Raw genomic sequence first — 288,358 nt, 5'->3', positions numbered from 1 at the left:
CCTGAGCTCCAGAGATCCAGTAGATCTGAAGAGGGTGATCCTGTTTTCATACTCTGGTACAGTTGTGTTAAAAACATTCGTTGAGGTTATTATAGGCTTATTCTCATAGTTCCATGACACAGCAAAAAATGGTGTTTCTGTTGGATTCAGGTTTGTTCTGAACATCACCGACCCTCCTACTGATGCTGTCAGAGGACCATCAGGTAAAACACCGACTCCTTCAGATAAACCTGGACAATTCAATAAGAAACACGCCATTAAAATCTGCTTAGAAGGGCAAAAGTATTTGTGAATTTAAAATGAACACAACACCTGTTCATAAACAACTATTTCAGCACTAATATTTAAAACCGAGCTGGTGAGACTTTGTAGTCTGCTTTTTAATCATTAAAACACTTAATCAACAGCAGGAGATTCGTCTAACTCAATCTAACCTGCTGTTCTTGTAATGAGAAGATGAATATTTCAGGTTTTTACCTGTAAAAGATGCAGCCACAGTTAAAAGCAGTAACAGCATGGCTACATATCAATGCTTCTCCTAGTGTCACAAGGAAACAGACCTGGTAACTTATGAAGAACGTCTCTTTGCACTTGGCGCTGTTAATGATCTCCATGGTGGGAGACACCCTGTCTCTGCAGCAGAGCTAAATGTCTCCATCTGGTGTTTACAAGCAGAGCGAAAAGAGTTGAAATCACTGGGACTTCAAATTATTCTGTTGTTTCAGCCTAATCTATAAAAATGGTAAAAAATATTAAAGTTGTACCAAATACGTTTCTTATTACAATTTTAAATAAAGCGCCTCTCAAGATAAAAAAATACAAGGTGCTTCACAAGAACAACAAAATAAAAAAAAAACGATCCAAAAAGACCTCAGGCACCTGCTGAGGGTGTCGGAACCGTGTAACCAATGGTATTTGTCTATGTCAGTGGCCTGTATTTGTATAGCAGGTTCTCAGGGTTCTACAACCCTTCAAGGTGCTTCACTATTCTTCACTAATGCTTCACTGTTTTAATTACTTTCTAAATTTTTTAAAAATATTTTTACATTTTTCGTTTTTGTGAAGCACCTCGTGATTTTTATCTTGAGAGGCGCTATAGAAAAGATCTTTTCTTCTTCTTCTTCTTCTTCTTCTTCTTCTTCTTCTTCTTCTTCTTCTTCTTCTTCTTCTTCTTCTTCTTCTTCTTCTTCTTCTTCTTCTTCTTCTTCTTCTTCACAACACCTTCCACCCATTCACACACACATTTACGCGCTGTGATGATGAGCTACAGTGTAGCCACAGCACCCTTGGGGCGCACTGACAGTGCTGAACCACCTGTGAAGGGTTCAGGGAGGTTCAGCTCATGCGTGAAAAGCGAGTTGCTGTAGTTTAAGCGTGAGGAAGGCGTGGACAAAATCAAATCACGTTTATTTGTATGGCACATTTAAAGGCAACAGTGTTTCCCAAAGTGCTGAAGATAGACATATGAAAACATAAACAAATAAAAACAGTCAAGTAAAAACACAATAAAACATAAAAACAATACATAAAAAAATCCTGCATAAGAAATTATAAAAAACAGGACTAACAAGTCATCGAGGAATAGTAAAAGCTGTTGAGATGAGCAACGTATTCCACAGAGTCGGTGCTGCCACAGAGAAAGACCTAAAACCTCTTTTCTGTAGCCGTGTCTAGGTACACTCAACCTACGCTGGTCAGCCGAACACAAGTCACGAGATGTAACACATGGCACGAGGAGTTCAGATCAACAGCTAGGAGCAAGTCCATTCAAACATTTGTAAGCAAAAACCTGAATCTTAAACTGCCCACAGAACTTAGCTGGGATCCAATGCAGAGGTGCAAGAACCGGAGTGATGTGATCAAACCTACGCGTGCCAGTCAGGAGACGAGCTGCAGCCTAGCAATACATCCATGACAAAACTATTGCAGTACCGTATTTTCTGGACTATAAGCCGCTACTTTTCCCCACGCTTTGAACCATGCGGCTTATAATGAGGTGCGGCTTTAGTCAACCAGAAAGGATGGATGCTGGAAAGTCTAAAGAAGGAATGGTTAAAGGAGCGCTACGGAAAGCGCCCAGGAGGATTTCTTTCACAGTAAAACGGCGCTGCTTGTTTTCCCAGGCTTCACCCCGGGATGATGACAGCAACACGGACAGCGACACTGACATCGCCACAGAAAAGGTATGTGGTGAAGCTCTTCTGAGGCTGTTCTACTCCAACACTGAAGAAGAGGACTTCAGTGGTTTCAGTGCGCAGGAGGACGATGAATAAACTAATCAACAACTTTTCTGTTTTGTTTGATACTGATCAGTTCAGTTACGTTCAGTTAAACCACATTTTCAATTCAGTAGATATCTGCGGCTTTTAGCCCGATGCGGCTTATATTGAGGTGCGCTCTGACGGTAGTCTAAACGAGATGTTATAAATGCATGGATGAGCTTCTCAAAGTCATTCCTAGTCAAAAAGGATTTTACCTTTTAAAGCTTCCTTAGGTGAAAAAAACTGAACATCAAAGTTAAGCTGAGAATCAACCTTGACACCCAAATTAGAAACATCATTTGCCTCACATGAAAAGCCACAACGACTGAGTTACTGCAGGAGCACCACTCGGTGCAAACATAATCCATTCAGTTCTAGGATTGCTAATCTGGCAACAATAACAAAAATAACTCAAGTTCAGAGCGGGACAGAATGTTAGCTTAGACTGTGATGTTGCTTAAAATGGATTTCTAACCTCTTTATGTGTGAAAAATGTAGCAAATTTGTAATTTTGACAAATGACATTCTCTCTCTTTTTTGAGTTATTTCAAGAATTACTCCTAATAAGTTTCAAACCAGATCCCTGCTGCTGCTGCTTGTCAGACTAGAATTTTTAGCCAGTTATTGATGCTAAAATTACATTTTTAAATTCAATTTTATTCAAGTTTATTTATGTAGCGCCAAATCACGACAAGAGTCATCTCAAGGCACTTCACATAATAAACATTCCTATTCAGGTCAGTTCATTAAGCCAATCATAAAAAATGTTTCCTACATAAGGAACTCAGCAAATTGCATCAAGTCACTTTACAGCAATCCTCATACTAAGCAAGCATGTAGCGACAGTGGAGAGGAAAACTCCCTTTTAACAGGAAGAAACCTCCAGAGGATCCTGGCTCAGTACAAGCAGCCATCCACCACGACTCACTGAAATTACATTTTTGTCGTTGTCTGAAGAAAAACTAACTTATAACAAAGGAGGGGGTAAATCTAAATATGATTCTCCTAATTATGCTTAAGATATTTAGTAAATAGAGAAATGTTTGTGTGTGAAGGGGTTAATGAGGATGTGCTTGCTGCTGTGTAAACAGTGAGCAACAGAACACGCTTGTTAATGATCAACACACACTGGCTGACGAACCTTTTAGTGATCAGGAAGGCAGAGTTACAGCTTCACACTACTGTCAGTTTCCAAGGCTGTCTGAAAAGCAGTTCTAACCCTGTGGATATGAGAAGAAATGGAAAAGTTATTGTTGTTTTTCATCGTTCTCAGAAACCTTTCAGGTAGGATCGGAACATTTCACTACTAAAAAAACATTTCCCACTATTCCTATGAATAGATTTGCTGCTGAAACATGTTTACATACGAAGTCACACACCATAGGGCAGGAATAAAAACTTGCCACAGCCATTATAGTTTAGTGCATGTTATGCAAATGTGGCAAAGTGTGTTTCTCTGTTTGAAATTACACTTTGTTCATGACAACAAAACACCAACGTTTTGTTAAATTTGCAGCACAAAAATTTAAATCTTGATCATATAAACATCTTCATGTTCTCAAATATTTGTATCAGGAGAAAGCAGGAGTCATGCTTGTCGTCAACAAAAAAGTGGTGGTGACTTCTGACAGCATAAGGCTGATGTCAGCATCGGGTTTATCAAAGAACATATTTAAAGAGACTTTACGGACTTTTGAATTTTTATGCTCGCGATTGCCCCCTCAGGCCAAAAGCGTAACGACAGCTTCAATGGTAGGCTCGTGCACGAGGCACGCATGCTGTACGTGCACACTCCTTAACGAAAATAACAGCTGAGACAGTCCCGTGTGTGTGTGTGTGTGTGTGTGTGTGTGTGTGTGTGTGTGTGTGTGTGTGTGTGTGTATGTGTGTGTGTATGTGTGTGTGTGTGTGTGTGTGTGTGTGTGTGTGTGTGTGTGTGTGTGTGTGTGTGTGTGTGGCCCAGAGGATAGAGGACAGGAGAACGTGCAGCTAATTAATTAAATAATTTGGTTCTGTACCTTTCTCTTCAGCACAGCCGACAAAGGTTTATGATGGGTCAGTCCTCCTGCATGCTCAGATCATTCCCTTCCCTTGCTTGAAAAATTGTTCCAAAATGAAAGTTGAACCCACATCTTTTTTATCTGTGAATTCAATGCCGTTCGGCGAGTCTCAAATAAAAATTTGGGCATCTTACTGTAAAAAAATATACCATTAATGTAAAAAACATAAACTCTACATAAATTACGTTCACATCAAGAATCAAACCCAGATCTTCAGCATGAGAGTCCAACGTTTAACTAGATGAGCTTAAGCGCCAGTAACGCCTTTTGTATCTGGGACTTTTATGTCCTACATGACAGCTGAAACAACGTTCAAAGAACAGTTCGGAGCGAAAATGGCTATTTTGTTGCTAATTTGCAGGAAACATCTAGAAGAAAGTAGCTAAGGGTCCTCAGAAATGTAGCTAGGTTTGTCACTAGGCGTTAGGAACAGCGACAAAGTGGCACTGCCGCTCTCTCTGCTGCTAAAGCTACGGATAGCAAATGCTACGGGCTATGCCTGAGCGTGAACGCGCATGAAGCAGCCTGCTCGACCCGAGCAGCTCTCTTTTTCTGTGATTTTACAGAAAAACAGGCAATCACAGTAAAAATGCCAGGGCTCATTCTACAGGACCAGGGCATTGCAGGAGAACGTATGAAGAAGACATTTATTATTTCTATACATGTTTTGGCTGTCAAACTTCCATAATGTCCCTTTAAAATTTTTTTTAAATGCTTTTATTTTGGTATGTTTCATAGATTATATGTATGCAAAACTGTGACATTCATGCTTATTTTCACATCCAATAAAGAAATGTTCATTCTCTGATGCTAAACCCTCTCTGTACAGGTTTATCTGAAGGAGCTGGTGTGTTACCAAAAGATCTTGTGGATGGATGTTTGGATGGAGCGGTGACCTTCGCAACAAACTGGAATCAAGCAGAAACACCTTTTCAGTCAGTAGCCTGGAGTCTGGGAATTAAACCTATAATAACCTCCCTGCCTGGCAGAAACCTAACTGCACCAGGGTATGAAGGCAGGATCACCCTCTTCATGTCTACTGGATCTCTGGAGCTCAGGAATCTGACACTCAATGACTCGGGAGAGTACAGAGTTAGTATTTTACCAGCACATGGAGACGAATCACCAGGAATCACCAAACTGAACCTCTACGGTGAGCAAAAAGTAAAGCTTAAAAGTAATGTTGTAGTTTGTAGTATTTGCCTTGAGGTTTTAGCGTGTATTTGCACCAAAACACAAACATACATAAATAAATGTGTGTGTGTGTGTGTGTGTGTGTGTGTGTGTGTGTGTGTGTGTGTGTGTGTGTGTTTGTGTGTGTGTCTGTGTGTGTGTGTGTGTGTGTGTGTGTGTGTGTGTGTGTGTGTGTGTGTGTGTGTGTGTGTGTGTGTGTGTGTGTGTTTGTGCGTGTGTGTGTGTGTGTAGAGAGAGAGAGAGAGAGATGATAAAACAATCTCAAATGTAAGTAATTTCTAATTAATGTGTGAGACAACACAGATCAATCAGTCACATTCCTGAAGAATATAATAGGGTAACACTTTATAATTGTTAATTAATTATTTGTTAGTAGTTACTTACATGTTTGTTCATGTGTAATTAAAGCTAAATAAGATGTAGTTATTATAAAGTGTTACCATAAAGCGTTACCTATAATAGTTGGATTATCGGGTCAAAAAAGAATAAATACAGAATAAATCAGGAAAACTTGGGTAATGCTTCCTTCTACAGTCCCCTAATTACTAAGTACTTAGATGGTAATTACATAGTAATTTAAAATGTATTATTGTTTCTGAGTTCTGAAACAGTTTTTACCATGTAACTCAGGTTGTTGTTGTCGTCGTCGTTGTCTTCCTCCGCTTATCCGGGTCCGGGTCGCGGGGGCAGCATCCCAACTAGGGAGCTCCAGGCCGTCCTCTCCCCGGCCTTGTCCACCAGCTCCTCCGGCAGGACCCCAAGGCGTTCCCGGACCAGATTGGAGATGTAACCTCTCCAACGTGTCCTGGGTCGACCCAGGGGCCTTCTGCCGGCAGGACATGCCCGAAACACCTCCCCAGGGAGGCGTCCAGGAGGCATCCTGACCAGATGCCCAAACCACCTCAACTGGCTCTTTTCGATCCGGAGGAGCAGCGGTTCTACTCCGAGTCCCTCCCGAATGGCCGAGCTCCTCACCCTATCTCTAAGGCTGATCCCGGCCACCCTACGGAGGAAACTCATTTCGGCCGCTTGTATCCGCGATCTCGTTCTTTCGGTCATTACCCAAAGCTCATGACCACAGGTGAGGATTGGGACGTAGATCGACCGGTAAATCGAGAGCCTGGCTTTCTGGCTCAGCTCCCTCTTCCCCATGACAGATCGGCTCAGCGTCCGCATCACTGCAGACGCCGAACCAATCCGCCTGTTGATCTCCCGATCCCTCCTACCCTCACTCGTGAACAAGACCCCGAGATACTTAAACTCCTCCACTTGAGGTAGGACCTCTCTCCCGACCCGGAGGTGGCAAGCCACCCTTTTCCGGTCGAGAACCATGGTCTCAGATTTGGAGGTGCTGATCCTCATCCCAGCCGCTTCACATTCGGCCGCGAACCTACCCAGCAAGAGCTGAAGGTCAGAGCTGGATGAAGCTAGGAGGACCACATCATCCGCAAAAAGCAGAGACGAGATTCTCCTGCCACCAAACTCGACACACTCCACACCACGGCTGCGTCTAGAAATTCTGTCCATAAAAATGATGAACAGAACCGGTGACAAAGGGCAGCCCTGGCGGAGTCCAACCCTCACTGGGAACAGGTCCGACTTACTACCGGCTATGCGGACCAAACTCACGCTCCTCTGGTAAAGGTTGTTATTACCATGTAACTCAGGTTCAATTCTAGTTTTTGTTTTTATTAATCATTTCCAGTAAATACTGCTTTACACAATAATTACACTTTATTACAATTATACACTTCAATTACACAATAATACACTTTATTACAATTATACACTTTAATTACACAATAATGCACTTTATTACAATTATACACTTTAATTACACAATATTACACTTTAACTTACCATGTAATTACCATGTAAGTGCTTAGTAATTAGGGGACTGTAAAAGGAAGCGTTACCAAAACTTGAACAACCGTACATGCAAATATCATTTGGTAGAATTTTACACCTCGTCCTTTTCCCACAGTTTCACACTTTGGCATTTTGGCGTGTGTAACGTGTTCTTTGTGCAGCACTCCTGCAAACTGAGTCTCACTAGAAACCCAGTCAGTGTTACTGAGAGAGAACAATAAACACGCAGGAAAGAAACTGGATGGCTTCATTCTGAACGTTTCGTTTCTCCATCCCATAATCTCAGTTTCCTCTTTGCTTGTTTCAGATTAGACACACCAATTGCTGATAATTCACGCAACTCAACTTCAGGGGATCTGTGGGATGCTGAAGTTTGTGTTGCGTTGCTGCAGTTGATCAAGGCGGATGATCTTTCTGACAGCTGAGTGACGGATGAACGGCCGTGGAAGTTAAATATCAGCCTTTATCTTTTCCATCCACAGAGACCGTTTCCATTACGGAGTTAAACTCCACAAGCACAGACTTGGTTGAGTTTAACGATTCCATCAGCCTGTCCTGCTCCTTCACTGGATCGCCTTCCTCTTTCCACTGGATGAACGGCAGCTCTGTGGTTACGGACAGCGACAGAGTTCAGATCAGCCGCTCCAATGGAACGTCCACGATGAATATAACCGACGTGACCCGATACGACCAGGGGTCATATGAATGCCTCCCTCTGTGTCCAAGCACCAGTAATCTGCCACAAGTGAACATCACAGTCAGCTGTAAGTTTTTAACAAACATCCAAACAATCATGGTTTTTTTTTTCATATTTTTATTTTTCATATTTCCCTTCTCCATCACTTAGATGGTCCAGAGAATATAAGACTTGATCTGGATCAGCCAGCAGACTCCTACCTGGAAGGGTCACATGTCAATCTAACCTGCAAGGTAGATTCCAGACCTTCTGCTGAGTTTAAATGGTTCCTGAAAGGAAAACCGCTCTCAGGTTCTGGACCAAAACTCCAACTGATGAACATTCGGATGAACCAGACTGGAGACTACAGCTGTCAGGCCTTCAACAGCAAAACCCTCAGATATGTAACATCACAGCCTTTAACTGTCTCTGTCCGTCGTAAGTCATAAATTCCTTTATTACACTGAATTATTTATATTCAACAGACTTGAATTGTTGCATAATGACTGAACATATAGCGTACCTCGAAGAGTTACCGTAATGTCTCACATATGTGTGCACGAACTAAAACATCTTCACTACTATGGCCACCAGATGACACATTTTCTTCCAGGGTTTTGGTTGTGATACAAGATCTTTGAAAAAGCTGTTAAAATATATATTTTGTCATTTTCTTTCCAGAAATCACCCCTTCATCAGGATTATCTGGAGGTGCCATCGCTGGGATAGTGATTGCATGTGTAATTGTTGTTGCTGCAGTTGGTGCAGGAGTGTTCTACTGGTATAAAAAGCATTAAAAACTTTAAAATGTAATCATAAAATAACTTATTATTCAGTTTCAAATTTTTCATTGTACCGGTAAACAGTTTTCACAATTAAAACATAAAAAAACGTATAAAACTCGAGCTTGTTTAAGCAGCTGATTTACTTTTTCAAAGAATGAAATAAAAATAAAACAAAATGAGCTATTAGAAAGAAGTGAATCAATATAATTCATCAGCGTTTTGGAATTTTGCTTTGTTTTGTTTTTACGAGGAAAATAATACATTTGCAATGTAAAAAAATACTAAAGTGAGTCGTGGCAGACGGCTGCTTATACTGAGCCAGGATCCTCTGGAGGTTTCTCCCTGTTAAAGTGGAGTTTTCCTCTCCACTGTCGCTAAATGCTTGCTTAGTATGAGGATTGCTGTAAAGACTCTGGCACTAGTTAGTGACTCGATGTAACCTGCTGGGTTCCTTATATAGGAAACTTTTTAGTCATTGGATCAATTAAGTGACCTGTATTGGAATGTTTACTTTGTAAAGTGCCTTGAGACGACTCTTGTCGTGATTTGGCGCTATAGAAATAAACAGAATTGAACAGAATATTGATGACATCATTCCATGGCTGTTTTAAGCTTTATTTTATTGTTGTTAAATCATTTAAGTCAAGTGAACAAACTTGTTCTAAAAACCAGAAAAACATTTCTTTTTCTGCTGTTTCTAATCAACAAAAATCCAAATAATAAAAGTTCTATTTGTCTTTTCTTCAGTCAGAAAGTTTTTAACTCACTGGTTTCTGTTGTTAAAGTCTGTAAAAGTTCAGTAGAATTAAAAAGCTCCCTGTACACATGACCTTCCTGTATTTTATCAAACTTCATGCTTTTGTTTCGTGTATATTCATCCTCATGACCTTTGCTGTGCTGGAATGATGTGATACGTGCTGTGTATTCAGTTGGTGCTTCTATTTCCTTGTTCCTGAATCAACTTTAACCCTCTGGAGGCAGGCGTTGCAGATCTGCAACAGTTAAAACCTACCTGGTTACTCCACATACATATTTCATGAGCATTGTTTTACTGAGAAGTACCCCTGAAGGACTTAGTTGTTCGTCCTTTAATCAAAACTTATTTTGAGCCTGAGAGGGTTAACAACTAGAGAGAAGAAGAAGAAGAAGAAGAAGAAGAAGAAGAAGAAGAAGAAGAAGAAGAAGAAGAAGAAGAAGAAGAAGAAGAAGAAGAAGAAGAAGAAGAACCCCCCTGTCCTGTTAGTGTCCTGTTCTCTTTTGGACCAGACAGTATATTAAAAAGACAGTTTAAGACTATATTAAAAATATATTGCCATCATAAGGCTTTATTTTTTCAGTTTAAAGGTTTACAGTTTTACTTGAATTGTCCACTTGATGGCGCAATACAGCAAATGAATCATCATGGTGCCTCGAATCAAGAGTCAACTAGTTGGATGGATTCAGCTCACCATGAGGCTTCATCTCGCCATCGCTACCCTTGGAGATGGCTTATGGTAGAGAAATAAACATTCATTTCACGGGCAACAGCTCTGGTAGACATTCCTGTTGTCAGCATGCCAATTGCACGCTCCCTCAAAGGTTGCAACATCTGAGGCATTGTGCTGTTTTATCAAACCACACTTTTCAGGGTGTCCTTTTATTGTGGGCAATCTAAGGCACACTTGCCTGGTATTCATGCTTTCTAATCAGCCCCTTGATATGTCACACCTGTGAGGTGGGATGGATTATCTTGGTAAAGGAAAAGTGCTCACTAACACATGTAGACAGATTTCAGAACAATGTTTGAGAGTCGTGGCTGTTTTGTGAATGTAGAAAAAGTTTCAGATGTTTGAGTTCAGCTCATGAAAAATGGGAGCAAAAACAAAAGTGTTGCGTTTATATTTATGTTCAGTGTAGTTCCTCGTTCCTGGATCAAGTTCAGCAATTACATAGAAAAAGAATAAATGAAGAAGAGTGAAGACGACAGAAGAAGAAAAAGAATGATTAGATAGATCATGGTAAAATGGAAGAAAAAATAGAAGAAATTAAGATTATAAATTGAAAATTAAATAAATTAACCAGAAAAAGTCAGAATTGATGACAGCAGCATGAAAAGAAGCAAGCAAGGATGAACAGGAGGTCTCACCAAAACCTGAACAGATGAATCTTTAGCTGCTTTTAAAGGAGACCACTGAGTCCAGTGATCCCAGGATCAGAGGGAGAAAGTTCCAGAGTGTGGGGGCCACAGAGGTCTTCGTAGAGTTAACTAGCTGGGTTAGCTCAGGTGTGTGATATGACAGTCTTCACCAAATTCAGACTTACTTCTACTACGAACACAAGACTCCACTCAGCTGGAACTTCATTCGTATAACACTTTACACAAACATACCACCAAAGTGCTTCAGATACAAGTAAAAATGACACATTAAATCTAACAAAGATCAATAAAACAAAATACTGTCAGAGACTTCTTCTGACTAGTTCGTTTATTGCTGCTTTTCCTGATCTGATGAGCATCACATAGGAAGTTCTCTGTGGCTCTTCTCAGACTTCTGCCCTGATGCCATGATGTAGTTTAGATGCTTTAATTATTTTTTGTTTTAAATCTGATAATATTTTATTGCAAACAACTGACAGCAAAGTCCAAAGGTTGCAGTCAAATGAAGAGAGGAGCCGTGACTATGACCTGCCAGCATCAGACACATCTCAGCAACCAGACATATTTGTATTCATTTATGAGAATAACTCAAATATTAAATATATGAACGCGACCCACGGGAGTGCAGTGGCCGAAAAGGTCAAGAGGTCATCTACAAAATGTGTTGAGCTGAATTGTGAGTCCTTAGGTTACAGCCTACTGAGATGTGCTTCTAGTCATAGTTGGTGTGCTGTTTCACCATCAGCTCCAAGGACTTTCCTGTGTTGGTCAACGCTGAGATGTACTCCCAGTAAGCTCTGGTGCTCGTGAACTGATGTGGACCGGAATGTTCCTGTGTTCCGGCCAAGGCTTCCAGCAAGGGAACACAGATGCTTTCCTGTTTGGGCCAACACTGTTGTACGTGACGCACAGCGCATGCTCGTGGAAGGAGGACTATAAGAAAGCACTCCGCGCTTGGTCGTTGGTCTTCTGGTCTAAGAGGCTGTCCTGTATGAGCTGTGAGCAGGCTAATTAAAGACCCACGCTGTCAGATGGTGATCCTGTCTCCGACTCCGTCTTTAAGGAGCGCAGAAAACCCACAGGAGCAATCTGAATGAATTATTTGCTAAAGGACTCAGATGCCTGTTTTCAAAAAGGTTTATTTTTCTAGTATAGGGCTTCAAGGCAAAGCTAGATTGAATCAATTTTTCACATCCCTACAGAAAACTCCATTAGTTTACCTGTAACCATATTATTCAGCATTTAAACACTTTTAATTTTAAATAATGAGCACATTAGGTGCTGGAAAGGTCTAAACATGAAATAGATGGGGAGGTCTCAGGTTTCACCTTTCCAGCACCAATAATGCAGCTCTGAACCTAAATCCCAAACAGTTTCAGTCTAGGTCACACCCTCCTGCATCTAATCAAAACAACAACTCCCATAGAGGCTAACGATTTTTCTGAGGGTAGGGAGGAGGGGTATTCATAGGTAGTTTCTGCTCGTTACACAACAATAGACAGCCACAGTTTATAAGCTTGACCCTCATATTCCGGTTAGAATTGCTCCTTGGATGAGAAGTGAAACGTCTTCCAGAAACCAAAGTCCAGTTGCCTACATTTGAACCCCTTTGGAAACAGCTGATCGTTGCTTTCGTTGTTTGGACTGAGAAGTAGGAAACAAGCAAAGTCCTGAACCAGTCAGAGAACAAAAGCCTCCAATGTGATACTTATTCATTTAAGATGTGCATTTCTGTTCTATTATAACTTCTGTTTAATTCTAGTTTCTATTTTGCTTCCCTTGAAATACATTTATATTGGAGTTGGCCTAGCCTTGAGATATGGTTTTAAAGAGCAAGTCACCCCCTACCAGATTCTTACTCAACTCCCACTTCCTGTTTGGAAAAATGCTACAAATGCTGTTGCCTAGCAGACCGAGAGGGTGGAGCCGCTAACAAATACACACACTCACGACATTGTGACATCATAATGGACCATCTAACATCATAGTGTACCTCTTAGCCAATAGCGACGGCAGATTTAAATTCAAATGCAGTGCTGAGTTTTTACCTGATGACGGAGCAACACTGACAGTTTTAGGCAGAATATTTAAATTTTAACTAAGATGCACTAAAGTGCCGAATTATTGACTACACGTGTCTGCAGCACGATCAGACACTGATTTATATAGTTAATCAGCAAAAAAAATGTTGATTAGGAGTGACTTGCTCTATAAAAAAGTCCAACATTAACTGATTTTTTTGTTTAAACCTCTAACCTCTGTGTGAAATGTTGCAACACCTGATTAAACTAGAGCAGCTCAGGCTGCAAAAGCTGCTGAACGTCTCCCTCTAGAGGCCAAACTATGGTCCAGCAGACTAAATACAAAAACAGATTTTTTAAGTGATGCTTTGGATGACTTTAAAGCAAAAGAAAAAACTGGATAATGGATCATTTTTTGTGTTTGCCTAAATTAACGAAAAGTTATTTGTGTTTCTAACCTGTTTGACTGTATTTTAACATTTTATTGATATTTCTGACTCTTCAGACTGCAGAAAACTGAGCCAAAACAGACTCAAAACTAGAAAATTAGTGCAATAATGATGCGTTTTGAAAGTATAAGCAATTTTGGTAATGCATGTTGAATTTTTATATTAAATATTATATCATTAAGACTAAAATGAGGTTAATATTATATTAAATGAACTCTTTGTTGAGGATCCTGATTGGTCGTGTTTGTTAATTATCTACAAGAACAGGATAACACGTCTCCCAGCATTCGCTTATCCTACTTCCTTACAGTACCTGATATAAAATCATCACTCATAAAATCCTTCTGTGAAGGAGTGAACTACCGGAAAGTTTTCTGTTATTTTCTGAAGAACTTGAGAGAAAATGGAAACATCCATGATTTTCTTCACCATCATCATTGGAGCCATTTCTGGTTAGTTTTGATCAGCTATTTTAAACCACTTGTTACAACTTTATGGTCACAAATGGTGTAAAGTGTAACAGAAAATACTCCAGACAGACTAAAATAGCCACTTTAAAACTATTAATGAAAACTATTGAACCAAACTTCAACATTTTAAACCTCTGCAGCTGAACTCACTGAAGCTGGTTTAGTGGTGTGCTTTTATGTTGTGTTTTGGTCTTTTTTAAAAGGTGAGACCGACTGAAGATTGTTTTGAAAAAAACACCAAAGTCATGCATGTATTAATTCAAAACATAATGTTTTTCTGGGTTTAAACTCTTCTACCAGGTTTATCTGATGGAGCTGGTGTGTTACCAGAAGATCTTGTGAACGGATGTTCAGGTGGAGCAGTGACGTTCAAAACTAATAATCAGACACAAGGACCATTTCTGTCAGTGGGCTGGAGTTTAGGTGCTGACACACCTATAGTCATGCATCTGCCTTCTATGAACATAACTGCACCAGGGTATGAAGGCAGGACCACCCTCTTCTTGTCTACTGGATCTCTGGAGCTCAGGAATCTGAAACTCAGTGACTCAGGAGAGTACAGAGTTAGTATTTTACCAGCTGATGGTGACGAACGGAGAGGAAGCACCGCACTAAACGTCTATGGTGAGCAAGGACATACAAGCAAATCATCTAGACTGTTTATTTGTACACACACAAAACAAGAATGGAAAGGTAGACTTTTCTCTTGACCTCCCTTCTTATAACTGAAAGGTACTTTTTTCCTCATAATTATAAGATATAAGTAGTTATATGAGTACAAACGGGGATCAATCAGTCACATTTCTAAAGTAGACAAGTCTCTGGGCAGGTTTCAGGGAGCTGGTGCTCCAGCAGTGAGAGGCAGGCGGACATCTTGGACAGGTCACCAGTCCATCGCAGCACCACACAGAGACAAACGTACATTCACACACTCTCTTCCACGTAGGGGCAATTTAGAGTCTCCAGTTAATCTGACATGCATGTTTTTGGTGTGTGGGAGGAAAACCGAGTTCCCAGAGAAAACCCACATATGCATGGGGAGAACATGCACGGGGAGAACATGCATGGGGAGAACATGCATGGGGAGAACATGCATGGGGAGAACATGCACGGGGAGAACATGCTAACTCCATGCAGAAAAGCCACAGATGGGATATAGTAATGATAAATGACACAGACTGGTTTAGCGCCTTTCAGAATCTGAGGACTCCAAAGTGCTTTACACTACAGTGTGTCATTCATACAGTCACACACACATTCAGTCCCTGATGGTGATGAGCTACATTGTTGCCACAGCAACCCTGGGGCACGCTTACAAAGGCGAGACAGCCGAGCACAGGCGCCACCGATCACCACCAGCTGGGAGGGAGGATTGAGTGTCTTGCTCAGGGACACTACAGCAGCATCCTCTGGTGGGAGCTTGGCTCAATCCTGTAGCCTTCAGATTACTGGACAACACACTCCTCGCTTTTGCTGCCACAAATCCAAATCTGCAACCTACTCACTTTGAGGCAATAGTGCTACCAACTGCAATACCATGCGGTCCGCCTCTCAATATGAAGTCAGCTATGCAACACATTCTCACACCCAAGGCGTCAAAATATGACGCGTGTGACCAAGCCTCAATATATGACGATTTGGGACACCCCAGCGCGTCAGGAGACGACGATCAGGGACACGTGTCTTCTTCTTCTTCTTCTTCTTCTTCTTCTTCTTCTTCTTCTTCTTCTTCTTCTTCTTCTTCTTGTTTAATGGCGAGTGGCATCTAACGTCAATGTGCAATATATATATATATATATATATATATATATATATATATATATATATATATATATTTTTTTTTGGTTTCTCTGCTCCAACACACTTGATTCAGTGGTTGAGTCATCTGTGCAGCAGCCAATCAGGCTCTGCAGAAGCCTGCTAATCACCTGCTGATTTAAATCAGGTGTGCTGAAGCAGGATTAAAACTAAAACCTGCTGGATACCGGCCTATGATCTGTTGGAATAATTTGAAGATCAAAACCAACAGGATTTTTTTTTTGTAAAATACAGAAAAAACGTTTTCTGTCATAAGGTTGGATTATTCACTCTGCTCAACAAAATTTGATTAACTGACAGAATTGATCGGAAAAGTATCATAAATGAACAAATCAACACATATAAAACACCAGAAAACATTCTGAAATATTAGAAAACAGCCTCACCTCATGTTTGAACTGGCCACATAACATCTGTAATGCCTCGGGTGCCTAGACCAATCAGAATGCTCCGATGACAGCATTGCAGGAGGCAGCTGGAGATCAGCAACCGTCTCTAACGTGTCTATGGAGAAAACAGTCAACGATTAGCAGTTAAAAGTTTTCAAGATTTTATGAGACGAGACGTCTGCATGGTTAGAGAAGAAGCTGCCCAACGCATTTTCACTAACTCGTTGCAGTTTGATTCTCATTACATAAACTCAGTCAGTTCAGCAGAAAAACAATCATTGGGAAAGACACTTTATGACTCCATTCTAAACATTTTTAAATCTAAAGTCTCGATCACATAATCTTTGTTTTGCTGTTGCAGATTCAACACTGATCACTGCTGATTCACACGGGTGCATTTATAGGGAAAAGAAAAATAGTCACTAAATTAGGCTCAAGACTCTTAAATATGGGATTTTGACATGTTTGTTGCATTTGTTGCAGTGCAAAGCCATATTTTCCACAACTGGTTGCAAACACGATACAGGTTTGTTCAAGGCTGACGAGCAGCTGAGGGACAGGTGAACATCAGTGGAAGAATTGTTTTCATGTGTAGCGTTAGGGAGTTTATAATGGTCTGCCCTTAACAGCTGCCCCTTCACACAGTAACATCGCCAAGGTCGGACGCTTGGTTCAGTATGTTTACATTCCAGGAGAAGAGACAGAAGAACAGAAGAAGAACGCTTTTCATTGATTAATCAAAGTACTTTATTTGTGATAAGCTAATCAAAGCATTTGTTGATCATTAATAATCAGGTGAATGATCTGTGAAATAAAGATGTCATGAGTTATGTGTTTAAATGAATAAACAGGGCTGCACCAGACAGACTGATATGCATTACCATGGAAACGCATGACACATTGTTTTCAACCAATCAGAACTTTCGTCTGTCGTAGAGAGAATCTGGGATGTTTACTTAATGAGTCCAATCCGGTTTACTAAGATTCATAAACAACTGGGAGATATAAAAAGAAGGCAACGCCATTTTAAGTTCAGTTCCACGTTAAGTTCCACGTTGACATCAGCTCTGTTCGATCCGAGCTCCAAGGAGTTACATCATACTCTCAACATTGTTTTCAACCAGCTCTCAATCCATCACCGCAAAGAGGAATACAGGCTGGCCAGCTGTATTTCCTGTTTTAAGCTGAGAACTGTCAAGCTGGAGATTTCCGTCGTTTGTACCAACGAGACAACTGTCCTTCAAAATAAGAGTGAACTTGCTGACGCCTGCCAACTACTACCGGAGTTATCCTCAGACGGGCGTTGTGTGCTGTGACCGCTGTTTCAACCAGCTCCAGTACAACCGAGGTCTTAGGACCTGGCAATTCCTGATCTACACGGGAGACTCCATCTACAGTACGTGGCAAAATGGCGGATCATGTCATCAGCTTCTGAAGCCTCGTGGTAGCCTAGTCATAACAAACCAGATTCGCTACGTCAGCCTAGAGATTCTGAACAACACACACACACACACACCAACACGAAACATCTAAATCCATATGCATTCATCATTGAGATAGTCCTGGTAGATTGTAAGAATTTATAATTATAGAAATTAAAGATTCTTAAACGATCCCAACTCTCTCTCTCTCTTGTCTCTCAGTCAATACAAAGTGTTTAAGTAAACTCCCTGATGATAAAAACAACCACTTCTGATTGATTACTTAGATTGTATAAATATACAAATCAGATAATTAAATTATCTAATTACAGTGTATAAATATACAACTTCAAATCACAACACATGCACAACTTAATTCATGGCATTTGTGTTTCTCATCTACAGGGAGCGTTTCTGTGACATTATCTCCAGATGCCAACTTGGTTGAGTTCAATGATTCTGTCAGTCTGTCCTGCTCCTCCTCTGGATCTTCTCCGTCCTTCCTCTGGATGAACGGCAGCTTTGAGGTTTCAGCCAGCGACAGATTTCAGATCAGCAGCTCTAATCGGAGCTCTACTCTCACTATTGTCAGCGTGACCCGATATGACCAGGGGTTATATAGATGCCTCCCGCTGTGTCCAAGCGCCAGTAGAATACCACAAGTTAACATCTCAGTCAGCTGTAAGTATTTTTGGTAACACTTTAGTTTGGGGAATATTACGTCCCCGCCTCTTTAGGAGTGATAAGATAGGGGAGTAATAAAATTGGAGAGTGGGTGAAATGTAGCGCCAATGCCAATCCTCTCAAGTGAAAAAAAAAGAAGTGACACATATGGCTCCTACAGTGGGTGAAAAATAACAAAGTGCTGTGTCGCTAAACAAGGGATTTTATTAAAGTTTAGTTTATTTCAAACAAAGAAATCATACATATTTTTTTAAAATACCACAAACAGAAAAAATACATATCATCATCCCTTCTTCTCTGTTTGAAAAGGAGTAGGCTGACGTGGGAACTTCTATGTCCCTACCCCTTTATACAAGTAAGTTTTACTTGTTTACTAAATCTAACACAAAACCTACATTAAAACAAACAAAATGGTACAAGTCACAAAAAAAAAAAAACACCAAACCATATGGAAAAAAATAAGAAAAAAGAAAAAAACACATCTTTTTACATCTTAGGTGTGTTCTTGCTGTGTCTTTGTAAATCCATGCTTTCGTTCTTTTTTAAACACAGAAACAGTTTTGTTTACCTGTTTGTAGCTACAGTTTCGCCGACGGCTGCCGGCTTCTTCAGGCTGACGCTGATGGTGGCGCGTCACTTCCTTCTCCGTTTATCTGCGGGCAGCAGAGGACGTTGTCGCCCTCTACTGCCCGCTCTCCCCTCTCCGACGATGCAGTCCCATGCGTGGTCCAGCGTGTAAACTCCGTCGTCCCTGTTCATGGTCCCACATCCACGTCTCCTTATCTCGATTGCTTCCTTGATCCATCTTTTGTATTTTTGTTGTTCGGTGGTTATGATCCGTGTGCTGTCCCAGTCCATTATATGGTTTTCTCTTAAGCAATGTTCTGTTACGGCTGACTTTTTTATTGTACTTTCTGCTTCTTCTTTTGCTGCTCTTGTGTGTTTACGATTTGCCACCGAACAACAAAAATACAAAAGATGGATCAAGGAAGCAATCGAGATAAGGAGACGTGGATGTGGGACCATGAACAGGGACGACGGAGTTTACACGCTGGACCACGCATGGGACTGCATCGTCGGAGAGGGGAGAGCGGGCAGCAGAGGGCGACAACGTCCTCTGCTGCCCGCAGATAAACGGAGAAGGAAGTGACGCGCCACCATCAGCGTCAGCCTGAAGAAGTCGGCAGCTGTCGGCGAAACTGTAGCTACAAACAGGTAAACAAAACTGTTTCTGTGTTTAAAAAAGAACGAAAGCATGGACATCTTTTTACAATTGATACAATTTACTTTTAATTAGAATAAAGGACACCCACATAAATCATCGATTTTCCACTATATACTTGTTCAGAATATGTTTTTTATAATTCATTTTAAACACATTTATATTTGTACTTACTTTGATTTCTTCTTCTAAATTGTTCCATAATTTAACCCCTATTATTGTGATACACATCTGTTTTAATGTTGTTCTAAACTTATGGATCTTTAAGTTTAGTGTCCCTCTCAGGTTATATCCTCCTTCTCTCTCTGTGAACAGTTTCTGTATTTTATCAGGCATTAATTTATTTCTTACTTCATACATTATTTGTGCTGTTTTGTATTTAACCAAGTCCTGGAACTTCATTGTCCACAAGTTATTATTACAAAAGGGTATTTACAACAATAATAATAATATCTATATACAAAACTAAGGGAGCTATCTACAAAAAAGGGAGAACGGAAAACGCCGACCCAGAAGGGATTGGGGATTAACCGACAGAAACATACTAATAAGAAGAGCAGTCCTGATAAGCAGGAAAGTTCAAGGGGGATCCAAATACAATGTCCAAAACCGGTCCGAAGTCAAATTACCAAAAGGTCTGATCCTAATCCTAAATCCAAAACACGTCGAATACCAAAGTTACACGAGAGAGATTCTAAGTTTAACCGCCAACACACCAAGAGAAGAGAATAGTACCAACTCCTCCGAGTCAATACTATCCAGGACCTCCTCCCTGACTGAATGCTGAGGAGAGCCTTTATCTGTAGCCCGGATGATTACTGAGTGGAACCGGCTGGGTGAGTAACCCAGGTGAGGAGGGAGCTGCTGAGGGCATCTGGTGGCTTAAGAGGGGAGCGTCTGTAACAGGGAACACAAATTAACCATTAATTAGCTGCCAGTTAATAAGCATATTAGTAGACTACTAAGTCTGAATTAGTCATTATTAAGCTATTATTAGGTGCTTAACCCTTTGATGCATAATGGTCACTACAGTGGACAGATACTCAAAATTGTTATTTATTTGTTTTTGCTATTAAGCACAGCTGTTGAAGACTTTATTGCATGTGAGCCCCTCCATTTGGACTTCAGTAATTCAAGCCAGCATATTTCATGTTCAGAATGCACGCTGTCCACTGAGGTGGACATGTAATAAATTATTTGTAAATTAACAAAATGTTACAAAAAATATTCGTTGAAATTTGTTTCATTCACACCTAAAGATGAATGAAAAAAATTGTTTAAAAAAATCATGGTTGAAGATTTCATAATTCATGCATCAAAGGGTTGATACCAATGATGTAATTCTAACACTAACAGGCCATAAATTAAGAGATGTATCAAAATGAGCCATTCATAATGGTTTGTTGCTGATTAACGCCCACTAATTAGCTCAAATCAATATGTGGCTTTTACAGAAATAATTCAAGGGGAATAATTAATCTGCATTAACAGCCAAAAATATTATGTTCTGGTAATGTGTACATAAACACCAAACTCCACATGTTAATAGAGCCTAAACAACAATCAATTAATCACTTAAAGGCAAGAATATGTTCCCCGTTCTAAAGCCAGAGCTAATTAGTATGCACGTTAATCAACAACAAATCATTTACTTTTCAGTTAACAAACCATTATGAATGGCTTATTATGATAAAACTCTTAATTTATGGCCTGTTAATGTTAGAATTATAGCATTAGTAATAAGCAGTAAATAAATGGTTAATAATGACTAGTTCAGACTTAGTAGTCCACTAATTTGCATATTAATTGGCAGCTAATTAATGGTTAATTTGTGTTCCCTAAACTAAAGTGTTACCAATTTTTTTTCTTATATTCTTTTTATCCCACCTGGGATATTTTTTTTTTACTGCATTTGACTCATCCTGGCGTCTGTGGGCCACTCAGGGGGCAACTTCTGGGTTCAGCATCTTGCCCCAGGACGCTTCGGCCTGTGGCCTGCCGGGGATCGATTTAGCCGTCGCATCATAGGAAAACCGCTCACCCCCTTCAGCCATGGCCGCCACAATTACCTGACATTTTTAATTGCATATCGGCTACAGACTACACATATGTACTATTACAATAGTACCAATGACTCAGAGTGACAGGAATGACACAATCACGTAGTCAACCCTGTTAGATCTACCAACGTTTCCATGTATACTTTTCTCTGAGTCACTAACATAAAGTACTTGCTTACACGATATGTACAAAGTAGTTAAAAGGATACTGTGCAAATTTTTCATATTTTAAAATCATTTTATTGAGCCAGAATGTGCTAAAGTTACCCTTTACAGGGTTAATGAAATGTCTCTCAGACCCTCACTACCTCTTGTATCCTGTATACCGCATTTGCAACTTCAGAGTGCCAAGCCGCCCCCTGTGGACTCAGAAAAACTGTGCTTACATACCTGGCGCTGCAGTCTACTTCCAGCATGTTCCCCACATATTTTAGTTGGTGAACACAGCTTATTTGTTTAATTTAGTGATGAACCACTCCTGGTCGGGATTGAAGGGCTTAAGGGTGGAAATGCGGGCATTGGGATTGGGCCTTAGACCTGCTCCCATGTGTTTTAGAAACAACTTTTAGAATTGAAAAGACTTCATTGACACCACAGAGAGAATAATTTGAATAAAAATAATAACAAAGGTACACAAAGGCTGTAACAGCCCCTGGGCTCTGGAAGGCTCTGCCTTTGAGCATTAGGTCGGCCTCTTATCAGTCTGGTTTAAATCTCTTTTTATGATTTAACTTTTAACTCAGCACAAGAGTCTTGTTAGTGTTTTATCAGTGTTAGTTCTTAAGCTTTAGTTTTCATGTATTTTTATGCTGTGTATTGTTTTTAATGTTCTTAATCTCTGTGAAGCGCTTTGGTCGGTTTTATGCCGTTGTAAGGTGCTACACAAATAAAGTTGCCTTGCCAGTAAGCTAGTATTGTAACCTTTGACCACTAAAACACACAAATAGTTCTAGAACTACGCAGCATCCTGTAAGGGACACAGATATATGTGTAAATCAGGTACTGAACACATACAGAGTACGTACGAAGCTGCCGGCGTTTTTCAACATCTGGGCATCATTTCATTCATTTTCAACAGCATTTCAATGGATATTTCCAAAGATTAATGGTTAAAACTACACACTGTCTCTTTAGCAGGGAGATAAGTTTCACTTCTGCTTTGACCACAGATGATTACTAACGGCCACTAGGGGGTGCTAAAAGCAAATAAAACTGCTTAGTATCCCTTTAACTTATTTCATTATGGTAACTTGTTATATCTGTTTGCAAACAACAATCTTCATACACATCTTGATGAGTTTTGTTTTATTCCAACACAGTTTGGACAAATTTAAAACTTTATTCAGTGCAACACCTATCTACAAAGTCATATTCCTTTATAATTTATGGATGTGCGTATATTTTTACGTATACTAACCTGTCTTCCTTTCCACTTCACCCACACAGATGGGCCAGAAAATACAAAAGTGGAATATTTTCCATTCAAAGACTCTTTTGTAAAAGGTTCAAACATCAGCCTGAACTGCTCAGCAGACTCCAGACCGGTTGCTGCGTTTCAATGGTTCCTGAATAATGATAAGCTGTTGGCTTCTGGACCAGAATTCAGACTGAAGAATGCTCAGACCAGTCAGACGGGAAACTACAGCTGTCTGACTTTTAACAACAGGACCCGGAGATATCAAACCTCAGAATCTGCAGTTATCGTCATACAAGGTCAATGTTAGAAAGAAGAAATGGTCTTTGTTCTGTGAGCACTAAGTAAATCTGTCTTGTTTTCTATCCACAGAACTTGTTTCCAACGTAACAATAACTTCCCAGAACTCAGATCTAGTTGAGTTCAACAGTTCTGTGCGTCTGTCCTGCTCCTCCTCTGGATCCTCTCTCTCCTTCCTCTGGATGAACAGCAGCTCTGAGGTTACAGCCAGTGACAGAGTTCAGATCAGCAGCTCTGACGGAGGATCCACTCTGACTCTAGTCACCGTGACTCGATATGACCAGGGATCATACAGCTGTCACGTGTCTAATTTAGTCAGTTCTGTCACCAGTGAAGCAGTACTCATCTCAGTCAGCTGTGAGTCACTCACATAAATCACTTGCTTACATTATTTATTTGGCAGATGCTTTTATCTTAAAGAGCAAGTCACCCCCTACCAGATTCTTACTCAACTCCCACTTCCTGTTTAAAAAATGCAACAAAAGCTGTTGCCTAGCAGACCGAGAGGGCGGAGCAGCTAAGAAACACACACACACACACACACACACACACACACACACACACACACACACACACACACACACACACACACACACACAAACAGACACACACACAGAGGCTCACAACGACATTGTGACATCATATGGTACCAGCTAACGTTCTAGGGTACCTCTTAGCCAATGGCGATGGCAGATTTAAATTCAAATGCAGTGCAGAGTTTTTGCCTGACGACGGCACAACACTGACAGTTTTAGGCAGAAAATAAAAATTTGAACTAAAATGCACTAAAGTGCTAAACTATTGACTAAATGTGTCTGCAGCACCATTAGACACACATTTATATAGTTTATCAGAAAAAACAAGTTCATTTGGGAGTGACTTGCTCTTTAAGTAACTTTCAAGTCAGAATGTAAAAGAGCCGTCTCCACGAAGACTAAACTAAAGCTGTTTGATAATAAAAGCTTGTCTAAAGCAGATTTTACTTGTTTTGCCACAGATTCTCCAGAAGTTTCTTGAGAAATGTTAATAGGTCTGTGATTGTTTAGGAGTGAAGTGTCTAGGTTGGACTTTAGCAGCACGGGATTAACAACAGTATTCTTCAAGTAATGTGGACATTGGCCTGTAGCTGGTGAGGTAGTTATTATAGTGAATGCATGGGCTAATGGTCATAAAAGCATCCTGCAAAGGGGTTGCTGGAAAAATATCTAAAATGCAGAGTAAGTGCGAGCATAAGAGAGAGTGCAGTAGGGTAGGAGACCTGGGACGTACTATTTGAGAACCAAATATATTTTACTCTGGTATTTTAATGTAATATGGTGGAAATATTAGAGTAAAGTACGCTAACAACAGTTGATTCTTCCATGTGGGTCCAAATGATATTTTAATTTGCTGCTTTCTTTCCCTCAGATGGTCCAGCTAATGTAGAGCTGAAGGCGTCTCCATCAAAAACACACTATGTGAAAGGATCAGACCTCAACCTGATCTGCTCATCTGAATCTAGACCGTCTGCCCAGGTCGTGTGGTTTTTCAGTGGAGACCCGCTGCCTGATTCTGGACCAGAGCTCAGGCTGATGAACGTTCAGACAAATCAGAGTGGAAACTACATCTGTCAGACCTTCAACAGCAAAACCCTGAGATATCAAACCTCTCAGCCTTTAGCTCTTTCTGTGATTGGTGAGTTTACGTTTCAGGAGAAGCGAGAGCTACTGCAGCATATGATCTAGTGCTTATTTCTGTTTTTCTGGTTGGTTTTTGATCCTGAAGAACCTGGAGGTCTGTCAGGTGGAGCCATTGCTGGAATAGTGATCTCATGTTTAATAGTGACGGCTGCAGGAGCTGTTGGGGGATATTTTCTTCAGAAGAGAATGTAAGTGTGTTTTAAGTTTTAGTAAAAAACAATTTCTTCATGCATTTAATCTTTTTTATGCTCCTGTTTGTTTGTTGGTCATGTTATAACAGTTTTCCCTCCAATATTTAGAAAGAAGGGCGGAGCTAAACCAACGTCAGCTAGAACAGGTAGGTGTGATTATTCATCATCGTGTGACAGATTGAACAGCACTGACCCTTATATCCCATTTTGGCTACCTGATGGCAAATTTAGTAATGAGGTTGTCTTGCAGCAAGAAGGTTGCAGGTTCAATTCCCAGCTGCAGCCTTCCTGCATAAAGTTAAATGTCCTCCACACCCATCTGTGGGTTTTCCTCTGGTGCTCCAGTTTTACTCCCACTGTCCAAAACATGCATGCTAGGTGCTCGTTAGTCTCGACGTGTGGCCCCGTGATGAACTGGTGACCCATCCAGGCTGTCCTTCTGCAGATGAGCACCAGCTCCCATCACCCTAGTGAGGATGAGCAAAGATGAAAGAATTATTCAGTAAAAATTAACCTCAGTCTAATAATTAATCTGGTATTACAATTTGTTTTATTGTAATGGGGTCAACATAAAGCCCTCAGATAACCTTTAGGTCCTCACATACAAAAGAAATGCTTATCCTTTAATAAAATGTATCTGGGACATGTCCTACAGGACATATTTTACTTAATAATTCTTTCAGTTACTTCATATAAAAATATTACATTATAAAGTATGTTGTGTCATTTTGAAAAGGGTGTGATGACATTCTGAGGTTTATTATTTCTTCATTAATGTGAAAAATCTGGCATAACTGTTCATATAACTTGTTTAATCAAGAAATTCATACTTTAGAGTGAATTCTGATGCACTTTGAACAGATTATGAAGATTCTACATGCAATTATTTCTTTAATAACATGTCTGATTTGACATCCCATGTTCCCATGGTCTCACCACTTGTGGGAGGGGCCAAAGGGGTCGGGTGCAGTGTGTGACGAGTGGTAGTCGGGGGCGGGGACCTTGGCGGTCTGATCCTCGGCTACAGAAGCTGGCTCTTGGCACATGGAATGCCACCTCTCTGGAGGGGAAGGAGCCTGAGTTGGTGTGTGAGGTTAAGAGGTTCCGACTAGATATAGTCAGACTCACCTCAACGCATGGCTCTGGCTCTGGAACCAGTTTCGTTGAGAGGGGTTGGACTTTCTACCACTCTGGAGTTGCTCCCACTGAGAGGTGCCGAGCAGGGGTGGGCATACTAGTTGCCCCCCCATCTTGGTGCCTGTACATTGGGGGGGGGGGGGGGGGGGGGGGGGGAGCAGTGCGCTACCAACACTATCTATAGTGGGGACAGTGTGCTGCTGACCTCTACTCAGGACGTTGTGGATCGGTGGACAGAATACTTCGAAGAGCTCCTCAATCCCGCCAACACGTCTTCCAGTGAGGAAGCAGAGTCTGGGGACTTTGGGTTGGCCTCTCAAATCTCTGGTGCTGAGGTCACTGAGGTGGTTAAAAAGCTCCTCTGTGGAAAGGCTCCAGAGGTGGATGAGATCCACCCGGAGATCCTTAAGGATCTGGATTTTGTGGGGCTGTGTTGGCTGACGCGGCTCTGCAATATCACATGGACATCGGGGGCAGTCCCACTGGACTGGCAGACCGGGGTGGTGGTCCCCTTATTTAAAAAGGGGGACCGCAGGGTGTGTTCCAACTACAGGGGACCACACTCCTGAGCCTTCCTGGTAAGGTCTATTCAGGGGTTCTGGAGAGGAGGGTCCGTCGGATTGTTGAACCTCAGATTCAGGAGGAGCAATGTGTTTTTCGTCCTGGCCGTGGAACACTGGACCAGCTCTATACCCTTAGGGGGATCCTGGAGGGTTCATGTGTTTTGTGGATTTGGAGAAGGCATTTGACCGGGACCCTGTGGGGGTACTCCGGGAGTATGGGTTACCAGGCCCTCTGATACAGGCTGTTAGGTCCCTGTATGACCGGTGTCAGAGCTTGGTCCGCATTGCCGGCAGTAAGTTGGGCTCGTTCCCAGTGAGAGTTGGACTCCGCCAAGGCTGACCTTTGTCACCGATTCTGTTCATAACCTTTATGGACAGAATTTCTAGGCACAGCCAAGGTGTGGAGGGCATCCGTTTTGGTGGCCTGAGGATCAGGTCTCTGCTTTTTGCAGATGATGTGGTCCTGTTTGCTTTATCAGAACGTGATCTTCAGCTTTCGCTGGAGCAGTTCGCAGCCGAGTGTGAAGCAGCTGGGATGAGAATCAGCTCCTCTAAATCTGAGACCATGGTCTTGATTCGGAAAAGGGTAGAATGCCTTCTCCGGGTCAGGGATGAGGTCCTGCCCCAAGTGGAGGAGTTTAAGTATCTCGGAGTCTTGTTCACGAATGAGGGAAAACTGGAGCGTTGTACCGGTCTGTCGTGGTGAAGAGAGAGCCAAGTCAGAAGGCAAAGCGCTCAATTTACCGGTCGATCTACGTTCCTACCCTCACCTATGGTCATGAGCTTTGGGTAGTGACCGAAAGAACGAGATTGTGGATACAAGCGGCCGAAATGAGTTTTCTCTGAAGAGTGGCTGGGCTCTCCCTTAGAGATAGGGTGAGAAGCTTGGTTATTCGGGAGGGGCTCGGAGTAGACCCGCTGCTCCTCCACATCAAGAGGAGCAAGTTGAGGTGGCTCGGGCATCTGGTCAGGATGCCTCCTGGACGCCTCCCTGGTGAGGTTTTCCGGGCACGTCCAACTGGGAGGAGACCTAAAGGTAGACCCAGGACACGCTGGAGGGACTATGTCTCTCACCTGGCCAGGGAACGCCCTGGGATTCCCCCTGAGGAGCTGGCCCAAGTGGCTGGGGAGAGGGACGTCTGGGCCTCTCGCCTTAGGCTACTGCCCCCGCGACCCGACTCCGGATAAGCGGATGACAATGGATGGATGTCTGATTTGATCTTTCTGAACAAAAACAGATTTGGTCATCAGCCGTGTGACCTCCTCCTCTCCTGGTGTCACAGCTGCTGGGAGACCTAAAGGTAAATGAACAGATACAGCTAAATAAAACTAAATAAAATGATTAAAGGTTCTGTTATTTACGTTACATTTTACAATCACATTACCTTGGATATTTTGTTGTTAAATTCGATGTTGGTAAATGTTCTGTCAATAAATATTTTATACACTAATAGTTGCAATAAAATCATTTTAATCTTTCACTTTTTAAAATGTTGCCTTGTTTTTCAGTTGAACACATTTATGAGGACATCTCAGATATTTATGACAACACAATATAAAATCAACTATTCCCTTTTTTTAAAGGTGAGTTCTCAGCCATTAAGCTACTTTTTATTTTAAAGCATCAGTTTTATTAAACCAATTTAAATTTAAACAAACTGTTAAATGTAATGTAAGGATGACGGAAATAAACAAGTGATTGATTGTTGTTTTGTTTCTTTTTTATCCTTTAGATGGTCTGAAAAGAAGGGAATACGAGAAATCCTTATCCAGAGAACAAAAGCCTCCAAAGTTTTGGTTGTTTACATTAATTATTAAATATGTCTTGTTTCGTTTTATTATGACTTCTGATGTTTAGTTATTTGTCTCGTTTAAACACAGTTATCAGGATACAATATTGTTCAAACATTAAAGGTGCACAATGCAGGACTAAAGTAAGAGGGACACCCAGTGGTCAAATGTGGGTACCGCAGTCCCTTTTTAAACACGATGACTTTGTCACTCTCACTCTGTTTCATGGCTTTTGCCATCGACAGATAATCACCAGAATATTCTAGATGACAATCAAGATGAGTCATTCACAGTAAGAAGAAAAATACACTGCCCTGCTAAAAAATCGTCTCCACCTGGATTTAACTAAGCAAAGAAAGCGTCATGAAGGGCCTCCAATTTGTGACAAAGGTCACATTTTCCCAGCTGGGTCAAGCTAGGTCAGACTGTTACTTTTAGTTCCACAGATTAACCCAGGTGCCCTGATGTCTGAAGAATATCATCCTTTATCTGCTGCTGTTCCGTCCCAGAAGAAGGACACTTCAAGTTCAAAATAATAATTTTAATAAACTCTTTGACTTTATTAAGGTTTATTATAATCATCATAAATAATCACTTGGTTCAGTATAAATGTATTTTTAATTACTGAAATGAATTATTATGCTTTGGGTATAATTAGGATAATGGATAGACAATCGGTTATGGTGTTCAGTAACCAGAAGGTCAACTTCCACCTTATCCATCTAACACAGAGTTTATTCAGATTAAAGGTTAACTGCCATCATGTGTCTTGACTCATGACCAAAGCTTTCTTGCTCTGAGAGTGGGCGTGCTCTGAGGAGTTTGTTAAAACTAACTTTCCAGACGAAAAACACCAGTTTGTGAACCAACCACCATCACTGAGGATACGGGAACGGCCGTCCCTAACCTCCACCTGCTGTTCGGTCACGCCGACAAGAATAGCTACGAATAAATGCACCTGTAACCAGCTGACGCAAAAACTCCTTCAGAGTTATTGACTTTGAGACGCAAATAGTTCCACCAGTCGAGTGACTCAAGGAGACATCTCAGGACCGATTTGGTCGCACCAGAGGTCCATCTACCAACCTCGTGCCTGGAGGAAACCATCTCCACCTGACACTTCGAATCCAAAAGGGGTCTTCTATACTGGGTGAGGTAGACATTCTGACAGATTGTGTTTGATGTGTTTCTCTCTAAGTAAATGACTCAGTTAGCTGCAAAACCATCATTTCCAACCCAGAACGCGCTTCTCTCTCTGAAAGGAACCTTCTGAGAACATCCACGCACCCAAAACTCTCATTTAATTTTAGCTTTCCATCCCGACACAGGTAAAGCTTTTAAACAAGTTTTACAGTTTTTTCGATTGCTAAAACTCAAAAAGCAAAAATGAGGCACAATTTTCACAACCTCTACTTCTGTTCCCAATCGCTTTACTCAATTTATCACCACTTAAGATTTCCTTATCATATTAGAACTCTGATTTTCCTCCTTTATACTCTGATGTCAAGTTCACATGACCTTGCTGTCAGAACACAGCACACAATTTTCAGGTTTACACACATTTTCCACATAAATTCTCAAAGCTTCAATCAACAACACACAAATATTCAAATCTCTAAACTTTCGGGTCTGGCGAGCATTTTGCAATCAGGGACTGCAGCATAAAAGTAAGTTTCCACAAGGCTGCCCAGGTGTGTGAGTGGTTTCAGGACCACCCACGGGTCTCCATTTTATACCTTCCACCTTATTCCCCCTTCCTCAATCCCACTGAGGAGTTTTTCTCAGCCTGGAGGTGGAAGGTGTACGAAGGGAATCCCCAGAGCCCGGTCCCACTGCTTCAAGCCATGGAGGAGGCATGTAGAGATGTGGCCTTTGAGGCCTGTCAGGGCTTCATGAGGCACTCGAGGCGGTACTTCCAGCGTTGTTTGGACCAGGAGGACATCGCCTGTGATGTTGATGAGGCCCTCTGGCCAGACAGAGACCAGAGGCATGATGCCCCATGATTATGCTTGAATGGGAGAGGGGGTGGAGGTGGTTACTGTAACTGTAAAAATAAAATGTTTTGTCTCAAAATTTGTGGGGTGGGGTGGCCGGGGGGGGGGGGGGGGGGGGGTACTGTAAAAATAAAATGTTTTGTCTCAACATTTGTGTGATGTCTAATGTTTGTCTCAGAGAAAAGTGGGCTCTGTCATACATTCAGTGTGTAATTCATTGTGTTCCATTTAGACAATTGTGTTTTCAGTTTTGCTCTTCAGTGTTCTTTCCATGCTTGGTAGTGTTCACCCAAAGGCTACTTGTGTTCAAGCAATGAATGGTATGTGTGCATAGGCGTCATTTTAACCGGGGACGCCGGGGACATGTCCCCGGCAAAATTTGTGATTGGCAGCTGTGTCCCCCCCACTTTCAAAAAAGCCTGCTGATGAGGATTTTTGTTTTACCAGCTCAGATCTTAGCCTACTTTATTGTCCCCAGCAATTTTTAAACCCCACTCAAGTGTATGGTTATTGTCCCCAGCAATTCTGAAAACAAACTGACGCCCTTGTATGTGTGTGTCATGTGAAAATGTGGCTGTGTTTACCAAATGAAAACATGTGTTCCATTTTGGTAACATGTTACGATATGTGGTGGCAGGGTTTTGTTGCAAAGGGAAGCCACGGTTTAGCAATTTGTGTGTTATGTTTGGGGTTTTGTGTGTGCAGTTCTGAAAAATGTGTTTTAGCAATCGAAAAAAACTGTAATATCAAAGCTGGTAAATTGTCATCCATGAATTGCCAATTTTAATTGTCATTTAAATTGTCGTTTCAAATTGTCAAGTTTAAAATTGTTAGTAATAAATTCTTCATTTTTAAACTTGCCTCATTCTTTGAAATGAAACACAGAAAGGTATGAATATTTCTGGTTATTAAAAAAAAGCAAAGATTCCTAACGTCTGATTAAAAAATAAACTTTTGCTATTACATTTAATTATCTTAAATTAAACATTCATCTTTGGATTAAATATAGACCAAACAGGTTGGTGTGTGAACTTAAATAGATCGTATAAGTATCTTGGATATTTATACATGATAAAAGCTTCATATATTAATCTGCTTGGTCATTCTCAGAATCTACAACTGATAGCAAACAGTGTGATTCTAGTATGTAGTAATACCCTACAGGTACATCCTCTTGTTGGGCAATTACTGCTCATTTCTTAAACAGCATGGTGGAAAGACACATCTGGTGGTCGTGGAAAAGATGTTAGTCTGTGTGAGGAGGGTCAGATCATTGGCATCGAACAGAGAAAACATCTAAGGACATTCCATGCTGTAGTTCTTTTTTTTAAACACAGAACAGTTTTGTTACCTGTTTTCCCGCTACGTTTCGTTTGTGGCTGCAAACTTCCTCAGGCTGAGCCTGATGTTCACTCGTCCGGAGCGGGTCAGAACACGTCAACAACTTCAAGTGTTAGCGTATTTTGTGCCCAAAGGCTTTTCTATATTCGGAATGCTTCTTCCTTTGATGAAATATCTACTTTACAATCATTGCAAGTTCCCTATTGTCATGCTTTCTTGTAAAATATAACCGAACGCGTTTTTATGTCCCTCAGCTCGACTAGAAGTATGTTGTTAATGAGGAAATAAAGAAAGGTAACTGTGAAAGGAAACAAACAAGTTAAATCTCTTAAAGGGGAGTTTATTAAGGGAAACGCAGCTCTCCAGGGTGAAATGAGGAAAAGGAATAAATAGGAAACAAAATGGTCATCCAAAATTTGGGTATAATTAACAAATAACTAAAACGATCTCTAGTAAACACAAAGCGCCGGCCCTTAAGGCTGGGGAAAAGCTAAATAACAAACACAACAAGCTCCACCAAAAGGGTGAGCAGAGTCTCTCCTAATGAGGGCAATTCAAGTATTCTAAACAAAACTACGATGTGTCTAATAGTCAATCTAATACCTCTCAGGTTTCAAAGCTGTGACTCGCGGAGCGGGTTGAGCAGGCCGCTTTCTGAGGCCATCTAGTGGCCGTAACAGTCGGCGTCTGTTACACGCGTGTGTGCTGCTTAGATGCCATGTTTCCTGCTTCCGTAAGCTACGCAACGTGCACGGTGACATCATTCGCACCGACCGGATTTGACGAAGGGAATCGTTTGCAAAAGTGGCAAACAATTCCTAGGAATTGACCCAATGGGAACCGGTTCTCAACAAGAACCGGTTTTCTATTCCCAACCCTAGTCCTGCCCTCTGCTGTCAGTGGAAGCCCTGCACTTGTGGGGCCACTACTATAACAAAATAAAATAGGTAAAAAAAATATAAAATAGTCTTCAAATGTCCATGATCATTTAGATATTATACATTTATGTACAAACTATTTTCTTTTATTAAACTCTATGCTAATGACTTCTAATATCCATACTCTCATCACAATCTGCCACTTGAATATTATTCACCTCTTGGGCTGTTGTCCTGCTGAAATGACGTGATAATGTCTGATATTTGCTATCCCAAAAGTATATGACACAGTTTTCATGTTTATAGTCTATAATCTTTGTTCCTGTAATATGTGTTCCAATAATCTGTGTTCCTATAATCTTTCCTACAATTACATAGCCTGACAAGCCAGACTAAATAAATGTATTATTTAGTCTGGCCACGCTCCATTGACGGCTCTCGGTTGTGGGGCGGGTTCTACCGTTGTCTTTGAAATGATCTCCGCATTCCACTGGACAATGAATGTGACATCCTCTTGTTTCACTCTGTTGCATCATCCCACCCACCAGGCGTATAGAGTGCCCTGATTGGCCCGCAAAGCGGATAAAGCTCTGTGATTTGTTCACTAAGCAGATAGAGCACTATGATTGGCCCACCATTATGAACCAATCACAGCTCTTTATGTGTTTGAAACCCCTCTAGAGAGCTGTGATTGGCTAGCCAGAGTCCTGGTAGGAGCTGCAGAGGTTCCAATGGTGCATGCCTAGACCAAACTTTGCAAAGCAAGAATTTGGTCTAGTTCACTAGGCTAACAATTACACAGACAATAAATAATAAAAACTGACGTGACCCCCTGTTTTCTGCACATGAAATCTACTTCTACTACAAGCACAACTTAATCCTTTTATTTCACATTTTCTGATCTGATTAAATGTAGGACATTCTCCATGGAGCTCCTCAGACGCGTGTTATGAATTCTGGGCTCCTGCTTCCTGAAAGGCCAAGCTCTGCTCCCTTCTCGATTCAGGACCTTGGACAGGTCCCCAGTCAGGCTGGCTTTCCAACTCTGCCTGCCTTCCGCACCCCGGCTGCAAGCCATCAGCTGATGAGAGTTTATGGCTTTAAAGGACAGCAGCTGTCAGTTCTCAGGGACAGAACCACAGCGTCACACCCTATTTTTCCAGCCAGGTGTCCCAGAGCAAAGGGAACCCCAAGGTGCTGTTTAACACCATCAGCAGCATCGTGTCTCCTGTCTCTCCTACAGCCTCCATCCACTCTGTTACAGACTGTGAGAACTTTCTGTCTTTCTTTGTGGACAAAGTCAATAAGGTTAGATCTAGCATCTCTCCTTCAGCCTTATCGCTGCCTCTCCCGACTCCAACCAGGCCCATCATCCTAGATAGCTTTGCTCCTGTTTCTTTGCCTGAGTTAACCAAACTAGTTGACTCTATGAAGACCTCTGCATGCCCCCTCCACATCTTACCCTAATCTTTGTTTAAAAGTGCTTTTCAGTCCATCGGTCCCAGCGTGCTCTCTATAATTAATGCTTCTCTGGTCTCTGGTCAGGTCCCTGCTTACTTTAAGAACGCTGTAATCCACCCGCTTCTTAAAAAACCGAGTCTCGAACCCCTCTCTCCATAGCAGCTTCAGACCCATCTCTAAACATCCGTTTAACTCCAAGATCTTGGAAAAGGTTGTGGCTAAACATCTCTCAGCTGCTCTTGATGAACATAACATCTATGATAGCTTCCAGTCAGGTTTTTGTAGAGCTCATTCTACTGAAACAGCTCTTCTTAGGGTCTCTAATGACCTTCCGACTCACAGTGATGCAGGGGACTGTTCTGTTCTGGTCCTGCTGGACCTGACTGCAGCCTTTGACACTGTTGATCATCACCTGCTACTGGAGGGGCTCAGAGACTGGGTAGGCCTATCAGGATCTGCTCTGGAGTGGTTCTCCTCTTATCTTTCTGAGCGCTCCTTTTCTGTGGCCGTCTCCAAGTTTAGGTCCTCCACCACCTCTCTTACCCATGGTGTCCCACAAGGTTCTGTGCTGGGGCCTCTGCTCTTCCTCCTCTTTCTGCTTCCTCTTCAGCACATCCTGAGCTCCTTCCAAGGAATCTCCTACCATCTTTATGCAGATGACATCCAACTTAACATCTCCTTTAAGCCCCATGAGATGTCTAAGCTGCAGCTGTTACACACCTGCTTAGACTCTATCAAAACCTGGATGGTGGGAGCTTTCTACAGCTGACTGAAGATAAGACTGAGATCCTCATCTGTGCCCCAGACAAGCTGGTTCCCAAAGTCAGAGACTCTCTTGGTCAGCTTGCTTTTCACACCAAACCTTCTGTCAGGAATCTTGGTGTGACCTTTGACCCAGCTCTCACCCTGGATTCTCATGTCAGTTCTCTTGTTCGCTCTTCCTTCTTCCATCTCAGGAACGTTGCTAAGCTGAGTCCCATTCTGTCCCGCTCTGAACTTGAGACAGTTCTCCACACCTTCATCTCCTCACGCTTAGACTACTGTAACTCTCTTTTCACGTGTCTGAGCAGAACCTCCCTGAACCGTCTACAGGTGGTTCAGAATGCCTGTGCTCGGCTTCTGACCAAGTCCTCCAAACACACCCACATCACCCCGCTTCTCCTCCAGCTTCACTGGCTGCCAGTCAACTTCAGGGTTCATTTCAAGATCCTGGTTCTGGTCTATAGGCCCTTACATGGACAAGCACCATCTTACATTGGTGATCTTCTTAGTCCCTACACCCCCAGCAGGTCCCTGAGGTCCAGTGATCAAAGCCTACTGGTTGTGCAGCACCAGGCTAAAGACCAAAGGTGACAGATCATTTGCTGCTGTGGCCCCCAGACTCTGGACCTCTCTCCCCCTGAGCCTGAGATCAGTGGACTCAGTGGTCTCCTTCAAAAAGCAGCTGAAGACTCACTTGTTCAGGCTGGCTTTTGTATGACCTTCTTCACCTCTCTCTCTTTATTCTGCTCTCCCCACCTATTCCACCTTCCTCAGGACCCACTGATTTCCCGCTTTCCTATTCACTCTCTTTTATATTTTTAATCATTTTTCTATAATCATTTTTATATTTTTACATTTTTTGTTTTTGTGAAGCACCTCGTGATTTTTATCTTGAGAGATGCTATAGAAACCTCTTCTTCTTCTTCTTTTCATGTTTGGGGGAAGGCACCTAACCCAAGACATGCAGGACACGACTCAGACCAAAGATGGGAGAAAAAATAGTTTGTTTATTTACAAAAAAAGAGAACTGAAGGTGCACTGAGTGTCAGTAGTTTGTTCACAGACACAGGAGCTCTGCGTCTGGAGGAGGGAGAACACTGGTGAGTATTTGCAGGTATGTCCTGAGGTCCATTTATGTCCCAAGGTAGGTTCGAGGGACTTAGTCAGGTAAGAGTAGCTGGCTGGAGGAGGGAGCAGGTCGAGAGCCGGGAGAAGCGCAGGAGAGGGAGCAAAGGTGGAGGTGAGCAGAGCGTCCTGGTGGATGGGAGACACTGAGCCGAAATGTCCAGTGAGTCGTTATGGAGAACGGTGACTGGGTCCTGGAGGATCTGAGTTTCCAAACCCAGGAGTCCTGAGGTGAGTATCCAAATGGCTCAGCGTCCAGAGGGAAACACTGAAATCCTGGAGGTAAGTAAAATCCAAAGGTCTAAATCCTAGAGCAAAACACTTCTAGTAAAGATTAATTTCTAGAGATCCTAGAGAACATGCGTGGCTGGGTACTACCAAGCTGTGGCAATCTTCCGGCATCGAATTGTGTCCTCCATCCACCTTACGTAGGAAGCACCTCGCTGATTGCAGATCAGGGACAGCTGGTGGCGCTCCCTCTCCTGGCAAGAGACTCAGAGATGTTAAGTGAATGAGGAGTACTCACCCTGGCTCATGACGTCTTCTTCTTCTTCTTCTTCTTCTTCTTCTTCTTCTTCTTCTTCTTCTTCTTCTTCTTCTTCTTCTGTCCTGCTCTCCTCTCTCCTTGGATCTTTGGAGCAAACGGTTTCGTAGTAGGATTAAGAACTTTGATAAATTCGGTTGGATAAGTAGTTCTTTTTGGTTGAATCCTTTTGTTTAATGGCCGTTTTCGTTTAGTGATCCTTTGGTCTGCTCTTAAAGCTTGAATTTCTGTTCCATTTTCCACTTTAGAGCTCGGTTTTACTTTTGATGATTAGAATAAAGTTTGGCCGTCGACATCTGCTGTTTTCTAGTTATTTAGCTCCGGCCTTTTTCATTTGTTAAAGTATCGTTGTTATTTCTTCCCTGAGGTCTTTTGCCTCAGGTGTTTTGATTTCTGCCCCATCGCCTTTGTTTGTTTTCATAAAGTAAAATTGTTTAGTCATTATTCCTGTCAAGGACTGAGTATTTGTGTTTTACTCTTTGTTAATAAAATGCATTTTATTTATACTCACCCCCCTTTTTTCATGCCAGTTATTATGTTACCCCTCCTGTCACAACTGTCTACCACCTAGGGTTTGTAACACATGTGTCCTGATTAGAGCCCTGCACGGGCCTAAAATCTGAGCCCGTGTCTGTCCCGGCCCGAGGGGGTGGAGCCCCAGCCCGACCCGGTCCCAAAAGGTTTTCAGGATTCTCTGGTCCGACCCGAGCCCGACTTTTTTTTAGCCTTTCATAATGTTTTAGCGTGATAGAATGCTCAGCATTCTAATTATCTGCGAGAAGCGTTCTGCAGTAAAAAAAAAAAAAAGAAAAGAAAGAAAAACAGCATCAATGCAGCTTCTTTTTCTAACAGCGTATTTTTCGAGCGGCAGATGAAATTTACGAACACTATATTAATTGGATGCGTTTGTAAATTTAATCTGCTCTGAAAATGCGCTCTTGTGCAATTAGGAAAAAAAAGAAGCACTCTGATTTTCTAACTGCAGAGCGAATTTTCAGAGCGGCAGATTAAATAAACGCCCCCAATTAATATAGCGTTTGTAAATTTAACCTGCCGCTCTGAAAATGCGCTCTCCAGTTAGAAAAAAAAACAGCAATGAATGCTGTATTTTTAAACTGCAGAGCGAATTTATTCACAGAAAAACAGAATTCTGCCGTTTTCTTGAGAATAAACGAATGTTTCTGACATCAAAGTGGACATAAAATGGCATGTTAGAATAGGGGCACATGTTTCAATCAGCAGTTTGAGAATTTGTTTTATAAGCGCATTTTTAAACCACACAGACCTTAACTGAGCTAACGGGTGCCGGTGGGTGAGAAGCAGGCAGGTGCTGCTGCATTCAGGTGTTTCAGTTTTTTTTAAATGAATTCGATTAAAAATAAAGGCGCCCGGCCCGGTGTCGGTACAGGATCTGCTCGGGTGCAAGATCGGCTCGGGGTCCTTCGACTGCCGATGACGTCAAAGTACGGCAAACCCACTTGGACAAAATACACCAGACATCTTTATACTGTTGGAAAGAATTTAGCAGTTTCGTTATTAAAATAATGTTTCTTAAGGTGTAAGTTTGTGTTTATAATGGTATTTGTAAAATAAAACACTACATTGTATCCATAATGTTGAACTCCTCTTTGAGCACATCCCTTGAAGGATCATAGGTATTAGCAACACCTGTGAAATTGTATTTGCAGGAAACAAGTGTGTCCCGTTTATTGAAGTGTTTTGTGTTTAGAGTTTTTGACGTCTTGTCCATGCGTAGTTCAGTTACGCTCATAGCTGCTAGCCAAAACTCTGGAGTTAAAAGTTTTCTGGCTTTACTAAAATACCTGTCTGTACTTATTTGATTGATGGTAGTTTTACTTTCTATTAGACTCCAAATGTAATCATTTGGCACATTTCTAATTCATAATTTGTAAGAATGTAATCTGTGATATTAGCATTAGCATTCCTATGGTTTTTTCCATGTATATTAGCATTGTGCTAACCACTCGCTGCCAAATTGCAGCCTTTGCGATTAGAAAATCTCCTTTTGTCACATCGCAATTTAATTGCACATGCAGTTAATCGTTCAGCCCTAATGTACATGCAGCTCTATGCTAAAAGTGTATTTTCAAAGAGGTAATGATGGATTTCTTTGTAAAAGTTGTCCATCTTTCCAACAGAAAAATTTGCCTGGACCAACGTAACGTGATAACAACGTAACGTGATTACGTAACTTATGTAATGTTCATGTTCAGCCAATCAACTACTTTGACGTCGTCAGCAGTCGAAGGACCCCGAGCCGATCCTGTACCGACACCAGCCCATGTCCGAGGTAATTACACAGCCATTGGCCCGATGCCCTAGGCCCTCGGGCCGGGCCGACCCGAGGGCCTAGGGCTTCAGTGCAGGGCTCTAGTCCTGATGTCCTGATGCAGTGTTGATGATTTTATCAGCAGGTTGTTTATGATCTGATGACAGATGAGCCCAACGGTCACAAATACAAGAAGAATGGAGCCAGAATTATAATCTTTGAACAGATTTCACATCAGACACAATTCAGCATCTAATAGATTATTTTACATTTATTGGGTGAAAATAATTATGAATAATGAAACGTGGTAAAAACAAAAACATCATGATTCAGAAAAAATAATGAAACTCTTGTTTTGTAAACCTTTATGTAGTATCAAAACATTATTTATGTTACTTTCAGTAACGAAAGCAAAGGAAATCAAACAAATTGACAAACTTCCTGATCTTCGGAGCTCTTATCGGTTTAAACTGCATTCAAACATTTTTCTTTCAAACAAATTAGCATCTATAAAATAAAAAAACACAACCAGTTGAAAAGAGAACCACATTACTAGAAAATGATGCTGGTTAATAGCAAAGTGCTGGTTGAGCTTTAATCTGTGGGCCAGTTGGCAGCTTGGTCCTGTGGGAATTAAACCAGAAACATTTGTTAATGATTCATTAGACAGAGAAGGAACTTATCAACTGTTCAGCTCTTATTTCCTCATTTCCTTATTTCCTTCTCTAAATCGTGTAACCAAACAGTGGACAAGGAGCAATGTTTCCATTTCCATCTTTATTCTGGATGAAAAGATGAAAGCAGTCATGTTTTACATCGTGGTTCTGGGAGCCTTCTCAGGTGAGTTTTTAAACCTCTAGAGCTTAACTGTGTTGATGTGTAAAAATAAACTGTAACGTGTGTTAAAGTGGTAAAAAGCACCAATGATAAGTGTGTCATGTGTACCTCACAGCTGCATTTATTTAGCAAACATTTACGTTTATGTTCGTTTAACAGACGCTTTTATCCAAAATGACTAATATTATCTGACATGTATGTTTTTCATTTACTCCATAACTGTTTCTTACTGAACAGCGTCATTTAGAATGGAAACGACTCGTCTGTTAGACGAAGTCACATGGTCGTTTTTGATCATGACACGAGTTGTTGCATTCAAACCGACCTTCAAGCCAAAAAAAGTTATTAAACTTTCATTTTCCTCTTATTGCCTCATTCACAAATGTCCACCTATAGGGTACAAGTGAGAAATGTAAGTAGATCAGTGCAGGATTCACTATCTGCATAATTGAAATAGTAGTGTAGCGTCCAGAAATGGTCAGTTGGTGTGTACTTGGGGGAGGTAGAGCTGGACCTGGTGCAAGAGTTCAAGTACCTTGGAATGACCCTGGATCCGACACTATCCTTTAAAAATCATATAAAACATACAGTGAACACAATTAAATTCAATATAAATAACTTTAAACAAATTAGATCTTCAATGACTACAATTTCAGCTACATTTTTTTGCACTCCATGATTTGCTCTCATGTAGACCACTGCATCACAACCTGGTCATTCGCTGGGGACACTCTTTTAAAACCAATAGAAATGTTATTCAATAAGTCTATAAAAATCTTGGATCAAAAGCCTTTGTCATTTCACCGTTGTAATATTCTGGCAAAGTACACCATGCTTAATTTAAAAAATGTCATTAAGTTCAAAAATAGTTGTTTCATCAGCAGAGCACTTAATGGAATAGCTCCGCCTCCACTTTCCGCATACATAAAATGAAGAGCAGACAAAGGCTATGGTACTAGAGCCTCCACTAGAGGAGACCTTCGGATCCCCTACAGGAAAACGACGTTCGGACGAATGGTACTGTCCGTTAGAGGGAGTCAATTTTGAAACAACATCCCAGCGAATATCAGAGAGTATCCCACTTATAGCACCTTTAAAAAGCACCTCAAACTACATCTTAAAAGTTCCCAGACATGTTTGCATCTTTAGTTATTTTTATTTTTTTGTTTGTCTATTTTACTGGAATGTTTCTATCTGACCGTTTTTAAATTGTATAGTGTTACTTGTTTTACTTAGTTATCTTGTTGACGGACTACAGATGCAAATTAGCAACTATGCTATAATCTGGCCCATTTATGATCGATACGATGTATTTGATTGTTTATTAATGTGCATTGTCCTGAATAAAGAATTGAATTGAAAGTTTTCACCAATATATTTGACCAACATCATCTGAGAGAACAGATCCACTATCTGGGTGGATTTTCTCTCCTGTCTCCTAAAGTCCAGGCCTCTGCAGTGCTTGGCACACAAGATAACTTACTGTCAACCAACTGTTCTTTTCAAGGCCTCGGCTTTCCCCCTTATCGCTTCCACGGGATTCCACACTCTGAATGAAAAGTGAATTTTTACAACTCATAAGTTAAATAATCATTAAAGGGACTATATGGAAGTTTGACAGCCAAAACATGTATAGAAATAATAAATGTCTTCTTCATACATTCTCCTGCAATGCCCTGGTCCTGTAGAATGAGCCCTGGCATTTTTACTGTGATTGCCTGTTTTTCTGTAAAATCACAGAAAAAGAGAGATGCTCGGGTCGAGCAGGCTGCTTCATGCACATTCACGCTCAGGCATAGCCCGTAGCATTTGCTATCAGTAGCTTTAGCAGCAGAGAGAGAGGCAGTGCCACTTTGTCGCTGTTCCTAACGCCTAGTGACAAAGCTAGCTACATTTCTGAGGACCCTTAGCTACTTTCTGTAGAACTTTCTTCTAGATATTTCCTGCAAATTAGCAACAAAATAGCCATTTTTCGCTCTGAACCGTTCTTTGGATTGACGTTGTTTCAGCTGTCATCAAGGATGTAAATGTTGCAGATACAAATAACATCACTGGCGCTTTGGCTCACTTAGTAAGATGTCTGACTCTCATGTAGGAGACCTGGTGTCGAGTCTGGGTGTGAATAAAGTTTGTAATTTGGAGTTTCTTTTTTACATTAATGATATATTTTTTTACAGTAAGACGCCCAAATTTTTATTTGAGACTCGCCGAACGGCATTGAATTCACAGATAAAAAGGATGAGGGTTCAACTTTCATTTTGGAACAATTTTTCAAGCAAGGGAAGGGAATGATCTGAGCATGCAGGAGGACTGACCCATCATAAACCTTTGTCGGCTGTGCTGAAGAGACAGGTACAAAACCAAATTATTTAATTAATTAGCTGCGTGCTCTCCTGTCCTCTGTCCTCCGGGCCACACACACACACACACACACACACACACACACACACACACACACACACACACACACACACACACACACACACACACACACACACACACACACACGGGACTGTCTCAGCTGTTATTTTAGTTAAGGAGTGTGCACGTACAGCATGCGCGCCTCGTGCACGAGCCTACTATTGAAGCTGCCATTACGCTTTTGGCCTGAGGGGGCAATCACGAGCATAAAAATTCAGAAGTCCGAAAAGTCCCTTTAAATAATCATATGGTTGAATGAACCAGATGTTATTTGAGTAATAATATTAATGTTTGGATTGTCTGTGCCTAATTTAGTGAAGTGGAATGAATATTATTATTACGCTGACAGATTTATATGTTATGATCAGTAATGTTTGATTTAACAAGTGAATCATTATCTACACTCATACACAATGTTCATGAGATATAAATTACGGTGAAGCTCACATCTCACGTAAGTTTAAAGATTATTTATCCACAGCGTTAGAACATTTCGTATCTGATGAAGGTGTGGCTTCTGAGGGATGTTTGGTAAACCTACATGTCAAATGCTGAATCGCCAGAGTCATAAAATGGTGGGTCATTAAAACTAGAGTGACTGCCGAGTTACTCAGTTGAGTTAGTTTTTGAGCAGAACTTCGGAGTCGCCAATCTGGAGGAAAGTCTTTGAACCAGCAAAGCCTGCCTGCAGCTGACACAGCTTCGACTCCTTAAGAGTCCATTCTTAAACGCAACAAACTCCATGCCTGCTGTGACCTGAGCCCTTTTCAGACTGACATTCTGAAACATTTGCGGACAATTCAATCCGGTTTTTAATCGGAACTGTGTTTTCAGACACATCACTTTTGTACCGGAACTTGTCCTTTCGGCTGCGTTCACACAGCAGGGAAAAGTTCCAGATGTCTGACGGCGGCGGGGGGTGGGGGGGGGGGGGAGAATCGGACTCATGTTAAGAAGAAGAAGAAGAAGAAAATATCATTTCTATAGCGCCTCTCAAGATAAAAATCACGAGGTGCTTAAGCATAATTCTGCGCACACGAAGACGCATAAGAGACCTGGATGATGAAGCTCAATGGTTAAAGGAATCAAGGAAGCGGTGTGAAGCGCTCCGTCGCTCGTCTAGGCGGTACCGTAGGAGGCGAGCTGCCGTGGTTCGCCGCATGCTACAGCAGCGGGCTATCTAGGTGCGCACAGCGTCCCCCGGTCCCCTCCCCCTTGTCCGGAACTTTACCTCACCAGTCTGAAGCAGCCAACCTGTCCGTAACAAGTCCGGACCTGTTACTAGGGGCTTCGTCCGGATAAATTCCGGAACACGTTATCCGGATGTTTGTATTCAGACAGAAAGGTCTTACGGACAGATTCCGGAACATTTCCGTTTTTCATGGCCTGTCTGAAGGGGGCTCTGGAGACAACTCGAGACCGGTCTAGTGGTGCTGCGGTTATTCTGCGAACTTCGGTGCCGTGGGGTCCACCAGACTTCCTGACATTCTACAACGGGGGTCTCCCTAAGGGCATGTAGACACAACAAGATTGTGTCTGATGCCGTTCTATAAATCATCAACTCTCTAGTTTATAGCAGACCAAATTCTTTTACACCCAGAACTCAGTTTCTTCCAGATACAAAGGTTCTGATAAACATCTACTTACACCATTATCACACATCACATTCCATCACTATTCATAGCTTGTTATGTATTATAATTAGTCTAGAAAATAGTTCAATTTTAATTATATACTTGACTCTGTCTGAATTAATACGAAGTGTGTTTATGGTCCCTGAATAAGCAACGAATCCTAAATTCTTCTGGATAAACATTCAATGATCAATTAGGTTAATATTCTATATTTATATAGAATCATCACATCTTATTGGTCATAATTAAGCCCCCAATCTCACTACACTACAGTGGGGACAGCAGTAGCAAAGGAGGTTGCAGGTTAAATCCCGGCCCCCATCAGAAAATGCTGCTGATGTGTCCCTGAGCAAGACACTTAACCTGCCTTGCCTGCTGGTGGTGGTTGGAGGGAGCAGTGATGCCTTGCCTCTGTCATTTTGCCCCAGGGCAGCTGTGGCTACATCGTAGCTCATCATCACAGTGTGTGAATGGGTGGATGACTGATTGTGTTGTGAAGTGCCTTGGGGGGCTGTAGAACCATTAGAAGGTGCACAAGTTCAGGCCGTTTATCATTTATAAATGTCCTCACAAACTAAATAAAATATGTTTTCCCAGGTTTATCTGAAGGAGTCGGTGTTTTACCTGATGGTCCTCTGACAGCATCAGTAGGAGGGTCGGTGATGTTCAGAACAAACCTGAATCCAACAGAAACACCATTTATTGCTTTGTCATGGAACCATGGTGTTAAGTCTATAATAACCTCAACGAATAATTTAAACGCAACTGCACCAGAGTATGAAAACAGGATCACCCTCTTCAGATCTACTGGATCTCTGGAGCTCAGGAATCTGGGACTCGATGACAATGGAGAGTACAGCATTAACATTCAACCAGCTGATGATTTCCTTAAGTTTGGAATAACCAGACTGGTTGTATACGGTAAGCTGTTTGTTTTAACACTCTTTATTATAACAATGACAAACAGTTATGTTCATATATTAGCGACTAGCTGAGTATTAGAAACCCAAACCCACTTAGCTGCTGTTCTCGTCTTCTTCATCATCAGTAAATGATATCTGGTATTTATACGATACTTTTATTCTGATTGTTCCAACAGCTGGTTTTAGCTGTAATTGTTAAAAGAAATGAAAACAAGACAATACTGAAGAAACAAATGTGAGATTGTCATTGTTTATCTAGGTTATTAGTAATGATTGTTGTTTATTCCATTGTTAAATCACAAATCTGCCATTTCAGTCATATGTACAGTTTGTCTGTCTGGTGGAGAATACGGACTGCATGACTTAATTGTTTTAAAGTCGACAGTCAAGTAATGAAAATCGAGTCGACTTGGACTAGTCATTGATGACGTCCTACACCTGAAGCGGGTTGGTTCGCTGGAGTTTTTGACAATTAAAATTGCGTCCACATTTACTAAGATGAACATCTCTTTTAACAACGGTAGTTTCTGCATCTTTACTGCTCCGCTTCAGCCCTCTCCCCCCTCCCCCTACGCAGCGGCACAAACTCACTGATGCGCCTGCAGCCTCTCAGAGTTCCTGCTGCTCTAAACATTAAAATAATTGTTTCATTTTCTGTTCCTCACTTCTAATTACCTTCAATGGTCTATAGTCTGTCTGTTGCAACCAGCAGGTACAAAAACTAACGTTTTTATTTGACTATTTCTGTCCTGTCTCTGCTTATTATCTTCCTGCATCTCCTCTCAATCCTAAAGAAAAACTGCTACCTGGCTTCATATATTTTCACCTTATGAGTTACCTTTGAACTGCAGTTCTAAAAGATCTACCGACCGCTAAAACAGCGGAGTGCACGCCGGCCGCACCGGTAAGGTGCGTCACCGGAGGACAAAACAGGTGATGCGCTCCGCTCCGCAGCAGCGAAACGCATCAGGCACAAATAGCCGACATGAACGATCGCGTGTTAAATTTGTTTTTGAGGTGGCAACACCTAATTTAATAATGTCACTGTGGCCGTGCTCAGAACGCAGATGTCTGGAGCGCGTCAACAATCAGAGCTTTGCATGCGCAAGCTGGTTGAGGCTAGGATGGGGGTGAGGGGAAGGTTAAATCGCAAGAGGGTGAAGGTCACAATTCGGTCAAATGTCCCCTTCACGGCGGGCGTCAGATACCGACGCTCTGGCACAGAGCCTCTGGCACAGAGCCTCGCCTGTCAACTCTCCGGCCCGACCCCCACAATAATTGTCACTGTTTATCGTCCCCCCAAGTTCAGCCCTGAGTTTTTAAATGAACTCTCTGCTCTTTTATCCCATCTGTCCGCCCTTTCCCCAAATGTAATTTTACTTGGTGATTTTAATATTCATATGGACAATATGGCCCTCCCCCTCAGCAAAGACTTCTCCTCATCTTTGGATAGCCTCAGTTTTCATCAATATGCCAATTTTCCCACTCACATTAAAGGTCACACCCTGGATTTAATCTGCTGCTCCGGCCTGACCCCCTCCAACTGTACAGCTGACCCGCTCCCTTTCACGGACCACTTCCTCATCTCCTTTTCTGTTCCCCTCCGTCTCTCCATCATCAAGTCACCACGTATCATTTCTTTTCGTAATATTAAGGACATTGATCTAGCCTCCCTGTCCTCCAGTTTTGCCACCTTGACCCCTAATTTGTCCTCTACTCCCGATGATCTTGTCATTCAGTACAATAACGGTCTGGTTTCTATCCTTAATTCATTTGCTCCCATCAAATCCCGCTCTGTATATTTTACTCGGTCTGCTCCATGGTTCACCCCTGCCCTTCGCTCCTTGAAAGCTACCAACCGGAGGCTTGAAAGACTCTACAAGAAAACCGGTCTCACCATCCATAAAGACTTATATTCTGCTCAGATTTCTCTCTACAAGGACTCCATCTCCCATGCCAAATCTCAGTATTACTCCGGTCTCATCTCGTCCAACTCCAGCAACACTAAAACATTATTTTCCATCATGAACAGCATTTTTCAGCCTCCCGACTCCTTACCCATCCATCTTTACTCTTCAGAAACCTGTAACTCTCTCCTTCAGTTTTTTAATGAGAAGGTCAATAGAATCCATCTCTCTTTACCTCATTCCTCCCCTCCCTCTCCTGATTTATTTGAACCCACCATTCCGTTCTCCTCCTTTGAACTTCCCCATCCCTCAGAAATATTAGATTACATCACCAAATCCAAACCTTCCACCTGTCAACTGGACCCTATTCCAACTGTTTTAGTTAAATCCTGCCTTTCTTCTCTGCTCCCTTTTATAACAGCCATTATTCATTCCTCACTATCCTCTGGTACGGTCCCATCCCTATTCAAATCCGCTTCAGTCAGCCCTATTCTAAAAAAACCTGGTTTAGATCCCAATGATTTCAATAACCTCCGTCCCATTTCCCATCTTCCCTTCATTTCCAAAGTCCTTGAGAAAACTGTTGCATCTCAGCTCCATTCACATCTCACCCGCAATAACCTTTATGAACAGTTTCAGTCTGGCTTCCGTCCCCACCACAGCACAGAAACAGCACTTATTAAGATCACTAACGACCTACTCATTGCTGCTGATTCTGGTTTAATCTCTATTCTTATTCTCCTCGATCTGAGTGCGGCCTTTGACACCATTTCTCATCCCATCCTCCTTAATAGACTCTATTCCTTAGGCATCACTCACACCCCCCTCCGCTGGTTTCAATCTTACATTACTGGCCGCACTCAGTTCATCCAGTTAAAATCCTTTACCTCAGAACCCTCCCCAGTCAAGTCAGGTGTGCCCCAGGGCTCTGTCCTGGGGCCCCTCCTCTTCATAGTATATCTCCTCCCTATCGGCAAAATCTTCCGCAAATTCAATATCCAGTTTCACTGCTTTGCAGATGACACCCAGCTCTACATTTCCAGTAAGCCCAACTCAACTCTCCCACCATCCTCCCTTACACTCTGCCTCTCTGAAATCAAATCATGGTTCACCTCTAATTTCCTCAAACTCAACGGCAATAAAACTGAACTTCTTCTAGTTGGCACTAACTCCACCCTCTCAACATCTGACAGCTTTTCTTTAACTATTGACAGTGCCACAGTCTCCCCCTCACCTCATGTCAAGAGTCTGGGTGTCATTCTCGACAGCTCCCTTTCTTTTCAGGCTCACATTAATAACTTAATTCGGTCAGCATACTTCCATCTACGTTCCATAAACCGTCTTCGTCCCTCACTGACCCCTCACACTGCCGCCATTCTCGTCCACAGCCTCGTCACCTCCCGTCTCGACTATTGCAATTCACTTCTTTATGGTCTCCCCAACAAACTCCTTCATAAACTGCAACTGGTCCAGAATTCAGCAGCCCGTATTATCACCAGAACCCCTTCCTTTCACCACATCACGCCGGTTCTCCAGCAGCTTCACTGGCTCCCAGTTAAATTCAGGCCCATCTTCAAAATTCTCCTCCATACCTTCAAAGCAATCCACAACCTCTCTCCTCCATATATCTCAGACCTTATAAGTATTCACACCCCGTCCCGTTCACTCAGATCTTCTTCTTCCATCCATCTTGCGGTTCCTTCTGCCCGTCTCGCTACCATGGGGAGCAGAGCTTTCAGCCGCTCTGCTCCTCGACTCTGGAACTCACTTCCCCCAGACATCAGGAACATCGACAGTTTTACCCTTTTCCAATCAAAACTCAAAACACACATGTTTAAATCTGCCTACAACCTCTGATTTTATTGAAATGTTTCTCTCTGTTTTTTCTTCTTTGGGTTTTATTATTGTTTTATTGTATTTTATTACGTGTGTTGTGTAAAGTGACCTTGGGTGTCCTGAAAGGCGCTTTGAAATAAAATGTATTATTATTATTATTATTATAAAAAGTCACTACAGAGCAGTGAAGTCGACTAGTCGATACAACCCCTAGTGGAGAACACGGGTGTCAAAAACTGATTTAATTTTTAACGCCATCGTGTCAAATAACTACATATCACTAATAAACATGTATAATTTCATCCCCAGATCCAGTGTCTGGTGTGTTGCTAACCGCCAGCAGCACAGATCTAGTTGAGTTCAACAGTTCTGTCCGTCTGTCCTGCTCCTCCTCTGGATCTTCTCTCTCCTTCCTCTGGATGAACAGCAGCTCTGAGGTTACAGCCAGTGACAGAGTTCAGATCAGCAGCTCTGATGGAGGATCCACTCTGACTCTAGTCACCGTGACCCGATATGACCTGGGACCATTCAGCTGTAACGTGTCTAATCCTGTCAGTTCTGCCGTCAGTGAAGCAGTAAAGCTCTCAGTCAGCTGTGAGTTCAGCTCTGTTTAAACATCATAAAGTTACTGAACAAACTTTTAAACATCTGATTCTGTGATGAACCTCCGTCTGACTACAATCCTCAGTTTCTGATTGAACTTAGTAAAAAGGACTTTTATTTAAAAGTAATTTAGATTAACGCAAATGTATTTTTCCTGATTTTAATAATAACTTCTCTGACCAACATGTTTTTATTTGTTTCATCAAAAACTCAGATGGTCCAGAAAATACACACTTGGCTGCTTCTCCGTCAGAAGACCACTATATGGAGGGATCAAACGTGTCTCTGAGCTGCTCAGCTGAGTCTAGACCTTCAGCAGTTATCTCATGGTTCCTAAATGAGAACATGCTGCCTGATTCTGGACCAGAACTCAGACTGATGAACATTCAGCTGAGTCAGACTGGAAACTACAGCTGTCAGGCCTTCAACAGCAAAACCCTCAGATACCAAACATCTCAGCCTTTAGCAGTGACTGTTTATGGTAGGTCCAAATAAATCCTTATTTTATCTACAATTATTTCATGTTTTTATATTTGCTCTGTGGCAACTGGTGTTTGTAACCGTAATGATTACGAGTCACCGTTGTAATTTGTTAGAAAATACACGCTGTGGGTCAGACAACAAGGTTCTGCAGTGTCTGAAAACAATACTGGAGTAAATGTGTACTGGTAATTATACTTAAAGGTGTGGTTTACTCATTTATTCGATACAATTGTAGTGCCATCTAATGTACTGTAAAGCAATGCTTTGTGAGTCACAAAAAATAAATCAATGAAAGCTATGACGCTCCTGTTTTTAGATGCAGATGTTTGCTGGTGCAGAGGTGAGCTGAAAAAAAGACTGCATCATTATTAACGATATGCACACACGTCACTTCTGATTGGCTAACAGAAGAGTGGCTAACAGAACGCGTTCAGCCATGTTGCTAAGTCACTACCACAAATATGCTCTCTGCTCTCTCTCCTCGCTGCAAGAATATTTTACAAAAACATTCATGTGGGCGGGCACGAGCTAAGATAGGTGGGGCCATCAATACAAATTCACAGTGTGACATAGATATGTGAGGGTTTTCAGATCCTAGCGTTTCACTGTCTATTTTCTATCAGAAGCTAAAGCAGGAGATAGGTGTAGAAGACTGTTTTCATGTTCAGCCTGCATGGAAAACTCAGAAGTAATATTACAAAAATGTTTATTTAGTCAACCACACCTTCAACTGAGTCACATGTTTTTAATAATCATTTATAATCTTCCCTGACCAGTTGAGAGACATAGTCTCTCCAGCGTGTCCTGGGTCTTCCTTCAGGCCTTCTCGTGGTTGGACGTGCCCGGAAAACCTCACCAGGGAGGAGTCCAGATGCCCGAGCCACCTCAACTAGCTCCTCTCTTTATTGAGTCTTTGGGTGTTTCTCAATGTCAAGGCGCCTGGCCTTGTGAGGCGATGTCTTGCGAGGCCAGGCGCCTTGCTTACGAGGACGCTGTCCTTCCTTGGTCAAAGAAAACTGTTAAATGGAACAGACTTGCATCACGTGACAGCGACTTCCACCGCGGTCAAGCAGCATCACATGACACGGGAGACAATGTTACATTTTATATGTATAAGTTTAAATATAAATATATGACAAGCTTTTTACTTTTAAGCATATATAAGCGATATGTCATAGAAGAGCCACCTCCATGGGACAGGACTCAGCAGTTCATTTGCATCTAAAGGACAAAGGTCACTTTTTCGAGGATGCCAACGTTCACATTTTGGACAGAGAGGACAGATGGTTTGAAAGAGGAGTAAAGGAAGTCATTTATGTCCACTGTGAGCAACCATCTTTGAACAGAGGCGGTGGTTTATGACACCAACTGTCTGCCATCTATAATCCAGTTTTGAGATCCCTTCCCAGATGCCTCAACGCCCACGCATATCCTGGGCCATCTGACCTCAGGAATTCACATGATAGGGTGGGACCAGGCTTCACAATGAGCTCACCCGAAACTCTGGCTGAATAGGACCCACACCCACCCTCACACCTTGGCTCATGTGTTTATGTAGAAGATCATCAGGGGGTCTTTTGTTCCCTCTTCGGGGGGAAGTCCCACTGGGTTTAAATCTGGGACTCCACCATTTGACCTTAGAACTGAAGAAGCCTCTCGGATGAGAGGTGAAACGTCTTCAAGCAACTCAAAGAAGTCCAGACGCTTTTCTTTCAAAGCTCATTAGACCATATATTAGCGAGTTACTACCCGCTAGCCACCAAAGCTGCAACTACTAAGAAACTAACCAACCATAGATAACTTCTTTGGATCTTAAAAAAAAAAAGTTTTAAATTAGCTGACTTACATTTAAACTTTAAATTTGCCCCTGAAGTAGCTGTCGGCTTCTGATCCACCATCCTTTTGAAAATACCGCGGTGTATTCTGGGTAAATTTTGACCAAGGCTAGACTACAAGACATCTCCCGTGTATCCTCGCTCAGCTAGCTAAACGGCTAACAAACACACACCTCAGTAGAACATGAACATTGGAACACGTCTTGGCGGCTCCTGATAATGTATCTCCTAGGCAACCGGGGTGGGACCAAGACATCAAGGCGGCGTTCCTTGGCATTGAGAAACAGCCTTTAAGTTTTTCTGAAACACAGTTTCTGGTTTTGCATGAAAAAACTGCTAAAACTCAAAAAAGCATCAAATCTGAGGCGAAGCCCCAGCTGACAGGTGGTTTGGACGATGTTGATGGTGAGTTGACTGTGGTTGCTGGGGAAACAGAGCTTGTCTGGAGCGGGGTCATGACAAGTTCTGGTTCTTTTCCACCTAAAAGGCAACGTTCCACATCCCTAGAGCCAACTGATGATTCTGGGCTGCCTGCCAGGTCCAGTGCTGCAGATGTCTTCTTCTCTCTGGTGAAGAACATCGGCGCCAAGGGACAGTTTTATTTATTGTTACTGTTGTGTAGATAATAAAGAAAATTGCACCATTTTGTTTTTTATCCCCAGATCCAGTGTCTGGTGTGTTGCTAACCGCCAGCAGCACAGATCTAGTTGAGTTCATCAGTTCTGTCCGTCTGTCCTGCTCCTCCTCTGGATCTTCTCCCTCCTTCCTCTGGATGAACAGCAGCTCTGAGGTTACAGCCAGTGACAGAGTTCAGATCAGCAGCTCTGATGGAGGATCCACTCTGACTCTAGTCACCGTGACCCGATATGACCTGGGACCATTCAGCTGTCACGTGTCTAATCCTGTCAGTTCTGTCGCCAGCATCAGCACCAGTCTCTCCATCAGCTGTGAGTTTAGATCTGGACATCATGAGTACGATTCCTCACACTGACCTGATGCAGCTGCTAACATCATTCTTGTTGATGTTCCTCGTGGCAGATGGTCCAGAAAACACTCTGTTGACAATATCTCCATCCAAACACGAACACGTGAAAGGATCCGATGTCCAGATGTTCTGCTCAGCTGTTTCCAGTCCTGATGCCTCATTTCAGTGGTTTGTGAATGGAAACCCACTACCTGATACTGGACCAGAACTCAGGCTGATGAATGTTCAGACAAATCAGAGTGGAAACTACAGCTGTCAGACCTTCAACAGCAAAACTCTGAGATATCAAACATCTCAGCCTTTAGCTCTTTCTGTGATTGGTGAGTTAACATTTAAATGGAAGCAGGAGCTCCTGCAGTAAAATGTTGATGCTTTTGGTTGTTTTCTGTTCTGTTTTAGAGCGGGAAGGAGGTCTGTCAGGTGGAGCTGTTGCTGGAATAGTGATCTCATGTTTAGTTGCTGCTGCAGGAGCTGCTGGAGGATATTTTATTTATAGAAGGAAGTAAATGTCTTATCAGTTATAATTCTGACTTTTCTCAGTATAAAAACCTTGTTTTTCATTCATCTAAGCATCATTTGATTCTCCTGTTTTTAAAACAGTTTTTGCTGACCACCTTTTTTTCTCCGATACTCAGAAACAAGAGCCGAGCTAAACCAGCTTCAGCCACAGCAGGTAGGTCTGATCATTGATCAGGATGAGACGTCTAGAGCAGTGCTGACATATTACTATACATCAGTCAGTTTAGCTGCCTGGTTTATTTTTGTGGCACTGTTAGGTTGCAGGTTCAAACCCTGGCTGCAGCCTTTCTGCACCTTCTCCCCATGCTTGTGTGTTTCCTCCTGGTGCGCTGATGTCTTCCTACCGACCAAAACATTCCTCTTTAGTTCATTGGAGACTAAATCGTCCCTCGGCGTGAGTGAGTGTGTGTCTGGGCGTGTGTTGTGTTTACGTGGGTCTGTGATGGACTGGTGACCAGTCCAGGCTGTCACCTAACCCCTGATGGAGACGGGCACCAGCTTCCATCCACCCTAACTGGAGATAAGCAGGATGGAAGATGAATTAATTAATCTAAAAAATCTGGCATAGCTCTTCATAATAACTTATTTAATTATGAAATTCATGTTTATGTTTATGTTTATGTATTTAGCAGACACTTTTGTCCAAATTGACTTACAAGTGATAATCGGCATGTTACCCTTGAAGCTAACAACAACAATAACAACTTGACATCAATCATGGAGAGGAGGGAACAAGGAGTGGACAGTAGAGAGGGGGGACGGGTGCAGGGAGGGTGCTAGTTTAGAAGATGCTCTCTGAAGAGCAGGGTCTTCAGGAGTTTCTTGAAAATTGAAAAGGAAGCCACTGTTCTGGTAGTGCTTGGAAGGTCATTCCACATTTGTGGAACGATGCATGAGAAGAGTCTGGATTGTCCTGAGCGTGGTGTAGGCACTGCTAGCCGACGATCCTGTGATGACCGGAGCGGCCGGGCCGAGACGTAAGCCTTGCAAGAGGATTCAGGTAGATGGGAGCCATACCGTCTCGGACTTTGTATGCTAGTGTTAGCTATTAGAATTTGATGCGTGCTGCTAGCGGTAGCCAGTAGAGCTCAATGAACAGAGGGGTGACGTGTGCTCTTTTTGGCAGATTGAAGACCAGACGCGCCGCTGCGTTCTGGACCGTTTGAAGAGGTCTCACAGTACAGCCTGGAAGACCAGTTAGAAGGGCGTTGCAGTAATCGAGGCGGGAGATGACAGTAGATTGCACCAGGAGCTGGGTGGCATGTTGTGTTAGGTATGGTCTGATCTTTCGTATGTTATACAGCGCAAAGCGGCATGAACGGGCAACAGAGGCAACATGATCTTTAAAGGCCAGGTGTTCATCAATCACAACACCCAGATTTCGAACTGCCTTTGAAGGGGCCAGAGATAGGAAGTCATTCTGGATTGAGATATTGTGCTGTATGGATGGTTTTGCTGGGATGACAAGTAGTTCAGTTTTAGAGAGGTTGAGTTGGAGATGGTGGGATTTCATCCATTTTGACATGTCAGAGAGATAGTTTGATATTCGTGCAGAGACAGTGTGGTCGTCCGGTGGAAATGACAGATAGAGCTGGGTGTCGTCTGCATAGCAGTGGTAGGAGAAATTCATACTTTATAGTGAATTTTGATGCACTTTGAATAGATTATTAAGAGATTCTACATGCTGTTATTTATTTATTTCATCTTTCTGAACAAACACAGAGCAGGTCATCAGTTCAGTGACCTTCTCCTCTCATGATGTCACAGCTGCAGCGAGGAGACCTGAAGGTAAATGCACCTGTACTAGATTCAGATAAATGAAACTGCTTTCTAGTATTAATTGTAGTAAATGTTTGTATTTCATCTTCCAACTTCTGAGACGTTTTCTCCTGACAGTCCCACCTGAAGAAGTGTTGATGCTGTTTTTGTGTTTAATCAGAACAAGAACATGCGTATGAGAACGTGTCAAGTGTTTATGACAGAACTATCTAGCAGCAACAAGGTTCCTCTGTAGAAAGGTGAGTTCTGAACGTGTTCGGCTGTTTTCGTGGAGAAAAACATTTGAAAGCATCTGAAGTTTGACTGAAGCAAACAGCTGATGTTTGTTTTAATGGTTTGTTTGTTTTTATCTGTCAGGTGGGCTGAAAAGAAGGAAACAAGAGACGTCCTGATCGGAGGAGAACAGAAGTGGTGGCTGTTAAAGCTGATCAACAACAGTTTTGTTTATGTTTAGTTGTTTCTCTAAGTCAGCGGTTTGCAGTCCTGGAGGGCCGCCATCCAGCAGGTTTTAGTTGAACTCTGCTTCAACTAAAATCAGCAGGTGATTAACAGGCTCTGATGAGCTGCTGCACAGGTGATTCAACCACTGAATCAAGTGTGCTGGAGCAGGGAAACAACAAAAACATGCTGGATACCGGCCCTCCAGGACCCGGATTGAGACCCGTTGCTGTCATTTAATCCATGGTATCAAAATGTTTGGTATATTTCATGACCACATCGTTCAGATTTTGTTACCTTGAGCAGAATTCTTCTGCCGGGAAAGTCGTTTGTTTGGAAGTTCTGGCGGCTTCTGTTGCAAATGAACTGAAATGTTTTACTTTAAATGTCAAAAAGCAGGAAAACCCGATAAGTGATTTGTGTTAAGACCAGAAAGCAAACTGAGTCAATGAAAACAGGACACATCAGCTTGATTCTAATGAGACTCTGATCCGACCTGACTCGAACACAGGTTTGCTGCAAGTTTGAGCCACACAGCTTTCCGTAGTCTTACGTTGCGTTCTGAGATGCTGAATAGAAAACGAGCATCAAGCTGCTGAGCTTGCCATGACCCAGCTCCACGCGTGTCCGTTTCCTCAGCAACCACAGCCTGCTCATCCCAGCCATCTCCCACACCGGCTCCTCCTGCTACCTAAGTCCCATCCAGACACAGACTCTGCCAGATTATTGAGAGTTGTTGCCGGTCAATGTCCAGCGCTTGCTCCATTTGTGCCTCCATGTTCACGACCTTGTTTCTGTACCTTGGATTTTCCCACCTTGCCTCACCCCTTCTGGATTATCTACACACTTCTGATCCTTGGATTACAACACTGGATTTGTTCACGGACCTCTGCCTCTCGCCTGCTCCTCGTCGGATCCTCCTGCTTGTTGTCTTTCTGGTTCCGACCCACGTCCATCTTCTGATCATGCTCCAGCTCATGCCCCGGACCACTGCCAGAGGATCTTCTCCCACCAATCCCAGCAGGAAACTGGGTCCAGACTTTTATTACAGCTCTTAAACTCTTCCTGTGTGTGGTTGTCATCTGCTAGAGCCCTTACAGACCTCCCAGTTGAGCTCAAATAAAATGATGGACGGGTAAAAGAGTTGCTTTACTGTAAAAATGAAACGGATGTTTCATGTTGACAATAAAATAGTTTTAGAAACTTATGAAGACGTTTTTGTTTACAACTAAATGTCCGTCCAAAGAGCAGGACACCATAGGGAGTCGAACCCCGTCTCATTACTCAGAGCAGCAGAGCCTTCAGCTTTTGGTGGTGATACAAAAACAGGAAGCAGGACCTGCATCAAGCATGTTTATAATAACTAATTATCAGTAAAAATGCTGATTTGTTGTTTTTTAGTGTGCGGTAACCTGCTTGTTGTGTTTTTACCTAAAATGCTTTAGAATCACTCGTCTGACCCCTCACCTGACACCAGGTTGTCATGGGAGACCCACCAGAGGCTGGTGGCCAACCCTGAACAGCTCAGACCTGAGGATCGCAATGGTACACAAACCCCTCCACCGCAGTAAGGTGGTGATTCATCAAGGGGGAGGGGGTTAGTTTTATTTTTGGGAGAGTTTTTTACACACACGCACACACACACACACACACACACACACACACACACACACACACACACACACACACACAGCAGCTGAAAACTGATGTGTTCACGCTGACTTTTGTGTGACCTTTGTCCTCACCCTCTCCTTGTTCTGCTCTAATTCCGTCTTTCCTGGGATGATTTCCCTCTTTCCTTTTCATTTTCTCTCCCTTTTCTCACATTTTTTATCACAATTATTTTTTCTCATTATAAAAGTATTTTAAATCATTCTTTGAAATGTTTATGTGGTCGCGGTGTTCATCTCACAAGCACTGAGTGAGTTCTGACAGACCTCCAGTCAATAGAGCTCCTGTGATGTCACTGATGATGTAATAAGGGTAGTGGATCACAGGAAGTAAACCCCACTATCGGAGTGGAAATTTACTAGAATGAAGAAGCTGATGTTTCTCTGCTGGGACAATTGTAATCATATGAATAATTCAAGTGCACATTTATGTCGACAATGGACGCAGAACCGTACTAGCGCTGGTCTGCTGGGGTCAGAGGTCATACGTCAGGCTAATATTGCGGTATCTCTGCCTAAAAAAATCACAGTAAGGAATATTTTGTAAATCAAATTGTCGGTAGACTTAAAATATAAAACACCAACAAAAGCTAATGAAATGTATCCTAACAACAAGGCTCATAAAGGTTACAGTAACCCAGTTCTTCTCCTTTTGACTGCAGAAAAATTATTCAGCCTGTGACCCAATATAAAATAACATAAAATATTCCAACATATTAAATATTATTCAATAATATAAAATATGACTAAAACAATATAAAATAGATAAAAATACAAAATTATCACACAAATTTATTTCAAACATTATAAAATTGTATAAAATTATATAGCTAATTATTAATCATTATTAATTATTATAAAACATTTTAATTCATACAAAATCATAAAAAATTGTATTAAATAATATAACATTATTCTAAATGCCATTAAATATTATTAAATTACATGACTTATATTAAATAATAAAAAATAGTATAAAACATTATAAAACAATATAAAATAACACAAAATATTATAAAAGATTTTAAATAATATAAAAATTATTATATAATTAATGATTAAATTATGTAATATATAATTAAATACCATAACATCCAATAACTTTTATACATTTTAATAATATCAAATTATGTAAAATATATGAAATTATACAAAACTATTATTAAAAAATTGTCTCCAAGTAGCTGAACTCTTGGGGTCATGCATAAAATGTTTAGATTGTTTCTTTTTTTGTTTCTCAAAAGTTATTAATGCATTTAAATTAGAATTAATATTTGATCTCATCTGATCTTATTATTTAATTGTATCATTCATTACATTTTATTACTTTCATTGATTTAAAATTATTTGGATCATTTAATGCCTAAGAAAATATTTTTCACTTTCTTTTAACTTTCATGATGTTTAGCTTACTGAACACAGTATTTTTATACTAAACAGGGGTAGGTGTGTGGGTGGGGTGCCAGTGTCGGTACAGGATCGGCTCGGGGTCTTTCGACTGCCGATGACAATCAATCAATCAATCAATCAAAGATACTTTATTAATCCCAGAGGGAAATTAGAGTTTCAGTACACACAATTCAGAGATCAGACATTTATGGGCAAGACACATGACAAGAATTGGTGACTGTGGTCATTCGCAACCCTGAGTCGTGCTACCTTAATAGAGATCAGAGGGTTACATGAGGATTGGTTCAGGTGGAGGGAAAAAAGGCACTTCAGAGTTACCCTCCACCAGGAGGGCAGCTTTGCTCTGCAAAAAAAAAAAAACACCTCAGACAGAAATGTAGGTCGGGTTTTCACAGCATCTGTCTGCATTCCTTTTTCGGATAACAAGACTTTTCCACCTTTGTTTGGGTCAGGCTGAGATAATTTTCCTCTCTGCCTTCAGTCTTTAAACTGAAAGTAGTTGATTGGCTGAACATGAAGCTTACGGAAGTGACGTTATCACGTTATGATTTAGATTGGTCAGAACAAATTTGTGGTCGTAGTCTTAGTGATTGTACTCCTGTAGTCCAACAATCAACACTTTTTGGAGATAATATGTTTGAATTTCTAAAGGAAATGTAAAATATAAGCAAATGATAAACGGTGACCCTCAAAAGCTCTTGATGTTGATGAAATGGGGCAAAATAAAATATAAGAACTTTACTGAAAGACACCAAGCAACATTTTGAGTCAAAGAACGTATTTAGATAACAACTAAGGAAATATACAGATGAACTCCACATTAATACAAACAGATGTGGCTTCACATATAAGAACTGTTCTATTTTTTGCCAGTCCGATGTTGGTTTTATGCAGTTTCACATTCTTTACAAAACAAAGATAATATGGTGTTTTATTAACAATTTACAATTATAAAGAAAACGTTTTTGTTAACAAACAAGAATTTATTAACACAACTGCTGATGTCTTTCCAAAACGTATGTGTGAAAGCCGAGTAGATTTACAGTAATGTGATGTCATTGACAGTCGAAGGACCCCGAGCCGATCCTGTACCGACACCGGGTGTGTGACATGCTGGTCGTCGCTGTCACCTCCCTCCTGAGGGTCCTACAACAGGGATTTCTACATCATAGCTTACAGGAATGAAAACCTTGCTACAGGAAAACTTGGATTCTATCATTTATATTCTCCTCAGACGAGAAACGAAGCATCTTCACAAACAACGTTGTCTCTGTTTTACCCTCTAAGGGTGGAGCTCTGATGGTTTTGTTTTTCTGAGGTCTGTGTCTGCGTCACAGAAGATTTCTTGTACCGTGATGTTCCTGGAAAGTAGCCATAAAGTCTGTTCAAACATCATAAAGATGTAGAGCCAGCCTGACCACGTGTGACAGAAATCCTTCTTGTATGTTTATTTATGCCTTTATGAAATTAGGCCTAAAACGTTGCTTTTGTGTGTTACAATATGATCTTTTTCTCTGATCATTTTAGAGTCCAGCCTAATGGACAAACTACACTCTTGGTCCTTGTTCTGGTTTTCTAAAACCCGGTGTTAAAATCCTTGGTGTGTTTTTAGACGGTTCTTTTAATCTTCACAGACAGGTGAGTGCAGTGGTCCAATCAGGTTTTCATCATTTAAGGCAGATAGCAAAGGTGAAGCCATACCTTCCTGCTAATGTCCTCGAACATGTCATCTGTTCGTGTCCTGCCGATTGGACGACTGCAACTCCCTGTATTCTGGCCTGGACCGGTCCTCCCTACACCGACTTCAGCTGGTCCAAAATGCTGCGGCCCGCTTGCTGACTGGAACCAGCAAGCGGGATCACATAACCCCGGTTCTGGTCGCTCTCCATTGGCTTCCTGTCTCTTACAGGATCCATTTACAAATGTGACATTTTGTTTTTAAATCTCTTCATGGCCTGGACCCAGTTTATATCTCTGAGCTGCTGTCCGCTTACGTCCCTGCCAGAACCTTTGAACAGTTCCAAAAACCCGCCACAAGACTTGCGGCGACAGAGTCTTCTCTGTGGTTGGGCCCAAACTGTGGAAAAAGCTGCCTCTCAACATCAGGACCACACAGAATCTGGAAAATTTAAAATCCCTTCTTAAGATGCATTTTTTTGATTTGTTGAGCATCTTAATAGTTTTTAACAGTTTTTATTATAGATTGTGACTGTTGTGTGTTCATCTTATTTTAGGTTTTTATTGTTGATCTGTTGTACCTTGATTTGTTTTACCTTGTACAGCGCTTTGGCTGTAGCTTTGCTGCTGTAAATGCGCTCTATGAAGGTCAAGGTCAATTTTATTTATAAAGTATTTTTTATCTAAATGGCTCCACCCCCTCCTGAGGGATGTAAAGTGTTGCAGAAGTTGAGTAATATTGTATTTAAACTGCTGAGTGCCACTTAGGAGAGCACATAAAGACACTAAAGTTCATATATAAAGTGTCCTGCCTCCCCACCCTCACTGTACATTCGTATAATTATAGAGGCAGGAGACACCTGGTTACAGGTAACTGGGTCGTTACATCACTCTGTTTTAATTTCTTCTGATAAACAAAAATGAATAAAAATAAAATTATCTATTAGAATTGATTGAAATTTCTAACTTCTGTCATAATTAATAATAATAATAATGATAATAATAATAATAATAATAATATATTTTATTTAAAAGCGCCTTTCAGGACACCCAAGGTCACTTGACAGAAAACACTTGATAAAATACAATAAAACAATAATAAAACCCAAACAAGAAAAAACAAAGAGAGAAACAGTTCAATAAAATCAGAGGTTGTAGGCAGATTTAAACATATGTGTTTTGAGTGTTGCTTTGAAAAGGGTAAAACTGTCTATGTTCCTGATGTCTGGGGGAAGTGAGTTCCAGAGTCGAGGAGCAGAGCGGCTGAAAGCTCTGCTCCCCATGGTAGCGAGACGGGCAGAAGGAACCGCAAGATGGATGGAAGAAGAAGATCTGAGTGAACGGGATGGGGTGTGAATACTTACAAGGTCTGAGATATATGGAGGAGAGAGGTTGTGGATTGCTTTGAAGGTATGGAGGAGAATTTTGAAGATGGACCTGAATTTAGCTGGGCACTATTTAATTATTTTAATTTAATTTAATTTAATTTATTGAGCACTTGATGCATTTATTTGTGATTCCGTTTGCTTTGTAGTGAGTTATGCATTTGGAAAAGCATCTGATGGAGGCTGAGTCTCCTGGACGTCTTTGATCCTCCTTCTAAAGGAATTCGATGGATCGCTGCAGCTCCTCAAACAGGAACGCTTAAACATCCACTTACTGAGGTCTGAGGAGCTCGTAAAACATCCCAACCATCGTGACTCAGACATGGGGCTGCTTTCACAAACGCGTACAAATACACGTTTTACTCGTGAATTGTTGTGTTTTATTCTCAGAGATGAAGGCACTAGTTTTGAAGAGTCATTTATTATAAAGTTTGTTATTTATTTCTTCAGAATTATTCCCATTTTTCCACATGAACATCACATGTTTCTACCCTGGAAGGTTAGTTTTACTTTAAACCATTTCACTCTTGGAATTGTTGACTCAGAGTTCAACTTTTTTCCAGTTTCGAGGAAAAGCTGCTACGTTTCTGGAAACCCTTCCAGCCTGGGTGTGGGTAACCAGTGGCTGCATGCACCTTGAGGCTTTGCACAAGCATAGTAAACATAGTGCTTTTCACGACTGAGCGGGGGGTTGGAGTTGGTCGTGTGTGAGGATAAAAGAGCTGCAACACCTGCTGCTCGTGTTTCAGATTTTCTTAAAGCGACTCTTGAGCTCAGATCATGGACAGGAGTTTCACCTGGACTGCTGCGATGCTCCTTTTAGCAGGTAAACTCAGCTGGTGTTCAAATTAAAACTTCACTTAATTAATATCCTTGAGAAGTCTTTAAATCTTACGGATGTCGCAGACTTTTGAAAATGCTGATCCTCTTTTTCCCACCTGCTAGGTGCGTGTGCCGGTGATGGCATTTTACCCCCAGGACCCCTGAGTGGGGCTGTAGCAGGCACGGTGAGGTTCACCACCAGCCTCGCTCCCACACAGAGCCCGTTTCTGTCCGTCAGCTGGAGCTTTAAAGGTGGGAGCATCATCACCTCCACGAGCGTCAACAGCACCGATCCCGCATACTCCAACAGGATCTCGTTAGATCGAGCTACAGGAGCCCTGGAGCTCAGAAACCTGGGTCTGCTGGACAGCGGGGTTTACACCGTCATCATCATACCTGATGGAGGGCTGCAGCTCCAGGGGAAGATCACTCTTAATGTTTATGGTTGGTGTTAACTCTCCCGTGCGTTCATATAATAATTAATTATTCAATAAGTGACAGAAATGCTTTTACCCTGAAGGTTTAAACTAAACTTAAATGATGGAAAATGTGTCCATCTTAAGTGAGTCCAGTCTAAAATGACTCATGAACCAAAAAATACACTAGTTTAGTTTAGATTTTGACAGGATTTAAGAAACAATTTCAGGGTTTGGGGAGAAATTTCTTGAGAAAAACATGTTTTATTTATCAGGTTGAGTAATTTCTAACAACCTTAGGTCAGAAAAGGTACACACAAATGGACCTGATCATGTTTTCAAGGCACAACCCACATATGTTTTTATTTCATGGTATTTTTCTGTAATTCCTACTAAAATTACACCCTTTTAATGCACCACCAGTGCCGATAACAGGAGCCGTCATCCGTAGCCCTGCAGCTGTTCTGATAGAAGACCAGAGCTCCACCAACCTCACCTGTGAGGCCTCCGGCTCCATCAGCACCAGGCACTGGATGAAAGACGGCCTTCCCCTTCAGCTCAGCGACAACGTCAGCTTATCAGCAGACAACGTGACGGTGCTCATACGTCCTGTCCTCCGCTCCAGCGGCGGTTCCTACCAGTGTCAAGTCAGCAACCCAGTCAGCGCCATGACGGCAGCTCTTAATCTCACTGTCAACTGTTCGTGATCACTCAGAGCTCACAGACCAGGAAACATCAGTGTTTTTCTTCTCTAGTGCCTTAAATCTAACATGAGTTATATGTCTGCACAGATGGACCTTACAACACATCAATTACAGGACCTTCGTCGGCTTCACTGGGTCAGAGAGTCACCCTGCAGTGCACGGCCGCCTCTGTCCCTCCTGCAAACTTCAGCTGGATGTTTAACGGCAACGAGACGCATGTCAACAACTCTGTGTACCTCATAGAGGAGATGGGAGGAGCTAGTGTTGGGAATTACACCTGCACCGCCAGGAATATGGTGACCATGAAGGAAAACTCAGCTCTTCTGAATCTGAGAGGTGAGTTATTATGATGCGTGCGCGGCTCCTGTTGGATTCAGCTGAGAAGAATGAACATTGTTTTTGTCCCACACAGCAGCCTGCACTGCCCCCTGCTGGTCGTTTTCACTATTGCTCATCAGCGGATTTAATCTGAGAAGGTTCATGTAAAACAGCAGGTGAGACCTACGGAAGAGGATTAGGGCCACTGCAAAGAAAAATAATGAAATAAAAGAGGATTCTGACTTCTCCTTTTCTTTTATTTTTCTTTTCAGTGACCCTAATCCTCCTCCATAGTGTCCGACGTTGATTACCAAATATAAAAACCTACACTTTTATACATGTTGACTCTGTTTTGTTTTTTTTTCCACCAGATTTCCTGCTCCGGTTTGTTTACTTCACAACAGAAAACCTCTAAAGACGTGTCGATGAGCAGTGAAACGTTTTGATCAGCATTAAAACCGAGTCAAGCAGAAACTCTCACACCAAAAACAGAACATAGGCGCTTTGCAATTTAGAAATTGCTTTTATCGTCTCATATTTATCATAATTTGCCTCCATAAATGTTTCCTTCTTCTCTGAACTGACCATTGCTGGGCGTTACAACAACAACAAACATGTTTCCAGGAAACTAGAGGTCAGTGTGGTCTGGAGACAAAATTATTGCATTCCTCCCAGATAGATAAAAATCTTATAAAGTGATTAATTCACACTGTTTTGGTTACATTATTTCCTTGTTTCTGTCCGTTTCTAACCTCTAAGAGGACTTTCTGTATCTGAACGCCACCTAAACTTCCCTTCTGGGCGTCACAAAGTTCAGACACTTCCTCCCTGCTGCATCACTTCCTCACTCAGGATTTCATCCTGATCATTAAAACCACAACATCTCTGGACTCGGTGAACGTTTGATGTTTTGCTCCAAACTTGTTTGTCAAAATTAAAACAACCAAAGTGACTCAGAAAGGTTTGAAGATGATTTTGTTTAGAATGCATTAGTTTCAGTCTCCATAAGGTTGTAGAACAGCTGTTTATTGTACTGCCTGCTGATAACTGACTTTTCTGGGTGAACTGTGCTACTTTAAAAATGTTTAAAATAAAAAAATTAAACCCTGCGTTCTGTTTTTTCTGCTGGTCTGTTTGTGTTTTATCCATCGACATATATACTGGACAATTCATTTCCATAGGCTTCAATAACACATTTTTGAGGCTAAATGGGAGGTGGCCACCACCGCCATTTTGACCGTGTCACAGGTTCCGTCAAGCCCAGACAATTCCACAAAAGGGAAGAGAGGTGGAGCTGAGGGTGTGGCTGTAAGGCTGGATCAACTGACGACACCCGGTCGAAATAGCTACAAGCTAACCTGAAGCTAACCCAAAGCTAATGCGGAGGTGGGAGCTAAGCTAACGGAGGTAGCAACCTAGCTACAACCGGAGTTAACTGTGCACAACACCAGAGCTTCTGAGTCAGAGATACGCCGGGCTGACCGCTGGGTAAAACCGGGTGGAACACAGAGGTCTCCGAGAGCTCCACAAGCCGGCAGCCCGCGTAGCAGACAAGCGCCGCTGCGATCTGAGATGCGCAGAGCTGCTGCTGAGGAGAACCGGGTGGAAAACATTGGTCTCTCGAGAGCTCCACATGCCGATAGTCGGAACCCAGCTCCACCAACATGTTATATTTCAACCCATTTTCTAAAGTGCAGCATTATGTTAAATGCACTGGGGTTTACCCTATTACATTTAAATTTCATGGTTAAACAGTACATGTTAAAATCTAAGCTCAGCTCGGCAGTGACCTAAAATACATAAATATAATTTTACTTACCGAAAAAAATGAAGTGGAGACTCCTTGGACGCTCTATTAGTGCAATTAATGCCACAGCAAGTCATTTTGTCCAACAATTGCACAAAAAATATCCAAAAAAGAATACACAAACACAGAGACTCAAAATCCCGGAGCAGTTTCCAGGCCAGACCGAGGCTCTACTGAGGCCTTTCCACGGAGCTAGCTCTGTGGTCACGTGGGTCTGATGCTCATTAATTATACAGAATTTTAGGCTTTTAATACACTTAAACAGAAGAGTGAGAAAAAAATTCACCCCCCTCAAAGTTGTCATGAGTGTAAACTAGATCATTTAAACGAAAAACATGTTTTGGTACCAGGCTGTAAACAAGTTTATTTCTGCTGTGCAATTGGTATTTTTAACATGGGAGTCAATGAGGATTTGCTCGTTTCTGACACCAGCCCCTAGTGGATGAGGGTGGAACTGCAGTTTTTGGTACTTCCGGGTTGGCCTCAATTTTTGATTCGCATTGTGGGGGCTTGGTTTTATCACAGTTCTAGTACTAAATGGTAAATGGCCTGTATTTGATATAGCGCCTTCTAGAGTCCTGGAACCCCCCCAAGGCGCTTTACAACACAACCAGTCATTCACACATTCACACACTGGTGGGGATGAGCTACGATGTAGCCACAGCTGCCCTGGGGCGCACTGACAGAGGCGAGGCTGCCGAGCACAGGCGCCACCGGTCCCTCCGACCACCACCAGCAGGCAACGTGGGTTAAGTGTCTTGCCCAAGGACACAACGACAGCGACAGACTGAGCGGGGCTCAAGCCTGCAACCTTCCGATTACGGGGCGAGCACTTAACTCCTGTTCCACCGTCGCCCACCTCCGGCAGATTATAAATCATCTTGTTTAAAGACCAAGTTCACTGAGGAACTATATTTTGCCTGTTATTGTTCAAGTATGATCAGTTCTGAAGGCTCGACACCTGTTTCCTTCTTTAGGAAAATAACCTCAAGCTGTGCATGCATTACATTGCTCCTTCATTAAATTTCATTAAAAACAATCGGCCTATGCATCAAACATACAGATAAAAGATTATTTCAAAAGTTTATTCCAATTTGAATGCTTTAGAATTTAGAACCTGACTCATCCTGAACGTCTCAGACCCAACCAATCAATCAATCAATCAATCAATCAATCAATCAATCAGTGATTAATCCAGCGTGCAAACAGGATGATGCTGCGTTCAACAGAAATTTGAAATAAACAGTAAAGATCGTCCTATAAATTTGGAACAGCTCCATATTTAAAGGGATGTGTGATGCAAAAGTAATATAGAGACATGAAAGAGAAGTTTTATACTGTGTTGTATACTTTTGCCCCACATGTCAAATGGTGCTACTGCTCTTGAAAATAAAACGTCTGCTGTTGACCCTTCACTCAGAGTCAGAATCTCCAAAGAGATATAAAAGTGCAAACTCTAAGATACATCACTAGAGAGGATAATAAAAACCAAGTCCTGTTCATGAGTCCATTTCCTGCTACTGTGGCATTCATTAATTAAAACGTTGCATCGACTGCCTGACAAATCTCCTGTTGTTGCTGGGAAACTCACAAATTTGACCCCTCCCTCCTGCCCTCTTACACAGAGAATGTTGCTAGCAAGCAAGTAAAATGACTGATGACAAGTAAGTAAATAAAAGATGCTTTGCAACTTTTTCCATACCATACCATAACCGTATTTATAAAAGCACATCAGCTGACCAAAGTGCTGCACGAGGTAAACACATAAAAACACAGGAATTCTAATTCACCTTCATACAGAGACTGCAGATAATGTCAAAAATAAGACTCTAAGATCATAAAATAACTCAAATGCAGCACAAGAACACACTCATCGGCCAAAAGCGAGAGGGAAGAAGGTCTTTAGGCTAGATTTGAGCTGCACCAGTGGAAGAGGCTGCTGCACGGACAGTGGGCGTGCATTCCACAATTCTGTTGCAGCGTAAATGAAAGCATGTTGCCCCCGAGCTTTATAGCTCATTTTAGGTACACAAAGGAGTAGCTGACCAGCAGACCTTGGAGACCTGGGGGGAGGTATGGTGAGAGCAGCTCTGTCATGTAGAGGATCGTGCAGTTTTAAAAGCAAACATTAACATTTTTAACTGCAGCCAGTAGTGCACAGGGAGCCAGTGTAGGTCAGCTAGAACAGGTGTGATATGACGGCGTCGGCCTGGCCTTACTGCAGCATTTTGGACTTTCTGCAAGCGGCCGAGGGTGGATGCATGAACACCAATGTTACTGTTTTTTGTATTTTTAAATAATTTTCTTAAGCCAGTATGTGCTAAAATTACCCTTTACGAGGTTAATGAAAGGTCACCCAGACCCTGTCGCCCTCTGTGGCAAGAAAATTTCACTTGTAACTTCAGAGTGGCGGACCTTTTGAGCTGACACACCTGGCGCTGCAGTCTGCTTCCAGCACGTTTCCTGCATGATTTAAATCATGAACACAGCTAATTTATTTAATTTAGTGACAAATGACTCCTGTAGACACTAAGAAAGGCTGGGGAAACATTTCAGCTGTTAGATTAAGGTGTTAAAAAGATTAATGCAGGGGATGGGTTTGGTTTTTGTTCTACAAACGGACACTAGGGGGTGCTAAAAGCAAGCCGAAAACTGCTTGGTTACCTTTAAAAAAATATTTTAAAAGTAAAAAATCTGCTGTTACAATAGTTAATGGTTATTTTAGTGTTTTTGGTTTAATGTTTTTTAAGATTTTATTTTTTACGTTACTTGTTAAATAAAGTGAATTCATTGTTTTCTGTTGAAGACAGAAATGTGTACCTTTTTGAAAGGAGAATTTGTCAGCATAAATGCGTTTGTGTGTGTCATGTTGACATGTGGGCATACAGCTTCATGAGCTGAACCACGCCCTGTAGGTGGCAGTATCTGCGGTAAGGCGTCTCCTGTTTTCAGTGTTGCACTATGTGTAGCCGTTCGGTGCTTATGGCTCGCTAAAATGAATTAAATTTCTCTGTACTAGGACATCTCTGAGGTATAAGCACATAAGCACGCTAAAACACACTTTTTCTGTTGTTCCACCTAGCTTTTAGGGAACCATTTGAGTTTGCACGCAGTTTATTTGGTGTTGAACGAGTTGCTCGTCCAGTTAGCTTAGCCTCAGCACGGCTATGGCTACTTCTGTCTCTGCTTCTCCGTCTCCTATCTCTTGCTCTCTGTGTCAGATGTTTAGTTACTCCTCTGCCTCCTTTAGTGATAATGGTACGTGTAATAAATGTAGCATTTTTGTAGCTTTGGAGGCGAGGGTGTTGGAATTGAAGGCCCGGCTCCTTGCTGTTGAAAAGCCTGTAGATAGCCGTAGCTACTTAGCTAGCGCGGGGCTAACTAGCTCAGAACCACCCCGAAGCAGTCCTCCAGCAGAACCCGCTGGCTAAGGATAAGCGTAAATACAGTAAGATTGTTATTCACGCTGGCGGTAAAGACACCTGGTTACGCCAGTCGGAGGTCACTAAAATTAATGTTGCTTCGGTGTGTAAGTTTGCCAAAACAATGTCAGACTCCGTAATTTTCTTTGGCCCCCTGCCTGATTGGACCAGTGACGACATGTTTAGCCGCATGCTGTCCAACCGCTGGCTGTCTAGGTGGTGTCCTGAAAACAACGTGGGCTACATTGATAATTGGAAAACATTTTGGGGAAAACCTGGTCTGATGCGGAGAGACGGCATCCATCCCTCTTTGGATGGAGCAGCTCTTCGTTCTAGGAACATGGCCAGTTTTATTAGTCCTCCATGACAACCCAGGGTCCAGACCAGGAAGCAGAGTCGTAGTTTAACCCAACCCTCTGCAGCTTCTGTACTGTTACCCACCCACTACCCCATAGAGACAGTGTCTTGCCCACAGCCAAAATCACACAGATTAAATATCAGGCTTAATAAAGCAAATCATGGAAATCTCATAAATATTAGAACAAATTCAACTGAGCAGAAAACTAGAAAAATTAAATGTGGGTTGTTGAACATTAGATCTATTTTTTTCTAAGACTTTGTTAGTTAATGACTTGATTTGTTATAATCAGATTTCTTTGCTCTCTCTCACAGAATCCTGGCTGCAGCAAGAGGACTATGTTAGCTTAAATGAGTCGACTCCTTCAAATTATTTAAATCATCATATTGCTCGAAGTACAGGGCGAGGAGGAGGAGTAGCAACCATTTTTCATTTGGACTTATTAATCAGTCACTTACCAATTAATAGTTACAGTTCTTTTGAACATCTTATTCTTAGTTTTCCTAATCCAGATTGCAAAACTGTAAAACCACTCTTGTTTGTAGTTTTTTATCGTCCACCAGGCCCTTACTCTGAGTTTTTGGATCAGATCTCTGATTTTTTATCTGATTTGGTGCTAAATACTGATAAGGTCATTACAGTGGGGGATTTTAACATTCATGTGGACATTGAAGATGATAGCCTCAATGTAGCCTTTAGTAATATCTTAGACTCAATTGGCTTTACCCAAAGAATACAAAGCTCCACCCACTCCTGCCATCATACATTAGACCTTGTGCTGACTTTTGGCATAGAGTGTGAGGAAATGACGATTTTTCCACGTAATCCAGTCCTCTCGGACCACTTTTTGATAACCTTTGAGTTTTTTAAAACTGAGTTCTCGAGACATGAAAGTAAATTTCACCATTGTCGATCTCTATCTGACAACGCAGTTGCATCTTTTAAATCAACTGTTCCATCTTTAATATCTTCAGCATCTCAGAGGAACGTAGCAGAGGGCAATATTTTCATTTCTAGTTCTTCACAAATTGATGCTTTAGTTCATAATGTTAATTCCTCTTTACGTGTGGCATTAGATGATGTTGCCCCTTTAAAAAAGAAGGTAATTAGGGACAGGAAGTTGGCTCCCTGGTTTAATTCTCATTTACAAACTTTAAAACAAAACTCTAGAAAATTGGAGAGAACATGGCGCTCTACATACCAGGAGGGTATTTCCTAACTTATCCTGGAAAAATAGTCTTGTGCTTTATAAAAATAAGCTTCAACAAGCTAGAACTGCTTATTTTTCATTACTAACTGAAGAGAATAAGAATAATCCAAAATTTCTTTTCAGTACAGTTGCCAAACTTACACAGAATCATAGCTCTGAACCATCTATTCCCTTAGTCCTCAGCAGCAACAACTTTATGGGATTTTTCACAAGTAAAATTAATTCTATTAGAAACAAAATCTTTAGCATCCTCCCTACTGCGATTTCTTCTTCCTCAGTAAGTGAGGCAGCATCAGAGGTGACTGTAGAACCTCATCTGTGTTTGAACTTTTTTGATCCAGGTGAGCTTTCAGAGTTATCAAAAATATTAGCTTCATCTAAACCTTCCACTTGCATTTTAGATCCAATGCCAACCAAATTATTTAAAGATGCATTTCCTTTGGTTACTGCCCCCATTCTAGATATAATCAATCTATCCTTAGTAAATGGATACGTACCACAGGATTTTAAGGTTGCTGTAATCAAAACTTTACTTAAGAAGCCTTCTCTGGATCCAGATGACCCAATTAATTATAGATCAATATCTAACCTTCTATTTTTATCCAAAGTCCTGGAGAAAATAGTGGCCATCCAAGTATGTGAGAATTTAAACACTAATGCTCTATTTGAGGAATTTCAGTCTGGTTTTAGAGAGTATCACAGCACTGAAACTGCATTAGTGAGAGTTACAAATGATATTCTCATGGCGTCAGATAAGAATCTTGTCCGTTCTAGTCTTGTTAGATCTCAATGCTGCTTTTGACACAGTTGATCACAATGTTCTTGTAGAAAGGCTTGAACACGTTGTAGGGCTCAAAGGAACAGCGCTAGGCTGGTTAAAATCCTACCTGTCTGACAGATTTCATTTTGCAAACGTACATGACAAATCTTCTTCATACTCCAGGGTTCAGTGCTTGGACCATTTCTTTTTACTATATATATGCTCCCAATTGGTCAAATCATTAGACAGCATGGGATAAACTTCCACTGTTATGCTGACGATACTCAGTTATATCTATCCATTAACCCTGATGAACCAAATCGGTTGGGTAGATTACAGGCTTGTCTTGAAGACATAAAAAATTGGATGACTCTAAACTTTTTGCTTTTAAATCAAGACAAGACGGAAGTTCTCATCTTTGGACCTGAAACTCAGAAAAGGAAATTGCTTAGTCAATCACCTGACCTGAATGGCATTAAATTAGTCTCCTAGAACAAAGGAAGGAACCTTGGTGTTATCTTTGACCAGGACATGTCATTCAAATCCTAGGTTAATCAGGTTTGTAGGATTTCCTTTTTCCACCTTCGGAATATTGCTAAGATTAGAAGCATCCTTTCCAGGAGTGATGCTTAAAAACTAGTTCATGCATTTATTACATCAAGACTGGATTACTGTAATTCATTGCTCTCAGGAAGTCCACAGAATGTAGTTAAAAGTCTTCAGCTTGCTAGAGTTCTGATGAGAATTTGAGAGAGATCATATCTCTCCTGTCTTAGCTTCCCTACATTGGCTGCCTGTTAAATTCAGAATAGATTTTAAGATCCTTCTTCTCACATATAAAGCTCTTAACAATCAATCTCCATCATACATAAATGATCTGATTGTTCCATATGTTCCTAACCGAGCACTTTGCTCTCAGACTGCAGGTCTACTGGTGGTTCCCAGAATATCTAAAAATAGGATGGGAGGCAGATCTTTTAGTTATCAGGCTCCTCTCCTGTGGAACCAGCTCCCAGCCTTAGTCCGTGAGGCAGACACCTTGTCTACTTTTAAGACTAGGCTTAACACATTTTTATCTGATAGGGCCTATGGTTAAAATCTGATGTTAGCCTAGTTCTGGACAAGTGAGGGAGTAGAGGGAGGTGGAGTGTACAGTCGGTAAAGACGGCTCTCCCTTGCCCTGACTCCAACACGCCTCCATCTTAAAGGCTAGGTTATCCAGAGTTATCTCTGTAGTTATGCTGCTATAGGCTTAGACTGCTGGAGGACACACTGACAACTTTCCACACTCTACTACTTTCTTCTACAATCTGCTCTTTAACTGTATTATTTTCTGCAATTTCAGCTGTTAACTTTATTTTTTCTCTAAGTGTTTTTCTCCCCAGAAGAAGCTACAATGATGTTCAGCTGAGCTGTAGTGGCCTCATGGAGGGGGCCATCGTCTTGAACACTGTTGCTAACCATTTAATCATTCTCCCTCTCCTGCTACTACTGTGCTATTACTAGTTTACCCGTTTAATTGAATACAATAAAGTTTATCTCTCACCAAATAGAATGTTTACTAAGACATCACAATGTAACCATAGAAACACTGGTGTGTGTGTGTGTGTGTGTGTGTGTGTGTGTGTGTGTGTGTGTGTGTGTGTGTGTGTGTGTGTGTGTGTGTGTGTGTGTGTGTGTGTGTGTGTGTGTGTGTCTGCTCTGTCTTCTTGATCCCCAGTGAGTCGTGGAGGATGGCTGCTTATACTGAGCCAGGATCCTCTGGAGGTTTCTTCCTGTTAAAAGGGAGTTTTCCTCTCCACTGTCGCTGCATGCTTGCTTAGTATGAGGATTGCTGTAAAGTCACTGACACTCGTCAGTGACTCAATACAATTTGCTGGGTTCCTTATATAGGAAACTTTTTTTTCTGATTGGCTTAATGAATTGACCTGTATTGGAGTGTTTTATCATGTGGACTAGCTTGAGACGACGCTTGTCATGATTTGGCGCTATATAAATAAACTTGAATTTTATTGAATTATTGAAACTGTAAATAGTGATATAAAATCTCATATGTTTGATTAGAAACCACCAACTTATGCACAACCTGACCCATGACCTGAGAGAGAGAGAGAGAGAGAGAGAGAGAGAGAGAGAGAGAGAGAGAGAGAGAGAGAGAGAGAGAGAGAGAGAAGGGCACACTTCCTCCCAACATCAGAATGTTTTGGGATTCTTTCACTGTAATTTTTTTTACTTATTGTACCTTTAAAGTAAACAGAGGGAATCTATTGAAATTATTTTTCTATGAAATAAATTACCTGTAAGGAGCTACCTTCAGGCCGGAGGATGAAAACAATTCTCACCCACCACCACAGACCTACAGAGAACCGCAGAGACCACCTGAGAGCGTTAACCACTCATGAATATTCTCTGGCTATTCAGCAAAATTAAAATAAGTGATTGGTGCTTCTCCCCTTTATAAAGAATTCAAGTATTTGATTTTATTTTGTTCCTCTCCACATGTTTTTGTTTCAATCTCTCCACCAGTTCAAAGCTTTTGCGGAACAGAAGGAGAAGTTTGGTTTTAATCTGTCGGCACTTTACCAAACTTCCTTCATGTAAAAACGGAAACAAAAGCTACTCAGGTTGGAACTGTTAATAAGTTCTCGTTGAGGGAACTCCATGTCTGAGTCTTTGTTTGGTCAAAATCTAATGGAAGGTTTAGATTTACATGTGCTTACAGGAAATATAAATATTCATTATAGTTGGGTTAGGGTTACACCTGATAAACCGTAGAAGACTCTGTGTTTTAAGGTTATGAGAATAGTAAGCAATTCATCAGACTTTGTTAGAGTTTGTCCACAAGAGGATGCTGTTGCTAAGATTTGATAATCAGGATGAAACTTTTTACTATCAGAGAAGTTTTTTTTATTATCATGATTTCAGATTGAATCTTGTTGAAGAGGTGTGCAAAGTCCTCCAGTCGTGCGTCGTTTTCTACATTTTAGGGTAAGTTGATTCATTCTCCAACCAGCAGGAAGAACAACCTGCAGGTCCAGGATGCTATTTTTAGCTGAATCAGTCTGAGGGAGCGGATTCACAGTTTTAAACTGATCATTTTAGTTTTCGTTCCTCTTTGCTGATTCTTCTTTTCACTGTGGCGCCGTAAATCCCTCACCTTTCGTCTGTTTTCACTCTGAAAATCGTCTGAATTGGTAAATTTCTTCACAGCGGATTCAAAATGTCCAACCGAATCAGAGGCTTATTATCAAGGAAGGATTTATATTCTGGGTTTCATCTCTTTCTAGATCTCTGCGATGAAAACTTGGACCAGATCATTTCATTTGTTCCTGAAGCTGATTTCTGTCACAGTTTTACCAGGTAAGACGACCTTTTGTAAACTTTGGTAGGTCTGCGTTTTTAAAAAAGATGAATTTACATAAAAGTTCACCCACACATGGAAACAGCACAGTTTAGAATTGTGTTTCAGCCATTTAACCTGGAGTTCAGTGGAAAGTTTATGAACAATCGTTATGGAAATTCATGTTGGTGTGGAACTTCTGACGGTCATCACATGTGATTATTCTGGCAGAAACATTAAAGCCTTAATGAAATGTTCTACTAAATCCACCTAATAACCTTCTATAGACAGCTAAAGGCTAATAAAATGATAAATGATCCGCACTTGTATAGCGCCTCTCAGAGTAAGGACCCCAAAGCGCTTTACACTACAGTGTATCATTCATCCATTCACACACACATTCACACACTGATGGTGATGAGCTACTATGTAGCCACAGCTGCCCTGGGGCGCACTGACAGAGGTGAAAACACCATTGAAGCCATAAAAACAGTATTAAGTTGACTACATACTCACTCTCAAACAATAAACTCATCTCTTAATCTCTGTTTCACTAATCTTGTTATTCAAACTAAATGAACAGATTAATGGTCCATTTGTTCATAACATTTCCACAAGAACCAACCTTAAAGGATCTGAACTTTTCATCTAAGCTGCAATAAATATGCTGCAGAATCAGAATCAGAAATCAGAAAGCTTTACTGCCAGTGCTCCAGCGACCCGAAGCATAGGAATTTGACTCCGCAGCACAGCCTGACCAAGGTTACACACACACACATGTAGACAAAACAGATACAGGCAGACCACGAGAGCAGCCATGAACGGCGCTCATTTCATTTAGATGAAAAGGGGATTACATGAGGATAAATTGGGGGAGGGAAAAAAAGGCATTCCAGAGTTACTCCCGACAGGGCGTGGCTTTGCTATGCAAAAAAAAAAAAAAACCTCAAGCATATAAGCACGAACGTCAACAGTTCACAACATGAGACTCCAGTAGGAAGGCGGGGGGGACTGGGATCCTGTTTCGCCCAGCGAGAGCAGCCATCTAAAGCGCTCATCTACTGTACAGTCACAGGTGGGAGGGAGATCTTGGGAGAAGCGAAGACCACATTGACTCCTTCAGTTGATGACCTCACCAGGCTGAAGTCCACCAATCCGAAGGCGGGGGGTGGGGGTGGGGGTCACAGCATCTGTCTGCATTCCTTCGTGGGGGTTTTAGTTGCTTGCAGCTCAAGGCTACCAGGGCGTCAGATTCAGATAACAAGACTTTGTTTGCGTCAGGCAGAGATAATTTTCCTCTCTGCCTTCAGTCTTTAAACTGATCATTTCCAGTCCTTCAGTGAAGCCAATTTTGGGTTTTTAAACCTGTCCATACCGTCCGGTGACTCTCTCCGAGATGACATCCATTTTGCGCACTAATACTGGTATCGCAGCTAGAACATTGTCCAGCTTATGATTCACCTCGAGTAACGTCCCAGTCTGAGAAGTCTCCACACGGACGGTTCTTTCCGTGGGTGTGGGTCACCCTCCAATCGCTCCCGTATTCTCAAATTTCCAGAAGACCAGATATCCTCCCACTCCAATCAGGAGAAATCCAGTGATCATCAGACCAAATATCCACACGTCTTCGATGTCCTCAATGGACATCTGGGAGAGGCATATGATCTTCCACTCCTTCCAGGAATCCAAAATACATCCCACCGGGTGTGTCCCCTGTGGACATGAGGGAGCCCCCTGCTCCGTTCTCATTGTTGAAAAAATCTTGTCGATCGCATTGAATGACCAGTTTATCAAATCCATGGTTAGTAAAAATAGAGTTTTTCAGAAGAAATGCAGAGAAGCGCTCTGTGGGCAGACAGGACAAAGAGCCTTGGGAAAAAAAGATAAGGGAGGGAACGAGGGAAGCGTCTGTACTCCTTAAGTGCCAGAAGAAGAAGAATTATTGAAATTCTGCATGCTGCACGTTTTTTTTTTTGCATGCTGCACGTTTTTTTTTTTGCATGCTGCACGTTTTTTTTTTGCATGCTGCACGTTTTTTTGCATGCTGCACGTTTTTTTTTTTGCATGCTGCACGTTTTTTTTTTTGCATGCTGCACGGGATTAACTCAAATCAAAACATCAGCTGAACAGTGAATGTCAGATTCGTTTTCTTTCTCATGGCCCTGATCCAATATTATTCATGTTTTCTAGTTCTTCAAGCACAAAAACTTGAGTTCCAGTCTGAAGTGACGGGATACCTCGGCCATGATGTCATCTTGCCGTGCGAGTTAATCCAAGGACAAAATCTGGCCAGCCTCTCTCTGGTTCAATGGAATTTCCAACAGGCAGGAAAAAATAAAACTATTATCCTTGTTTACTCCCCTGATCATGGAATATCTATCCGTGAATCTCCTCTAAAAGGGAGAGTGAAAATTTCAAAGTATTCACTAGTAATTAATAATGTGAGTCAAACGGACCATGGGGCCTACGCCTGTGAGGTCACTATCTTCCCTGGTGGAAAATTTGAAGCAACCATCGCACTTACTGTTGAAGGTGAGTAAGTTAATTACTGTTAAATTATATCAGCTGCATGAATAAATAAAACTTTAGAATTCAGAACGTGCAGGCTCTCCTAAGAGGCCTCATGCTAAACAACATTTAGTAATTATTTAGTATTTATGGCACCTTTGGCATTTGGCTTTCCCAGAGGAAACTCCGGTGGAGTGGGTGGAGACTCGCGCGCTGTCAGCTGAGACCGTTTCAGCGATCGTCACCGGTTCCGTTGTGCTGGTCCTGATTCTGGCAGCCGTAGCGTACTTTGTCCTCATTAGAAGGTAGGACCGTGATGACAATTATTTAACAAACATTCATTAGATATTTTCCCTTTATAACAACAAATACCACATAACCAGATCTGCCCCACTGGTTGTCTTTTTAATTGTTTACATCCTTCCCAGTTTAACGCCGGTTACAAATGTAATCATAACTTTTTTCTTTCCTCCTGAAGAAGTCGCTCGGCCAGGAGGCTCCAAGTCCTCGTAGGTCAGAACAAACACACAAGTCAGCTTTCACACTGCTTTCAAACATCCAGATGCGTTTAGCGGTTTTCTGAAACAAAACTTGTTACTTTCAGACACATCCCGCGATCAGTCAAGCATACTCAGGCCGTCTTTTATCGTGAAGGATCAGGTGAGGTCAGAGTTCATTCAGAGAGTTAACAAAAGACTTAATGGGATGTTTCCTCGCTCACAGGAAGTGGTGTACGCTCCCGTCAAGCCGAAACAACAGTCCAGAGATCCCACTTTTTCTGATGAGAAGCACAAACCCACGGTGCACGCTGATGATGTCACATACTCCAGTGTAAAAGTCCTCTATCAGAGTAATGAGACTATCTGTTTGTAGTTCAGCTCCTTCTGATGCTTACACAGCTGTGCACACCTGCTTCACCCGCTCATACTTGAGTGTCAACAGGATTATAATGAGTGGGTTTTAGCTGCAGATCATTGTTAAAAAGCATCAATAATACATCTAAGGAATGTGTAAAATGTTGCTTCATTTTATTTTAAATTGAAATTTGATCCAAAAATCGAGCTTCTGTCAAAGCGTGTCATTATTTCAGTGACTGATCACCGTCTTACCTGTTTGGTAGACCCGTGCATGTCAATGAAGCCAAAATGCGTGTTGAGATGCACGAAAAAAAGAGGTATGTGTGTCCACAAGCATGAAATGTTTGATTACAGAACGTGAGTATATGTCACGTAGTTCTGAGACCAGGTGCTGCACAAAGGTCCTCATCTGATAAACCAAAAAAAAGAGGAAGAATGGAGGTAAAGCATGGGAGAAGAATGATCAGTTTCCACCATGAAAAGAGAACTAAGCAGGCTCAGTGGCTTCATTATTTGCTGAAATGAAAACATAAAAGTGAAACATAATTAAGATACTTGCAGCAAATTTGGACTTGTTCTCTAAAAGTTAAAACCAGGTCCTGTTGTGTTAGTTTAGTTATATTTAGTGTCTCCATCACAATCCTGTGTGCAGGCATGTTAAAAAAGATGGTTTTAGCAGGTATGCAGTGGTAGTTATGTTTAGCAACTGTACACTACAACAGTAGGGATGACCCGATCCGATCACATGATCGGAAATCTGCCCCGATCACATGATTTCAGACTGGATCGGGACTCGGGCTTTCCTTCCCGATCCAAACCCCGATCCGGACTCGGATACTGGGTTCAAATTACAGGAGAGCAACTTGGTTCTCCTTAAAGGTTGTCAGGCTCCCCTGAAGCCCTTAACTTACACACCCAGACGGAGCACAAAAGAGATCCAGTTTCTACCTTTATTATATTATTTATATGGACTCAGCGTGGTTCTTTTGGGCAGAGATGCGGAGAGCTGCAGGCAGACCGCTGCTGATTCATGAGCTGCGTTCTGCACACGGCCACAGTAACATTTTCTATGTTTCTAAATGGCGTCACCAAAAATATATAATTAACACACAGTCGTTCGTGTCCGTTCATTTTCTCTCTGGTAAGTTATGTCTGTATTTGAGCATGACGTGTGGACGCGCTCGCGCCGCAGCGCTCCTCACCGGCGCAGCCGGGCGGCGCGTCGCACACTCCGATTTTTTTGCGTCCCATGCCCAGAAACGTATCTAAGCATTTTGGGGGTCGAGGCAAAATAGACCCCTGCCAGGTGTTTTAAGTTGAGTGCTATCTGTTTTTATATTAGACTTTTTATATTTGCAATAATTCAATTCAATTCAAGTTTATTTATATAGCGCCAAATCACGACAAGAGTCGTCTCAAGGCACTTCACATAATAAACATTCCAATTCACAGTTCATTAAGCCAATCAGAAATAATGTTTCCTATATAAGGAACCCAGCAAATTGCATCAAGTCACTGACTAGTGTCAGTGACTATACAGCAATCCTCATACTAAGCAAGCATGCAGCGACAGTGGAGAGGAAAACTCCCGTGTTTTTTGCATTAAATCCCTCTCACATGAAGCAACCTCTTCTGTTTTATTCTTGACATTTTCAGTACCTTCCACAATGAGCCGTTTCAGGACTCTGTCTCTTTATGAAGAGCAGCTAGAGTTTGCCACACCCACCCCTCCCCTACTCAGGCTGCTATAAGCTGAGAAGCTCAGATATCTTGGAGGAGCTCAGAGTAGAGCTGCTGCTCCTCTAGGTCAGAGGTGTTTGTGAGCAAAATTTTTAACAACTTGTTTTAGGCAGAACATTTCTGAAACCAAACACATAGTGCCTTTTTTATCTCCACCTGAACCAGTCCACATGTAACCCCTCTGATCTTTATTAAGGTAGCGCGACTCAGGGTTGCGAATGACCACAGTCACCAATTCTTGTCATGTGTCTTTGCCTATGTATGTCTGATCTCAGAAATGTGTGTACTGAAACTCTAATTTCCTTCTGGGATTAATAAAGTATCTTTGAACTTGAATTGAATTTGAATATTTGGAGTTTTTATACAGGCAGCAGACCCACATGGCAGCACAAAAGGATAAAAAAGTGAGTAGTTTAGGATGCACCGGGGCAGTTTCATGTCAAACGGAAACAGATCGGGATGAGTCAGTCAGATTATTTTTAATCTGTGCGTGTTAAATTAAATGACTACCAAAGTACTGGTACGGGTACTCCGGCTTCCTCCCACGGTCCAAAAACATGACGGTTAGGTTAATTGGTCTGTCTAAATTGTCCTTAGGTGTGAGTGTGTGCGTGTGTGTGTGTGTGTGTGTGTGTGTGTGTGTGTGTGTGTGTGTGTGTGTGTGTGTGTGTGCATGATTGTTTGTCCTGTGTGTCTCTGTGTTGCCCTGCGATGGACTGGCTCTCTGTCCAGAGTGACCGCTGGAGATAGGCACCAGCCCCCCTACGACCCTACGTGGACAAGCAGGTTCAGACAATGGATGGATGGATGGATGGATGGATGGATGGATGCATGGATGGATGGATGGATGGATGCATGGATGGATGGATGGATGGATGGATGGATGCATGGATGGATGGATGGATGGATAGATGGATGCATGGATGGATGGATTCAGAACATGCAGGCTCTCCTAAGAGGCCTCATGCTAATCAACATTTAGTAAATATTTAGCATTTTACCTCATAATCTAAATTCATTCCATATGGCATCTTTGGCATTTGGCTTTCCCAGAAAAAATTTCCGGTGGAGCGGGTGGAGACTCGTGTGTTGTCAGCTGAGACCGTCATCATTGGTTCCGTTCTGCTGGTCCTGGTTCTGGCTGCCGTAGCGTACTTTCTCCATATTAGAAGGTAGGACTGAGTTTACTCGTGTCTGTGGGATTTTTTTTACCTTCAGCTCGGGAATGTGAGTTTTCCCGTTGGCATTTTGTTCTTTTTCTAACCCAGTTAGGAGTAGAAATGTCTTTTTTTTTTCCTCTTGAAGACGTGGCCCTGCCAGGATGCTCGGAAATGAGAAGAACAAACGCAAAAGTCTGTTTTCATACATCTTAAAAGAACCGCCACGTCTATCAGATGAGTCTCGCCGTCAGACAAGCACGATCAGACCGTGTTTTACCCTAAAAGATCAGATGAGTTCAGATATCTTGTGATTTCAAAGGAAACTTTTGCGTTAATTAAAGAAAAATGAAGTTTTTCCATTTCAGATGTGGCGAATTCTCAAATCAAACTGAATCAATCCAAGAATCCATCATTTATTTGTGTTTTTGTGTTTGACAGATGTTTTCTTCCAAAGTGACTTACACAGTGGTGAGGCAGGTGGGTGAGGTGTGGTGCCCGAGGACACAACAACTGCAACGGGGCTCAAGCCGGCAACCCTCCAGCCATGGAGCGGCTGTGGGCTGTTAGCTCCTCCGCCACCAGCCCCCCTCGAATCAGCTCAACGTGAAAGGCACACGGTGCAGGTTGATGACATCATACATCACATTCCTCTGGAGAGCATGAACATAAAACAAAAACGTTGTAATTCTTTCGTTTACTCACTGAAATGTGAAACTCCTAAAAGCAGGTTTGTGCAGGATTTGGGTCAAGGTTGGGCTGTGCCTCTAACAGCAGCTGAAACAGGCTTTCTGCAAGTTCACACATCGTCATAAAGATAAAGCACAGACGCTAATTCCTGTTATGGTTTCAAACCAGCGTATCACCATAGCTCCTCTTATCCTACCACCAAACAGACCTTGGCTAAACATTGTGACAGTTTTCAAAAAATCTCTCATTTGAGAAAAAGAAAAGAGGAAGATTGGAGGCAAAACATGTAAGAAGCAGAATTAGTTTGCACCATGAAAAGGGAACTAAGCAGGGCCAAGCCACAAGATAAGAATATTTGGACTTAACCCTTAGCCTGCCAGCTCAACCCAGAGCCTTTCTGTCCCTGCATCAAAGCATTAAACGAACTTAACAAGGGAAAAAATAGCAAAACAAGAAATGGTCTTAAAGAGATGATGATGGTGCGTCTGTGGTGAATGGCAGCTTTTTGAACAGTGGGGCTAATTGTACTATTCTGGTCTGCATGTTTATTTCTTTTTTTAACCAATGCTACTCATCTAAAAATCTGTTATTTCTGTTTGCTGTCTGGGATAATAGTTTTAGTCAGCATGCTGAGCAGGTTTATCTGCAGCATCTGTGGGCATGTTCATGGCTCGACCACCTGAGGGCGCTGTTGCTAAGGTGACCAAGATCCCAACTCGCCTACTCAATGTGTAACAACGTGACACTCCCACGCAACGAGGTAAAATAAATAAGAAGTAAAAGAAAATGTTTATTCTGCCTTACAGCTCTGTTATATATACTATATTATTATTATTATTATTATTATTATTATTATTATTATTATTGTGACAGTTTTTGTTGCTATTATTATTATTGCTGTTGTTGTTGTTGTTGTTATTAGTGTTGTTGTTGTTATTATTATTAATATTATTATTATATATTTCACGTCTATTTCAATTCACGCTGAACAAGCAAACAGCAAAAGCTTTACTTTTTCTCAACTTACCGTAACTTACCTCAGGCTGATTGGACCTTCTGCAGCGGCTCTGAATGACGTTAGCAGAAATTATTTTAAACCATCGACTCCTTTTGTTGTTGTTTCATCCATTTTTGGCCGCGTATCCGGGGTCAGGTCGCGGTGGCAGCAGCTTAAGCAGGGAGGCAGACTTTCCTCTCCCCAGCCACTTGGGACAGCTCTTCAGGGGAATCAGCGTTCCCTGGCCAGCGAGAGACATCGTCCCTCCAGCGTGTCCTGGGTCTTCCTTTAGGGTCTTCTCCCGGTTGGACGTGCCTGCAAAACCTCTCCAGGGAAGCATCCAGGAGGCATCCTAATCAGATGCCCGAGCCACCTTAACTATCCAAAGCTTGCAACCATAGGTGAGGGTAGGAACGTAGATCGACCGGTAAATCGAGAACTTTGCCTTTTGACTCAGCTCTCTCTTCACCACGACAGACCGGTACAACGCCCGCATCACTGCAGATGCAGCACCAATCCACCTATCGCTCTCACTCTACAGCTTTCCTTCACTCGCAAACAAAACCCTGAGATACTTAAACTCCTCCACTTGAGGCAGGACCTCATCCCTGACCCGAAGAAGGCATTCTACCCTTTTCTGATTAATCTATTGTTGATGTTATGATCTTTGATAGTTGTCATTGTAATATTATTTATTATAGTGCAGGAAAGATTCATATATGTTCTCATTAGTAATAACATATTTATAACTAAGTATTAAACATATGATGGCTCTGGGATTTGTATAAAACATGAGCGTGTTTTATTTTGATAGGCTTGTTTATGACAAGGTGTTAGGATTGAAAAAGCATTAGCTTCACTCCCTTCGGACTGACTTTTTTCTCTTCTATTTGATTATATCCTTTTGTTCAATATGATTGTTTGTAAAAATCATTGCCTTAAGTTCAAATAAACGTGTCAATCAATCAAACAAAGATAGACCTAAAATGAAAAATGCAGGTTCAGGAAGCTTTTCAGAGTTTCCATTGAACATTTGCACATAATTTCCACAACAGAAGGACACTAAAAGTACCAGAAACATTGTTATATCTATTTATTTTTATTTTTAATTAATTTTCCAGGGTGCGGTAGTTAGCGCTGTTGCTTTGCAGCAAAGAGGTCCTGGGTACACATTCCAGCCTGGAGTAAGGAGATTGCAAGTTCTCCCTGTGCATGCACGGGTTCTCTCCGGGTGCTCCGGGTTCCTCCCGCAGTCCATAAAAATGCTGTCAGGTTGGTTTGTCTCTCTAAAATTGTCTTTAAGTGTGAGTGTCTGTGTGCATGATTGTTTGTCCTGTGTGTCATTGTGTTGCCCTGTGAGGAACTGGCAACCTGTCCAGGGTGTACCCCGCCTCTTTGCCCAGTGACAGCTGGAGATAGGCACTCGTTTTTATCGGATTCCTCGTCGTGACATGAAAAAGGACTCTGAGAAACATCACAAACACTTAATCTTTATGCTTTCAAACACCATGAATTGTTGCATTAAAAGAATAGAGACGGTGGGGTGATGCTGCCCTCCAGTGTCTGAAAGCTGGTACTACATGTTTGTTTTTTGTTTTTTTACATTTAGCATCCTTATCTTAATGCCTCTTATTCTTAATGAAGCTATTTAAAAAGTCTTAATCTTTCTTTTTGTCCTCTTAGGAATATTAATGTTAAGGAGGAGAATGTTGAGGAGTTTAAAGGTTAAAGGTTAAAATAATTACTTAGTTGAAACACTTCTTTTAAATTCTGTTTTCTTGCCTTGAAAGAACAGGGAATTGGCGCTCTCTGCCGGCAAAACACAAGAACTACACTTTGTGACCTCCATGTTTATTGGTGCTGTAACTCATAGAGAAATAATTAACATTGAGAAAATATTTAAAAATAAAAAGTCCAATGACTGTTTAGTTAAAAGTATATTAGAATATATAGTGCAACCTTTTAAACATATTTGTAACTTTTTGTAATCAGCTCTTTAACTCCAGCAGATAAGATACACCCCCCCCCCTCATAAACCCTCTCCTTGAACTCTCCATATATTTAATTTTTATAAAGCTGACACTTTAGTCACTTTATTCACTTACTCAGTGTTTTTTGCATATTTTACTGATTATATCCATCTTCTTGCCGCTTTATTACTTTTCTTAGTGCCTATTTATTCGATGTTCGTATGTCCAACGTCATGCTGCTCTGCTGTTATTTTTTTCATTGCCCCTCGGGGATAAATAAAGCTTTTCTGATTCTGATTTATCCTTTCAAACTGGTGTGTTTCCTTCACAAATGAAGATAGCAAAAGCAATTCCAATCCATTAAAACGGAGATAGATGTCATTTTACCCATTACAGATGTCATTTTACCCAATACCTCTACTCCCACAGTTCTCAAAAATTTTAGAAAAGTTATTTGTTAATAGACTTGATAAATATATTAAGAAGCATAATCTTTAGAGCGAAAAGGTCCACATTGATGGCAGTGATGAAACTTGTAGAAGGGATATCTTTTGAATAGATAATAAGGAGTATACTATCTGTGTTTTTATAGATTTAAAAAAGGTGTTTGATACAATTGATCATTCCATATTAATGGACAAACTAGAGAGATATGGCATAAGTGGGATAGCATACAAGTGGATGAAAAGTTATCTAAATGACAGATGTCAAAAAGTCGAAATTAATAATTTAAAATCTAAGCAGTTGAAGGTAACTTGTGGTGTTCCTCAGGGCTCTGTGTTGGGCCCTAAATTATTTATATTATATATATAAATGACTTATATAGTGTTTTCAAACTGTTAAAATGTGTGTTGTTTGCTGTTGATACCACTTTGTATTACTCAGGAAAAATCTAGAACAGATTCTGACTACAGTGAAAAAGGAGTTAAATTTATTAAAAGACTGGTTTGATATGAATAAGTTATCGTTAAATATAAAGAAAACAAATTTGATTATTTTTGGCACTAGACAAATGAAGAATGTATCTAAAATCAGGGTCAATGGAACTGAAATAGAAAGTTCCCTCTGGGATTAATAAAGTATCTTTGATTGATTTGATTGATTGATTGATTAATTGATTGTGTACGAAAATACATTTCTTGAAGTGATACTTGATGATAAGCTGAGTTGGAAGTCTCATATAAACCATGTGGAAACAAAAATGTCAAAAATCATTGCTATTCTCTACAAAACAAAGCATGCACTGAACAAGAAGGTTGAAGAACAAGGGGTGGGCATGCTAGTTGCCCCCCATCTTGGTGCCTGTACGTTGGGGTTTACACCAGTGAATGAGAGGGTAGCCTCCCTCCGCCTACGTGTGGGGGGACGGGTTCTGACTGTGGTCTGTGCTTATGCACCAAGTCCAAGGGGATCAGCTGATAAAACACAAAAGTTACAAAGAGAACTTTTGGTTTTGTTCTTTCTTGACATGAATTGCAATCCCACTCCCTATTTATCTGCAGAAACTGCAACGTGTCCTAATCAAGTAATCATGAAGTTCTTCTCTTCCTGCCTAATTACTGCTGAGATGTTCTGCAAACATCTCATCAGCTCATCGTGAGTTGTTACTGACTGAACAAATATTTTTCTGGTTTTAAACCAACCTTTTGATGTCCTTTGCATTTATGCAAAGAGGTTCAGTTTTGTTCATATTTTATTAAACTGATACAAACAACTTCAGATAAACTAATAAAACGTTATGTAAAGTTTATAAGATGATTTTCTTGTCTTTTCCACCCTGATTTGTGTTTGTGATGTTTTACAGACTAGAGAGCTGGCGTCCCACCTGGTGGCCATACGCCTCCTCAGCCATGACGTCACCGGTTCATCTGAGAAATGTTCTCCTTCAGGTTCCGGCAAAGGAAACAAAACTTTCATCATCGTAGTCTTTTTACAGCTATTGCGTAATTATTTGTGAGATAATATTTTAAATCACTCACTGATGATTTGGGATGTGAAAAAGTCCTGCATCCTGCAGACTTTCCATTTGAACCGTTGTTGGCAAGTCCGTGGACCATTTCTACAGCAGAACCAATTGGATCTTAATTCTCATGAAGATGGTGTAGGAGCCAAGAGCTGTGTTTGTGTGCGTGATGTTTAATATCCTGTTTTCAGTCCAGTTTGCATAATTTCCAGTAAGACTAACATTTATCTGAATGTTTATCGGAAGTCAAGAGCAGCAGATGGTTCCTGTCTTGTTGCATGGGTTGCTGGGAAAGACTCCTCAAACACTTCCCAAGTCGTGTATGTGAGACCCATTTCCTAAGCTATACAGGAGCGACGTCAGTAAAAAGAGTAAGTGGGGTCGCATTTTCGGTGTAAGCAGGCTTTTCTGAGCTGGAGCCGGAGGCCCTGTGCGCTCTGGCTGAACGCGTCCCAAGTTACTGCTGATGTATTGCTGAACTGTACAAATAAAAAGCCCCACGCTGTAAGGACAAAGTTGTCTCATTCTCTTGTGTTTTGATAAGGAAAAGAACCACAATGGATTCCTACTTCTCTCCCAGAACAGAAACATGTGTTATGGCTGGTGCCGTTTATGTTTTTATTTCATTTCTCACTTCTCTGTTTTTTTACTCTAGGCTCCCTAGACAGCCTGGAGCGTAACAAGTGGGGGCTCGTCCGGGATCTTAAGATCCCTCATTCTTCCTGGAGACGTGCTCTTCCTCTGGGTGTTTGTGTTATTTTGGGTGTGGAATGTGGGAGGTGACACATCATCTGTGGATTTGAAGACGGCTCAACCAAACCAATTTTTCTGTAGGGGCAGTGGACCGAGCTTCGCTCTCGCTGCTTCGAGGTGCTGTGGATCCAGAAGCCTAGCTGTATCACCCTCAGTGGCCCCGCCTCCTGTCATCTCTGCTGACGTGGCTACACCTATGGTGGATACTGGCTGGCCTTCCATTAACCCTGTAGGGTAATTTTAGCACATACTGCCTCAAGAAAAGGATTTTAAAATATGAAAAAGTAGCAAAATATCACTTTAAATTTTCTATGGTCACATAATTCAATGAGTCTTTTTCTATTAGTAAAATACTACAAACTATGGCTCGTATCAGGGTTTGTATCACTCAGATGTAGGGAGTTACTTTTCCAGTTTAGAGACCATCACAGAAACATCACAGAAGGATGGTTGGAATATTTTTTAATCCAAAACTTTGTGTGTCAATCTTTGAACAACAGGTGGAAGTCTCTGAGGAACCTCCTAACGTCACCCACAAGCACACGACAGAGCTTCAGACTCCTCAGTAGGAATAATAATCATCACTGTTTAGAATCCATTTGGCACTAATATAGAAATATGAAAAGATTCCTAAGAAAATAACATAAAAGTAAAGAAATGTTTTGTTTGGTGGGGCGACTGTTCAGACTCCATTTGCTTAGTGGCCCTCCCTCCCCTTAGAGTTTTTTTTCTTTTTCTTAGGCTAAACTTTGCAGGTCCGGGTGCGTTTTTAGGTGAAGTTTCCAGTCGGGCGCTCGTGTGCTTTTGTCATAAACTAAAGAAAACACACGAAGAGGCTTTCAGATGTCAGACAACAAAAGAATCAAGAGACACAGATGTGTGTGTGTGTGTGTGTGTGTGTGTGTGTGTGCGTGCGTGCGTGTGTGTGTGCGTGCGTGCGTGCGTGCGTGCGTGTGTGTGTGTGTGTGTGTGTGTGTGTGCGTGCGTGCGTGTGTGTGTGCGTGCGTGCGTGCGTGCGTGCGTGTGTGTGTGTGTACTGTGGAAAGGTATTAGCTCACGTTGCTTCGTCGGCATTCTTGACAAAGGCAGAAGTAACCAGAACTAAAGACAGAAGCATCAAATCCAGCTTTCACAGAAATAAGCGTAACGTGTGCAAACATTGTTATCATCCTCATCAGCATCACAAAGGTGTCGACAAATCTTCATCACTGCAAAGTGCATGGTCTCTTGCGGGGATGTAATGCTAGCACAAAGAACAACTGCAGCTTTCAGAGGGATGTAGAAATGATGGACCGGTGGTTTTTGTAAATCATTTCAAACCAGCGAGCGCCCTTCTTTGTTTAGTAAGTTCTGCTGCTTAAGCAGATCTCAGCTGATAGCAGGACACTCTGGTTAAATGTTAAAGCTGTTCCTATTCTTCACGCTCCGGAGATGCTCTGAGATGATAGCTTTGTGAAAACAAAAGGGAGATATTGATGTCGCCACGCAGAGCAGGAAAACAACAGCTTCCAAGAACCGGGAGCAAACAGGTGAAGCATTAGGGCTGTTTGGACATCCAGCCGTAAAAGAATTAAACATTAAGAAAACCACAAAGAAAACAGCGGGATGATCAGAATCAGGTAACAGTTTCCATTAAACGTTTTGCATCCGTGAACTCTGAGGTCTCCGACGCCATCCTCCCTTGAACTCACTAATCAGACAGACTTTCTGTAAACGCTGAGAACATGAACTACACGTGAATACTGAGTCATCCATCAAGGAGACGTCTGGGAACTGAATCAGCAGCAGGTTTTAGAAGCATTTAGTCGCAGCCTGCAGAAGAAAAACATGAATAAAATGCATAATATTAAACTAGTTTAGTTTCTGGAAATGACGAATGAGACCAAAACAGAGTTTATCGCTTCTGACTTCAAATCCAAGTTAAGTGAGAAACAGTTTACATTTGTTATTTTTGAAAAACTATTGGTCACTCTGAGTTTCACATGCAGTGAAAATTGTCTTCTGCCCCTATTTCCTGTGTTAGCCGCGTTAGAAAACAGATAAACACTCGGATTGGAAAAGCCAGTCCGATCCGCGTCACACTTTAAATCTGCGTTCACCCAGCTTGTCTCACGACAGGTAAAGCTTGATTCAGCGTCGAGGAGAGAGCAGAGCACGTCTGGGCTAACAGAAGCTAACTGTTAGCGTTAGTAACTCCACCACACAGCAGAACTCCTCCAGGCGTGTTTTATTTGTAAAGGTAAAACATCAACGTTGCGGAATAAACAGAGCCAGTGGTAGAGTTGTGTTGGTGTTAGCCAATCAGAGGAGAGATGCCCTTCATTTGTACTAGAGACAACTTGGTCTTTAACAAACTCAAACCCTAATTTACAGAAAACAAAAAGCTAATAATAATCCCAGTTTTGCTAATCTGGATCTGAGTCTGCTAACGGTAATCTGTGGTGTTGGACACACAAACCCTCCCCGTTACCGATCCTCTGTAAATCCTGCATGATCCTGGCTTCTGGCACGCGTCCACGTGAATAATCCTAACGTTTTATTCTAAAACAGAAAACTAGTGCAACATTTTTATGACAACAACACACACTAAACTGCATTTGGGTGGCGGAAATAACCGGACGGTCCAAATAACAAAACAGCTGCACCCTGCAGCTGGAAGCAGATGTGAGTAATGGTGCGTTGTTGGGAATTATCACAGGCACATTTACACCGGATAGTGTGAAAAAAAAGTTTTTGGTCTTTTCCTCAACTATCAGAAACATACACATACATGACATCATGTAATATCTGCGGTTTTGTGTCGGCTCGGTTCAGTTCCAGTTATCTGGAATGAAGGAGGCAACGATTATCATAAAGAAATGTTTATAATCTCTCTTTCTTTGTGCTTCCATAAATAATGCTGTTCATGTTGTCGGTGATGCAGGCATCCATCCATGCTGTCGTCTGTATGAAGCCTCATCTTTTCCCTGTTATATCAGTTGAGAGCAGATGTCAGAACATACAATCACGTAAACAAACACACATCCAACCTGACGTCATCTGGCCAAGATTGAGATAGGAAGGGTTTTAGATGCTATTGTGACACATTTTTCATGAATCTGAGCTCCTCCACTGATTACAGACTGCACCAGTTGTGTTTGCTGATCGTATCCCATAAATCATCAGCCACAGTGTGTTCAGACTGAGAAAAAGGTTAAAAAGATAAAAATCCACTTGGCTAATTTATAGATCAACGGGAGCATTACAATCTGACAGATGTGATAAACAACGCTGATCGTCTCATTACAGGTCAAGGTCCTGCTGGGAAACGTGAGGCAGAATTCATGATGAGGTAACTCTGACAAAAACAGCCCGCCTAAACGCTGCTGCCGCCTGAGCCACGTTATCCCAGACAGCCTTCAACACGTCCCCGTCTGAATCCAGTCAAGCATCTGCAGGATTCACGACAGCTCCATAATCCCAGAGACTCTGCTGCCAGCATCCTGTGACCTCCCCCAGCCTTGGGTTAAAATTGTTTAAATCGTAGAAAAGTACATATTTGTTCAATTTTTTACTGGCTGGTTGTTTTATTCAAACAATGTGTCCTCAGCACAGAGGGGAGTAATTAGGCGATCAAAAGCTGGAAGCAGTATCGACGTGGCTGAGTTAAGTCCATCACGCTGGCAGGAGCTGCCGCGGTGGACGGCCAAGAAGGTCTGTTCAGAAATGAGTAGAGAAGCGGCTGCAGCCTGCTGGCGATCTAACAAGTCCCTTAAAGATGCCCAGAATTAACAGATCTAGAAATAAAATAAACTCAGAGACGGATTTCTCATTCAGGAGTTTTTGTTTTACTTTGTTCTGTTTTTTTCACTTTTCCCTTCCTCTCTGTCTTGTTCCTCCAGCTCGCCCGGTTTGTTTCATCTATGCAGGACGAACAACGGTTGGGAAGGATAAAAAACGTGAAAGCTTGGCGAGTATTACTTGGGATAACGAGGGGCGATAATTTCACTTTTCAAAGCTTCTCACTCTGCTGCGTCTTCTTTTGGGGCGGTCTGATTAGCTAACATTAGCAGGATATCGTTTTGTTTTTCTCTTTGCTGGAGACAAGCTCCCTGTTGAGCTATCAGAGACAAACGCGCAGATTTTAAAGAGAAAGTTCTTTTTTTTTAACTTGTTATTTTTTTAATATAATCAGTCACTCTGAGTTTCATATGAACGTGAAAATAGTCTTCTACCTCTATTTCCTACATTAGCCGTAGTTGTAAAATAGACGGGGAAATGCTTGGATTTATGTCACATTAAAAATTAGCATTCATGGACTCGTCCGTGTTGTTGATTTAGCATCCAGGAGAGAGTAGAGCACAGCTCAGCTAATAGAAGCTAACCGTTAGCATTAGCAACTCCACCACACGGCAGAACTCCTTCAGGCTTGTGTTATTTGTGGAATAAGAAGATCAACGCTGCAATGCAATCAGAGTCAGTGGTAGAGTCACTTTGCTGTTAGCCAATCAGGGGTGAGACAATCTGATTATCAGGAAGTAAGTCCTCCAGCTAACTATTAATTCCTGAAACAGAAGAGCAAGAGCTTTTTGTCGTCTCACAAGTCATTCATTTATACTAGAGAACTCTGCAAATGTATCAAAAACGAGTGAACTTGGTCTTTAAAAACCAGGTTGAAGAAATGAAGGCCGGTGCTTTTCTCCCTCTACTATTCTGAATTGTCTTGACGTGTTTTTATCAAACTTTCCTCCAAAAAGCGGCTTCGGAGCACAGGAAGAGACACACAAGTCCAACAACTGTCACGTTTCTTAGTATAATCCACCAAAGTGTCACACATAGTCTGCATTTATTCCCACTTAGAATGATCGTAACAAAACAAACGACAAAAGAAAAGTAAGAAACAACAGGAAATTATTCTCTGGAAGTTTTCTGAGTCGCTGTTCTGAAGCCAGTGTGTCCTCAAAGAGTTGGTCGACTCACGGCAAAATGTCTGACAGAAAACCGGGTCCCTCGGGTCGGAGAGAGGAGAGCGTAAGATCCTTCCGTCGAGTTCACTTCCTTGGATTTGTCCAAAAAGAGCCGAACGTCAAACCAAACAGTTTAACTCCTGATCGGTCCTGTTTCTGATGACTAAAGGAACTTTTATAGGCATCACATTCATTCTCCTCTTCATCAACTTCTCCTCATCATCACCCACATTCCCCCCCCCCCCCCCCCCCCCCAGGCAGGTGAGACTGCACTCATTTCTGGTTGACCAGCAGGTCTGTGTTGTTGCTGCTCTGAGGAGGAAGAATGGGTCGAGGGGAATGAGATGGGGGGCTGCTAGGTAGTCCTCTAGGGCTCGACCCCCCTCCGCCCTCGCTGTCTGTGTTGGATGAGGATGGGGGTGGGGGAGGGGCTAGTCTGGGAAGGGGGGCGGATGAAGGTGGGATTCTTGTCGAGGCTGATCCTATACTGCTGCCTGATCTGAGGCTCTGGATCCGTCTGCACTCCTGACAGATCCTCACATGGGCGCAGCTGCGAGCGGGCAGCGTCACAGGAGTGGGGGCAGGGGGAGGCGGGGTGGTGTTGGCTCCCAGCGGATCATCTAGGATCCGTTGGGGACCAGGGCCCAGATCTGGCAGTCCTGTGCCTCCCGCTCCACCGGTCAGAGGGCCAGCTCCGCTGTACAGCTTGCCGTTGCTGAGCCGCGTCTCTCGGACCAGCCGCAGGGGCCGCGGGGCCCCGAGAGCGATGCGGGTGGGGTGGCGTAAGGCCGCGGAACCGCTCAGGGGCCGACGGCGGCGCAGCCGAGAGCTCTTCCTACAGGAGACGGCGTTTCGGAACTCTGTGATCATCTCTTGACAAACAGACACCTGGAGGAGAAAAAGGAAGGAGGAGGGAAGAAGGAAAGGAGGGAAGGAGAAGGGAAGGGAGGCAAAGGTGGGGAGAGAGGTGCCACAGACACAAAAAGTAGGCAGGCAGCACATCAAGACAATACATAAAAAAGGCAGAAGGAAAACAACAAAAGTCAAAGGAAATTCAAAAAGCTCCAAAGTAAGACGGCATCGCAGAAGCAGAAACGGCAGACACGGTGGGCGGGAAAGGAAACGGTACGGATGGATCGAAGGCACAGAATGACCAACGGAGTGATGATTGAGAACAGAAAAGATGTAGAGATGGGAGGATATTTAAGGAGCAGAGTTATTACAGTCTAAACACACAGAACACCAAAATGTTCTTTAGTTTATGAGCACTTTATCGTGGCACGAAGGACAAACAGGCAAACTCTGATGCACGTGTACAAAAACTCGCACAACCCACACACACACACACAAACACACACACTTTCCAACTCCGTTAAGCATCCTTCCAACCGCATCACTGTTGTTATTTGAACACATGACATGAAATGCATGGACATGTGCAGCTGAAGACGATCGCTTTCATAAAAACATGATAAAAGGTCATGTGCTCACATAAGCAGAAACAGTACTCGTTCTTAGAGAACACACACTGATGGCCAAATGACAGGAAGTGTGTGTGTGTGTGTGTGTTTTAGAAAAACAGAGGGAGACGCACAGTGAGATGGGTGAGAAGTAATCCAGTAATGGAAACGAAGAATACCAGCGTACATGTGAGGCATGTAAAAGAAGATACATCATGACATTTAATGCCAGGGGAAAAAAGATCATCCTACTTCTGTATGCAAGCAAATATTGGCATTTCTCAATATTGCTTATCTGATCTGTTAAGTTTAGCTCACAAACACCTGGTGCCACCATGTTAAAACATCAACACGCAGAGGTCAACACAGCTAGGGCATGCACACAGTTCCTCTAAAGCTATCTTTGTGGTTTTTAAAACATTCTTCTCATCACACGTGCACTTAACGCACGGCACATCACGAGTCGGGACAAACACAACGAAGGCAAAAGCTGAAGGAGGACACCTTTGCACACAAACACACAGAAAAGATAGTCAGAAGGGCTGGCGCGATGCCAGGGGAACCTACTGGGGTGTGTCTGTGGGGTCGGCGAGGGCAGGTATGGGGGCATACCTCATCGGTCTCTGCCGAGCGGCGTGTCGACCACACAAACTCCATTATGGCCACAAACACGGCGATGATGAGGCCACAGATCAGCACCACGAAGATGCCCCCGATGTTCTCCATGCCCAGACCTGAAGGGGGTCAAAGGGAACGCATGTCAGCACATCTGATTATTGGAGAATAGAGCGCTACGATGATGAACAGGAGCTGAAATGCCTCAGGCTGAGGTGTCAGGTGGCAGATTTAAGATGGAAAAAGGATTCTAATCCAATGTGTCCTCAGTTTGATTTCTATTGTTGATAACTGTTATTGTCCGACTTCAGATGATACAATTTATCAGTTGTAATTTTTCACTTACCTCCATGCTTTCGTTCTTTTTTAAACACAGAAACAGTTTTGTTTACCTGTTTGTAGCTACAGTTTCGCCGACGGCTGCCGGCTTCTTCAGGCTGACGCTGATGGTGGCGCGTCACTTCCTTCTCCGTTTATCTGCGGGCAGCAGAGGACGTTGTCGCTCTCTACTGCCCGCTCTCCCCTCTCCGACGATGCAGGGACCATGAACAGGGACGACGGAGTTTACACGCTGGACCACGCATGGGACTGCATCGTCGGAGAGGGGAGAGCGGGCAGTAGAGGGCGACAACGTCCTCTGCTGCCCGCAGATAAACGGAGAAGGAAGTGACGCGCCACCATCAGCGTCAGCCTGAAGAAGCCGGCAGCCGTCGGCGAAACTGTAGCTACTAACAGGTAAACAAAACTGTTTCTGTGTTTAAAAAAGAACGAAAGCATGGATTTAGAAAGACACAGCAAGAACACACCTAAGATTTTCACTTACCTGTTTCAAGAAACCGAGATTATTCTTGATTATTTAGATTAACTAAAATAGTCCCATCTGGGTCAAAGTTTCTTAAAGGGGACACATTATGACATTTTAGTAGTTCTACGATCAAAACATGTTATTGAGGTTCTTTGCACCAAATCCATCCATCCATTATCATCTGCTTATTCAGGGTTGGGTCGAGGAGGCGGTAGCCTCCACAGAGAGGCCCAGACTTCCCTCTCCCCAGCCACTTGGGCCAGCTACTCTGGGGGAATCCCTGGCCAGCTCAGAGACATAGTCCCTCCAGCGTGTCTTTCCCTTGGGTCTCCGCCCAGTTGGACGTGCCCAGGAAACCTCACCAGGGAGGTGTCCAGGAGGCATCCTAACCAGTTGCACGAGTCACCTCAACTGGCTCCTCTTGGCGTGGAGGAACAGCGGGTCTACTCCAAGCTCCTCCCGGATGACCGAGCCTCTCACCCTATCTGTGAGAGGGCCCAGACATCATGTGGAGACAGCTCGTTTCGGCCGCTTGTATCCACAATCTCGTATTTTGGTCAAAGCTCGTGAACATAGGTGAAGGATGGGACATAAATCAAGAGCTTTGCCTCGTGGCTCAGCTCCCTCTTCGTAAACAACGGATCGGTACAACTCCCCCATCACTGCAGATGCAGCACCAATCCATCTATCAATCTCGCGCTCCATCTTTCCCTCCCTCATGAACAAGACCCGATATTCCTAAACTCACTCCCCCACTTGAGGCACCACCTCACACATGACCTGACAAAGGCATTCTACTCTTTTCCTATTCAAGGCCATGGTCTCCCATTCTCCTTCTCACGTAGATATTTCAACAGTTTCATTCTTGACATTTTCAGTACCTTCCAGAATTACCCCTTTCAGGGTTCTGTCATTTTAGGAAAAACTATTTGGAGTTGGCCACGCCCACCCAGTCCTCGATCAGGTTGCTATAAGCTGAGAAGCACCAATATCCAGGAAGGGCTTGGAATAGAGCCGCTGTACCTCCAGCAGCAGCACTCTCTTGCACGTGAGAGGTGCTTCTATGCTAATTTTCCTGTTTGTGACATCACAAATGAGGACATTTTGAAACAGCACATAATTCCTAAGACCAAACACTGACATAAAATAGATGGAAGGATATTTTTATACTTGGAGTGTTTGTTGAGGCGTTAGAGGCCCACATGATTGCACTGATGCAAAGATAAGTATTCTGTATGAACCCTTAACAGCAATTCAAGTATCAAAACTTTCATATCAGCTGATTCAAATGGCATTTTAAAACAATAACATTGCCGTGTATTTCACAATTAATTGTTATTGCAGAAAAAGTTTTGTCTAATTTTTTGCAAGGATTTCCACAGAAGCCGTGCATTTCTTAAAGTTAAATTTGTATTAACTACTATGATCAATATGTTTAATTAATGTTCTTTTTCAGACCGCAGAAAAATGTAGTAACTTCACTCATTCACTGCCAATGTCGACTAAAGTCTTCATTTGCATTTTTTTTTTTACTGTTTGGGCATCAGAACGTGCCCCTGCACACTGAGAACAAACATCTCAGCTCTACAGCCGATCTTCATCCGCATACGTCACACGTCACGTGATCAGGAAGCAGAACATCCATGTGTTAGGAGATCCTTTTGGGCCGCTGCTGTAAAAAAAAGTGAGGCGCGAACCGGAAAAGCTTCTGCCGATCACAATTCAACAACGGATTATGTAAGAACGGATATCGCTCGAAACGCGCGGATTCTTCCTGATGTAAGAGGTGAGTCTCCGCTTTGTTTTGGTTAATTTGGCGTTGACATCATCCTAGCGCGCAACGTTCTGTCACTCTTAAAAAAGTAGTAAAAACGGTGAGAAACGCTGGCAGCGAAGGACTTTACCGATCAGGAAACGGCTGGCAGCGAATGAGTTAATCAGCTCAGACTAGCTTTGGCTCATCTGTATGGTTAGATGTACTCTCTGTTTCTCCAAACTGAGGTTTTTTCACAGGTATGAGCATTAATTGTTCTTCGTTCTAGCTCTTTTATTCGTTAAAGCTGGAGATAATTTTATTACACATAAATGAAACAAATTAGTGATTTGTGTTAAAGTATTTTCAAATAAGCTGAAATATAACTTTTATTTATACCATCACATCTAATCCCTTCCCTCTGATCCACGTGATGCAGTTTCACAATCTCTAGTTTTGCTTTTTTAGTCTCTCCACATCACATCAAACGTTTTTTATGAAGGGAATGACTCTGAAAAACGCTGTCATTCTGCATTACGTAAACTGTAGATCACATTTTTGAAGCTTGACCCACTGTTGGCACAAAAACTCGAGACTTCTTCATCCTTTCAGCTTCATTTATCACCACTAAAGTTGTGTCAGACTGTCTTGGGAACGTCTTTAACGTGAAGAACCAAATCAGCGGAGTGGAACGAGCTGAAAATTTCAAAGATCTAAATAATAGAATTGCGATTCTCTGGATTGTTTGGTAAAAACTGCAAATATGCATTTTATTACCAAAACTTTGAACCGTGAGGCATTATTGTCTGTCTCTGAACATGCACATTAAATTTGCATGTGTAAATGTTAAAACTCACATAAAAAACTACCTGCCAGAATAAATTTAGGAAACTAGATTGTCCCTCTGTGCTTTTGCTGGAACATTAGGTTAGCCATTCGCTGCAGTAGCTGCAAGTGTGGCAGTTGTTAGTGTAGACATAGGAGGGTATTGTTCAGCTTACCCTTGGCACGGTGATCCTCCTCTTTGGGACATTGACCTCCCTCCCACCACCTCCTCTTCAGTATCTCCAGCCGGTTGTTCTCCTGCAGCTGGAGGATGGCCAGTGAGAGCTCCTCTCTGAACGGGGATCCTGGCAGAAGACAAGGAAGTAAGAAAAGAGTCGGTGTGTGACCGCGGAGGAGAAGAGCTGTTGCAGACAAACGAGTGCAGGAGATCAAAAAGATTCAGCTTTGAAGTGGATACGAGTGATCTTGTGGTGAGTAGAAAGAGAAGATTAGTGAGACAAACAACCAGATTACAACCAGAGAGAGATGCAGCTGCTGCTCAAAGGGAAATCAAAGGAAGTCACGAGCTAAATAAACAAGAGCAGACAGAGAACTGAGGGCTAATTTGACTAAAAACTGCTAAAATATTTTCTTTGACACCATAAAAGCAGGCTAATTCTCTGGTAACTCTCTACGAAGAGCGCTGACAGATTTTCTTTGGAGCAGCCATCAGCTGGCTCAGCCAGATCACTAAAATTTAATAAATAAAAGCTTAACATTTAAAACGTAACATGCAGATGTGAGTAAAATCTAAACAGTTTGTCGTGTGAGACTATTTGCTCAAGTCTTGTCTCCTTCAGGAGCTGCCTGCTCACTAAAGACTACAACAAACGAGAGCATCATGTTTTATTTATTGTCTTTTATATCTGTGGAGAATAACAAAGTCGTTCTCTGCTCGGATCTCGAACGTGTCGAGTTGTTGCGGGCTAACCGTCTCCTGACTGCAGCTTTGTCCACAGAGACAAGCATCAACCCTGAAAACCGACACACGTTTTCTAAGATGTAAATAATCTCTATGACGCCTGCACATCCACATGTTTAAATGTCACCCCTGACCTTTAGGTTTAAACCCAGTTTCAATGACAGAAGCATGTTGATCATCACCGGATCAAGGTCTTGATCATCCCACAGACTACCGACTAAATCAGCACAAGCTCATGTTTTCAGATCTAATCTCACAGGTCAGCAACGAGTGTACACATCTGTTTAGCATTCATTGATCTCATGTGGGTGTTTCACCATCAGACTTCTAAATCCTTCTTCTGTTCTTTTTGTGGATGAGTGTTCAGGTTGGTATCTGAGATTACGCCTCGACCGTTGGAAATGCTCATTCACACGCTGACACTTCCTCTGCCAGAGGCGTAGCTTCGACCGCTCACCGGTCGGGCTGATCCGCTTCTCCGACAGAGTTCGCTGGGGCTATAGGTGACCTACTTTGATCTCAGCTGTAAATAGCTCCTAGACTAATGATTTTGTCCTTCAAGATAACACGAGTTTTTTTTTCTCTTCTGGCACTTGCAGAGTAGACGCTTCTGCTTTCGCTCCCTTATCTTTTTTTCCCAAGGCTCTTTGTCCTGTCAGAGCGCTTCTCTGCATTTCTTCTGGAAATCCCTATTTTTTAGAAATGGATTTAATTAATTGGTCATTCAACGTGATTGATACGATATTTTCCACGATGAGAACGGAGGAGGGGGCTCCCACTTGCCCTCAAGGGACACACAGCGGGATATGCGCTCGATTCCTGGCAGGTCTGGAGGATCGTATGCCTCTCTCAGTTGTCCATTGAGGATGTCGAAGACGTGTGGATATTTGGCTGGATGATCACTGGATTTCTTCGGATCGGAGTGGGAGGATATCTGGTTTTCTGGAAATTTGGGAAGTCGGGAGCGATTGGAGTGCGACCCGCACCCATGGATAGTACCGCCCGGGCGGATGCTCACAGACTGTGACGTTACTCGAGGTGAACCGTGAGCTGGACAATGTCCTTGTTGCGTTGCCGGTATTAGTGCGCAAAATGGATGTCATCTCGGAGAGGGTCACTGGATGGTGTGGAGATGTTTAAAACCTGAATTGCCTTCACTGAAGGACTTGAATGATCAATACAGACTTCAAGGCAGAGAGGAAAATTATCTCTGCCTGACCCAAACAAAGTCATGTTATCCAAATCTGGTACCAAGGCAGCCTCGAGCTAACAACATCCCCCACGACTGAAGGAATGCAGACAGATGCTGTGAATACCCGACCTACCCCCCACCTTCAGATTGTGGTCTTCTGCCTAGCGAGGTCATCAAACTGCAGGAACTCAATGTGCTCTGTGCTCCTCCCAAGATCTCCCACCCACCTGTGGATACAGTTGGCTGAACGCCACACAGGGCTGCTCCCGCTGAGGAAACAGGATGTGTGTCTAACCTTGGTCAGGCTGTTCTGTGAAGTCAAGATCCTATGCTCTGGTTCGCTGGAGCACTGGCAATAAAGCTTTATCTCTCTCTGAGTTCATTTTCTCTGAGGAAAAGCAGCAGATTACGGAGGAACTTTAAACACGTCAGGGTGGATTATTGTTTCACAAATTACCAAAGAATCATTCTGCCAGTTGTGTTACTTTCATGAGTTTGTGTAATGCTGCTCTTCTCTGGGACCTGCGCTCATTAGGATCATCATGCTCACCTGTGCCTGACCTGATTATCTCCACCTGCTCCCCTCACTATTTAAACCCTCCACCTCCCTGTCCTCTCTGCCAGATTATCTTGTGTGCTTCTCTGCTTCAGATATCCAGTCATCTATCCAAGACCAAGTTCATGTTCCTGTCTTCTGCTCTGATCAAGTTTATGCCCCTGACCACGCCTCTTGCTCTGCCCTTCCTGGATCCTGTTTGCCTTTCTGCCTCACGGATACCTGACCCGTCTTCTGGATATTGACCACAGAGACCTGCCTAATCCAACTGCAAGTATTCAACTCGCTGCCTCCTCGTGTATGACCTCTTGTTTGCCTTGTGTGTTTCAAGTGAATTCTGGATCTCGCCCCCTGTGAGCATTTTTACCTTGGCTCTCCTCCCTCCACTTTCCACGCAGAAAGAAACCTCTACCTCCTGCTGTCTGACGTCCCTCCTGTTAAGCAGCTCTGTCATTTCTCTGGTTCTGGAAAGATTCAAGAAATCAGTCCCTCACCTGCTCTCTCTCTGCCGCTCCTGCAAGCGGTTTTTTCATCCCAAGCAAACCTTCTGTTTCAATAAAACCATCTTTTACTGCTTATCCTGTGTGTGGCTGAATTTCCAGGTCTTGCCAGGGGATCATTACAGTTTGTGTTTATTACAACAAAGAGAACCTGTTCATGGATCTGCCACAACAGTGCCACTTCCGAGGGGTGGGCAAGGGGGGGCATGGCCACCCCTGGAAAATTGCTGTCCACCTCACTTCTCTGATTTAATTGAGGAACAGTTTTTATTTTTGAAATATGATTGATCATTCTGGGTTTACCATGGAGGCTAAACGTGACTCTTCTACCAGTTTCCGACACTGTCCACCAACAGAGACGAGAAACGTTTGGATTAGAAACACCTGTCAGATCTGCGTCACTCAATATCAACAGTGTGTGAATGCTTTTAAGACTGCATCGGCTAATTTAACAGTTGCCAAAGCAACTCATTGTAAAATGACTAAAGAGTTTGAAAAGTTGTCTTCTGAAATATCGTTGCTCGAACTTGAGGTAAATGTGGTGGATGCAATTTGTGCAGGAGCATTGCCACAAGTTAAACACACACAAAGGATCAAAATGTGTGTGCCACCCCAAATTTGACACTTGCCCCCATAGAAATGTTCTGGGAGCACCCCTGCATTGATAAGGTTCCAGACTTTATATGAAACCTTTAAACCAAAGGAGAAAATCCGTCCTGAATCAGAATCGCCACACAAAGAATATATTTAGTTTCGTGTCTATTTACCATTTGAAGCTTTTGTAAATAAACATGCTGCCACCTTTAATAATTTAGAGAAACAATTATGGATTTATTTTTGATTATACCACAAACTGTGGCACTGATGCTGCAGAATCAGTGAAGAAACGGGACGTTCTGCATCGCCCCTGGCACCGAGCCGTTGTGCTGTCGGCGTCACAACCAAGTCCAATACTTTATCAGCAGATTTAATCAAATACATGACAGCTGTATTTGTGACCTTTAAACCACAAACCACTGACATCTGTAGAGGAAAAACACATAAGGTGATAGGAACCCCTGAATCCTGAGAAAACCACTTAAACCTGATATTTACGTCTCTTTTAAAAATCGTTTTTTCAGACTTTGTCAAAAACTCTAATTCACCATGTTTTGAATTGTGGATTTTATTTTTCATGTTCTCTTTAGGTCAGATGAACTAAACCCCCTAATATCAATCATTTGTTTGAAACATTAACATTTATGGTCTCGACCGGAAAAGGGTGGCTTGCCAACTCCAGGTCAGGGAAGAGGTCCTACCTCAAGTGGAGGAGTTTAAGTATCTCGGGGTCTTGTTCACGAGTGAGGGTAGGAGGGATCGGGAGATCGACAGGCGGATTGGTTCGGCGTCTGCAGTGATGCGGACGCTGAGCCGATCTGTCGTGGTGAAGAGGGAGCTGAGCCAGAAAGCCAGGCTCTCGATTTACCGGTCCATCTACGTCCCAATCCTCACCTATGGTCATGAGCTTTGGGTAATGACCGAAAGAACGAGATCGCGGATACAAGCGGCCGAAATGAGTTTCCTCCGTAGGGTGGCCGGGCTCAGCCTTAGAGATAGGGTGAGGAGCTCGGACATTCGGGAGGGACTCGGAGTAGAACCGCTGCTCCTCCGGATCGAAAGGAGTCAGTTGAGGTGGTTTGGGCATCTGGTCAGGGTGCCTCCTGGACACCTCCCTGGTGAGGTGTTCCGGGCATGTCCTGCCGGCAGGAGGCCCCCGGGTCGACCCAGGACACGTTGGAGAGGTTACATCTCCAATCTGGTCCGGGAACGCCTTGGGGTCCTGCCGGAGGAGCTGGTGGAGGTGGCCGGGGAGAGGACGGTCTGGAGCTCCCTAGTTGGGATGCTGCCCCCGCGACCCGGACCCGGATAAGCGGAGGAAGACGACGACGACGACATTAACATTAAACAATTCAAATCTTTATTTTAGTTTTATTTCAACCTTTATCTGTGAACATTTTTCTATTTTAAAAGGCTCAGGTGTATTTTATTACAGGTAGGTTGGTTTTATTGTACGCAGCTTGGCTCAGAAATGATACACAGGAAAAAAAATCAACCAGAATATTGTTTTAAATGTTAGTTTTACAAATAAAGAAAATTCAAAATAAATTGCATTAATACTTTTATCAGAAACAAAAAGATAAATTAGAAAAAGTCTGAGCAATAAAGGCAATAAAAATACAGGCGGTTTAAAAATGTGTATTAAAATTTTACATGAATAAATGGAAACACAAACAAGTTAACTGATTATCTTCCATAATCTTCATTATTTTCTAATTTATTACTTTTTGTTTTTTCCTGAGGAGAGAAACCCAAAACTGACAAGAATTCACAAAACTAACCATCTATAAAAGCTTCAATCTTTAGTGGACCGTAGTTTTGGGTCTCTGGCATTTATCCGGACACGGATGCGGGTTTGCTCTTACCAAGCGGCATGCCAATGCCGTAGCCCTTGGTGTCCAGCAGGCCTCCGATCTGAGTGAGATTACAATTGAGGCCACGATGGTACTCGTTCATGGTGCTCTCCATCAGAAAGGCGTACTTGGAGTTGAGCACGCGGGCGATGCCCTCCTCCGTGCTTTTCACAAATACGCTGGGCAGCTTGGAGTTCATGTAGTTCCACATTCGCTGATACGTCTGGTACCTCGAGTTCTGCAGTGAAAACGAAACATCACAATGACACTTCAGCTGTTTGTGTTCGCACGAGCGCCCGTGAACATCCCAAATGAAGATAACTCGAGAACAGGAAATGGAATCAATCAATCAATCAATCAATCAAAATTTATTTATGAAGCGCTTTTCATGCAAATGCAGCTCAAAGCGCTTTACAATATTAAAAACAACCAGACAGCAGTCGGTTTCCCACCCGTCCCACACAGATTCACATAAGAGGTCCCCTTTGTTTCTCCCTCCTCCCACCCTCAATCCCGTCCCAAGCAGATGCAAACTCCCGCACGTGCACACGCACACGCACACACGTAATAGAGAAAGGGCAGCTGGCTGAGTGCAGATGTAGTAAATACAAAGAAGACGAAAACGCCATCAAAGGAGCCAACTGCACCGGGAGCACCAAGACTGGCAGCAATAGCCTTGGCAAGAGTAGACATGGGAAGCACCCCGGCCGCCACAGCCCACCGCTGCCCCCGGGGCAGCCGGCCCCCACAGAGGAAACACTAGTTTACTAATGAGACTCAGATAACAGTTAAGAAACAAATTAAACAAAAACAGCTGATAAATAAAAATCTAAATAAAACACAGTGATAAAAGATGACCAAGTAGAAAACATATAATTAAATTTATAAAATATTGTACAACAAAGTATTAAGACTGGTTACAACTAATAATTATTACAAGTTAAAATCAATGTGTAGGACAATATGTGTTATTTAATTAAAAAGAGTAAGTAATAAAACACTGATAAAGTATATTTTTTTAAAAATGGTAAAAACAGGCTAAAATAGATCAAAATCACTTAAAAGCTATCCTAAAACGGTCAATAAGTGGAATAAGGATGCATCCAAGAGAAAAAAACAGACAGCCTTATTTTATAGATCTAAAATTCACAGAATTTAAACGTGAAGCTGCAGAAATGAGAAAATCAAACTAGAATAAAAGGTGGCGTCGATGGGTTGTTTGGGAGTTTTGTGTGTTTAAGTGGATTTGGTGTCATTGAGGGACATAATGTAATGTAACACTGAAGCTTGTTTAATTAGTACACAGATAACTTGTTTACAGCCTCAACACAGAAAACAAAAAAAATACATTAAAGTATAAAATTCACATGAATCAACACAAATACTTTAAACACACTCACCTACACACACTTCCACAGGCTAACATGCCAGCATGTTTAGACTCAACACTCTTTGACAAACACAGATGTCAGCCCACGGAGCCTGAAGCATTCTCATGAAAACAAACAAAAGCAGCCAGAAAAGTGGCCGTGCAAATCCCGTCGTACCATGAAGAAAGTCATGGTGCTCCCTCCGTGAATGGTGCCGTACTCGATGTTGGTTTGATCGGCCAAGTCGTCCGGAGACTCGATGGGAACCTCCATCCTCTGAACTGTCAGGAAGGCGGCCAAGTTGGCCGTGTAGGAGGAGATGATGATCAGCGTGAACGCCCACCTGTGTCGGGTGGAAACACGGGTGCTTTAGGGTGTTTTCATAGCTGAGCAACCTGGTAAAGACCTGCTACACCGATAGTCTACACTCAGAACCTTGAAGACTAAACTCGTATCTGCTGACTTCACTCAGGAACACCATGTACTCTCTACACTTTACTGTTTTTACATTTTAATCTCATCAGCTCTCAGAGACTTTCACTTCTGTGGGCGACGGTGGCACAGGAGTTAAGTGCTCGCCCCGTAATCGGAAGGTTGCAGGTTCGAGCCCCGCTCAGTCCGTCGCTGTTGTTGTGTCCTTGGACAAGACACTTAACCCACGTTGCCTGCTGGTGGTGGTCGGAGGGACCGGTGGCGCCAGTGCTCGACAGCCTCGCCTCTGTCAGTGCGCCCCAGGGCAGCTGTAGCTACCTCGTAGCTCATCCTCACCGGTGTGTGAATGGGTGAATGACTGACTGGGTTGTAAAGCGCCTTGGGGGGCTCCAGGACTCTAGAAGGCGCTACATCAAATACAGACCATTTACCGTTCCTTCCCAGCACACGTGCCATTCAGGGTTCATCTGGCTGCCTTCTTTGTCAGCTTCACATTTGACTTATTTACTTGTAATTCAGAACGTAAACTCCCTCTCTGAAAGATCTGAGATGCGTGTTGAAAAAGCTGCTTTAAAGAAAAATTCAAGGAGGGATGCACAGCGATATCCCAGTCTGCTAATCCCTTCCAGTCCTTTTAAAAAGAGGAAGTCTCTTTGGTTGGAGGTGAAAGACCAAAAAGGATCAACCCAGCTGGCTCCTGTGTGAAGTTCTAAGAATCCTGAAGGAGTGACTGCTTCTCCCTCATTAGCTCCCAGATCCACGCGCTTCCCAAACCTCGCATGTCTTAAACTCATATTTCAGATGAGCGCTGGGAAAACTTCTCCTTCACCGGATGAATATCAATGCAGCTTTTTTTCTATTTTGCACAATTTTCAACAAAATCAAGGTCAAACATCAAAATGAAAGGTATTTTTGAGGAAAACACACTCAGCTCAAGTGCTGCGTGACGTACCACACACCGCTGACACATCTGGTGGACAAGGCTCGGGGCATTATCTCTGATCCCTGCTGCATGAAGCCGCCAACTGGGAACCACAGGCTGTTTCCGAGGGTGTACTGGTTCTCCAGCATGTCCCTGCGCTCCTGCAGGCAGGGGTGAGGGTTGTACCACTCGTATGGACTCAACCTGGTCAGGATACGAGAGAAGAAAGCTGTAATCTACCTTCGACACAGCACTCGGGCCAGTAAGTCACACAGGACCTGTCAGACTGCCTGTGTGTGTGTGTGTGTGTGTGTGTGTGTGTGTGTGTGTGTGTGTGTGTGTGTGTGTGTGCGTGTGTGTGTGTGTGTGTGTGTGTGTGTGGGTGGGGTGGGGGTGGGGGTGGGGGGGGGACTGAGTAAAAACTTCAAATCTGTGACAGGAGAGTTGTGTTTAAGTGGCAGGAGAGCTCTGATGTGAGCTGCAGACAATCAACGCAGTGTGTGATGTAATGTTCTGACCTTGCTGCCAGGAAGAGCACACAGCTGACAGCCAGGTAGGCGAGTAACATGAAGAGCCAGACAGCTGGGGAGAAAGGATCGAGGAAGGAGAAGTAACCCGGCTTACGACCCTGGAACAGAAGAAAGAAGGAATGAGAAAAGACGGATGAGAAAACAGAGACAGACAGTGAGAGAAGCTACAGGGCTGAGGAGGACGGTGTCCTCCGTGCTCCACAGGAGGGCAGTGTCCTTCTCTGCTCTTTGACTCAGCATCTGCAGTGCTTTGATACCCCCACCGTTACAATCCATAAACGCTCTGTTTAACAATGCGTTCTGCTGGAGCACGCCTGGCACCGATCCAAAACCTCATTAGCAATGTAAAGCTGCCCCTATTACAGAGGTTCCCTGAGAAAAAACAAATCACCATAAACTCACATCATCTGCTGTTAAAAGGTTCAGATTTATTGCAAAAGTCTGATTTCATCATTTAACAAGGAAAGGTTTTAAAGTCTGAGCTTAGGAGCGACGCAGCTGAAATTAGATGAAGTCTAGCAGAAGATCTGAAGTAGGTTTCACCCAGCAGGTGCCCTGCAGCCCGAGATAACACCCTCACCAATTGAACTCGGTACAAGATGCTGATCCCCAGGGTCATGAACGGCTTAGAGAAGTCGATAACTTTCTCTCGCTCTGATGTGATGGTGAAGCCCGCCACAGCCAGGTCTGCTTTCTGAAGGATCGACAGAGACAGTTGGACAGGAAGGACAAAGGGCGAGAGGGAGAGAGAATTAGTGAGAGAGAGACAGGAAAACGACAAGTGTTGAGGTGCAGTTGGGGCTCTGTTTCTGCAATTCTCAGGAGGAACCCATAAAAGTCTGACTGTGCATCTGAATGAAGGTTCGATGAAACGCACTGACGTGCACTTTACCTTTCACATCCTCACACGATGAATCCATAATCTAAATTTGAGTAATTAAAGAGAAACCTGGGTGGCTGGACTTTCCACCTGCATGAAACCTGCAGGTCTCTGGCCGTCCTGCCTCCCCTCCATCGCCTCCATTAGAAGCTAATTGATGAGCATGGGCCACTAATTAGAGCCCAGTGATCAGGCTACGAGGAGGGCGGGAAGTGTGGAGAGCTGAGGGAGCACCACCGTGGCAGACGTCACACGGGGACCTCGGCTTGGTAATTGAAGTGTACCGGGTGGTAATTAAACAGAGACGGGCTCTCGTTAGCCTGCTTCAACCAGAGCGTCAGTCACAGGCACAATAGGTCAGGACAAGGAGGACAAAATGTAAATCCATATTTATTTATGTGTACTGAGAAAGAGGTTAGTGACGGTTACAGCTATGAGAGACAGAGCAGGCAATTCCAAGCCATTTCACCACGGTCTTTTGGGGAATCATCAATTCAGCTTTCGGCCTAGATAAGAGTCTTACTCCCCTCTGAGGGCAATTTGAGACATGGGAAGTTACAGCAGAGTTGTGGTTTGGGGCTACATCATAAGTGTGTGTGTGTGTAGGTGTGTGTTTGGACTGGTTGTAACACTTGTGCATGCTTCAGTGTGTTCTGGAGATGACTCACCCTGTTGATTAGCTCTCCAACCATGCCGGTCCAGGAGCCATTGGGCTCTGGGGCCCCATACAGCCCATCGTCCACCAGCTTGATCTTGAAGGAGAATTTCAAGATGTCCGCCAGCTCCCTCAGCATGTCCACGCAGAAACCCTCGTACTGGTCGTTGCCCTCGAAGTCTCGGTAATTGTCTTTGCGCATCACATACGGGTTCTCCTGCGCACGAGGGACACGCAAGAAGATTTGATTCAAAACGACAGATTTCCAGTTTTTGCAGAAGCTGTTAACCGGATTAAAAGAGTCGTTAACGGCTTGGAGACCAGGGTCTTTAGCTTCCAAGCTGAGATGTTTATTAAAGACGTAGTTAAATCAGGATGATAAAGATGAATCCATAAGAGGGTTGAAAATGGATGAGCGCCACCCGTCAGGCTACCATTTCCTACGCTAGCTTCATTTATTTCTTTAAAATAAAACGTGTAATCATGCATATCTAAATGTTTCTTTAAAACTCATTTGCATGTCCCTTCTCACATTAAATGTAAAGAATTATATTTTTTTCTTTCATGCAGAAACTCCGTTTTCCTTTTATGTGGAAAACTAAGTAGTCTGTAAAATGCATTGGTTCCTCAAGAGAGAAGGACAAATTATACATGCATCACGGGAATTTTAGGATCCTTTTTTTTCCGGGCCTGACCCGAGGCTAGTCAGCATAGCTTAGCCTCAGCAGAGTCAATGTACTGTATAATGCTTTGATCTTCCCCCTGGAAGTGCCCTACAGCGTGAGCCTATTACTGGAGAGATTTAAAAGACATTAGGTAGTGGAAGATGGCTGCAGATGCAGGCGAGACCAGAACACGGACTTAAACCAAGGCAGATAAACCTGGATTTCAATCATTTTTAAACAGGTGTGGGGGAAATAAGGCACATAAAAATCCTGAAAGGCTGACACCAAGGACCAATTCATTTGTCACGTGGTTGAGAAGCTACTGGTCTGCCAGTAGAGCTACGGTTAAAATCCCAAAGGTTGTTTTTTGTTGTTGTTACTTTTCTTGGTTTTTCAAGATGTTCAACTTCTCACCCCAAAACAGGAAACCCAGTCTCCATGGCTTTCCATAAATGAGGTTCCACAAATTGAGTTCCCTTAAAGGGGCATTATGGAAGTCTGACAGCCAAAACATGTGTAGAAATAATACATGTCTTCTTCATACATTCTCCTGCAATGCCCTGGTCCTGTAGAATGAGCCCTGGCATTTTTACTGTGATTGCCTGTTTTTCTGTAAAATCACAGAAAAAGAGAGATGCTCGGGTCGAGCAGGCTGCCTCATGCGCGTTCACACTCAGGCATAGCCCTCCAAACCGTTCTTTGGACGTTGTTTCAGCTGTCATCAAGGATATAAACATTACAGATACAAAGGATGTCATTGGTGCTTTAGTTCGCCTAGTAAGATGTTGCGCTTTCATGCAGAGGATCGGGGTTCGATTCTGGATGAGAGCACAGTTTATTTTGAGTTTATTTTTTACATTAATGGTATATTTTTTTACAGTAAGATGCCCAAATTTTTATTTGAGACTCGCCGAACGGCATTGAATTCACAGATAAAAAAGATGTGGGATCAACTTTCATGTTGGAACAATTTTTCAAGCAAGGGAAGGGAATGATCTGAGCATGCAGGAGGACTGACCCATCATAAACCTTTGTCGGCTGTGCTGAAGAGAAAGGTACAGAACCAAATTATTTAATTAATTAGCTGCGCGTTCTCCTGTCCTCTGTCCTCTGGGCCACACACACACACACACACACACACACACACACACACACACAAGGGACTGTCTCAGCTGTTATTTTCGTTAAGGAGTGTGCACGTACAGCATGCGCGCCTCGTGCACGAGCCTACTATTGAAGCTGCCATTACGCTTTTGGCCTGAGGGGGCGATCGCGAGCATAAAAATTCTAAACTCCGTAAAGTCCCTTTAAGAAAAAGATGTTAAATACCAACAATATTTAAAAATCCCAAACAAACTAAATGTAACTTTTCTGAACCACTTACACTCTAAAAATGACGTATTCATGATGATTTTTGGTTTATTAAATACCATACCATACCAAGATTATTTGTATAGCACATTTAAACACGGCATGAGAGCCGACCAAAGTGCTGAACAAAAACACACAATAAAAACAATCAAAAATTAAAACTAAATCCATTAAAATCGAGTTATTAAAATCGGAAAGAAAAGGAGAACGAGAACAAGTTAGACTGAATTAAAAGCCAATGAATAAAATTGAGTTTTTAAATGAGACTTAAAAAGGGAAAGAGAGGAAGAGAGTCTGATCAGGAGGGGCAAGTGGTTCCAGAGCTTCGGTGCACAAACTGAAAAGGCGCGCTCACCGCGGGATTTACAGCGGGAGCTAGGGACATGTAGGAGGTGCTGGTCGGCTGATCGGAGGGATCTTGTAGGGATATAAGGGTGAATGAGCTCAGACAAGTAGCCAGGTGCTAAGTTATTGAGGGATTTAAACACAAAAACCAGGATCTTAAACTCCATCCGGAGATGGATGGGGAGCCAATGGAGATTTGCTAAAACCGGTGTGATGTGTTCTCGCTGCCTGGTGCCAGTCAAGAATCGAGCTGCTGCGTTCTGCACAACCTGAAGGCGAGCGAGAGTGGAGGAGGAGATAGCATATAGCACTGAGTTAGAGAAGTCAAGACGGGAAAAAATGAAGGCATGGACAACTGAATGGAGATGACGCCTTTTTAAAATGGGCTTAACTTTAGAGAGACGCCTCAGGTGGTAAAAACAGGTCTTAATGAATGTCCATTTTTAGTTTAGCATCCATCACAACCCCTAAGTTTGTGACAGGTTTTCAACCCACTTGTGATAAAAGGAAGGGTCGGTTGGGGACTTTGAGAAGTCTTATGGCTGAAATGGACAATTTTGAAGTGGGTTATTACAGAAAGATTACGAACAATTATTATCTCAGTCATCCCTGACCCTAACCCTACTGCAGAAACAGAGATCAGTTCAGACTGAACAGTTAACCTGGTCTGGTAGTCACAAACAGAGATCCATGCCAAAGTTAGTTCATAAATCTTCTAATTAAATTATATTTTGTAGAGAACTCTGTAGTTAATCGCTAGGAAATTCTCTGAAGGGCAGCTAATGAACAGCTGGAAATGTAAAATGTTCGGCAACGTAAAAGTCATTAATAAGCTGCACGAACAGAAACAAAATCATTACAGGGGACATGTTGTTATATTCTCCCTAAGTTGCAATAGTTAGACGGTCGATACAAAACATTTTAATGAAGTTCTTGATCATATGAAGCAATTTCAACAGTTTTACTCTCAACTTTTTCAGCACCTTCCAGAAAAAGACATTTCAAGGCTCTGTCACTCTAAGTAAACAAGTTGGAGCTGGCCACGCCCACTCATCTTCCGCTCAGGCTACTATAAGCTGAGAAGCTCCAATATGGAGGGGCTTGGAGTAGAGCCATTGCTCCTCCAGTAGCAGCTCTCTCTTGCACGTGAGATGTGGTCCTATGCCATTGTCCCTGTTTATTTTATGACATCACAAACCGGGACTTTTCAAAACGCCTTATTTTAGGCCCATAATTTCTCAAACCAAACACTGACAACATCATTGTTAATGGGGTCAGATAGACCTCTGGTGTATTTTTATTTTGTATTTTAATCTTTTTTTTTTTTTTTTTTTTTTTGAGGGGTGCATCACTTCACCCCTGCCAAGGTATAAACTGTAGACCCTGTTTAACCAGCCCCTGTACTGGAGGGGTCACTTGACAGGACGGTGGAAGGGACTAAGGTAGTAGAGACCAACATTACAACACAAACTAATGCAAAAGGGCAAGTCTGCATATCATGTCCCCTGTGAGACTGACCCAGTTGTTTGATCAGACCTACTCATTCAAAGAGCTGTCCACAACAGGTGAGATACTACCCGTTCATTTTGATCACACATTTGGCGTTTTCAGATCAGAGAGGATGGATCAAGCATGATGAACATCACTGATTTCATGATCAGATAAAAACACAAAGGAGCTAACAGCCAGAAGGGCAGCAACACATTCTTCTCAGTGCGCTGTCGGTTTCTATGACAGCTACAGCGACGGCTAAAGTGCCAGAAAAAGACCAAATCACAGTGTGAGCTCCAGCGCAGGAGCACAGAAAAGCACTCAGCGGTCAACAGCGCCGACTCACGCCAGGTAACCGTGACCTTACCAGGATCGTGGTGACTATCAGGGTCTTGTTTGCCAGAGTCTCTGAGATGTTTATATCCAAACTGGTGGAGTTCATAGCCAAAGTGTTGTTGGAGTACCAGATCCCGATCTGACAGGGAATACAAAGCAAAGGAAAATCAATAACTATTATGGGATAAATAATGTTCTGCTAAGCTTCGTTGCACCTGTTGTTTTTATATTGTGGCAGGCTACGTGCTCAGGTTTACCAGTCCGAACATCAATCATGGCGGTCGGTTTTATAACGCAAACGCCATTACATTTATTGTCTTTTACACTCTGGCGTTAGTATTCATACGGTTACATATCTGTGTTGATGCAGTAGTTCCCACAGGAGCCAAATAAAACTAGCAGCAACGCGCCCCGTTATAAAAACAACCGCTGCTTACAAGCAGAACAACGAGGTGGGCGGTAATGAGAAGCGTCCGTGATCAACTGCTTTAGTGCCGCGTCTCTTCGCTTCACTCACGCCGTTCTTAAACTGCACACCTGAACATTCATTCCCATTTTACACAGACGGTAAAGTCACTTATAGGCGTGTGAATATGACTCAAGCAAAGCGTTGGGTGGATCAGCAGCTCAAAGAGGCATTTCTTTAGGAGTATTACTGCACATCCTTCAGCGGGTCAGAAGAGAGGCAATGGCTCCACCGACAGAATCACAGCTTTTCTATTACAGTTTCCATCCTGCACTGACATTTAAGAGCGCTCTTTTATCTGTGAACCGCCACCGCCGGCCTACGGTGGATGTCGCCATACAAAGAGGTGGGCAGAGTTAAAATGTTAATTACTGCAACCCAACTCTCCGCTGAGTCGGAGTTCAGCTTTAAGTGAGAAAATGGCATTTGGTGTAAGCATGAGAGACAGCGGGAAGACACGCTGAGGAGAAGGTGAAGAGAAAGCGTTTCCTCCGGTCCGTGAACTTCTGCTGCTCTGGTGTTAGCGCTTAAAGCCTCACTTAAACTCTGTTTTTATTGCTAAATCTTCCCTTTCAGCTCTTTGCTTACTGGAGGAAGTTGTGAGGAAATGTTGTTGCATAACGGTTTGGCCTTCCAGCATTTTGTTTTGGTTCCAAGAAACTGCTTGACCTAAATTTTTTATGTCAAATTTATTTTGTTCTGGTAAAAGTCATGCAGGAGAGCAGATCTTTGCCTGGTTTTTATTTGCTCTTATATAATATAAAGATTTCTTGGAATAATGTAAATGAACAAACTGTCCATTATCATTTTGCACTAATTGCTACTTCTAGTTTCAATTATCCATCTATCCATTCTCTTCCTCTTATTCGTGGTCGGGTAACGAGGGCAGCAGCCTAAAGCCCCCTTCAGGCAGGCCATGAAAACGGAAATGTTCGGGACTCTGTCCGTAAGACCTTTGTGTCTGAATACAAACATACGGATAAAGTTTTCCATAATTAAACCGGACGACGCCCCTAGTAACAGGTCTGGACTTGTCACGGACAGGGTGGCTGCTTCAGACTGGTGAGGTCGAGTTCCGGACAGGGAGGAGGGGACCGGGGGACGCTGTGCGCACCTAGATAGCTCGCTCCTGTAGCATGTGGCGAACCATAGCAGCTCACCTCCTACGGTACCGTCTAGACGCGCGACGGAGCGCTTCACACCGCTTCCGTGATTCCTTTAACCATTGAGCTTCATCATCCAGGTCTCTTATGCGTCTTCGTGTGCGCAGAAATATGCTTAACATAAGTCCGGTCAGTGAGAGGAGTTATAGCTCTGAATGGCTTTGTTTGGGTAAATGACGCATGTATGCTCGCCGCACCATGTTTATGCAATATCTGGGTACAGCCCCCCCCCCCCCCCCCCCCCCCCCCGAGACATCTGGAACTTTTCCCTGCTGTGTGAAGGCAGCCGAAAGGACAAGTTCCGGTACAAAAGTGGTGTGTCTGAAAACACAGTTCTGGTTAAAAACCGGATTGAATTGTCCACACATATTCCAGAATGTCTATCTGAAAAGGGTTTAAGAAGGAATGCTCAGACTTCCCTCTCCCCAGCCACTTGGACCAGCTCCTCCGGAGGAATCCCAAGGCGTTCCCTGGCCAGCCAAGAGACATAGTCCCTCCAGCGTGTCCTGGGTTTTCCTTTAGGTCTTCTCCTGGTTGGACGTGCCTGGAAAACCTCACGAAGGAGGCGTTCAGTAGGCATCCTAACTAGAGGCACGAGCCGCCTCAACTGGCTCCTTTTGATGCAGAGGAGCAGCGCGTCTTCTCCGAGCCCCTTGGATGACCGAGCTTCTCGCCCTATCTCTAAGGGAGAGCCCAGCCACCCTGCGGACAAAACTCATTTCAGCCGCTTGTGTCCGCGATCTTGTTCACGGATACTACCCAAAGGTCCTGACAACAGATGAGGGCTGGAACATAAATCGAGATCTTTGCCTTCTGGCTCAGCTCTCTCTTCACCACGGCAGATTGATGCCACTACCACATCACCAGTCCGCCTGTCGATCTCCATCTTTCGTGAACAAGACCCCAAGATGCTTAAACTCTTCCACTTGAGGCAGGACATCGTCCCTGACCCGGAGAAGTCATTCTACCATTTTCTCACCCAAGACCACGGTCTCAGATTTGGAGGAGCTGATTCTCATGCCAGCATCTTCACACTCGGCTCAAATTGTTGCTGCACAGCAAAAGTCTAAATATAGTTTTCTTTATGTTATTTGGGGAAAAATCTATGAACAGAATTACATCCAGGACCACTTTAGTCTCGTTCTTTGCTGATTTCCCCCGAAGCAAAAGTCCAGAATTAATACAGATCAAAACGACAGCAAGCCTCAAGCCAATTCATTTCTGCACAAGACAAAGGCTTCATAAAGACGCCATTAAAAATGTATACATTTATGAACGAAATGAGATGTCAAAATTAAAGGGAAATGCCAAATCCTTTTTGTCTCTATAAAATAAATCAAATATTCATGAGTGTTTTCTGTGTTTCTATATGACTAAATATCAAGTGAGCGTCCAGCAGCAGCGATAATGTTCAAGAGGCATTCTGGGTGAAATCCCTGTTATATATTTAGATCTAAGCCGTGTGTGGACCGGTTCTGCTAAACGACTCTAAGCTAACGCACGTCAGCTTCATAACGCTCAGCTCAGGGGAAGGGACGGGGCTGACCTGAGTGTGAAACGCCTCCCTCGGCTTTGTGAAAACCTGCTGGTGACCTGTAACTAACCCAGAACCTGAGGCCATCATGACCTAGTCGTTGCATCAGAACAGGTGGCTCCTGACCTCTTTGTGGCCTCCTCTGTGTTTCTCCAGGATCCGCAGGGTGTAGTTGGTCCTCTGACCTTTGCTGTTGAACTCCACTCGTCCTGTCAGGCCATCGTACTCCACCTGGCAGAAAGATGACAGTAAGGATAGCGATACGGAGGATGAAAAAAAGGGCAAGAAGATAAAGGAACATGTGTAGGAGCAACAAAAAGAGACAGGGACACAAATAAAACCAGGGCTCTTCATGAAACCATCCATCATCATTAAACCGAGCGTTTATCTGGAGGCAGGAAAAAGTTATAGAGAGAGAGACGGCGACTAAAGCCGTCCCCGACAAGGCTGATCAGCTCTGGATCAACTGGGAGAAAGAGACTGATCGAGAGGCACAGACAGGGCAGAGGAGACAGTCAACAGCTCTCTAATGAGACTCAGACCTGGACATCACTGCTCAGCCTGGCCACTCCAAAACCCAGGTGCTGGCACAGTTTGAAGGAACCGTGATGAATGGCAGAGCGCTGAAGATGGAGCACACCATGATGTTGACTAACAAAGACAGATGTCGGGCAGATGGGCCGCGGGTAATGAGAGATGGGACACAGGCTGCCGTGACGACAGGTTGGTGACGAGGGGAGCAGAACACCAGAGATGGGAGATGACAAAGAACAACAGATAGAGGTTACGAGCAACGTGGGATGTAAAGATTCCCCAACATACATGTTGTTATTCAGTAATAAGCCATCGGAAAGAATCAAAAATTCAGGAATCTTCTTTTTTAAACAATGAACCCCCCAAAGCTTACTGTGTATGTGTCTACACAGGAACTACTGTTGTATTTGGTGTCTTGTCTCTTTTATTTTTGCCTTGTTGGTAACTTTTCTACTGTTTAGCTATCTGTCTGAGCTGCGGTAACGCAGAAATCCCCCACTGTGGGATCGATTATGTCTTGTCTTATCAGAAAATCCATCATATTTTGAGATTTTCGGTTAAAAAAATACTTTCTGGTATTTAAAGGTAAGAATTGACTTCCTGTGGTTAAATGTGGGTACTGCAGCCCATTGTCAAAACACATCGGTCACTTTCTCACTCCTGTTCTGTGAGTTTCAAGGCTGTTGCCACCTAACGCTCAGCACTAGAAGATCTTAGATGACGAGCAAAGACATAGAGTCATATCCAGTAAGTTGATCAAGTCCCATTGGTCATCACACACTGGTGAAATTCATCTCCACATTTGACCCATCCCCATGGGGAGCGGTGAGCTGTGGCCACTATCTGGTGGCTTAACCCCCCAGTCCAACCCTTTAAAGCTGAGTGTCAAGAAGGGAGGCGTTGGGTCCCTTTTTAAAGTCTTAGAACCCCGATCTCCCGGTCCTAGAGCGAAGGGAGAAGGTTAGATAAGTAAATAAATACATTTCACTGTAAGATCGGCTTGTAAAAAATAGTAGCTTGAGATAATTTTAGAGCCAATTATTTCCAATTCACCGTTAGCAATGTTAGCTCAACGTTAGCCTCTAGCCTTCTCTAGCGAAGATTAAAGTAGGAAGATGCCGTGGTTTCTGAGATGTACAAGAAATAACGTCTGGGTCGCTCCTGTTAGCGGCTTAGGATTTTTGCTAATCGCTGCTGTGCTTTGCCAGTAGGTATCGATCAATGACGGCTGTACGGTTAGCCGGCGCTAACTCGCAAGCCCCCGGTCTCACAGACGTCGTCCCTTTAGCTTTATTGAAAGGAGAAAAACTGACACACACACCCCCCACCCCCACCCACCCCCGCCATTTGAGATTAAAATCTGTTTCAATCAGATCTTTCTTCCTTCATGAATGAGACTGTAGACCTTTTTATGATCTTTTCACATATTGTACCATTAAAAGCAACTCTGATTTTAGAAGTTGAAACCAGCAGATCAATTATTCTGCTTGGAAAACGATTTCATTGCCTGACTGATTGCTTTGAAAGGAAGATTAATTTTCAGCTGCACAATAGGGAAATTATTTCAGCTCTAATTTTTAGGTGTCACCTCAGGGTTTAATAAGTCCTAATAGGTACTTTCTGACACTTTATTGATCGTTTGAAAATGAGCAGCAGATCAGTCAATGTTGAAGATATTTGTTAGTTACAGCCTTTTTTTGTCATACAGAAGCCGCTGTAACTGAAGTGCTTTATTTTCTTAAACTCAGCATCCTAGAAAACACCAAAAAGACGCTGAAAACTCCAAACTTGACCTGTGTCCTTAACATCAGCCTTAGGCTCCTGGAAGCAGCAGGTTGGACAAGACCACAAAATTATTCCCAAAAAAATAAGGATAATGTTCCCAGTTTTCAACGCTATTAAAAATGTCAGCTAAGAGAAGAGAAAAAGCTAAATTATGTTCATATTTGACAAGAGGTGTTTGAAGCAGCCCCAGGTGGACAAATCCAGTTCAATTCTTTCCAGGAGGGTTTGAGAGAGACCAAGGTAGTGCTGTTCTGTTGTGAAGCAGCAGCTGCACAAACAGGACTTTTATGCTGGAGAACGTGAACTTTTCTTGAATCCTGGCGGCGAAATTTACCCTGCAGGTTCATGAGTGGAATTGTAACAACATAAAGGTAAATGTAAGCCGATGATGTTTTAAAAATGAGCAAGGATTTGGGGGAAGCGGTTAAAGGTTAGCCCATGAATTTTTCTGGAGTTTGCAATAAGCTGCATTAGGAAAACAAATTTCTAATAATAATCCGAAAAAATAAATAAATAAACACACATATATATATGTATATATATATATATATATATATATATATATATATATATATATATATATATATATATATATATATATATATACATATATATATATATATATATATATATATATGTATACATATTTATATAGATATATATATATATAACCCCATCATATCATGCAGGTGACAAGCAAAAAATGAGAAGCTGGTGCAAAAGTTTGTTTGTGTCAGTAATTCAGCTTAAAAAGATGAAACGAATTAATGAAAAAGGTTCAATATTCCAGAGTGAAAGTGTCACACACGAATCAGCTAATGAAACCTAAACACATGCAAAGGGTTGCTGAGCCTTTAGAAGGTCTCGCAGTCTGAGCTGATGGAGTGAAACCTAAACACATGCAAAGGGTTGCTGAGCCTTTAGAAGGTCTCGCAGTCTGAGCTGATGGAGTGAAATAAATTCACTTTTGCACCATACTCTGATTTGTTGAGTTTCACCGGCAAGACTACCAGAATTGCCGAGAGCTAAAATCTTTCTGCAGAAAAAAATGCAAATAAATCCCCTAAAGTGTTAAAGTTGTACTTTTTTTGTGAAAGTGTTATCCGCCAGATCCCTAAATTTCATTCTGGTCTATTTTCTCTTCCTTTTGAAACTGCAAAATCATCAAATTCTAAACAAACTTCATTCAAATCCTAGTCAGGGCAACTTTTCACCACACACACACGTGATAACAGAATTTTTTATTTTCTGTTGAGTTTGTCCAGCATCACGTAAACAAGCTCACATCCAGCAGACATGCAGCCTTATGAAGCGATTACCATGCGTAGATAATTCATGAGGCTGGTCCCGTGTTGCCAGATCTGAGGCGAGGTGCAGCTGAGTGGCTTCACTCCAATTTCCTGACTGCGGTTCAGCTCCCTCACCGCCCCCACAACCACATGCACCGCATCAAACATCAGCGCCGACGAGAGCTGGGGAGGAAGAGGACGGATTGGAGATAAAGGGAGGGATGGGAAAACCCAAAGGGAAGACAGGAAAGGAGAGAAGACATAATGAGGAGGCTTGTGTTGGCAGTTATGATTGAAGGAGCAAAACCATTGGAGTAAATAAGGTAAGCAGAAAGGCTAAAGTATATAAATACCTGTTAGATACAAGTAAAATGTCTTTAACTGCTTCATGAATCAGCAAGAGGTGTTAAGCGGATTAAGTTTACGTTGCAAAACAACTCATTTGAATGCACGAGTGTTTTGTTGCTGCAGGACACTAACCGCAGGGCCGGGGTAGGTTAAATCACAGCCCTCCCTCCAGGAGAGGTTCAGGCTTCTGATAAACTCCAGATAAAACGGGTGTGTGGTGTTAAACATGGAGAAACCCACAACGTTGGACTGGTCGTCCACCACGTCATCCAGCCTCAGCAGGGGGAAGTCCTGAGAAGAAGAGGAAGAGTTGCAGAAACAGGGGAAGAGAAGCTGAGAGTGACAACATCTAATTTTTGACGGGGAGAGACAAGAATGTGGTTAGCTGTGAGGAAAGGGCAGAAAAACAGCCGTACAAGGATGAGAGGGGTTGATGGAAAAGACTCGAGTGGCTTTTCAAAGTGATACACAACAACACGCCAGCGCGCAGAGAGGAGGAGAAAATAAAAATCAGACATAAAGTAACACTAATTCAGGTGCTAAAAGAGGATGTGAGTCTGTATATCAAGGAGGCAGAAGCGTGAAGAAGCTGGAGGAAAGAAGAGCACATTTCCTCTGTCATCACCTTCACCTCAGACCCTTTTTTCCTGCTTTTGCCGTCCTCTGCACTTCCACATCTTTGAACTGCATGTTTGCTTCTCAGATCTCTTCCTCCCTCTTCTCATCTTTCATCTCCTCTCCCCCTCTTTTTCCCTGTCACCTCTCCCCCCCCCCCCCCCCCCCCCCCCCCTTATCGAACACCTTCTCCGCCTTGGCACCTTTGCTCGCTCGCGCCAAGACAGAAGAGGAGAGGGAGGAAGGAGTGGGTGAGAAGGAAGGAGAGGAGAGGAACAATCGGTGCGTTCTTACCATAGTGGTGAGGATGTACTTATAAAATGCTGATGTCATCCCCAGCTCTGATGCCTGCGGGACAAAAAGAGAGAATGGGATGAAAAAATAAAGAGGGAGGTGAGATATGAATGTGGAAAGAAAGAATAGGATAGCACGGAGTAAGATTGATGGTGGGAGAAAGGAGGCGAAGGTGGAGAGTTAATGAAGAGGCAGAGAGCAAGGGGAATGTGGAAGAGGAGGAAGCATACGTTAATCACAGTTTTGCATCATCAGACTAACACTAGGACATGTAGCTGAGGGCGGACAGGCACTCCAAAAGAAAACATCCTATTCAAACCGTGAGTCACGGCGCTGCTATCGGCGCTGGGATGAATCAGAAGGAGCCGGGCTAACATCTGCACCGCGTCCCAGCTAGCCACGCTCTTTAGTCAAAAACTTTCAGAAGGCTGGGGCTAATTGACGTGCGGCTCCAGAGGGCAGAAAGCATAAAAATAGATGCTAATTTTGTTTCAACAAACGACTCCCCCCAAAGAGCTCTGAACAAACTTTATTGATCGTTTCACAAATGATTTTCAGAATCTCAACCGTCAGCATCAGGAAAACATAAAAAACACGTTCACCCTCCCCACACACACAACGCTTTTTCTCTAAACACACACGAGCGGTCCCGATGTTGGAGTCCTGACCTTTTTGAGGATGAGATAGGAGACGGAAGCATTGGCGTCTATGATGATGGTGGCCACTTTGTCGTCACGGATCTCCTTCAGGAGCGGGGTGGGGTCCAGGTTTTCATCCAGCATCCTGACAGACAGCGTCTCCCGTGAGATGAGGAAGCGGCGGACCAGTTCCTCTAATCTCAGCAGGCCTGGGGCAGAGGCAGAGCAGAGCCACGTTGCATATCAATGTCTGTATCAGCGGTCATGACTCATATTTCCTGAGCGCGAGCATTGGTGAGCACATGGAAATCTTGATTTATCCCAGACAGATATTCTTTTTCTTTTTTAGCAAATCATGAATAATTTTTAGTCAATACCATTTAAAATACTCTCCATAAAACGTATTCATTAGGTGTCTTTGTGGGCCGTACCGTTCAATTACGACAATGGCTTTTAACCTGAATGCTTACTTGTTTTAGTTAGGGGGAGGCCCTAACAACCCACTTCACACAACACGCTTTACAGAAATCTGCATAAGAGGGAGGCCGAGTGCCGAGAAAACAAGGAATTAGATTCTGATTTAGATAATATACTTTATATTTCATCTGCAAGCTGTGCTTTAAGAAAATTGCATGCATTTTCCCTTCAATAGCAGCTTAGAGTAAATGTATTTACTCCCCTCCCATCACACCCCCGAAAGGTTAATGGATGAATGGTACATGAAGTGTGTTTTAAACATTTCTCTTTCTCCCACTAGAATCACACTTCAGTGTCTGCTGTTGGATTTTATACATCAAACTAAAAGCGAGGTACTTCACAGCTTTTATTTCCCGTCCTTATCGTCTTAGAAAATGGTGCATTAAACGCAGGAACGAAGGAGAAAAGGTCAAAAAGAATCTCTCCTGAAACCACAGAAAGCCGTTTCTTAGTAAAAAAAAATCACCAGATTTATTATTTATCCCTCACACGTGTGCAAAATGCATTTCGTTTATTTCACACGATGAATCCAAAGTTGTCCTCGTTTTGACACAAACTGCGTTGACGTTTTAATGCATGGTGCCGGCGCCATGGCAACCAGATGACAAGAGCACCCACCGGTCATCGGCGGCGCTGAAGCTGCCGACGGGAGAAGCAAACGCTGATCGTCTTGTTAAAACACAACGTTCGGCTTTGAAATCTCTGAAATCTGCAGCTTCTCCCAGCGGGATGATGCACCCGTCACACTGCGCACTACAAAAACAGCTCTGTAACAAGTCAAAGAACACAGGAAGCAGCTTAAAGGCGGTAACCTCATAACATTCTACATCCAGTCCCAAATGAGCATCCGAGGGATTTAACGGGAGAAGTCAACTCTATTGAAGATTCAGCCTTGAGTCTTGTAAAGCAGCACAAGAAAACCCAAAGATAACTCGTTGATCCTACCAACGCACATCGGATGATCCCATTTTTTTCTATTAAAGGGCAGAAAACGTCATCGTGTGGCTACTGGGTGCTTTGCGTTTGCTGTAGAATCCCGTTTAAGTAACTGATGTTCTGCAACTACTTTCCCGGCTCAAAACAAAATCTTTTTTAAAGAGCAAGTCACCCCCTACCAGAGTCTAACTCAACTCCCACTTCATGTTTGAAAAATGCAACAAATGCTGTTGCCTGGCAGACCGAGAAGGCGGAGCTGCTAACAAATACACACACACTCAGGCTCACAACAGCATTGTGACATCATAATGTACCAGTTTACATCATAGCATACCTCTCAGCCAATAGCGGTGGCAGATTTAAATTAAAATACAGTGCAGAGTTTTTACCTGACAATGGCACAACACTGCCAGTTTTAGGCAGAATATTTAAATTTTAACTAAGATGCACTGAAGTGCCAAATTATTGACGACACGTGTCTGCAGCACGATTAGACACTCGTTTATTTAGTTTATCAGCAAAAAAAAGTTTATTTGGGGGTGACTTGCTCTTTAAGAAACTGATGTTCTGCAACTACTTTACTGGCTCAAAACAAAATCTTTTTTAATGATGAGGCAAATCAAGAAAGAAGACTCAAAGTAAAAAGTGGATAATCCATGAACAGAAATAGAAAAGAGGACGAGATGGATGAAAAGCAACTGGTAGATCTATAAAAACAAAAGGAGCTGCAAAGCCAGAAGGGCAAAAGGTAAATAATCCAACTAAATTGGAAAAGCAATTAAAGAGGAACTAAGCAGTTTTGGCTTGCTTTTAGCACTCCCTAGTGTCCATTTGTAGAACTGAAAGCAAAACCTGTCTCCTTGTTGCGCGTTCGTCTTTTTAACACCTTAATCTAACGGCCGAAGTGTCTCCCCAGGCTTCCTTAGTATGTCTACAGGAGTGATGAATCGCTAAATTAAAGAAATCATCTGTGTTCATGATCTAAAACATGCAGGAAGCATGCTGGAAGCAGACTGCAGCGCCAGATATGTCAGTCCCAATGGAGTGGCCCGCCATTCTGAAGTTGCAAGTGGAATAATCTGGCCACAGGGGGGCGATAGGAGCTGGGTGGTGTTTCATTAACCCTGTAGAGGGTCATTTTAGCACAAACCGCCTCAAGAAAACGATTTAAAAATATGAAAAAGCTACAAAGTATCCCTTTACCAAACCAAGAACTGCACGAAGGTGAAATCATCTGAAACAAGTGAAACACACAAAGGTAAAAACTCTACAAAATAAAACAGGAAGTCAGCTCAACAGAACAGGAAGTCTGAGGGGCTCATCTTAAAACCGTGGTCACCAAAGTCGGAGTCAGGACACCAGCATGAGATTTAAAAAAAACACCAAAAAGATTTCTTATTATCACATTCATTTTAATAACTTTGCATTAAAGCCACACTTGGCAGTTTTGCTTGCTTTTAGAAGAAGAAGAAGAAAATATCATTTCTATAGCGTCTCTCAAGATAAAAATCATGAGGTGCTTCACAAAAACAAAAAATGTAAAATATAATAAAGCATTTATAAAATGTTTAAAAATATATTTAAAATGAGCAAAAATAGACAATTGTGATTAAAAACGTTAAGAAAGAGAGAGAGTGACGAGGAAAGATGGAAATCAGTGGACCCTGAGGAAGGTGGAATAGGTGGGGAGAGCAAAATAAAGAGAGAGAGGTGAAGAAGGTCATACAAAAGCCAGCCTGAACAAGTGAGTCTTCAGCTGCTTTTTAAAGGAGACCACTGAGTCCACTGATCTCAGGCTCAGGGGGAGAGGGTTCCAGAGTCTGGGGGCCACAGCAGCAAATGATCAGTCACCTTTGACCTTTAGCCTGGTGCTGCACAACCAGTAGGCTTTGATCACTGGGCCTCAGGGACCTGCTGGGGGTGTAGGGACTAAGAAGACCACCAATGTAAGATGGTGCTTGTCCATGTAAGGCCCTATAGACCAGAACCAGGATCTTGAAATGAACCCTGAAGTTGACTGGCAGCCAGTGAAGCTGGAGGAGAAGCGGGGTGATGTGGGTGTGTTTGGAGGACTTGGTCAGAAGCCGAGCACAGGCATTCTGAACCACCTGTAGACAGTTCTGGGAGGTTCTGCTCAGACACGTGAAAAGAGAGTTACAGTAGTCTACGCGTGAGGAGATGAAGGTGTGGAGAACAGTCTCAAGTTCAGAGTGGGACAGAATGGGATTCAGCTTTTAGCACCCCCTAGTGTCTGTTTAGTAGAACCAAAAATGAAAGCTATCTCCTCACTGTGCATTCGTCCTTTTAACACCTTAATCTAACAGCTGAAACGTCTCCCCAGCCTTCATTAGTGTCTACAGGAGTGATTCATCACTACATCAAACAAATCAGCTGTGTTCGTGGTCTAAAACATGCAGGAAACGTGCTGGAAGCAGACTGCAGCGCCAGATGTGTCAGCCCAACAGACCAGACCAGCACTCTGAAGCTGCAAACGTGGGAGGTGGATATCTGAGTGACATTTCATTACCCCTGTAGAGGGTCACTTTAACCCAAACTGGCTCAAAAATGATTTAAAAATATGAAAAAGTTGCTAAGAAACCCTTTAGTGGTTACAAATACAAAATTGTCACAAAAAGGTAAGGAGTGCAGATATTAATGAATAAAATTACTTATTCAATGGCTTCCAGATGTTGTAGTTTTTTGTCTCTGCGTGCTTTATGCTGTGAGCCAACCCCAGACAAGGTCTGGGACCACAGCAATCAAATAAAACGCATTACAATCAAAAGAACGTGCTTCTTCCTACAAATCCCTCTGGAATTTAAAACAGCCAATCACAGTCAAGATGCACTTGGCATCATGTAGGCCATTCCTAGAGAGTCTGCTCTGCTGCTTCCTAATTGTAATTTCATAGTAAAGCACCTCCAGCTATGTAAATAAGTCAGCAAGGCATCTGGGAGGGAGAGGAGGAGAGGGAAGGTAAAACCGAGTCTTCCAGGAGGAGAAAGCCTCTGTAAGCAGTGGGGTAATCACTGAGCCAGGCTAAAACTTTAATTAGTTTGAGGAAGGGGGAGGAAAAAGAAAAAATAATCAATGCAGTTTACAGCTTCCTCTCCGTTTCCCTCACACACACATCAGCTTGAACCTTTCTATCTCTCCCATCTGAGCCTTTGCTCCAGTTACCTCTCTCTGCCTTGATTCCTCTCGCTCTTGCCACCATCTCCTCCGTGAGCTCCCTCTCGCTGTCGCCGACCCTCATCCATCTCATGAAAACTGCATAATGGAATTAGGCTCACATAGCGAGTTTGGACTCGTGCGTAGTGAGAGAAGAATCTGAAGTGACCTAAAATCTCTCACATGAAGCCGAGCATCTAGCTAACCGAGGAGACGTTAGATGAACACGCTGACACACACTAAAAAAAAGATCACTTCCTCTTGCTGATTCTGTTTGAACAAATGTACGTGTTCAGGTTTTACGCAGCTGACCCGGTCTAAAGCTGGATGTCTGAAAACAAGAGTCTACATCCAGTAAACAAGATGAAGTAAACAAGGTGTCAGGAGGTAAATAAACATGGTGTGATGTTGAACCTGCACTCATACATTAAACCAACTCCCTCGTGTGCAAACACACAGTACAGTGAGGGGGAAGCACTCCTGCACACACACATGTTCAGACAAGGTGATGAAAAATAATAATAATAGTAATACACACATGCCATGCCACACACACCCACGCGTTTGCTCAGAGTGTGGAGCAGGCCTGTTGAGTGGCAGTTAGCACCTATTCGGCAGCCATGGCAACCAGCTCCACGGCGATAGATAGCGCGGCCAAGTGGGTCAGAGTCTGTGAGCGCGATAACCTTGTAAAGATCACCTCGGAGGCAAACGCACAACACAAACACGCTCCTCGGCTCCTCCGCCGGTTAAAAGTTGCATCTTTTAGCTCAGGCGGCGGCTGTCGTTCACCTCTAATGCTTCAGAGAGGGCAAGCCAGCTGAAACACAAGGCTCTCATCCGCCCGTTCAACCGATGATCAAAACAGGAAAAAAGGAGGTCTGATGCCGTTTCAAAGCTCTTTCAGTTCAATGAAATGACGAGTCCGCCGAGAATTCAGCTTCAGGAAGCTGCGGGAGGGCTGCTAACTGGTGGGGAGATAATGAAAGCTCCTCGACGAGGGAATCAATTTTTCTTAATGTCACAGGATCTGCCCAGGCTTCAGTGGTCCACCTGATTCTTTACGTAAGGGCCTTCCGGTTCTTGGATTGTTCCATTTTGCTGCTTTGACGAGCTGACAGCTGCACAACTAATCCCGCCTCAGTTTTACTCAGAAACACAAAAACTCTGGCATTTAGTCAGCGTATGGATCAGATTTTTGACACTTCCTGGAGTCCTGTCACATATTCACAAAGCTCCGTGTGTATACAACAGCCTCCATCCGACTAAGCCTTTTTATTCCTGTGACTCTCAACGAGGGACTGCGACATAAATCAATGATGTCCTCTTTTAAAATGAAAATAAAGGCAGCCGGTGACCAAACCCGAATCCCCCTGTGATGCTAAAGCTCTCGGAGTGCCTCACAAGGTAAATCAAATGTCCCCCGTGATCCTCCGCTACTGGGAAGCGTTTCTAACATGAATATTTATTCTACTGGTTTGGCCTCAGAATCCTCTGAGGCAGATAAAAACAGTTTGTCAGAGGATGAGTAATAAATAAAAGGGAAGCTTCATGAGCCATGTTCTGCACTCTGACAGATTGAACTTCATAACCAGACTGTCAAAGAGAGAGTCCAACCGCTCCAAATGGTCATCGTCGTCTTCCTCCGCTTATCCGGGTCCGGGTCGCGGGGGCAGCATCCCAACTAGGGAGCTCCAGACCGTCCTCTCCCCGGCCACCTCCACCAGCTCCTCCGGCAGGACCCCAAGGCGTTCCCGGACCAGATTGGAGATGTAACCTCTCCAACATATCCTGGGTCGACCCGGGGGCCTCCTGCCAGCAGGACATGTCCAAAACACCTCCCCGGGGAGGCGTCCAGGAGGCATCCTGACCAGATGCCCAAAACACCTCAACTGACTCCTTTCGATCCGGAGGAGCAGCGGTTCTACTCCGAGTCCCTCCCGAATGTCCGAGCTCCTCACCCTATCTCTAAGGCTGAGCCCGGCCACCCTACGGAGGAAACTCATTTTGGCCGCTTGTATCCGCGATCTCGTTCTTTCGGTCATTACCCAAAGCTCATGACCATAGGTGAGGATTGGGACGTAGATCGACCGGTAAATCGAGAGCCTGGCTTTCTGGCTCAGCTCCCTCTTCACCACGACAGATCGGCTCAGCGTCCGCATCACTGCAGACGCCGAACCAATCCGCCTGTCGATCTCCCGATCCCTCCTACCCTCACTCGTGAACAAGACCCTGAGATACTTAAACCCCTCCACTTGAGGTAGGACCTCTCTCCCGACCCGGAGTTGGCAAGCCACCCTTTCCCGGTCGAGAACCATGGTCTCAGATTTGGAGGTGCTGATCCTCATCCGAATGGTCATATCCACCCAAACTGGGAACCTGCCAACACTCCAACTGGAGCTATCTGAACACAGAAAGGTGCATCAACTAAGAATGTAAGCCTGAGAGAATTCAAATGATCCTTTTACTTGACTAAAAACAGCTGTGCACTGTGGTTCAGCCTGTTTTACACCATTAACAGGCAGCGAGCAGCCTAACAGGGAACCCTGGGTGTGTGTGTGTGTGTGTGTGTGTGTGTGTGTGTGTGTGTGTGTGTGTGTGTGTGTGTGCGCGCGCACACACGAGTCTCTGTGATGGATGATTATTATGTGTAAATATAATATAAAAAAAGTATAAATTTTATTTCACCCATCAGTCGGGCACTGGTCATCTTATTGATGTCTCTCTAATGATGGGTGGGTAATTATTTACACGGATGCTGCTGTTCTCTACATAATTTTGTCAGTTTTTTAAAGACCAAGCTCACTTGTTCTTTTCAATACTTTTGCAGTGGTGTCTTAGCCTGGCAAGCCATCCTGTACATGTGAGTATACAGTCTGGCCACGACTCATTAAACGCTCTCAGTCACAAGGCGGGACAACAAACAGTCCGCCATAAACTGTCGAAGAAGACATAAACGCATCATTTTTCTAAATAAAGGACTTAAGAACCTATCTGCTTAAAGATATGCCCAAGTCGAAATAGTTCAAAGTTGATGCCAAAGCCGTTTAAAACAAGCCACCGCCATCTTCCTCTCACTCACAGTAACAACCCACCCACCAAACATACAGAGCGCTGTGATTGGCCCACCAAATAGATAGAGCTCTGTGATTGGAGCAGCCGCAGACTGTCTGGGACTACGGAGATTCCAATAGAGCATGGCTAGACCGATATGCAGAGCAAAATCACTTTTCTTTGGCAACTGACGGTCTACCTGACGGTACCAATTAATGCCTTGTGAGTCGATCTCTGTGGGAAATAAAGCTCTGGCGCTCCTGTTTCAGCGAGTTGAAACAAACCACGGGAGAGATGAGCCGAAGACGACTTTGGTTTTGGAGTCTTATTTCTCGATATTCGAACATCTCGTCTCTGATTGGATAGCAGCAGCACGACTCTACCAATGACTCAGTTTGCTCTGCAACGCTGAGATTTTACCTCCACAAACAGCACAAGCGCTCTGGCCCTCCTGTTTCAGGAAGTAGACGTTAGCCAGAGCAGAGGGGAGCAGATGATGGCAGGATTGCTTTATTGATATTTTATCTCGTCAAATAACTCAACTCTGAAGGAGTTCTGCCATGTAGTGGAGATGCTAATGCTAACAGTTAGCTTCTACTAGCCAAGACAGACTTTGCCGTTTCCTGGATGCTAAATCAACAACAGCTTTCTCCATCAGGAGCCAAAATGGGTGAGTCCATGAATGTTAATTTGGTGTGAGAAGTAGATCTGACTGGCTTTTCTAATCTATTGGCGGCTAAAGCAGGAAATAGGGGTAGAAGACTATTTTTACGTTTAGCCTGTGTGTTAAACTCAAAGTAAATGATTCTCTTTGGTGTGTTCTTGCTGTGTTGAAATTCTAATTCCATCTTTATGTTCTTTTTAAAACACAGAAAGGTTTTATTTACCTGCAACGTTTCGTTTGCGGCTGCAAACTTCTTCAGGCTGACGCCGATGGTGGCGTCTCTTCCTTCTCCGTTAATCTGCGGGCAGCAGAGGACGTTGTCGCCCTCTGCTGCCCGCTCTCCCCTCTCCGACGATGCAGTCCCATGCACGATCCAACGAGTAAACTCCGTCGTCCCTCTTCATGGTCCCACATCCACGTCTCCTTTTATCCATCCTTTGTATTTCTGTTGTTCGGTGTTTATGATCCTTGTGTTGTCCCAGTCCATCATATGGTTTTCTCTTGTGCAGTGATCTGTTACGGCTGACTTCTTTATTGTGCTTTCTGCTTCTTCTTTTGCTGCTCTTGTGTTTTCGACTTGTTTCTTTCTCGCACTCCTTTCTATGTTCTGTTGTTCGTGTGTTGGACTGTCGTCCGGTTTCTCCTATGTATGTTTTATTGCAGAGTTTGAATGGGATTTCCATCGAAATCCCAGTGTGTTGGACTGGGACAACACAAGGATCATAAACACCGAACAACAGAAATACAAAAGATGGATAAAAAGAAGCTATCGAGATAAGGAGACGTGGATGTGGGACCATGAAGAGGGACGGTGGAGTTTACTCGTTGGATCGTGCATGGGACCGCGTCGTCGGAGAGGGTAGAGTGGGCAGCAGAGGGCGACAACGTCCTCTGCTGCCCGCAGATAAACGGAGAAGTAAGTAAGTAAAGTTTATTTATAGAGCGCCTTTCACAGATATAAATCACAAAGCGCTGTACAACATGAGTAAAATCAGGGCAAATACCTCAAACCAATAAAAACATCATAAAAACAATTGCAGTGACAACAATAGTAACAAAAATCAGGAGTAAAAACAAAGTCAAGGTGTGAACAAGAACAGAGCCATCTTTTGGAATATTTAGCGGGGGAAAGCCTGGATGAAAAGGTGAGTTTTAAGATGTTTTTTGAAGACCTCTACAGATTTCAAGAGACGGAGATTTGAAGGCAGACTGTTCCAAAGTCTGGGGACAATAGACTGAAAGGCCCTGTCCCCTTTGGTTTTTAGTCTGGTTCGAGGAACAGCCAGGAGGTTTTCAGATGTGGATCGGAGGTTCCGAGAGGTGATGTGTGGGGATAAAAGCTCAGACAGGTAGCTTGGAGCCTGGTTGTTAAGAGCTCTATAGGTCAGGACTAAAACTAAAACTGTATTCTAAATTCTACCGGGAGCCAGTGGAGGGATGGGGTGATGTGAGCTCGTCTGCTGGATTAGGTTAGGAATCTGGCTGCTGCATTTTGGATGGCTTGAAGGCGTGAGAGGGAGGTTTTGCTGAGACCAGTAAAAAGAGAAGGAAGTGACGCCACCATCGGCGTCAGCCTGAAGAAGTTTGCAGCCGCAAACGAAACGTTGCAGGTAAATAAAACGTTTCTGTGTTTTAAAAATAACTAAAAGATGGAATGTGAATGATCATACTTAAAAAATAACAGGGGAACAGACAGAGAACTTGGTCTTTAAGAAACTTTAGTATTTGGTGAATTGTGATCAATAATCATATTACTGACTTGATTTCTTTTATACATGAATATGATGTTTTTCATCGTCTAGTCTGACGTGTAATTACATGTTTATAATGGATTGCCTTTGCATGTAATTGAAATCGGGTCGCTGAGTTTCAGTGTTGGGGCACCTGAGGGTCGTAACGCTGCTTAACACGTAACTCACACTCAGCCTTGGCACAGACCAGGCTGGCTGAGGGGTAGCTGAACGAGCGTAAGATGGATCCTATGGCCAGACTCAGGTCCTCGTTGCTCGGGTAAAGAGTAACAGAGGCGAAGCGCAGGTACGGCAGACGGGGAGTTTCCTCTGGACCAATTTTTACATGAGGGATCTGCAAGACAGGGAATGTGGACAGAGGGGAATGAAAGAGCAAAGGGAGGACAGAAAAGGTGATTTATGATTCAGTCCTCTAAAAATCCACAACAGGAACAAAAAAGTAAGATCAGACATGTTTGATTGTAAAATGAGAAATTCTACATGTATGAAAAGCTGAATGTGTCGATTACTAATAATGAGTAGAAAGAAAGGACGAGCAAAGATGAGTTCGGTTGTTTAACTCACCTCTTTTTCTCCACAGATGTGGCTGACAGTAGAGCCAGAAGCAGGGCTGGAGGCTGGACCTATCACAGACACGACTCCCTTTGGCAGGATCTGGCACACTAGATGGAAAAATACATTAAAAATACGCATTCTGGGGGGGGTGGGGGGGGGTGCTTACAAGTGCTTACATGTTGCCCTTGAGGCTAACAACAACAATATCAACAACTTGACATCAATCATGGAGAGGAGGGAACAAGGAGTGGACAGTAGAGAGGAGGGACGGGTGCAGGGACGGTGCTAGTTTAGAAGATGCTCTCTGAAGAGCAGGGTCTTCAGGAGTTTCTTGAAAATTGAAAAGGAAGCCGCTGTTCTGGTAGTGCTTGGAAGGTCATTCCACATTTGTGGAACGATGCATGAGAAGAGTCTGGATTGTCCTGAGCGTGGTGTAGGCACTGCTAGCCGACGATCCTGTGATGACCGGAGCGGCCGGGCCGAGACGTAAGCCTTTGCAAGAGGATTCAGGTAGACGGGAGCCGTACCATCTCGGACTTTGTATGCTAGTGTTAGCTATTAGAATTTGATGCGTACTGCTAGCGGTAGCCAGTGGAGCTCAATGAACAGAGGGGTGACGTGTGCTCTTTTTGGCTGATTGAAGACCAGACGTGCCGCTGCGTTCTGGACCATTTGAAGAGGTTTCACAGTACAGCCTGGAAGACCAGTTAGAAGGGCTTTGCAGTAATGGAGGCGGGAGATGACAGTAGATTATTTGATAACTAAGGCTTGGCATAAAAGGAAACATTATTTTGGCTTCATCTAATCTTTAGCAGTTAAGATTAGCAGTAAAGAGAGTTTATTTAAATGATTCTTTTAAATCTTGAAATGTCCTCCTCTTGCTGGATGGAATAGCAGTCAGATAAGCAGACAGCTGCATAGATTAAAGGAGTGGTAGCAGACTTTAAGTCTCATGTGAAGGACTAAATTGCAGATTGGAGTCGTAGCCAGGGCACGGTGACCCAGGCTGTGTATCTGACCTGTGAGTCTTAAAACCAGGCCGTTACGTGATGTTACACAGAAATAGTACAAACAGGAATAAATATCTCCTTTAACAAGTTAAGAGTAGCAGATTTACAGAGGGTGCGATTATGATAAAGTCCCATTCCGTAACATTTATTTGTGCTAAATTTCTAGATTATTTTTAAGCTAAATTTTTAAAGTTGCTGCACCTTCTTTAAAAAAAACCTGAAAAAGTGACTGAGATCACACCAGTTCTCCTGTTTAGGTATTGTGTTGACATGTAGCATTTATCATGGAGGTTTATCGCTTAGATCCTTTTATCCAATAAACACTTCAGAAATGTGATTGTTCTAATGTGGTTTGGGAAAAAAATGGCCAGGAACACGTGATGCGAAACTTACATTGGACAGCTTTTTGTTTTCCTTTAAAATATTTTGTAACGTGGTGTTTTCTATAAAAAATTACAGCTGCATGAAATGAGTACAGCTCTAACCCTAAACAAAACAGTAGAAAGATGAGCCGACTTAATGAATGTGATCTAGGTGGCCACGTCAGACCAACACTGGCTCTATCTATCAAAGCAGATGTGTAACGACCAAGGGGGGACTCTGCCTGCCGAGTGATAGCAATTGCAGTTCCACCCACAGCCAGCAGGGGCTGGCTCCAGAAAGGAGTAAGTACCCATTTACTCCCAAGTTAAAAAAGTCAACTTTACAGCATAAATAAATTGTGTACAGCCTGGTTCAAAATACCCTTTTAGGTCTAATAAGTCAAGTTTACCATCATGACAACTCAGAGGGGCAGAAAGTTTTTGTACCTCATCTGTTTAGATTTAATTAAAGTTTGAAATTATGGAGTTTTCGAGGTAACAAATGAGCCATTAGCGCTAGCACAAGCTGCTTTCTCCACCGCTTGCTCCAGAGAAGGCCTCAGCCTCACGTCAAAAGTGTTACAGCCTAGAAGGCAGAGGGTGGAAGATTCACTCAACCGCGGTTTTCTGGCTAAAAGCATTAGCTTTGGCTATCTCAGTTAGCTCATAGCTACATTAGCTCAGAGTTTACTGGACGTTAATCATCTGCCTTCACCCTCACAAGCCCAGCCTCAGCTCTATTTTTATATTTTCCGTGAGTGACGAGAAGCGTGATGCGGCCACGATGGCGGTGGTGGGAACCGCCCACTGGGCTTCAATTCAGCTTTTCGGAAACTTCGGGTAACGGCACAGAGGCTACGTCAACAGTCAACAGGAAAACCCTCATGAAATACTCTGAGGAGTTACCAGAAGGCATGCTCTTGTACAGGACCATGATTGTCAGCAAATATGCAGATAAGTCGTTCAGAAATCCGACACTATCCATTCTCAATAAGTGTATTTTTTTTTACTTTTGATCAAGTACCAGGAATGTAACAGCCTCTCCTTTATATTCTAAACATCCAGTCCGTTTAGTGCAACTGCGTCGCATTATGCTTGCTGGATAAAGTGATTATCTGCACATTCAGTCCACACAGTGAATCTTTTAATATGTTTGATAATGGATTTCTGGAAGCTCAGCACTGAGTGCATCGAAGCATTAGCTAACGAGTAATTTTGAGGTCATTTGCAGGTTATTCCAGGATGCTAATGGTCTGTATTTGATATAAATTGAGTTTAAAGATGGAATGCATCAAACATAACACAGTGGAGATAACGGTGAGATTTCTCTGTGAGACTTTACACCCCAGCGCTCAATCAGAGGAGAAACTTCGGCCGCAGCGATGGGAGGAGCTGTTGATGGTAAACTTGAGAATCCCTGCCAGAGAGTAATCCCAGCTGTAGACATGCAGCTAATGAATTTAACAGCTTTGAAGAGGATTTAAAAAACAGAAGTTAAGACAAAAATGCCTCAGAAATAAAAAAAAAAGATGTCTCGTATTTTTGGAGATTTTTTTAAATGAACAAGAATTTGAAGGCAATTTTTAGATAAAAGTTTGAACAATTCTATTAAAACCAAACAGTTGCTGTTAGCCGCTACAGAGAACAGCCTGTCTCTTAATGTCCGTTTTTAATGACGAGGCGTTTAGTGTCCCAGCCAGATAATGGTTCCACAGACGCAGCAGAAATGGTCACTTAACCGCTTTTTGTTGGGTTTCCTTCTTGTTGGGGTTGGTTTTTATTCCCATCATCTGAGTTCAATGTGTGTGTGTGTGTGTGTGTGTGTGTGTGTGTGTGTGTGTGTGTGTGTGTGTGTGTGTGTGTGTGTGTGTGTGTGTGTGTGTGTGTGTGTGTGTGTGTGTGTGTGTGTGTGTGTGTGTGTGGTGTGTGTGTGTGTGTGTGTGTGTGCGTGCGCGCACGTGTGTGTATGGGTGCACATGCACGTCATTTATAACTGAGAGACGATGAGCCTTCTGATCCAGAGACCAAAGCCCGCTGCGAGCCAACGAGCTCGTCCAGAGCCTGCTGCTCATGGGTCAAGGACACATGTACACACACATGTCTGCATCTCAAGCAGGCTCACAGAGACGCTGTAGCCTTCGCTTGTAGCGGCATCCGTGACCTATTAGAAAAGGAGCAGGGAGGCTGTGACTCCTCAGTGGTTCAGTTCAGCATTATTTCTTTTTTATTTATTTATTTATTTTTGCCTTTGCTGACTCCAAAGATTCAGTTTTAACTTTTTATTAAGCATCCTCAGTTGTATTGCGCTGCTCTGTTTTGGTATTTGATGGTTTGTTTATGCCTTGGCCCATATGGTACGCTGTTCCAGATGATGCTGGAGGGTGCAAGTCCACCACTTTTTAATGAGACGGTCTTAGAGACCCATTACTGATCTCTAGTGACGCATAAACTAAGCAAAAGCTCTTTCTGGCACAAAATCCCACAAAATTGGTGTTTTTGGACTTTATTAGTGAGGATATTAAAGGGCGTTCTTTCAAATTTACTTCAAAGATTGTAATATTTTGGATATTGACTTAGGACTTTTTCTCTCCTTTGTAAGAATCACTATTATAAAAAAATTGTGAAAGTTACTGAAGGTACTTTAATGGTGCCTACCACATGGTATGTATGATCCAACATCATTTTCTATTATAGGATTTGGCCTTTCCCTCTAATTATCCAGAATTTAATCAGTGGTGGATGTACTTCCATTAAATAAAAGATGGATGGAGAGAGGAAGGGGCAGGAACAGTGAAAAGGGTAAGGAGGTTATTAGAATGGTAGCAGGAGGTGACACTGACTTTGTTTCTTGTTATAATGCAAAATATCATTGGGGCATTTACACTACGCTCAGCTTGGTCTGGCCCTGGTGGGGGTGGCACATTCATGTTGGAGTTGCCAGTGGAGAGCCAACTGCTGTTTTCAGCCCTGATTCCCTGCGGTTCACATTTCGTTCTGAGCATACCAACCATGGACTGATCGGTCGGATGACGTCGTGTCACTCTCACTCCTACCTACATAGAGGAAGCTTCCGATTGGCCTGGTGGTGTTTAAGCTAAGGTGCCTGACTGAACTAAATTAAACCCAACTAAACAGAAATATTAGACAAATAAATGTTTGCATTTGAATCACGCCCTGAATCATACAGCGGCGGATTAGATGCAGTGGTATAAACATCTTTTCTGACTGCAGCTCGTACTGGGCAAAGCTGCAGCAGCACCGCAAGGACAGACATCTGCTGTGAGCACTCTTGGATGGGGGAGAAACCCTAGGCAGCACCACTGCTCTGTGACAATGGTAGGAAGCTGTGGGCTTCATGTCAGAGTCTCTAATAACAAAACTGCTCACGCCCATTTTTGTTTAATAATTTTGAAATTACACCACCGATTTCTCTGCATCACTTTAGCAGAACCTGTCCATGTGCTCGCCCACGTCTACATTCCTGAGAAGGACATGCGAACTCAATCTGGCCGTGCGGGGCCGAGCCGATCACAGAATAAATGAGTCGAATTTTAAAGAGACACTAGAACCGTCGCTCAATGCTGCCTTGGCCAATCAGAGGTTGGGTGGCTGAATGAAGTTTCTTACTGAACTTTTGGTGAAAACGATTCCCCATTTTCCTCAAGGAGGGTTTTATTGGGTCTAATTTATTGTAAATTGCATTACCATGGCCACTTGAAAAGCCAGTAAAAGTGATGGCACAGATCTTGTAACTGTTCATTCTGTACAACCACATTAAAGGTGACCAAAGTGTGAAGCGTAAAGAAACCCGTTTGGATGTGAAGATAAGTAAAGGCCTGTATAAAACAATTTTAATGGGAGACATCGATAAGAATTACTTATGCAACACTGGCAGGTGTCGCAAACACTACTCTCTGTGCCAACGTGGACTCATCCACTCACTGGTAGGGATGGGTACCTTTGACATTTTAATCGATTCGGTACTAATTCCCGGTACCTAGGAATCGATACCGGTACTTAATGGTACCAATTTTAGATACTTTTGAGTGTTTAATATTTTAATTCTCTTTTATAATAAAATATATATTTTTCTCAATATATAACCATATTTGATAAATATCACGATAAATAACATACCGTAACTCCTCTAATACTGGCCTGTATTCAATTAACGGCCGGGTATCATATTTTGGCCGGTGTCGGAGTCGGCGGAGGTGAACAATGGCCGGTATTTTATTGTGGACAGGTGGAATGTGGTAACATGCAAGTACCACTGGGGGGGGTCATCCATCTCACTTTTGATTTACCAGTGACAGACCGCGATTTGGCAAGTGCGGAGATGAAGAGGAGGCGAAAATTTGATATCAAGTTCAAAGAGAACGTGCTGATTATGCTGCAGAACACTCTGGGGAGCAGTAGCAGGGGTTGTATGAACTAGCCGAGTTCACTATAGTGACTTGTTATGCCCGTCATCGACTAGTCGCTGTCACGTGATAATGACCGGCAAGATGCAGCCCTCGGAAAAGACAGAAGCCTGCTGTCAGCAGGTGACACGCTCCTGCTCGTCGGGAGGGGGGACGCGCTGTGCCAGAGCGTCGGTACTGACACCCGCCGTAAAACGGACATTTAACCAAATTGTGACCTTTTCCCTCTTGCAATTTATCATCCCCTCACCCCATCCTAACCTTAACCAGCTTGCGCATGCAAAGCTCTGATTGTTGACGCGCTCCAGACATCTGCGTCCTGAGCACGGCCACAGTAACATTATCAAATCAGGTGTCGCCACCTCAAAAACTAATTTATCACTCGATCGTTCATGTCGGCTCATTTCCTTTTATGTTTTCTGTCTTTTATTTGCGCCTGATGCGTTTCGCTGTGGAGCGGGGCGCATCACCTTGTCGCACTGATCACTGATGCGGCCGACAAGCAGGGAGCACTCCGCTGTTTTTGCAGTCGGTAGATCTTTTAGAACTGCAGTTCAAAGGTAACTCATAAGGTGAATATAAATGAACCCAGGTAGCAGTTTTTCTTTAGGATTGAGAGGAGATGCAGGAAGATAATAAACAGACAGGACAGAAAAATAGTCAAATAAAAACAAGTTAGTTTTTGTACCTGCTGGTTGCAACAAACAGACACCATTGAAGGTAATCAGAAGTGAGGAACAGAAAATGAAATAATTATTTTAATGTTTAGAGCAGCAGGAACTCCGAGAGGCTGCAGGCGCATTAGTGAGTTTGCGGCCGCTGCGCAGGGGGAGGGGGGAGGGGGCTGAAGCAGGGGGGGGGGGGGGCTGAAGCAGAAACTACCATTGTTAAAAGAGATGTGTTAACTTAGAAAATGTGGGCTCAATTTTAATTGTCAAAAACTCCAGCGAACCATTAGTTCATTTTACTCAAATAGAAATAAAGGCCTGCATCTAATTCTGGTCCTCCTTCCAATAAAGGCCTGGAGCTTGATGAGCTTGAGTCAAATACAGGCCCGGGCCTGTATTAGAGGATTCACGGTACAACTGTTTGTATTTTAACATCGTCCTTGTAGTTTTATAAGCTGATAATTAAACTGAAGCAAACATCTTTACTGTGAACTAAATTTACTGTGTATCTTCATTCCTTTTGCCGTCCTTCTTCATTTGATTTTTCCTACTGGGAAGTTAGAATTTCCGAGGAGAAAGCGAAGGTACCATTAGCTGATAACAATGGTGGCAATGGAAGCTAACATATCAAGCTAACGCTGTCTTAAACAGTTTATTTAGCTGCTGGAGCAGATTAAAACGATGATGCCTCACACTTAGATCATTGTCGCTGGTTTCATCTTCACCCAATCACCCGTCGCATTTAGTAAAGTGAAGCCAAACTTTAGAGCGTGTTCATGTTCTTCTAGTCAGAAATTCGGAGTTCCGAGGAGAAAACGAACGCACCATTAGCGGAACAGAAGCTAACATATCAAGCTAGCGTTATCTTAAACATTTTATTTACCTACCAGAGCAGATTAAGATGAGGATGTCTCACTTAGATCGTTGTCGCTGGTTTCATCATCACCCAGTTACCCATCACATTTAGTGAAGTGGACCCAAGCTTTAGCGTGCGTTCTTTCTACCATGCTGCTCTGTTTACAACACGCTCGCAGCGAGCGGTGACATAACGCTCTTGCGCATGCGCAGCTGTCTAGGCAAGTTCTCGTTATGAAGGACGGGTACCGAAACGAGGCACCGTTTCAAATGACGTGAATCGGTGCTCAGACGGTACTATGGAATTCGGTCGGTACCTTAAAAAGTACCGAATTCGGTACCCATCGCTACTCACTGGTGTCAGTGGTGTCGTACTGGGAGTCCTTCTGCAGCTCATATATGTCCACCTCCACTCGAGCTCGAGCCGGACCCTCGAACACGCTGTTGATGTTTTCCCGGGCCAAGGCCAGAGCAAGCCGCTCCCCACGCCCACACACGGACTGGTCATCCAGGATCGCCGCTACAAAGATAACAAAAGAACGGAGAGATGGTGAATGAGAAAGGAGGTGCGAGGAATAAAATCACGGAGAGACGCAGTAAAGGTCCAAACAGGGACAGCAAAAGAAGGCTATAGAAATCATAAACAAGATTATCGACCACACACATGCAGAAATGTTTTAGCTAACGGACCACCACCGCTGACTGGCAGCAGAACAAGGGCATTTAGTTCATGCTCATTTTAACACAGTTGGGAATCTGAAGTATAAAAGAAATCCAAAGGGTATAAGTAATTTGCTTATTTGCTGTTTGTCAAAGAGCCACGAGGACAGACTGAAAGCACCTTTATGTTTATGAGTGAAATGTCAAGCTGCAGCCTGGCTGATGACTCAGTGCTGCAAACCTTTGGACACATGGGGGCTCAAAGGTGGGTGGTGTCCAGACCTCTCCAGGTCGACTACATTTTATTTCTAAATCATCTCAAAGGGCATTTAATGCATGTCTTTGTCACAATGATGGCAAAGAAACTACAATACAAAAGCATGTTCTAGCTGAAGTGTTTCATTTATATAAGTGTTGGACGTGTCTCTTTTTATCTGCAGAAACATTTGAGCTCAACAGCCATGATCAGTCGGTCTTTGGGGTTTAGTCTCAGAGTGCAGCCTCCTTTTTAGACACAACATGCGTGACATTAATGATTTCTTCGATCTGTTTAAACGGCAGCTTTAAGTCTTTCAGACACCGGCAGGGGCGTGTCCAGGGAGTGGCCTGGGGCAGCGCATGCCACCCTTGAAATCTTATTGGCCACCCCAGGTACCACCACACCAATTTACCTTTAAATAGGCTTTTCATTGTCCACAAAAGGTTTGGGGGTAAACCAAAAAAGAAAAAAGCATAACCATTGGTGCCACCCATGCACAAAGTTGTGCCTCACCTGGGCCACCCCATTTTAAAAGATCTGGACACATCACTGGACACCGGTCAGCTTTGTCGTCGAGCTTGACCCCGCTTTCCTCAGACAAGACCTCCAGCGTGACGGAGAAACCCACGCTGTGTGACCAATCTTCTCCATTCACACAACATCACACACACCGTGTGGTGTGTGGGTCGACGTGCCATGATGTCATGATTTTTAACACCCTGTCTGTGTGTCACTAAGCATGCCTGAACAGACTCGGTTTTCTGTGTGCACTGTGAGTTTTCTTCCATTGCCGGTTGTTCCGTCGGATTCCCCGGGTGTCACTTCTTCCTTCCCTTCAGCTTTGTTTTGTGCTTCGCTTTAGTTTTATGGAACGTTGTCCTTCCTGCTTTTGCAGCACCTTTAGGGCTTAGAGGATCTCTTGGCTCGCGCCTCCTCCTCCCGCTTGCTGTGGGTCTCCTTGCACTGATTTGTATAATAGCACTTACAGGGATGAAACTGCTACCTGGTTTAATGGCTACTGTACTTAATTTACTGTTAAAACTACATTTGTTGACCGCTTGCCATTGCAAGCTTTTAATTGTCCAGCAGAGGCAGAATCTCAGATGCAAGGAAAGAAAAAGTGCAAATCCACTTTTAGACCAAACCTGTAGTGTGTCTGTATTTCAACATATATTACCCCTTTATAGGGCACTCATTGAAGTATTTTAAGTTTTTTAAACTTCAACCCCCGTGTGTTATTGTAGTACATAACAAATTTATCCTGGTGCAGCAGCAACAACCTGGAGCTCAATGCTCAGAAGACAGTGGAGATGATTGTGGACTTCAGGAAAGTCACAGCCCCATCTCTCCTCCTCGTCCTGACGGACACCCCCGTCACCACTGTGGACTCCTTCCGCTTCCTCGGAACCACCATCACACATGACCTTAGGTGGGAGCCATCCATCAGCTCCCTGATCAAAAAGGCCCAGCAGAGGATGTACTTTCTGCGGCAGTTGAAAAAGGCCAAGCTGCCGACCCAGATGATGGTGCAGTTTTACACGGCCATCATTGAGTCCATCCTCACCTCCTCCATCGCTGTGTGGTATGCTGGAGCCACAGTGAGGGACAAAAATAGACTGCAGCGCATTGTGCGCTCCGCTGAGAAGGTGATTGGCTGCAGCCTTCCATCTCTCCAGGACCTGTACGTCTCCAGAACTCGGAGGCGTGCAGGCCGGATATCAGCTGACCCTTCTCACCCGGGACACAGACTTTTCGAGCCGCTTCCCTCAGGCAGGAGGTTACGGTCCATCCAGACCAGAACCTCCCACCATAAGAACAGCTTCTTTCCATCTGCCGTTAGACTTGTAAATAGCTTATAATCACACAACCATGCTCGTCTTCTGTACTCAACACTACGTCACGTTATCGGCCATGTTACCACTACCTGCCTTTTTTATAGCTGAATGTTTTATGCTAGTTTTATTATATTTTATTCTACTTATTCTATTTCTGAAATTTATTATTCATGTTATATGTGGCACATTAGTACCGAAACAAGTTCCTAGTTTGTGAACTGCTTGTTCATTGACAATGGCAATAAACCTTTTCTGATTCTGATTCTGAAGTGTATTTCTGTTGTTACAATTTTCAAAAATATTAATTTTCGTGCAGAAAATCAGAGAAAACGAAGGGATGGGCGTTGGCCCTGTTCTGGAAAAAGAAATACCAAAATAAAAAACATTATTTTTGAATAATATAGACAATTATAAGACACTTTAGAATAATCTAACTCATTTTAGAACATTATGTCAATGTTCAAAAATACAGAATATATCACAATTATTAAACTGTACAGCATATTTTTATAAAAACAGATAACTGGAATATTTTTGAAAACTTATTGAACAAAAGATGCTATTTCTGATCCATTATAGATTATTATAATATTTTACATTTGAGGAACTGCCTGAATGTCATCTTCCTAATCATCATCACTGATGGTGAGATTGGTTGGCACAATAACTATCCTCCTCCATTTTCCAGAGAAATCTTAGTTTAAAACTGCTAAATATATTCAATATCATAATTGTTATTATTACTGTTACCATGAATATTAAGATTATGTCTAAAAAACAACAGATTTTACTTACAAATATTCACATTTTCTTTTACTTGTTCAGGGCACATTTCCAAATATGGCAGATTTAATTTTCAACAACTCCATTGAGTTTAACGCCGGGGACACACCGGCCGTCGAAGCGCCGCGAAATTGGGGCCGCCTTCATTTGTCGCCCTTGTTATCCTACTATATAGACCACATGGGCCGCTGAAGAGCCGCGCACCGTGCAGCGATCGTTTCGGCGTCTGCTCTATTTTTTTTCGCGAGCCGCGGGTGAACCGCGTCAATTCTGGCAGGAAGTCAAACCTAGACATAAGAGGCAGGCCAGTAAACTAAACAAAATAAAGTATTCCAAAATACAATTCCGCGATAGTCAAATGTTTCGTAAACAGACACTGCATAAAACCACACACACACGAACACACACACACAGCAAACTTGTGTGTGTGTGTGTGTGTGTGTGTGTGTGTGTGTGTGTGTGTGTGTGTGTGTGTGTGTGTGTGTGTGTGTGTGTGTGTGTGACCACGTGAAGGGGGTGTGGTTTTGGGTGTCGTTCAACCGGAGCAAACAGGACAGAGAGGCAGAAAGTCGTCGAACAGCTATTAACAACTGGTTCACACCATAGGTTCACACACACACACACACACACACACACACACACACACACACACACACACACACACACGTACATACATACACAAACAGCAAGGGGGAGGGGGGTGTAGAGGAAAAGAGCAGAGAAAAGGCGGAGAGGAAATGGAGGACACCAAGTGGTTAAAAGAAAAACTACGAGGTGCGCCTCGACCGGAGCGGAGAAACGAGCGTCTGGTCTGAACTGAGGAGCAGCGGCCGAATTTCGTGAGCGCTTCACCTCCCGGCGTTACATTTCCAACATATTTATCCTCATTTAGCACAACTAGCCAACCTTGTGACGTGAGAGTTTCATAAACCTAGCATTGTTAGCTTTAGAGATCTAACCATAAACACGGGAGGAGGCCGAGGAGTTTTCCAGCTCTGCAGACATTTGGTGCATTATAGCCCCGCACTGATTGGTGGAATGGTGCCATGGTGCAAACTGGTGACTATCTTGATCTCTGATGATTGTTTGGGTGAAACCCCGTAACTCTAAGAGTCCGCGAAACGGCACACCGACATCATTTATGATGTGAGTGGAAGTGTCTAAATATAGATGTTGGCTCCATAAGGGTTAACCATCAGATGAAGCTTCTGAAGTTAGTCTCTCCATCTATAAATCATAAAGCAAAGTAGTCAATGTGACGGGGGAAGAATGAAGCTAACTAGTTGTCTGGTTTCCTCTTGAAGCTAATAGGAAGTTGGACAACTCCACGCCTGATCGGGATCAATGCATTATTAAGCATTAATAAACAAATAATCTCTTAATTAACATTAACTAACTAGTGTCCTTAAGGTTAGGTCAAAGGGCTGGGGTCTGCTTAGTAATGCATTACTTAATACTAGAATTAATATTAAGTATAACTCCATTTAGCAGTTTGTTAATGCTTAATAATGCGCCGCTAACATTAATGAAGGGACCCTTAGTGTGAAGTTACTGCGACACCTTCTGCTTTCACAGCGGTTTGGCCTAAATAAATAAAAATGAGCATTTTCATGAGGTTTCGAAGGGAAATCCCTTCGAATGTCAGAAAGTGGCATGAACAAATAGGAGACGGGCAAATAAATTAACAGTTAGCTCCAGAGTATAAAATCGGTGACTGCCTTTTGAATCCATTAGTAGTCAAAACCTAACAAGTTTGTACTTCATGTCAGAACAGAAACGATGGGAAACGGCTGCGGAAACATCATGAAAATGTGTGGATGGAAGCCTAATAGAACCTGTTCCTAAACCTTAATGATTCAGGTGATCTTACACAGATTAACCACCACAGATTTAAATAAAATGTAAAGCCTTTAGAGGCCGTAGCTCCCACACCAGTGCTGCAGCTGACATTTTCCTACAAACACACCACACAGCAGTTCACCACTGAACATCGTGGTGCAGGCGTGAAAACGGCTATGATCAAGTGAAGTATAGATTATTTATAGAGTCACAGTTTCCTCTCAACACGTCACATTGTCATAACAATTCAGTTGGGCTGGTTAAGTGTGCAGTGGCCGCATTAAACAGGTTGCTGGTGGATGTAAGCAGCAGAAAATACCTCCTCTCTTTATTTTTAAGTTTACCCAACAGTTAGCACTTAGGAAATAACCGGCGTGGTGCTGATTTGAGTTTGATTGCACTGAAAATAACAGTAAAGTTGCTTTTTCTTTGAAGAAAACTTGATAGTTTCCTTCATGAGAATAAGTCTGATCTCTAAAAGAGGTGTTAGTTGGGTTTAACTTAACCGTGTGTCGAGTTTTCGTGTGAAAATGTAACAAATTACCGAGCACACGGTGGAGAGACCTACAGAGTCAGACAAAGGTGCGGCACTCCCAACACGTTCAGAGGCTCAGATGCCGTGGAATATATTTATGTGCTGCAGTAAATTACGGGTATGGCCAGAGCTGGTTTTTATTTATTTAATGAACTCACCTCTCTCGTGCACGTCTGTCTGTTTGCCGTGCTGAAAGTGATCTGTGAATGTTTCTAGATCCGACTTAGCATAAACTTCTCCCACAAAGTGCTACGAGCACGCACCTGGATGCTCATTCAGACTTGACACGGATGCATTCAGTTGTTGCCAAATTAATTGAAAGCAGATTGTGTCGGAAATGGGCTTACGTTTGCGTTTGCAGCTTCCACAAAAACAACTTTGAGATGATAATCGGGATGCTTCTCACAGGGGCGTGTCCAGGGAGTGGCCTGGGGTAGCACATGCCACCCTTGGAATCTGATTGGCCACCCCAGGTGCCACCACACTGAATTCCCTTTAAATAGGCTCTTCATTGTCCACAAAAGGCTTGAGGTGAAACAAAAAAGCATAACCATTGGTGCCACCTATGCACAAAGTAGTGCCTCAGCTGGGTCACCCCATTTTAAAAGATCTGGACACGCCACTGGCTGCTCAGTTCAAAAGGCTGATTGCCAGATCATACTAGCATGAGTTGTGACACGTTTGAAACTACAACACACACTTTTGTCATTTTAGCTGCACAAAATGTGGGCAAATAAACCATTTTGGTGAGATTTTTCAATAATGAATTAAACAAATAGTGTTTTTTTTTATCATGAGAAGCAGGTCCAACTCACCCATTCGCACAGAGGAGAGGAGCGGGGTCTGACTGAGGGAGGGTGGTGCCATGGTCACTAGCAGGAAGGAGAGGAAGCGTATTGACAGCAGCAGTGCTGGCAGAGCCGGCATCTTCTACTGCTCCTCATGGAGAACGGTCTGCTGGCTGCCTGTACCAACACCTGCAGGATCGGAGAACGTGCTGCATGTTAGTTGACACAATGCCTCCCAGTCGGCGTATTATCCTTTAAACTGTCATCGTGCCGCTTATCTCTGCTTTGCACTGTCATATCTCCATGTAGTTGGAGCACCTGTGCTTTGAGAACATATACAATACACTTTCACACACGGTTATGAAGATGTTTCCCGTCACATCGCGCAGGCAGGCAGTCCTGCGCTATACGTACAGCTCCTCTAGCTGCAAAATACAGAGAACAGCTCTGTTCGGGTCTCCTGTGGGAACTCTGCCGTTTAGACACGGGAGCATTCAGCCTACGAGGGATCTCCAGAGGCCGTTAGAAAACACACAAGCTCTGCACACACACACACACACACACACACACACATCATAAACACAAACATGACAACAGAGATATGCAAACACTAGAAACAGAATGAGTGCAAAGACAAGAGCTCTGAACACAGACAGCGGCGTGGTGCGTTGGTTCCACTGACACGGTCTCTCTAACCTGACCTCCAGCCATGACTTCAAAAAGACACGCAAGCGCGAGAAAAGAACGGAGAGTTCGGATGAGCTCCAGCGGTGCTAAGCAACCGTCTGAAGCGGTGACAAATCCCTGCCCTGACTGACAACATGACAAGGTTGTGTTGAAGGATGGAGCGATGAAGGAGCAGAAGCAGGAGTGCATGACAGCCACAGGAGATTGAGCGAGGGGTTGTGGCGATGGTGGGGGGGTGGGGGGGTTTCAGACGTCTGGTGTGTTGGTCGGAGCTTCAGACAGGTCTGGCAGACGGATGAAACGCTGAGTTCAGGACCTCCGATTGACCTGTGCAACGGCAAACAGCAGCAGGAGGATGACCCAGACCCTGATGAGTGTTTATGGGCTGGACGTGAGTTCTGAGTGTGTGTACATCAAAGATGACGGTGATGGGTTAGCATCATCCCTCCACTCTCCATTCCTAATGTTTCATTTGCCTTTGACACCATTATTTATTTCACACTTTCTCTTCCGTCCCAACTCTTCTACTACATCCTCCCGTTTTGCTTTTCCCTCTCTGAGCGGTCGCTGACCTTCCCTTCTACGCCTCTCGTTCGGCGGGTGGCCGACCGTGTGCATCAACATGTTTGTAATACTCATAGCACACACCATACTGTGCAGATGGCTGTGCTGCTCTCAGTATGGCTTCCTCAGCTCAGAGGGAACAGAGGCAGGGCTTATGTGAGGCCATATGTGTGACACAACGTAAGAAAACAGGCGTGGAGTGGGAGCCATTTTCCCCTTTCTTGTTTTTAATACATCCTTCCTGTTTAACGCGGCGTGTTACCGTAAAGTTACCGTTAAAAATAACATTAAAAACCTTTCTGCATCAACAGGTACTACGTCTTGTTTGTGTTCTTGTGTTCATGGCTACGCAACAGCTGATTACTCAGACTGCACCATCAGATCACTACGGCGCAATGCTGTCGCACACTTTCCACAATGTCCTGTTTGCTTCCCGTACCAACGACCTCTTTCTCAATCCGCCCTTCCTCAAAGTGTGTGTGTGTTTCGTCTTCCTGGGTGTTTATGTGGGCTCACCTCGTGCGTGTGTGATGGGATATTGATCGAGCCCGGTTGAAGTGGCGGGCCCTCAGGTGCAGTCAATCAAAACAATGTGGAACCTATCATGGGAGAAGTGCATTTCGCTGCAGCCACCTGATTGGCTATTACCAGAAGGTAGATTGCCCCGATGACGAATAAGATCCTAACTAAGGCTGCAGCTTCATCAGCGGCGGGATAGAAAACGGTGCTGTTTCATTGTTATTGAGAGCTATTGACAACATTAGACGGAGAGGATTAGAGTATCTTTACTCCTGGGAAAGCAAGAGGAGGAAGGAGGAAGGAGATAGAATGCTTTGGAAGGAGTAAGCAGAATGAGTTCTAAAAAAGGAGAAGACGTAGCTGGGAGGATAGGCTTTCTCCGATGAGGGAATAAAAGAACGAAATTGAATATAGAGAAGAGATTGGAAAGTGTCTGCAGAAAGAGCCGGTAAGAGATGGAGTGACAGAGAAGCAGCAGTGAAAAAGTACATTTACTCAAGGACTGTGCTGAGGTTTAAATTTAAAGCACTTCACTTCCGCTCTGTGCGTTTAATGATGTCTCTTTTTACTGTATTTTCACTGCAATTTAAAGGGGAGCCAATAACTAATTCAACTAAATTATTTAACAGCTCTGTTACAAACCCTGATGTTGTTAGTCGCTGTGGTAGAGGGGTAACATAGAAACTGGTGCGGAGAAAGGGGGAGTGTAAATAAAATGTATTTTTATTAACACAGGGCTAACACAACTACTCAGTCCTTGACTGGAAGAATGTCAAAACGCAAATACACTCGGATATTACTAACGAAGGCAACGGAGAAAACTCAAAACACCTGAGACAAACGGTCTCAGGGAAGAAAATACGAGAATATCAGTACTAACGAAAAAACATGCCGGAGCTAACTAACTAAAACAAATCTCGACGGCTTTAACTATGATAAATATTATTGCTACTAGCAAAACTTAAAGCAAGCTCTAAAGCTGAAAAGAAAACTGAAATTCAAGCACTAGAGCAGACGAAAAATGGATCTCTAAACAAAAACGGCTAATAATTACTCGATGGTTAAACGAAAAGAACTATGTGTCTCTTCACGAGAACTGAAAGCTGCAGTCCTTTAAACCATCTGTCTTCATTAGTTGATTATATGCAGCTGGGACAGCGAAGGCGAGCAGAGGTGGAGGCCAGCCTGGCGGAGGACCTGTCCAAGGTCCTGAATGGCGTGGAGGGAGCAGGACGGAGGACCTGTCCAAGGTCCTGAACAGCATGGAGGGAGCAGGACGGAGGACCTGTCCAAGGTCCTGAACAGCATGGAGGGAGCAGGACGGAGGACCTGTCCAAGGTCCTGAACAGCATGCAGGGAGCAGGACGGAGGACCTGTCCAAGGTCCTGAACAGCATGCAGGGAGCAGGACGGAGGACCTGTCCAAGGTCCTGAACAGCATGGAGGGAGCAGGACGGAGGACCTGTCCAAGGTCCTGAACAGTATGCAGGGAGCAGGACGGAGGACCTGTCAAGGTCCTGAACTGCATGGAGGGAGCAAGACTGGGCCATTCAAGGTGCGGGAGCCCAGGATTCGTAACAAGCTCATAGTTGGTTTTGTTTAATTTCCAAATGGTCAGAATGTAACATTTGCTAATTACAGTGATTCATAAGCAATAAATTATCAGTTCACTACACAGTATTTCTCTATAGTCACAAAACTCATTAGCAGTTCACATTTCTCATGAATGCTGGACCTTTTCAAGATGATTTTATTTTTATTAAACAAAAACAGTGAAATACACCTAATTTTTTCTTTAAAGCTCGATTGAAATAACAATCACTGGCTCGGAGAGCAGCAGAAAAATGATTTTGATGCATTTCTCATGTAATCTTGGACAATAAAACAGCAACAAATGCACTATAGGTTGCAAGTGGAAGACGTTAAAAATCAGTTCTCTGTCCTTGCATTCATGTAAATGTTACTTTGATACCATTTTCCTAAAAGATTGTTCTTAAAAAAGGAGTCCTCACATAGAGATGATTTTCTCCAACAAGGAGTTAAAGGTGTGGACTCAGCCAACACCTCGGATTTCTTACCAAACCTGCAGGTCTGCAGACACCTTCGGTATTCTTGCAGACCAAACTGGCCGGAGGTGTTTTGGTGAAACAACCGGATCCAAAACAACATTAAAAAGGCCGTTTTAATGCTGCGGCGGAAATGACTAATTCTGATGGCAACAGCGAACACTGTTGGCATCATTACAGTAATTATCACCTATCTCTAAGGGCACCGTGTGTTCCTGTCTCTATTAGCTTTTTCGTGTTGTTTAGCCACAAGGGAGCCTTTATCCAATCAATCAAAGGTAGCGGGTTCACAGTGGGTGGGATGAGACTCACAGTCAGAGAGGTTCTTCACTTGGTTCACTAAAGAAATGTGAGGAGAGGTGCAGATTTGTGATTTCTTTCGAAATATGTTGCCATTAAAATAATTTTTCATTATTTAAATGCAGCAATTTAAAAAAGGTGTGTTAGAGATTTTTATGATTGGAAAATGTTCTTTGAGACTCTAAGAAACCTTGTTGGAGCTCACAATGACCCAGGAGCCCTGACAAATGGCCAAAAACAACCCCACAACCAGTGTTGGGAACGTTGCTTAGAAAAAGTAAATAGTACATCCATCCATTTTCGTCCGATTATCCAGGGTCGGGTCGCGGGAGTCAGCAGTCTAAGCTAAGAGGCTCAGACTTCCCTCTCGCCATCCACTTGGGCGAGCTCCCAGCTCCTCCGGGGGAATCCCAAGGTGTTCCCTGGTCAGCCGAGAGACATAGTCCCTCCAGCGTATCCTGAGTCTTCTTTTAGGTCTCCTCCCATTCGGACGTGCCCAGAAAACCTCCTAACCAGATGATCGAGCCACCTCAATTACCTCTTAATGATGTGGAGGAGCAGCAGGTCTACCCCGAGCCCCTCCCGGATGACCGAGCTTCTCACCCTATCTCTAAGGGAGAGCCCAGACACCCGGCGGAGAAAACTCATTTCGGAAGCTTGTATCCGTGATCTCGTTCCGTTGGCGGTATCCACTGGTGAAGGTAGGAACGTAGCTCAACCAGTAAATCGAGAGCTTCGAGTGTAAGCTCGAAGTAAGCGGTTATAGTTACTAATTAGTAAAAACAGTATCTGAATAAGAGACTGAGTTACAAGATTATAAAAGTAACTATTTGCCTGAAAAATTACTATTTAGTTACGTTTTTCAAATGCTAGAAAAATGGGATCCGCTCTTAATACAAGCTTTTTGGTGTGCTACACCCTAAGCTGCCTATGCTGCCTAAGCTTTCTATGTAAAATCGGTACGTATGTAACAAAATGTGTGTAAAGCTGACTGAGTTGTGGCCTTTTTGGTGTTTCTAATGTCTATTATCAGTGGTAGCCATTTTGTGCAAAGCTGACTGCAATCATCCAATGATTCATCTGTGAGAAATTCATTAAAAATCATCCTGTGGTTCATGAGATGTTCTCCAAAAGACAGCCAAATACAGAAACAGGCAAAAACATCATAGGGCCTTTTTGCCTTCTGGTGGCAGGTGATAAATGAGTCCTATTAAGCCACAAAAAGATAGAAATAAAGGCACATGTTCATGTGAAAGTCTTTTTAGTTGCCCCCAACCATGAATCTCTGAGTGAAAGAAAAAAAGGAAATGGCCATGTTCGGTTTGTGAGAGGCTGCTCCTGGCTGCTGTTTTAGCTCTATTGCTGCAGTAGAACATGACAGAGTCCCTGCAGCTGTCGGGTGTCGATCTGTGGGGAGCTGGACGGGCAGCGTTCAGAGAGGGCCGATCCGATCCGGGCCGGGCCAGACTTGTCTGAAAGCCCTGCTAGCTTCCCTCTGCTGCTATCATTCTGCACCCTACACATGAAAGCTACAACACATAAAGATTCTGACTTGCTGTTTGTGTGTGTGCGTGCATGCGTGCGTGCATGCGTGCGTGCGTGTAGAAGAAAAAGCAGGAAGAGGATGGAGAGCAGAAGGGACATTCAGTCCAGTGTAAATTCAGCTGCTTGCATTCACTTTCAAGCACATTTCTGTGTTTACTGTTTTGCTCGTGTGCTTACGAAAGACTTGGCGGCCGGCTCACAGTGTCTGCTGAGTCGATTATGAAAAAGAAAACCATAAAATCGGAGATCCTAATTACCTAGAGGGAGCGTGCAGGAGGAGGGCGGGGGGCTGCTGTGCTTGGTAGGTGAGCAAGCAAAAAAAAAGGGACCAGTTCAAAGGGGAGTGGGGGGTTTGGAAAATGAGGGGTAAAGCTATCTCGCCCTACACCCCCGGGCAGATAAAAAAAGAGGATAAACAGAGACTAAAGCAGAAGATGCCAGATGAGCAAATAAAAAAGAGAAAAGCTCTGATGAAGCTTGAAGGGGGAGGGAGGGGAAAATGATTTGTTTTTTCCCCTTTTGCCTTATTTTCTGACACAAAAAGTCTGACAGTTATCATAATAGAAGGGTGAATCATTCCCATAATTGAATTTGCAAGTGGAACGGCTGCAGCGGCTGTGGGCTTAAGAAGACTTCACTGGCAGCCATGAGGGGACACAAGTGTTATTTTGTTCATTTTCACAATTAACAGCTGCTGCTGAGCCGGCTGCAGACAGCTGAACGAGCACGGTCGGGTCATCTCCGAGCATGTGCTGGCCCCCCAAAGACAGCATGGATGAGCTGGGACGTCGGTTTGGTCCGTGTTATTACGTCTGAGTTCAGGCAGCGTTACTAGAAGTGGAAAAATACCACAAACCCATTTGGCTTTTTGGAGGATTAAACATTTAGTGCTTTTGCGTCGGTTGGTAGAGCGGGTTGCCTCATGAGGGTTGTGGGTTCGATTCCAGCTCCCACCAGAAGTATTCTGCTGTTGTGTTCTTGGGCAAGACACTTCACCCAACTTGCCTGTGTTGGTGATGGTCAGAGGGGCCGACGGTGCCAAACGGCAGCCTTGTCTCTGTCAGACCGCTCCAGGGCAGTTGTGGCTACAACGTAGCTTACCATCACTGGCAGTGTGTGAATGTAAGAGTTCAAGCAAGCTTCTTTGAGTGTCCTAGTTCAAATTCAAAGATACTTTATTAAACCCAGAGGGAAATTAGAGTTTCAGTACACACAATTCTGAGATCAAACATACATATATGGGCAAAGACACATGACAAGAATTGGTGACTGTGGTCATTCGCAACCCTGAGTCGCGCTACCTTAATAGAGATAAGAGGGTAACATGAGGATTGGTTCAGGTGGAGGGGGGGGGGGGCACTTCAGAGTTACCCTCCACTGGGAGGACAGCTTTGCTCTGCAAAAAAACACCTCAGACAGACAGATGTGCAACAGACTTCAGACAACACAACATAAGTGTCCACTAGGAGGGGTGGTGGGTTGGGAATATCCCAACTTCAGTTCCTGCAGCCACGATAAGCAGCGCATGTCACCTCAGTGTGGATAGGGGGAGGAGCATTGAGGGTTGGAGGCTTACAGTGACCCTGCAACGTTTCAGCGGCCTTCCCGCAGTCCCACCCAGGCTGGGAAAGGAGACAGAGTTGAGTTGCCATAGCGACGGCACATTCCACATATCTTCTGAGGGGGGAGTTTTCGTTGGAGCCTTGCAGGCTCAAGGACGCCAGATTCCGATTAGAAATTGTTTTGGGGCCAGACAGAGATAATTTCCTCTCTGTCTTACAGTTTGTTGGTCCTCAACCTCTCAGAATCCCAATAATGGATGTTAATCTATCCCAATCCGTGCTGATTCGTCCACTCTCTCCTTGATGGCCCAAGCTTACGATTCATCTTGACAATTATGTGAGTCTGTGAATTCACAGCGCGGTGCAAACCATCTCTGAGCTCCGGGATCAGGCCAGTATTCCTCGACAGCTCGTTAATTTTCCGGTAAGCCAGGTAGCCTCCAAGGCCAATGAGCAGGAAACCTGACACCAACACCACGAATATCCACACGTCTTCAGAGTCCTCCACAGACAGCTGAGGTTAACAAATCAAGTTCCACTGTTTCCAGGAATCCATGATGTGTCCAACTGGGTCTGTTGCGGAGGGGCATCCGGGAGCCCCTTCTCCCGTTCTCATCGTTGAAAATTTTTTATCAATTGTGTTGAGTGACCAACTGACAAGATCCATTTTAGTGCATTTCAGTTTCCAGTTTCCAGAAAAAATGCAGAAGCAGCCGTGCACCCAGCACACACAGAGACAGACAAAGGGCCTTGAGGATAAGATGTGGAGGAGAGGAGGGGAAAAAGCGTCTGCACCCTCCGAGAGCCGGAAGAAGAAATAGAGATAAGAGGGGTTTACATGAGGATTGAGTCAGGTGGAGGAAAAAAAGGCACTTCAGAGTTACCCTCCACAGGGAGGGCAGCTTTGCTCTGCAAAAAACACCTCAGACAGAAATGCAACAGACTTCAAACATCACACAACATGTGTCCACTAGGTGGGGTGGTAGGTTTTGGGACTCTCCACACGTCAGTGAATGCAGCCACGATAAGCAGCGCTCGTCACCTCAGTCTGGACAGGGGTGGGAGGTCGTTGGGTTCAGAGAGCACAGTGACTCCTGGAACGATTCAGCGGCCTTCACAGCTCGCAGTCTTGCCCAGGCTGGGACAGGAAGACAGAGTTGCCATAGCGACGGCAGCATTCCACATTTCTTCTGAGGGGGAGGGTATTCGTTTCAGCCTCACAGGCTCAAGAGCACCAGATTCAGATAAGAAATTGTTTTGGGGCCAGACAGAGATCATTTCCTCTCTGTCTTACAGTTCTGTTGGTCCTCAACGCCTCTGAATCCAATAATGGCGTAAATTAATCTATCCCAATCCATGCTGATTCGTCCACTCGCTCCTTGATCGCATCCATCTTTTGTGCCAACGCATGTATCTCAGCCAAAGCTCCAAGCTTACGACTCATCTAGACAATTATATGAGTCTGTGCATTCATAGCGCCATATAAGTTTAATGATTATTATTATCATTATTATTATTATTATTATTAAAATCAAAGGAGCCGTGCCTTTTCTTGGTCACTCAGCATTTTCATTCACATCTGTCCTTCCCTGTTCCTCTGTTTTACCTTCAACTGCCTCTCATGCATCTTCTCTCGTCTGATTTGACGTTTCAGCTCTTCATAGCGTTATGGGATTCTTAGTCTTGATTTGAGGCTTTGCAGACTTCAAGGTGAAGCAAACATCTTTGATAAAATATGACTTATTCATGTTATGTAGGCTGCCTGTAAGCCAATACCTAACCTTACATTTGCTTTTTGAAAGAGTTTACTGAAGAGAGAGGTTTTACTAGACTGACCACATGGAATAAAAAAAGATGAAGTTTCTGAATGCACATATGAAGTGGGTAAGTTAAGCTAAACTGGCTTTAGGTAAATATTACAAATCAATGAAGAGCATCCATGTTCAATCTTCTGCTGCTTGTCTAGAACTGTATCAGATCCTCTGACTTCCTGCTTTCCAACCTCCTCCTGCTTATCCAAAGGGATTCCAAGGTGTTCCCAGACCAGCTGTGAGATGCAATCTCTGTGATTCCTGAGGCCTCTTCCAGGAGTGGCGTGTCTGAAATACCTCCCATGGAAGGCAGCCAGACACCCAAACCACCTAAACTGGCTCCTTTCAAAGCAGAGAAGAACTGACTCTACCCTGAGCTCCTCCTGTGCTCCCACAGCTCCTGCCCATAGGAGATGGTTGGAACATTAATCGACGGGTAAATTGAAATATTTGCCTGTTGGCTCAGGGTCTCTTCACCTCCTTAAATTGGTCCTGCAGCCAAAGCCTCAACTCACCTATCAGTCCTCCGCGACACTTTTATTGACACGTTATTTCCTCTCTTCACTAATTATTTCAAGAGAACCAGAACTAAGATGTGGATTAGTGTCTGGTTTGGATCTAAACAGAAAAGGCTTTTATGTTAACCAACCTACTGGTAGAGCACCTTTTAGATCCTTTATCTACTGCAACCCTGCATGCACTGGATCAAAAAGGGATACTCCACCCCTATGTGAGATTTAGTTTGTTGCCATATTCCACCGAGTTAGAAAAGTTGGAAAAAGCATTTTGCCACCAGCCCAGTCGTTCTCAGAATCTGGCAGAATTCTGTTTGCTTTAGCTTAGCATAAACATTATAAGTGAATGGATAAAACTAGCATTTTGTGTGAGAAAGTCGTCTAGGTGGGGTGGTGGGTTTGGGACATCGTCCCTGTTCATGGCCCCACATCCACGTCTCCTTATCTCGATCGCTTCTTTTATCCATCTTTTGTATTTCTGTTGTTCGGTGTTTATGATCCTTGTGTTGTCCCAGTCCATGACATGGTTTTCTCTTGTGCAGTGATCTGTTACGGCTGACTTCTTTATTGTGCTTTCTGCTTCTTCTTTTGCTGCTCTTGTGTGTCTTCGACTTGTTTCTTTCTCGCACTCCTTTCTATGTTCTGTTGTTCGTGTGTTGAGTTGGCGTCCGGTTTCTCCTATTTATGTTTTATTGCAGAGTTTGCATGGGATTTCATAAACGACTCCAAAAAATATGGATAAAAGAAGCGATAGAGATAAGGAGACGTGGTGTAGGAGCTAAAATCAGTGTTCTGTGTGTACGTGCAATTTGACATCCTGTTGTTCAGTGTAAGCTTATGTAACTTTCAGTAACTCTTAACTTCTTTGACCATATTGGGAAGTGAAACAGCACACCATAATTTCCCGAAATCAAAGGAATGTGGGAGTAAGCGCCAGGAACACCAGTATAACTGATGCTGCGTGTTGAGGGAGAGAGGGCTTTTGCAGAAGGATTCCAGCCGAGGCTTTTAGTACCAGGCTGCAGGCTGTCCCATGAGTTGTTGGTGATGTATGGATGAGTTGTACAAATAAATGCCCCACGCTGTGTTTGGACGAAGTTGTCTGTCTCTTGTGTTTTGATAAGGCAAAAGAACCACAGTGGATGTGGGACCATGAACAGGGACGATGGAGTTTACTCGTTGGATCGCACATGGGACTGCATCGTCGGAGACGGGAGAGCGGGCAGCAGAGGACGACAACGTCCTCTGCTGCCCGTGGATAAAAGAAGGAAGTGACGCCACCATCGGCGTCAGCCTGATGATGTTTGCAGCCGCAAACGAAACGTTGCAGGTAAATAAACCTTTTCTGTGTTTTAAAAAGAACTGAAAGATGGAATTCGACATTATTATTTTAATGACTTCTGACTTGACGATAAAATCTGTAAAGACTTACGACTTGACTCGGACTTGAACGCCAGTGACTTGCAACTTGAATCGACTTGCATCTGTTGATTTGATGATGACTTGAGCATATTTGATATTTTAGCACAAAAGTGGCACGACATGGACAAAAACCATGAATCATTATTGGTTCTGGTTAGATTTAGTTCTGCTAAATGCAGCAGCACTTGGTTTAGAATCAGTCTCAGCTGCACTTTCTGCTCGTTTGAGCAAAAAAAGAAGCTTTAAGAAGCTTTATTTCTGAAATGTATTTATTATCATCGTCATTAAATTGATGTTGGGAAGATGACTTGAATAGGACTTGAAAATTCTAAGTTAGGGACTTGGACTTGACTTGGACATCATTGACTTTGGCCTCGACTTGGACTTGGCTGTCTTTGACTTGGACTTGACTGGAATGACTTGTGACTTACTTGTGACTTGCAAAACAGTGACTTGGTCACACCTCTGCTCATTAGTCATGAATGGCCTGTAATTGCCTGTATTTGATACAGCGCCTTCTAGAGGCCTGGAACCCCCCAAGGCGCTTTACAACACAATCAGTCTTTCACCCATTCACACACACATTCACACACTGGTGGGGATGAGCTACGATGTAGCCACAGCTGCCCTGGGGCGCACTGACGGAGGCGAGGCTGCCGAGCACTGGCGCCACCGGTCCCTCCGACCGCCACCAGCAGGCAACGTGGGTTAAGTGTCTTGCCCAAGGACACAATGACAGCAACAGACTTGAGTAACCTGCAACCATCCGATTACGGGATGAACACTAAAGTCAAGACAAAAACTAAATATTCAGAAAATGAGACAGCTTCATGTTTCCTCTTGTCTTTGATGACCTCTGTAACCCTCTTCACACACATCTGTACCGGTGAATTATAAAACTGCCTCCCCGAGTGTTTTCAATCTGGATGTTGTGAAGAGCTTTTTATAGAAAACAGAAACGGTCCTAAAACGATCCGTCTCTCATCACTTATACCTTTTACTGTATGTTAATAGTTTCTGACGCGTTCAAAGTCAAACTGCTTGGTTTTGCAGCTGGAGTACAACAAGCTTCCTTCACAGCAGCTGCTTTTACGACGATACGCTTCAGCTCAGAGACGAATCCAAACCTGATGCATCCTAAATGAACTTACAAATGAGCAGCGTTGATTTAAAGGCGCTTAAAGCAAAAATCTGTATTTCATGCTGTAAGTCATTTTTTGAAAAAATTTAAAAACACGTGTAATTTTCTAAACTATTTTCAGACTTCACACAGAAATGTTCCTTTTCTTTTTAACGGACTGCAATAATATATCAGTATTGTCAAATGGTGTGATGTATAAACCAAAAATACAGAAAATGTGTTAATCAATGCTGTCAGACAGCATATTAAATGTGTTTTGGATGTGCCGACATAACATGACGGCTTTAATTTATTACGAGTCATAAATTAAATGTGACTGTTCTATTTGTAAGCTCACAGATTCACTATTCTACTCTTTAAATTCATATTTCAGTTATCAATCATTTGGAAAAAAGTGACAAAACAAAGAATAATGAGGAGAAATAGTCGTGCTGTGAAAATATTGTGGCAGCCCTACTTTCTACAAATGATTAATTAACATTTTGAAGAACATAATTAGATAAATACGCCAAAAAAACCAATAATATTTACTTGCTCTAGCGGCTCAAAAGTTCGTTTTCTGTTTTAATAGAAACGCGAACAAGCTGACGAGCAGAAAGAAACGAGAAGATGTCAACTTGGCTTCTGCTCATGCATTGGTGTTTTTATTTACTTTGCCACAATTTCTAAAATATGCAAAGAAATAAGTCGATAAATGAACAAAACATCTGCAGATTTGTGCTCCTCTGGGCTTCCATCGTCTTTGTGAGTCTTCCTGAGTGTGCTACCTTCACCCTTCTCCATTTTGACCTCTCCTCTGTCTCAGAATCGTTGCTTTCAGCACTTTCAAAATCAACAGTGCACATTCCCAGCTACACACACACACACACACACACACACACACACACCCCTTCTAGTTCTCTCCCTCTGCTGATTGAACATGGGTAAACTCTGCCCAGTTTTCTCCTTGACAGAGAGGCCCTCCGTCGGTGACACGGCCTGCTCGGGGAACCACCGTGCTCCTGTGACGCTGTCACATCTGACTATGTCACGCACAAACATGCACAAGTTTCCCACAAGCTCCACATGCAAACTCTCCAAGAAGGGTCAACCATTACTGTGTGTGTGTGCATGTGTGTGATCGTGTGTGTGTGCATGCTTCTTCTTATACGTCCTTTTTCTTTTCTCTGAGTCCACATCCCAGTGCACGGCTGCGTGTGATTTGTTTGAACGTGCCAACAGCGAGTTTGCATCTCAGCCTTGCTGCATGCATATGTACCACCCGCTGTTCAGATCAGTGCAGGTCGGTGTGTGTGTGTGTGTGTGTGTGTGTGTGTGTGTGTGTGCGCGCGCACGTGCGTGCGTGCGTGCGTGCATGTGCATGTGTGTGTGTGTGTGTGTGTGTGTGTAGACAGTGGGGCGCACTGTCGTTTCCTTTCCCCGGGAACTGTTTAAAAAAGATGTGCTGTGGAGCGTCTGTAGCTGTCGATGCGGCTCCTACTTGTTGCAGCTGTGGCTTACGTCAGCACAGCAGTCTGATCACAATTAAGGAGCTTCTCCTTGAACTCACTCACCCTCTGGCTTGTTTGAAATCTAAAATTTGCATTTTGAAAAAAAAAGCTTTGAAAAAAGAGGAGTGATATTATTACACATGGCACTGAAAAGAGAGCAACATCTGAGTAAGAATGGAGCATTGTCTGTTTAAATCAGTGTTCACCATTAGGTGAGTGCTGCAGAGGAAACTACATGAAATCTTTTTTTTTACTTTGTTAATAATTAGATGTTAAAAATGTGGTTTCATGATGTTAAGTATATATTAGGTGTTTTTTTCTAAAAATGTAGTTTTATGATGTTAAGTATATATTAGGTGTTTTTTTTCTAAAAATGTAGTTTTATGATGTTAAGTATATATTAGGTGTTTTTTTTCTAAAAATGTAGTTTTATGATGTTAAGTATATATTAGGTGTTTTTTTCTAAAAATGTAGTTTTATGGTGTTAAGTATATATTAGGTGTTTTTTTTTCTAAAAATGTGGTTTTATGATGTTAAGTATATATTAGGTGTTTTTTTTTCTAAAAATGTAGTTTTATGATGTTAAGTATATATTAGGTGTTTTTTTTCTAAAAATGTAGTTTTATGATGTTAAGTATATATTAGGTGTTTTTTTTTTTCTAAAAATGTGGTTTTATGATGTTAAGTATATATTAGGTGTTTTTTTTTTCTAAAAATGTAGTTTTATGGTGTTAAGTATATATTAGGTGTTTTTTTTCTAAAAATGTAGTTTTATGATGTTAAGTATATATTAGGTGTTTTTTTTCCTAAAAATGTAGTTTTATGATGTTAAGTATATATTAGGTGTTTTTTTTCTAAAAATTTAGTTTTATGATGTTAAGTATATATTAGGTGTTTTTTTTCCTAAAAATGTAGTTTTATGATGTTAAGTATATATTAGGTGTTTTTTTTCTAAAAATGTAGTTTTATGATGTTAAGTATTTATTAGGTGTTTTTTTTTAAATGTAGTTTTATGATGTTAAGTATATATTAGGTGTTTTTTTTCTAAAAATTTAGTTTTATGATGTTAAGTATATATTAGGTGTTTTTTTTCCTAAAAATGTAGTTTTATGATGTTAAGTATATATTAGGTGTTTTTTTTCTAAAAATGTAGTTTTATGATGTTAAGTATTTATTAGGTGTTTTTTTTAAATGTAGTTTTATGATGTTAAGTATATATTAGGTGTTTTTTTTCTAAAAATGTAGTTTTATGATGTTAAGTATATATTAGGTGTTTTTTTTCTAAAAATGTAGTTTTATGATGTTAAGTATATATTAGGTGTTTTTTTTCTAAAAATGTAGTTTTATGATGTTAAGTATATATTAGGTGTTTTTTTCTAAAAATGTAGTTTTATGGTGTTAAGTATATATTAGGTGTTTTTTTTTTCTAAAAATGTAGTTTTATGATGTTAAGTATATATTAGGTGTTTTTTTCTAAAAATGTAGTTTTATGGTGTTAAGTATATATTAGGTGTTTTTTTTTCTAAAAATGTAGTTTTATGATGTTAAGTATATATTAGGTGTTTTTTTCTAAAAATGTAGTTTTATGATGTTAAGTATATATTAGGTGTTTTTTTCTAAAAATGTAGTTTTATGATGTTAAGTATATATTAGGTGTTTTTTTTCTAAAAATGTAGTTTTATGATGTTAAGTATATATTAGGTGTTTTTTTTTCTAAAAATGTAGTTTTATGATGTTAAGTATATATTAGGTGTTTTTTTCTGACAGATGTTTTAAGGTTGAATTTATGCTGCTCTGTTAACTTTCCAGTTCTGTTTTTTCATCGTTTCAAATTAAAATAAAAATGGGGACTATTTCAGATTACACTGGAATAACTGGACCATTAGTTTTTTTTATTAGGAGGATTATTAGCCTGAATTTACCTATGACTCACATAAACGCCACAGCGTTGAGGACAATAGCCTATCCAAACATCATCGCTCGCTGGTTATGGAGCAGATATGTCTTTGCAAGATGAGCAGAACATTTTAATGGTTTAACAACAGAACACGCATCATTTTCTGTCAAAGGCCTCCCGCTGAGTCGGAAGAAATCATTTTAGTTTCGCTTCATCGGCTCCCTGCAAAATTCAGAATTTCATTTAGCATTTGAAAGCTCTGAAAGATCAGTCTCCGTCTGGTTTTTGAGATCTTATTATCCAGATGTTCCCCAGAAAAACATCTGGATCTCCTATTTACTTGTGATTCAAATAAAAATAGGAGGCAAAGATTTCTGTTTTCAGGCGTCTCTCTGGTGCAACCAGCTCCCATTTGCATGAAGTACATGAAGTTGTGTTAAATATTTAGATGGGACCAGTTTGGGAATGTGGATCATCCCGGCGGTTGAGCTGAATATAATTCAATTCAATTCAAGTTTATTTATAAAGCGCCAAATCACGGCAAAAGTCGTCTCAAGGCACTTCACATAATAAACATTCCAATACAGGTCAGTTCATTAAGCCAATCAGTAAACAGTTTCCTATATAAGGAACCCAGCAGGTTGCATCAAGTCACTGACTAGAGTCAGAGTCTCTACAGCAATCCTCATACTAAGCAAGCATTTAGTAACAGTGGAGAGGAAAAATCCCTTTTAACAGGAAGAAACCTCCAGAGGATCCTGGCTCAGTATAAGCAGCCATCCTCCACGACTCACTGGGGATGGAGAAGACAGAGCACACACACACACACACACCAACACATTCTCACTCCCAGCGCGTCAAAAACAAATGATTGGTCAGCCACCCTCCGCCTCAGACCCCTGACGCCAAAAGTGCCCTTTTTCGTTACTTATGTGCGGAAAGGGGTTTTTCCCTTGTTTGACTGCAGATCCCAATGCAGCGTTACACTGACGCAATGGGATATCTGATACCGTTGCATCCCAATGCAGCGTTACACTGATGCGATGGGATGTCTGCTACCGTTGCATCCTAATGCAGCGTTACACTGATGCGATGGGACATCTGCTACCGTTGCATCCCAATGCAGCGTTACACTGATGCGATGGGACATCTGCTACCGTTGCATCCTAATGCAGCGTTACACTGATGTGATGGGACATCCGCTACCGTTGCATCCTAATGCAGCGTTACACTGACGCGATGGGATGTCTGCTACCGTTGCATCCTAATGCAGCGTTACACTGATGCGATGGGACATCTGCTACCGTTGCATCCCAATGCAGCGTTACACTGATGCGATGGGACATCTGCTACCGTTGCATCCTAATGCAGCGTTACACTGATGTGATGGGACATCCGCTACCGTTGCATCCCAATGCAGCGTTACACTGACGCGATGGGATGTCTGCTACCGTTGCATCCTAATGCAGCGTTACACTGACGCGATGGGATGTCTGCTACCGTTGCATCCTAATGCAGCGTTACACTGATGCGATGGGACATCCGCTACCGTTGCATCCTAATGCAGCGTTACACTGACGCGATGGGATGTCTGCTACCGTTGCATCGTAATGCAGCGTTACACTGACGCGATGGGACATCCGCTACCGTTGCATCCCAATGCAGCGTTACACTGATGTGATGGGACATCCGCTACCGTTGCATCCTAATGCAGCGTTACACTGACGCGATGGGACATCCGCTACCGTTGCATCCTAATGCAGCGTTACACTGATGCGATGGGACATCCGCTACCGTTGCATCCTAATGCAGCGTTACACTGACGCGATGGGACATCCGCTACCGTTGCATCCCAATGCAGCGTTACACTGACGTGATGGGATATCCGCTACCGTTGCATCCTAATGCAGCGTTACACTGACGCGATGGGACATCCGCTACCGTTGCATCCTAATGCAGCGTTACACTGACGCGATGGGACATCCGCTACCGTTGCATCCTAATGCAGCGTTACACTGATGTGATGGGACGTCTGCTACCGTTGCATCCTAATGCAGCGTTACACTGATGTGATGGGATGTCCGCTACCGTTGCATCCTAATGCAGCGTTACACTGATGTGATGGGATGTCTGCTACCGTTGCATCCTAATGCAGCATTACACTGACGCGATGGGATGTCCGCTACCGTTGCATCCTAATGCAGCGTTACACTGACGCGATGGGATATCCGCTACCGTTGCATCCTAATGCAGCATTACACTGACGCGATGGGATGTCCGCTACCGTTGCATCCTAATGCAGCGTTACACTGACGCGATGGGATATCCGCTACCGTTGCATCCTAATGCAGCATTACACTGACGCGATGGGATGTCCGCTACCGTTGCATCCTAATGCAGCGTTACACTGACGCGATGGGATGTCCGCTACCGTTGCATCCTAATGCAGCGTTACACTGACGCGATGGGATGTCCGCTACCATTGCATCCTAATGCAGCATTACACTGACGCGATGGGATGTCCGCTACCGTTGCATCCTAATGCAGCGTTACACTGACGCGATGGGATATCCGCTACCGTTGCATCCTAATGCAGCATTACACTGACGCGATGGGATGTCCGCTACCGTTGCATCCTAATGCAGCGTTACACTGACGCGATGGGATATCCGCTACCGTTGCATCCTAATGCAGCGTTACACTGATGTGATGGGATGTCCGCTACCGTTGCATCCTAATGCAGCGTTACACTGATGTGATGGGATGTCCGCTACCGTTGCATCCTAATGCAGCGTTACACTGATGTGATGGGATGTCCGCTACCGTTGCATCCTAATGCAGCATTACACTGACGCGATGGGATGTCCGCTACCGTTGCATCCTAATGCAGCGTTACACTGACGCGATGGGATGTCTGCTACCGTTGCATCCTAATGCAGCGTTACACTGACGCGATGGGATGTCCGCTACCGTTGCATCCTAATGCAGCGTTACACTGACGCGATGGGATATCCGCTACCGTTGCATCCTAATGCAGCGTTACACTGACGCGATGGGATATCCGCTACCGTTGCATCCTAATGCAGCGTTACACTGATGCGATGGGATGTCCGCAGCCAGGGCACCAAACAAGCTCATTGTACCTCACCCTAACCTTATCCTCTTATTTAACCTTCCCCTCGCCCCTATCCTAACCTTAACCATCTTGCTAGCGAACACGTTAGTTATGTGTCGGTCGCTCTAAAAGCCGGCTCTATGAAGTGAACGGCGGGAGCCGCCTCGTCATTGGTCGGGTTTGGACCGAGCCAACGCGAGGGGGAGGTTTCAACTACCAAGGTGGAGGTTTAAAGCAGAGGGTGTGTGTAACCTCCCCCTCACCAGATGGTTTGTTCTAACGTTCCCCTCGGGCGGCAAATACGAAAATTCACAGTCAGAATGCATGGGAAACAGACGCTTGATCACAGTGAGAGTAACGTTTTAGGTAGCAAGAGGGTTAAGGTTAGGGTGAGGGTGAGGGGAAGGTTATAAATAGTGAAACGTTAAGGTTTAGGTGCGGTTAAATGAGCTGGTTCGGTGCCGCATCAGCGGACATCCCATCACGTCAGTTTTACGCTGCATTGGGATCTGCAGTCAGAAAAGGGAAAACCCCTTTTCGTGCATAAGTAACGAAAAAGGGCACTTTTGGCGTCAGGAGTCTGACACGGAGGGTGGCAGACCAAGGGTTTGTTTTTGACGCGCTGGGAGTGAGAATGTGTTGCACACACACACACGCACATGCAAAACATATACCAATGGTTACATTGTGATTTCTTAGTAAATATTCTATTTGGCGAGAGATAAACTTTATTGTATTTATCCTAGTGAATCTATAATTAAACGGGTAAACTAGTAGTAGCACATCCAACGTCAAGGCAAGCCAATGTTATTATCAGGAGAGGTTTTTAATTACATTTTCAAATATTGATTCAAACTGCTATGAAATCTGCATCAAAATAATTTCCAGTGAAACTTTGAGCACACCTCCGTTCATGACACGTCCCTTTTTAAAAATCTAGTTTGAAGTTTGATCAACTTTTACAGGTTTTTTTCTTTTTTTTGCTCGTTTTGTGGCCTTTTGTTTCCCTTCCAACAAGCCGGAGCAGAGCCAGCCGAGCGAGCAGCACGGCTGTCTCGTTCAATTGCTTTATCCGAGGTGTGTTTTCTGTTTTGTTTTTCTTTATATGCTGTTTTTCTTTTCTGGAAGGATTTTCCCCTCCTGTACGTAAGATGCAGTTTTGTATTCTTGGAGTGCTCTACACTAATACTGTTATCCTGCAAAGCTCACTGACATATCTGTGTGTCAAACGGGTTTATAGAAATAAACCGGAGTTGATTTGACTGGAGCTGAAACAAAATCACCGGGGTGTCACATCCGTATCTATTCAGTCACTTTTGTAAGAAAAAGCCAAATAAACTTCATCGTGTTTGGAAGGCGTTTTCTATTCGATCACTCGGAGCCCAAACAGACGAATCTCTGTGAGTTTGTTGAGTCGTTCAGCTTTAAAACGGCAGCAGATTATTAGTGAACATGAAACAGAAAGTGGAAACGGCTCAGCTGCGTGCAGCAAGACTGACAAAGGTAGTGAGTTTGCCTTTGCGCTGCAGCAGCCATTTGATGAACCGATGAACCGACTCCACACAGCTCTCCCACTTGGACACCCACGCGCCGCACTCACACAGACAAAACACACACACACACACACACACACACACACACACAGCAAATAAATAGAAAGTCACACAAACACATCCAACATATTTGCCTTCACATACACACATAAACACAACACGTATACACCGGGTGGGGATTAAATGACTCAGATGGCATTTGCTCTCTGTGTCTCTTTCCTTCCCTCTGTCTCTCATTGTCAGGTTTTGCTGCCGTGGCAACAGAGTTGATGAAGAGAGGAGGAGGAGGAGGAAACAGGAGCAGGGAGGAGAGCGAGGAGAGGAGAGGAGCTGGTGATGAAGCAGGTGAAGGAGAGATCAGGAAATCAGAGCTTGCGGGCTGTGTGAAGTGGGGGTTTGTCGCTGCTGCAGTGTGTGTGAGTGTGTGTGTTACTTTGCTTTAGTGAGAGACAGGAGCAGAAAAAATGTGCTTTTTGTTTTTGTTGCTGCATGACCGAGACCAAGAGTTGCACACTGCAGCTGGCTCGAGAGTGTGTGTGCTGCATGAGAGGGACACGTCCACTCAGATTTTTGTATAATTTTGTCTACAACGATTAAATCCAAAACACGAGCTCAGGGTCAAGCCATTGTGCCATCGGTGCCGGAGAGGAGAAACCCTAAAAGAGAAGCAGGGATTGGACAACATGAAGGAGATGGGCAGCTGGGTGTTGTGTAAAAACTATCCTGGTTTGGGTTTTGATCTTCAAACTGTGGTTTTGTCTGCAGCTGCCTCCAGCAAAAGATTCTCTTTGACTGCCCTTCCCTGACTTAGCTCGAAATCTGCAAATGATTCACTTGAATTTGTGCAAAATAACTGCAGAGGGAAACTTCTGCAGGGCGAGTCGCTGCTGTAATTCAGGAGGAGAACGACTGGACTATCAGCGAGTTAAATTATCCAGCATTAATGTAGAACACCAGGGTTAACTGGAAATCCTGTTAAAAGGAACCGATATCTTACATCATCCCTTCAGCTTTTGCCTACTGGCTGCTTGATTGAAAAGATTTCCCAAAGACAGCAGAGAGATTTTACTTCTGGGAAGAAAAAAAGTCAGGATTTGTAATAAATGAACAGGACTTGAATCATCTCTGGGAAGACGTGCAGACTCGGGTGGAGAATTATGTGTTTTCAGCTCATTTCTCAACGTTAAACTTCTATTATTACAGTCAGCACAGAAACCAGTGTGGTGCAGCCAAGCCTCTGCTCAAACACCTGAAACGTTGATAAACAGACACCAGATTATGCATGAAAAAATATTCTAAATGAATCAAAACAAATTCTACTTTCATATTTCTCTCACCTCCCTTTGTGCTCTGGCTGTGTTGAGGCTCATACTTCAGGAAGAAAACAAGAAAAACCGTTTTACTTTTGATTTTGCTGCTAAAATGGCTGAGAGGCCAGTTTTTTTGTTTGTTTGTTTGTTTTTTTTTTTGTTTGTTTTTTTTTGGAGCCAGACGGTGAATGTAAGCCGTGAACAATGCTGTGCATGCCGCAGATTTGTGTGTTGACTCAACGACAATCCAAAGTCTGCCCATAAATAGGTATTAGTGAATTAGGCTTTCATGTTAGAATTAAAGTGCAGCATTATGTTATATTTGCTAACCTTTAAGGGACTTTTCGGACGTTTGAATTTTTATGCTCGCGATTGCCCCCTCAGGCCAAAAGCGTAAGGGCAGCTTCAATAGTAGACTCGTGTATGAGGCGCGCATGCTGTACGTGCACACTCCTTAACGAAAATAACAGCTGAGACAGTCCTGTGTGTGCGTGTGTCCCGGAGGACAGAGGACAGGAGAACGCGCAGCTAATTAATTAAATAATTTGGTTTTGTACCTGTCTCTTCTGCACAGCCGACAAAGGTTTATGATGGGTCAGTCCTCCTGCATGCTCAGATCATTCCCTTCCCTTGCTTGAAAAATTTTTCCAAAATGAAAGTTGAACCCACATCTTTTTTATCTGTGAATTCAATGCCGTTCGGCGAGTCTCAAATAAAAATGTGGGCATCTTACTGTAAAAAAAATACCATTAATGTAAAAAAGAAACTCTAAATGAACTATTTTCACATCCAGAATCAAACCCAGGTCTTCTGCACGAGAGTCTGATGTTTTACTAGGTGAGCTAAAGCACCAGTGATGTCATTTGTATCTGTAACTTTTATATCCTTGATGACAGCTGAAACAACGTTCAAAGAACGGTTCAGAGCGAAAATGGCTATTTTGTTGCTAATTTGCAGGAAATATCTAGAAGAAAGTTCTACAGAAAGTAGCTAAGGGTCCTCAGAAATGTAGCTAGCTTTGTCACTAGGCGTTAGGAACAGCGACAAAGTGGCACTGCCTCTCTCTCTGCTGCTAAAGCTACGGATAGCAAATGCTACGGGCTATGCCTGAGCGTGAATGTGCATGAAGCAGCCTGCTCGACCCGAGCATCTCTCTTTTTCTGTGATTTTACAGAAAAACAGGCAATCACAGTTAAAATGCCAGGGCTCATTCTACAGGACCAGGGCATTGCAGGAGAATGTATGAAGAAGACATTTATTATTTCTATACATGTTTTGGCTGTCAAACGTCCATAATGTCCCTTTAATTTTAACTTATTAACAATGTGGAATAAAGCAAATAATAAACACTTTTCCTTTGCTCTACATGAACAAAGTGTAGAGTCAGATGAAAAGGAAAAGCTATGATGGAATTGCTGTTTGTTATTTTCAATTAGAAGATTTTTTAAAGGGATAATTTGATTAATAAAGAACAAATCTATTCATTAGAAACAAGGTCACATAAATGTCAGGATAACTCAATAGAGTCCTGAGGGTGTCTTTCCTATTTGGTCTCATGTTGAAAACATCGTGGCAATAAATCAAGTCCCTGGCCTCGGGTGAGTCCATCGTCTTTGTGCTGTTTAAAGCTTACGATGCAAAACAAACGGGAAAAAAACTACTTTTAGCAACGTTAGTTGTCAAATTTTAGGTAAACGTAGAGAAATGTCGTGTTTTTAGATGAATTTGAGAAAAAAACTGTTTGCGTGTGGAGTGAGAAAATAAACAAACATAAATAAACTTTCCTATTTGGGTCTTTCGGGTCCTGATTCCAGATAAAGAAGGTGCCTTGAAAAAAATCAACAGAAGATATTTGTAGATCTAAACCTATTTAGAATTATTTTTACTCACTTATACACATGAAAATTGGGAAAATCAGGTGATGATGTCATTTTGAGCAGCCAATAACTGTTTGAAGAACTTTTAGGCGAGCTACTTTCCTTTCTTAAGAGTATCCTGAAGTTCAGCTCCTTCATTTATCATCATCATTTTTATTTGAGTAACTCTAAACTTGCTACATGTTCCAGATTACACTTTCATTTATTGGTATTTATCTTATGCAAACTGCCTGAAGATAGTTTGCTGATTCCTAATCAACGTCAGTCGTAATGAGCTGTAATACGTTCATCAGATCAGCTCAGTTGTGTTTAGACTTGTGGTCTCACCAAAAGGCTAATGGCTCCTATTCATTGAAAATTTTATTCCCACTAAAATGATTTAACACTCAGGCTGCATGCGTGACAGAACCCCTCTAGACGCCGTGTCGTTCTGGCGGCCATGATTGAGACTAAAATTGATCATTTCTACTGAAGATGAGACTTTCAGCCGTCAGACCTGACGGGGACAGAAATCAGAGACAAAAGAGCCGATGAGATTCAGCCAAACACTAAAAAAGTGGCGTGAATGGGCTCTGTGCATCCTTTTACATAAACTGCTATTATTTGTGTATCCATCTGTGCAAAATCCATTTCTGACAAGAGCACTCTCAAATTGTTCCACAGCAAGTCATTTTGTCCAACAATTGCACAAATAATATCCAAAACAGAATACACAAACACAGAGACACAAAATCCCGGAGCAGTTTCCAGGCCAGACCGAGGCTCTACTGAGGCCTTTCCACGGAGCTAGCTCTGCGGTCACGTGGGTCTGATGCTCATTAATTATACAGAATTTTAGGCTTTTAATACACTTAGAAGAGTGAGAAAAAAAATCACCCCCCTCAGAGTTGTCATGAGTGTAAACTAGATCATTTAAACCAAAAACATGTTTTGGTACCAGGCTGTAAACATGTTTATTTCTGCTGTGAAATTGGTGTTTTTAACATGGGAGTCAATGAGTATTTGCTCGCTTCTGACACCAGCCCCCAGTGGATGAGGGTGGAACTGCAATTTATTTCACTTCCGGGATTGCTTCAATTTTTCACCCGCATTGTGGGGGCTTGCCTTGGACAGCTATTGGCGCTGATCAGTGACATCACTCACTGCCAAAGCAGTGGTGATATGCTGACGTCTTCCCAAAGTCCTGAAAAGGCTGAATTTTAACAGCTGAGAGGACCGATCCATCGTCTCTCCTGGTCAATTTTTTCCCCTTCCAGGAATTTCATGGAAGTCCTATAGTGAAAACATGGCTAAAATACAATATCCTTGTATCTTGGGAACACCTTGGGATCCCCTGAAGAAGCTAGCGAGGGTTGCTTAAGGAGAAAATGTCTGTGCTTCCCTTTATAAACCTTTTAGAAGAAGAAGAAGAAGAAGAAGAAGAAGAAAGTATCATTTCTATAGCGCCTCTCAACATGTTGGTGGAGCTGGGTTCCGACTATCGGCTTGTGGAGCTCTCGGAGACCTCTGTGTTCCACCCGGTTTTACCCAGCGGTCAGCCCGGCGAATCTCTGACTCAGAAGCTCTGGTGTTGTGCACAGTTAACTCCAGTTGTAGATAGGTTGCTACCTCTGTTAGCTTAGCTCCCACCTCCGCATTAGCTTTGGGTTAGCTTCAGGTTAGCTTGTAGCTAGTTCGACTGGGTGTCGTCAGTTGATCCCAGCCTTACAGCCCCACCCTCAGCTCCTCCTCTCTTCCCTTTTGTGGAATTGTCTGGGCTTGACGGAACCTGTGACACGGTCAAAATGGCGGTGGTGGCCACCTCCCATTTTTCTTCAAAAACGTGTTATTGGAGTCTATGGAAACCCACTGTCCAATATTTATATGTCGATGGTCCAAGGACATTAATACCATTCAAGATGTTTTCTTTTGTCAAAATGATTGTCACAAATTCCTTTTGCCATTTTTCATTAGGCTCCTGCAACGTCACCTGATTTGCTTTCATCCAGTGTTGCAATAATGTTTCACCAAGATCTAGCATTGATGATGGTCTACACATTCTCACACCCAAAGAGTCAAAATATGACAAGTGTGACCAAGCCTCAATATATGGCAATTCGGGATGCCCCAGCGCATCAGGAGACGTCGATCAGGGACACACTGGGTCACGTGGCTCCGCTGGCGTCACTGTTTAAGGTCAGTAACTGTGACCTCAAGGTTAGGATTGGGGTGAGGGGGAGGTTAAGTAGTTCACAAGTCGTTCTAATGTCCGTCTCACCACCGGCGTCGGATACCGACGCTCTGGGACGATGCGGCATCAGTGTGTACCTGATCATCGTGTCCTGACGCACTGGGGCATCCCGAATTGTCATTTATTGAGGCTTGATCACACGCGTCATATTTTGATGCTTTGGGTGTGAGAATGCATTGCGATGGTAGAGTCTGACCGCTGCACCAAGCTTTCTCCAGCAAGTCTGGACTCTGTGGTGGCCGATCCATGTGTGAAAATGATGTCTCATGCTCCCTGAACCACTCTTTCACTATTTGAGCCCAATGAATCCTGGCATTGTCATCTTGGAATGTGGCCGTGCCATCAGGGAAGGTGGAACAACCTGGTCATTCTGGATGTTCAGGTAGTCAGCTGACTTCATTCTTGGAGCACATCCTGTTGCTGAACCTAGGCTTGACCAACTGCAGCAACCCCAGATCATAACACTGCCCCCACAAGCTTGTATAGGCGCTAGACACGATGGGTGCATCTCTTCTTACCCTGATGCGCCCATCACTCTGGAACAGGGTCCATCTGGACTCAGACCAGTTTTTAATGACGCATTGGACAGTTCTTAACCCCCTCTGCTTGATGCATGCCAACGATCTGACCCTTCTCACACAGACTAACATCTTTTCCATGACCACAGATGTGTCTTTCCACCTGGTTGTTTAAGAAATGAGAAGCAAGTCGTTGCACCAGTTGAGTTAAATAACTTGTTGCAGCTGAATAGATAATCACCCTTGCAGTAATTATCCAATAGAAGGCTCCTATCTGTTTACTTTGTTAATCCAGGTGGCGACTTTTTTGGGGGCCAGGCAGTTTATCTATGATTCAAGAATAATGAGTCTGTAAGTAGCCGCTTCTAGTTATCAAAATTCCCCACATGTCCAATAAAAAGTAACAAATCTGTCAATTAAGAAATATATTGGCTTGAAACGTCATGTGACACAAGTTAATGTTTCCAATTCCAACCCTTCCTGTTGTCAAAAACCACGTTTATCACTTTTATCCCACTTAAACTTAGTCTGTTAATTGTTGGAGTGTCTGACCAGTTTTTTATGTGCTCTGCTGTCGACGGCCAGAGCTTAGTGCAGCTGTCATCTGATGAGAGCAAGCTCAGAGCAACCCACACGAGCATCACAACCCACAAAACACACACAACAACACACACTCACTTAGCTGAAAGCTACTGATGTTTCTGGGCCAGGACAGGTAACTTGGAGTGACTCCAGACAGAAAGCAGAACTAATCGACCCATGGTGTTTCAAATCAAATCAAATCAACTTTATTTATAAAGCACTTTCACATGCCCAAAACGGACAAACAAAGCGCTGTGCACCAATAAAAATCACAACAATAAAACAGACATATAACCGTTTAAAATACAATAAGAAATCCCGAGTGCAAGTTCGCAATCCATATCAGTCCTTTTTCCAAAATCAGATCCAGACACATTCAAAGTGATGCTGCCCACACAATCCCAACTTCAATGTCCAAATGCCGACGAGAACAGATGTGTTTGTAGTCGGCTTTTAAAGGCCTCAAGTGATTTGGCCTGCTTTACGTCGGCTGGCAGCTCATTCCAAAGACTTGGTCCGAGCACCGAAAAGGCACGACTCCCACGAGACTTCAGGCTGTACCTGGGCACGGTTAATAGTCTCTGGTCAGCTGACCTAAGGGAACGCACCGGAACATGTCGGTGGATGATGTCAGAAAGGTATTAGGTGCCCCTGAGCTTAACGCCTTAAACACAAACAGGATAACCTTAAACCTGATGCGATAGGAGACAGGGAGCCAATGCAAGGCACGTAGGACTGGTGTAATATGTTCAGACCTCCTGGTAGATGTTAACAACCGAGCAGCCGGGTTCTGAACCGCCTGGAGGCGTGCTGTTGGAGCTTGCCTAAGCCCCGCATATAGCGAGTTGCAATAATCCAGCCTGCAGGTAACAAAGGCATGGATCACAGTTTCCAAATGACTACGTGACAGAAATGGCTTAATTTTCGCTATACGGCGTAGATGAAAGAAGCAAGATCTCACGATTCTGTTCACTTGAGCCTCAAATCTGGGCTCTGCGTCCAACTTTACCCCTAGGTTAGTGACCACCGCCTGTCTGATGCGGTGTAAACCTGCATCGTGTCTTATTGCTGAAAAATAATTGTGTTGGAAAATTTATTCTAATTTATGCGGTTAGCTAAATGATAGAAATTTCCACTTCACTGTTTTGACTAAAGGCATTAGAAAGAAGAACAATATCCTTGCAAGGCAAATAGAATATTAAAGTATATTAATAACTGATCTTTGGTTTTAAATACTTTGATTCTATCTTACACACTGAGTGGGGTCTCCCAACTCTTATGAATCTGTTCTGAATCAGAAATGATCGTTTCAGGATAAGAAGTAGCTCAATTTTTCATCAGCTGTTGGTCTCTGATTTAATTTGGTGCAATTTCTCTCCAAACCCACAAAAAAAAATAACCTACATGTGTAAAATATTCTAGGAAATCAGGCAGGAACTTCTTATTTCTGCCTAAATAACTGCAATGTAAAACTGATGGAAACGTAAGGGTTTGTGAAACTTGTTGGTTGGTTTAAGACTAGAGCAACACATTTTGCTCTCGGCTGTGCTTTAAGGCCACTTTCACTGAGAAACCTCTTTTTATTTGTTATTTTTTAAATATGATAAGTCACTCTGAGTTTAACATGTAGGCTCAACGTGAAAATAATCTTCTGCCCCTGTTTCCTGCATTAGCCGCCGATCGAGAACAGACAGGGAAACGCTTGAACTGGAAAAGCCTGACGGATCTACATCACACTGAAAATTAATATTCTTGGACTCACCCATCTTAACCTCCTGAGACCTGAACCTGTATTTTATGTGATTTAAAAGAAAAAATACATCTAACTATTACAGAGGAGTCTACTCTCATTAACGGAAACAAAATTACAATTATTAAAATCAAATAAAATTAAAATAAATACAACATTTGTCTAATTTCCTATAAAAAAGAAAGAAAACAAAAAAAATTCAGTCAATATCAATATCATGTGTCCATAAATAATGACAAAAAGGTCTAAGGTGAAGATGATAACACTTTAAAAGTGCGACAGGGCCCTAGGAGGTTAAAACACATCCAATACATCAAACTTACACAGCGCTTTTTAGGACACCCAAAGACACTTTGATGCACTCTCACATTCACACACTGCTAGTGATGGTAAGCTACTTTGTAGCCACAGCCGCCCTGGGGTGGTCTGACAGAGGTGAGGCTGCCATTTGGTGCCATCGGCCCCTCTGACCACCAACAACACAGGCAAGTTGGGGTAAGTGTCTTGCCCAATGACACAACAGCAGAATACCCCTGGCGAGAGCTGGAATCGAACCCATGACCCTCCGATCATGAGCCAAGCCGCTCTACCTTCTGAGCTACTGCTGCCCCAGGCTTGACTCACGACGGGGACGGCTGTTGTTGATTTAGCATCCAGGAGAGAGCAGAGCACATCTTGGCTAGTAGAAGCTAACCGTTAGCATTAACAACTCCGTCAGGCTTGTGTTGTTTGTGGAGATAAAACACCAACGTCAGTGAGCAAACAGAGTCAGTTAAGAGTCACGTTGCTGTCATCCAATCAGAGGTGAGATGTCTGAATATCAGGAAATGAGACTCCAAATTCTGCCCTTTTCTGCTCACCTCTGCTCTGGATCATTTCTACTTCCTGAAACAGGAGCGCAAGAGCTTTTGTATTTAAAAAATGAGTAAATTTGGTCTTGAAACTAGCCATTAGCTCATCAGTCCTTCAGGTTGTAAACACTGTTTTCCACAAAGGCTGCTCAGGAAGCTGGTAAAATAGTAATTCTCTACAATTTCTAAATAGATACACACTTTAAAATTGCTGAATTAGGTATTTGAGATTTAAAAAAGAACGCAGTTACATTTTAAAGCCGCTGTATTGGATCGTGTCGTGGTTATGAGGGGATTCTGTCCATTTTGGGACAGCAGCAAAACTTTAGTCCAGAGGTTTCAAGCACAACTGTAGCTAGAATGATTAAAAAACTTTCTTTTCAGACAAACACTCTGACTACATTTTCTTTACATAATGCCTTTGAGTCAGCATCAGGACAAATTGGCTGTTCAACCACCTCGGCGACCCAATTTATCTGAGCAGAAAGGCTTCATCTCTGCAGAAGAGCCAGCAATTAGGAGAAGAAAATAAAGTGCGATGGTGCTCTTTTTTGTGCACAAAATGTAGGTCACGTTCAGGCAGTTTGTGCTTTTGTTTGTGCACGTGCCTCAATGACCAGAGTGTAACCTTCACAGGGTTAATGGAGTGATTCAGTTTCCCATTCACCAGTCAAACACTTCTGCACCAGATTCTGTTCGACTCCCTCTTGCTAAATTGCTGGTTATCCCTCTGCCAGCTCTATGCTAATAGAGCATAGAATAGGCTAAAAGCAACGTCGGCTTGAATATTTATGCGGCAGCCCCATGATTAATGCAGAATTAGCATTTGTTTGCTCCATTGTTCAGTAAATCCGTACCAGGCGCTGGTGAATAAATGCATAATACATTTAGTTAGCCCATGGTACATTAGCCTCAGAAGTTCCACAACTTACTACAGATTCATTCATTATTTACACGGCTTACAACTGGCAACTCGGATTAGACCCGCTCATTCATTTTACTTGATCTGTGTCAGGTTGAACTTAATTATTCATCAGAAGTGTGTGTTTATTCAATTACTTATTTATCTGAGTTACTATCTGCAGTGTACTACCACTGTAGTCATGCCTAATAGCTGTATTTTCCCACGTTTTAACACAATTTGAATACCATTAATTCAAAATGAAGAGGAGGCATGAGGTCGGAAGTGATGTGATCTGTGCTGTAAAATGCAATCGCACAATGCAGTTTCATATTAATCCACATTAGCATCACAGCGTGTGAGGAAAGAGGATGGCACGCGTGTGTCGTTTGATTACTGATCATACGTGCACGATGCAGCTATGAAGAGACGTAATATAATTACAGCAGCTTGTTGGCATGCAGCAGATGTACCCCACTTAGGCTCATTATAATGTTCACACAGTTCTGTACTTTTAATAGTATACTGCCTGAACACAAATGTCACTGGCTCGCTCTGGATGAACGTCACGTAGCAAATGCTGTCAAAGAAGCAGCTGCATTAAGCTCGGCAATCATTATGAGTACATCCAAATACTGCCTGAGAGAAAATAAATCCACTCTGTTTCCATAATAATTCATGAAAGAGTGGACACGTAACACCACAAACAGCGTTATGGGCAGAGCAAAAGTGGTGGGTTTTAATTGAATTACCCATATTAGCATTTTAACCGCTCTGTATGTCTTAATCTGTGATTGTATTGCTCTTTGTGTTGCAGTGGTATTATTATTTTAGCAGCGTTAGCAAATTATCTGGCAACATTTCTTTTTGTGTTGTAGAAAACGTGCCTTTTGATGTCCAGGCTGTCTGAGATGAATGCAAAACAACTTCATGCTACACAGGAGTCAAGTCATTTTATCACAAGTGTGCCAACTTGGAAACCGGTTACAGGTAGGGAAAGGATGCAGGTGAATTTAAAAGGTGGACGATGAAGGGCTGACTTGTCGTGTTGAACGCCCGCCCACCTGCCCGCCTGCCTGCTTGGCGGCCGTCAGCTTGGCCAGGTGAGTTATTGGAGTAACGCAGCTTAAACCACCCCACCCACCCTCCATCAAAGCCCCCAACCCCCCACATCACAACCTCACACACACACGCGCGCGCACACACACTCCAAGTCGTCAATTACAGTGCCTGTCAGCCAAGCGCACAATCAATACTCCCTCTCCGACAGCATGCTCACATGCGACGGAGGGCAAGGAAGGGAAGTTGGAGGCTTAGGAGGGAGGAGAAAGGTTGGATGGGAGGAAACGATAGTGATGGGGGGGTGAGGGTGGTGGTGGGGGGGGACTCCAGGGCAGCAACAGAGATGTGGGAGGAAGCATTGCAGGACAGGAGTGTCAGAGCAGAGGAGAGTTGGAAGGTACCGTGTGCATGTGTGTGTTTTTGTGTATGAGAGCGAGATAAGGGGAGCGAGGTTGTGGGTGGATAAAAAGAAGGAAGGCTATATATAATGGCACAGGTTCAGGAATAGATCAGGATGATTCTGTTTTGTGATTACCTAACTCGGTAAACAGTAGCAGCCACCCGCTGATATCAAAGGCAAAGCACAAATACGAACACGCTCATTGACACACAAACATGCAGGAATAAAAAAGGCAGCAAAACTGGCATGCAACACTCATCTTCATGCTAAACTAAGCTAACTCTCCTCTAAAAGGGCTCTTGTCTTCTGGTCTGCATTGATAACGCGACGCACTCACAAACACAAACATTCCAACACAAAAAAAAACACTTCCACCATGTTACGGGCATAACTTGTTTACATAAAACCGACTCATAATCGCATTTAGAGACAACCAAGTGGCCCTGCTACTCCTCTGCCATGTATGCACACACACACACACACACACACACACACACACACACACACACACACACACACACACACACACAGAGCAAACCATCAGAAAAGCATTTGTGCAACTTGTGCATTTCAATAGGTGCACGTGGAATGTTCATAATAATGGATTAAATGCAATGCCACCTAAACTTCAACCTTAAAGAGACAATGTGCAGTTTTTACCATTAATTCCTGCAAATATCCATCAAAATGTTGTTGAAAATAAATGAAATGATGCCCAGTTGTTGAAAAATATTGGCGACTTCGTAACATTTAACCATAAAAGTCAGGTCTAAAAAACATGGGAGCGGGTTTCTCTGGGCGACGCCATATTAGACGCCATGTTTCCTTCTACGGGAGCCCATGAGGACAAAATGCATTCACTGATTTGTAACAAACGGGTACAAAACCTTAGTAACTTTTTAAATGTTGTTGTTTACACGTTTACCTCTTCACTTGTTGTCAGTGATGAAAGGGAGTCTGGTGTGCTTGCCATTTTGCTTTTTGACCCTAAAGAGCATCCGTTGGTAAGATCTTACTCCAACACAAAAGTACTGCTTGCTTGAAACAATTTAGGCATCTACTGCCCCCATCGCCAGGAAAAATACACACTGTCACTTTAAGACTACTTTGATATGATAATGAAGTAAGATGGAACATAACTGAATTATTTTTTTCACTTCAGATGTTCAGAAAATAATATTTTAGGAAGAGATTTGAAGAAAACCAGCGGCAGAACTCAACAGACAGAGATTTAATTCAGTAATTAGAACCAATAATGTAAGAGTTGGAAAAAATATCAGTTTTAATACCATTACTAAATGTTCTAAACAAGTTTTTGTTTTTTTGCTGTTTTGCAAGTTACTGGACTGCACTACTTTTCTCTGCAGAAACAGACATAAATAATTATAAATGTAATAATATAAAAATACTAGAAGGCCAAAATACATTTATACTCAAATGTGAATCATTTGTGCAATTTTGCATGAAGCGGTTGAGGAAACAAACACAGGAGGCAAATGGACACAGTAGATTTCCTTATGCTAAAAGACGCTAGTAATGCTAGGATAGTAGCACAGCTGGCTGTTAGCATAAATGTGGTGTTAATCACCAACTCACAGTGAAGCTATGTTAACATAAGAAAGTTGTGATAATTAAACACTTCATTCACAGTTCAAAAGCTCTTTAATGAGCAGTCTTGAATAGCAGTGATGAGGTGTGTCACATCTAAATCGGTCCGGGCAGAAACGCTCCATAAATACGTTCAGTTTCTCTGGTAGAGCGTGCCCTACGGGCCATTCTAGAACTTCTCCGCTTTGGCTGACCATCAACACATTTAGGTCGTAAGTCCAACCCCCCCCCCCCCCCCCCCCCCCCCCCCAACACCCCCCAATCCTAGAGGGACGGCAAATAGTAGTTGGCTGCAATTCAAAATTACTAATGAGGCATTTTTCTGACTAAAAACTAAATTTGTACATAAATATTTTCTTCCTGTTGACTTATGGGTTTATACCATTCTTACCATCCTGCCCAAATATAATATAAAACAATATATGGGCGATAAGATATAAAATAAATATAAATTATATAGTTGTTTTTATTTATTTGAGGCTTAAAATGCCCCATAATTGTGAGTGGGTGAGTACATAAGCCTTTCAGCTCAACAATCGAGGTGCTCAAACTTCTAAAATCTGTAACCTGGATATTTTGGGCTTTGACCTTATATGTGTCCATGTGCAAAACACAGACCGATGTTGTAATTAAAGATTCTGAGGAGGACCCTCCCAGTGGCCGTGTTTACAGCGTGGGAGGTCAGAGGTCGGGTTTTCCTACATGTCATCAGAGTTGAAGTCATATCTTAACAAACATCCAGGCTGCAGATATGCAGGACTAAAGGTCGGGAGGAGGAAGTCTCGGCTCTAACGTGACATTCTGTCCTCTGAGGGGAAACGGCATCACCAAATAGAATAAAATGCAACAAAAATGATCAGAAATGAGCGAAAACATCATCATTAAAGAGGTAAATAAGTTGTGTCATCAGCTGATAAACCAAATCATCCAAACCCGATGAGATCTTCTAACATTAAAGGGAAATTGCAGCATTTTATGAACTCATGTAGAAAACATTCAAACTGATTCCTAAAAAATAAAAGATAATACTTAGATTTAGTTGGAATTCAGGGTTTTCCCCTCAAGCATTGAACAAATTAGATTTGAAAAGTTCAAAAACCCTTAATCCGCATGAAAAAGTAGGCAAGAAGACAATTCTCCTGAAATCCTGAAAACACTTCATTCTTTAATCTTTCCTTACCTATAAACACATTTTCATAAGGCACGCAAGTGTGTGTGTGTGTGTGTGTGTGTGTGTGTGTGTGTGTGTGCGTGCGTGCGTGCGTGCGTGTGTGTGTGTGTGTGTGTGTGTGTGTGTGTGTGTGTGTGTGTGTGTGTGTGTGTGTGTGTGTGTGTGTGTGTAAACACCCAGTGGCTTTCTCCTCCTAGTTAGCCCAGTTTTCAACAACCACTCCTCCTTTAATTCCCAGCGATCAGGGAAATTAGCTTCTGTTTGAACGTGGTGTGATTGTTTGTGTGAATATAGCTGAAAGTATTTCACCGTGCACAGACGCACAAGTGTGTGTGTGTGTATATATGTCGGCGAGTGCGTAAGAAGTCTCTGCGTTGCATAACTGGGTGTTTTTCCTTCGAGTCTGTGGCAACACGAGGTAAAGCTGAAGGCTCAGAGGGAATGCCACAGTCAGGGCACGAGGTTAGCCCGCTCTCCTTACTACACACACACACATTTACTACAAAATCCTCACACAGCATCCCTTTGAGTTTGTAAACAGAGATTTGGTCGCCAGGACTACCTGGGTGGTGGGACAGATATGAAGGGGGACTCGTTTTCAGGCAGCATAGAGCAGGGGGCGAGCAGCGCTTAGCCAAGGTGATCGCTGCCAGCCATTTTCCCTGCATTTAGTATTCATTTTCCAGGCGATCAGACCTACTGCCAGGAGGCGGAAAGTGTGTATCGATGTGCTCCCACAAAACTGAGCGGGTAAGCATTAGCAAGCATGTGGGTGTGCAGATGCAGGCATGACACCCTTCAAGACTGATAGGATACACAAGTGTTTGTGCATGTGTGTGAGAATGTGTGTGTATTAATGAATTTCCTAAGCCATGTGCATCAGATTAGGAGCACGGAAGGCTTCAGGATAGGCCAGAGGCCAGAAGGCCCGGCTCCCAGTGCACAGCCAGAGAGGTAAACAGGGATGCAAAAGCTTCCTGCTGGGAAACGATAAGACAAAAAACCAGGGAACACAGGAAGTAATGAGAGGAGAAAGCACAAAGGAAGCAATGCAGAGGGGTGAAAAAGGAGGTGGATGAACGGAAGGAGAGGGTTTGGGGAGAAAAAACAGCACGAGAGGGGGAGAGAAGGAAGGAAAAGAAGCAAAAAGTACGAGCAGGAAGAGACAGGAGGATGAAAAGTGTATCGCACTGGTGGAAGAAGGTGGGGAGGAAACGGGATCGAGGGGAGAAACTGATCAGCCGTGCCCTGGCAGGATGCAATGGAAGCAAGCAAGATGGCTGCAGGGGACAAAGCACCCGGCCAAATATGGTCATCAGAACCCCGCTCCGTCCTAGATTCTCTAATGGCTAAACCAGAGCTGGGGTGATTCAGGAAGAGCCAAATATGGTCACCGGGCAGCAGCATTGATTTCTGTCTCTTTGATGTTTTGCTCTGGAATGAGTGCTGTTGGACTTGGGCCTAATGTAAACAAACAAAGCCCTACAGGGTACTAGCAGTAACCACAAGCTTATTCCCATTATTTCATGGTGTGTTGGCTGACACGATGACCCCGTCTGGAAAACAGGGATGCCTCAGGACGACGTGAGGGCAGCCGAACGGGCTGTGTACAGATCGTACCTGCCCACCTACGTTTGGCTTTGACTGCGCGTCACTTTTCATCCGTGTCATCCCACCCGAGGCTCAGCCACGCTGTGCAAAGGCTTATCAATCTTTGAAGGTTATAGCCGTAGAGCATCGTGCAAACCCCAAGTAGCCCAGTCAGTAACCTTAAGCTGCAGCGTCTGTGTGCATAGTTGCAGAGTGAGTCAACGACGGGCTCGCTCTCCTCCTGTTGCTCGTGTCCTCTCGAGTGAAGTCTCAGATAACAACTAAACGCTAATTTTGCATCTCCTGAGTGCCTCAGATCTCCTTTTGCCCAACATTCATGTGGATCCCTTGGCTGAAGAGCACCAGTGAGAGCACCAGATAACATTTCTTACACCCCTGCAGCACTTCCAGCATTTTTTCTACTTTTAACAAATAAACTCTGTCTGGATGTAGACAGCATTATTTTCACCAACTAGTAATTAGATTCTTTTGTGCACAATAGCTTTTATTCTGAAGGAGGGGAGACTACTCCGCTCCGAACGTGGAGAACAGCTGAACAAACACAGGTGGTGTCATGGCCACCACCACGGGCTGTGCTTCTGAATCATCCCGTCTATTTCAGATGTCCTACGTAGGTCTTGTTGCCATGTGAGCTGCTATGATTGACCAGCAGGTCTCACATGCACAACAAACTCAGTCCTTGTTGAATGAATCAAGTTTTTTCCTCTCGAGGAGCTGGAAGTTATAGAATCAATCGCAGTTTGGCAGCTGTGGAAACAAATTTAACAACCCCAGTACTGTGCCGTAAAGCCTGTCAGGCAGCAATAAATGTCCTGAAAGAATAGAGCCGCTGGGCGAAACGGCTCTAAAGGCTCCAAACTGAAGCCGCCATTCACTGGACCCATGAAAGGAGGTGTCACTCCAACTATCAGCGAAGCGAAGACGTTGTAAATGATCCCATCACGAAGACCTGGAGGTCGAAACAACAGATCACAAACTATGAGGTCTGAAGCTGCCGGACACGGTTTCACTGAATTATTATAACAATTCCACGCGGTGAGCGTACATTTCCTGAGGAAGGTGATATAAACGCCCACGATTGGTCTGCCAGTGTACTGTAAACACCCGTCCATCCAAGAGATATTTGTGATGGCCCACACATAGATGCAGCACCTACTGTATCAACACACACTAACTTCACGTTCTTTAAACACTTCATCTCTTTTCAGGAAGTGTTCACAACAACGGAAGAGACTGTTCAAGTCGTTACTTGCATTCTTAATCTTACAGGTGTCTCGTGATTCCTCTGGTGTCCCTCTGATCCTGTTCTTCCTGACATCTACATTCACAGTAAAGCCTGGCGGCGCTACACGGCTGATTAGCATTCAGAAAAAACTCTACTTGGCACCACCGAGGCTGCAGAACACCGTGCTAAAGATAGGATTTTAAAGTATTTCTCCGCAAGTCACGTTAGACAGGAATGACTCCCGCTGAGAGGGGAAAATTACGGAACTACTGGGAAAAAAAACATAAAACAATTTCAAGATTTAACGTGTTCAGTGTATCCTGGCAACTGTTTCTGATAAACAAACTATGGCTTGTTCCTTTGGTAAAGCGTGCTCAGGAGTAACAAGGAGAATGGGTAAAAAGAGATGGAGGAAAGGCAACAAGGAACATTTCGATATGTCAACTTCACTTGAGTTTAAGAGCCTCTGCAAAGAGTCGGGACGGATGGGACTAGACTGTGTGAAGATGGGTTCGTGAGGTTGGAAGACTGCCTATTTTTCTTGTCAGGTGGGTTGACACATGCTCGTAGTTTTTGACAGTGTTGCGTTACCGGTTTGCATGACAGACGTAAAAGGTCAGCTGGAGAACGGGCAGAGCGGGGAGGGCCCACGTCCGCACGCACTCACGCACACGTTCTGCAGATGTCTGGGCTTTACAGAAATTTCCAACATGTGTGCATCTTTGTGACGATCTCCGTCAGTGTCCAGAACGCGGCCAGCAGTGCGCTGATGGCTGAGCTGCGTGGATTACACCTCCTGTTGACAGCAAGCTTGGAGCGAGGATGCGAGTCACAACATAACAGCAGGAAGGTGGGAGGACATCACCTCCAAGCACATACGTGCACATGCACACACACACAAATAAGCAGTGAAACACTGTGACACAGTGTTAAAGTCATATCAAGGTCCTTATTTAGATTGGCTATCATCTCTGACCTCTCTTTCCATCCTCATTAGTCGGACTAGACAGCCTCTGCGGGCGTGACGCTGCCGCAGGCCCACACACAGCATGTCACATCACTTCATCAGTGGTACAGTAACTAACGCACACAGCCTGTAGGTTTCATTCTGCACATGGATGTCTTGTTGCGCCATTAATGACTCCTCCATTGGCATTCAGTCAGGAACTTTAGAATATCTTTTTGCAAAACCAGAAAATTTTCTAAAGTAAACTTCGGAGTGTCCGGTTTGGAGCAGGAGGAGTAGGACCCAAGAGGCAGAGCACCAGACGACATGAGGCTGGAGTAATTGGAAAAAGGTAGAATCCTTTATTTTGGGAAATAATCCAAAAATCTCGTAAAGGAAGGAACTGAGCAGGGGTCTAAGGCCTAGTCCACACGTAGCCGAGTTTTTTTAAAAACGAATATCCGCCCCTCCAAAAACTTGCATCCACACCACCTCGTTTTAAAAAAAAAAACTCCGTCCACACATACCCGGATAAATACGTTGTTAAGGACATGCCGGACCTGTAGGCGGCAGTACTTCCCCCGTTCTTAACCTCGTCCTTCGTCTGTGGTCTTCCGCAAGGAGCAGTAATTCCGCTTGCAAAAACAAACAAGCAAAAAGCGCTTGGACAATTGATAAAGCGAGCGCAGCTCTGAGGGCATCCATGCTGTCAACTAGTGTAAACACAGGTCACACACGTGATGTCAGAATTTTTTTGACGCGGAAAGTGACGTTGCGGACCTTAAAACTCCGGTTTTGTCTGTCCACACGCAGACACCCAAAACGGAGAAAACACAGATCTTCACTTTGGCCGGAGTTTTTTAAAAGATCCGTTTTCGTGTGAAAAAACTCCGTTTTTGTGTGGATGGCAGGCCAAAACGTAGAAAAATATCTACGTTTTGGCAGATCCCCGGCTACGTGTGGACAGGGCCTAAGGTTTACACGGGGGGAACAAAACACGCTGACAACAACAATCGACCGACAAACACTGAGGGACAAGACAGGGTTTTTAAACACAGAGGGAGGTAATCAGGGGAACAGGTGACAGGTGTGAGGAGTGAGATATGGAGGGAAGGCAGGTGCATTCAATAAACTAAATGGGGAAAAGAACTAAGCAGGAGGGAAGATAAACATTAACGTATAAAACATGGAGCAACTAAACCTAAGGGCAAATATAAACAACTAATAACTAGAGGGATGAGGAGGACTAATATAAAATCAAATAGGAATTACCAGGGAGAGACTAGGAGGAAACCTGAGGGAAGCCTAGAGAGAGCTGGGGATCATAATGAGACACAAGAGGAGAACCTGGAGTGAGAACAGGAGGGGGCTGGGGACCAGAGGGACACAGAACATGACACGGAGGATCGGCCAGTTAAGGCTGTCATAACGAACCTACAGAACAAGCTAGGTCACGGAACACTCACCCTTCCCCTCGGGTATCTTCCCTGAGACGTTTCTGCGAAAACTGGAAACCCGCGATGCTGGACGAAACGAGATAGCGCTAAACACCGTAACGTCACGAATAGCCTGATTTTGAGATCCCCCAGGTCAAATTCACAGCCAGGTCAACTTGCCCCTGGCTATGACAACCTACAATCTTTTCCCCTCACATGAGTCTGGGAGTCTGCACGTAGTCCCTTTAATCAGAACCTTATTCCTTACATCAGCTGGACTGCAGCTCTGAGAGATAATAAAACATAAATAATAACATTTTCCTCCAAGGTCCATCACAGAGGAACTCTTTTTAATAAACTCCTTTATTCCAAGAAGAAGAAAGAAGATTTTATAATTAAAAATAACAATTGAATGAACTTTTGTTATTTATGATTATAAACAATAAAATGCTTCATTAATCTGTGCTCAATGATTGTTTTAGTATGTTTACTTGACGAGGTCATAACATTTGCACTCACAAGTAAAGTTAAGTTAATGCATGACACATAAGTTAACCTTTTGCCTAGATTCGGAGTTTCCATCAAAGAGGGTGTGTCTATGAGATGCTTGGCGATATCCTCAGACTTGTCAACTTTTGGTTGGCTAACCAAGATAACATCCATTCCTAAAAAAACAGATCACGCTGGTTTTGCTTCAGTTTGAACAGCTCAACAGTAAAGAGTGTTGTAGAGGAAAAGCTTTAGACCGGCCATCTTTTGCATAAACCTCTCTAACCACAAGGGTTTTGACACATCTGTCAAAACCCTTTTGACCTTTTTCGCAGTTGCGAAGCTGAACCAACAAGATAGTTTCCTGCAGAACAAAGCTAACGCAAACTCCTTCAGTTATTTTTAAGACGCTTGGTTTCATCCATCGTTATGACCCGGGGAGACATCCCAGGACTGATTTGGGTGCATCGAGGTTTTTCTACGAGCCAGGTGCAGTGGAGTCCTCGGCCCCGGGACATCTCGGATCCAACAGAGGTCTTCCAGAACGGGTGAGGTAGACACAGCGAGATAGCGTCTGCATGTGGTTTTGATGTTACGTGACGTGCCCCTTTTCGGCCACAGGATGGCCTCAGTGGCCTTCTGCTTCGCCTGTCTCCCGGTGAACAGGTGTTTGTGATCGTTCATAATCAGGGAGCAGCTGTTAAAAGCTGCTCTCCTGCCCACTATCTCTGAGAAGATCCAGGGCAGTGAAGAGTTTTTACTGCGCTCTTCTCCTCGTGTGTGTGTGTGTGTGTGTTTGGATAGTCTCGGCTTTCAAACCCCCATTCGATAGATTCTGATTCTGACTTTCTGGTAAACCCGACATAAGAACTGACTTTGGCTTTAAGTGTTGATTTTCCCAGCGTCCCTGCTTAACAGGGCATCTTTCCATTAGTTTGGAAAGTGTAGAGTTATAGCATTTTGGTTAACCCCTTTTTTTTCAGCCCTTTTGGCTCGGCATCTTTTGTTAGTCGTTTTGTCAGCTGTGAACTCCTGCCTTTTGTTTTGTTTAATAAAATACTTTATTTTGGACACTAACACTTTGTTATTATTTCTCCCACACTCACACTTTATTGCTCCCTCTACCACCTCATCACTCCTAGCGAGCTGAGGGACATAATATTGATAATAAGAACCTGATAGCTTCTTTGCAAACCAAATTCTCTCCATCCAGAACTCAGCTTTCTCATGATTCTGACTCTGAATACATTATATTCACACATAGGTTCCAGACACCATCCTTTAGTGTGCATCCACTCACAGTAAATAATAGTTTAAACAATTTGTCAAGTCTTAATGGTTTGTAAAATAAATTCTCATTTTGTTTACAAACCTGGCTGTTTCTTGAATCAAAGCAAAGTGTGTACGATCTCTTAATGAATAACAGAATCTTAGAATCTTCTGACTAAAACAAATAAAGACCAGGCAAGGTGATGTTCTATATTTAAATAGGGTATCACAGCTTTTGGTCACAAGTGGTGTAATTAATAATAATAAATAGCTCTTAAGCAATTTACTTTACCCAATTTACCCTTTATTAAGCATTATAACACCATTCGTCGTTTTCTAGGTCCAAGAGCCTTTTGTTGTCCGTGACTTCAAGTGTTTTTCTTCTTGGAACTCTGGCAGTTTGTCCTAAAGTTGAAGTGGTAGCAGCCGGCTGTTTCTCCTTCTCTGATATTATTGCGCGGAGAACCTCTCACACCAGTGGTGTTGCTAAATACACAAGGGTGAAATGAATGGAGGACCCAGAAAAGTGTGGCAATTCAGTGACATCAGCAACCAGATGGTCCAAAACATGTTATTAGTGAAGATTTTTAGACGAATGTGAGAGAACCAGCATGTTAAAGTTGTAACGCTCCTGATTCAGCAGGCCACCAAGCTCTGCAAAGCCTTAAATCGCCTGCTGATAAAAAAAAAAAACAGGCGTGTTGAAACAGGGAAACAACTAAAACATGGTGGATCGCGGCACTCGAGTACCTGGATTGTCTACCCCTGCTAAGTTAGAAAGTTATAAGAGAAATGACAAAAAAATGTTTTAAGCTAATTTGATTTCCAGATTTGGAATTGGAGCTTTAAATGCACAATTTAAAAAGTGTGGGTTTGAAACTGATAATAGCCTTTTATCAAGTAAGCACGGCTGATGTTGAGGAATGGTATGAGTATTCGCCACGAGACAAAGTACATCGATTTTTACAGAGCTTGATGATTTTCAAAGCATGATAGACCACACATGTGGTGATTAATACAATCTGATATACCAGTTTTGGTCCTACAGTGTATTTATTGTCCGGCGACACGGGAAAAACTACACATGAACTGTAACTTAACTGAAAAATGTGGTGGAGGAGGAAAGTGCCGTGTAACACGCTTCTGCTTCCTGGCTTTCTGATTGGCTACACGTCACATGTCACTTGTTTGTCCTCGAAAATCAGACCAAACCAATCCAACACTTTCTACTGGAAATTTTCCTGATGCAATGAAAACAGCGAAAGTCATTCCTTTGTACAAGAGTGGTGATAAACATAGTTTCAATAATTACAGGCCGATGTCACTGCTTCCAGTTTTCTAAAATATTGGAAAATGTATTTGTATCAAGGTTGGATAAATTCATCGAAAAAAATAATATTTTAAACAATGAACAGTATGGGTTTAGAACTAAACATTCCACAGCAATGGCAATAATGGAATTAATGGATAAAATATCAACAGCAATTGACAATAAAAATTACTTTGTTAGTGTTTTCATTGATTTGAAAAAAGCTTTTGACGTCATTGTTCACTCAAGGTTACTTCGAAAATTAAGTCAGTATGGAATAAGAGGTGTGGCTCATCAGTGGGTTAAAACTTATTTAGAAAAAAGGAAACAGTTTGTTCAGATAAAGGACCATAAATCAAAACTATGTGAAATTAATTGTGGAGTGCCACAAGGGTCGGTCCTCGGACCAAAACTGTTCATTTTGTTTATTAACAACTTGGTAAATGTGTCTAAGACACTCGGTGCCATTCTATTTGCAGATGATACAACACTGTTTTACTCAGGATCAAATATTGAGGAGGTGGATAAAGTGATAAATGATGAACTGATTAAAATTAAAAACTGGTTTGATATAAATAGATTGACACTGAATCTTAATAAAACACATTTTATACTGTTTAATGATAAAAAGAACAGTGATGTGTCATTGGAAATAGATGGGATTGCAATTCAAAGAGTAAAAGAAACTAAATTTCTTGGAGTTCTTATTGATGAAGACTTGCCACATTAGTTACATAAAAGGTGTAGCATCATCAAGGTTCTCTAATTTGTGGCAAAGGTCACATTTACCCAGCTGGGTCAAGCTGGGTCAAACAGTAACTTTCGAGTCCACAGATTAACCCAGGAGTCATGATGTCTGCTCATTATCATATCACTATCTGCTGCTGTTCCATCCCAGGAGAAGGACACTCCAAGTTCACGATAATAATTAAATAACAATATTAATAAATTCTTAGACTTTATTACTATTTATTATAATCATCATAAATAATCACTTGGTTCAGTATAAATGTATTTTAATTACATGAAATGAATTATTATGCTTTGGGCATAATAATGATTAATTATGATTATGGTTGATGAAAGATGTGTTCAGCATATCAGAAGGTCAGTTTCACCTTATCCATCTAACACAGAGTTCATCCAGATAAACAATAACTGCCAACACATGTTTTTGACGCATGACCAAAGCTTTCTTGCTGAGAGAGTGGGTGTGTTCTGAGAGCTTTGTAAACTAACCATCACCAGCTTTCAAGTCAGTTCTTGAACCAACATCATCCTGAGGAGACGGGAACAGCCGCCCAGACCCTCTGCCAAGCTGTTCTGTCACGCCGACAAGAATAGCTAAGAATAAACGAAACTGTAACCAGCTGACCAAAAACTCCTTACAGAGTTATTGATTTCTGAGTTAAGTTAAGATGAGAAACTTCTAACAGCGAAGGCAAACGCTCAACACTGTGTGCCCGGCGACATCTCTGGACCAGAGGATCGGACACTCTCGTCTTCTCTGCCAGACCGAGTGTCATCTTGGATGGACGCCATCCTCCTGATCTCCGGATCCACAAAGAGGGTCTCCTGTTGGGTGAGGTAGCACACAGGAATGCATTTGATGCTGTTTTCTCTAAGTGAACGACTCAGGTAGCTGCAAAACATCATCTCCAGCTCAGAACGCTTTCCTCTCTCTCTGAAAGAAATCTTCTGATTAGAGCCCTGCACGGGCCTAAAATCTGAGCCCGGCCCGGCCCGAGGGGGTGGAGCCCCAGCCCGACCCGGTCCGAAAAGGTTTTCAGGATTCTCTGGCCCGACCCGAGCCCGAGCCCGACTTTTTTTTTAACCAACTAAATGAAAACAAAGTGCGTCAATCCTGACCAATGTGTTAAAAGACGTGCAGGATCCGATCAATTTGTTTTTCCCTCGTTTACCGAGATAACGGTGCACTGGCTCTGGTGGTAATCAAGTTAAATTTTATCTCTTTCCAACAATTTTCACAAGAAAACAAAACAGTCAAAAGCAGGGCTTGTGTTGTGTTGACCGGATAGTTCCCGTATTTGACGGTTTATTTTGACGGAGAAAGAATAGAAAGAACTACCCCGACGCATGCAGACGAACTGACATTTTATTCGTTATGCACATCGCAGATGTAGCTAAATCACCCAAGAAAAGATTCCCATCTGAACATCTGAGCTGGGCCCTGCTCAGCGCAGCTCACTGTCAATGCATATGTGCATAGCGAGCTGATGTTGTGGAGATTGGCTTGGAGCGCGTTGCAGAACCAGAGCGCATGCGGGAAGATTCCTCTCACTGAAGCGAGTGTTTTCCAAACCCTGTCGCTCAGAGAGACTTGTCACTTAGAAAATGTTCCCTGATTATGAAACTTTGGCTGAATAGCGCTTGTTCCTGTCTCCAATGTGGCGACGCATCCAGGAGCCGTCTGAGAAGAAGCCCAGAATCTCACATCCTCTTCAGCTCAGGAAGCGCCGATATGATTACGCACAAGCGTGACCCAACCCGGTCTCACAGTAAGACTGGGTTGGAACTGTTCAGGTTTACGCAGACAATCTTCACAGAATTGACTTACAGATATAAAATTAATTCAGTAAAATATAAAGCATTTTATTTAAATATCCATTCATTATTTTACAAGCACAGAGAGCCGCATCAGATGGATGGAAGAGCTGCGGGTTGTGACATGATTTCTCCAGGACCAGAGAGGACGCAAACTCAATACATCTCTTTTATTGTGAGGTAATAATTTCTCCGAGTTTTTCGGTTGCGGGCGGGAGTAGACATGCACGCTGCAGGTGCGGGCGGGAGTGTAACACACACATTGCGGTTGCAGGCGGTAACGGTCAGATATTCAGCGGGAGCGGGATGAAGAAAACAGTCCTGCGCAGGGCTCTACTGCTGCATTTGTGTTTCAATTTTTTTTATGAATTCGATTAAAAATAAAGGCGCCCGGCCCGGCCCGTGTCCGAGGTAATTGCACAGTCGTTGGCCCGAAGCCCGGCCCGAGCCGACCCGAGGGCCTAGGGCTTCAGTGCAGGGCTCTACTTCTGATAATTCCATTCACGCATCCAAACTCATATTTCCAATTTAGCTTCCATCCAGCCACAGGTTTGTCCTTTTAAACAAGTTTAATGTCAAAGCTGTTAAAAATTGTCATCAAATTGTCATCCATGAATTGTCGTTTATAATTGTCGTTCAAATCTTTAAGTTTAAAATTGTTAGTAATAAAATTTCTTCATTTTTAAACTTGCCTCATCATTGAATCGAAACACAGAAAAGGTATAATTGTTTCTGGTTATTGAAAAGCAAAGATTCCTAGCTTCTGATTCAAAATAAACTTTTGCTATTCAATTTAATTATCTGAACTAAACATTAATCTTTGGATTAAAAATAGACCAAGTGAATTGGGGTATGAGCTTCTATTGATTATATAAGTATCTTGGATATTTATACATGATATAGGCTCATATGCTAATGTACTCGGTCATTCTCAGAATCTCCAACTGAATAGCAACAGTGCTGATTCTAGTATGTAGTTAATCTCTACAAAGGTAAAATTGCCAAATCCTTAGGAGTATTACATAGAGTCAAGTTTTTACTGGCTAATTCTGGTTTGTTGGCATTGTACAATTCACTGATTGTTCCATAAATGACTTATTGTGTAGAAATCTGGGGAGCAACATACAAAATCTATACACAACCCAGAAAAGAGCTCTGAGAATCATCAGTTATAGTGGCTGTAGAGATCCATCGAGCCCGTTGTTTATTAAATATAAATTACTGAAATTTCATGATTTAAAAGACTGGAAAATCTTACAAACCGTGCATAAAGCCAATATAGGTACTCTGCCAACAAACATTCAGAGGATATTTGAAAAGAGAACTAGTAATTACATGCTGAAAGAAACTTATGTGTTTACAAAACCCAGATTTAGAACTAAAATTAAGGAGTGGAATATATCTGTAAATGGTGTTAAATTATGGAATAACCTTAAAAGGGAAATTTAAAAAACTCTGTCATTTAATATATTCAAAAAATATGAAAATGTGAATTAAATCAATGATCATGATCGCACTGGAATTTAGAACAGGAAAAAGTTTAGATTGAATCTGTGTGTGTGTCTGACGAATGGAAATTATATATAAATTGATTATTTCTACTGGAAAAGGGGGCAGAAATTATAAGATGTTTTTCTTCATTCTGCTCCTTTTCGTTCAAATTAGATTTTTTTGTTATGTACTTCTTATTGTTTATATGTTTTATTTGTTTTTATTTTGGATGAAATAAACAAAAAATAAAATGAAACAAAAAGCCCCGGTATAGACCAGAGCGCTTGTAACACACCACACACCATAAAATATCTGATGCGAGTCCTTAAGGTTGGTTTATGCTTGACGCGTCCGCGAGGTACCCACAGCTCCGCGCGGAAAAGTTGCGTCATTTTGCGTCACTTTAACAACCACGCCCCTCCGCCGCGTCTCCGCACGGCCCAGAATTTCCGCAACGTGCACCTCTGAAAATTTCTAACCACGCGGACGGACGGACGCGGAAAAACATGGCGGACCAGCAAGAACTAGTACGGCAGAGGTTCGTAAATACAGACATTTGTATGATTCAGCTCTCAGAGATCACCGTGATCAACATGTTGTTAATAATTCTTGGAGAGAAATAGCTCGCACTGTCGGAAAAGACGAGAACGCTGCTAAAAAATGCTGAAATGCCATGTTGTAAACAGTAATTTCTACTTCTACTATGGTGTAGTGTTGGATGCATGCCGTAGAGCTCCATGCTGCCCCCTACAGTTTGGGAGAATATTGGCTCACCGCAGAGACGAGCCGCACGAACCATAAACGCTGCGAGTTGTGTGAAGCGCGTTCCAGCCGCGAGCCGCATCACCGCGCGGAAAGTGAATGCGTCAAGCATAAACCGAGCTTAAAGATGGTCGGTAAGAGAGGTAGGGTCAAAAGATCGGCGTGATTAAACAAATCCCAAAATAAAAGGTGAGAAATACCAACCAGCCCGTTTAGATGTCATAACGCCAAAATGTCTAATTCTCAGCAGGAACAAACGTCACAATAAAAATAAAGGTTGCAACTCTCTTTATCTACGGATGCCACCAGGAACTTCATCCGTTGTGTCGAGCTTTTAAAATAATAATGAATACAAAAGAAAAAAAGACATATTTCATAGACCTGTACCATAGCTGGTCTTTACCTGGAGGAAAAAAAACTTTTATTAGCTCCCTCTTTCTTTCCTTCGTTGTTCCTAATTCCATTCCTCTTTCATTTGTTCTTCTCCTCCCCCTTTCCTCTGCATGTCTGGCAGAAATTCAGCTCGGTTCAAAGGGTCTTTACTAGCGTGACCAGCCCTGTGGTGAAGTGCCAGCTCAGAGCGAGGGAACGGTGTGATGGAACATCAGCAAACCACAGGAATCTCAGCGCCGTTACATAAACACTTTTATCAAGAGTGGGACAATGAAGAGAGCCAAAATGGATGAGTTTTATATATATGAACATGTGTGTGTGTGTGTGTGTGTGTGTGTGTGTGTGTGTGTGTGTGTGTGTGTGGTCTGAGCCATTCTGTGTCACACGAGGTAATCCTGCCTTGTTTATGGCGTATTACACAGATGAAATGATTAAGCGCACACATGAGGTAAATCTAAGAACGCTCTCGCCCACGCGCGGTCTGACTCGCTTTGACTGGCAGATGTATTGTTTCATAAATTAGTCCTGTCTGCAGGGAGGACTCATCCATGGCAAGTCAAACAACTGCTGAAGACGGAGAAAAAATACTGATTGGCTGCACTTATTCATCCGCTGTAGAAAGAAGAGGGTAAAGAAGAAAAAAAACAAGATGATTAGCATTTCTAACGGCATGAAAACGCATCTGATGTGAGAGTTAAAGCCTGTGGTCGGATTAGAGCTGACTGGCAGCAGAAACCACAGCAGTCATCCACAGAAATGAGAGACCTGCTTGCATTTAAGCTTTCACTCCAAATCAACATTTATTTTTGCTGATAAACTATATAAATAAGTGTTGATTGCTAAATTAATAACCCAGTTGTTCCTTTATCTATTTGAATGTCCTGTTTTTTAATGGCTGGATTTTATTATTTTTTGCTGTGTTTTGTGGAATATGATTTAACAGTTTCTATTTTGCACCCATGTTGTCTAATTCAGGCTAGCAAAATGTGGTCCACCCTGTACAGGTTGCCAGTTCATTCTCGGGGCCACATAGAGACACATGAGGCAAACATCTGGAGGTGAAGCCTCCTTCACCAGCTACCATCCCTGACAGCTTCTCTTATCTCTCCTTCTGAAAAGCTAGAATGTTCTCGTTGACGCTGATGTGAGCGCACTAGGATGAATGAGATTCTGTTGAAGCCACGGACTGTATTTAAAGGACGGATGGAGAAAACCGCAGAACTACCAGTTTGACATTTGACCAAAAAAAGAAAAAAAAAGAAAAAACTATGTTCTTGTATTTTTGGAGCCAGAAGAGACGTTGGAGAGATGAATCAGACATCCTCTTCATTTCTCAGTTTATTCTGAGAAATTCTGTTCATCTGTCTGACCAGCAGTAACAATCTTCATGACTACTGTATATATCTGCATTATTTCCTGTAAACAACGTGACATAACATGTACATCTTGCATCCAGTCCTTTGGTATTCATATGTGCATGAGCATTCATGGATCCTCGGGCAGTCTCCCATCTCTCCACCTCTTTTCTCTCTCGGTCGAATCACAGTAATCGAGACATCCTTAACGATGTTTCGCTGAGACACATTTCTGGGTCAGAGGCAGGATGACGGAGAAGGAAGAAGACAAGAGGGCATGAAACACAGAAATGAGAAGAACCTCACCAGCGGCCAATCAGCAGCAGCAGAAGCACCCAGCTGAGTTTTAAGTCGGTCACTTCCTTCTTTAGGTTTAAAAGTGGAAAAACTATTAAAACAGGAAAGATGCTTAAAAAACTTCCTCTGGAGTTAACAGGAAGTGAAAAATGTCTTTTTGCTGTTCATCTAGGTTTTAGATTTTGGTGTTTTTTATGCGCTTGGATCGGGTCTCTGCTTTTTGCAGGTGTGGTCCTGTTGGCTTGATCAGAACGTGATCTTCAGCTTTCGCTGGAGCGGTTTGCAGCCACGTCTGAAGCAGCTGGGATGAGAATCATCCTCTAAATCCGAGACCACGGTCTCCGGGTCAGGAACGAGGTCCTGCCGCAGGTGGAGGAGTTTAAGTATCTCGGGTCTTGTTTACGAGTGAGGGAAAGACGGAGCGTAAGATTGACAAGCGGATTGGTGCTGCATCTGTAGTGATGCGGGCGTTGGACCGATCTCTGTGGTGACGAGAGAGCTGAGCTGGAATGCGAAGCTCTCGATTTACCGGTCGATCTACGTTCCTGCCCTCATGGTCACGAGTTTTGGGTAGTGACAGAACGAACGAGATTGTAGATACAAGCGGCTGAAATTAGTTTTCTCCGCAGGGTGTCTGGGTCCTCCCTTAGAGATAGGGTGAGAAGATCAGTCATCTGGGAGGGGCTCAGAGTAGACCTGCTGCTCTTCCACATCGAGAGGAGCCAGTTAGGATGTTTCCTTGGCGAGGTTTTCCAGGCACGTCCAACCAGTAGAAGACCTGCTGGAGGGACAATGTCTCACGGCTGACCAGGGAACGCTTTGGGATTCCCCTGAAAGAGCTCTGCTTAGGCCGCCGCTCCTGCGACCCGACTCCGGATAAGCGGACAAATACGGATGGAAGGAGTTGTAATGTACCAAAAGGGTCAACTTTCACCTATGTACTGATCAACATAATAACCTTTCATCTACAGAAATAAATCCACTTTCTATTGGGCCTTCTAGATCCAGAAGGTTCTGCTCAGCATGTGTTCCATGAAGACAAAACATTCAAACAGACACTCTGTCCCAAGGTCCTACACTCTCTACTTAGAAGCCAGACAACATTCTTCACTCTGAATAAGAGAAGACTCCATGATTTTACGACTCATAAGGTTACAATAATCGCGTGTGATGAATGAACAAGAGGTTTAAATGAAATGTTGAAGAATCTGTGCTTAAATCAATGAATTTAAAATGAATACTGTTCTTACAATGATCCGTTTATATCACAAACCAGTATGCGTTTGATTTAGCGAGTTAATCATTGTTTACACTCATACACGTTACAATAAGATGCATATTAAGGTTAAAACCATCTTTGTATCTGAGGAGGGCGTGGCTTTCTGAGGGATGTTGGTAAATACTCAGAATTCTGATTGGCTAAACTTGGCCAGAACCGATAACAAAGAAGTTTAATGAAACAAGATTTACTTCCTGAGTAGTTCAGTTTCTAGCTGACCCTCGAACCGGCCAATTTGGGAAAGAAGCATTTTTGAAACCATCTTGTCCTCTGACCTCCTGTCAAAGCCTCTCTGCAACACTGTGGCTGATACCAGACAGCTGGCTCTCTAAGAGCCAAGCAAACATCAACCTTAGACGCAAATAAGCATTCCAGCTTCCTGCCTTCACCTCGAGGGATCTCAGACTGGACGGGTCCTATTGGAACTGTCTACGGGTTCCTGATATCAGAGGTTCACTCCACCGGCAGTGACCCGCAAGACACCCCCCCCGGATCGAACGGGAACCTCCACACCAAGAGTGTGTTGACTTGGCACGACAGTCTGATGCTGTTTTTAATAAACAACTCTCTAGTTTATAACAAACAAATTATTTTACACCCAGATTTCACAGTTTCTCTCAGATACAAAGAACGGTTGCTACAACATCTAGCTTCCACCACACCACATCTCATTTTTCATATCTTGTCATGTATGAATTATTAGTTAAGGAAAAATAATTAAATTAATTTTATAAACTATATACTGACTCTGTCTGAATTAATACGACGTGTGTTTATGGTCCCTAAAGAAGCAAAGACCCCTAGAATCTTCTGATTAAACATTCAAAGACCAATCAGATTGATATTTCATATTTATATGGAATCATCCATTCGTCCATCCATCCACTTTCATCCGCTTATCCGGAGTCAGGTCGTGGGGGCAGTAGCCTAAGGCGAGAGGCCCAGATTTCCCTCTCCCCAGCCACTTGGGCCAGCTCCTCCGGGGGAATCCCAAGGCGTTCCCTGGCCAGGTGAGAGACATATTCCCTCCACCGTGTCCTGGGTCTTCCTTTAGGTCTCGTACCGGTTGGACGTGCCCGGAAAACCTCACCAGGGAGGCGTCCTGGAGGCATCCTGACCAGACGCCTGAGCCACCTCAACTGGCTCCTCTCGATGTGGAGGAGCAGCGGGTCTACTCCGAGCCCCTCCCGGATGACCAAGCTTCTCACCCTATCTATAAGGGAGAGCCCAGCCACTCTTCGGAGAAAACTCTTTTCGGCCGCTTGTATCCGCGATCTCGTTTTTTCGTTCACTACCCAAAGCTCGTGACCATAGGTGAGGGTAGGAACGTAGATCGACCGGTAAATCAAGAGTGTTGCCTTTCGGCTCAGCTCTCTCTTCACCACGACAGACCGGCACAACGCCCGCATCACTGCAGGTGCAGCACCAATCCGCCTATCGATCTCACGCTCCAGTTTTCCCTCACTTGTGAACAAGACCCCGAGATACTTAAACTCCTCCACTTGGGGCAGGACCTCATCCCTGACCCGGAGAAAGTATTCTACCTTTTTCCGAATCAATTACAGGGAATCATCACATCTTATTGGTCATAATTAATATGATTTAATTGCTACAGATGAAATATGCAAATTGTGAGTTGGAATAACACTTGATTGGTGCTTATGACTCTAATTTCCCTCTGGGATTAATAAAGTATCTTTGAATTGAGTTGAATTTACACAAGATTTTATCCACGGAGAAGTCACAGAGCATTTGGCATGAATGTAAAAAAGAACTGCGACTGTGTTGCAATTTCTTTCTAGTTAGAATTTAGTTTGTCAGAATCATTAAAACTGCACCAGTTCTTCTTTTCTGTTCAATTCAATACAGCCTAGTTATACGCGCCAATGCACGAAAAATAAACATCTAAAGGAACTTTACAAAGTAAACATTCCAACTGAACCTCATTCATCATGCCAATTAGTTAAACGTTTCCTAAGTAAGGAAAACCAGCAGATTGCATCAAGTCACTGACTTGTTTGTCAGAGATTTCCCAGCTGTCCCCATACTAATGCATGTAGCGACAGTGGAGAGGAAAAGCAGAGCGCGTCTCAGCCAGTAAAAGCTAATCATCAGCAATAGCGACTCCACAACGTGACGGAACAAGTTCAGCCTTGTGTTACTTGCGAACGGAGGCAGCGGAAGAGTCGCATCCCTGTTAGCCAATCAGAGGTGAGATGATCAAAGAGAGATTTTAACGTCCCGGTGCTGCATGTGTTTCCGTGCTGCTCCCCCGGATGTGTGTGTGTGTGTGTGTGTGTGTGTGTGTGTGTGTGTGTGTGTGTGTGTGTGTGTGTGTGTGTGTGTGTGTGTGTGTGTGTGTGTGTGTGTAGAGCAAGTGAAAGATGAACATACCTCATGCCCTTTTACTGCCTTTATAAGGGAAACTACAGCAGCTTTTGTGAGTCTTCGCTCTGTAATGAGCACACAGCATTCTTGGAACGCCCTAACGAGCACAACTACAGGTGACTGCAGCTACACACACCCACACACCACTGTGAAATACACAATCACTTACACACATCCCAGGCGGTCTCATATTTCTGATGCATCTGAAGCCAGCTTACCTATTAGAAAACCAATTACAGTCTGCACCTGGGCCTGCCTGTTGCATAAATTTAGTGTAACACCAAAAACCTAACTTGTTTTCCTGCAACATGCTTCTTCCTTGTCGTACAAACGCTCCGTTTTTCAGGACGGGAAAATTATGAATTCCGCTGGAAATCTAGAGAATCACGGCAGCAGCTGGTAGAATGTTTATATATTGGAATAAATGGTTTGTGTCAGGCCGGTCCCTGTGCGCATGTGAGAGGGTAATAGATAGACTAAGAGCTAAATATGGCAGAGGAGCAGAGAGCTTGCAACTTCTGTGCTTTCAGAATACAAACACGGATCCAGGATCACTGAAAAATACAAAAAATGACAACAAAAGAAACGAGAGGGTCAGAGTGGTCAACAACCGCTCTGTGTTTGTTTCCATAACCATCCAAAGGAGAGGATGAAGAGCCGGTAGATGAACGACTCTAACTTAAATTATAGGGACTGCAGGGGTCAACACAGAAGAGCTTGTGCAGTATGATGTTGTGCAGACGTGCAACAGCGATAAACATTAAACACTGCTGGTATACAGCAGACTAACACTGTCATACTTCCTCTAAACACCAGATTCTCCCAAACCTGCAGCAGCTGATCCTCTTCGTCGCTGCTGCTTCATGTCTAAACCATCTAATACGCTAACGCGGAGCTGTTCGACCACATTTAAAGTTTTCATATATCCAGTGGAAATTAAGGTGAAATCCAGGAAGCTTAATAGGGGTGTGTGTGTGCGCTGGAATTTGGTGATACGGTATATATATATATTATAGGGGACACGATATATTGTAATGCTAAAAGCAAGAGAATATTTACTATTTTTAAGACTGAATTCATTGAAAAACTCAGGTCACACGCTTAAAAGACATCCAGCATATCGTGAGATATTCCAATAAAATGAAGGCGATAAGAACTGCTGCCACCTAGCTGCATCGTCAGAGAGGGGAGAGCGGGCAGCAGAGGGCGATTACGTCCTCTGCTGCCCGCGGATAAACGGAGAAGGAAGTGACGCCACCATCAGCGTCAGCCTGAGGAAGTTTGCAGCCGCAAATGAAACGTAGCGGGAAAACAGGTAAACAAAACTGCTCTGTGTTTTAAAAAAGAACTACAGCATGGAATTAGAGATACGGCACAGCAAGAACACACCTGAGATGTTCAAAGAAAAAGAACGGTTCAGTTTTTGGTCTTACTGAGCCAAATGAGTCCACTGCCCTGGAATCAGAATTATACACTCAGCTACTTTCAATAGCTCAGAAACAGTTTATCTACTGGGATTTTCACTCACAACCGTCTCTAGGTTTACACAAAGTGATCCAAAACACAGAAACCATTCGATGAGCAGCAGCTGTGTGCATGAAAATGTCTCCACGGTGTCAGAGATCAGAGGAGAATGGGCACAGGGGCTGCGTGACAACATAATGGCCGTTCATTAAAATCAAGTTCGAAAGAATATTTTTCTCTGAACCGCAACACGTTAAACCTTGAACCACAGCCGGTGTCACACCCGAGAACAGGTGCTACAGATCACACGGGATCGCCAGAAACGGACAAATGGCTATTTCCTGGTCTGTGAGGCTCAGCTGCAACACTCAGAGTAGGGTCTGGTGTACTTCTAGCAGGATAATGCATCATGCCACAAAGCTCAGATCATCTCTAACTGGTGTCTGGAACATGAGTTCACTGGACTCCAACGGCCTCCACAGTCACCAGATCTCAGACCAGTCCAGAACCTTTGGGATTTAGTGGAAAGGAAGGTTCTCATCATGGATCTAACTGTGTGGTGATGTCGTGTCAGCATGCACCAGAACCTCTGACAGATTTCCAACATCTTGTTGAATTCGTGACATGAAAATGAAAAGGAAGGGGACAAGTCCATTGCCATAGCAACAAGGTGTAGCTAATACCAATACCAACATACGAAGGAGTACATTTTGTAAAAACTGGTTGTGTCTGACTCAAAGTGAGTCAGTAGCAGTTCTGTCTGAAAGGCTTTTCTCCCAAAAAAAAAGACTTTTTCTGCAGTACTTTAAAAAAAATCTGAATATTTTTGTTTTTATACGAGCATTGGACGTTGTAGTCTGTGAGCAACCTTGTTTTATTTACAACATTATATTATAGAGATGGTGTTCAAACAGTCTGCAAAAATAAAGGAAAGTCTGAATCTCGACATTTTTTGGATTGTTTTCTCTAATCCACTGTGATCGACACACCGTTCTCATTTCCTGGGATTCAGAATGAATTAAGTGACCAAAAGGTAAACTTCACACATTTTTTACAAAGGTTTTCAGGAAATCATATTTCTTTCCTGGATGTGGAACCAAACAAGCTTCGATTGGTTTTATTAGAAATAAGCAGCAGGAGATTTGGAAAGGAAGAACCACCCGTTCCCCCTTAGATGTGAGGAAGTTGTAGAAGTCCTCAACCATGTTCTTCCTCCTTTTGGAGCAAAGAAACCAAAAGTAGAACTGAATAGATGGACACACTCCATCCACCACCACTTATCACATCTATCCTCAAGGGCAACCTGGTGGCTTGATTATCACCTGTATGTCGCTTTGGACAAAGCGTCCACTAAATACATGAACATAAATATAAACTCTACGATATCAATGATATCAAGGACTCACTAAATCCACACATGTGGGAAGTAAACAAGGACAAAGGGAGGAGTGTGATGAAGAACTCATGTTTTATCCTAAAAATGTGTCTTTTAAGCTTGTGGCCTGAGTTTTCAAATGAATTCAGTCCTAAAAATGAGAAATATTGTCTCGCTTTTAGCATTTCAATATATTGTGTCCCCTGTAATAAATATCGTATCGCCAAATTCTAGCTCATTCACACCCGTATTAATTATTAAATAGTTTTAGGATAAGACATAAAAGTTCTTCATCACACTCCTCCCCCTTTGTCCTTGTTTATTTCCCACATGTGTTGATTTAGTGAGTGCTTATCATGCTAGAACCATTTTAGGTAAAACAGTTATTGTCATATATATGCAAGTCATTTTTTTAGGTAAAAACTTTAACAAATGTAAAAGCAAAGTTGTGATTAATCGCGAGTTAACTATGGACACTCATGCGATTAATCACAATTTTGTTTTTACATTTTTAAAAGCTTTTACCTAAAAAAACAATTATATATATATATATATATATATATATATATATATATATATATATATATATATATATACAAAAAAATTTTGGGGTAGGTCCAAAGAACCACAATTTCTGTAAGTTTTTCTATTTCACAGATCTGAATGGTTTTACTGTGAAATATCTATAAATACACATGTACTGCTGTAGGTAAATTATGGGGTTTGTAGATTTAAACTTATGGAGGGATGCTCAAGGTTCTGCTGTCAACTGATTTTTTTTAAATTAAACTGCGATCAAATAATCAAATAAAATCTAATTGAATGGCATAAAACTTAATTGTTCATAAACCTGGAAACCAGTTCAGAGCGCTTCCTGATGTCCAGCTAGGGAGGAGGAACAAATTGGAACACAGCTTTTGCTTTGTTCCACCGTCCCTAACCAATAAGATGTTAAACTCACTAAACGTTAAAGTCTGGATAAATCCAGCCGTGTGACACGTAGTTAATAGAGCCCGTGTCCTCCGTGACACCGCGATGGCTGACGGCAGCCCTGTAATTATCCTGAGCTGTAAATATTGTCCAATTTCATATTGAGCCAGAAACTACAGGGGGGTAACACGCCTGGTACTAAATACTGCTGATAGGAGATGACACGCTGACACCTCCATCTGCAGCAGGGCTGCTTCCCTCACCTTTCACCTGTCTGTCAACATCATCACACACACACACACACACCACCTAATGCACTATCCACCGTAATCACTTTCACACCAAACAGAGATGGGGGAGAAGAAGCAGGGAGGCACAAACTGAGACAGTGGCTGAGTGATTAGCTTGACATCACACAAAGTAAGGGTGTGATGGGGAGGAGAGTATGAGAGGAAAAACCAAGGACAGGTGAGAGGCAGGAAATGAGAACAAAGCTAATGGGATAGAGAGAGAGTCGCAGAAATGAAGCAACCAGAAAGAAAACAAGCAAATTATCTGTCCTGAAACAGAAATGGGGGGTGTGTGTGTGTGTGGGGGGGGGAATCAACAGCTTTTTACTTTTATTTAAAAATAAAAGGCAAAAGCCCAAATCCTTTTACAGTCAAGGAGAAAAGATGGAGATGGAACGTGCCTGGAGGAACATCACTATATTCATGCTCTACCATTTCATTCTTTATTTATTTCTCTCCTCCTCTCCCTGACAGGTTGGTCTTTTAATAACACGCGTTTCTTTCTTCTTCTTGATTAATGGATATGGATCCAGAACAAAGTGCTGCTGGGGGTCAGCGAAGACCAGAAATCCATTTTATGGAGGACAAAAAAAAACGTCTTCATTTCTTTGTCCAACCATTCCTCCATCCTCACCGTTCCTCCTCACAAAGATCAACAAGTTCCTCTCCTCGTTCTTAGACCTGATTTTCTCCATGCTTCATCGAGCCGGTCCTTTTTTCCCTCTATCTACTTTGTTTTCCCGCTTTTTTCCATCAACCACTTTGCTTTCATGTCTATTTACCTAAGAGGGCTTCTGTTTCACACCTCGCTGGGTGAACGAGTGTAAATCAGTGCTAGATCTGAAAACACGAGAAAAGATCAATGCCACAAACTTAGAAATAACAGTTTTCAGATTTTGAGCTTGAGGGGAGCTGAAAAATAATCAGGATGTGAAAACTGAAATATTAAATTGCTGTGAATAAATTTTAAATGTTTGAATAAAAACCTTACTGTTTTCAGATTAGATTTAGTGGCATTTTGTTGTCAGGTAGGTGTTTCATAATTAATATAACCACACATTTCTGTGATTGTAGAGTAAAATCTACATGTTTTAGATTTTGAAGATGAAAGATTTTTGCAGATTGACCATTTCAGTACCTTCCAGAATGAGCCGTTTCAGGGCTCTGTCACTTTAAGAAAACCAGCTAGCATTGGCTACGCCCACCCATCTCCCACTCAGGCTGCTATAAGCTGAGAAGCTCCAACATCTGGGAGGGGGTAGCCTCCCAGACAGCTGCTGCTCCTCCAGCAGCAGCTATCTGTTGCACGTGAGAGGTGCTTCTATGCTACTTTCACCATCAGTGACATCACAAACGGGGACTTTCTCAAACGGCTTGTTTTAGGTGCATAATTCCTAAAACCAAACAGGGACAGAAAACAAATGGATGGCTTCTTTTCATGTTTGGAGTTTTTATAGAGGCCTTAGAGACCCACATGGCAGCACAAAAAGATGCAAAAGGTGAGTTTTGCATAAAATGTCCCTTTTAAAATAGTAGCTCATTATTATCATTGTGATGCAAATGGCCTTAAAAATGAAACGTTGATGTCTTTACTGCAGCAAAAGCTAGATAAAAACACTATTTATCAAAAACATTCTAGGCTTCAATAGTGATTTGAAGTTTAAGCGTGTTCTATATCATCTGACATCAATCAAAGTATAAAAAAATGATTTCTTGATGCAGTTAATCGTTGTAAAAGACTAGATGTCACTTTTTGTAAGAAAGTTGGAAGAATGATTTAAGAATGAGAGTTTTTTTGCTCCATCTACACATCATCTCCCTCCTCGCACGTCTCTACTCCCACTCATCCTCCTGGTAACAATCCAATCCTCCAGCCTCCCAGGCATATTAGCATGACAGCCGTTAGCACCTCTGTGCAGCGTGGCCTTTGCTCTGTGAGTCTGTAAGGATCTGTGGATGGGTGTGTTTCTGTCAAGAGATGTCACGGCAAGTGGGCTTCAGTCGAGTGTGCAGAAAGTTGTAAGTGCGAAACGCACCAAAGCTTTTTGAAAGAGTTGGTGTGCGGAGTGTCACCACCGTGCTGCTTCTTAGTTCAGTTGTTTGAGTGTACTTTTTATGGTGACGTTTACTGACAACTTTTGATACGGCACAGAAGAAGCAGCGTGTTTTTAGAAAGTTTCCAGCAGCAGCTTTTCACATGATCCTTTGGAGCTGCGTTCCAGAGACTCGCCCTTTCAGGAATTGTGTGTGATTGTTTTAGAAATCTGTAAAAATGTACCTGTTTTACCCTGCACTGTGATATGATGCTGACAATAAATCTTTTTTTTCTAAACCCATCCATCCATCCATTTTCATCCGCTTATCCAGAGTCGGGTGGCGGGGGCAGTAGCGTAAGGCGAGAGGTCCAGACTTCTCTCTCCCCAGCCACTTGGGCCAGCTCCTATGGGGGAATCCCAAGGCGTTCCCTGGCCAGGTGAGAGACACAGTCCCTCCACCGTGTCCTGGGTCTACCTTTCTCCATCATCCTCTGTGGGCCTGTCACAGAACGTCTGCGTTGATGGTTGGCTTTGCATGCCTTCGTACCCCCACAGATGGAGAAGTGAAAACTAGGATTTAGAGATAAGGAGAGGAGCTTCATCATCCAGTGTAGAGCTGCTGCTCCTCCTCATATAAAGGAGTCGACTGAGGTTGCTCAGGAATCTGATTGGGAAGCTTTCTGGTTACCTTCCTAGAGGCGTTTCTGGGTGTGTCCCACTCTGAGGAAAATCCATGCAGACTCGGAGTATGTTGGTAGGATTAAATATCCTTATCCAGCCTGGGATTGTCCTGGGATTACACAGGAAGTGCTGGAGATTGTCACTCAGGAGAGTCCTCCATCTTTTACCTTCATAACCCAGCCTTGGACAAGTGGATAAAAAAATGGATGGATGGATGGACGGACGAATGGATGGAAGGTTAGATGGCTGGATAGATGGATGGATGGATGGATGGATGGATGGAAAGACTGATGGACGGACGGACGGACGGATGGATGGATGGATGGATGGATGGACAGACGGACGGACGGATGAACGGACAAATGGATGGAAGGTTAGATGGCTGCACAGATGGATGGATGCATGGATGGATGGACAGACTGATGGATGGATGGATGGATGCATGGACAGACTGATGGAAAGATGGATGGATGGACAGACTGATGCATGGATGGATGGAAGGATAGACAGACGGACGAATGGATGGAAGGTTAGATGGCTGGATAGATGGATGAATGCATGGACAGACTGATGGATGGATGGATGGATGGATGGATGGATGGATGGATGGATGGACGGACGGACGGATGGATGGATGGATGGATGGATGGATGGATGGATGGATGGATGGATGGATGGATGGATGGATGGATGGATGAATGGATGGATGGATGGATGGATGGATGGATGGATGGATGGACGGACGGACGGATGGATGGATGGATGGATGGATGGATGGATGGATGGATGGATGGATGGATGAATGGATGGAAGGTTAGATGGATGGATGGATGGATGGACGGATGAATGGATGGAAGGTTGGATGGCTGGATAGATGGATGGATGCATGGACAGACTGATGGATGGATGGATGGATGGATGGATGGATGGATGGACGGACGGATGGATGGATGGATGGATGGATGGATGGATGGATGGATGGATGGATGGATGGATGGATGGACGGATGGATGGATGGATGGATGGATGGATGGATGGATGGATGGATGGATGGATGGATGGATGGACGGACGGATGGATGGATGGATGGATGGACAGACTGACGGACGGATGGACAGACTGACCGATGGATTCACTCAGCAAGAAAAACTCTGTTTTCCATTGTGAACCAAATATCGAGCCACATTGGGAAATGATGACATTTGTTTGTAATACATGTTGTTGTTTATTAAACCAAAGCATCAAATCGCCTCCCTACTCGCTCTTCTCTGCTGTGTACTTTTGGCAAGCGTCACCACAGCAACCAAACCCAGACAGGCCTCAGTCTGACGCCGGCTTTTATCGGTCCAATAAAGGCTGAACAGGGCCTGCCGTCTGCTCGCTCGCTCGCTGCTGTAAATAAAAGTGTCCGTGTGGACGTGCGTGCCAGTTCTGCTGAACTCTGTGAATGAAGACGAACCCTGACTGTCTGTTTGCCTGAAAGTCAAATCTCATTTAATAAACTGCTTCACTGACCATCAGTGGTTGCAAATGTGTTACAGCCATCGTGCGCTCGCCCATCGCTGCCATGCATCTGACAGCGACGCACGTTGGCCGCCTCTCCCTCATGTGGAGGAGCACACATGCAGCACATGTAACAGAATAAACACGTGCTGGCACGAGGACATTCTTCCTTCTGCAAAGGTCTTCTCCTCTAAGCTTCGGGTCAGGATGCTGAAAATGCCATCCCGTAAGAGCTTCCCGACTGGATCGTGTTCTTTAAAATCGACAAATACACAATCATGAGCAGCAATGCACTTAATGCATTCATATTTCATTATCCTCCACTATCGCTGGAAGCTAAGAGTCCTTTTCCCGCTCCCTCGTTCCCTCCTTGAGCAAAGGTGAAGAGCACAGAAAGGAGCGAATGAGGAAGGCAAATGTGATGGTGATGTTTTACAACTGGGTTGATTTATGGCTATTATTTTATCATTTACTCCTGCAGGCCGGACTGGACAGCTCAGGCCAGAGGGGGGTGATTTGGCTCGGGGGGGGGGGGCGGACGTGGGGAGACAAAATAAAGGTACAGAAGGAAGGACACGATGCAGCGGAGTGCAGCCGGCCTTTTGGGGATAAGGACGAGCAGGGCGCAGGGAGATGTGAGCAGGTAGATGAAAAAAGAGGCAGCAGAGGGGCCTTAATGAACGTAAAGACCATAACAATGAGTCGAGGTAAATTGTCCATTAACTCCAGAGCTCCTCGTGCGTGTGTGTTGCCCGACTATAACAACCCAATTTAGCAGGATACAGTCAGTTGCTTTCTGGTCAGAGACACATAAAGCACCTTTAGGAGGTTAGCCTGAAGAGAGACAAGAGGACGGGGACTGAGCCGGACAGATAAAAGGCGAAGAAGAGCCGGGACAAGGAGACGGGAGTACGACAGCGGGAGCGACATGGAGAAAAATGTTAGCGAAGGTGAGATAACAAAAGGACGGCGGGCTAGCCGGAGAGGAACTATTATGAGTTGAGAACAGAGGAATAGATCATTCAGCTGGAGAGGAGGAAAGTCACAGGGGAGGAGGGGGGAGATACCATCGGTTCCTCAGATCCAGAGGGAGATAACTACGGCAGAGGGACAGGATCCAGAGAGCGTCGCATTATCGCACAGCAAGAAACACAATCATTACCCGACAGCCCCTGAGCTCTGAACAAAAAAGCCAAGCGTGAGCTCGGCTGCCATAACGCTCAATAAATGACACAACAGTTGGAAGGCAGAAGGGTAAACTGGATGGGAGGTTAATTGGTTTTAATTGCTCGGTGCAATCACAGGAAGATAATGACAGAAAGGACAAAATCACTTTGTACTCTCGTGCAGCCGCACTGGCTGGATTGAGTTTGTAACGCCAGTGTCGTCAAAGCGACCCAACAATGGATGTGAAATGTCAGATAGGGAATCAATTTTTAATAAGTTCAACGAGTTCCCTGTAAGAGATAAGGCCCGGCGTCCCCACACCGCGACGCTTGTTGCTAGACGTGGCCAGCACGTATTTCATACCGTAGCCCAAACTCAGAGGGACACCTGTCATTAGCGCTCGAGATGAGTCAGGTTGTCGTCTGAGAGGATGCTTCCTTTACCGTGGAGCAATGCCTCCTGGACAGCGTTTTGGTAAGCGGACAACTCTCATTTGGCTGTAATGGCCTGAAAATTTGTGGCAGATGTCGAATCACACTAATGAAACAAGTCTGGGAAAGATCGTAGCCAAATTTCTTTGTTTATGTGTGCATTGGCTCTTGTCGTAGATTTGAGTGAGCATTAGGATGCTGCCAACGTGTGCAAAAAATGAAGATAGACAAGCATACACTGTATAAAACGGATTAGCTCACTATTATACTGAGGAAACGCTGTCAGATGCCTGTTAGACCAAAACACGTTTCTGCTCCTGTCTGCCTTTAACCAATGTTGCTTAATCTCCTCCCCGACCCGCCTGAAACAGACGTACGGGTGTTACAAAGTCCTCTAATGCTTTCAGCTGAATGAAACGCTTTCAGGTGTATTCAGGTAGCTAAAGAAATACCGAGCAGAGCCGAGATGCTGATGGAGAGGCTGGGAGAGTGTGTGTTTCACCCACAGTGATATGGAGGAGGGCTAGTTATGTACAGGGTTATTCATAACCAGATTCCTGCAGCCCATCAAACTCCAGCAGGTGGATTTCAGAGCACAAAGCGGTCGTAAAAAGGTGCTGGTTCATATCCTCAGGCCTGGGGGAGAACTGGGTTAATAATGCAAGTCTTTTTAGATGGATGATGATCATCCAAACTGGAAGAGCTGAAGCAGTTTTCAGTGGTTGAAGTTTGTAGGTGATAACCCTAACCCTAGCTTTGTGTTGCATTTAAATGTGTAGCGACATGAATGGCCTCATTTGTGACCCAAAGGTCACACTTCCTCAGCTGGGTCAAGCTGTCCTGGCTGTACTTCTATCTACAGATTATCCATCACAGGAGACACAAAGTCTGCTGTGAACCATCTTTAATCTGACTGCTGTTCCGTCCGCAAGACGAAGGACACTTCAAGATTTAAAAGAATACTTTTTAATAAACTCTTTTCACTGTCTAATTACAATGTTCATAAATAATCATCAAGATTCATTATAAATGTATTTAATTACTGAAATGAATGGTTATTCTTTGGTTAATAATAATTATTATGTATGATATTCAGTCATGTTTAACAGTGACAAGAAGGTCATGTGCACTTATACACACCATGCACATGTCTTTGTTCCATAACAACAAAGCTTTCTATCTTGGGAGGGCGTGTTCTGAGGTATGTTAAAACCAAAACTCCTCAGTTCAAGTTCAGTTCTTGAGCTCACCAAAATCTCTCCGTTGAACGAGTCCCAGAGGATCGGGTCGGCCGCTCGAAACCTCTACTAAAGCTTTTCTGTCACGCCGATAGAATTGCTTCACAGAAACGCCATCTGCAACAAGCTGACACTACGAGATTCCTTAAGATTCTGCTCGGACGCAAACCACTTCTACACCTGTGTGCCTGCGGCAACTCTAGGACCAGAGAGTCGGTACCACTGGTCTCCCCTACCGGACCGAGTACCCAGAGGATGACCAACATCCTTCCTTGACCTCCGGATCCAAACAGAGGGTCGTCTGAATGGTGAGGTAGAACACAGATAGAGTCTGTATGCCTGTTCTTTTAATCAGTTTTCATCAGTTAAATTTGACACATACTTTCCAAAAAGTTCCACTTTTTTCTCATGAATCCACAAAAATTTTCCCAGGAATCTGACGGAACATCAAGATGTTTGTTATTCTAGGCAAAAGAATTTTGTGTTCCTTTTGGTCAGTGGAGCGTTTAGCCTTGGAGCTCGGTCGTGCATTTCTGTTCATCTCTTTCTTTTAGTTGTATCCTAAACCTAAACCTGATGATGGGTCTTTTGCTCTTAAACGGTGCATGATATTTTGCTTTTTGAGACCTTTTAGCACAATTAATTACTGTTACAATTAGGAGGAGTGACTACTTTTCCCTCATGGGCCAGGTTAGGTCGGACAAGTTTTTCTTTGATGTATAAAATCAAATGTTTTGAATTTTTTCAGGTTATTTTTGTCTGACATTGACCCTCTCAGGCTCAAAATAAGTTTTGATAAAAGGACGAACAACTAAGTCCTTCAGGGATACTTCTGAGTTTAAAAATGCTCATGAAATACGTGTGTGGAGTAGCCAGGTAGGTTTTAAGACCTGCCTCCAGATGGTTAAACATTGCTTGTTGATCTGAAACATTCAAATTTTACAAAAAATAAAAAAATAAAACAAGAAAATCTGTAAGGGCGATGGGTACCGAATTCGGTACTTTTTAAGGTACGACCGAATTCCATAGTACCGACTGAGAACCGATTCACGTCATTTGAAACGGTGCCTCGTTTCAGTACCCGTCCTTCATAACGAGAACTTGTCTAGACAGCTGCGCATGCGCAAGAGCGTTACGTCGTCGGTCGCTGCGAGCGTGTTGTAAACAGAGCAGCATGGTAGAAAGAACGCACGCTAAAGCTTGGATCCACTTCACTAAATGTGATGGGTAACTGGGTGATGATGAAACCAGCGACAACGATCTAAGTGAGACATCCTCATCTTAATCTGCTCCGGTAGGTAAATAAAATGTTTAAGATAATGTTAGCTTGATATGTTAGCTTCCCTTCCGCTAATGGTGCGTTCGCTTTCTCCTTGGAACTCCGATTTTCCGACTAGAAGAACATGAACACGCTCTAAAGTTTGGCTTCACTTTACTAAATGCGACGGGTGATTGGGTGAAGATGAAACCAGCGACAACGATCTAAGTGTGAGGCATCATCGTTTTAATCTGCTCCAGCAGCTAAATTAACTGTTTAAGATAACGTTAGCTTGATATGTTAGCTTCCATTGGCACCGTTGTTTCCAGCTAATGGTGCATTCACTTTCTCCTTGGAAATTCTAACTTCCCAGTAGGAAAAATCAAATGAAAAAGGACGGCAAAAGGAATGAAGATACACAGTAAATTTAGTTCACAGTAAAGATGTTTGCTTCAGTTTAATTATCAGCTTATAAAACTACAAGGATGATGTTAAAATACAAACAGTTGTATGTTATTTATCGTGATATTTATCAAATATGGTTATATATTGAGAAAAATATATATTTAATTATAAAAGAGAATTAAAATATTAAACACTCAAAAGTATCAAAAATTGGTACCGTTAAGTACCGGTATCGATTCCTAGGTACCGGGAATTAGTACAGAATCGATTCAAATGTCAAAGGTACCCATCCCTAGGTACACGTTTTTCTCTACACTCTGTGTTACCAGAAAGCAAATAATGGTTTCTTTCTTTGTAATCAGTTTCCATTCCTTCGAGGATGATTTCCACTACAAGGTGGTAAAATGATAGTGGATGAGCATGCAGGGCTTTCCCGTGCAGTAAAAGATCATAGTCACAGGTCTTTAATCAGCATGGTCTCTCGCTCTCTAATGAGCAACACACCTTCAGCCCTCGCTTTGCTCGAAGGCAGACCCTGCTCATGTTCATTCATGGTATGCCAATATGGGCCACTTCAAAAGATTGTCCGGTTGGCACTTTCAGGAGAGTTGCTGTCTTCCCTTTGCTCTCCCTTCCCAAGTTACAGTAGCTCTCCTCCGGCCCAGCCCGCCGCACCTGTCTCCCTGCCAGGACTTGAGCTTCATTTACCGTAAAGCCTCCACGCAAACACACACAGCAGCACGGCAGCTGCCGAACCCACACGTTCAAATATACCGACGCGCGCAGACATATGCGAGCTCACCGGCGCGCATGCATGCTCCCAGGTTTTGGCTTCTGATGAGAGCAAAAACAAAAGCTGCTCTGAGCTGCTCGCCTGTTTGTGTGATTCCTGTCGATTGTTCTCTCTCAGCACACGTTTCCCGTTTTCTCTGACGCTTCGGTCCAAACTGCTCCCCTTACATCGTCTACCCACTCACTTCTGTGTTCCTGTGAGAAAGCAGTGACCTGAGTTTAAAGAAGTTTGGTGAACAGCTACGATAAGAGAGTGTAAACCACCTCCTGCTTGCTTAGAAAAAACCCTCACGGTGGCTAATTGATGTATTTGAGTTGCCCCCTATTGTGGCTTCAGCCTCTGGCAGCCTGAAAGGTGAGTTCGACAGAGCTTCACCCTCATCTGCGAGGCCACGGTGAGAACCAGTCGCCTTAATCCTGGCAGATTATCTCACCATGGTGGACTTTATATCTTTCTGCTGAGCTATCGCTTCCTAACTCCTCTCTCACACCTCCTCACCCTCAGCCTTAGAGCATCCCCTCACCAGTCAAGCCTTGCAGGATACGGTTGCACAATTACACTTCCTTTCATTAGCATATGTTTGAATTTGGCTTTTCTGTTTTAAACAGATTGTTGTACAACAAGTGTTTTAATAGCAAAGCTGCTGAGAAAGAGCAATTCAGGTTGCTGTTGTAAAGTGGCGTCCTTAGAAAACATCCTGGTGTTTTCTCTGTTCTGTACTAACATACTGACGGATGTATGAAGGCAGAAAAGATGATGACCCACAGGTAAGCATTTAGAGAAATTGCATGCACACACGCACACTCATTACAATCATCCAAATGGTGCATTGATTTCTGCAGCAGCATGCCCCGACAGGCCGGATTGCCAAATGAAAACAAAGGCAGCATGTGCAAAGCTGACACACACCATCAGTCATAGATAGCCCGCAGTCTGAATGGTTACCTGCTGTATGTAAATCCAAAGAGCAATAAGGCAGGTTATCCCCCTCTGAGACAACATTGTTATTACTGTAGACATAATACCATCAGCAAGTGCCACCGGCCAACTGCTGATTACGTCCCATTTCGGATAAGATGGAGAAATTGGAAAATTGTGATATCGGGAGGCGAGCTTATATTCCTGAGACGGACAAACATGGAGACTAAAGGCTGTGTGACTTCAGCTCACTTCTCAGGTTGGCACAAATCTGACACTATCAGGTAAAAGGAAATCACAATGGATTGTCACTAATTGGACACTTGAATGGACATCAAAAGAAAACAATAAGATCAAAACTGCAAAATCCCATTTCCACACATTAATCTTCATTTTACTGATTATTTTTTTAATACATAGATGACAGAGGATGTGCTCAAACGCATTCAAATGAACTCTTTTTGATTGGCGTAAGCAACAGCCCCATTGAGCTTCACAGGGCTGTTTTTCACTCAATGAACTTGAACAGAGAGTCGTTCAAAATGGTGATAATAAGCGTTGTTAGCGTTGAGTGATTGATGCAAACTGACACTTTTAGGACAAACCTCTCAACTGAATGCAGAAAAATAGCTTTATTTCCCACGAGGACAGGTTGTTGTTTGCTGTGATAACAACCTGGCTTTTACACATCTGATGATTCGTTTGTGCTGATGTGTTTTTTCTTCTTGCTTTAAACTTTCACATAACTTGGACCTCCTCCATCTTCTGTGGGTCTTTGGGGACAGGTCTGTGGCCCCTCACACTCACTATTGGATGCTGCTGTAGAGAAACCTCACATCCACAAGCATGTGTACACACACCGGTGCTCTCACACGCATGGACTCGGGCGTCTAGGGCTGTGGTTGGCACTAAATGCACCATGAATTATCACCGTGTGCTTTTCAGCAAAAATTCTCTCTCTCTCTCTCTCTCTCTCTCTCTCTCTCTCTCTCTCTCTCTCTCTCTCTCTCTCTCTCTCTCTCTCTCTCTCTGTCTCTCTCTCTCTCTCTCTCTCTCTCTCTCTCTCTCTCTCTCTCTCTCTCTCTCTCTCTCTCTCTCTCTTTGTTAGCTAATGTTTCGGCTAACATTGTAGCCTTCCTCAGAGCTTTGTTGCCGCTGGCGGCGTCACTTCCTTCCCCATTTATCAGCAGGCGGGTTGCCCGCGCCCTCCTCGCTGATGACACCGTCCCATGCATGATCCAATGACCCCATCGTCTCTATACATAGTTGTGTGTCCCAGTCCATTATATATAGCTCTGAGGAAGGCTACAACGTTAGCCGAAGGGTCATCGAAAAAAGCTAAAACAACTCTTTTGCTGTGTTAAAAAAAGAACCAAGTAATGCAGCTGGATGAAACTAAAAGGTCGACAACTCTAATAACGTTTTTTGAACAGGCGGGGCATTATAGCTGAATCTATAATGCTCCACCTGTAGGGCTTGTTTTCGGCATCAATTCTGATTGCTTTAGAGGACACGGGGGGGGGGGGGGGGGGGGGGGGGACCTTTTGTCATAACTCAACTGGTTCATGCATCAATCTGCATGCCCAGTTCAGCGTGTACCATCCTCTGTTCTCTATTTAAATCAAAGACGCTAAAATCTAATTCCACATAGATCACGGCGAGCTACAAGCATGAGTGATTTTAGTTAGGGTTGGGGTTCTGTTCCTTTTAAAAAAATAGACATTACTGATTCTGCTGCTGACATCTCTTTTTTAAGTCTTTACTCTGGACTAACTGTCTCGGAGTTGTTTCCAGAGGTTTTCAGAGTCACCACTCAGCTCAGCTCAGAGACACCTATGGTACATTGTTAGTGACTAACCGGTGAGCACAACGGCTCCTTTGGCAGCTACAGGGACATCTCCCTCAAGAGTGTGTGGAGGACAGAAAGATGAGCAAACCAGCATCTTCCAACTGTCCAGAAACACGTCTCAACATGAGAACGTGTAAATCCCTGCAGAATTAACGAGTTTGGCCGTAACATGACAGCTCCCTTAAGACCAGAACTATAAGTTATAGCAGGTTGGGATCATCATGAATCAAAGTGAGTGCAGCACCTGGTATTTAATATCTACAATCTATCAGTAATACCTGGCTTTATAATTAATGCCCAAAGCTTAGCAGCTTGAACCGAGCATCTTTTAAATGAAAACACATTATGCGGCGTCTCCAGTTCTCCTGCTGACTTTCTTCAACAATTTTCTCCTCCTGACCTGCCAATAGCTGATCTGAGGCTGACTGAAGGTGCTAATAGGCCGGTACTGCCTGTGTGGATCAGTCGGGTTTGTGCACTCTCAGCCTGTTTTACTCTGGATCAAAGAGGGCCTCATGAGCAGACTGAAATACTTTGTGCCTCTCAGCATGACCACGGGGCTTCTTGTTTGAAATAAATCGATTCTGACATCAACTAAACGCAAACGCTAACTATGACATTGGCAGAAGGCGCCACCCACACATAATCTCTCATCGCCAGCTGAGAGGAACAAAATCCATACAGGTAGAGCAGCTCGGATACATGTGATGAACAGATGTAAGTCGGAAAAATCAAATGGCCCTAACCCCAACCCATCAAAAATTATAAAATTATTTATATTGTTGTTGTTGTTGATACTGAAAAGGTAAGAGGCAGTATGAATGAAGCTCCTGCTTCAGGATGTAGAAGTTAGCAGGAGGAGTGGGGCGCCACAGGAAACAGTAGGATTTGGAGTCTTATTCATTAATATTCCTGATGAGCAAACATCTCGCCTCTGATTGGTTAACAGAAATGCAACTCTTCCGCTACCTTTGTTCACTCTTCTTTCCTGGGTAAAAAAAAATGCAACGCTGATGTTTTATCTCAAATAATACAAATCTGACCGTGTTCGCCATGTTGTGGAGATGCTAATGCTAATGTTAGCTTCTACAAGCTAAGACACGATCTGCTTTCCCTGCAGGGGCACACCAAACTGGTCCCTGTGGTAACTCTGGGAGAGTTTAGCCTGTGGCGATGTATTGAAATGCTCCTTTATTAGTTATTAATTTTAAAAAACTGTACGTATCCAAAACATTTAACTTAAATTTTACAAACACAAACATTTCAGAAAAATACATTTCAGTTATTTAAAATGTTTTTTCTAATTTAATTTTTCTTTTTTTTTTTTTTTGGTTTATTTAACCTGTTGCTGTTTTCACTAAAAACTATGGAGATAAAACTTTTTTTAAATGGTGAGCAGCAGACACATATGCATTTTTTTTATCTGATCATTTCTTTGCTCATTAATTATTTTATTCTTATTTTTATTTACAATAATGTCTCAAATAAACAAGATCAATTTAGGGTTTGAGTGAACATTAATATGATTTATTAACACTGGCTTTTCCTGGGGGGGGGGGGGGGTAATTTTTAGGAGTGACCATGGCCACCCCTGGCCACCCCATGGGGGCACCCCTGCTTCCCTGGCTGTTAAGTCAACACCATCTTCTGCTTTTGGCCAAGATGGATGAATCTATGAATGCTGACTTTATAGTGGCATCCCAGCAAACATTCGGATGTTTAATGACCGTTAAAACAGCGTGAAACCGACACGTTCTGTCATGGTTGACGACATCTTTTCAGGCCGTGACATAAATGACTTTCAGCGCGTCTCATTTGGACAGTTCATCATTAAAATGCAGGCTTTATATTACTGTATTAATGTAAAAATATATCGTTATTGTAAAAAAATATCATCACTGGAATAAAGATAACACTTCCACATGCCATCTGAGATGGAATCTTGTAAATCCCGGCCTGGATTTGAACCCAGATCCTCAGCATATAAAGCAGAGGCCTTACCAGTAGAGCTATCTCTCTGACATGTGCAGATCGTTGCCCAGTGGATCTAAACTTACAACGGATTCACAACATGCTCTGTGTTGAACTAGATGCAGCTAGTTGTCAAAATAACAATTATATATGGAACTGTTGACATGTACAAATATATCTGAATGGACTTTAGGGAATTTTCTGTTACATATGTTTTAACAAATTTAAGACGTGCGACCGTCTTTGGCCGTGGACACCACGTTGCCATCGTGACAATGTTTGCCGGGGTAGATCTGTCTGCCTTTTTCTGACTCTGTCATTTCCCGTCAATGTTTTTGGCGGCTAATGTAGGAAGTTCATTTTCCCATTCAGCAGCGTGACTATTAAATGCACAAGCATTCACTGTTCTTCAGTTAACCCCACCTTTAAATTCTTGCACTAAAACCAAGCCCCCACAATTCGGGTCTGGATATAATGCAAAACAGGAAGTGACTAAATTTACAGTTCCACCCTCATCCACTAGGGGCTGGTGTCAGAAGCGAGCAAATCCTTGTTGACTCCTATGTTAAAAATACCAATTTCACAGTAAAAATAAACATGTTTACAGCCTGGTTCCAAAACATGTTTTAGGTTTAAATGATCTAGTTTACACTCATGACAACTCTGAGGGGGGTGAATTTCTTTGTCACTCTTCTGTTTAAGTGTAATAAAAGCCTAAAATTCTGAATAATTAATGAGCATCAGACCCACGTGACCACAGAGCTAGCTCCGTGTGGAAAGGCCTCAGTAGAGCCTCGGCCTCGCCTGAAAACTGTTCCGCCATTTTCAGTCTCTCAACTTAGACCATTAGTTGTAGCGTTTGTGCGTTCTTTTTGGATATTATTTGTGCAATTGTTGGACAAATGACTTGCTGTGGTATTAATTGCACCAAGAGAGCATCCAAGAAGTTGCCACTTCATTTTTTCCTGTAAGTAAAATTATATTGCTGTATTTTAGGTCACTGCCGCTCTTGCACTAGCTGAGCTTAGATTTTAACATGTGCTGTTTAACCATGAAATTTAAATGTAATAGGGTAAAACCCAGTGCATTTAACATAATGCTGCACTTTAGAAAATGGGTTGAATATAACATGTTGGTGGAGCTGGGTTCCGACTATCGGTATGGTCCCCTCCCCTCAGCGGCAGCTCGGCACATCTCTGATCGCAGCGGCGCCTGTCTGCTGTGCGGCTGCCAGCTAGTGGAGCTCTCGGGAGACCTCTGTGTTCCACCTGGTTTTACCCCGCGGTCAGCCCGGCGTATCTCTGACTCAGAAGCTCCGGTGTTGTGCACAGTTAACTCCGGTTGTAGCTAGGTTGCTACCTTCGTTAGCTTAGCTCCCACCTCCGCGTTATCGTTGGGTTAGCTTGTAGCTACATCGCTTCTGTTCGACGGGTGTCGTCATTTGATCCCAGTCTTACAGCTCCACCTCTTTTACCTTTTTTGGAATTGTCTGGGCTTGACGGAACCTGCGACACGGTCAAAACGGCGGTGGTGGCCACCTCCCATTTTTGGCGCAAAAACTTATAATTGGAGCCGATGGACACGAATTGTACAGTATATATGTCGATGACTAAAACAAGACAAACTGGCATTTCTTTTATAAAATGACCCTCTTAGGCTATCTGCTACCCCTCCTTAGCTAAAATAAACAAGCACATGAAAACACCAGGGGAAGTACAGCAATGCTTTTAAGAGTTTTCTCTCTCGGAAAGCATTTAATATTTCACGAAAGACAAACTAGTAATCACCACTTCCTTCTTCGACTGTTTGCGTTTACATTATTCACAGGCTGCCATGCTGATATGAAAGTTATGCTTCAGGGAGGCGACGATGCAGATGACACCCTATTTAATGATGCTTCTGTGCAGCAGGGTGTCAACATAGAAGCCAAGGTTTTGACTCAGCTGAGAGAGCGCCTTTTCCTCCCATTTGCAGAAATCCCATCAAATCACAGTGCTTAATGATAATTAATAACATCTGTTGTGGTTTTTTATCTGTTATGATGAGATGATGCAAGTCCATTTGGAGTATTATGTTTCATTGAGTCTATTAAATATGCAGCAGTTTAGAAATCAGGCAGCGGCCCATAATCAGCTGGCAACTCACCATTTGGACCGAGGCGGCTGAACTGGATCCGACTTGCATGTTAATATGTCTGACTGACACAGCTGATTACAGGCCCAGAAAACCCAAAACGTAGTTGTTTTAGAGATAAGAACACACAGTAAGATGCTGTGATTAAATTTGGCTCTAGGCTTGTATTTTAGAGGAGAAGTTGATCATTTTCTTGTTAATAAGCAGGAAATCACTGCGCCAAAGTCCGGTTCTAACTAACGCTGGAAAAACCTCAAAGTTTAGTGTTCAGCTGGACAAGATTAATGTTTAAAACCTGACAATTTTAATGAGAAGCAAAAATGGGGAGACCAGTATTGGGGTAGAATGCTCAAATTTGCACTTCCCCTCCAAAAACCTTCCTAGCCATTTAATCAGCATGAGCTGGTGGCTTTACCAGGTCGTATCCGACTACCTATCTCAGGTCAGGCACTCGGTTGGTCCCTGAAATGGTCCTTTTGGGTCGGTTCGTTGAAATGGAGACCAACGCATTACATGAAGGTTTGGTAAAACTACCTGGAAGTTTAAAGAGCAGAAACTGGCCTACAGTTTAGTCCTTAATGCTAACACTCTGGTCAGCCATGTTGTTACAGCTCATTTTAGTCCCCATTTCTTATTAAATAATGCATTAAAACCGATAAAATGGGAAATCTAAGAGGTTGCTTGAATAAAAAGATGCATTTATATTACTATTTCCTCAACTGAATGACAAAATGTAAAGAAAACAGTTTATTGTTGTTTTTTATCTTAATGGGACAATAAAGCGTTAACAAATTCTATATTTTAAATCTTTTTATTTTACTTCTGCTTGCATAACTACGTAAACTTTGCATCAATTCATCACAGGGATGCTTATCTGATCAGGTGATTAGTTTTTTTATAATCAGCTTTTTGATTTCCTTACTTCATTTTTCTAAGCAGACCACCTAATTCATTTATAATAAATAAGCCAAGATTGATGTTTTGATGTTTAACATAAACCTAAATCATGAACATGGTGTCTCATAGCTGCAGTGAAGAGTTTTATAATTAAAGACATTTAGCAGATTTAAAGGTTTCAGAAGCAGAAACGGCTCCATTTGTTCTCTAATGAGGATGAGACTAAAAACAAGATAAAGTCACTATTTATTAATTCTGTAATGATGTGAAACATATAAATGCTTGATCAGTGAAAGAATTTTAGGATGAGTTTTAAAAGAGGAAAAGTTCTATTATAACTGATAAAATCAGTTTTCATGCTTTAACTTTTATTAGCCAACTTGCAAACGTTACTATTTGAGATTAAAATGCAGAAAATCATTTTGCATGTCTGGGTTTGTTAAAGCATGACGCGTGTTTGTGTGGAGGGCTGAATGATTTCATACCTGTTGTTACACCCCTCTGTGGGCTCAGCTAGGAAAGAGAGGGGAATAAACATAAGATGGACCAGTATAACGAAAAGTGACCCTTATTGGGGAGAAAAAAGGCTTGACCAAGCAAAACCAAACTCAAAGTGTCCTAGTCTTTTCAAAGGTTTTATTAAAAAGGAAAAGAAAAACCAAAAGAAGGCGCCAAAAAAAACCCTTACCAAGAAATTAACTAAGTTAAAATTAATTAATAAACTGAAAATGTCCAGAGGACCAACCACTCTATAAATCCCAACATAATTCTCCTTTATTTAAAAGGCTTTGAACTCAAGAAGGGGCAAAAATCCCACCAAGTAGTTAAACAAAAGGTTTGCCTCTAAGACAAACCAAACAAAAATTACTAACTGAACTGAAGTTGTCCGAATACCAAAAATGGCTCAGGAAACAAAGAAGACCTCAAAAGGGGAATACCCCACCCGGTAAATTACCAAAAATGGTCCAGAGGACTCACCAAACCAAACATTACCGGTTAACTCAAAATTATCCCTAAAACACACAAAGTCCTAAAGTTACTTCTTCACAAGAAGCAAACCAACAAGCTGGTTAAAAACCACAAAACCATCAGACAAGGTAACCACCAAGGGGAGAGAACCACACGTTGCTGCTGCAACCACCGAACATTTCTCTCCCCTGATGATCTCCAGCTGGCCGCTTTTGAAGAGCCAGCTGATGAGGCGCAAAGTCCCAGCTGGCGTGACTGCTACTCTGGCGCTGTCCATGGTCCTGAAGGTACGGACAGCTTCCCAAGGAGTAGCTGTCCATGGTGCTGCGCTGCCGCTGCGCCGTTGGTCAATAAAATGGAAATTCAGCACACTGGGGCTCCAAAACGGCAGCGGCCGTAACACCTGTAGATGCAAACACACCCTAACCCATTCACACCCAGGTGGGCATCGCTGATGTCTGAACCCTTTGTTGCCAGGAAAAGCAGTCGAGCACGAATGTAACTGGGTGGGCGGAGTTAAGCCTTTCTGATGCAGCCATACAAGTTCCAGGAAACACACAAACAAATATAACCAAACAACAACCATTTGCAACTATCTACAGTGTGATCCATAGAATCTCTGATCCCTCAGAATAATCTGATTCTGCAGCAGAGCTCCCTCAGGCCTCCTCAGAGTAACTCTGGTCAGCGATTGCTGTGAGACACCTGCTCCTAAGACTCAGTTTTCCAGATTGAAAGTTGAATTCTTACTGGTGCACTGAATAATAATATGAATATTACCCACAATGCAAAGCGTGTGGAATATTTCTAAAACCTACAGGATGAAAAAATAAAACTTCTGTTTAGATGCACTGTAGTCAGCCGATAATGACTAACTGCCTTACCCCTCACTATGAGGCTAAAGTAATTCAGAGATAATTCTTCCTGTACACTAAAGTTCACAGTTAGCAGTTTATTGACAGAAAAGAATGAATAACTGAGGCAAGTTCAGCAAAACACAACTGGATCTTCACACACAACGGGCCCGGGGACATAAGCTAACCCCTGGTAAGCATCAACAAACTGACATGGATGCAATGAGCAGTTATGCCACCATGAAAAAAACACAAGGCTACCCAGAATGCCTTTCTTTCTCCCCCTCTTCACCATATTCTCTCAGGAAGCAGGTCCTGAAATGACCTCGGATCAGGCCTGTTGGCATTTGTCACTCCAACATTCACACGCGGCCGCAGCAATCTCACCCCGGAACAGTATTGCTGCACTCTCCGAGCCTCGGCCGGCTGGCTGATTGGGACAGAGCGGGTCAAGATGGATCACCTGAGCCTCCGACCGTATTACAATTACGCTGACATAAGACTGACCTTTCCCACTAATGCTAACACTGGGCAACGGCCACCGTCAGCTTTGAGCAAAACAAGCAAAGCAATAAATAAATATGATTTCAGGAGAGCGTTACGGAAACATGCACATATACAAATGATAACACTTCTATTCCACATTGCACACGTTGCACATGTTCCCTTTATCTTCCTGCAATCCAGTCTTAATGACTCCATTAACTGAGAGGCCATTAGCAGCATTCGCTTTACGGCCAGCCAAACAGCCCAGCCGGGGGAGCACATTATGGAAAGGGCATGTGTGTGTCCTAATGTCCATTTCTGGTCCCTGTCCTCATCTGCACACAAGCACATATACTCACACACACACACACACACACACACACACACACACATCCTTGTGCATGCACTCAATCTCCCCCCCCCCCCCCCCCCCCCCCCAGGGCCAGCTGGGGTGAAGCGAGAAGGACTGGACTTGGCAACAAGGGCTATTTTTTGTGCTCCATTAGCCAACGAGGAGCACGAGGTTTCGAACGAGCTGCCATGGTCAAGCGTCAAGACTGACAGCAAGGGAAACTGAAGTGCTGCTCAGCGTTTGATGAGATCTCATGTCCCAAATTAGCCTCGACTCGCTTTGAAGCCGGGGCTGCCTGAGACTCTTTAGGGTTCAACTGCAACGCGAGAGGCATCCCGGGGTGTAATAGCAGGAGCCAATCACAGTTCTGAGTTGATGAGAAAATGATAGATTCAGTGTTGATAACATAATAATTATCTACTCCTGCTAAACACCATCAAAAAGGGCTTTTTACACGAAGCACTTCCTGTTATGTTACAGCACGGCTGAAGAGCGAACAGCTGCTCCGAACAGAGAGCTGTTAAACGACTGATGCTGCAAAGAGTCGGAAATTGTTCTTGCCTAAATAAAATCAGGAGAAAATCTCAAACACAATCAAAAACGGAGTTGGGAAATAAAAACGGGAACGCCTGAAAAGCAAACTGGGACAGTTTTATAAACTAAACTAAATCATTTTATAAACCATGTGTTTTTCTGCTACAGGATGGAGAACAGCACCACATAAAAACACGCGGTTCGTAGTTCAGCGTATCGTCGCGGCGTCGCGTTTCGTTCCACGTCGGCCGGCAACACACCATCTAACATGAATCCTTTCTGGCCGAAGCTGCACTGGTTCCTCCGAGTGGCTCATTTGTCACCCCGAGGACGAGTTGTGCGCAGCTTGAGGTCAAAGGTCAGATGATGTCACTGAGGAACGTGCACATGACACGAGCCTGAAAGCTCCAGCAGAAGACGAATGTGCCACGTCTGTGATGCGTGTCATCACTCATTGGTTTCATTGTGTGCCCTCAGCTCTGAAGTGTGATTTGTTACTCTTATGACACACCATCACGCGCTAAATGTGTCTTTTCAGTTGCAGCTCCAAGCTAATCTTTAGCTCTGCAGGCAAATGGTTGCTCCTGCTGAGAGGAGAGTGGAAATACTTCATATCTTGGGGGGGGGGGGGGGGGGTCTAGGTCAGCCTTGATATTAGCTCCTTGGTTTCACACAGCTGTACTCCACCTCCTCTGAGACGTACTGGACTGATGGTTCCTGCGGTTCTCCCAAGGGATGGAGGGCCGTTTATCAGCCACCACAGGAACACGTATCGACGTGCAACATGGCGTGGGGATTCCGCTTTTATTACACTTCAAACTGCAAGGTCAACTCGGCAGGAATCCGTGTCGAAGCTGTCGAGCAAAGAAACATGAAACAAATCGCCCACGTCGAGGATGCAGGGTAACGCGTCGAGATAAGGGCCGCACGTCCCGCTACGGGAGCTGTGGTTTCTGTTTACACATCTGCAACCAGCTGATTGAATCCACAACTTAATTATGAATTTGAGAGAAAACTGTTATTGCATGACCACACATCCATTTATTTGAGGACACAACGTGCTCTCGATCCCCTCCGCATCCTTTTGTGGAAGGCCACTTGAACAAAAAGTCAAAGCAACTCTTTCCACTTTCTCCCAGCAGGCATTTGGAGAGGCCGCGTTGTGAAGCTCCAGCCCTTGTGACAGTGTGATGTAGTTCGTACTGTCATGCCTTTGATGCCATCGTACGCCACTCCTTCTCTCTTCTCCGCGCTCCCTGACAGTGACAAAGGGGATCGGCGGCAGCGTGTTATCAGTGTGCAGCTGCAGTAATCGTATTATTTAGTAAGCTTAATTCTGAGAGGCTGACCAACACTGTGAACAAAGCGGGGCCTCTCTAAATCCATCAGAGTGCTCCCATGGAGCAGAGGTCTTTTCCTGCCTTGCAGCCTCTCTAGAGCCATGCTCTCCCATTTTCCTCGCTGTTTCTCACCCCCTCCCCCCCTCCCCGCATCCTCCTCTCTGTTGCTCTCACCTCACACTCTGCCTCGTCTCTCGTTCTGCTTCTATTTCCAGAATGATTTTTACTCCCATTTCAGTTTTTTTATATACCCTTTCAAATCTCTTTTCCTTGAAACGCTCTGAGTTGGGAGCTGGTATGATGGCGTTTTTCACAGTTCATTGGTCTGTTTGAAGGTACGATCTTGATTGAGCGTCAAATGATGCAAGGCCTGGTGACTGTACAAGTGTGTTAAAATGTGAATGTGCCCATGGAAATAGATGAGCGTACTAATACGCAGGACATTGAAGGGACTGGGGCTCGGAGAAGAGCTTCATCCAAGCAACTCATTTGGGGATAAAAGGGGTTGGAAAGGATATGCAGACAGAGTGTAATGCTCGGGGCATTGGATGTGAAATGGAGGCAACAAAGAACTAGTCAGGGAATCAAAGTCATTCTCAGTAGCTGATCCACTCCATTCAGTTTCCGACCTCATCCAGTTTTCAGTCCACTAAGACTCAAATGATTCAAGTTACTCGAATAACTCGATTGGAAAGGAATCTGATGCAAAGTCTTTGGTTTGATGGCAATCCACTTGGCACTGACGGTGGTCACTGTGCTGCACAAGGACAAATATCATCCAGCAGCAGGCCTGTGCTGCCTTATGATGGGGGAAGGCAGAAAATAACAAAAAGAAGCTAAAATACCAAAGTCTGAAGCCATTACTGACAAAAGGAAGCTAAAATACAACACACTGTGTCTTTGGAAAGCAAAACAGCTTGTCACAATATGTCGACACCTTTGTAGATTTTGTAACTATATTTTTATCTAAGGCCATGTCCACGCGTAGCGAGGGTTTTTGTAAAACTGAATGTCCTCCCCCGCCCATCTAGGGAAAAACTTTGGTCCACGCTACCTTGTTTTCAGTAAAAAAAAAAAAAAAAAGTCAATGCATTGTGAAAGCACATTCATAGGCCTGCCAAGCCCGTAGGTGGCAGTCATTCCCTAAATCTCTTTAGTCTTGGCTGAAAAACATTCGTTTAACTAGGTGGTGGGCAATAACTGTCTTTAACCTTGTCCTTGGTGGTCCTTGGTCATCCTTGGTGGTTCTTGGTGATCGTTGGTGGTCCTTGGTCATTGTTGGTGGTCCTTGGTGGTTCTTGGTCATCCTTGGTGGTCCTTGGTGATCGTTGGTGGTCCTTGGTCATTGTTGGTGGTCCTTGGTGGTTCTTGGTCATCCTTGGTGGTCCTTGGTGATTCTTTGGTGGTTCTTGGTCATCCTTGGTGGTCTTTGGTGGTCCTTGGTCATTGTTGGTGGTCCTTTGTGATCCTTGGTGGTCCTTGGTTATCCTTGGTCGTCCTTGGTGGTCGTTGGTGGTCTTTGGTCGTCCTTGGTGGTCCTTGGCCTGAAAAACGAATGTTTTTCACCTCTGTCAGTGCGCCCCAGGGCAGCTGTGGCTACATCGTAGCTCATCACCATCAGTGTGTGAATGTGTGTGTGAATGGATGAATGATACACTGTAGTGTAAAGCGCTTTGGAGTCCTTACTCTGAGAGGCGCTATACAAGTGTGGGTCATTTATCATTTATCATTTGGTGATTCTTTGGTGGTCCTTGGTCATTGTTGGTGGTCGTTGGTGGTCTTTGGTCGTCCTTGGTCATCCATGGTGGTCCTTGGTGATACTTGGTGGTCCTTGGTCCTGTGGTCTTCTAGAGCAGTTATTGAGCTTGTAAAACCAAGAGAGTGTAAACACAGGTGACATATGTGATGTTAAGGTATTTTTTGTTGTGGACAGTGACGATGCAAAACCCCAATTATTCACACCCACAAGCAAATGCTGACAATGGAGAATTCTCAAATCTCCACTTTGGTTGGAGTTTCGTTTTGTGCATAACCATAGCCATAACTACATGTGTACACAGCCTAAGACCAACCTTGTCTTCACAATGAGACCCACGCATATTCACGGTCCCGAACCAAACATTGTGCACAAACTGAAGCAAGGGGTTGTGAAACATCAAACCAAGGCCAAGAAACGTGTCTAGAGACTCTTTTAGGCAACAATTCACAAAATGGATGGGAAGGAAATGAAGTCCTGTTTGACCAACAAGACAAGTCACCGTAAAAGAAAATAACGAGATGTTCGGCCTTCTGCGTTTCCAGCATTGAGCTCATAAAATACCTCGACTGTAAGGATTAACTCTGCTGCTTTGACACTGACTCACTGTCAAAGAAATGTTTCCAGGAGAACTCAGACAAAAGATTTCTGGATTATCAAAGGAGAAGTTGTTCAGGCAGGACAAAAACAGCTTCAAAATCTTCCATTCCACTCATGTCAGAGACTTCAGCACCTCGTAACAACGAAAACAAGCGCTGGTAACAAGATGTCACAAACATTTTGACATCTCATCCTTTGGCAGACGTGTGCAAAGTTCAGGCACCTGTTGGATTTCTTTAATGGGAGAGTTTCTTGTAAGTAATAATATACCGAACGATTGTTTTTCATCATCTATTGGCAAATCAGTGTGACGGCGGTGTAGAGAAGGCTGGGTTTAGCGCACGCATAAATCATTAAATCAGATGTTTGAAAGGATAATAAAACACCCAGCAGCAGCAGCAGCAGCAGCAATATCTCATCATACATTCAAATATCCTGACACAAAATCAAAGAAATAAACATGTTCCAAGATACAAAAAAGACTATTAATTAGTTGAAATTAACCTTGGGACCTGTATGTACCAGTGCACTGACAAATGCCCACTCACCCGGTGGGAAAAACACCTCGTACATCTCATTCTGACACTCTGACTCTGTTGCAAGCTTGGCTCTGAGATCAAAATCTTTGAATTTGGCACACACACACACACACACACACACACTGAGTGTGCCTGGAAGAGGAAGCAGGGGAAAGCAAATCTGCTGTGAAGGAACCACATAAAACCAACGCTGCAGTAAGACAGACCACTTCTGTGCCTCAGACAGGATGGGCTTAATACATGTTAATGACCTGTAGCGTGCATGTGAAGACATACGTGCACAGATGGATAAACAGCCTCTTACTTACAGAATGAATCAGCCGGAATCAGAAGGGCCGTGCCATATTACAGCTGGAGCAGTGAGTCAACCGGGACGCCGAAATCTGAGACCACAGAGTTCTAGCGCCTCAGCCAATAGGAGGGGGGATCAGAGGAGTTTTCACTGTGTCACTAGAGGTGAGGCCACCCAAAGGGAGTGTGGAGGAATCCAGTGTTCATAACAAATCACAGGGAGGGAAAAAAATACATCCTAATCCAACAGATAAAAGGAGAGGTTCAGTTCTGTGTGCAGAACCGGACGAGGAATTGATCGTGTGGGCGTTTTTCTTCTTCCTCTCCTTCACTTAAAAAACAGAACAAGATGGCATCTTGACCGAAAAAGAAAAGCAGGACCTGAAAAACGAGTCAATGAAAAAGGGCTCCATCTTTTCTCTTTCTCTGCTTTTCTTGTGCACTGCAGAGGGCTTACAGGAGGAGCAACACCAGCATCAGAAAATCAATTCCCGTGCCGCACGTCGAGAAAACGTAAAGGAGTAAATGACAAGCAGATGAAGGGGGGGGGGGGGATTTTTGACACCTGCTCTCTCCCTCTCCGTTTCTCTGTCTGCCTCTCGGTCTTCCTTCCTCCCTCCAACCTGTATTTCCTCTCCAGTAACAGCTCCCCGCCCTCGTATCTCGTGTTTCGGTAGACGGCTTCGTAGCACTTCTGACTTGGATGCAGAAGAAGTGAAACTCGTCGTGTTTTTTTTTTACTTCCTCCTGTCTGCTTTCTCTAAACGCTGCGTAGAATGACAATGAGTTGCCCTGATGTGTTCTACGCCGAAGCTGGATTGTCTGCTCGGCTTTTGGCCTGACACCTTGGCTGTGCACCTGCCGTCGTCTGCGTCTAACTTCCTGCCTCCGAGCTCGTCTGTCATTCGTTACAGCTGCCTGTTTACCAGACGAAGGCGCAGACTGGACGTAGCCTTCACCTTCGGCTCAAGCACCCCCTCTGGCTGAAATCCTGAACCCTCCCCAGCCCATGGCCTTCACTTCCCTGTAGACGATTCACACTAGGACCAACAATCCTCGGCTTTTCCCTTTCTGCTCTTCTGTCTCTCCGCGTGTCTTCGTTTTTTAACCTGTTTCTCTGTTTTATGTGTTTTATTCTCGCTCTCCCTCTCCTCAACCCGAGTCTCCTGCTCGTTATCTATTCTGGACAGTCTGTCCCTCTTCTCTCGCCGTCACTGAGGGAGGATGAAGAAGAATGGTGCTGCTTCATAATGTATTTCTCTGCAATGTGAGAGAAAGATGGTGAAAAAGGAGAGAAGGGGGGATCTCAGATGAGAATAGGATTTAGAAAGTGATCGTTTAAATAGAAAAAAGAAAAAAACAAACATTTGACAAGGTTGTGTCTCAGCTAGGAGGGGTTCAGTTACTCGCCTTTGCCCACCAATCTGGGTCCAGCTCTGGCGTGTGCACCAAAACGTCCGAAGGGAATATCCAGCTGATAAATCCATGCATGTCCAAAAGCTCCATGCCACTGCTCAAGCATCACCGCAGCCCTTTTCATTTCAGATGAAGTTCAAGAAGCTCAGCGCATCGACTGCCTTGTTGGGTTTGAGCTCCTCCGAGACCTGTCCTCTGCTTATCTCAGCGTTCTGCAGACGGATCCGACCTCAACTCATCTGTCTCAGCCCTCGCTGGAAAGGCTGGAGCTGATGGCTGGAGATGGTGGAGGCGGTTAGGTGTGGAAAGCTTGGCCCTGGAGCTTCCACGCTGCCCATTTGGTGCCCATCACTGCAAGGCTTCAGATCTGGAAAGAGAGGAAGAAGAGAGGAAAAAAAGTACAAGAGTAGAAGAGTGAGAGTGCATGAAAGGTTGGCATGGTGACGTCGTGTCACTCTGCCTCATCACTTATGCCGTTCTCCCGCCTGTCACACTCCACCCTTCCTGTCGTCCTGCTGTCCATTACGCCCTTGCCACTCTTTCACTGACTTTGCCGCCTGTTTGCTTTTCAGTCCACTCCAAATGTTTGACCCTTTCACTTTACTAACAAGCTCATCTTCACACACACACACACACACACACACACACACACACACTCCGACATCTCTCCTCTTTTTGCTTTATGCTATTTAACTTCCACACCTCTGCTGACTTCATTCAATCTTGTCTGCCGTCGATCCTGCAGGTTTCACCAACTGCATCAGGTGGACTTGGTGAAGACTCGAGCAGATGTGATCCTGGATTTCCTCCTCTCAGTCAACGTTATTTTATTTTAGTCTGATTGTGACCATGAGTGAGCGGTTTTGACACCAAACCTGCGTATTTTTAGGGGTCAGAAACTCATTGCTGTTGCTACTGTTGGGTGTGAACTCGGTGACGGTGGTGAGAACTTCATGCTCCACACACGTGTCCTCTATGGAGCGTTGAGGCTCAAGACTCAAAAACCTTTTCTGCTTGCTGGTCCGACTTGTCTGAGCCACTGGTGTATTCTCATTTAAAGTACTATTTTGGGCAGCTGCCTTCATGTCTTCTGACCTACAATCTTAATAAAGAGTTCAGAAGGTCACAGTCGTTGGTCCCAGGATGTCTTATTGTTGTACTTTGAAGCTTTGGTGCTGTCATGAGATCAGCGGAAACGACAGTTAGGCTGACCCAAAAATGAAGGACCTGTTCTCTTGGGACTTTGGAGTGATGCTGGTACAAGTCTGTGTTTTATAACTTGTTCTGTATGGCTGTCGGTCTTTTCAGGTCACTGTTGGACAAATGAATTTGTATTTCAATAAAGTTGTCTTGAAACTCAGAGGAACACAAGAGAATAAACAATTTTAGCAATTATTATTATTATTATGAATTTATCACAATTATTTTATTTAAAAGCAAAACATCACCAGAAAACCTTTATTTTCACAATAATGATTTTTTTAAACTGTATTTTGCTTTTAATCTACAAGGGGAATGCTGTCAAAAACTTTCATTTTGTAATATCAAGCTTTTAATTTGTAATTGATACTTTTGTTTTGTAATATGAAACTTTTGTTTTGTAATACGATACTTTTGTTTTGAAATATGAAACTTATTTTGTAATATGATACTTTTGTTTTGGAATATGAAACTTTTATTTTGTAATTGATACTTTTGTTTTGTAATATGAAACTTTTGTTTTGTAATATGATACTTTTGTTTTGTAATATGAAACTTTTGTTTTGAAATATGAAACTTTTATTTTGTAATATGATACTTTTGTTTTGGAATATGAAACTTTTATTTTGTATTATGATACTTTTGTTTTGGAATATGAAACTTTTATTTTGTAATATGATGCTTTTGTTTTGGAATATGAAACTTTTATTTTGTAATATGATGCTTTTGTTTTGTATTTTGAAACTTTTATTTTGTAATATGAAACTTTTGTTTTGTAATATGAAACTTTTATTTTGTAATATGATACGTTTATTTTGTATTATGATACTTTTGTTTTGGAATATGAAACTTTTATTTTGTATTATGATACTTTTGTTTTGGAATATGAAACTTTTATTTTGTATTATGATACTTTTGTTTTGGAATATGAAACTTTTATTTTGTAATATGATGCTTTTGTTTTGGAATATGAAACTTTTATTTTGTAATATGATGCTTTTGTTTTGGAATATGAAACTTTTATCTTGTAATATGATACTTTTGTTTTGGAATATGAAACTTTTATTTTGTAATATGATACGTTTATTTTGTATTATGATACTTTTGTTTTGGAATATGAAACTTTTATTTTGTATTATGATACTTTTGTTTTGGAATATGAAACTTTTATTTTGTATTATGATACTTTTGTTTTGGAATATGAAACTTTTATTTTGTAATATGATGCTTTTGTTTTGGAATATGAAACTTTTATTTTGTAATATGATGCTTTTGTTTTGTAATGTGAAACTTTTATTTTGTATTATGATACTTTTGTTTTGGAATATGAAACTTTTATTTTGTAATATGAAACTGACTTTTTAACATTTAACTTTGTTTTGTAACATGGTAAACGGTAAATGGCCTGTATTTGATATAGCGCCTTCTAGAGTCCTGGAACCCTCCAAGGTGCTTTACAACACAATCAGTCATTCACCCATTCACACACACATTCACACACTGGTGGGGATGATCTACGATGTAGCCACAGCTGCCCTGGGGCGCACTGACAGAGGTGAGGGGAGCTAAGTGTCCTTAATTTTAGTTGATTGGGGTCTTGTTTCATAACACACAGTGACATTTGAATAGTTTAGATTCGTGTAATGTTTTTTGTTTGTAATTCAGTCTGAGCCTTTAAATGGTCTCTCAGTCTAAGATGAATTACTGACATAAAAAGACTTTTACCAGGTAAGTTTTTGTGTGTTGGGTGTTCTTCTTAGCCTTTCTATTATTCATAATCTAGTAAAAGCATAACTATAAATAGGAATCCTTTAAAAAGTTCACTAGAACTAGTGTAACTAGGCACAAATCTGATCGAGGACTTAAACTTACTAACTTGGGTCAGACCCAAACGTAAAAGTTGGGTGGTAAAGACACACAGGTGGTTCTAGTAACACCTGAGCGGCCATGACGTCTGACACTGGTGCCATCAGTGTTACAGAAATGATCAGGAACACTGACTGGTTCCAGTTGGATGCCTGCAGGAGGATCTAGGAAGACTTTACAAACATCTGTTGAATTTTGCATTTTCTCAGTCCCTCAAACTGAGATCCAGGTAGACGGCTTTTTCAAACTTCACGGATCCTGGATTCCTGCTAGTCAACCCTGCCACCATTGGTTAAACAGACAAAGATAATTACCGACATCTAAAATTAGCAGCACAATGTGGAACCTTCTGCAACAGGTTGTCTCATCTCTGTTACTATGCAACAGTTTGCACCTGTTGAACACGTAATAAACAGCTTATTGAATTCTGACCAAACGGCTCACCGTTTTCAGAACGCATCTCTCCCGCTGATCCATACTTTTGTCATTTCTTTCTTGTACAAAATCATTAGAGGTAAATGACTCTTTCTTTTCTCCAGAGTACAATGAAGTGATGGTCCATTTGCAGGGAAGCATCTGAGTGTATTCAGTTTATCAGCTGCGGTCGATACGACTGTGTGGACAGACATGGCTCTCCTCTGACACCGTATTCTCTTAGGATCATTTAGGATCAGGAGGTTCGCTCGCTCTCGGTGAGGTCAGAGCTCAGCGTTGGCCACGGCGTCCACATCCACCGCTGGCAACATTTGCCTGCTATGTTGTCACAGGTGTGAAAAGACGTGTGAATTGGTGTGCAGAAGGTATGTCAGCGTGAAGTGCAAATACAGAGGTGTGTGCAAAACCAGTGTGTGTGTGTGTGTGTGTGTGTGTGTGTGTGTGTGTGTGTGTGTGTGTGTGTGTGTGTGTGTGTTCAAAGTGTCACATCTGTCACGCCTGAGGCAATTAATTACACTGATCTACTTCATAACCTTTTGTTTGTCCAGGCACACACACACACTAGAAAACACAGTTTCAGAAAGCAAAGAAACTGCAGTTCTTTCACTCACACACAACACACACACACACACATGCACACGCACATGCACACGCACACACACACACACACACACACACACATCCATCTCCAATGATTGCTTGTGTCAGGATAGACTCCAATATATTTGGTGAGGCTGAATTCAAACAGAATCTGGTGAAGAGCTTGAAGGGGATGGAGGCTCAGGGGGGGGGGGGGGGGGAGTTGTGACACAGCCGAAGAGGGGAGGAGAAGGAGGAAGAGAGGGAAAGAAGGGAATGCGGAAGGCAGGAAAATGAAGAGAGCCATTCTGATTTCATCCAAATTCATCAAACTGGACAGTTCTGTGTATGTCACGGTTGAGGAGCGCAGGGTGGGAGGCAGGAGGATGGATGGAGGGAAACAGGTGGGGCAGTGGCAGGGAGGTGGGCTGGATGGGGTGAGATGCAGGGAGAAGAATGGGAGCCCATCAGAAGTGAACACACTCTAATCATGAGTAAAAAAAAAAAAGACGAGTCAGCCGGCGAGATGTAAGACACATGAAAATGAGAGATGAAAGAGGAAGAGGAGGAGGAGGAGAGACACGGACACTCACCCATTTCAGCGGGCTCTCCACAGGCAAGCACAATCCCTGCTCTGTGATCCCATCCTGGGGAAAGGCGCAGTGAGATCCTGGAGCTCCCTCCGCTGAATACCAATGGAGCTGCTATTATCAGCTCACACACACTGACTCACTCACTCACTCACTCACTCACTCACTCACTCACTCACACACACACACACACACCGGCACTGAGGAGGAGAAGGCAAAAACACACACATGGAGTCAAGTCTGAGCTAGTTGTTTCAAACAGAAGAAATAAAACAGAAGCTGGTTATTGCTGCACACACACACGCACGCACGCGCGCACACACACACACACACACACACACAGCCTTTAATAACACTTACTGAGCTTAAATTAAAAATCCCAGCGAGTCCTACAGTTGACTCTATTCCGTCTCACGGCTCCTCAGCTTCTACAACAGAGAAATGTGTTGTCCGCTATTTTCCTTCCCTCCCCGTGGATTCTTCACAGCGGTGTTTGATGCAGAGATAAAAGCTCATTAAGGCAGGCTCTTCATCATCTCTTGTTTTTCCTCCTCATGCGCAGCACACATCCAGTTTTCCTGCCTCCATGTGTTGATTTAGGTCCAATCCACCCGGCTGCCTGTGGACTTTGCTGTGATTCGGCGACACGCCACGGCAAAACGCATCCCCCTCCCCTCTGCCTCTCCCCATCGTCAATAGTATATCCTTGGCTCTCTCCAATCTAATCAGCTCTCGCTCTCTCTCTCTCTGTGCACACCCCCACTCTCTCTCTCTCTCCCTCGTTTCTCCTTCCCAGCACCCACTCATATACGCTCCCTCCGAGGTATTACTCTCAAAGATAAATCTCAGCATCCCTCGTCCTCTCTCCTCTCTGTCGTTTTGTCTGATAAACATTTGAAACAAGGGGAAAAGGCAGAAAACTGGGCATGAAGACAGACTTTTTCACATGATCTCGCCCCAACAGGCAGAAAAGGGGGTTAAAAATCTCTGGGGTGTGCTTTAGCCAAGATAAACTAGCCTGACTGAGTGTGACATGGTTACTCGCTCTGGGTGACAAACACTATCACACCACCACATGACTCGCCTCCTACCTTATGATGCATGGCACACACTGACACACAAACATTCATGCCTCTGATGTGCATTCACAAATAGGCAAAGACAAATTTCATCAGAGACAAAAACGTGTAATCGTGTACTTTTGATGGTATTTTATCATTCTGAACCCAGGAACTTCAGGTTCATGGTCTAAACATGATACTTACTATAGTGAAGGGGGAGCCCAAGCACCGGGTCAGGGACCGCCACCAGACCACGGGTCATTCAGTATCAGGTTGCAGAAAAAGAATAAAATAGTTTTTATAGAGGAATGTAAAAATCTAATCAGATATTTTACAAAATAAGTCTGTAAAGAGTTTTATTTTGAAAAATTAATATATTATTTAATACACTGTGAGACAAAAATGAGAAATTCTGGATAATAATTAATACTGTGTCATGATTTATCATCAGAAATGATATTCTGGGCTGCATTGTGGCGCAGTGGTTAGCACTGTTGCCTCGCAGCACGAAGGTTGCAGGTTCAAAGCTCGGCTGCGGGCTTTCTGCGTGGAGTTGCGTATTCTCCCCATGCATGCGTGGGTTTCCTCCAGGTTCTCCGGTTTCCCCCACAGATCACAACATGCCCTATAGGTTATAAATTGTAAGTCGCTTTGGATAAAAGCGTCTGCCAAATAAATAAACATAAATATATAAATACAGATAATAATATATAATTGCGATTGTATGACATCACACAATATTTACCTCCCCTTGTGTGCACAGTGATTTATTAGATGATTTATGATGTCATCAAACACAATAAAGTGGAAAGAAAAAAAGATTTTTTGCACCAATAAATGCAGCTAAACCTGCAAGCTGCATTCAAAGATAGAATGCTTTATTAGGTCTTTCGTTGTAAAATCACAAGTTTCCCTGGGTCTATATATTATAGTGCAGGTGTAATTATTGTTTTTTATTATTTTTAGGTGTTGGCAACAAATAAAACTTTTTTTTACACATTTCATTACTTTCATTTCATTGTTAACCTCCTAGGACCTGTGCCCACACATCAGCTCCCTGCATTTAAAAATTGTATATGCTTCTATTTAGACCTTTTTGTTTTTATTTATAGATACTTGATATTGACTTTAATTTTAAAATATTTTATCTTTCTGTTTTAGGATATTTGACTGCATTTTTATTTAATTTTGTTTATAATGCATTTAATTTTTTGTAATTTGGTTTCCGTTAATGATGATTCTGTAATAGTTAGATATGGGTTTTTTTTTTCTTTTTAAATCACACCAAATGAAATTTTGGGTCCCTAGAGGTTATAAATAAATAAATAATAATACACAGAAACATTTTTTTGGGAGGCGCTACATGAAAAATCACCTAGTGATTTATTTTTTCGAGAGGCGCTAAAAAACAATTGTCTGATAAATTTTTTCTGGAGAGGCGCTATATGATAAATCATCCCGGTAATTGTTTTTGTTAAATAAATAAATAAATAAATAATACACAGAAACATAATTTTACTTACGCTATTGTTTTTTTTACATTTTATTTTATTCTTGTGAATTGCCCCGTAATTTTTTTATTGGGAGGTGCTATATGAAACATCGCCTTGTGATTTATTTTTTCGAGAGGCGCTATATAAAAAAATTGCCCTGTTAATTTTTTCTGGAGAGGCGCTATATGATAAATCATCCCGGTAATGTTTTTGTTGAGAGGCGCTATATGCAAAATCGCCCAGTGATTTTTTTCTTGGGATGCGTTATATGAAAAATTGTCTCATAAATGTTTTCTCGAGAGGCGCTATATGAAAAACCACCTGGCAATTTTTTTTTGGGGAGGCGCTACATGGAAAATCACCTAGTGATTTTTTTCTCGAGATGCGCTAAATAAAAAATTGTCTGATGAATTTTTTCTGGAGAGGCGCTATATGATAAATCATCCCAGTAATTTTTTTGTTAAATAAATAAATAATAATACAGAGAAATATAATTTTACTTACACTATTGTTTTTTTATACATTCTCTTTTATTCTTGTGAATTGCCCGTAACTTTTTTATTGGGAGGTGCTATATGAAAAATTTCCTTGTGATTTATTTTTTCGAGAGGCGCTATATAAAAAAATTGCTCTGTTTATTTTTTCTGGAGAGGCGCTATATGATAAATCGTCCCGGTAATTTTTTGTTGAGAGGCACTATATGCAAAATCGCCCAGTGATTTTTTTTCTCGGGATGCATTATATGAAAAATTGTCTCATAAATGTTTTCTCGAGAGGTGCTATATAAAAAACTGCCCGGTGATTTTTTTTTTTTTGGGAGGCGCTACATAAAAAAATCACCTAGTGATTTTTTTTTCTCGAGAGGCGCTAAATAAACAATTGTCTCATCAATTTTTTCTGGAGAGGCTTTCTATGATAAATCATCCCAGTAATTTTATGTTAAATAAATAAATAAATAATACACAGAAACATAATTTTACTTACGCTATTGTTTTTTAATATTTTCTTTTATTCTTGTGAATTGCCCCGTAATTTTTTTATTGGGAGGTGCTATATGAAAAAACGCCTTGTGATTTATTTTTTCGAGAGGCGCTATATAAAAAAATTACCCTGTTAATTTTTTCTGGAGAGGTGCTATATGATTAATCATCCCGGTAATTTTTTTCTTGAGAGGCGCTATATGCAAAATCGCTCAGTGAATTTTGTCTTGGGATGCGTTATATGAAAAATTGTCTCATAAATTTTTTCTCGAGAGGTGCTATATGAAAAACCGCCCGGCGAGTTTTTTCTTGGGAGGCGCTACATGAAAAATCACCTAGTGATTTTTTTTTCTCGAGAGGTGCTAAATAAAAAATTGTCTCATAAATTGTTTTTGTTGAGAGGCGCTATATGGAAATTCTCCCTGTGATTTCTTGTTTGAGAGGCCTTATATGAAAAATCGCCCCGTGGTTTTTTTTCCACACAGTACACAATCCGGTCCCGCTTCCATGAGGGTTTGAGATGATTTAGATGGAGAAAAACGTCAGTTACCTTGGATCCCTCATAGTAAATTCTCTGAAAATACAGACTCTACACATCCGGTCATTAGGATGCTGGTCACCTGTGTTTAGATTGACGTTAGTGAAATAAATTTGTTGCAGGAGAAAGAGTGAAAATCACACTGCAAAAAGTTTAAAATCAAGAAAGTTTTGAATATTTCCACATCCTTCCGTAATATATAACAAGCATCACAGAAAATCATTAGTCCTCTCACCGGGGCATCCCAACACTTTTTGTGGACGACACCACTGAATGGAGATGACACCCTTCGCACTTTTAATAACGTTCAGATGAACAAGGCGCAGCTCGGCCTCAGCGTGAGCCCACTGTGAGCAGACAGCGGTCCCTACTGATGTCGCAGCTTTACTCACACATCATCAAACCCCTCAAGCACAAACCTCTGACTCCGTCCTCCCGTTCTCTGTTCCGTCCAGGCAGTTTTTGATAGGTATTCTCCTTCACCCTGCAGCCCCGCAGCTCTCTAAGCATCTCAAGTCCTCTAAAGCTATTAAACTTACCACGCAGTGCTGAATCACTGATTTTGTCCCTGCGCACCAGGTGGCTCTTAAATTGCTAGTGTCAATGCACTCCCGTGCTATGGCATTTCTTTTAAACATTTTCAAACAGATGATTATGTTGAAAGTTGAATTCAACAACAAGAAAATTTGTTTTTAATTATTTGACTGAGAAAAAAAAGCTGCTTCCTCTTATTATATTGATGCGATGTCACTTTCGTACCTATTTGTGTCTCTAATTAAGTTCCAGGCTGAGATGGGAGCCTTTGGAAAGATCAGCTCTGGTTTGTCCAAGCTGTCCCCTAATCAGACCAGGAAACAAATATAGCATGTGACAATGCTGAGCTGTCTCCTCTGCTTGGCTTTCAAACGGCCTCCACCCCCACACCATTCATCATCATGTTTTCACCAGTTCACTTTGCATCTCATAAAATAATGTGCATCTCAAGATGTCTTTGTCCAGTGGGCGGAAAAGCTGGAGCACCTATTACTCACTCATGCTTGATCCTATTAGACTGCAGCGATGTCACGCGAGAGGCTCCCTGAGGTCACGCAGGATTTGGCTAACTCTCTCTGTGAATGGATATGACTGCTGTGCATGTGTCTTAATGTGCAGATTATAAATATTTTTTAACGTTAAGTGTGTGTGTGTGTGTGTGTGTGTGTGTGTGTGTGTGTGTGTGTGTGTGTGTGTGTGTGTGTGTGTGTGTGTGTGTGTGTGTGTGTGTGTGTGTGTGTGTGTGTGTGTGTGTGCTGAAGAATGCAGTGCACACAGTTACCTCTGGCTGTGACCCACAGCTGCAGTTTTCAGGAAGTCAGGAGGAGTCGCCATGCGCTGTCTCTCCTATTCCCGTCACACACCTTGACGTGCGCCCTGCAGAGCAAGTGTGTGTTTGTGTGTGTTTGAGCATCTAATCGACCCCCTACTTTACCCCAATGCTTGGTTTTATAGCACTCCTAGATGACCCCGAGTCTGACTGTTAAAGCCACAATCACACTGAGCTTCAAAACTGTTGATGAAGAAGTGTGAAAATTTGCAAGGCAGGTTCTGAAATGTCTCAAATTGTTTGCAAATGTTCAAAAAGTTGTTTTTTACAAAACATGTCCGCCCCATTTCAGATTGTTTTCACCTTTGGTCATGAGCTTTGAGTGATGACTGGAAGAGTGGCCAGGCTCAGCTTTACGGAACAGGCGAGGAGCTTAAAAAGCCGGGAGAGACTCGGAGCAGAGTCTCTGCTGAGGTGGTCCAGGCATTGGGTCAGGACTTCTGACCTCGGACTTCTGGTCGAAATTACAAAGCATTCAAAAAACCAATAACAATAAAGTTTTAAGTATCAGGCGTGACAGTAAAAGCAGACGCTTTGATGCTCCACCTGAGAGTAAATCTGTAAGGCTTGTCACCGGCATTCAGACATTAATTCTGTTTGCTTCACAGCCAGACAGGACACGGAAAAAAAAAAGAAATAAAAAAAAAAAAATCATGAAATACGTATGTGGAGTAACCAGGTAGGTAGGTTTTACCATTGCAAATCTGCAACGCCTGCCTCCAGAGGGTTAAAGGACCCAGAATGCGCTAAAATGACCTTTGACAGAGTCATTGAAATGTCACTCATTCCCCCACCGACCCCTGTGGCCAGAATACCGGCCACTTGCAACTTCAGAGTGCTGGTCGGGTCCCTGTTGGTCTTAGAAAAAGTTGAGCGGACATACCAGCCCTGGAGTCTGCTTCCAGCATGTTTCCTGCATGTTTTAAATCATCAACACAGCTGATTTGTTTGATTTAATGATGAACCGCTTCTGTGGAAACGAAGGAAGGCTGAGGAGACATTTCAGCCGTTAGATTAAGGTGTTCAACTCCTCGTTTTTATCTCGAGAGGTGCTACGTAGAAGATTGTTTTCTTTCTTTCTTAAAATGAACGCACAGAGAGGAGATAGGTTTCACGTTTGGTTTTCCTAAACGGACACTAGGGGGTGCTAAAAGCAAGCCTAAACTGCCTAGTCTCCCTTTAAAGCTTAAAAAATGCTGAATAACTTTGGGAGGGGTTCGCAAATAAACTGTGAATTGAAGAAGACATAATTAGGTCACTTGGTGACCAATCTGTAACTAATTTGTTTGTAATTATATCAAATTTTCCCACTTGACTCAGTCGTGTATAAAACCTCTCACAAAGTTTGTGCGTTTTCTTCCTGGCACTCGCGGAATACAGACGCTTCTCTTTTTGCTCCCTTATCTTTTTTCCCGAAGGCTCTTCGTCCTGTCTGCCCACAGAGCGCTTCTCTGCATTTCTTCTGAAAAACCCAATTTTTACTAACCATGGATTTGATAAACTGGTCATTCAACGCGATTGACAAGATTTTTTCAACAATGAGAACGGAGCAGGAGGCTCCCACATGCCCACAGGGGACACACCCGGCGGGGTATATGCTGGATTCCTGGAGGGAATGGAAGATCATATGCCTCTCCCAGCTGTCCATTGAGGATGTCGAAGACGTGTAGATATTCGGCCTGATGATCACTGGATTTCTCCTGATTGGAGTGGGAGGATATCTGGTTTTCTGGAAATTTGGGAAGACGGGAGCGATTGGAGGGCGACCCGCACCCACGGAAAGCACCGTCCGTGTGGAGACTTCACAGACTGGGACGTTACTCGAGGTGAATCGTAAGCTGGACAATGTTCTAGCTGCGATACCGGTATTAGTGCACAAAACGGATGTCATCTTGGAGAGAGTCACCGGACGGTATGGACAGGTTTAAAAACCCAAATTGGCTTCACTGAAGGACTGGAAAAGATCAGTTTAAAGACTGAAGGCAGAGAGGAAAATTATCTCAGCCTGACACAAACAAAGTCTTGTTATCCGAATCTGACAGCCTTGAGCTGCTACAAACCCCCACGAAGGAATGAATGCAGACCGATGTTGTGAAAACCAGACACCCCCCCCAGGATTGGTGGACTTCAGCCTGGCGAGGTCATCAACCTGCAGGAGTCAATGTGCTCTGCACTTCTCCCAAGATCTCCCTCTCAGCCCCCAGCCCCCCCCACCCCACCCCGCCCCCACCCACCCCCACCTGCCTTCCTATTGGAGTCTCATGTGATGTTGTGATGTCTGTTGCATATTTGTCTGAGCTGTATTTTTGCAGAGCAAAGCTGCCCTCCCTGTGGAGGGTAACTCTGAAGTGCCTTTTTTTCCCTCCACCTGAACCAATCCTCATGTAACCCTCTTATCTCCATTAAGGTAGCGCGACTCGGGTTGCGAATGACCACAGTCACCAATTCTTGTCATGTGTCTTGCCCATGTATGTCTGATCTCTGAATTGTGTGTACTGAAACTCTAATTTCCCTCTGGGATTAATAAAGTATTGATTGATTGATTGATTGATTGATTGATTGATTGATTGATTGATTGATTGACTGATTGATTAAAAAGTCACAGCTCAGTGAAAATGACCAAAGTGAGTAATCAAAGTTTTTTCCAAAGTATTTTACTCAACATTAACATAAGAAGACATGTTTTGGCCCGTCTGTGCTCTCTGACATCCGGCTGTGACTCTAAACATGCATTCAACAGCTGTCTGTCTCTTGTCTCCATCCCACACCACTTTGCTCTTGACAAATTAACGTGCAGCTGTTTTACATAACATACACACACACACACACACACACACACACACATGCACACATGCACACTCAAAACACCATCCACAGCAGAAATGTGAACCTAACGCAACAATTACACAAACCACAGAGCAGGTGTTCAAAGCCTGTGTGTCCGTAGTCACTAATGTGTTATTTGTATTTCCTTGATTTTCTCTTTGTAGAACCCAAATGTGGTTCCCGTGTTAACTGTTGTTTGGTGAGCTTTACAGGAGGGGAGGCAAAGGGAGAAGGCCACAGAGGGGGGAAGGAAGGGGGGAGAATTGGCAATCTGCCCAAAAGCTGCGCTCTGCACATAGAATAATGATCAGCTCCTCTGTATTCTAGTCACATAGCCTCACTATCAATGAGAGGAAGAGGAAGTAGCAACCACGAGGGAGGGGGGAGGGGATGATGAGGGAGGTGTGTTTGGGGGGGGGGGGGGGGGGGGGGGCAGGTAAGGGGTGTTACAGCATTACAAAAAGGTGAACAATAACTAAATGTAGAAGAAAAGTAGAGAAAGTAAAACAAAGAGGAGATGCTGCAATATGTTTTCACTCACTCGCACACACACACACACACACACACACACACACACACCGTGAAACATAAAGACCAAACATGAAGCTGCACCAGCTCTCATGAACATGCTCACATCCACACGCAGGAACACAAAACTACACGCATGGAGACTGCTTTGTCTAAGTCATCGCAGGTACAGCCAACTCAGCACACGGGGAACCAGCCTCCACCGCGCACGAGTGTGTGTGTGTGTGTGTGTGTGTGTGTGTGTGTGTGTGTGTGTGTGTGTGTGTGTGTGTGTAGAGCATGCAAGAAATATACAGCCATGACGCACCGAGCATGATGAATGTGCACTATTACTTAAATAGGTCAATCATGCATTAATAACTGCAAAGCGATGATAAAGCTGAGAGCTGCAGCAAACGGAGCGAGTTCGTCCAGATGTGCTCCGAGTTTGTTTACAGCCTTTAAGGTCGACCTTAGCTTGTTATGTTACAATGCAGCCTCTGATCAAGCATAAATTAACTGAATGACTAGCTCTGATTTCTTCTTTCTACATGCAGCTGATGACATAGAAGCTGTTGATTTGATTCGAAGCAAATAAACAAAATGTTAACAGCACTTGTGAGCCTACAAGCGTGTTTTTACAATTTCATTGTCTTGCAGCTGAGGTAACATAATCACCCTAATGTCTCACGGGCTGCATGCGTAACTGAGAGAAATATGATTGTAGTAAAGCAGCTCCTGGAAACATCAAGGGATGCATAATTCTGACTAACAAACCTCAGGCTGAGGTCAACAGTCCCTTTTTGATGCTGTGAATATAAAAGTGACTTTAAAATCAGTCTCCTTCCATGAAAACAGCCCCGTTTTACATGCATGGACATCTTTTGCACGTGCAGCACTTTGAGCTTAGTGTGATTTATGATTTTGTCCTTCTCCTGCAGAATTATTAATGCATGTGATATTCACCGTAAAAAATTGTTTGACTTTTAATGAAGAGCTTTATTGGGTTCGACTTCCGCAGTCGAACACATAATGGATTTTTGTGTCTTTGTTCAGGTGCTGAGTAAAGTCTCACATCTAATAGAGATCTAATAAGTATGTTATGGTTTATAAAGATCTATTTGAATTATGTACTGCATCACTATCTGTCGAAAAATATTTATAAATTATTATTTTGTTGGCTTTCTAGCGGTATTTATATTTTTTACAAAATAAAAGTATTATAATAAATTAGCTAAATATTAGGAGGCCCTAATTAAAAACAGGCGGGTTTAGAGAATTTTATAAATAATAAAGTAATAAAATGACAAATTGTGATATGTAAAACCTCCCTTTCCATTGTGAATAAAGAACACAGTAAAGCTACTGATAGAGCTGCAGCACGTTTGATGATGCGGTTCTCTTTGCCTTCATGTTTGTAACTTTTCATATAAAAACAACTCATAATGTTAGTTTATTGCAGGCCAAGTTTGCTCTAACCATGTTGTTAGTCAGTGGCGGATTTAGCAATTTGGGGGCCCAAGGCGAGCACAGACATGGGGCCCCCTTACACTAAGTTTTCGACAATCTTATATTTAACTGGATTTGTGAAACTCTCCCCTCTTCTGACACGAGTTATTTTCACTTTTTATCAGTCCTCCTCTTTTTCCTGTCTTTCTCTCCCTTTGAGCACCTTCAATAATTGCTCTGCTTTCATCTTCCTGTCAGCGCTCCTGTGCTTTAGCCTTTTTTTCTTCTATTTTCCATTTTGGTCTGTATTTTCCTCCCTTTAAACGTTTTCCATCGTCTTTCCTTTGCTTCCTTTTGATGTTTACATAGAAAACGACGTCACTTTCAGTGAAGATAAAAGCTTTTTAAAGCAAGCTGCTTCTTTCTCTGATTGGAGCCACTAGGATAACTCCATTTCATGCTTCATGTTTTTACTACCGCTTCGAGTTTGTTACGAACGCTCCCACCTCTCTTCTTCTTATTCTGCTTTCTCTTCTTTTTCTTATTTGTGGTCTTATGGCACTTGGCAAACAACAATTTGGTGCGTTACTGCCACCAACTGGACTGGAGTGGAATGACTACCAATCACTTCCTGTTTGTGCATCGGCGTATTAAAGAAATAGTCCATTGTGGCATTAACAGAGGGGTGCCAGCAGTCAGGGCTGTCGGGGCTCCCCAACAAAAGGGGGCCCCAAGCGGCCGCCGACTTATGCCTAATGGTAAAACCGCCACTGGTTAGAGTAACAGCAGCTTCCTGCTCATCCGCTCTGTCCTACTGGTTGAAAGTGGAATTACAGTGGTTGTAAACAACCCTGCTGCAGCTTGCTATTGCTAGTGCTAATTAACAAGGTAACAATAACCAGAACCAACTAATAGGGAGACAAGTCTGCACCCTTTCTGGTCGGCTCATGTGTCCCCTGAAGAACAAAACAATGAATTAATCCAAATCAATGGAGCTAAATGAGCTATCTGCTTTGCCTTACGCCCTGGATCACACATGTTGTACTCCAATTGAAATGAAATGTAATGAAGTGTATATCGGCCAGTCACGTACTTTGACATTTATCAGCTTGTAAAAATCTGCAAGCTCGTTCTTGGCATCAAAAAGTGCCTTTAAAATATGTGAAATCCATGGCACATAACAAATGGGATTAGAAGATAGCATTTTAGCCCCGTTGACTTGCATTGATTTTTTTGTCGTTCTTCCGGGGACCCGTGGTCCAGAAGTAGATCAGGCTCCCTAAATAAAATAAACCACAAAGCAAAAAGCTACACACTGTTGGACAACACATATTATTACTTACAAGTAGAGATGGGTACCGAATTCGGTACTTTTTAAGATACTGACCGAATTCCATAGCACCGACTGAGCACCAATTCACATAATTTGAAACGGTGCCTCGTTTCGGTACCCGTCCTTCATAACAAGAACTTGCCTAGGCAGCTGCGCATGCGCAAGAGCGTTACGTTGTCGGTCGCTGCGAGCGTGTTGTAAACAGAGCAGCATGGTAGAAAGAACGCACGCTAAAGCTTGGGTCCACTTCAATAAATGTGATGGCTAACTGGGTGATGATGAAACCAGCGACAACAATCTAAGTGAGACATCCTCATCTTAATCTGCTCCGGTAAATGTTTAAGATAATGTTAGCTTGATATGTTAGCTTCCGTTCCACTAATGGTGCGTTCGCTTTCTCCTCGGAACTCCGATTTTCCGGCTACAAGAGCATGAATGAGCTCTAAAGTTTAGCTTCACTTTACTAAATGCGACGGGCGATTGGGTGAAGATGAAACCAGTGACAACGATCTAAGTGTGAGGCATCATTGTTTTAATCTGCTCCAGCAGCTAAATAAACTGTTTAAGATAACGTTAGCTTGATAAATTAGCTTCCATTGCCACCATTGTTATCAGCTAATGGTGCGTTCGCTTTTTCCTTGGAAATTCTAACTTCCCAGTAGGAAAAATCAAAAGAAAAAGGACGGTAAAAGAAATGAAGATACACAGTAAATTTAGTTCACAGTAAAGATGTTTGCTTCAGTTTAATTATCAGCTTATAAAACTACAAGGACGATGTTAAAATACAAACAGTTGTATGTTGTTTATCGTGATATTTATCAAATATGGTTATATATTGAGAAAAATATATATTTAATTATAATAGAGAGTTAAAATATTAAACACTCAAAAGTATCGAAAATTGGTACCGTTAAGTACCGGTTTCAATTCCTAGGTACCGGGAATTAGTACCGAATCGATTCAAATGTCAAAGGTACCCATCCCTACTTACAAGTCCAGTAGCAACAAAGCTAGGCCACCATGAGTCCATGAATTTGTAGCCTCCTTTAGCTTCCTCAGACTAGCGTAGGCCGCACCGATGTTCACTCTGTTTCAGCTCTTTTTCACCTTCAAAGACATCACTCTTTTACTTTTGCTTCGAGGCTCCATGATGCAATAAAAAAGCAAACTTATTTTTCCTCTTCTTGTCCTTTTTTATATTGGTGAACTGAACATGCTAACTCCTAGCATAACAGCTAACAGCTGTAAAGCAGGTAAAGAGCTCCCCCAAAGGACACCTTCATGCTCCAGTAAACTTAAGCGGGGATTCTGGTCAGCAGAAGGCTGCAGAGTGGTGTTCAAGGTGAAGATGGTAACATGTATACTCACACAATCACTCAAGCCTACTTTTGAAGGAATAGCTTAAAGTGTTAAAAACAATTTAGTGTTGCTTTAAAGTAGACGCTTCACTTTAAATAATGTGAAGGGTAGTTGCAGATTTGGTGATATGAAGACAGATTAATTACAGCATGTTTTCTGAATAAAACATGCTCCATTACCTCAGACTAAGAAGTTTATTCTGATGTATTCTGTTGGGATTATATATATTCAACATTTAACGGTCTGTCAACTTAGAATAATGATGAAACATTTATGTAGTATATGAAATGCTAAAGTGCTGCATTTTGTCATCTATTCTTCCATATTGAAAATAAATATTCATCTTTTTTGTTCAATTATTAAACTGCTAAAAATGACATAAAGGACACAGTAAGACGGTGAAATAGCTGTATGTGTTGTCTTTTTACCTTTTGTTTCTCATCATTTTTTATGTTATCTTTAACCTCACGTCTTGTCTGTTTACATTTATGTTCATTTCATTCTGATGACCTCCTGCTGAGTCGTCTTTCTCCTATTCCAAATGACCTCGTTAGCCTCAAATCTCTTCTGTATATTTATAGTTTTGCCTTTGGTTCTCTGCCTTTGTTCCTCGTCATTCTGTGATCTTGCTATAGCTTTTTTTCTTCATTGGTCAGCAACCCTTTAGATAAATTTCTGTTTGCAGTTGTTTTTATTGCTTTAATTAAAGTTGCTTCCTTCTGTTCTTATTTTCCTGTTTGTTCATCTGTCTTCTCTTTAACCACTGCAACAGTGAGTTATTTACCCTAGTTTGAGTTTTAACAATAATAAAAACAGATTAACTCTGGGTAAATCATCAAAACAAATATAACTGAAGTTACTTTAGCTTGTGGCAAAAGTGACTTATATCTACCTCAAATAAAGAAAAAATGAAATACTTACAAGTCCAGTAGCAACAAAGCCAGGTCACCATCAGTGATTTTGTAGCCTCCTTTAGCTCCCTCAAGCTAGTGTAGGCCGCTCCGATGTTCACTCTGGTGTTAGCTCTTTGCTTCGCCTCCAAAGACATTACTCTTTACTTTTACTTCCGGGCTCTGTCATGATACCAGCAAAAAACTAACTTCTTTTTCTTCTTCATGTGCTTTATATTGACATTTGGCAAACTGAAAAGGCTAACTGGTAGCATAACAGCTAACAGCCATAAAGCAGCATCTAGCCAGTAGAGGGCTGCAGAGTGGTGTCCAAATAAAACTGGTCAAGTTTCTAACTCAACCATCACTAAGGCAAACGTTAAAGCCCTATCTTAGTTTGAAAAACTTTTTAGTGTTACTATAAGTATTTTTCCCAAAAGCACTACTCATCCAAAAACAAATCTGAACAGCGTGGGTTAAGCTCACCTAAGAGTAGTTGGTTTTTCCCAGCAGTGATAAGAAGTGGGTGCGTCCCTCATAGTGCGAGGGGGAGGGGAGGTCTTAACGCAAGACAAAAATAGCAGAAGGTCATCAGTAAACAGTGTGGGGTGATCTGTATGCTACATAAAAATACAGCTCAGCAGAAAATTGGGATCATGAACATTCTGCTTTGTTTTAAGGCTTTTTGTCAGACTTTGAACCAGGAAATGACTGCGAGACAGCAGCTAGTAAACTCTGGAGCAACCAGTGACTCTGCCCCCTAGATAAACGAAGCCGGGACTGAAAAAAAGAGGGAAAGTAGGCGGAAATACTGAACCATGCTGTTAAAAAAGGCAGCCAGACTGAACCGAACCCACCTGAGTCACAGAGAATAGTGCTGCTGGAAAAGAGGCCTATTTAGTGGCAAAGCCCTGAAATGGCTCGTTCTGGAAGGTACTGAAAATGTCAAAGTTGGAGCTGGTGAAATTGCTTTATGCGAGAGGGTTTTGGTGCAAAAAAACTTCATGAACATATTTTGTATCAACCATAAAACTATTGCAACTTAAAGAAAATCATAATATGTGCTCTTTAAGCAGGTTCGTGCTGTTGTAGCAGATGGAGTGGACATGTGGCTAAAATAGCTTTAAAAGAACTATAGATGAGAAGAAATTAAACCAGCTGTCAAAAAGTTGGCACAAATCTATTTTTTTAATCCTGTGACAGAGGAAAAACGTACACTTCTTTTCTGCTCTATTAATATTCCCACCTGGTGATGAAAAGCCAAAAACAGCTCGTGCTGTCCTCCACCTGCTCGGAACTCTGTAATGTCAGCGAGTTCTGAGTTTCCCGCTGTGATAGCTGAAATCTGAATATGCAGCCTCGCTACGGGGTCAACGAGATATTTTAAGTGTTTATAGTTTTAAAAAGAGTGAACATGAAAATGGAGGCTGGAGGTAATAATAGAAGCCACTTATTGTGTTCTTGTTTCCACATCCAACGGCTTGTTTTAAAGAGCCATAAAGCTGAAGAGGCGCCCTAAATAACCCACGTGTGTTTATGAAGCTCAGCTGCTTCCCTACAATCTATTTTATTTAGAATTACCACCTTTTTACACTTTTATTTTCAAACACAACCTGGATTATAGGTCAGGAAATACAAGAATATACACTCTCCTAAAGGATTATTAGGAACACCTGTTCAACTTCTCCTGAATGCAATTATCTAATCAACCAATCACGTGGCAGTTGCTTCAGTGCATTTAGGGGTGTGGTCCTGGTCAAGACGATCTCCAGAACTCCACACTGATGTCAGAATGGGAAAGAAAGGTGATTGAAGCTATTCTGAGCGTGGCATGGTTGTTGGTGCCAGACGGGCCGGTCTGAGTATTTCACAATCTGCTCAATTACTGGGATTTTTACCCACAACCATTTCTAGGGTTTACAAAGAATGGTGTGAAAAGGGAGAAACATCCAGTATGCGGCAGTCCTGTGGGCGAAATGCCTTGTTGATGCTAGAGGTCAGAGGAGAATGGGCCGACTGATTGAAGCTGATAGAAGAGCAGCTTTGACTGAAATAAGCACTCGTTACAACCGAGGAATGCAGCAAAGCATTTGTGAAGCCACAACACGCACAACCTTGAGGCGGATGGGCTACAGCAGCAGAAGACCTCACCGGGTACCACTCATCTCCACTACAAATGGGAAACAGAGGATACAGTTTGCACCAGCTCACCAAAACTGGACAGTTAACCCTTTGATGCATGAATTATGAAATCTTCAACCATGATTTTTGTAACTTTTTTTTCATTCATCTTTAGGTGTGAATAAAACAATTTTCAACAAATATTTTTAGTAAAATTTTATAATTTACTAATAATTTATTACATGTCCACCTCAGTGGACAGCGTGCATTCTGAACATGAAATATGTTGGCTTGAGTTACTGAAGTCCAAATGGAGGGGCTCAAATGCAATAAAGTCTTAAACAGCTGTGCTTAATAGCAAAAATAAATAAATTCTAATTTTGAATACCTGTCCACTGTAGTCACCATTATGCATTAAAGGGTTAATGACTAAAAAATGTTGCCTGGTCTGATGAGTCTCGATTTCTGTTGAGACATTCAGATGGTAGTCAGAATTTGGTGTAAACAGAATGAGAACATGGATCCATCATGCCTTGTTACCACTGTGCAGGCAGGTAGTGGGGGTGTCATGGTGTGGGGGATGTTTTCTTGGCACACTTTAGGCCCCTTATGGGCCATTCCCATCTGTACCGGGTCGGCCCGGGCCGGGTAGCGTAGGTTGTTTACATATCTGGGTGGCCTGGTATTTTTCCGGGCCAACCAAGGCTCATTCTCAGTCCTCTTCTCGAGGGGGTCTGCTTCAGGCCGACCAGGGCCAACACACCCACTGCTGACAGCAAATTCACACCTTCCATTAGAGCAAGCCTCTGATTGGTGGGTAGAATCAGCCCACATGGGCTTAAGGCAAGGATGTGTGGAATCAACCGGGCCAGGCTGGGGCCGACTGGGGCTACCCGGCCCGGGCCGACCCGGTACAGATGGGAATGGTCCAATAGTCCCACTTGGGCATGGTTGAAATGCCACGGGCTACCTGAGCATTGTTTCTGACCATGTCCATCCCTCCATGACCACCATGTACCCGTGTTCTGATGGCTACTTCCAGCAGGAAAATGCACCATGTCATAAAGCTCCAATCATTTCTAACTGGTTTCTTGAACATGACGATGAGTTCACCGTACTACAACGGCCCCCACAGCCACCAGATCTCAACCCGATAGAGCATCTTTGGGATGTGGTGGAAGGGGAGCTTCGTGCCCTGGATGTGCATCCCACACATCTCCATCAGCTGCAACATGCCATCCTCTCAATGTGGGCCAACATTTCTAAAGAATGCTTTCGGCTGTTTGTTGAATCAACGCCACGTAGAATTAAGGCAGTTCTGAAGGAGAAAGGGGGTCAAACACTGTATACTAAGGTGTTCCTAATAATCCTTTATGTAGATCATAAATGAGCAAGATAAGTTTAAATAATTATACATAAAAAGTAAACATTAAATCATTCCTTCAGAGTCAATTAAAATGCTGAACATCACTGCAGCTGTATTTTTGGGCCCGTTCTTAAATGGTTTCAAGCATTTAAAATGCTACACAAGTGGAGTTAAATCAGTGCGATCAACCCCATCGTTCTGATTGCTGCACTTAAAAATTAACTCCTGTGGTCCGATGCCGATGTCGTCCATGAGCACAGGGAACGGGGACGTGTTGTCTAACTGCATTTGGCTGAATCTGAGCCGAGAATCTCCCCGATCATCATTTTGCTCCAGACACGTCGATAAACACCAGTGACCCCGGTGCCACTGGGAAGCAGGCGTGTCATCCCTACGCCTAGTCACGTCTTACGCATGATGCCTCAACACCATCAGCCGTTCGAAGTGTTCTCCTTTACTTTTTGCTTCCCATCATTCTCGTGCAGGTGGACTCCATCTCACCTGTTAATATTTGGTCTGATCTCCGCTTTTCCGGTTTATGGAATATCTTCCGGATGGTGAACTCGCTCTGATGTCTGAGAACACACCACCAAATGGTTTCAACTTTAGCAGAGTGCCCTGTTTAAACGGCACCGAGTCGTTCTGATCCTCTCCTGTGAGTTTTTACAGCAACGCCACACTCGAGATGAACTCCGGAACATTTGCTTGTTTAAATGATGACAAAGGGAAGCCCGGGAATAGCTTTAGAGTTCAGCTTATAAATGAATAATGGATTAACAGGATCCTAACGCCAATAATCCAGATATGTACAAATGTGTTACCAGATCTCATTTATGAAGAAGAAAATATCATTTCTATAGCGCCTCTCAAGATTAAAATCACGAGGCGCTTCACAAAAAAAAATGTAAAAATATAAAAAAGAATTTAGAAAATGTTTAAAAATATATTTAAAATGAGCAAAAATAGAGAATTGCGATTAAAAAAAAGTTAAGAAAGAGAGAGTGAACAGGAAAGAGGGAAATCTGTGGATCCTGAGGAAGGTGGAATAGGTGGGGAGAGCAGAATAAAGAGAGAGAGGTGAAGAAGGTCATACAAAAGCCAGCCTGAACAAGTGAGTCTTCTGCTGCTTTTTAAAGGAGACCACTGAGTCCACTGATCTCAGGCTCAGGGGGAGAGAGGTCCAGAGTCTGGGGGCCACAGCAGCAAATGATCTGTCACCTTTGACCTTTAGCCTGGTGCTGCACAACCAGTAGGCTTTGGTCACTGGACCTCAGGGACCTGCTGGGGGTGTAGGGACTAAGAAGACCACCAATGTAAGATGGTGCTTGTCCATGTAAGGCCCTATAGACCAGAACCAGGATCTTGAAATGAACCCTGAAGTTGACTGGCAGCCAGTGAAGCTGGAGGAGAAGCGGGGTGATGTGGGTGTGTTTGGAGGACTTGGTCAGAAGCCGAGCACAGGCGTTCTGAACCACCTGTAGACGGTTCAGGGAGGTTCTGCTCAGACACGTGAAAAGAGAGTTACAGTAGTCTACGCGTGAGGAGATGAAGGTGTGGAGAACTGTCTCAAGTTCAGAGCGAGACAGAATGGGACTCAGCTTAGCAATGTTCCTGAGATGGAAGGAGGAAGAGCGAACAAGAGAACTGACATGAGAATCCAGGGTGAGAGCTGGGTCAAAGGTCACGCCAAGATTCCTGACAGAAGGGTTGGTGTGGGAAGCAAGCTGACCAAGAGAGTCTCTGACTTTGGGAACCAGCTTGTCTGGGGCACAGATGAGGATCTTATGTTGCAAACTATCACAATTGATCCTATTTAAACATTGAGAGTTGATCAGAAACTCGATTAAGAACAAAAACAATCTATTTCTGTATTTGTTTTTATAAACTGAAACTCATTGTCAAACAAGAGGGCTGAAACCAAAACCTGCAAACATTTGCGAGTTCTTATCCTCAAAAAACTAAAGATTAACATTTTAAACCCGAATCGCCTTTCGCTCAGCTCTAAAATAAATACCTGAGCAAAGGATTAAAAACGGGCATTTTGTCTTCGGCACATCAGGAAAAGACTTAAATACTGCAGGCTTCACCGGAGCATCAAAGTCTTCCGATCCCACCGCCAGCCTAAACATTTTAGTTACACGTCTGTTTGTGAGTTTTCCGCTCCAGTGTTAAGGCAGCAGGTACGATGAAAAGCACTCAACGTGAACATCAGCTCTCAACTTTTGTCGGGGAGGGGAGAAAATAAAAAGGCACGTTTTTATTGACTGGCTGCTTGTTGACTCTTTGTGGAAAGATTTTAAAAAGCGGCCGAGTTCTCGGCACGAGCTCGCCGTTTCTCTCTCTCACTCTGAAAAAAACGCTGCCATTTTCCTGTTTCGGCTAACCCGCACAATCAGCACTTCTGCTTCTGCGACATGAAAACAAAGTAAGGGTGAGTGCCTCTGCCTGTGCGTGGTCTGAACCCCCCATCGGCAGTCGCTGGGTGGGAGACGGCCATAAACCAAGCCTTGGGAGCCCGTAATGGCCTCTTCCCATTCAGACGCAAAGTGGATCTTTATTTTTGATAACTATGAAGCTAGAGCTGGGTGATTCCTTTACATTACTCGCCACTGCACAATTCTACATCTCAGTTAAATCATCATCCTCAGTATTACTGTATTTAATCACGGCTGATGGGCGATCGATAACATACGGTGCAACGTATTATCAGAACGTTAAAGCCGATTTATCCGCACCAGCCATCTGAAGGTGGCCAGTGTCTGCTTCTTGGTGGCTCGTGTTTGTTTTGTTAGAAGTGAAATGGCAGAAGTGGCGATTTACAGCAGGGTTTATGAAGTCCACCCCATCAACCGGAACGGGGCGCTGCCCCCAGCTCGTGAAAAGATGAACGCTTACACGTGTGAGAGCCGAAGCGTTTTATTATCTGGAAAGCCGACCCGAGTGTTTCCCACACAAACGGGGGCTGCACAAACACTGGTAAATACCCAAGGGCCAACTTTATTAGTATCTCATTTTAATACATCAACTAAATAAAAACCTAAAGTTTTTTTTAGCACGTAAAACTTTAGGTTGATTTTTTGGCATTGCTGCAAAATTGATGAAAGGATGAAGGAAACTAAAGGGTAGTCCTTCTGATCCAGTGCTAGAGTTAGTGTTGTTACTGGAGCACCTTCACACCGTCTCCTCTACGATGAACTCGATGGCGTGTTGTGGTGACTGACTCGTTTCCACCATGGTGATTTCGTTGTCCTCGATGGAGATGGTGGGCACGCCTATGCCCTGAGCTCCCAGGACTGAGGAGGGCAGGATGACGACCTGCGAGGTCCCCTCCAAGCTGCTGAGATGATCCGACGGGATCATCACCGTCTCCGTGCCGGCATCGCCTTCCTGCAGTACGTAGATGGTCTGCACGGTGCCGGAATCCATCTCCTCTGAGGCGGCCAGAGAAGACAGCACCTTGGCCCCCTCCAGCACCTTCTGCACGTGGGCCTCCTCAGCGGCCTGGGCCACCTGCTCGATGGTTTCTGGAGGAATGTCCCCGTGCATCCGCATGTGTTTATCCAGGTTGGGGCGGGAACGAAAGGCGGCGGCGCAGTGAGGACACGGGTAGGGCTTCTCACCGCTGTGGGTGCGCGCGTGCTCGGTGAGCCGGGCGGCAACGCTGAAGCTCTTCCCACAGATCCAGCAGCAGAAAGGTCGCAGACCAGAGTGGATCCGCTCATGGTCCTGCAGGTGGGGCAGCTGGCGGAAACGCTTCCCACATGTGGAGCACTGAAGGGAGGTAAACAAAATATAGATTTGCTGATGATTTAAAGACAAGTCCGCTCTTTTTTTAAACACATCTTCAGCGGTCACTGAATAAATGCCTTGTGAGTTCATCTATGTGGGGAAAAAAAGCTGTGGCGCTCCTGTTTCAGGAAGTAGAAGTTACCCAGAGCAGAGGCAAGCAGAACAAGGCACGTTTTTGTCTTACTTCCTGATACTCTGACATCTCGCCTCTGATTGGCTAACAGCAACGCCACTCTACTACTGACTGTTTTGCAATGTTGATGTTTTATCTCCACAAAAACAAAAGTGTGAAGGAGTTCTGCTGTGTGGTGGAGTTGCCAATGCTAACGGTTAGCTTCTACTAGCCGAAACGTGCTGTGCTCTTGGAATTCTACAGTATGATGTCCAAGGAAGGTCCCGCCTTTCTCGCCTCTGATTGGCTGGAAGGGCTCTACTATGATTGGCTATTTCGTGTAAGAGGAAACAGTTTTCCCTCGCTGCAGGTTTTTATGTTTACAGCCAGATCTTGAGGAGTTTTTGGAAGAAAAATGTGAACTCATCGCTATAATAAACATCCTTTCCTGTTTAGCAACAAACCAGGTTCAGTTTCTTTCATAAAAGAGCCTGAAAAAAAATCAAATATGAACTTGTAATAATTCTTGTAGCACTTTATCACACTGTAGACCGACTTTATATCTGTTGGCTGTATTGGGATTATCTTATTACTTCATTATTAGGCTATCCTGCTTTAATAGGTTTAGGCTGTTCACAAGTTAGAGCACATCTCTCATCATCAGATTAAATGTGTATCATTTAATCAAAAATGAAGTTAAAGCTGATTATGATTTAGACCTATTTTTCACCAGTTTTCATTATTCTAGAGAAGAAGCAGACCTGATGCACACAGCTGGGCAGAATAGGGCTGTTTTATTAAATGTCATACCCAGGTAAGGCACATGTGTTTATCCTGTGTACTCTAAAGCTGGGCAGACACTGTGCGTCTTTTTCACTCGTAGCACTCAGCTTCAGCTCAAACTGTACGACTTCCTCGCAGGGCAGATCTCACGAGCCATGTGCTCACACTGTACGTCTGGTAGCAACAGGTCGGACCTAAAAATATGCTAAAAATAGCAGTTTTTTTCACGACACGTCAGACTTTTTTGTCTTGCCTGTTGTCCTTCGGGAGTGCTGCAGGAGGACACACAGGGATTTATGGGGGTTGGATGAGGAAAACGAAATAAAGAAAGTAAATCTGTGTTTTGTGATCAGTTTAATTTGACATGAACACGACAAACACGCTTTCTTGACAATCTTTGTGAGTAAAAAAACGTGTAGAAATAAAAACGAACAGCGTGTGTTATTAGGGAAATAGCGGGCGAGCGGAGTTGATGCAGGATTGCACATGCGCCGTGAGCGGTTCTGATACTTTTTGGGTCACAGCTGCTCACAGCGCCGCTTCAACAGTGCGATACCCTCACGAGGGATGAGCAAAATATCAAACACGCCAGAAGTCCGTGCGAGCTCACGATTGCTGATCGGTAGCTGGTCACGTGGTGTTAATCGCCTCTCGTAACCCCCGGTACACTACACGACGCTCAGCGCTAAACTCGCCCCGATCTCGTGGATTCTCACACGAGTGGAAAATCGGCTCAAAAAAGTGAAAAAGTCGCACAGTGTCCGCCCGGCTTAATGCTTCAGAGCCAAGAGATATAAACTAGGTCCGACATTTTTCAGTTTTTTTTATGAAACATTAAACATAAAATGTTTAGCAAACCAGGACAGAATGTTTATCGTAGGGCTAAGTTCACATTTTCTTTACTAAACTCCCCAAAACAGCTTTCTGCTGGTGGCAGAAGGACACAGTCAGCACTTAGCGAGGACAGCCAGTTTGCTGTTAAATGAAATAGCCAATCGTAGTAGAGCCTTTCTAGCCAATCAGAGACGAGAAAGGCGGGATCTTCCTTGGACATCCTAGAATTCCAAATGACTCCTCCTGGAAGCTAAAACAGCCGTCTCTGTTGCGGGTCAAGATGGATGAGTCCATGAACGCTAAATTATAGTGTCAAGTAGAGACTGTCACACATGCTTTTGTTCTTTCAAGGCTCGACTACTGCAGTGCACTGTATGCCGGCCTTAGTCAGGGTGCGGTAGCACGCTTGCAGTTGGTACAAAACTCAGCCGCTAGGTTCGTGACAGGCACTAGGCGCAGGGAACATATCACCCCTGTGTTGGCATCCCTTCATTGGCTGCCTGTGCAATACAGGGCAAAATTCAAGGTCTTGGTACTGGCATACAAGGCCTTACAAGGAACTGCTCCAGCATATCTTGGCAACCTTTTGCATGCCCCCTCGCGGGCCCTTCGCTCAGCCGGCAGGGAGCTGTTGATCGTTCCACGCACTAAGTGCAGGTCACGGGGGGACCGTACGTTCTGTGTTGGCACCTGCACTTTGGAACCAGTTGCCTTTGGTGGTGCGTCAGTCACCCTCATTGGGGGTTTTTAAGACTCGCCTTAAGACCCTTTTTTTTTGTCAGGGCTTTTCAGGATTAGCAAATTTTACCCGGTTTCGAAGCCCCGGCATCTTAATCTTTTTCAGGATTTTATTTTTTGCTTTTACTCTCTTTTACTTGATTTTATGCTGGTTTTACGATTGTTATATTTTATTCTGATGGTTTTACGTTTTTATTGTGTTGTGTTCAGCACCTTGGGCGTCTGCATTGGTCGCAGAAGGGGCTTTATAAATAAATGAAATGAAATGACGTAGATCTGACCGTTTTTTTTAATCCAAGTGTTTTCCCATTTTCTATGGGCGGCTGAAGCAGGAAATAGGGGTAGAAAAAAGGGTTTCTCAGTGACTGTGTCAGGGTTTTACATACGTAATAAACATTTGACCTGTAAGGAACAGAGCCTGTTCATTAATGTTCTCTATAAATAATCAATTACTAACTAACTGTTTGTTAGGGTGAATCAATTACAAGGAGCTTCATTAGTTTTCCAACATGAAGCGTGTGAGCAGAAACTTGAACCATTTCTAAGGTAATCAGCTTTTCCACGGCTGCCCGTTTTCTGCCGTTTACTCTGAAAGCAGACGATGATTTACGACTAAACACCTGATTATACCCGACAGAGACACCGAGCTTCGCTTAGATTATCTCTGGGAACAATCAGGATGAAATTGTAATCTGATAAATTAGCAGTTCAAGTATCTCTAAAGCTTAAACAATCCCCGTGTGTTTGTTCTATAATTATTAAGCAAATCTTTGTTCCTCAGGGAGCAGAGTTTATATCATAAATCATTAAATTCCTGAGCATAACGAAGTTTACGTCTGACAGAAACGGAGAAACAAAGATTAAATCTTCACTTTAAGTCGGCGCGCTGAGATGGAGTAGGGTGGGTTGATGTCCTGCTCCGTCACAAGAGCAGCAGAGAGACGGAAAGCATCCCAGAATAGAAACGGACACAGAGGGGAGCTGACAGGCCCCAAGTCAGTGCTGTCATTAATCACAGGTACACGGGGAGATAGGAATCGCCCCACGGACACAAGCTGCATAAACGTCCAAGGTGGGGGACTGGAGAACTATGATGTGTGTAAAGATCTCATATGAAGAGGAGAAAAACCGGGCTCTGACGGCTAACAGAAAGTGACTTTTATATAAACACACACACACACACACACCAACTCCTCTTACCTCAAAGGGCCTCTCATCGGTATGTGTCCTCATGTGGACAAGGAAGGTGGAATTGTAGGCAAACTCCTTCAGGCAGACCTTACAGCGGAAGCGGGGCCGGCTTTTGGACTTGGAGAGCGTCCCTTGGAAGTGAGCCAGCACGTGTTCCTCCAGGGTGCTGTTGCAGGTAAATCGGCGGCGGCAGGGCCTCACTGGGCATTTGAGAGGCGTCTGGCCCGTGTGGGACAACCGGTGGAGGTCCAGGCCCTCCTGGGTCATGCAGCGGTGACCACAAAGGTCACACTCGACCTGTGGGTGGGGTAAAGGCAGGATGAGACGAAACTGTCCTTGTGGTGAAACTGCCAGCTAGAGACATTTACTTTGATTCCAACTGTCCCCACCTGTCCAGTGGAACGTCCACGGCCCTGTCCCCGTCCACGGCCGACGTTCCTCTCTTCCTCTGCAACGGGACAGCGCTGCATGTGGATCTCCAGCACCGACTGGTTAATGAACTGAGATGAACAGTTGGGACATGTGGCTGGCTGCTTGTCTGTAATGGAACAGAATCAAGTTTAAGACACGCCCCCCTCACGTTAAAGCTGCAAAGTGTTTAAAAATCCGAGGAATGATTTAGGCGAGTGGATCGCTGCAGGCTTCTCCAACAATCCCACACGAGAAGCTTCGGCTCATTGAAGAAACACGTCCATCATTATGAACGCATGCAGAGCTCCACTGAACCATCAATCCCCAAAACAAGTGCGGCGTGTCCTTGTGTGAAGCTGAGCGTGGAAACATCTGGATGGCTGATCCACCTATGAAACGTGACTGTCGGTACACTTTTATAATGGATTCATAATGAATGAAACAGCAAAACATGTGTTGAATCCAGCTGTTAGGATCCGCTGACTCGTCCCTGTGGACGCCTTGGTGACTGATCCATGATAAATATTTCATTATGCTGTCGTGACTCATCCCAATGACATCCCAGCAATCCGTTCATGTCTGTCGTCTCCTCTCTCTCTTTAAAGGGACTTTATGGACTTTTGAATATTTACGCTCGTGATTGCCCCCTCAGGCCAAAAGCGTAACAACAGCTTCAATAGTAGGCTCATGCACGAGGCGCGCATGCTGTACGTGCGCACTCCTTAACGAAAATAACAGCTGAGACAGTTGTGTGTGTGTGTGTGTGTGTGTGTGTGTGTGTGTGTGTGTGTGTGTGTGTGTGTGGCTCGGACGACAGAGGACAAGAGAACGTGCAGCTAATTAATTAAATAATTTGGTTCTGTACCTTTCTCTTCAGCACAGCCAACAAAGGTTTATGATGGGTCAGTCCTCCTGCATGCTCAGATCATTCCCTTCCCTTGCTTGAAAAATTGTTCCAAAATGAAAGTTGAACCCACATCTTTTTTATCTATGAATTCAACGCCGTTCGGCGAGTCTCAAATAAAAATTTGGGCATCTTACTGTAAAAAAATATACCATTAATGTAAAAAAGAAACTCTAAATGAACTATGTTCACATCCAGAATCGAACCCAGGTCTCCTGCATGGGAGTCAGACATCTTACTAGGTGAGCTACATTCTAGTAACATTCACAGTATCTGTAACATTCATATCCTTGATGACAGCTGAAACAACATCAAACCAAAGAACGGTTCGAAGCAAAAATGGCTATTTTGTTGCTAATTTGCAGGAAAAATCTAGAAGAAAGTTCTACAGAAAGTAGCTAAGGGTCCTCAGAAATGTAGCTAGCTTTGTCACTAGGCGTTAGGAACAGCTACAAAGTGGCACTGCCTCTCTCTCTGCTGCTAAAGCTACTGATAGCAAATGCTACGGGCGATGCCTGAGCGTGAACGCGCATGAAGCAGCCTGCTCGACCCGAGCATCTCTCTTTTTCTGTGATTTTACAGAAAAACAGGCAATCACAGTAAAAATGCCAGGGCTCATTCTACAGGACCAGGGCATTGCAGGAGAATGTATGAAGAAGACATTTATTATTTCTATACATGTTTTGGCTGTCAAACGTCCATAATGCACCTTTACTTTGACTGAAATTGTTGTTTTTTACTGTAAAGCTGCAAACACAGAACTAGCCCTCTTCTGCACACACACACACACACACACACACACACACACACACAAGGAAGGACTGTTGTCTTACTCTGTTTTTACATAAATGTTTACATGTCTTATTTAAAGCGATTCCATTAATGATACTTTCAAATCTGTTTTTCCATAAGCACTCACATTAGGAATGTCTAGTCTGTCTGATGTGGGATGGAGAGAAAGAACATTTCTTTGTTCTGTTGTTTTGCTTGTAGCCAAAAGTGTAAGAAGCCAAATAAAAGGTCTGCAACCTGCAGGTCTGGAGCCGCAGGGGGCTCTTTTAGGTCTTCCACAATGGCTCTTGATAGTTTTTATTATTTTAGCTAAAGTTAACTCTTATTGTAAAATGTAAGTGTGACAAAAATGCAGCTTTTTTTTTTTCATAATTTAATCCCAGAAAAAATAATCTGAATCCTGATTTTAATCTGAGATTTCAAAGACAAAGGCGAACCTGTTTTCTGCGGCCTAACTGTAAATACTTGCCACAAGTTATAACTCGTCTGTTTTCCAAAGGTCCTGGAACCGTTTTGGCTCTTTGGATTGTAAAAGCTGCAGAGCTCTGATCTAGACGATGGTGAATGAACGCTTTAGTGGACAGATGAACTAAACACTTTATTCAGTCTGTCATTAACAAGGCCTTTGATCTGAAATGGTCGTTTCTGATCATGAACTCATCACAAGGCAGCAGCTGAGCTATGATCTGTAAAATGGTTTGGCTGTTTTATTTCATCAGTTGGAGAATTTGTCCAAAAACCCATCCACTAATTGCTTTATCTCTTTACAGCCGGTGCCCCAGTTCCATTTTAGCAGAGTCACGGAAACTCACTGTGTTGCTCTAGAAAACCTGGCAGGGGGCGGTTGACACCGACGGTTCATCGGCTCGTCCAAAGGCCATGGCGCCAGTATCTTGCAATCTGCTAACCATCTGCACCGTGTAACCCATTAGTTCATCCTCTGTGCCCCCACCCCCACCCCCACCCCCACTGGGACCCTCTAATTCAAGCTTTAATAAGGACAATCTCAGTTTACAGCCTTGGACTGATCAATAGATCAATCTCTCCTGTCATCTTTTGCAGAGGACACTCGTACCTCTGACCTCTGCTGGACGCTGACTGCTCAAGTGGAACTAATGAGGTTGCCATGCCAACAACCCCCTGATTAAGATGAAGTGTCAACATGTTGACCCAGTTCATTTACCCCCACCTCGTTTCTCAGCTCCACACGGCACACAAATCAATTACAAGTCGTTGACCTAATACATCAGAGGAACAACGAACATCTAGCTTGGTTGCACGCGTATAAATAAACGCACTAGGCCACCCGGGCAAACCCGTGTGTTCATTTATCAACAGCTTTGCATTAATCAATAGTAATTCAGTGTGTGCCGCACTGATAAGAACATCATCTCTAATCGGTTTCCATTACAGTGAGGAATGAGATCGGCTTTCATTTGCTTTCTTGTTAAGCACGTCATCATTTGTCAATTTTTCCCATCAGCCTGAACCCACTAATCAGGAACGCAGGTGAACGAGGTTACACGAGGAAGATGTGAGTTTAGAACAAAACACATTCTAACTCAGATTGCCAATTTAGCTCTGGCTAAACCAAACACTTTTGGTTGAATGGTATACGTGTGTCTAGGGATGGGTAACTTTGACATTTGAATCGACTCGGTACTAATTCCCAGTACCTAGGAATCGATACCGGTACTTAACGGTACCAATTTAGGATACTTTTGAGTGTTTAATATTTTAATTCTCTTTTATAATTAAATATATATTTCTCTCAATATATAACCATATTTGATAAATATCACGATTAATAACAAAGAACTGTTTGTATTTTAACATCATCCTTGTAGTTTTATAAGCTGATAATTAAACTGAAGCAAACATCTTTACTGTGAACTAAATTTACTGTGCATCTTCATTCCCTTTGCTGTCCTTTTTCATTTGATTTTTCCTACTGGGAAGTTAAGAATTTCCGAGGAGAAAGCGAACGCACCATTAGCTGATAACAATGGAAGCTAACATATCAAGCTAACGTTATCTTAAACAGTTTATTTAGCTGCTGGAGCAGATTAAAACAATGATGCCTCACACTTAGATGGTTGTCGCTGGTTTCATCTTCACCCAATCACATTTAGTAAAGTGAAGCCAAACTTTAGAGCGCACTCATGTTCTTCTAGTTGGAAAATCGGAGTTCCGAGGAGAAAGCGAACGCACCATTAGCGGAACGGAAGCTAACAAATCAAGCTAACATTATCTTAAACATTTTATTTACCTAGCAGAGCAGATTAAGATGAGGATGTCTCACTTAGATTGTTGTCGCTGGTTTCATCATCACCCAGTTACCCATCACATTTAGTGAAGTGGACCCAAGCTTTAGCGTGTGTTCTTTCTACCATGCTGCTCTGTTTACAACTGGCTCGCAGCGACCGACGACATAACGCTCTTGCGCATGCGCAGCTGTCTAGGCAAGTTCTTGTTATGAAGGACGGGTACCGAAACGAGGCACCGTTTCAAATGACGTGAATCGGTGCTCAGTCGGTACTATGAAATTCGGTCGGTACCTTAAAAAGTACCGAATTCGGTACCCATCGCTACGTGTGTCTCACCTTGATGCACGAGGGAATGCAGGTCCAGGTCTTTCCTCCGTTTGAAGGGTTCTCCACACTCTGGACAGGGGAACGGGTGACTGGTGTGCAGCAATCTGTTCAAATACACACAGTTTTAAAAACACAAAGACATAAGTAATCAGAAAATGTGGCGATAATTATAGCACAGATGATGTAGCAGCTCTAAATGCAACAGTCAAATCTGGATTTTTTCATCCACGCTGGCTGTCTACGATCAAGTCGTTCCGGTCAAAACCTTACCTGGACTCAGTATTCCAGGCGTTTATTACTGGATCGCTGTAACTCACTGCATGCACGCATCAGAAAGGCTCTCTTTCAAGGCTACAGATGGTTCAAAATTCAGCGTCCAGATTCTTGACCAGGACCGTTTTAGCCTTCCTTCACTGGATCTCGGTTCGTTACCCGAACGGTTTTTTAATTCTTGGTTTGAAAGTTTTGCACAGATGCGCTCCGGGTCACTAGTCTGACCTTTTGAACCAGTATGCACCAACATGCGCCCTCCGGTCAGCCGGACAGCGTCTGCTGGTTGTTTCTATGGCAACGCTGAGATTGAGGAATTGTTTTGGTCTTGGGTCCAAGTCTGTAAAAAGACCTACCACCAACTACCAGACAATCTCCTACGCAGAACGTCTTCAAAACTAGATTCAAGGCTCGTTTTTACTCTTTAGCCATCTTGCAATCTGAGAAATGATAAACCCTCATTGATCTACTTTTCAGAGTTTTTATATTACCTTCTCTGCTGTATCTTATCTTTTTTATTGCTTTTACATGGATGTTTTAAGCATTTTAGTCAATGTTTTTCTGATTTAAGTTAATGTTTTCATTATATATTTTTGTGTAAAGTGATTTGGTAAAATATGAATAATTATAGTACAAGTTAAAGTTCCAAATTATAAGAACAAAAAGGCAAATATTTGCATTTTATTTAGGAATTTAGAAAAATTAAACTGCTAAATTAGGGACTCATGAAAGCTTTGATAGAAGTCATGTTTTGCTTTTGTGCTGCCAATGTACACTGGTGGGAGGATTACCAGCAAGTATGTACTTAGCAGTACTCCAGCTCAAATAAGGGGTATTAGCGGAGTGTTTAACAGCTAAAGATAAAAGAACAGCAGTAAATTGGAAGAAATCGGAGTTAGAACATGAAAGACTATATTTATCTATTGCATAACGTTGTGATGAGTATAGCCTAAGGGGAGGAGAGAAGTGTCCGGGTGTTTTCACCTAATGCTGCTTTCACAGAAATAAAAATCCTGCAGCAGTTACTCGTAATCAGAATAAGCTCAGGTGATGTTTTAGAAACACTGTCCTTCTACAAATGTTACGTGCAGATAAGAGCGTGCACACATCGTCCTGCATTAAATCTGTTTTAGTCACGCTTACTGCTGATCCACACGCAGAATGCTAAAGGTCTCTTTTTCTGTCACTTATTAAAAGACAATAGAAATCAATATGAGGGACAGCTGACCCTGATGCTGCTGAAAGACAGACATTAGAGTAGGTGTACATCACCTGAGACCACGGATGTGTATTGTTGAAATTCTGGCGATACGATACGATATATCACGATACAGGGGAGACGATGCGATATATCACGATACAGGGGAGACGATACGATATATTGCGATACATTCTGTCAGACGTAACTTACAAGCAGTTGTTTTTTTACTGAATTTATTGTAGGAATGTTCAATAAACAGTCCAAACTGATATGTAACATGTTTAACATGAGGTATCTGAACCATGATGGAGGGATTTACATTTCAATGGTGGAAACAAAAGCCGTTGCACACTGCTGCCAACTAGCGGGTGGCGATTGAATTGCACAAAACGAAAAGAAAATACACAAATGTTTGCATGTAAATTCTTTAAAAAAATAGATACACAGCTTTTGAATATCGATGTAATAGTTTCAGGAAAAAATATCACGATATATTGCCATATCGATATTTCCGATACACAGCTTTTGAATATCGATATAATATTGCTGGGGGGGGGAAATCACAATATATTGCCATTTCGATATTTTCTTACATCCCTACCTGAGAACAAAAGTTTATATAATCATTTAATTTATTTATGGCAAGTTCTCTATTATTTGCTTTCCTTAATTGTAGAAGTAATGTGATCTGAATGTAGTAGTGTGCAGATTATTTATTTTATTGCTGGTACTTTATCCTTATTCCTGTTTTTTTTTTACCCCCCACATCTGATACTTGGCACACCCTGTCCTGTCTCCCTGTTCGATTCAGCCTTGTGTCTCGTTAATTACTCCCACCTGCCTCTTGTTTTCCCAATCACCTTTGCTACCGGTCCTCCTGTATTTAAACCCCTTCTGTTCTGTGTCTTGTGTCGGTTCATTGTTTCTTTGTCCAGCGTGCGTGCTAATAAATCAGTATAAAGAAGTCCTACCTGTCTGCCTGTTTCCTCCCCGGTCTGGATCCTCGCCTTTCCTTGGCTTACTTCACCGGCACGCATGACAATACTAGATCTTTCTTACATAGTAGGCTGTGAGACCGGTTTTATTGTTCTTCTGTTTATATCTGTTCCTATTATAGATCGTTAATCTCCTGATGTGTTTTAGCATGTTGTAAATCTTACAGTATGATTTTATGTGGGTTTTATTGTTTTTATTGATTTTAAATGTCTTGTTCAGCACTTTGGGTCATCCTTAATTGGATGAATAAAAGTGTTATAAATCAAGGTAATGATGTATGATTTGTCTGCTCCTGTATCTTAGAAGAGCATTAGAAACATAAAAAACATGTTGTGGTTTTTGAGATTTTAGTTTATTTGGCAGAAATTTTGATGTTAACGTACGCTGTCCTCTCAGCACGTAGCGATGTGTAGCTAGGCAGCAAACAAGCTCTAAAACAAGAGTCTTCACCCAAGACTTGCTTTTCTGATCTGAAGATCTTTATAAATGTGTTATCACCATGGCTAGCTGCAATATCCAGGCCCTTCGCAAAAAAAATTGCATATTTTGATAAAGTTAATTATTCTCTGTAATGTACTGATAAACATTAGACTTTCATATATAGTAGATTCATTACACACAACTGAAGTAGTTCAAGCCTTTTATTGTTTCTAATATTGATGATTTTGGCGTACAGCTCATGAAAACCCAAAATTCCTACCTCAAATAATTAGCGTATCATGAAAAGGTTCTCTAAACGAGTTATTAACCTAATCTTCTGACTCAACTAATTAACTTTAAACACCTCCAAAAGATTCCTGAGGCTTTTAAAAACTCCCAGCCTGGTTCGTTACTCAAAACCGCAATCATGGGTAAGACTGCCGACCTGACTGCTGTCCAGAAGGCCATCATTGACACCCTCAAGCAAGAGGGTGAGACACAGAAAGAATTTTCTGAACGAAGAGGTTGTTCCCAGAGTGCTGTATCAAGGCACCTCAGTGGGAAGTCTGTGGGAAGGAAAAAGTGTGGCAGAAAACGCTGCACAACGAGAAGAGTTGACCGGACACTGAGGAAGATTGTGGAGAAGGACCGATTCCAGACCTTGGGGGACCTGCGGAAGCGGTGGACTGAGTCTGGAATAGAAACATCCACAGCCACTGTGTACAGGCGTGTGCAGGAAATGGGCTACAGGTGCCGCATTCCCCAGGTCAAGCCACTTTTTAACCAGAAACAGCAGCAGAAGCGCCTGACCTGGACTACAGAGAAGCAGCACTGGACTGTTGCTCAGTGGTCTAAAGTACTTTTTCAGATGAAAGCAAATTTAGCATGTCATTCGGAAATCAAGGTGCCAGAGACTGGAGGAAGACTGGGCAGAGGGAAATGCCAAAATGCCTGAAGTCCAGTGTCAAGTACCCACAGTCAGTGATGGTCTGGGGTGCCATGTCAGCTGCTGGTGTGGTCCACTGTGTTTTATCAAGGGCAGGGTCAATGCAGCTAGCTATCAGGAGATTTTGGAGCACTTCATGCTTCCATCTGTTGAAAAGCTTTATGGAGATGAAGATTTCATTTTTCAGCACGACCTGGCACCTGCTCACAGTGCCAAAACCACTGCTAAATGGTTTACTGACCATGGTATTACTGTGCTCAATTGGCCTGCCAACTCTCCTGACCTGAACCCCGTAGAGAATCTGCGGGATATTGTGAAGAGAACGTTGAGAGAAGCAAGACCCAACACTCTGGATGAGCTTAAGGCCGCTATCGAAGAATCCTGGGCCTCCATAACACCTCAGCAGTGCCACAGGCTGATGGCCTCCATGCCACGCCGCATTGAAGCAGTCATTTCTGCAAAAGGATTCCCCACCAAGTATTGAGTGCAAAACTGAACATAATTATTTGAAGGTTGACTTTTTTGTATTAAAAACACTTTTTTCTTTTATTGGTCGGATGAAATACGCTAATTATTTGAGATAGGAATTCTGGGTTTTCATGAGCTGTACGCCACAATCATCAATATTAGAAACAATAAAAGGCTTGAACTACTTCAGTTGTGTGTAATGAATCTGATATATATGAAAGTCTAATGTTTTTCAGTACATTACAGAGAATAATTAACTTTATCACAATATGCAAATTTTTTGCGAAGGACCTGCATAGAAATAGAAATAATACATTACTAATACACACATCTTGCCTAGGGACTACAGGTGAAAATTAGCATCTTTGCTATATCCTATTACAATACAACTCCTTTACAGTGAATGTTAAATCTGTCCCTGTTTAAATACACTTCTACTACTACATAGCATCACGCCTAGGGAGAATGTGACTCAAGATGCTGTTGGAGGCTAATTAAACATGGCACTATTCCTATTACTGACTTAAATTGAAGTAGTTGTATTTTTAAAATGTACATATGCATGATGGGGGATAGGTGATGTTAGCAGCCTAAAATGTTTTAGTTTTTTTTTTTTTTGAGAGGGAGACGGCATAGATGAGGTATCAAGAGTCAGACACCACCAGTTTCTGGGTAAAAAAGCCAACATTGAGCACCCCTAATGTACATACACTCACTGGCCACTTTATTGGGTACGCCTGTCCAACTGCTTGTTAACACAAATTACTAATCAGCCAATCACACGGTGGCTACTCAATGCATTTAGGCATGTTGACATGGTCAAGGCGATCTGCAGCAGTTCTAACCGAGCTGCAGAATGGGGAAAAAGGTGATTTAAGTGACTCTGAACGTGGCGTGGTTGAGACGGGCTGGTCTGAGTATTTCACACACTGCTGATGTTCTGGGATTGTCAAGCACATCCATCTCTATGGTTTACGGAGAATGGTCCAGAAAAGGGGAAACATCCGGTGAGCAGCAGTTCTGCGGGCAAAAATGCCTTGTTGATGCCAGAGGTAAAGGTAAACATACCCTTCAGTGCCTTTCAGATTTATCTGATGCAATAAGAATCTATGCCAAGATCTTTGTTGATTAAAAGCCTTCATAGATCCTTAATATCAGTTCACACATCAGATGAATTACTGCCACTAAAACTGAAGATCATAATCTCACCCAAGCAAAGCTGCATTGCCAATTCACCCCCCCTAAAAGGAACAAGCATCAGTTTAAATTGTTTAGTTTAAGCCTAGATGCAAGAAATTCACCCTTTAGTCAGCAAAACCACACCCCTAATGAGGTTTCCACAGAGGAACCAAAAGTTAAAGCGTCTCGCGTTAGTTTCAAGGCTGCTTTGGCTCTCTGCTGGGATAAGGACTCCACACGAAGACAATCAAAACTCCAGATGATTAAAGCAGCTCTTGGGCAGGCTTTAATGTCGTGTTCGGGGCTTTTGGCTCTTCGGGAATGTTGATTTAAAAGCAGGTGATTAGATTTAACTATTTTTTTGGTTTTGTTCCAACAAAAAGGTATAAAGTCATTATTTTTATCACGACACTTTGCGCTCATTTACAGACATACTTTAGTGTCGTCATTCTCTCCATTCTTAAGCGGGGTAGGACAGGTTTGTCCACCGTCCTGCGTTGGTATCGTTGTCATCTTAATTTACCGAGCCTCCGGTTGTCAGTCATATGCGGCAAAGGCTCAAGGGCACGCAGATATCTGTGCTTAAAAGTCTAGCTCAGTAGTCGAACGCGGCTCGGCTGTTACAGCTCCAGCTGAGAGGAAGAGAACTTATCTAAATCCTCTCCTGGGTTTTATACTTCTAATGCATTCATGTGGTAAACAGCTGCAAAATGACCGAATACAGACAACCGATTTAAATGTTGCACCCACCCCTTCACCCCTCAAAACATCCACAAACACTAAAATCCTTAGAAATAAAGACAAGGTATCTGCAGGTTTAAGGGAGCCAAATTTAAGACTTTTTAAGACTTTTTTAAGGCCACTTGGACCAAATTTAAACTATTTTTAAAATTAAATTTAAGTCGCGAACGTGGGATTAGCATCCAGTTACCATTAAACTTGCAATTCCCCATGGCGCAAGCTCCCGCTAGCTTAATCAGCTAATGTGCTCATTTAAAAATAGCCCCCTTTCACAACCAACTGAATGTGTATGGTTTCACTTACGGCAACATCGTACACAAAAAATGCTGAACACCAAGTAGAACATTCACAAAAATTTTATAGATATAAAAGAATCTTGTTTACTGGGTCTTTGGTAATTTAAGACCTTTGGAAACTGTATTTAAGGATTATTTGTAATTTTTAAGGATTTTTAGGGCCTTAAATTTGGAAATGCTAATTTAAGACTTTTTAAGACTTTAAGGACCTGCGGATACCCTGTAAAGATGTCTGTAGGGTGTTTTTACTTGTGATGGTTGAGCTGCTCCTCGTTGCTGAATCGTGAAGGACAGCTGGGACACGAGTAGACATGAGCAGCTCCTTCAATGTCCAGATTGTACACCTGTGAGAGGATCAGCAAAAAACACATTTCCCAAAAACTCATCTGAAGTGTCTCTCTCAAGAAACAAAACTTTTCCTAAAGTTGCTGACGAATGATTTTCAGATGCAGCTGAAGGATGGTGGCGATTAGGACGGCGTCCGTACCGGTTTGCGTCCCCTCTTGCGCGGCGGCTCCGTGGACGTGTGAATGCGTTGATGTCGTTTCAGAGTGGCGGCCTGGGAGAAGCTTTTACCACAAACGTCACAGCAGAAGGGCCTGGTGCCTGTGTGGTTCATGCTGTGTCGCAGCAGACTCTGGGAGTTGGTGAACGACTTTGAGCACACCTACACAACAACAATCAGGATGAGTGCCGTGGCTATATTTACTGCTGCTTTAATTCACACAGTCAACAAAATAGATACTTTGGAGCCGCGCTGAATGTTAAAATTCAAACGGCTCGTTTTTTTCACAGCGATGCATTAAATCTTTGTACTGCACTGAGACTGGGATTCGCCTTTTCCATTTTATAGCAGAAATCTCTGCAACGAGACAAAAGTCTCGTTTCTGTTTCAGCATAATTTGTAATTTGTTCACACAAACCCAGACCTTGCAAGCTGCTCATCCGCGCTTGTTCAAATTCAAATTTTATAAAATTCGATTCAAAGATGCTTTATTAAAGCGACCCAACTGCTCGAAGACGCCAGGGAACCTGTCAGATATAATGAGCCTGGGGGCTCAAATTCTGTCAACCTCCACTTAGAAGTGTTACATCATCCCATCAAAGCCAGCCACACAACATAAATGATCTTTACATCAAAGCAAATCGTTCACATCCAGAAAAGGCGACACTTTGATTAGGTTTCCGAGCGGCACCTTGCATGTGAAGAGTTTTTCTCCGGTGTGGCTGAAGACGTGCGTGCGGAGGAAGACCCGTCGGGTGAAGGTTTTGCCACAATAGGGGCAAACGTGGGGGAGTGGTGTCCGGGCCCAGTCCTGCAGCAGCTTGGCAGGCGGGGGGTGGTTGAGGTTGTCCGGATCGGCTGAAGTGCCACCCTCCGATTCATCTTTAGAGCCTGAACTTTTGTTTCCTGAACACAGAAAATGTGTGTAACCGGATTACAGGATACAATAAGATAATTAAAAGAAAAAATAAACAAATGGGCCAATAATTAGGTTCGGGGAGAATTGGAGGTTGTTTAAGAATGACTGGAGTCACGGGTATAGCATGAAACGGTTTATATACTAAATTTTAATAATAATGGGAGATATAACACATAAAGATAACACATAAAAACAGATGAAAACAATCGACAATAGTAAAGTGGTCGGTATGAGATTTGATCATATGAGTCACAAGTCAGCCGGCGTCAAGTCAAATCCCCACGCTTGGGGTGAAAGTCAGAGTCCGGTGGTGCGATTTTTTCCTACCACACCGTTGAGATTGTTCACAGAAGAGAGCAGTCTGCTCTTCAGTTACTTGAGATGTCCTGGTTCGTTCAGTGGTTAAGGCTCGCCATCTCCCTCGTCAGGAAGAAATCCAGTTCTCGTTCCAAGTGAGTGATCATAGGAGTCGGGATCAAACCCAAGGAAAAAAAAAAAACCAGCCAACGCGCTCCAACGGTTCCCTCCTACAGAGGATTGGTTCACTCTGTCGTCTCCACACAAATCGCGTTGGTTCCAAGTTCCTAGCTCTTATTAGAAGGAGTCAAGTCCGCCTCTCCCTCTATCTATGCGGCACCCAAATCAGGGTTCTTCACGGCCTCGACCGTTGTTTTTTTCTCTCTCTCTCTCTCTCTAACCGCTCAGTCTTTGCTTTCTGTATCTGCGTGCTGCACAGCCGTTTGTCTCTCCTCTCGCTCAGCTGCGTCGCACGGTTTTATTTCGCGGAGGCGGGACTTATTTCTCTCAGCCAATGAAATTTCAGATTCCCACCTGGACCAATAGTATACAGCTTTCCTCTTCTGTTTCTGTTAGGGATGTTCAAGATTCTTGTTTTAACCGATGTTTAATATTAAACTCGTTATTTTAGTTATTCACCCTTCCAATAATTCATTATGAAATTATCTATTAGTTAATTAGATATCTATTAATTAGTATTGTTAATTTCCTTAATTTATATTTTATATTTTATCTAAATTGAGGATGGATCATATTAGTAAGCCAATTAGTTAATACCTCATTAAGGTTCTAGCTTCTGGGTTACATGTGCTTTTAAGCTAAACTTAGTAAGGTAAACGTCGTGTTGCGTACATTTATAAAGACTTCCACTTACCTTCCAGGGTGTTGGCGCTCACGATCCTGAAAGCTGGCTTGCCTCTTTTAGGAATGGAGGACACAAATTCACCAGCAGAGGGAGACAGCAGCCCTTTTGCGGTTTTTGTTGCATCTTCGCACTCACTGGTAGTTACTGCATCCACAGTCGCCGCCCCATCCGTCACCTCTGTCCTGGTCGTGAAGCGGTGATGGCGCCAATGGTATAGGTACTGAGTGGTGTTCATGAAGGTCTCGCCGCAGTAGGAACAACAGTGGAGGTGTTTATCCAGGTTGTGCTTCTGTTTACGGTGTGCAGCCAGCGCTCTGTCGTCGCTGAAGTCCGTCCCACAGAGAGTGCAGAAGAACAGCTCGGGTTGTGTAAAGGTGGAGGTCATGGCGCCGGGTGAAGGCTGCGTGTCGTTTCGGTTTTTCTGGCTATATACCTCAGAAACCATCACCACCGTTTCCTCGCCTTTCTGTCGATGTTGTTTGCGGTGATAGAGGAAGAGTGTGGTATTCAAGAAGCTTTCTCCACACACGGTGCAGCGGTGCAGGGCTTCCTCAAAGCCGTGTTGAGTCTTGCGGTGGGTGACGAGCTCAGAAACCATCCCGAAACACAAGCCGCAGTCCACACACAGCAGCACCGCTTCAGGTTTAGGCTTTTTGTTTACTCCTCTCCTTCTTGGAGACGAATCTTCTAAAAAAGACGTTGAAGCTGCCACTTCAGCTTCAGGACAGTCTGGGCCGGGAGGTGGAAACATCTGTGAAACCTCCTTTTCTGGTGCGTTTAGAGGGGTTTCCATCAGCTCAGGTACGAGATTGCTGCCACTTATCGGCTCGACCAAAGCAGAATCATCTGGATTTAAAGACATCGCCAAGCTTTCATCTGCGGTTTCAGGCTCATCGTGTGAATCTGGCGTTACCTTGCTCTCAGCCGCCGCCTGGAGGCATGTCCCTTCTTTACGGTGAAGCTGCCACATATCAAGACTCTTGAACAGTTCGTCGCAATCCCCACACTGGTAAAGGATTCTGGGCTGGTCCGACGACTGCCACTTGGCCTCTGAAACATTGTCAAGTTCATTACTAATCTGCAGAGACGGATGTCCCACGTGGACTTCGATGTGTGAGACTGCATCCTGTGAGACTCCAATTTGTTCGGCTTCGTCCTCCAGGACTCCACTGGCCCTGGATAAATTTATTATATGTTGCTGCAAAGAGAAAAAAAAACATACATTTTATTTTCTGTGTTAGTGTGTAATAAAATTATTCTTAAAAAAAAAAAAAATTGGCGTTTCAAGGGAATTCAGCCTGCAGCTGTTTGACTTTAAACGTGTTCTTTGCAGCATCGGAGGGATGAGAGTTCAATGTTGGGGGACAGAGGTCAATTTGAGCAGCATGTGTTTGAAACCAAGCTTCCACTGAGCAGAGATAAGGCCTCCGCCTCAATGATAACGATCAAAAGGCCTATCGGGGTTGAACGGGTCACTCCACAAGGTTTTACATTTACTCCATCCATCTATTTGGATGTTAGGGGAAAAAAACAACATCAAGGTCAAGGCTGGGGGAATCAGAGCCACCTCAATCACTTCAGTTCAACATGACTCACACAGTAATGACGTGTGTTGCAGTGGTATTCTGGAGTGTGTGAGTAATAGACCACCTTCAGATGTGGTCTGGCTGTTTCAATAGCCTCCTGATTGCAATTACAGCTTGCATTAACATACATTTTATCCTTTAAAAGATACAGATTACACGAGCAAATAAGTTACTGAACCGAACCAGCCATTACGGATTCACATTCAACTGTTCAATAGTGTTTTCTCTCAAACTTGGCTGGTCTGTAGCACAGAGAAATCTCTGTTGAAAACATTTTGTGTTTAGGAGTCTTCGTGGAGCTCAATCTCACTGAGACATAGTTCTGTTGTTGCCTGGGAAACTTTAATATGAATACAAAAGCTATTAGTCGTTATTGCAGCAAAGCAGGTGATTAAAGTAGGAGCCAGGTGAACAAAAATACAAACCACCTGCCGTGCCATCTGACAGCTCTACATAGGCGGTACTTCTTGTTTTAAGTGCATTTGACTCTGCTTAAATCAGGTTGAATATTTAATGGAGGTGCTGAAAAAAAATCGATTCAAGTCTGAATCGGGATTCTTATTTATAAAGGTTCAGAATCGATTCACAAAGGTTCAGAATCGATTCCAAGAACTCAAATATTTGGCACGTTACAGGTTTGACATGCACTTTTTTGGTCTTTGTTAGGAGAGTCAGTACTCCGTTTACTTTTGTGCTCCCATAAATTGAGATGATTTATGTTTGAATCTGCTGATAAGAGGGCGCTTGAATGTTATTTTTTCCATACTCAGAAATTTGAGATATTCTCATATTTATTTTCTAATTTGATAAGTGAGTACTCAGGATTACTCATGTAACTTGTTTCCACACATACTTGAAAAGTATTTGACCGTATTACTTTCAAAGCTACTGTTAGGTAACTACAGATTTGTTATATTTTACAAGGTAAGCAAAAATAAATGTTGCCTTTTGGTCAAAAAATTGTTTCTGTTTACAGTTTTAGAATCACTTTATTTTACATTGTAAATTAGCATTTTTGGAGCACGACCAGTTTAAAGTCAAATTAAAATGTCCCATAGCTTTAACTAACTTGTACAACAAAGTAGTTCATCCTAGAACTGACACTCTTTGTTAACATTGATTGTGAATTGATTCAAATCGAGAATCGATTCTGAATCGAATCGACACCCAGAGAATCGGAATCTAATCAAATCGTGAGTTGCTCTAAGATTCACATCCCTAATATTTAACATTCATATGAAGTCATTTAATGCACATACTTCTTTAAGATGTCGTGTTTGTATTTTGCAGATAAATCCAGTTTTTAAAAAATGTCCATCTACTTGGGTTGAGATCAAATTTAATGTTAGGTTAGAATACGCTAATGTGAGTCGCTTTGAATAAAGGGGTCTGCAGCTATAAAAAAGTCTAACTCTGCACATGCAAGTGCACACAAAACAGAAAATTTATTTTTATGGAAAAAAACTTGTTTGCTTAACTCATTCACTCGTCATTTGCATTTTTTTTACTGTGTGGGTGTCGGACGAGCCCCCGCACCGTGAGAACAAACATCTCAGCTCTAAAGCAGATCTTCATCCGCATACGTCACACGTCACATGATCAGGAAGCAAAAAATCCATGTGTTAGGAGATCGTTTTGAGCCGCTACTGTAAAAAAAAAAAAAAGTGAGGCGCGAAACGGAAAAGCGTCTGCCGATCACAATTCAACAACGGATTATGAAAGAACGGATAACGCTCGAAACGCGCAGATTCTTCCTGATGTAAGAGGTGAGTCTCCGCTTTGTTTTGGTAGTTTGGGCGTTGACGTCATCCTAGCGCGCAACGTTCTGTGGCTCTTAAAAAAAACAGTAAAAATGGTGAGAAATGCTGGCAGCGACGGGCTTTACCGATCAGGAAACAGCTGGCAGCAAAAGAGTTAAGAGTCCTTTAACCCTCCCACTGTCTTCATGGGTGACCCCGCTAGGAAAGTTGACCATTAAGCAGGGTTGATGGTTTATCTCTTGAAGTCCAAGTGGCGGGAGTGAGGAGTGAGCACCACCTCACCCCTGCCATGTGGTTAACCTTAAAAATCAAGGATATTAAATAACGAGAACACTGTTGGGAATGTTACTGCTATTCTAACAGATATGTGCCACTCAATGGTGTGTTTAGCCAGAGCAGCCTTTTCTTGCACAAGCCAAAAACTTTTCTGTCTTCTACTGAAAATATCTGATGCAGAATCAGCTTAAAGGGAAGTGAGTCATCATCACAGCTGAAGTCCCGTAGGGCCCAGACAATACTTCTGCAACGAGGGAAAGACTGACATTGACCAGTTTTATATAAATCGCATCGGCCAATATTCAACTTCAGTAGAGCTGATTTAAAGTCAGGCACATCCGTGGATATCCAGATAGAAAGTCTCAATATCAGAAATGAGGAGTTTTTTTTCTATGATGCTACTGCTGCTAAGTCAGGTTTACTAAATAATTTAATTTATGGTTCAGATGAAGATTAGTTAGGAATTATTTTTAAACAGGTCCTTCACTCATGTTTTTAATGCATTTGCAGTGATCTCTAGCAGGAGTGAGTGTCTTGTAAGTCGTACTGTGGGGCAAAAAGCTCCGGTGTGCCTGTTTAAAGAACTAGAAGCTAGCTAGATCAGAGCTGAGCTTCAGAAACAGGATTTACTGTTTCATTTCCTTATACTTGGACATCTCGCCGCTGATTGGCTAACAGCGACATGACTCTACCTCTGACTGTTTTATCTCCACAAATAACACAAACCTGGAGGAGTTCTGCAGAGTGGTGGAGTTGCTAATTCTAATTGTTATCTTCTACTAGTCAAGACGTTCTCTGCCGTCTCCTGGACGCTAAACCAACAACAGCCTTCCCCATCATGAGTCAAGATGGGTGAGTCCATGAATGTTAAGTGACAGTGTGACGTAGATGTGTCAGGATTTTCTAATCCTAGAGTTTCACCGTCTGTTTTCTATCAGAAGCTAATGCAGGAGATAGGTGAAGGAGACTATTTTCATGTTCAGCCTGCAGGAAACACTCAGACTGACCGATTATTTTCAAAAATAATTAATAAAAATTGGTTTCTCAGTGAAGGGCCTCTTTTAAAAACAAAGAAAGACTGAATGCACTTTAGATGTTGCTGCTAGCACTAATTTTATATATTTTATTTTTTATTTTTTCTGATACATTTTTATTTATACCCTAAAGTTGTATTCAGCTTATTTATGTGCATATCTTTGTTCTTGGAAAACATCTGCTTAATGCTCTAAAACATTTCTTTTTATTCAACCATTTTGTATTTTTAATACCTGTTCAGTTTATTGATTTGTTTGGTTTTGGTGAAATGTTTGATTTTAACAATGTGCAGTGTACAAAATTAGGATTAAACAGATGGTTCTATTCAGTGTTCAAAACCTGATTCAGATTAAGACACACTGGATTGTCTGTGACGTTTTATCACACAAATACGGTGGAAAACATCTAATATCAGCCATGAAATTCCACCCAGAAAAATTGGCATCTGCAACAGGAAACCCATATTGGTCAACCTTCTAAATGCACAATCTCCACAGATGAAGTGTACCATGTGAGAAATTAAATCATTGCTTTACATCAAGTTCACATAACGGGCATGAAGATTACGACAGCTAGAGCCGTTTGAACACATGCAATAAAGCCGCTAAAGACACAGCGTGGGCCAAGAAGCCACGAGGTACGCAGGTTTTTAGTGTTTCTGGAGCTGATTCATCTACGAAAGGGCCAATGAGCGATCAGTCAGGGGAAAGAGTGGCACCGACGGAAGCATTTCTCATGCCCCTCTTCCCTCTGGCGACTCAGGATGCAATCCGTCTGTCACAAGTGCCACTGTGCTTTATAGACGCACGTTTGAGACTGTAAAGGATGGAAGTCCGGGCACCGTCTCCGACAGCCCTTCCCCGCTGCAGAACGAGGGCCCATGACTGCTTTTAACCCTGAGGGCTTATTTTAGAAGCTGTCATAAGAAAGCAACAGAATAAAGAGCCATCTAACTCCAACAAGGCTGAATGCCATGTCCAGTAATGCCACAAAAACTAACACTACAGGCAAAACACAAAAGTAGGTAAAAACATGTCCCCCTCTGTGATTTTCTCTAGATTCACCCGTTTCTATCACTGCACTCAGAATTAAGTTGTTCCTTTGTTATTAATATGACTTTATTTGTTCCACATCGACTAAAATGTTTATGTTTATGTTTATTCAATTCGCAGACGCTTTTATCCAAAGCGACGTACAAGTTTTTTTTTTAATAACCTGTAGGGCATGTTGTGATGTGTGGGGGAAACCAGAGTACCTGGAGGAAACCCACGCATGCATGGGGAGAACACGCAACTCCACGCAGAAAGGCGAGTTTTGAACCTGCGACCTTCGTGCTGCGAGGCAACAATGCTAACCACTGCGCCACCATGCAGCCCATGATGAATCCATAATCATTCTAGTGCCATCATTGCCACACATCACCCCTGTTTACACCATTAGTGACTCATTATTCTGATAAACTATGTACTCATCTGTCACACTGCCTCTACTTAGGGCAAAGAGCAGCACCGTGTAGATCTGTACTTTAAATATTTGGTGGCATTAATGCATAACATTTGTCGTTTTATCAAGGTAACTGTTGGGGTCTGAAAACTAATACAGTTAATTACCAAATTACTCCTAGACTATGTTTGTACATAAACGTTCTCCGGTGTAAACAAAAATGGGGACATTTAGAAGGTCATGACAAATTTAAATGAATAATTATTTAAAAAATAACAGCAAATATTAGCAAGATTCTGATTATTTGTTAATTAAAAGAGGAAATCTCATCTTAACAAGTTACAGCTCTAATTTACCACTAATAATAATAACAAAAATAAAAACAACAACAACAATAATAATAACTAGTGTTGTCAAAAGAAAATCAATACCTAGATATTAGGGCTGTAGCGAAGCCTCGACGAAGTCGACGGCTCGATTCTAAAAATTTGTCGACGTCAGATACGGAAGTCGACGCACCGCGCCCACTTGTTGCATCCCCAGGAGTTTGTAAATAGAGGAAGAATCTGCCTGTTTTTCCTCTAGTTCGCCCTCTTCTCCGCCTTCACTAACATCTCCGCCAAATACCGAAGACCCGGAACAACGTCCGTCCACTACTAGATTATTTTCCTGTTTTGCCCGCCTTCGTCTCCCGGCAACGGGCAACAACTTCCGGGGTCAGATGCGCTGCTTCGTGTCTATCGCAGATGTAGAAAATCACCGGGAGCGTTTCTCCCTTCATTAAGGAGCTTCTTTCAGACATTAGGAGAGCTGTTTTGGTGGTAGCAGTCTCTCCTCCGTGCTGGTCTGTTTGCTGCTGGGTGTTTTTGGTTTATTTAAACTTGGTAACTTGAACTTAACGTTGGTAAAGCTACTGTTAGCATCTTCGCTAACAGCTTCTTGCGTTTGGATAAGCTGTTATGTTTTGGTTTAGAGTTCATCTTTTTTGTGGTGTAGATCTCCCTTTTATTACATTTAGAGTGTTGTGGGTTTTCGGTTTAGTGTAAAATATCACCTTGAGTTTGGTTTAACCCGTAAGACCACTCGCCTCAGGCACATAAGTGACCAAAACAAAGCAGCATGGAGACACTCCATCTTCTACCACCTCTCAGGCAGCAGCCTGCACTCCCAAGTTCTACATGTCACCAGAACATAACCAACCGCAACACAATAAACGCAGTGTTATACAAAATGGAAGGCCTGTAGTGTTTATTCTCTTACAGTAAGAATTTATCAATTTTTTTGAGGAATTTATTTGAGATTTTCTGGTTTTTGTTAATTGTGCAATAGAAAAATAATCATTAGATTAATTTTCTAAATAGTCATTAGAATAGTCGACTATTCGATAAAATAATCGTCAGAATAATCGTTTTAAAAATAATCGTTTACCCCCAGCCCTACTAGATATAAATCGATACTAAAAGTGGTATCTAAATTAGATATTCCATCCCTGTGGTATCGATATTATGGACTATTATACACAGCCTTCTTCAAGTACACCGACACGCACGACAGCCAGATGCCGTAAAGCAGCCTTCGCCTCCCGGACAAACAGAAGAAGAAGACGCCGCATGGCTACATTGCAATTTCCCATGTTTTAATGATGTCACTGCCGTGCGCCAATCTGTTTTTATTAAGATTAGATGTACCTTTGTCCTACTGTGGAGAAATTCGTTTTCTCCCTTTATTGACCAACAGAGTTGCTCAAAAGTACAGAACAAAACATATGGCATTACATCTTATGACAAAAATGCAACTTAAACAGAGTTTAAGCAGCAAAACATCACTCTGCAAATAATGTATATACAGTGAGACAATTCATGATTTAAAGTGTTAACTTTCGCCAGTTTTTGTATGCACGTTTTAAAAAAATGCCGATACTTGACAGGTTTAAGCACTTTATACACTTAATTCTTAACATTTAATTTTTGCAATATGAATTGAGGAATGTTATTTTATGAATAAACTTGTTCAATAAATTGGTGTTTTTAAATAGTATCGAAATCGAGTATCGAGTTTTTATTCAAGTATCGAATCGAGTTTGAAATTTTACTATCGTGACGACCCTAATAATAACCATAATAATAATAATAATAATAAAGAACCTTTTGAACTAACTCAGGATGGTTCGAGGGTTCAGATTTGGTTGCTTAGAGCACATTAAGGCATGTAAACCATCTTGGACCAGACCGAAGACACCTCCTGATCTAATATGATCAGCATGAAACTAAATTTGTGAGTGTTTTTGTTTAAAAAATAAAATAAAAAGTAGACTAAAAAATAGGAAGTCGCCCACTTAAAAAGACTTGAGAATATTCAAGACATTTTTGTCAAGTTACCCCGAGCTTTTGACCGCACGTAATGTAATGGACACATTTTCCCAGCGCGTCTCTGCCCGTCCGAAGCATTTCAGACGAGCATCTGCAGCAAAAGCGCTCCACACAGCTGTAAATGTCCTTCAAATTATTCTCTTAAGTGTTGGTGCTGCTGTAATTTCCCCAATGTGAGATCAATAATGTCTATTCTATTCTAACGCAAGATCACAAACTCACAGGAGAACTGCAAGATCACGTGTGATTTTGGCAGTTCACGTAATAACAAACAAGGAGGAAGACAGCAGTATCTATCAAAAAGGCCTGTTGTTTACTTTCTGTTCTTTTTACCTCGGCCACAGAAGCGTCACGGGTAGGGCTGGGCATCGTTTGATTATGAACGATTCCAATTCCAATTCCTCGTTTCGATTCCGGTTCTTATTGATTCTCGATTCTTTCAAGGCATGACATGCTTTACATGAGCCAGCTAACCACAGGTCCTACTTGAGGAAATAATCTCAACTTTAACATGAATTTTTAATTCTATGAACAACAACATCACCTTCATTTAGACAAAAACATGTTTTGGAGAAAAAAGGAAAAAGACTTGCAGCCCAACCAGTGTGTTTGTTTCTGACCACAACCAAAGTCTGGAAGATGCCTCTGGGATGAGAGGCTAAATGTCTCCAACATATCCAGAAACGTCCAGCTGTTTTCAGCTAAAACTCTCAGGATGATCATGTCCAGGATGACTGAGAACTACACCTCCATGCTGCAGCAGCTTCAGTCAGAACAGAAACGTAGCTGCTGTCAGTAACAATCTAACAGGTTTAAACATTAAAACTCAACAGAAATAGTTCAGAAAGGAAATTAAAATGTTTACAACTTTGTGTGTGATTTATTATTATTATTATTATTTATCGTGGCAGAAGCTGGTGTGGTCCACCACAGAGAAGCTGCTCTAGCATGATGGCTTTAATTATTCTACAGGTTATTGTTCAGCCTTCTGACGCTCACACACACACACACACATACACACACACACAGAGTGTTGGTGAGCGGCTGCGTCTGACTGCTGACGCTCCGTGTGTGTTTTTATTTCTGCAGTGAGACAAACTCACCTCACACCGTCCAGAGTTTGTTCTTTAAAGCTTCCATTAAATCCACCATGTTGACGTTTTTTAACGAGTTTTCTCTACGCTGCAGGAGTAAAAGTTTACATTACGGAGTAAAAGGTCGGCAGACGCATTTGTTTATATCTGGGTGGAGGGAGGGGGGACTCGGTGCTGCGCACAGACAGCTGGTGTGATCAGCTCTGAAAAGCGATGATCACAATTTGCAGATCACGTTTTTTTTTTTTTCCACGGAGATCGGCCGCGGATTCCTCTTCCGGTCGGCATTCTAGGACTCGAAATAAAAGCTGTTGAACGATTCCGGGAAAAACTAACAGTTGGTCCCGGTTCCTATCGATGCTCAACCCTAGTCACGGGTAATGGCGTTTTTGTTGTATTAGTTAAAGGAGCGTGATGTAAGAATGACTTCCTGTGGTCGAATTTGGGTGCCACAGTTCATGTTTCGTCTTTCTTGTCGCACTTTTATGTCCCCCAAATATATCTTCATCAACTGTGCTTGCTTTGTGGAATGAAGGAAAAATTAATCAGTCGTAAAGCTGGTATGTCTCATACCATCTTTACGCTGACGACTGTCAAATCTATTTTTCATTTAAGCCAACTCAATCAACGAAAGTTCTGTCTGATTGTATCCTTGAGGTCAAGCAATGGCTAGCTGATAACTTCCTCCATCTTAATGACTCCAAAACTGACTTAATCGTTTTCATTCCTAACAGTACCACGGCTACTCATCAACCTGACCTCACTATCTCTCACCTAATGTATCCTCTGTAATCTCCAACCTTGGAGTAAAAATGGACCAGGCTCTGAAGATGGATGCCCAGGTCAATAACACAGTTAAATCATGTTTTTACCAACTAAGACGCATCTCGAAACTAAAGCACATCCTGAGTGTCTGTCTTCTGAAATCGGTGGTCCACACTTTTATCACTTCAAGGCTAGATTACTCTAACTCCTGCTTATACGGCATAAGTAAAGCAGCTCTTTCTAGACTTCAGCTGGTCCAGAATTCAGCAGCTAGGTTGCTGACTGGAGCTGACAGAAGACAACACATTTCTCCAATTCTGAAATCTCTCCACTGGTTGCCCGTGCAGTTCAGGATAAATTTCAAAATTATGCTTCTGACTTACAAATCCTTGAACCATCAAGCTCCTCCATATCTGTGTGAACTTGTCCATTACTACAACCCGCCGCGTGCTCTCAGGTCTGAAGATAAGCTCCTCCTAGCTGTTCCGAATGCACGTTTAAAAAGCCGTGGAGAAAGGGCTTTCTCTGTCTGTGCACCGAAGCTGTGGAACACATTACCACTGCTAGTGAGGCAAGCACCAACAGCTAGCATGTTTAAATCACGCTTGAAAACTCACTACTTCAACCTAGCTTATACAACATAATTATGACCATCACTTACATCTGCATTGTTTAAAAATGGACTTTACAATATCAACTTCCGTATTATTGAGGTTCTTTTTAAAATGTTTTCTATTTTTTTATTCTCCCTGTGTTTTATTGATTTTTAGCTGTTAGTTTTGGGAATTTTGTTGTATTTCCTTTTTTATCTTTTATCCGTGTTCGACATGTTTGTATAACGCCGGTTTAATTAACTTACATTTTTAGTGTACAGCACCTTGTTTGGTTGTAATGCCTTGTGAATGCGCTTTATAAATAAAATTGGATTGGATTGGCATCAGGAAAATAATCACGCCACAAAAACAAACAAAGTCACTTCTGCCATGTTTTACAACAAAATGTTCATCCTCTGGAAAAGTTAGACACCCACTTGTTATCCTGAGATTACAAACATGATGTCAGAGTACATTTAAATGAGGCATTAGTATGCAGCGACACTTTGAAACGAGCTGGTAAATAATTACAAACAGTGATCAACTTATCAAGGATGTTGTTAGTATGATGATGAGTCCTGTTAATGTATGGCTAAAGATGTACTTGTCAGCTCAATGCTGTTCTCCAGATACGACTCAGAGGTTTTATGTGATCAGAGCAGAGCACTTAAAGCGACACAGACATAATGAAACCCACACCAACAGTCGCATGACACTAGAGGAATTGCAGGATGAGGCAGTGGTTACCTGTATCTGCTGCCCCGGGACGTTGGCCTGGGTGCGTTCGGACGAGCCAGCTTGATCCTCATCCACAGTGCACGTCAGCTGGTGCTTGAGGACTTCTTCAAGACTATTAAACTCCTGGTAGCAGGGGAAACACATGTACACGGACGAACTCTCCATGACTGTCGGGGGAACGGAAATTTTAAAAAAAGAATATTCATGAGAATCAGTAATGCACACCTGGTTTAAAGATTCACAAAACTAACATGAGCTTTAAATCCATGAACAAGACTTCTACACGAGCCTTCTATATTAGGTTAGGTTGTGAACATTGCCCTCTCCTGATGAAAAGACGCGTGTGCATCATTAACACAGCATGAACACGAGTGCTCAGACTCTCAGGCTGCCAACATGACTCATCATGCACCGAGGCTGAGCTGATTGTTATTTTATCCATGCAGGTTGCTGCTCAACTGGACACCTCACCGGGTCCTCCTCTCCCTTCTCCGTTTGGTGGTCTGAGATGATGTTTAGCTCCAACGTCCATTAGATTTGTATTGTAGTAGAAGGCACTGGAAGGGCAGTCAGGCTCATGCTGCTGCTGAGAGTATCTAGAATCAAAGCTCGATCTGCAACCCTTCCCACACACTGAACACCGATCAGCCCTTCAACAAAAGCTGTTAGGAAAGTGCAACTAAACATCTCCGTTTGCATGAGACATTGGTCGAGTTTTAATAGGCAAATAATGAAAAAATATGAAAGAATGAAGGTATCCTGTACTTATATTGTGGGAAAAATAACAAAAGACTTATTGATGTTCCAAAAAACATCCAAAACTTTACTTCTTCAACACAGTCACGGCTGCCCCAGATTTTTTTCCACATATATTCAAAATTAGAACTGAAGGAAGAGGACCGGAGCCCTCAGGTCCTGGAAAATCTTTACTAGGTGCAAAAATAAAATAAAAAAGGAACTAAGGTTTCGACAGAGTTGTCTTCATCAGTTACCCGCCAGAGTGAGCTGTGTGAGCACCGGTGTTCAATTTGGATGAGGTGATTACTGCACATTCAACATTAGGTCACATTTTTAGGCAGTTTGTTGGCTATTCTTGGTTAGTACCAAAAGCTCCTAAAAACCATAGAAAACACATTTGTTTAAGTGGAAATGTAGATTAGATTAGATGGATTAGATATCCTTTATTGTCATTAAATGATTGCACATTCAACGAAATTTCCTAGAGCTCCACATTAGGCATCCGCTAAAAATACTAAGAAAAATAGCTAAAACAAGTACAATATGCACCATGCAATAAAAACAAAAACATTACAGTACCTGCTGATCTTGGGAGTTTTTCTATTGCCGATACCGATATGTCTGAGCCATGTTTAGCCGATTGTCCAGATGTTTTCCACCTTATTTTTAAGCTAATGGTCGCTAATAACATCAGTTGATTCACTAAATTTCTTAAGCTGAATCACTTTTTGAACTCTGAATTTAACTGTTAAATCTTAACTTTGTGCACAGCTCGGTTTTAAAGTCAGACACCTAAATAAAGTTAATTTAGAGTATTTATTATGCAGATATTAGTGAACAACAAATGCATTCAATTAAATTCTGCAACAGCAATGGGCTGCCCGGGGATTTGCCTGATATTAAATCGGCTTTACTAAGGACAAATATCGATTAATGTATAAAAAGAGTAAATATCGGCACAACATATCAACCGACCAATATATCGCTCTACCCCTACTTGAGGGTATGGGCGGATATTATGTTTATTTATTTGGCAGACGCTTTTATCCAAAGCGACGTACGAATCTATAGGGCATGTTGTGATTTGTGGGGGAAACCGGAGTACCGGGAGGAAACCCACGCAATATGTAACTCCACACAGAAAGGCTGCAGCCGAGTTTCGAACCTGCAACCTTTTTGCTGCGAGGCAACAGTGCTAACAACTGCACCACCATGCAGCCCAAGAAGATCAAGATGTTGTCTGTAGGAACAGCTGGTAAAGATATGTCAACAAATTAATCACAATCAGACCTAGATGAAGAAATGTGATGAATTAACAGATTATTTTTACCCCAATTAGTTTTGACATAAAGTGTTTTATTTACCCATCCTTCTCTTTGACCTCACGTTTAGACTATGCCAACTCAGTACTTATATGTGTCAGTGTCTCAGCAATTGAACGTCTCTTCAGAGTACAGAATGCAGCGGCTCGATTCCTGACAAACACCTCTAGATGCTGTCACATTTCACCTGTCCTTGCACACTTGCACTGGCTGCCTGTTAAATATCGTATCCAGTTTAAGGTTTTAACCTTTGTTTACAATACCCTGAATGGTCAAGTCCCTGCTTATCTGTCAGAACTGCTTAAGCCTTATGCTCCAACCAGAAACCTGCGATCGGCAGATCAATTGCTTTTGTGCATCCCAAAAATGAAGAATACATCTCGTAGGGAGCGGGCCTTTGCGTTCGCTGCCCCTAAACTTTGGAATGCTCTCCCACTTCCACAGGCCGCAGCACCGGGTCGGTGCAAGTCTGTACTGAAGGCCTACTTCCATCATTTAGCTTTTGATCAATGACCAAGCTTTTATTGTTTTTATTGTGACTTTGTTGGGTTTTTTTTTACTCTAGTATGTTTCTTTTAAATTTTTAGGTTATCTGTTTTATCTCCTCTATGATATTTATCTTGGGGTTTTTCCTTTGTATTACTACTGTACAGCACTTTGGTCAGCTGTTATGCTGTTTTTAAATGTGCTTTATAAAAAAAAACTTGGTATGGTATCTTCATTTAGTTAAAAACCCTGGGCTTTGGATGTGAACTCATTCCCTGAATATCAGCAGATTTTTCCTCAATGATGCATAAGAATTTAATCTATTTGACGTAACGATGCTTTGACCAACAAATTAATTTTAAAAAAAAGACATTTGCAATAAAAAGCACGGTTTACGAAAAGCAACGTGGTAAACAAACAAAGACATGGAAACATTGACTTTCCTAGATTAGGCCACCCAAAACTATTTATTCCATATCTTAAAAACGTATGATAAACGAACTATTAATTTTATTGTGTATTTACTACTTATACACTGCTTTAACTGGTTTCGTGGCATTTGGTGTAACGATAGTAATAGTAATAAAGCATATTGATGGTTAATTAAATGAGTGACCTTTATAATGTTCGTAAAACAGCACAACGTTAATTCTGCAATAAATTAGCTAAATAATATGTAACCAGCATTTGAAGCCAATTGCCATTCATAATAACCATGATCACTGATCTCTAAACAGTCACTTTAACCTGTAAATGAAGCAGACAATGTGCCAACGCTAGTGTTTACGCTGCTTGGACAATGTCAGCTGCTGCGTAAGGAGGGAGAGGATAGGTTTCACGAAAAAAACAGGCTTTTCACACTAGTACAGGTAAAAAGCAGCTATTCCCTAGGGCGTAGTAGGGTCAAATAGACCCATTATTGCACAGGCTAGTCGGAGCTAGACGTTAGCTACAGCTTCCCGAGCTGTGTCGTTGCAACCATCATGGCCATCTTTTTAAAATGGCTCACATGTCCGTGGAATTGCAGCCAGCTACGGAGCTAACACGAAGGCTAAAACGGCAGGCTACGGTTACGTTCTTTAACAGGGGCACCGGAGTTAATTTAGCAGGTGACGGAGCTCCTTTTGCCACTTGGACCAGTGGTGCTTTACTTTTTCATACTAAGGAGAAGAAGAAGAAAAGACTCGAGAAGGAGGGCGGGATGCGCTTCTTCGGTGGTATAATGGCGGCGACAGACTAAAAGTTAATATTAGCTGTCTCCCCCCGTCGAAATCCTCCATACGAACACACTACTGCGAAATATGTCACCCAAACAGCGGTGCCTGCGTAAAATAAGTGAGAAAAATAATTATACGAAACTCACCGTCGACATACGATTCTAGTCGAGGAGGAAATAGGCCAACTTCAGGGTTTTTTTTCCTTCGTGTTGGAAGGCTCGATCTGATTGGCTGAATCAGCAACTTTATACACCAATAGGGTTTGAGTTTACAAACCATCGGGTATTGTAGTTTAAAAGGGCGCGCAGGAGAGAGGTGATGCTGCAGAATGTGACACGTAAGGGTTCTAAATGATCACAAATGTGGCTAAATGGCCCTTTTCCTCATCAGTCCGCTGCAGTACAGCTTGTTTACAGGACCTTTAGCAAAAGATAATTATCATTTTAGTGAATATCTAAGGAGGAAGCATATTGGGACCACTGAAAACGTTTCTTGTTCTCAGAAAAAATATATAATAAAGTCAGATTTTTATATGTTACCGATATTTACTGTAAAATAT

At 42.8% G+C, this 288,358-nt stretch overlaps 7 protein-coding genes across 23 annotated transcripts in view; 4 read left to right on the top strand and 3 right to left on the bottom strand.

Moving 5' to 3' along the window:
* Positions 1-566, bottom strand: part of LOC107379521 (cell adhesion molecule CEACAM5) — a 15,958-nt gene extending 15,392 nt beyond the window's left edge. The window contains exons 1-2 of the mRNA XM_015950310.2: positions 478-566; positions 1-230 (exon numbers count right to left, since the gene is read on the bottom strand). The exon at positions 1-230 is cut by the window's left edge and continues 94 nt beyond it. Coding sequence (XP_015805796.2) covers positions 1-230; positions 478-517 — 270 coding nt within the window. The 5' untranslated portion in view covers positions 518-566. The remainder of the gene's footprint in view (positions 231-477) is intronic.
* Positions 567-3,386: 2,820 nt separating this feature from the next.
* LOC107379519 (cell adhesion molecule CEACAM6) lies at positions 3,387-9,674 on the top strand. Its single transcript, XM_054741111.1, has 5 exons — positions 3,387-3,545; positions 5,151-5,474; positions 7,867-8,148; positions 8,232-8,498; positions 8,742-9,674. The coding sequence occupies exons 1-5, from the start codon at positions 3,500-3,502 to the stop codon at positions 8,855-8,857; spliced, it is 1,035 nt and encodes a 344-aa protein (XP_054597086.1). The 5' UTR covers positions 3,387-3,499; the 3' UTR covers positions 8,858-9,674.
* A 4,096-nt stretch (positions 9,675-13,770) lies between these two features.
* Positions 13,771-28,644, top strand: LOC107379518 (cell adhesion molecule CEACAM5). The gene is made up of 11 exons (XM_054741110.2): positions 13,771-13,904; positions 14,223-14,546; positions 17,956-18,231; positions 22,963-23,229; positions 23,303-23,587; positions 24,638-24,904; positions 24,995-25,097; positions 25,209-25,246; positions 28,039-28,101; positions 28,310-28,384; positions 28,534-28,644. The coding sequence occupies exons 1-10, from the start codon at positions 13,856-13,858 to the stop codon at positions 28,357-28,359; spliced, it is 1,722 nt and encodes a 573-aa protein (XP_054597085.1). The 5' UTR covers positions 13,771-13,855; the 3' UTR covers positions 28,360-28,384; positions 28,534-28,644.
* Positions 28,645-39,664: 11,020 nt separating this feature from the next.
* LOC107379534 (hemicentin-1) lies at positions 39,665-64,697 on the top strand. The gene is made up of 26 exons (XM_070551943.1): positions 39,665-39,826; positions 44,476-44,799; positions 48,854-49,138; positions 49,362-49,628; positions 52,128-52,412; positions 52,504-52,770; positions 52,850-52,952; positions 53,086-53,123; positions 54,692-54,757; positions 54,909-54,960; positions 55,203-55,221; positions 55,826-55,954; positions 56,161-56,218; positions 56,276-56,321; positions 56,433-56,538; positions 56,632-56,731; positions 59,554-59,634; positions 59,794-59,851; positions 59,901-59,904; positions 60,075-60,164; positions 61,892-61,985; positions 62,274-62,594; positions 62,990-63,265; positions 63,358-63,606; positions 63,683-63,764; positions 63,960-64,697. The coding sequence occupies exons 1-25, from the start codon at positions 39,781-39,783 to the stop codon at positions 63,754-63,756; spliced, it is 3,438 nt and encodes a 1,145-aa protein (XP_070408044.1). The 5' UTR covers positions 39,665-39,780; the 3' UTR covers positions 63,757-63,764; positions 63,960-64,697.
* Positions 64,698-73,918: 9,221 nt separating this feature from the next.
* Positions 73,919-87,112, top strand: LOC107379516 (uncharacterized). Of its 8 annotated transcripts, XM_070551123.1 has the most exons (11): positions 74,186-74,339; positions 74,433-74,505; positions 76,676-77,017; positions 77,172-77,298; positions 77,472-77,506; positions 77,598-77,843; positions 80,644-82,197; positions 82,591-82,835; positions 83,556-83,706; positions 85,907-86,000; positions 86,209-87,112. In XM_070551123.1, exons 2-7 carry the CDS (start codon positions 74,442-74,444, stop codon positions 80,688-80,690), a joined length of 861 nt encoding a protein of 286 aa, XP_070407224.1. In that variant the 5' UTR covers positions 74,186-74,339; positions 74,433-74,441; the 3' UTR covers positions 80,691-82,197; positions 82,591-82,835; positions 83,556-83,706; positions 85,907-86,000; positions 86,209-87,112. The 8 variants fall into 8 exon arrangements, with proteins under 8 accessions (XP_070407225.1, XP_070407224.1, XP_070407227.1 ...); XM_070551126.1 differs by lacking the exon at positions 82,591-82,835; XM_070551125.1 differs by lacking the exons at positions 83,556-83,706; positions 85,907-86,000; positions 86,209-87,112 and adding an exon at positions 82,912-83,547.
* Positions 87,113-87,565: 453 nt separating this feature from the next.
* Positions 87,566-235,115, bottom strand: grik5 (glutamate receptor, ionotropic, kainate 5). 9 transcript variants are annotated; one of them, XM_015950299.3, is made up of 23 exons: positions 234,201-235,111; positions 233,844-234,040; positions 227,772-229,537; positions 145,461-145,622; positions 139,090-139,254; positions 131,425-131,522; positions 131,029-131,194; positions 120,838-121,016; positions 120,170-120,223; positions 119,393-119,551; positions 118,943-119,095; positions 115,431-115,535; positions 112,173-112,280; positions 107,947-108,150; positions 106,979-107,092; positions 106,387-106,496; positions 105,899-106,072; positions 104,692-104,857; positions 103,157-103,382; positions 97,701-97,829; positions 94,094-94,260; positions 93,558-93,594; positions 92,768-92,954 (listed from the first exon to the last, which is right to left on the bottom strand). In XM_015950299.3, the coding sequence occupies exons 4-23, from the start codon at positions 145,570-145,572 to the stop codon at positions 92,902-92,904; spliced, it is 2,679 nt and encodes an 892-aa protein (XP_015805785.1). In that variant the 5' UTR covers positions 145,573-145,622; positions 227,772-229,537; positions 233,844-234,040; positions 234,201-235,111; the 3' UTR covers positions 92,768-92,901. The 9 variants fall into 9 exon arrangements, with proteins under 9 accessions (XP_015805781.1, XP_015805782.1, XP_015805786.1 ...); XM_054741103.2 differs by having other exon boundaries at positions 94,139-94,260; XM_015950295.3 differs by lacking the exon at positions 93,558-93,594 and having other exon boundaries at positions 87,566-92,954; positions 234,201-235,115.
* An 18,911-nt stretch (positions 235,116-254,026) lies between these two features.
* Positions 254,027-288,093, bottom strand: znf574 (zinc finger protein 574). Of its 2 annotated transcripts, none has more exons than XM_015950294.3 (10): positions 287,946-288,093; positions 284,046-284,203; positions 272,387-273,575; positions 270,988-271,202; positions 270,279-270,458; positions 270,041-270,135; positions 263,284-263,378; positions 258,963-259,111; positions 258,583-258,870; positions 254,027-254,897 (listed from the first exon to the last, which is right to left on the bottom strand). In XM_015950294.3, the coding sequence occupies exons 1-10, from the start codon at positions 288,076-288,078 to the stop codon at positions 254,298-254,300; spliced, it is 3,102 nt and encodes a 1,033-aa protein (XP_015805780.3). In that variant the 5' UTR covers positions 288,079-288,093; the 3' UTR covers positions 254,027-254,297. The 2 variants fall into 2 exon arrangements, with proteins under 2 accessions (XP_015805780.3, XP_054597074.2); XM_054741099.2 differs by lacking the exon at positions 287,946-288,093 and adding an exon at positions 285,354-285,630.
* Between the last annotated feature and the right edge of the window lie 265 nt (positions 288,094-288,358).

Source organism: Nothobranchius furzeri, chromosome 5 (assembly GCF_043380555.1).
Source record: "Nothobranchius furzeri strain GRZ-AD chromosome 5, NfurGRZ-RIMD1, whole genome shotgun sequence".
Classification (NCBI taxonomy): Eukaryota; Metazoa; Chordata; class Actinopteri; order Cyprinodontiformes; family Nothobranchiidae; genus Nothobranchius; species Nothobranchius furzeri.
This window is presented reverse-complemented; position numbering and strand designations above follow the sequence as displayed.

What these genes read in the sequence shown, in the direction of transcription:
- LOC107379519 (XM_054741111.1), top strand. Translation starts at nt 3,500, where the DNA reads ATGGAAAAGTTATTGTTGTTTTTCATCGTTCTCAGAAACCTTTCAG. An exon ending in CACCAAACTGAACCTCTACG is followed by an intron (nt 5,475 to 7,866) that starts GTGAGCAAAAAG and finishes TTCCATCCACAG; the next exon opens with AGACCGTTTCCATTACGGAG. An exon ending in TTTAACTGTCTCTGTCCGTC is followed by an intron (nt 8,499 to 8,741) that starts GTAAGTCATAAA and finishes TTTTCTTTCCAG; the next exon opens with AAATCACCCCTTCATCAGGA.
- LOC107379518 (XM_054741110.2), top strand. Translation starts at nt 13,856, where the DNA reads ATGGAAACATCCATGATTTTCTTCACCATCATCATTGGAGCCATTTCT. An exon ending in CACCGCACTAAACGTCTATG is followed by an intron (nt 14,547 to 17,955) that starts GTGAGCAAGGAC and finishes TCTCATCTACAG; the next exon opens with GGAGCGTTTCTGTGACATTA. An exon ending in TTTAGCTCTTTCTGTGATTG is followed by an intron (nt 24,905 to 24,994) that starts GTGAGTTTACGT and finishes TTGATCCTGAAG; the next exon opens with AACCTGGAGGTCTGTCAGGT.
- LOC107379534 (XM_070551943.1), top strand. Translation starts at nt 39,781, where the DNA reads ATGAAAGCAGTCATGTTTTACATCGTGGTTCTGGGAGCCTTCTCAG. An exon ending in AGTAAAGCTCTCAGTCAGCT is followed by an intron (nt 49,139 to 49,361) that starts GTGAGTTCAGCT and finishes TCAAAAACTCAG; the next exon opens with ATGGTCCAGAAAATACACAC. An exon ending in CAATCCCAGCAGGAAACTGG is followed by an intron (nt 56,219 to 56,275) that starts GTCCAGACTTTT and finishes GTCATCTGCTAG; the next exon opens with AGCCCTTACAGACCTCCCAG.
- LOC107379516 (XM_070551126.1), top strand. Translation starts at nt 74,442, where the DNA reads ATGAAAACTTGGACCAGATCATTTCATTTGTTCCTGAAGCTGATTTCT. An exon ending in CATCGCACTTACTGTTGAAG is followed by an intron (nt 77,018 to 77,171) that starts GTGAGTAAGTTA and finishes TGGCTTTCCCAG; the next exon opens with AGGAAACTCCGGTGGAGTGG. An exon ending in GAGGCTCCAAGTCCTCGTAG is followed by an intron (nt 77,507 to 77,597) that starts GTCAGAACAAAC and finishes TGTTACTTTCAG; the next exon opens with ACACATCCCGCGATCAGTCA.
- grik5 (XM_015950295.3), bottom strand. Translation starts at nt 145,572, where the DNA reads ATGCCGGCTCTGCCAGCACTGCTGCTGTCAATACGCTTCCTCTCCTTC. An exon ending in ACAGAGGAGGCCACAAAGAG is followed by an intron (nt 112,281 to 115,430) that starts GTCAGGAGCCAC and finishes ATTCCCTGTCAG; the next exon opens with ATCGGGATCTGGTACTCCAA. An exon ending in GTGCTCTTCCTGGCAGCAAG is followed by an intron (nt 106,073 to 106,386) that starts GTCAGAACATTA and finishes TATCCTGACCAG; the next exon opens with GTTGAGTCCATACGAGTGGT.
- znf574 (XM_015950294.3), bottom strand. Translation starts at nt 288,078, where the DNA reads ATGGTTTGTAAACTCAAACCCTATTGGTGTATAAAGTTGCTGATTCAG. An exon ending in GAGCGCCAACACCCTGGAAG is followed by an intron (nt 271,203 to 272,386) that starts GTAAGTGGAAGT and finishes TTCTGTGTTCAG; the next exon opens with GAAACAAAAGTTCAGGCTCT. An exon ending in GTGGACGTTCCACTGGACAG is followed by an intron (nt 258,871 to 258,962) that starts GTGGGGACAGTT and finishes CCCCACCCACAG; the next exon opens with GTCGAGTGTGACCTTTGTGG.